The 257,424-nt window shown below is 45.6% G+C and overlaps 1 protein-coding gene across 1 annotated transcript; it reads right to left on the bottom strand.

Moving 5' to 3' along the window:
• Positions 1-26,891: 26,891 nt before the first annotated feature.
• SLC6A11 (solute carrier family 6 member 11) lies at positions 26,892-157,501 on the bottom strand. The gene is made up of 14 exons (XM_081275958.1): positions 157,212-157,501; positions 154,085-154,219; positions 153,823-153,963; positions 150,367-150,457; positions 126,645-126,777; positions 91,329-91,463; positions 54,370-54,473; positions 47,484-47,608; positions 40,401-40,513; positions 38,572-38,709; positions 33,525-33,627; positions 32,271-32,371; positions 31,095-31,265; positions 26,892-28,011 (listed from the first exon to the last, which is right to left on the bottom strand). Exons 1-14 carry the CDS (start codon positions 157,480-157,482, stop codon positions 27,859-27,861), a joined length of 1,914 nt encoding a protein of 637 aa, XP_081132084.1. The 5' UTR covers positions 157,483-157,501; the 3' UTR covers positions 26,892-27,858.
• Between the last annotated feature and the right edge of the window lie 99,923 nt (positions 157,502-257,424).

Here is a 257,424-nt window from a genome sequence, read left to right as displayed (position 1 = left end):
AGATCTTCCAGATTCATCTTCTAGATTAATCTCTTCTTACCTTTTAGAGGTACAAACTGGGGCTCAGAGAAGGCCTTGCCTACTAAAGTTGGGGCACAGCTACCCAGGGTTTTCTGATTCAAGGTCTGGAAGCCCTTTTTGCTTCTCTCCTTGTCCCTGAGCTTTCCAAAGGTGCTTGATTCACTTGGCAACTGTCTTGCTCCGTTAGGCCTAGACAAAATTCTTTTCTGAAGCTTTCCCTGTGATGCTCCTGGTAGACGCAGGAGCCAGCCGGGGGAAATTGAAATCCATAAATAACTGAGCCTCACACCCCAGCCAGCCCAGCCCAGCCCAGCCCCCGTCGCCTAGGGATCTGCTAACTGGAGCTTGGAGCCAGGGCTGATATGGAGAAGAGTGTCCTGCTTGGGACCTTCTCCAAATCCCACGGATGCCTTCCAGCCGTGGAATCCAGGACTGGAGGAAGGTCCAGTTGCAAATTGCTTTCTCCATCCTCTTTATGTGATCGGGCAAGAGCTTGGGGACTCCTCCATCTAATGGAACCAAGAGAGGACTGGGGCATAGGAGCTGGGGGATGGGCAGCCGTTAGAGGGCTTTCTAGAGGAGAGAGGCTAGAAAATTCAGAGGGCACATTAAAAAAAAAATGTCCATAAACCCCTTTGCCACCTTAGTGGTCCTTCACCTCTCCTAGTTCTCTTCACTCCAGCTACATAGGTGTATGCCCTGAATATAACATAACCCCCTCCTCTACCTCAGGGCCTTTGCACTTGCTGCAACCCTTCTCTGAGTTTTGCCTGGCTGTTTCCTCCTGATTATTTAAGTCTCTATATCCTGGTCATTGTCCTTGTCTCACAGCCCTACCTGAGCCTCCCTTTTTTCCTCCTTATATCACTGACCTCTAAGGAGTTCAGGGTGGTCAGGAGCTGCCAGGGGAGACAGGAAGAGTCCTTGGAGGGGAACAGTGTATACAAAGAATCCGTTGTGGCAGGCGTGGGGAACTTGAAGCAAGAGGACGGCGGGGCTCGGAACCTAAGGGCGCAGGTGGTGAGACCTCGTGTAGCATGTTCGAGGCTGAACCAGGTGGGAGGGCCCATATCAAGAATCTATTAGAATCAGAAATCAAATCCCAGGGAGGGTCCTGGCCCAGGGGATGCTCTGGCCCTAGGGGAAGGATGGGGTGGTTGACACAGAAGAAGATAGGGTGACCTGACCTCTCTGCTCTGTTTCTCCCAATGTCCACCCCCAGCACTGCTGTCCTGCCACAGCCCAGGCTGGGTGTCACCAGGCTGTGTGTTGAGAAGGCTTCCTGGAGGCTGCGTGAGCTGCCTGGGCCCATTTAGAAGGTGTGAAGAGACAGAGGCCATGGCCCAGCCTCACTTTGGCTGTAAGTGCCCTGTGCATGACTGGGCACCACTCTGTTCCTTAGTTTCTTCATCTGTCAATGGGGAGAACTGTCTTTTGGGGTTTGCAATGCTCCACTGAGACTCTCACATCAAATGCTGACCACAAGAGCCTGTCACAGGTCCAATACCCAAGGACAGGGCCACCCTTTCAGTGACCAATAGGGCTGGCTCCTTCTGGCTGGAGGGCCGGACCAGGAGGAGAGAAATTTTTGCTGAAAGCTTTGGGGGGAGTCCAGAGAATTCTGGAAACCCTCCAGTCCCCTCCTGGTGAAATTTCAAGGCTGGACCTGTCCCGAACCCCAGCCTCTGACTCCTATCCCTAGGTGTCATCCTGAGACCAGGAGAGGGACCTCTATCTGCAGAGCTGGTAGCCACAGACCAAATCTGGGCCACAGTCACCGAGTGCAAGCCAGGTGGAGACAGCCACCACGTGGGAGGTGACAGATGGCTGCAAATGAGGGGTGAAGGAACCCGCTAAATGATCAGCTGGGAAATTGAGCATCTCGCCTCCCATCTGTGACAGCCTTTTCCCGTGGAAGGGAGCTCATGCGCGGGTGGGAGTGCGGGGGCCTGTCTGTGTACATACAAGGGGCCGCGCCAGGGCTGGGACCAGGGTGAGTGCGCATGCGTACAGTCACACACTCGGCCCCGCGCTCTCCACCACCACATTCACGTTCACATCTGTCCATTCATCCCCAGGCTCTTGCACACCCCTCTTGCACGATTTCATGCATTCAGAAATGCCAGCCGGGCTTGTGTCCACACCCAGGGGACAGGCGCTCCAACAGGAAGATGGACACCCCTGCGCTTTCTCCCACAAACCATTGCGAGGGAGCCCCTTCCCCATGTCTGAGCAAATGTGCATTTGCATTGGCTTCTTGTGTGCATGGGATGCTAGCAGTTCGGGCTGGGTTCTGGCTCACAGATCAGTCCTATACCTCCTCAGGAAGGAAGGTGACACTTCCCTTACTGTTGGAGCCAGGCTTGGCCACATGTCAGTGTTGGCAATGAAATTGCTGCTTGTCACTGCTGGGCAGGAGCGTGAAGAGGCGGTCCGGGCCCCTTCAAGTTCTCTTCCCCCTCTGCATGGTGAGCAGCAGCATCCTCCCGTGCAATCTGGGTCCCGGGGTGCAGTCTTCAGGAGGCAGAGCCACAGGCGACCTGCAAATTCCCCGTTGACCTGGGACAGTGCTGATTGTGTCCAAGAGCTGAGCCCATCACCTTGAGCACATCTATTCATGAGATCCCCCACAGGAGCCCTTGGGGGACACATCTGCATCAAGGTGCCCTTTGCAGACCTCTGTGGGACTCACAGCCTGACCCCCTTTATAGACCGGAGCCCACAGCAGGAGGGGAAAAAGGGGTCTTGGGATGGACTGGGGTTGGGATCCTGAGGAGTGAGTGGCCCCATCTTTGGGGGACTCTGGGCAGGTGTCTCCTGGGTACAGCTCTCAGAGCTATTCTTCCAGATATCCATGGGACCGTGGTGTTGATGTCAGAAAGACCTAAATTCAAGTCCCAATTCATTTATTTCCTGGCAGTGGGACTTTTGAGTATAGGACTTAACTTGACCCTGCCTTAGTTTCCCCATCTGCAAAATGGATATTTTGTGGCTCAGTGGTAGAGTGCTCACCTATGCACGAGGCACTGGGTTCCATCCTCAGCACCACATAAATGTAAGATAAAGATATTGTGTCCACCTAAAACTTAAAAAATAAATATTTAAAAAATGGATCTAGTAACCATTACGTTATTTTGAGGATGAAATGAGAAGATGCTCAGAGCATCCCCAGGCAGGTTGGGATCAGACTCTGCCTCTTTCCTAGAAGGCCCATTTCTGATGCTTCTTCCTCTAGGAAGCCTGCCTTGATCTCCTCTTCCTCTGGACTCACAGAGAACTTGAGTCCTGATTCAAACACCTTTCTAGGTTCCATCGTGGATTAGAGCCCCCTCATTCATGAGTCTGTCGAGTCCCTTTGTACCAGGCGCTGGGCCGAGGGCTGGGTGCAAAGTTGGATATGATGAAATTGCTGCCAGAATTGAGCCCCGCTGACTGGGGATCAGGCTGAAGCTTGTGGCTTCGCTCCTTCCTCCTACTGTCCTTCCTTCTGCTCCATGCTCACCTCTCACGGGCCTACAGGGTGCCTTTGCAAAGGGAACCGAGGGAGAAGTTCCTGCAGGAGCCCTCAGGAGGCCACCGTGTCTTTAGAGTGGCTTTAATTAGCATCTGGGAGCTGATCGGGGTTGGCTTATTAACGAGCCATTGAGTCAGAGCCAGTTTTTCCAGTGTGCTGGGGTTTTGTCTTTTTTTTTTTTTTTTTGATGAATTAATCACTTCTGACAGTTCCAAACAGCGACTCTGTGCTCACCCAGAGGAAGACGGAGATGGCCACGGGCTGGGCCACCAGGGCCCAGGCCAGCCATGCTGCCCGCAGCACAGGCTGCCCCATCAGCATGTCCGGCAGCCCAGCCTGGCCTCCTGGCCTCCTCATTACGGTCTGGCCAGTGTCTCCTTCCCATGCACTTTCCCTGGCGCCCTAATCCACTCTGATCACACGCTGGTCCATCCAGCCTCCCCTGCTGGAATGGAATGGGAGCCTCTTCCTCTATTTCTGTCCCTCAATTGAAACAAACAATATTCTTCCTTTTATTTGTGTGTAGGAGAATAACAATGTACAGAAAATCATATGTTCTCAGCAGCCTGTTTTCCTCCCACAAAGAAAGAGATCTGTTTTATTCAGATGAATAATTGTATGCTGTTTTTTTCTTTTTTTGTGGGGGGGGGAGCGGGTGGGATTGGGAATAAGATCTCCAATGGGAATGCTGGACTAATTACCACTTGAAGGATGCAAATTGAAGGCTGAATGCAATGGTCCCAGTGGTAGAGGGACTTTAAGACACCAGGTGGGAAGGCTGTTGTGGTGGCACACACCTGTCATCCCAGTGGCTTGGGAGGCTGAGGCAGGAGGATCTCGAGTTCAAAGTCAGCCTCAGCAACAGCGAGGCACTAAGCAAGTCAGTGAGATCCTGTCTCTAAATAAAATGCAAAATAGAGCTGGGGATGGGGCTCAGTGGTTGAGTGCCCCTGAGTTCAATTCCTGTTATCGAGATGGGGGGTGGGGGGGAGGGAGGGAGGGAGACCACTTGGGAGAAGAGAAGAGATAAAAGAATAGGAGACCAGGGCATTTGGAGTTGATCACAGTCTGGTGACTGGACCAGATCTGGGGTCTCAAGACAGAAACATCCCTGACCCCTTCACCTTGTATCTTCCCCTCTTCCAGGATCCTTTGCCTGAGCCTGACCCTTCCAAGGAACCACAGAGCATGCCCCACATCAGAATGTTAGATATAGGCAGGATCAGCATCAGAACACAGAGCCCTAGCTCCATCCCTTCCTCCACTGTGTCTTTAGGCAAATAACTGAAACTTTCTGAGCCTCAATTTTCATATCTGCAAAATGGGCCCATTGAGGGCCATTGCATGGATTCAGTGAAATAATGAATAGAAAGCCTTTGGAGATGTATCTTGTCTGCAGATGCTGTTCACTAGGGTCTTCCATTTCTTTTCTTTTTTTGTCCTGCCATCCCTTGCTTCTTTCTTCCCTTATTTTTTTTTCCCTTCCTGGGAAAGAGAGAGACAGAGAGAGAGAACATGCAATGCTTAGTTCAAGGGAACAAATGCTCTACTGGGGGAATGTCAGGCATCTGCTGGCCACATTTTGAACTAGCGCCCTGCAGTTTGCTGTGTAGGCAGCTGCAGGTCTCTCCTCCCTTTGAAGCAGGACACCCTCGAGGTGTGTTATCATTTGGGCACCTGTGAGCTCATGTGCTGTCCTGTTGGGAAGGACTATGAAGGTCTGGGCCTGCTGCCCGGGACTTCGGGAAGATGAGAAAGCTGCCCGGGACAGCCCAGGGCATCTTGAAAGCTGTTCTCGGAGCAAAAACAGTTGTCACAAGGCTTCTGATCATCTTCTCTGCATGGAACCGGCTTTCATGTCTGTGATCACACCAGCTGCCTGGGGTTGTGCTGGTGGGTGGCAGGAGCATGGGGGCAGGAGGACTACAGAGACCCCACAGAGTCCCACTTCCCGCCAGGTCCAGCTGCCAATGTGCTGGGCACAAGTCCAGACTCTTTTGTGGCGTGCGTGTTCCACCAGGGTCGCCCTTCTATTTCTTGCCTTCTATCACTCGGTTAAAGTAGATAAAACTAATCTGTGAAAAGGGATCCGGATACTCATTGATTCATTCATTCATACACTGCTTTCTTCTTTTCTTAACCTGGTAGCCGCAGAAGATTCTGTTAAATATCAATCAGAACTGGGTCCCTTGCCCAGTGGCTCGGGAGGCTGAGGCAGGAAAATCGAGAGTTCAAAGGCAGCCTCTGCAACTCAGCGAGGCGCTGAGCAACTCAGTGAGACCCTGTCTCTAAATAAAATACAAAAGAGGGCTAGGGATGTGGCTCAGTGGTTAAGCACCCCTGAGTTCAGTTCCTGGTACAGAAAAAAAAAAAAAAAAACTGGTCCCTCCTCTGCTCAGAAGCCACCTCCAAGTGGAAACTGAAGACCCTGCAGGATCTATGCGATCTAACCCTATCCCCTGAGAGGTCCGCCTCTGTTTCTCAGTCCCCTCTGATCACTGCTCTTCTGTTCTCCACTCTCTGGACCATCTCCTGCTCCATGGCTCTGCACTTACCGTTTCCTCTCCCTGGTACTTGGTTCCTTCAAACAGCCACACGGATGCCTCCTGCCCTTGATTCCTCCAAATCTTGATTGAAATGCTGTCATTCAGGGAACCCTTTTCTGATCCCCCTACTTAACTTCAGTCCTTCCCCCTACATCTCCCCAATCCCTTGCTCCCTGCTATTTTTCTACATAGCATTATCACTTTTGAAAGCCTTACATATTTTATTCATCTGCCGGTCTTCTTCCTCTAGGATTTAAGCAGGGATTTTAATTTGCTTTGGTTCTTTTATTGACAAGGCAGCCTTGGGGGAGTTATGTCATCTCTGCATCTCAGTTTCCTGGTCTGTCCAAGGCGTGGGGCAATTTCCAGAACCTTCCAGGGCTGTGTGAAGACTGGGAAGGGAAGAAAGAGCTGCTCATGGATGCTGACAATGTGGCTCACGGCAAGGTCAGAGGGCTCCACCCCGGGCCCCGTGGTTAATGTTACGTGATAGCCATGGTGCGTGCTGTGGGTAGCTCTGGTGGCAAAGCTCTTCACCCAAGGGATTTCTCCTGGTCCCCTTGGGCATGTTGGATTTGCTGGAACCTCTCACCCCTGGAAGCAGCCCTTGGTCCATGTGGGACAAAGATTGGAGGATGAGTTGGAGGATGAACACCCAGCGTCCAGCCTCCTCTGTGGGATGCTTGGAAGTGCTCCCCACTGAGGGACTGAAGGTTGCCCATGTGCCAGCCTGCTTGGCCATGGGCCATTCCGTTACTTCCTTCCTGTTTCTCCTCTCCCCACAGCTTTATCAGGCTTTATGGACTCAACTCCCAAATAAGCTGCTTGTCTTCTGACTCTTTACCTCCAGCTCTGTTCCTGGGGGAACCCAACATGAGACAGGTTCTTGAGGTGACGTCTTGATGGGAAACATCTACCAATTCTTTACCAGCTCTGCTAAGTCTGCCCAGTTCTCCCTGTGGTTCTTGGAATTTTCATTTAAAAAAATATTTATTTTTTAGTTGTAGTTGGACACAATGCCTTTATTTTATTTACTTATTTTTATGTGGTGCTGAGGATCAAACCCAGGGCCTTGCGCATGCTAGGCAAGCGCTCTACCGCTGAGCCACAACCCTAGCTCCCATTTTTTTTTTGTACTAGGGATTGAATCAGGGCACTTAACCATTGAGCCATATCCTCAGCCTTTTTAAATTAAAAAAAAATGTTTTTAGTTCTAGGTAGTCACAATACCTTCATTTTATTTATTTATTTTTTCTATGTGGTCTTGAGGATCGAACCCAGTGCCTCACACATGCTAGGCAAGTGCTCTACCCCTGAGCTACAACTGAAGTCCCCTCTTTTTTTGGTATTCTATTTAGTGACAGGGTATCACTGAGTTGTTTCGGGCCTCACTAAGTTGCTGAGGCTGGCTTTGAACTCAGGATCCTCCTGCCGATTACAGGCATGCACCACTGCGCCCCGCTTCCTTTGAAATTCTACCCCACACGCTCTCCATTTGGAACGTGGGCCATGTGGGAAAATAAGAAGTAAATTAAAGTAGAGAAGAACTTTCTTCCCTCTGGATAGAATTATCATAGGCCATGGGAGGTGTTTTTGGCTGAACCAATGTCCTATTTGTGGGGGTGGGTGGTAGATTCTTCCATAGTTCCCTCACACCATGCATGGTGCAGGAGTGAGGGACTTTGTGGAAATACATTGGGGCAAAATTACAGGGAGAGCCCCTCTGGCTCCTGAGCTAGTGCATGGACTCAAGTACTCATTCATTCATGCAATATGCTATTGGGGAGCCCCCACCCCAAGTGTCAGGATCCACTGGACATAGTGGGAAACAAGACAGACATGGCTGAAGAACATCAAGGATGCTCCAGGGCCACAGCAGCTATAGGATTCAGAGCTCCCCAGAGTTGGGAGTCTATTAGATTTGGGATCCCAGCTGAGCCCTCCCCGGAGGGTCTCTGGCACTGCTCTGAGAAAGTGGCAGTATTGATCACAGTTTGTGCCTTTGGCTGGTGGTACTGGTGCCACCTTGGCTACATTAAGAAGGTCTTTTTATAGTTCCTGGTATTTTGAGTTCTTCCAGTTGCCCTGTGGGAAGGGGCGATAGAGCTTTAAAGAGATTTGCTCATCTCAGCAGAGAGAGAAGCCAAGTCCTGGTTTCTGGGTTTTCATTCAGGGCTTTTGTTTCTCAGAGGAGGGTAAAAGCTGCAGAGATCAGAGCCTAAGAGGGCAGGGAGGCCTCCAAGGTCAGCTAGTTGGCTGGGTCTTCTTAGGATGAGAGGGTGTAGGGGGCATGATAAACACAGATGGAGAGAGGGAGAGAGCATGGCGATAGAAATGGAGATGAGGAAGGAGGAGGAGAAATTCCTAAGATGGGAATCAGAGAGCATCTCAGACCTCATGGGCTGGAAATAAGAGGTCTTTGGGGACCATTTAGGTTCCCAACTTCATTCCTAGAGCCAGAAGCTCCTACTGACAGCTCTCTCTGGTTGTCTGCACTCTGCAAAATGAACTGTTTCAAGTACAGTGGTGTGTGTGTGTGTGTGTGTGTGTGTGTGTGTGTGTACGCACTGAAGTTGGCAGGAACTTTTGTAATAATTTGTTCCCATCCCTAGTGTGTCTCTGGGTTCCTCTGAGCATCAGAGCTCTGAGTCATGGAGCATGGGTGTCTGGAGACTGAGAGGAGATATGTGGGAGCTGGAAAGATGGGGACTTAGCCAGGGTGATGAGGATGTTGTCCCCATCTTTGTGACCATCCTTTGGGGTGACGCTCCTGAGCCACATCGTCACATGCATGTCACTTCATTTCTCTCTGTCTTATCATGTTCTCTGAGAAGCCCTATGGAGAGGTCCATGTGGTGCAGAACTGAAGCCCCAAACCACTACGTGCATAATTTGGGGAGTGGATCCTCTAGCTTCCACCAAACCTTTCCACGACTGCAGGCCCAGGTGACAACATGACCAAAACCTCAATAAAGATTCTCAGCCATAACCACCCCGTTAAACCACTCTGACATTCCTGACTCAGAAGCAATTAGATAATAAGTGTTTGCTGTTTTAAGCCACTAAACATTGGGGGGGGGTAATTAGTTAACCAGTAGGTATCAATATTTCCTAAGGTTACTTCCCAAACAAACTATGCAAACTTGAATCCTTATTTTGGGGACAGCCCCAACTCAGACCCTTGACCAAGAATGCCCAGACAAGACCAGGGCATGGAAATAACTCCCCAAGAACCAGAGGTGAGTGTGTGTCCGTCACTCCTGACTTCAGCCTGCAGATGCCTTGGTGAGAGGGAACAGGTCTTAGTGCCTGTGTGTCCTCAGGATTCAGATCAGTGCTTCCATGTATGTGGCACCTTATAGATGTCACTTCCTTTCTATTCCCTACCCTTTATCATGGATGTTTGATCTTCTCCAACATAACTTGACTGCATTCTCTTGAGGCTTCAGAACATGAACTCTGGATTTAAAGCTTCTTGTATTCAAATCCTAGTTCTGGAACTCACTAGAAAGGTGACATGGAACAAGTTATTTAACCATATTCTGCCTCAATGTCTTCATCTATACAATGGGCATACTAAGGGTACCCCTCAATAGTGTTATGGGGAGGATTAAAGGAATGTTCTGGCCAACTTCAAGCACATAGAACATTCACTTTTTATGCAAGTGCATAGGAAGGCTGCTTTCCTGTGATTGGTTATGTTTTTTTCCCAGTCTCCCCAAAAGCCCAAGATGAGGCAAGTCATTGCCTGCCATGATTGAGAAATGATGTTGAGAGATGTAAGAGATTATTTCCTTCAATTCCCAGAGCCCTCTAGGTGCCCTTCCCACACGTGTCACTTAGAATAAGTTCCCTTCTCCTGCTGACAACCCAGAAAGTGAACCTCTTTGGGGGTGGGAAGGCAGAAGAGGGAACTGGGGGTGTGTGGAGAGGTTGCTCTATGAACTCCAATTAAATGTTTGTTTTTTTTTTCCGCCAAGAACAAATCCTGGCTCTTTTCCCAGCAGGTGCTCAGTAAATACACATCAAAGGGATGGATTGGAAAAATGCCAAGATGAACACTGCTGCCTTCAAAACAGGGGTGGGCTTTACGCAAAATAACGCTTCCTGGGGACATGTACACGGTGGTCACAGCCCCCAAACACATCAACACAAGATTTCCTGCACTCTTCTCTTCTTCCTTCTGAACTGGTGACCTCCACCCCCTGGCTGGTGTCAATATCTCCACTGGAGACTCCCAGGGTACCACGATTCACATTCATCTCCCACATTGGGTTAGAATCTTGGCCCATTTATTCTCTGATTATGCTAATTAACTGGTTTTTTTTAAAGGAGACAATTATTACCTTCAATCTGACAGCTTTGAACTCCATTAGCAGTCACAGCTGCCAAGCCAAAATATATGTATATATATATCATGGTGCTGATTAGTTACCTCGAATTGAAAGACAATTACCCTCAACTGGTGCTCCAGTCCCTCTTGCTGTGGAGGAGGTGAGTGGGCACGGGGTCCAGTGGTTTCCACGGTGAGCTAGAGTCTGGGGATTCAAGGCTGTAGCCCGAGGGGTCCCAGGCTCTAACGGTGGCATAGGCAAAAGCAATCACAGTCTGAGCAGGAGGCGTCTGAGCTGGGGCGACACAGGTGTGATTGTTGTCCTCAGAATCAGAGGATCCAGGGTGGCAGGAGGGGAGAGATTTCCGAGCCATGCTACCTGCTCCCCCAGGGGCCCCACCTAGACCATACACCTGGGTGAAGCCTGGCCACCATGCTGGTGAGCCTCTCTTCCTTACCTTTGTCGCTTTCCATGGTCCTGAAACGCTACTTGTTCCAGGACCACGTTTTTCCTTACCTGTGTTGCTTTCCATGGTCCTGAAACGCTACCTACAGGGGACCCAGGGTTTCCCTACCTTCTTGGCTCCTGGATTCTGGGAACCTCATGATCAACTATTCCCAAGGGCCATCATAGTTCTTTGTCATGTTTGTTGTTCTAATTTCTTTATCTCTTGATAAGCATTTATGTCTCTTTCATACTGTATCGGAATAGACCTGTGACATTAATAATTCAAGGGCGCGAGTTCATTTACCTTTGACAGCGCCATAATGTGTCTGACAGGAACACACTCTATTTTTGTCTCTGAGAGGCTGGGAGGGGGCTTGAGTGCTGTTGCTGCCTTCCTCAATTTTCTGCCTATGAGTGGTGTGTGAATGTCGGGGAGGGCGCAGATGAGACCTCCCAGGGTGCTGCCATCCCTCTTGGAGAGTTAAGGACATGGGGCTGACCAGTACCAGCAAAGGGGCAGCAGTGAGGGAAGGTGGGAATCTATGGCCATAGACTCTGGACCCCATCTCTTACCATCTTAATTAAAATCATTTATTTAAACCATGTTCTCTATGCCAGGGATAAAATTGGAAGCATATCACATGCTTTTCTTTAGAATCTTGAGGGAAATCATTTGTCTCATTTTACAGATGAGGATACCAACACTTAGAAATATCCAGTCTCTTTCCCAATGGGCTCCCAACTTAGCAGTATCCCTTTTAACTCCCCACGGGCCTCCTCTGAGACCTCTCCCTGTGGACTCCTCCTCTCCCTGTGGATTCCTCCTCTCCCTGTGCTTCTTCCCCTCTGCCTCTGGCCAAGCACCCAGACTTGGATCTCAGCAGGGCCTTGCCACCCAGGGCTGGTGGGAAAAGGTGCTCACTTCCTGGAGATATGGGCACGAGAGCTCTTGAGAAACAGCCACCCACATCAAGTGGCCTCTGGGCTTCATTTTGAGCAGCTGGACCACGGGTGGCCGGGAAGCTGGCCAAGTCACAAGTACCTCTGATTGCTTCTGAATGGCTGCTCTCTGGGAGCTCAGGCCCCATCCCTAAGGGCAGCAGCAGCAGAGGCTTATCGAGAGGAGCGGAGGCTGTCGGGGAGGTGGTGTGGGGTCTTGAGGCCGAGAGCCTCTCCCCCCAGCTGGGTAACTTAGGTCCAGCGCCCTCCTCAGACATCTCTGATGAACAAGGGATTGAACGAAACCAGGCATCCCCACAAGGAGTCCTGGAGCTCGAGTCTCAGTGCCAACCTGTACTGGGATCATCTGTCCCCTTCTCGGTGAGCTCCTCTGGGCCCCAGAGCACATAAGTCTTTTTCTCTGCTAGATTCCGGCACCCTGCTGGCTATGGATTGATGGATAAGCATGTAGTGAATGAATCCACACATCAATTCCAATTATTATTAACAGCTATCCTGGGCTGCAAGTGTCCTCCATACCACGTTCTATTATGAACATCATTTTTTTTTAAGGGCGGGGAGAGAGAGAGAGAGAGAGAGAGAGAGAGAGAGAGAGAGAGAGAGAGAGAGAGAATTTTTTTAATATTTATTTTTTATTTTTCGGTGGACACAACATCTTTGTTTGTATGTGGTGATGAGGATCGAACCCGGGCCACACGCATGGCGCCACCGCTTGAGCCACATTTCCCAGCCCCAACATCTTTATTTTATTTGTATGTGGTGCTGAGGATTGAACCCAGCGCCCCGTGCATGCCAGGCGAGCACGCTACTGCTTGAGCCACATCTCCAGCCCCTGTTATGAACATCTTTGCGTGTGATCTGAGGATCAAGAAGCCCAGGAGGTGAAAGTCTCCCTTTTACAGATATGGAAACAGAGTCACAGACAAGTTCTGTCTCCTGTCCCAAGTCACATGGTTAGGAGGGGCAAAGCCAGGATTCCAGCCAGGTCTGGCCAACTCCCAAACCTAGATGCATAGCATGTGTTACTAAGGTACTCTAAGGAATAACCCCAACTTCTAATGCAAGCCCCAAGTAAGGATTTCTCTAGAAACCATCTCACTTCATTTTTGCAGCAACCCAATGGATAGATGAGGAAACAAAGACTTGGAAGAAATGGGGCCACGTACACAAGACTACTCAAGTTCGGAAGTGGGAGAGTGTGATGGGTTTAGAATCCTCCTCTGGGTGCCCTTAAGCCTGAACGATTTTGGCCACTGCATTGATTCCCAGTCCCCCACTAAATGAGGCCAGAAGATGTGGATGACAAGCCACGGGCCTCCCTTGCAGTACTGTGCTGTGTGCCTGGCTGTTCAAAAGGTAAGGGAAAAAATGTTGTCGAAGGCCTAGGCAGGGGAGGGGACACTGCAAGATGACAGCAGCATGGCCAGCGGGCCTGTGGGCAGGAGGGGGAGTGCCCAGGATGGCGCTGACCCACTTTGGGGCCTGTGTGCTCTCTAAGCCATCCTTGGGCCCCTCCTCCTCTTCCCATCAGGGCTGTGTGAGGGACTGGTCCCTCCACCCACCAGCTTGCCGGGGACATTGGGGGACCCTTCTCTCTCTCTGCCCCTTTGCCTCTGCTATGGAAAGCATGTGCCTGGTCCCCTCCACTGCAGCCAGGGAGACCTGCCTGAGAGATTCCAGCATGCCCATCTGAGCAGGAACAAGGAGGCAGCTCTGTCAGTGGCCCTGGAAATTATTAGGGAACCATGATAACCGCTGGTTGTTTTTTTTTTTTTTTTGGTCTTGTGTTTTTGTTTTTTGTTTGTTTGTCTAAACATCTAGAAGGACATCCTTCAAAGACAACTAGGAAAACATCTGCCACTGATTAAGCACCCACAATGCACCAGTAACTGGCCATACCTCATACACATTCCTTGCAATGGAGGGAGGGATTGCAGTTACATTCCATTTCCCCATTAAACAGGCCTCAGAGAGGTTAGGCGACTTGTCTAGGGTCACATAGGGAGTCTGATAGGATTTAAACCTGGGGCTTTCTAATTTCGGGGCCCCAGTTTTCCCTTCTATCCTATGGTGAGACTTGTTCTATTTGAGAGCAGTGGTTCCTAATCATGAAGGAGCTTGTTAAAAATTTGGGAATTTCACTGGGCATGGTGGCAAACATCTATAATTCCAGTGGCTTGGGAGGCTGAGGTAGGAGGATTGTGAGTTCAAAACCAGCCTCAACTGGGCTGAGGATGTGGCTCAAGCGGTAACGCGATTGCCTGGCATGCGTGCGGCCCAGGTTCGATCCTCAGCACCACATACCAACACAGATGTTGTGTCCGCCGAGAACTAAAAAATAAATATTAAAAATTCTCTCTCTCTCTCCTCTCTCACTCTCTCTTAAAAAAAAAAAAAACACTAAAAAATAAATATTAAAAAATTCTCAAAAACCCCCCCCCCAAAACCCAGCTTCAGCAACTTAGGCCCTAAGCAACTTAGTAAGACCCTGTCTCTAAATAAAAAAATAAAAATAAAAAAGGGCTGGGGATGTGGTTCAGTGGTTAAGCGCCTCTGGATTCAAATTTCTGGTAGGATTGGAGCTCCATTTGAAGGAGGAACTCATTCTGAATGTGGAGGGTAAATTCTAGGTTGGTAGTTTTGGGGGGGTTCCTGGTAACTGGGACCAGGTTTCTTTCTGTCCTTCCCTGGCCTAAACCCCCTGGATTAGGGAACAAAATGCCAGACTTCCTGGAATCCCAGCTCTCTTGAACGCTCTCCAGGTTCGGCCTCAGCATGGGGGCCTCAGATGACGGCCTGCTGGGGGCCCACATGCCAGGAGAGCACCGAGGGTCTGTTTTTGCAGCTGCTTCTTTGAACATTCAGCTGAGGCCGAGGGTGGCAGGAGGACTCAGCCCTGGGGCTAGGATCCTGCTGAGGGGAACCTTCCTGGAAACAGGGACAGGGTGGGGCCATCTTGGTATGGCTCATAGTAGGCCCTTTGTTGGTTGCAGGAATGGCGTCCAGCTGTCCAAGGCAGACATCAGCTCGCTGGGATTCTGTTTCCTCCCCCACCCTCCTGCCCAGCACATCTCACCTTCGCCAGACCCTGGCCCGCTGCCTGCGCTCTGTGGCACCATCTCTCCACACGCTCTGGTGGCCCTGCCTCCTTTCTGGATTTTCATCCACCTCTGTTTCCTTCTTCCTGGGATGCTGCTGTCTGGCTCTGTGTCCCTTGAGTCTTCTTCTAAGCATCCTCTGTGGACCACCTGTCAGGTGACCTGTCTGGCTTTATGATTCCAGTCCCAGGATCCCTTTCTAGACTTCGCTGTACCGTCATTTTATTTGCCAATGGATGTCTGCCCTCTATTGCTAATTTAAATCTGTACTCCATAAGGCTAAAGCATGCATCTAGCATGGTGGTTGGCTCAGAATAGGCGCTCTATAAGCTTTTTTTTTTTTTGGTGGGGGGCTGGTACCAGGGATTGAACTCAGGGACACTTGACCACTGAGCCCCATCCCCAGCCCTATTGCATATTTTTTATTTAGAGACAGGATCTCGCTGAGTTGCTTAGGGCCTTGCTTTTGCTGAGGCTGGCTTTGAACTCATGATCCTCCTGCCTCAGCCTCTGGAGCTGCTGGAATGACAGGCATGCGCCACTGTGCCTGGCCTCCTTAGCTTTTGTTCAATGAAATTGGTGGAAAATTCTTGAAGGTTCTCAACCCCACGGGGACCAACTGGGTGTCTCCTCTCCTGTCTTTGTCTCACTGCTGTTTCTGTATGTAAAAGAGACTGACAGAGTAAACAGTTGTCCTGAACGAGATGTGGAGAGATGGCGGTCAGTGGTTCTGTGGGGAGTCTTCAGTGCAACGGCTGTGGTGAAATCCTTCACCAAAATCAGGAAGGAGAAGCAGCAGGTCCAGAGGGAGGGGCTGGGCAGAGAGAGCCACAGGGCACAGCAGGGAGTCCCTCGATCACTCAGTAAGGCCTCAGGCCCCTCCTTGCTGACTGGACAAACCTGCCCAGTCCCCAGCCTTGGAGAGCAACTGCTGATGGGCACATGGCACCTCCTAGCCTCCTCTCAGCTGTGGGCACCTGCCCCTCTGGGAGGCTTGTCTGTCTGTCTACAATGTCAGAACCGCCTGTGCTCCTTGGCTGCATTGGGAGGACCATGTTTGAGATGAGATCAAGACGATGGAAACATTTTAGGGGGAGAACCAAGACGATCATTGTGCATGTGTGTGGGTGTGGAGGGCTTGGGTCACGTGTGTGTATGTGCATCCACGTGTGTGGTCAAGTGTACTCACATCTCCTCGTACCACCGCTTCTCAGATCCCACCTTCCTCTTTAGAAAATCTGTACAGGAAGCTCCCTCCAACGCCACCCTCCTCTGAACGGCCCCATCCACACACACCCCCCAGGTCACTGGGCAGACAATGCCATCATGTTCCTGCTGACCCAGGCAATGACCTGTCCTGGCAAAGGCTGGGCACATCCACCTCTACCCGGGGGGTGCAGGCAGACACTCTGGGGGACAGGACTGGGCATTTTCTCAGCCTGACAGAGGAGGAAACAGGGCTGGAGAGGCGAGGGGTGGCCCCAGGGACAGAATTCGGCCCAATTCGAGGCTTGGGCTACCACATGGCCCAGCTTAGAAGAGAAGGAGAAAGGCCGGGAGCAGGGTTTTTATGCTCACTCACGTACCCACTATCTACTCAGCAAGGCATCCGGAGGCCAGCCCTGGGCACTTACACAAAGCACCTACTGTGCGCTCTGGGCACTTACACAAAGCACCCACTGTGCACTCCAGGTGAGCAGAGCCCCTCAGCTGCAGCTCAGACTCCAGGGAGTCCCATCTGGCTGGGGAGACTGGGTGAGCTGCATGTCAGGGACTCAGGGCTTCCATGCTGAGGGCCGCTGGGGAAGGGAGCAGGCAGGGCCTGGTGGGTGGCATGGTTGGGAGTTGGGGCTGGGTGCATCCTGATTCTCCTTTCCTTCCGCATCTTCTCTCTAGGGCTCTTTTTCCACTTGTAAGATGAGGGGCTTGGGGCAGAAAGGAAATAATAAATAGGTCCATCACGCACACCAGCTTTGGTGTGTTTTACAACGGGAAGGAACTTGGTCATTGCTGAGCAAGCGTCTACACTGGGCTCGGGAATTTGGGGCTGTAACACACATCGTCTCTCTGCTCTGAAGCTCTGGCGCTGGGATGGGTGGACTCACATCTCAAGTGACCTTGGGCAAATCCCTGCTCATCTTGAAGCGTTCACTGGGCCTCACGGGGAACAGCTCCCATGGGTGCCACTGTGAAGGGCAGAGCCAGCTGCTGCAGCGCCCAGCCCCCCCACCATGGTCCCCTCAGCAGTGAGCAGCTGTTGCCTAGCAACGGGGGTAGGGGACCGAATCCTGGGATCCAGGCGAGCCTCCTGCCCATGTCCCGCATCTCAGATGTGGGCTGTGGAGACACCACGCCAGCCTTGGAGCTGGGGTACAATGCCAGGTAATTGAGGGGTTCAAGTCCTGGCCCACGTGAGCTTCTCCGTGCGCTGTGTGGCAGTGAGTTGCCATGATTGGCTCCGTCATCGGGAAGGTTATGAAGATGATCAGTGTGGAGCTGCCTTGGGGGCCTCAGACCTGGAGTCCCCTCCTCCTCTGAGAGCTCATCTAGAAATGCAAAGAATGCTCCAGAGGTCCACCCTGTATCCCAGATGTGAAGCCTGGGACCCAGCCAGTCTCCAAAACAACCTACTAAAGGTACTGAGCACCCACTGTGTGCTTGGCCTGGGCTAACTAAGCACTTAGTGATGCGTTAGCTCTTTAAATCCTGATTGCAATTTCTGGAAGGCAGGAACTGAGGTCCAGAAAGGTTAGGTGACTCGTCTAGGGTCACACCGCCAGGATTTGGACTCCAGATCTTGCACTCTTGACTCTGAAACTTATAATTTCTCCCCTGGGCCCCTCCTTCGCTTCCCCCACCTGCATGTGGCCTACTCCTGGCCCCCAGAATGCTCTGCTCTGCTCCAAGACATCAGGGAAGGGCTACTGTGAGCTTGAGTTCGCCTCTTGTCCTTCCTCAGTGTGGTGACATTACAGCCCCATCCCCAAACAGGGATCTTGGGGGCTTTGGCTAGAAGCAGGATTTAAGTCCCCCATGCCCAGGGGCGTGTTAACCCACAGGGTCATTTTTTCAGGCCATTTGCAGGAATATCCTGGCAGGTCCTGATGCCTGCAGCCCCCACCGCCCCCCCCCCCCCCCCGCCGGGTCTGGCAAATATATGGGAGAGATGGCAACAGAGAGGGGAGGTGGTCAGACCAGGAGCGGAGTATGAAGATGGCAAGAGGGAGAGGAGTCGAGGAGGGAGAGAGAGGGGAGAGGAGGCTTGTGGAGGGGAGGGATTGGAGAGGATCTGAAACACTGCGGAGGAAAAGAGGGCAGGAGCAGAGGAGGGAGTCGTCGAAGGGTGTGGGGTGCTGGGGAGGGGAGGGGAGGGGGCCTCAGAGCAGCAGAGAAAGGAGGAGAGAGCAGATCTGTACACTCTTCAGAAATCTCCAGATCTGCAAAACCCTGCCAAGCAGGAGGTGGGCGGGGGGCAGGTGACTGTTCCACGTCCCAGCTCTGTTACGGACCCCAGAGGCCAAGCGGAAAATCGAATGAGGATTCTAGTCTCTGAGCCAAAGCCTTGCAGGCTGACAGGGCTTGGCTGAGGTTGCCTCAGATTCTAGGGACCAAGGTCTGGTCTCCTCTGCATGCACACTGCCCCCACCCCTGGACGGCAGGCTCACTTGTCCCAGAGAAGCCCAGGCTGTCCTAAGTAGGGAGAAGGATCCAGAGCTTGGATTGAAAGCAGACACTCCCTCCATAAGCTCCTTCTAGACAGATTTGCAGAATCTTGCCTTCTTTGCACCAGGAGCTTATTATCCCCAGGCCAGTCCAATCCTTCTCAGGGTAGTTGCTAGAAGGGAGTTTAGAGCTCTGTCCAATGAATGGGTAAGAGGCAAATAGAAGAGGGGAGAGAAAAGGAACATCAATACAAAGGCCCTGGGGTAGACAGATGCAGAATGGGTTGAGATCTAAAAATCTAGAGAAGACTAGATGTCTCCTGGCTGCAAAAAGGGAGTTAGGGGTGGACAGTGAGGCTGGAGAAGAGGGCAGGGGCCAGTTCTCACAGAGTCTTGTAGATCACAGTGCAGGGTTTAATCATCTTTATCCTTGGAGCCACTGATGGTTTAAGCTGGCAGTGGGGGAGAGAGGGCTGGTATTTCATATTTTGAATTTTAAGCAGACACTTGTATATGCTGTGTAGAAAACAGATCACAGATGGCCTTGGTCTAGGTGTGGGATAATGGGGGCTTGGGCTATAGGGTGGGTAGCACTGTGGGGTGTGAAGAGACCATCTGAGAATAGGTCTTGCCTATGGCTGCAGCTGTCGGGTAGGGCATCTGGGGCAGGATTGATTGATGCTTAAGATGACCAATCAGAGGAAGGCAGCTTTCCCCAAAGAGAACCAACCACTAACCTTCCAATACCCATTATCACCTGGACAGTGTCTTAAAATGTAGATTTGTGGGCTTGTCCTAGACCTCCTGATTCCAGATCTCTAGGGATGGAGTCCAGAATATGCATTTAATAAAATACACTTCCAGGTTACTCCAAGAATCAACCCCCCCACCCCCAGAGGCCATAACCTAGAATTTGGGGGCACCCTCAAATCAGCTCCGCTAGCTGCAGGCAGGTCCTCACCTGCAAAACGGGCCCAAAATAGATGTCTCAAAACACTATGGCGGGGTCTGCATGTGATCATATGCCCAAGGACAATGTCACATGCTGCTTAAGGGAAGGTCTGCTTATTAAAGCTCCATCCATCCCTACCAAGGGCGAGGCCCCAGGACAGTATCTGCGTGCCTGTCTCTATGTGGGTGCTTAGGTGTGCCCAAGGGTGTGCATGATGGGGGCCTTTGGAAGAATCATTTCAATGACCCAGCGCAGGGTCCCTAAGCCCACCATGAAAGCCACCCTTTCCAAGATGATCTTTTGTCCCTCATTTTTGGTATTCACAGGAGAGGTTTGGGAGAAGGGAGAGGGGCTCCCCAAGTCCGACATGGTGGTGGAGGCAGAATGAGGACCCCATCGCGGTGTGATGCACCCCAGGCCAGGATGGTGGCCCCAGGGGTGGGGGAGGGAGCGCAGGAGCATGCGCTCCCCAGGGAGCCTGGGGAGGGGGCGGGGTGGTGCGCTCGCCACCTAATCAAAGCGCAATCAGCGCTAATCAGCGTGTTCTTGAAATAGACCCAACTGGATAGGGAAGCGAGCCGCAGCCCGGGTTTGTATAGCAGCAATCAGGGGGAGGCAATTTTAGATCTGCGGGAACAACAGCTCTTTGTCCGCTCGCCTGGGGACTCTGCCCAGCTCTGCGGAGCGCATTGCGGCTTGGAGATCAAAACACCCCATCCCTGGGGCCTGCAGCTGCCCTGGCTGGGAAGGGGGGCACTGGAGCAATGCGTCCAGCTGCCTCTGGGGTGAGATCCAAACTAGCACCTTGGCTGAGCACCTACTATGTGCTGAGCGCACAGTCAGCTGCTTTTTCTTTTCTTTATTATTATTATTATTATTATTTTGAGTGAGAGGTGGATTCTATTTTGCAGGGGAGGGGATGAAGGTTCAGAGGTAGGGGTCTACCCAAGTCACTGGACAGGTCCTAAGAGACGCAGTTCTGGGCTAACATAAGCCAACGCTCTAATGTAACTCCCAGGTCTTGCAAAAGATCTAGAAATGATGGGTACTGATTTGCAGATGAGGCAAAGTGAGGCTCAGGAAAGTGAAGGGACTTATTCAAGGTCACCCAGATGGTAGTAGTGGTACAGCCGGGACTTATATCCACGTCTTTGAGATGTCAAAGATCATTTTTTCCCCCTAGAATTGAACCCAGGGGTGCTTAAGCACTGAGCCACATCCCCAGCCCCCTTTTAAATATTTTATTTAGAGACAGGGTCTTGCTGAGTTGCTTAGAGTCTTGCTAACTTGCTGGGGCTGGCTTTGAACTCATGATCCTCCTGCCTCAGCCTCCCTAGCCGATGGGATTACAGGCATGCACCACCACATCCAAAGCTGACATTTGATATCACTAAGTTCTGAGCTTCTCTGATGGCCCACACCTTGCCATGGCCCCCAGGAAGCCTCCCTTGCCCACTGGAGCTCTTTGGCCATGGGGCCTGCTGATCATGGAGCTGGCCCTGGGGGCTGGGTAGGTGGGGGAGTGGACAGTGGAGCTTTGGTGACCTAGAATCAGTCAGGCTTCTGTTGCAACTGACACCCTGATTCCCAGCCCCCCATTTCTACTGGGTGGGAACTCTCAGGCACCCTGGTGGCTGGCGGGAGTGTGGTGGGGAGTGTTCTGGTTAGGTCCACCCTGCTGGGCATCACCAGGTGTCCAGTGCCTGGTTGTAGGTGCTGAGGGAGGATGCACAGGAAGAGGGGGCAGGACAGGCAGGTGAGGAGGGGGCTGTGGTTGTGGTCCAGATGGTTGGATGGCCCAGCACAGTGGCTGGGGATGGAGGGAAGAGAGTGGGTTGGAAACTTAGAGGAGTAAGAGCCAGGGAGACTCACTGAGGGAGGAGTCCGGCAGTGAGGAGCTTTTTCCGCCTGGCCAGCTGGTTCCCCCATCATCCTTGACTCCTCTCTGCACCCCACTTCCAATCCACCAGGAATTCTAGTTTATCTACCTTCAAAATATCCAGAACCAGTTCACAATTCCCCTCCGTCTCCCTGGCCCAGACTCCATTCTCTCTCTCCTGGATTACAACAGCCGACTCACCCAAAGCCCCCAATGGCAGCTGGAGGGGTCTTACTAAAACAGAAATCAGAATGTGTCCATCTTCTGCTGAAAACTCACCTGTGATTCATGGCGTTCTCTATACACATCTACACCAGTCCCTGAGGCCTTTCCTGATCTGCCCATCATCTCTTTCTTCTCTCCCCTGGCTGGCTTTACTTCTACTGCTCTGGCCTCCAAAATACCCTGTGAACACTGCAGAGAGACTTCAGCCCCAGGGCCTTTGCATATGCTGCTTCTGAAGCCTGGACCGCCCTTTCCCATGAGCCACGAGCTCCCTTTCTTTCCAACTTCCCCACCCATACTCCCTGGCTTTCCCCTCTGCCTCTTCCCCACTTTATTTTCATCTCCTCTTTATTTATTTATCATCTTCTGCTACATTGTGTATGTCTACGTTTTTAGATGTTCATTATTTTGTCTCCACTGACTAGAATGCAGGCTCCATGAGGGCAGGGTGGGCGCATCACTAATATGTGGTCGGATGGAGGTGGTATTTATTGAGAGGGGGAGTGACAGACCAGCAGGGGGTGGAGGTGGAGGAGATGAATTCCGCTGGGAAAATGGGGTTTGAGATTCCCAAAGGAACATTCAAGAGGAAATATCCAGAAGGCAGTGAGAGGTGCAAGCACGTGCCTCAGTTTCCTTATCTGTCCATTGGGCTGTCAATCCCAGCTCCCTCCATGGGTGTCTGCAGGGAGAACTAGCCCCATGCACAAATGAGATAGAATCAGGACCTTGCATAGCATCAGCTGTTGGCAAATGATACACTGCTCTCCCTCTCCACCAGCTGTGGCAAATCAAAAATCAAAATCAAAAGCCCAGGAAATGCCTGTGGATGTCATGAAGAGTTACGTGGCCCAGAGGAGGGGTGCTGCTTCATGTGCTGTCCAGGAGAGGCCAGAGCCCAGGACTGGAGGAGAGTCTACAAGGCTCTGCTCTTGCCCATGCCTGCTCACCACTTTCTTTAACCCTAAGAGAATCATTTTTCCTTCCCCTCAGAGTCTTCACTTGGGACCAACCTCTCAGTGGCCTAGAGAGGATTTTTAAAAACAGCTTCATTGATTTTTTTTTCAAAGGTAAAATCAATATTCTTCATTTAAAAAATAATTAGTAAAAGCCAGGTGCAGTGGTGCACGCCTGTCATCCCAGTGGCTCAGGAGGCTGAGGGAGGAGGATCATAGGTTCGAAGCCAGCCTCAGCAATTTAGTGAGGACTGAGGAACTTAGTGAGATCTCATTCTTCCTATGGGTAAGACACTTGGGTGCATACTGTCATCTCATTTAATCCAGAGGGACTGTGTTAGGGTTTAGATGTGAGGTGTCCCCCAAAAGCTCATGTGTGAGACAATGCAGGAAAGTTCAGAGGTGAAATGATTGGGTTTTGAGAGCCTTAACCTAATCAGTGCATTAATCCAGGGATTAACTGGGTGGTAACCTTAGGAGGGTAGGGTGTGGCTGGAGGAGGTAGGTCACTGGGGGCATGTCTTTGGGGCTCATATTTTGTCACTGGTGAACACACCTCTCTGATTCCCCAGTACCATGTCCTGAGCTGCCTTCCCTAGCTGCACCCTTCTGCTATGATATTCTGCCTGACCTAGAGCGCCCCCCCCCCCAGAATGGAATCAATTGTCTATGAACTGAGACCTCTGAAACCCTGAGCCCCCAAATATATTTTTACTCCTCCAAAATTGTTCTTATCAGGTCTTTTGGTCATCACTGCGAACAAGCTGACCAAAACAGGCTGATTCTGTCCATTTGTATAGATGAGGACGCTGAAACCAGAGAGGTAAAGTCATTGGCCCAAGGTCAGCCAGCCAGGAGGTGGAGTTCAGAACTGAACCCAGGTGTGTCTGGCTGTTGGGGTACGGGCGGGGCTTTATGAGAATGATTTACACCCTTTTGTCAAAGGCAGCCTTCTGTCCCTCACTGGGGCACCCAGGTGGGGACCTCTGGACCCTTGGTCTCTTGGGAGGGTCCTTGTTTCCATTTGGACCTCACCAGTCTGGGTTTAGCAATTGCGCCACCTGGTGGCCAGCTTTCTGCAACCTGTCTGTGCCCAGGACTCTGGGTGGGAAGGCAAAGGATTAGGAGAGGCTCTGGGTTGACCATTCCCTGCCATAGCCGCTGGGGCCAAGCCTCGTATGAAAGAAAAGAAAAAAAAAAAATAAAGGAAAAAACTGAAGGACTCTGGGTTGAATTGCCTGGCTTCAAAGAGCTCCTCTCCCTCCTGTCTCTCCGAGTTGTTTTATGCATCTTTAAAATGGGGAAAAAAACACAGTTATGGTTGTATTGAGGCTTATGGGAAATGCCTGGCTTTGTCCCAGGTAAATCATCCTTTAATTGATCAATAATTGATTCTTCTTTCATACTACAGTTTTCTGTCCCCTCTCTCTACCCTCTAATGGGGGGGGAGAGGGAGAGAGGGAGAGAGGGGGAGAGAGAGAGAGAGAGAGAGAGAGAGAGAGAGAGAGAGAGAGAGAGAGATAGATATATGGCTGTAATGACTTTCAATAGTGACTAAGTACCCTGAAGGCCCCCCACAGCTCCAGTGATTCTCCCTTTCTTTCAACAGCCCCTTACAACTCCTGTCCCTCAGCCGTCATTAACTCTCAAACACCTGTATCACTCACTGATGGCTCCATGATTCTACTGGCTTCCCAGGACGTTGTGACATCTTTCAGGTCTCCAGGGGCTCTGGTGGTACCTTCTGTCCTCAATGCCTCTCGCTGGTCTCATATATCCCCTTGTCCCACTCAGCAAGTTCCAGTGGACTTCTGTCATTTCTGAGAAATTATGGAGGCTTCAAGAGGTACCCTGTGGGACCAAAGGATTTTGAAGCTGCTAAAGACCCTCAGGGTTTCTTGCAAGGTCTTCACCACCTTCTGTAGCTTTTCCATGGCCTTGATGATCCATCCGTAGTGATAGTTGGGGTGGCACTCAGAGGCTCCCAAAAGTGGTGTGTGATGGTCGTTCCATGCCAACTTGACTGGGCTAAGGGATGCCCAGATAGCTAGTAAAACATTGCCTCTGGGTGTGTCTGCAAGGGTGATTCTTGGAGTGATGCTCATTTGCATCTTTGAACCAAGTAAAAAAAGATGGCCCTTGCCAAAATGGGTGGCAGGCAACATCTGGTCTGTGGAAGGCCCAGGTAGAAGAGAAAGGTGGAGAAAGGGTGAACTTGTTCTCTCAGCTTGAGCTGAAACATCCATCTCCTGCCCTCAAGTCAGCAGAACTTGTTATGGTTTAGATATGAAGTGTAAAATAATTTCTCATGTTACCAATTCTGTAGACTCAAGGTCTACCAATCAGGTTTCCTGGAGACAGACCCACATTTCTGTGATTCAACCTCTTCTTGTCTTGCTGCCCATACATGTGTGTTTCAGACACAGGGAGGGAAGGTGGCAGGAAACAGATGATTGTACCAATCCCTGTAGCTCTAAGAAATTACAAGGTCCTCAGGGACCCTCTGTGTATGTCATTAGTGGGATGCTTTCTCTTGAGCGGGTATCACCACCTCAAAGACAGCGAGAGACCACGACAGGTTCAAGTAAACACTGAGATCAGGACTGGAAGAAAAAAAAAATGTGGGATAGCAAAGAGCAGACACTGTAAGATGAGCTGATTGTACTGTGGACTGGCAGGACAAGATGTGCTCTGTGGTCTTGAGCGGACGTTTGGAAATGTCAGATAGAAATTTAGAGATTTTTGTCTAAGTTCTAAGCAATATTACAAACACTGTTGGAGCTCGGGAACTGTTCCTTCAGGATATAGCCAGTGTGGATTCAGAGCTTTACCAGCCACCTACAAGCTCGTGTGGGCAAATGGAGGAAAACCTGCAGCTACCAAGTGACCAGACTGTGCCACATCAACAGTGAACGGAAAGAAATGGCAGCTCCAGTTGTTTCCAATCGGCAATACTGACCACAAACTCCAAACATGAAACCAGGATGGTTTGGCAGGCATATCACGGGAGTAAAATAACGATCCCCTCAACAACAACAACAACAACAACAACAACAACAAGAAAAACTCAAAGAATATCACCCTGCCGGGAACAAGAATGTGGTAGTTCACTTCTTTAATTTTTAAAAATGAGTAAGCAGTCTTGTGCCCTTTGGATCCCCAGTAAAAACGTTCATTATGCAAAACAGTACAACCTTTTACATTTTTTAATAATACTGTAAATATCTCAGAAAGGATGTATTGTTTCTAATGAATATCAAAAATGTCATCACAATGATGTGTTCCCCCCACCCCCACGCTGCCCGCCCCACCCCCCTAAAGTTACCCAAACACACTAGTAGGAAATTACAAAAAAAAAAAAAAGAAAAAAAAAAAAAGAAATAAAAACTCCCACACCCACGGCCTCCCTCCACCCTGCCCGGTGAGTAGTGTTAAGTGTCAAGTGTTAAGTGCCAGATGTACCCCGTGTGTGTCCGTAAAGACGAGACCTCAGAGATCTATCGGTCCGTCCGTGAGGGAGCTGGTGGTGGAGGACACAGTAGCAGCATTGGGAAGCCCCCTCCCTGACTGCCAGGAGGATAGCAGCTGAAGACCAACACACGCAGGCCATCTTCCCGGGTCCATTGGGCCAGACAGCTCAGGGTGACACTGGCCTTCCCATGAGGAGGACACTGGACTTTCCACCAATGAATGGGCAGGCCTGAGCTGTGTGCCCAAGAGGGGGCTCCAGAACAAGGTGCCCCAACCTGCCCAGAGTGGGAGCTGGGCATCCCTCGGAGCAAATTTCCAGTTTTAGATGGGGGCTGGTCGGAGCAGAGAACCTGGCAATTTGGAAACTTTGGGGGTGAATCCAACACGTGGGTGCCCTGTAGGAAAATGCAGCCTTAGTTTGGAAAGGAAAAAGAATTCACCTTCCTGACCTCCAGCAGCCGGGGAACAGGGAAGGGGGGGTACCAGCCAGGGAGGCCAGGAGCCGGGCGGGGAGGGTGCAGTACCAGTCTCCCCTGAAGACCCCAGGTTCACACAGAGGAAGAGCCAGGAGGAATGGCCAGTTCTCCTCTTTAGCAGGGGATGAAGACAGAGGGCAGATGGGATGGCCCCTGAATAAAGTGTGGGGAAGAAGCCGCCACACAAGATCCTCCAGCACAGTCAAGATGGTGAGTCCAGGGGCAACAAGAGGGAGAAGAAGTGGCCCTGGGCACACAGAGGGGCTCAGATTGAAACCTGGCTCCAGGGGCCTCACTGGGAGGCTGCAGGTCTTGGCAGGGGAAGCTGCAAGGAGAAAAAAAATGCTGCCTCCTGACTCCAGAGACCAGCCCCCATGGCTGCTCCAGACAGCCCTGCTTGGGATGGAGGGACAGAACTCAGGGGGACAGCAGAGAGCCTGGAGACGGGGAGGCCCAGATGGGAGGAAGCCCCGCCCATCTCTAGGAATAGGGATGAGATCAAACAGAGTTTGGGGAAAATACACATCGCCACCACATTGTCCCATGATACATCCGATTGTAAAGAAGCAGGTGGGAATGGGGGTCTGGAGGGGAGAGCAGAGGTGGCCCGCGGGTCTTCAGGAGAAGCTGATATCAATGGCAGCTCTGCAAGGCAGTGAGGCAAAGAGGTCACCCGCTCTAGCTCCTCCCCCAGCTGGGAAGATGGGAACACTGAAGCCCAGCGGTGGGAAGGTAGTGCCCAAGAGATCAGGGCAGGCGGGGTGGGGGGGTCCTACAAATCAGGAGTCCTTCTCTGCCACATGACCTTGAGTCTGCAGACCCCATGTCCATGGCCAAGGGAAGGCTCAGAGTAAAACACTCCCTGGGGGCATGGAGGAGGGGCGGCTGCCGACAGTCAGGGACCAGCGCAGATGTGGCAGATGTGGACCGGTGGGTTCAAAGGCCAACAGAGGAGGCCAGGCCTCACTCCCCATCCCACCTGCCCCCAGGCCCAAGTATAAAAGTTTTACAATATGATACATTAATCCCTAGAAAACACTAATTAAAACCACCCGAGGGCAAGAAGGGTGTGCTAGTCACTGTACAGTATTATCTTGTGGTGGATACTTCCATGGTCACTGGGAGAGGGCGAGGCAGGGGGCTCTGGCTTTAAACCAGAGGGTACGGTGGCCGGCTGGAAATTAACTTGTTAATACATCCTGTGCAAAACGAGCAAGCCCCTAGCATTAGGAGAAGTATGTGTTTCAGGTATTCATTTTTTTTTTTTTTTTTAAACACACGGGAGGGAAGAGAAGCCTTGAGGTGGCGGGAGGTGGCTCAGAAGTGCGTCTCCTTTTCTGTGATGGCGGCGATGGTGCCGTCACCCTTGAGCTTGGCGTCACAGTCATTAACCATCACCGTCCGTGGGCCTGCCCCAAGCTTGCCCCGCATTTTCAGGTCGGCGCTGGGGACTGTCAACTTCCGGAGTTTCTAGGTGATTGGAGAGGAGAACAGTCTGAGAGGGGCTGCGGGGGGGTCTGGGCTTCAGCCTCTGCCATACTGATCTGATCTGAATGGTGTGTTGGCTCCTGTGGGTCTTCCCTACCCCTGGCCTTAGGTAAGGAGCAACGTTGGCATGTGCAGAAGGCCTACTGCGTGGCCTGTGAGAGGTGATCAGGACTTGAGAGCTATGATCAGGACCCACGGGAGGGGACCCAGGAGCTGAGGTTTGAATCGCCGCTCAGCCACTGCACTTAACCTCTGTGAGCTACCTTTTCCTCCTCTGTGAAATGGGTTAACAGTTCCTTCCTGGAGGGGCTGTTGAGACAAGGACTCCCAGATGGATGGGCACCTGTCCCACAAAAGGGATGTCCTCACCCTGCCAGCACACAGGGCAATGCACGGGCGTGTAATGTGCTCCTGGGGCCTTGCTCAAATGCAGATCACTAATCTTGATCAGGAATGCCAATGCTCACGGCCCTGCAGGCTGGACACAGTGGGATGGCTGTCATCCCCCACCTCTTGCCTCTCAAAATGGGACCCCACATCAACTTCATCAGGACTTCCCAGGTTCCTCGAGGAAAAGACACGAGGCCAGGATTTGGGAGGCCCTTTCCAATCAGAAACGCTTTCCTGAGTGGAGGTGGGGGGGGGGGCTGCAAAGAATTGAGGAGGTAACTCCTTCAAGCTCTTCTCTTTCAGACCCTGCCAGGCCTGAGAAACTAAACCTACAGTGTCCGCATAGGAGCGTCAGGCTGATGCACTGGGGCCGATTGATAGGTGCCTCCTGTGTGTCAGGCTCTTGACTTAGATTAGGGTCTAGAGCCCAGGCTCTGACCCAGTTCCACGGCTGCCCAAGGGCAAGAAACTTCAGCTCTCTGTGCCTCGGTTTCCTCATCTGTAAAATAAGGGCACTGGCTGTCTGGCATTGTCATGAGGCTCAGATGAGGTGACCAGCCCCGGTACTGACACATTACTTCTATGAGTATGATTTTCCCTCAGGGCAGTTCTCCAAGGCAGGTCCTGTTGTCCCCACTTTACCCTCCAGATTCTTCCTGTCTGTGGGCAGAAGTTTGTGAGGCCTGGGAGCTGGGTTTGACCGCCTTCAGAGACTTTGCTCTTTCATAAGTCATGTTGTCCAGGGTCAGATTGTCTCATTGGGTCAGAAGGGGTGTAAGTTTAGGGAGATGGAGGAAGCTCAGGAAAGCAGCCTGTACTCTCTCCCCCTCTTTTCTAGCACACAAGGGCTGAGAAAAAAAAATCCCTGGGGGATCTAGCAGAAAGCACCGAACATTTCTGAACATCCAGAGGTCATCTGAAAGTTCAGTCAGTGCGCGGGCGTCCAGTGGGTGAACTTTTAAAGCCACAAGGGCAGCTCCCTTCTGGAAGTGTTAGGTCTCAGATCAGAATTAACAAATTGCTTTCGACCCACATTCCTTACAAGCAATGAGGAGCCTGACTTGCTCTGGGCATGAGCAGGCTTCGTAGGGACCTTCCTTCCTGGCTTGCTCTTTTTGGCTGGGTGCCCAGGGCCCTCTGTGAGCAGGTGAATTGGGTGACATTGACTCTGAGCTGGAACTTGCTTCTGCACACACACTTCCTACTCCTGTCTCCCTCTCTCCTTGAGCTAGGAGACAAGAGCCAACTTCTGCCATCCCCGTGTGATGTGGCCATCGGGCAGAAACAGGGCCCTGAAATGGAGCATGGTCAGTTCAGTCAAAGAAGCTGAGGCAGCAAAGCTCAGGAACACAGACTTTAGTTCCAGCTCCATTTTTCAGAGGCTGTCTCTCTTTGGAAAGTTGCTTTCTTTCTTTTCTTTTTTTTTTTTTAAACTAGAGATTGAACCTAGTGACACTCAACAACTGAGCTACATCCCCAACCTTTTTTTTTGTATTTTACTGTGAGACAGGGTCTCACTGAGTTGCTTAGGACCTTGCTAAGTTTCTGAGGCTGGCTTTGAACTTGTGATCCTCCTGCATCAGCCTCCCGAGCTGCTGGGATGACAGGTGTGCACCCACCAGAAAAAGTTGCTTTACTTCTTTGTGTGCTAGTTTTCTCATCTGTACAGGTGATAAGCATCTGCATCTCACAGGATTAAATGACTTAGTATTTGTAAACTACATAGGACAGTGCGTAGCATGAAGCAAACATTGTGGTTTGCAGAAAGTGACTTCAACCCTCTGACTGGCAGATGGGGAAGGAGAGTAAAGGGGAGAGCAAGTACCCAAGGATAAGACGGGTTTATTTAAAATAAAGTCTGCTAATAGAAGACCACATGCTGTATGGTTCCTTTTTAAGAAGTGACCAGAATAGACAAATCCACAGATAGAGAAAGTGAATTAGTAGTTGTCTAAGGTGGGAACAGGGGTGAACTGTGAATGATTCACAGTTTTTGATTTTGGGTGATGATTGCACTATATGGAAAGCTATTAAAATAATATTTATCTGTGTATCTGAAATGAATGAATTCTGTGATATGTACTTAAAGCTGTTTTTAAAAATTGCTCTGCTAACTTTGGGCTGTGGGATCTTAGAAAGTGACTCCACTTCTCTGAGCCTCCATCTCCTTTACCTGTTAACTGCAGGGCCTTGGTTTGCTCTGAGGAGTGCAAAAGATGCAGCGGGTAGAGCCCAGTCAGGGGGTGACACAGAATAGGTGTCCCCAAATGTCAGGATGAATAGAGTGAACAGAAGACTGAACACTAACACTTGGCTACTCCCGGTCTGGGTCCTGGTCCTGTGCTTTCCCTGTGTGGACTTCCAGCATCCTCATCGGCCCTATACGTTAGGAGCTGCTGTTATTCCACTTGACAGATGGGGAAACTGAGGCTGAGCTCACACCTGGCTCACCCCCCCAGGGCCTCACAGAGACACGCTCAACACAACTGGAATGATGAACGTCTGCCATGGCTTCCCTGTGTGATGGGTAGGGACAGGTTCCATCAGGCCTGTGATCCAGATGAGGAAGCTAAGGCCTGAAGACGGGCCGGGCTCTGCTCCTGCTCACCAGCCCTCCCTGTGTCCCTCTCTGCCCCCGTGGGCGCCCTCCTGACCCTGCTCCAGAGCCGTCTCACCTCGGACAGCGTGCCCTCTGTCTTCCACAGCTTGATGAAGATCCAGAGCGGGATGCAGAGCATGGAGGACATGGCCATGAGCCAGCCGATGCCATAGCCCCAGGCAGGGTAGGTGTAGACATTGTTGTACTTCAGGGGCTTGTACTTGACCAGGAAGAAGATGAAGATACCCTGCAGAGAGACAGAGAGGTCCCCGGGGAGGGTCTTCAGCCCCGCTTACCCAAGATAGGTCCAGGTCCCCTTGCCTATGTCCACAGTGAGTGTGGGGCAGAAGGACCTGGAGACCCTCCCCACAGTCATCTTTCATACAGGGAATGGGACCCTGGGTTCCAGACTCCCAGGGATCCTGAGGTGTCACCAGGGCTGAGGCGCTCCCTACCCATTCCCAGGAGTCTCTTCCCTAGCCTCTGTTCAGTTAGGAATTTTAATTTTTTCCTATCTACTTCTTTAAGTTTCAAAGATGTTCTTCAGACTTTCAGTGATGAGTCTGTTTTTTTTTTTTTTTTTTTTTTTGTGCCAGGGACAGAACCCAGGGGTCCTCCACCACTGAGCCACATCCCCAGCCCCTTTTTTTATATTTTATTGAGAGATAGGTCTTGCTGAGTTGCTCAGGGTCTTGCTAAGTGGCTGAGGCAAGTTGGCTTGAAACTTGCGATCCTCCTGCCTCAGCCTCCTGAGCTGCTGAGATGACATGCGTGAGCCACTGTGCCTGGCTGCTTTTTTTTGTTTTTGTTTTTGCTTTTTAAAAATTAAATAAAAATGCTCTCGTTGAAGCCCTTCTGTAGTCTGGTCTTAGGGAAGAGCACAAGTCCCAGTTCTCCCCACCTCTGTCACCCTCTTTGTTAATGACAAGGCAACACCTTCTCACTCACATAATCCTCCACCCCCAAGGAGCAGATTCCAGCACCTAGCTTGAGTACTCTGAACCTGGAGCACTGAGAAGGAGGAGACTTGCTCTTGGTCACCTACCCTGATTTGGTGGCAGAGCTGGGTCCTGCCTTGCCATGCCCAGAGTCTGGCCCTGTGACCCCAGCTTCCCAGGGTGTCAGGTGGCTTGGACACAGGGGGTCATGAGCCTTCTCAGTACCAGCCTCTGCTAGGCTGCAGGGCTACAATGTGGAAAAGTGGGTGACCCAGTAGGCGGGGAACTGGAGGGGCTGCAGGTGGGGCTCTTACCGCGCAGATCCCAGGGGTCACGACCTTCCAGCACCATCTGATGAGCGACAGTGGCCGGTAGCCAATCATGTCTTCAATGTTATCATAGAACCGGTTGCTTCCTGTCCAGAATAAAGCAGATAGGCAGCCAAGTACAAGTCAGGAGAGGTTAGGTGTCTGTCTGCTTGCTTGGGAGAAGTGCTTGCCCCAAAGGCAATACTCTGTCTGACCCTGAGATAGAGAAACTGCAGCAGGGACCTTATTGAATACTTAACACCTAGCAAAAAGTGCTAGGATTTGGATGTCCTATGTCCCCCAAAGTTACCTCCCTAAAGGCTGGGTCCCTAGGGCGGTGCTATTGGGAGCGGTGCTGGACCTGCAGGAGGTGGGGCCTATGGAAGGCCTATAGGTCACTGGGGGGTTCCCAAAGGAACTGTGGGACCCTGCCTGATCTCTCTTTCTCTGCTCTCTGGATTGAGAGGCCCTGACATGTATTCCTGACACTGTGTGGCTCTCACCAATGGGGCCACCCGATCTTGAACGTGAGTCTCCTGAACCCCGGAGCCAACATGAACTTAGCTCTCACTTCACGAGGAGCCTGTCTCAGGTGCTGCGTTACAGTGGTGCCAAGGTGACTGACACAGGGGGCGCGGTCTGGAATAAGCTGTGGGCAGGAGGGATTCTGGACGGCTGATGGAGAAGGGCTCTCCTGACCTGGGAAGCCAGGTCCAGAGAACAGCAAGGAGATTCTGGAGAAAGATTAGGAAGGTGAGCCCTCTGGAGAGGCCAAGTGTAGCGAGGGGGGTGACCTGCGTGGGCAGAGGGCGGAAGCTGACGGACCCTGAGCAGAGGTGGCTGTTCCCAGCCACACTCCACCTGACCCTGAGACTGGCAGCCTGCACTTGGGTTTGGTTTGGGGAATGGAAGGATCAGAGGCAGGTGTCACCGAGGGCCAGGCACTGCACAGGATATTTCACCTATCTTGTCTCCTACTCAGAGACAGGGCCATGGCTGCTCCATTTCACAGAGGGGGAAACTGAGGCTCAGGGAAGGACTGGCCCGAGGTCATAGTGCCTGGGCCCTGAGCCCCTCCCCCTGTGCTGCAGGTATGTACAAGCAGGAAGGTCTCCCCCACAGTGGGAAGGGGCCAAGGGGCTCCAGAAGAGAAAAGGGGAAGAGGCTCACACAGACAAGGACCACCATGGAGACCAGAGCCCAGCCAGGACCGGGGCCGAGACAGGCAGCCCGAGTGTGCGCAGGTGCCTGTCGACTCACCATACACCCAGCCGATGCAGATGCACTCGAAGATGGCCACGAAGAGAAGGCACATCCCGCTGGCCGCATAGGAGTCAAACAGCTGGAAGATGTACATGCCTCCCTGCAGGTGTGGGGACAGACGCCAGACAGACACGGGAAAGAGCAGGGTCAGCCAGCAGGCCTCTGGGCGGGCCCCTCTGCTCTGCAGCTCTGCAGCTACCACTGGTCGGGAGTCTGCTTGTCCCTGAACACTGCACCTGGGTGTCCCCAAAGCCCCGTCCTCTGGGGGTTGCTGGGACTGTGGGGGGATTATCGTGGCTTAGCCCCTTCTTTTCCATCTGCCCGAGGGCCAAAAAAATGGAACAGAATATCAGAGTCAAGGTTGGAAAACCACAGCACATCTCCCTGGATGGTGCTAACAGCCTCCTGAAGAGCCTCCCTGACTCCAGCCTCACTCTCTGCAATGCTTTTGGGTACCAGCTTTCTGAGGGACCTTTCCACCGGTGTCACTCTATAGTTTAAAATCACCCTGGGGCTCTCTGAGTCAGGGCTGGGACTTGTCCTCCTCCCTTCTTCAACATACTCCCTCTTGGACAGAGCAAGGGACAACTCAGTCTTTCACCTGTCAAGTTCCTTTGAAGCTCAGATCAAATGTAACCTCCTCTAAAAAAAACCCCTCTCAACCTCATTCTTTCTTTCGGCCTCCAAAACATGTGTTAGGGATTCATGGTCATAAAACAAAAAGTACTTCCCCACTAGCTGCTCTGTGAGCACTCACTCCTGCTGGCCTGGCCCCACACATCGGTCCTTCTCTTGCCTCCAGCCCTTGGATGGGGCGTGGCACACAGTAGGTCCCTGATAAATGCACGTGGAATCATGCAGAGTGTGGGTCTGTGGGACAAAGGCTCTGGCTTGTCCTGAACTATGCCCCAGTTTCTGGCCCAGAGGGTGGCACCCAGTAGGTTCACAGTCAATCTTTGTGGGATGAAGGGGATGAATGCACTGCCTCTGTAATATATGGCTGGCCCTCTGCACCCACAGGTTCAGCATCCACAGATTCAACAAACCTCAGAACTAAAATAATTGGAAAAAATTTTTTAAAAAAACCCTACATCTGTACTGAACATGGATAGACATTATTCCCTAGATTACAACTACTTTCCCAGTACTGACACTGTAGTAGGTGTGATACATCATCTAGAGATGATTGAAAGTCTATGGGAGGATGGGCATAGGGGAGTGGTGGGGAGCATGGCTAACCAGAGAGACATAGCCCCTTTGGCCACATAGCTCTGGGTGATGACTGTTGGGGAAGGGGTGTGTAGGTGCGATGCCAGATCTGTGGATTTTTTAGAAGACGTCAGAAGGCCACATATTCAAGGAAATTTTTTGACTTGTTGGTGACTTCTTCATGTTTTTTTGAAATATTTTTTAGTTATTGATGGACCTTTATTTTATTTATTATATGTGGTGCTGAGAGTTGAACCCAGTGTCTCACACATGCTAGGCAGGTGCTCTTCCACTGAGCTACAACCCCAGCCTGACTTCTTCATGTTTTAAAGAAATGTGTTAGGGGCGACACAAAACCACCCTCTGGGCCATATCTGATCTACGGTCTCCTGTCTGTGACCGCTACAGTGCAGATGAGGCAGGTCTGAGGCACCCCTGAGGCTTGAAGTGGGTTTGACTTTCTCAGTCCCAACTTAAGGTCCCCTTCCTAACTGCTCTCCTTCTATGCACGTTATCTGTGAAGAACAGAACAAGGTTCCCAGTGGCTCAGGAGGCTGAGGAAGGAGGATGGTGAGCCAGCCTCAGCAACTCAGCGAGGCCCTCAGCAACTTAGGGAGATCCTGTCTCAAAATAAAACATAAAGAGGGCTGGGGATATGGCTCAGTGGGGAAGCGCTCCTGGGTCCCATTCCTAGTACCAAAACAAAATCAAACAAAACTATCAAAAAGATCAAGGAAACCTTTTACGAAGCATTTGTCAAATACAGCTATGCCTCAACTGATGATTTTTTTTGGAGTTGTGAATGGACAGAAGGCCTTTATCTTTTTCATTAATTTTTATGTGGTGCTGAGGATGGAACCCAGTGCTTCACACATGCTAGGCAAGTGCTCTGTCACTGAGCTACAGCTCCAGCCCCTGATGATGTTTCTTAATGAACTGCATATATGCAGTCTCCTAAGACTGTACTGCCTGGTGACATTGTAGTCATGCTCCACAGAACAAAGTAGTTGCCTGAGGACAGGCTTCTCAGAACACATTCCTGTCATGCACAGCAGTACCCGGCTGTTCCCTTTCTTTCCTTCCTCCCTCCCTCCCTCCCTCTCTCTCTCTCTCTCTCTCTCTCTCTCTCTCTCTCTGTCTGTCTCTCTCTTTTTAAATTTATCTTTTGGTACTACGGATTGAACCCTGGGGTATGTAACCACTGAGCCACATTCCCAGCCCTTTTCATTTTTTTTTTTTTAATTTAGAGACAGGGTCTTGCTAAGTTGCTTAGGACCTTGCTAAGTTGCTGAGGCTGGCCTCGAACTTGCAATCCTCTTGCCTCAGCCTCCTGAGTTGCTGGGATGATAGATGTGTGCCACTGTAGGCCCGGTTGCGTCCTGGGTCTTGATCCACTTGTCTGACTGTCCCCAGGTACTTACAAGATAGGGACTATTGTTATCCCCCAGTGATTACTGGGGGAAAACTCCGGCACAGAGAGGTGAGAACCCTTCCTGCAGGTCATCAGCAGCGGGCTCTCGGAGGGGCGGTCTGGCTGCAGGGCTCAGGGGGAGCTGAGCTTTTAACGTATATAAATGAGGGAGAAAATCCGGCCAGCAATTACCACGAAGGCGGAGGCGGACACGGTCCATTTGGCAATTTAAAGAAATTCCCTGGTGCAATGGCCCACAGATACGTCCCTGCAGAGGCCGAAGGTTGGCGTGTGAAGCCAGGGCGTCTGCACTGCGGCTGGCTAGAGCGCTGGTTTCCTAATGGTCCCTGGAGGTCCTGAGGCACCCCGTGGGCAGACCCAAGGCAGGGGAGAGGCTCTGCGAACTGGGGGCAGCTGGGGGTGGGCAGCGCTCCAAGACAGGGACACCCGTGCCAGCGCTTTGCTCTTCTGGTAACCCTGTCCCTGTTGGCCTCTTCAAGGCATTGGGTTAACCCCCACGTTTGCTTGCGACAAAAGACTCTGCTCTGCGTAGTAATTAATGGGTGCTTTAATGAGGCTCTGCTCACTGCAGCGCCCGGGGTGCCCTGTGTGGGGAGAGGTGAGAGGGACCAGGAAATGCCGCGCCACCCTGTCCCTTCACTTGCTTAGGTGCTGATTGTCAGGCTCACGAAGCTGACGATGGCGAGAAGCAGCAATAATAGATTCTGGAATAATGCCACTGAGCATCCTCGGCTTGGGGCCAGGCCTGAGCCGGCTGTGGGGCCATGAGGCTGGACAAGGGTCAGCTCCGGTTCTCACGGACCCTGGGTCTGGTCAGGGAGGTGGGTGAAGGGCGGATTAGGACACGGGATGGACTTAAGGACCTAGGGTGGGAGGGAGGCTGGTCTGAGCAGGAGCGACTTGCTGGTGGGGGCTGTGACAGAGAAGAAGGGCAGAAGCGGTGTCCCCAGGAGGAGGTGGCCTGTGAGCTGGAGGTGGAAGACGAGGAGGTTCACCAAGGAGGAGTCAACCCGCTCACAGGCTTCGCTTTCTAGGCTGACCCCAGCGTCACATCAGCTGCTTTGACTGATGCCAAGTTCCCGTCTTTCTTTCTTACAATACCTTTTTCTCTCAGCGACGTTCTTTTTTTTTTTTTTTTTTTTTTTAATTAATTACCTTTGTGCATGTGGGGAGAGAGACACACCAAATTGCACCCTCCCGAGGCACTTGAGAAAGTGTCTGCCAGGATGGCTGCAGGAGCGGGGAGAAGCATGGTTTCTCAAGACAGTCTTTGGGGGACCGTGGAAAACCCTCCTTAATGGCCTGCTGGCCCAGGCAGAGCAACATAGGGACTATGCTGGTCTGGATGTGAGGTGTCCCCCAAAGCTCCTGTGAATGCAGGACTCTTCAGAGATCAAATGATTGGATCACAAGAGCCGTCGCCTCAGCAGTCCACCCCAGTCTGAATGGACGGACTGGGTGGTAACTGTAGGAGGTGGGTGTGGCTGGAGGAGGTAGGGTCACTGGGGACGTGCCCTGGAAGGGTGCATCTGCCCCGAAGCCCCCTTTCCCCCTCTCTCTCTGCTTCCTGACCCGGCCACAAGCTGAGCTGCTCTCCTCCACCACACCTCTCCACCATATCGATCTGCCTCACCCAGGCCCATGGCAAAGGAGTCGGCCATCTATGGACGGAAGCCTCCTCAGAGTTGGACTTGTGGGGTACTCTGCTCACAGCAATGAAAAAGCTGGTTAAGACGGGGCCAGGGGCCTGGGGATGTGGCTCAAGCGGTGGCGCGCTCGCCTGGCATGCGTGCGGCCCGTGTTCGATCCTCAGCACCACATGCCAACAAGGATGTTGTGTCCGCTGAGAACTAAAAAGTAAATATTAAAAATTTTCTCTCTCTCTCTCTCTCTCTCCTCTCTTCTCTGTAAAAATAAATAAATAAATATTGAAAAAAAAAAAAAAAGACGGGGCCAGGGACAAAACCGGAGCTGGAACACAGTGCCCGGATGTCCCAAATATCACCTATGCCTATTCTCAGATGTCCCCCTAGAAAAGCCTGCTTTGAAAGAGAGATCAAAGGCAACCACTTTACTCATAGCCACGACCCAGGCATCCCCACGCTCTTAAATACTGGCGAAACCCAAGGGCCCCCTTGGGCATTACCCCTCTCTGTTGGCAACAGCAGCTACCGTCAGCCAAGCGCGGCTTATGCCAGACCCTGTGGCAACGACCTGATGGGAACCTGCCTTCCATTCTCACCTCGACCCGTTGGGAAGAGGAGAAACTGGGGGGCAGAGAAGGTACTAGACCTGCCCAGGCTCCTGCAGCTAGGCAGGGCCAGAGGAGGGACGTGACGTCAGACCTGCCTGCCCCAGAGCCCAGGTACTTGGCGTTTGAACCCGGCCACGTGTGCCACTCACCTCTGTTAGCATCACCAGGCCCAGAAAATAGGAGATGACCGACAGGGCCAGGATGAGCAGCTCCCGACGATAGCCCCTCCGGAAGACCTTGGGGTACATGTCCACCACGGCAGTCACCAGGCTTTCCACGCACACAAACTGGATGGAGTGGGTCGGGGGAGATGTGATGGTGTGAAACCCAAGAAAAAGGCTGTTCCTGGGGGTGCTGGCTCTGGGTGAGTGCTGCGGAGGGTTAAACCCCGGCCTCCTTTCTACCCAGCTCAGGCTTCGTTCCCACACTCACTCCCGTGATGGGGGGCCCGGGAATCATGACAGCTACCCCAGCACTAATAGGGACCTGGCTTGTCCACTTAACACACAAGGGCAAAGTTGCTCAGAGAGGGGAGGGAACCTGCCCAGGGTCACTCAGCATGCAGAGTCTTGTCTATGTGCTGGCCCCTTTCCTGGAGTTAATGAGTTAAATGAGACCCAGTCCTGGCCCTTGGGGCAAGGCAGGGGTCTCTCCCTCTGTCATTGTCCTGGAGGCAGGCTCTGTGATCTCCAGGGCTGTGCGAGTTCCCTGGCCTCTGGCTCTGCTGGGCAAGCGCCCCTCTGCTGGTTCGAGGACAACACCCAGCTCCTGTGTTTCTGCCATCTCTGGGCCAAACTGTCCAGGCATTGATGGCTGAATTGAAGCATCTGAATCCCAAGTGTTGGACACAATCAGGCAGGCCAGCTCCTTGCCTGTCAATACCCAGACTCAATATCCCAACACCATACCCACCCCTGCTCCCAGGTTCTCAGAGAACGGAGGGCAGATCTCTTGCATGACCCCTTTTCTGGAGAAGAACTTAAAAATTTTTTTTTTTCTGATGGGCACCATGTTGGCAGACCCCTTCCTTGGAGCGACTTCTTGGTCTTAAATCCTTTATGATTCATTTCTACCTTCTTAGGAAAGGTATTTCCGTCCTTACTGTGCAGACCAAAGGAAGGAAGCACAGAGAGGTAAAGTGATTATCCGAAAGCCACACAGCTGGTTGAGAGTCCTGGCACTGGGACTCCAATCCAGCCCTGCCCGATTCCAAAGTCCCTCAGAGGATTCTGCCCGCAACAATGAGAAGATTATCAGCCGAAGCACCCGGGCTCCTGCAGCCCGGCTTAGCAGTTTCCGAGGAGGAACGGCTCAGGGGGAGAATTGAGCTTGGCTGGGTTGACAGACGCCTACACTGACTGTGCTAAGTGACTTGTGCAGAGGCACGGTTGGGGCAGTATCTGCTGGGCCATCCTGGACACTGTCCTGCACAGGCTTGGCTGGGCAGGAGGCTCGGGGGTGGGGGGGGGCTGCACCATCTTGTTAAAACTGGGCATCTTGCCTGTATAGCCTCCCACCCAGAACAGCTCCCACATGCCAAGGGAACCAAGTGGCCACCCAGGCTGTGTCATGGCGACCCCAACACAGAGGGAGGAAGAAAGAGGTGCCTTCCTGTTCTCTGGGGTCCTTGGATATTTGGTTGGGACGCGTGGGACTCTGTGTTACCAGGAGGGGTGGTGGCTGGGACCAAAGGTCGCTCCTAGGAAGAGTGCCTGGCCACAGGGCGCAGTGGTGCACGCCTGTAACCCCAGTGGCTTGGGAGGCTGAGGCAGGAGGATCACAAGTTCCAAGCCAGCCTCAGCAAAAAGCGAGGCCCTAAGCAACTCAGTGAGACCTTGTCTCTAAATAAAATACAAAATAGGGCTGGGGATGTGGCTCAGGGGTCGAGTACCTGAGTTCAATTCCTGGTCCCAATAAATAAAAATAAATAAAAAAGAGCATCCAGCCTCCCCGGCCCCTCTCCCTCTGGGCTGCTTACCTGGCTGTCCAGGCCCAGAAAGATGAGCATCATGAAGAACAGGGTGGCCCACAGCGGGGAGAGAGGCATCATGGTGACAGCCTTTGGATAGGCGATGAAGGCCAGGCCAGGACCTGGGAAGAAAGAGAGAGAGAGAGAGAGCTGCTGGTGGAGTCAGTCCCTGTGTGGTTGGTACTAGGCTGGTGCCCAATTTTCTTTCTTTCTTTCTTTTTTTTTTTTTTGGTATCAGGGTTTGAATTCTGGGACACTCGATCACTGAGCCACATCCCCAGCCCTTTTTAATATTTTATTTAGAGACAGCGTCTTGCTGAGTTGCTTAGGCCTTTGCTAAGTTGCTGAGGCTGGCCTCGAACTTGTGATCCTCCTGCTTCAGCCTCCCAAGCTGCTGGAATTATAGGCGTGGGCCACCATGCCTGCCCTCCCTTTTTTCTTGATTTAATGGTGACTTGTCTATTCTTTTTTTTAAACCAGGATTTTAATTCTTTTCCTCTTTCACTAATTTCTGCTTTTCTTTTGACTATTTGCTTCCTTATGCATTTTTGTGGTTCACTTTGCTTGTTTGTTTTTGTGTTGTTTTGAGCGGGGAAGTCAGTTTATTTTCATTCTTTCATCTCTAATGATAAATGTGCTTAGTATGGTGTGCTTTCTCTGTTTCTATGAAGTCTCCTTGCACCTCCCGCAGGTTCTGCCTTGTGCTGCGCTGTGTTATTTGGTGCATATATTACATTGTGTGTTGTAAACTGGAACAAAAAAGTGTTCTTCTTGGTAGTGCTTAACACCCTTGGGTGTGGATCCTACTATGACCTGAGCTTTGCTCTGGCTGTCCAGCCCTTTATGTTCAGTCTTTGTGAACCAACTTTGCTTGAGGTGTGACTCTCCTGTGCAGGACAGACTTGGATCTAGGTTTGTGAGTCAAGTCAAAGATCTTTTCCTTTTAATAGGTAAGTCAAGCCTACTCACGTTTATTGATATGATTGATATGATTGATACGTTTGACCTTAACTGCCCCTTGAGTAATTTTTCTTATTACATTTTTTTTTTAGTATTTGTTACATTTTTCAATGACTTAAGTGTTGTTTCCATCTATATATTTTTTATTGCATTCAGAAAGGTTGTGTTCCAGTGGTTATTTTTATAAATGCTGTTAAGCCCTTGTTTTCTTTATTACTCAGCTTTCCCAGATTTCTCCTTTCCATATTCTTTAACAGAGCTATTGCCTATAAAACAGAGGGGTTTTTTTTTTCAATTTATTTTTATTTTTCTCCTTTTTCCTTCCATGTGTTATTTGGATAATTTCTACTTTATGACAGATAATATCCAGCATTTCTACATGAGTCTCCTCTCTCTTCTCTGCATTGCTTTTCGTGTTAGACACACACACATACACCCACACACGTGTGTTATTTAATTTCTTCTTATTATTTATTGGTGCTGGGGATGAAAGCCTGGGCCTTGTGCACACGAAGCACACACTGTATCACCATGCTACATCCCCAGCAACAATTAAGCACCATTTAAAAAAAAATATTTATTATGTATCTTTAGTTTTAGGTGGATACATTAGTTTGTTTTTATGTGGTGCCGAGGATCGAACCCAGTGCCTCATGCATGCTAGGAGAGCACTCTACCACTGAGCCATCACCCCAGCCCCAATTAAGCACCATTAAGCCCTCACTGTGCATCTTTTTGTTGGACATTTTCCTGGTCACTATGAGGTTGGCTTGAAGTCGCCCCTACTCAAGTTCCCTCAAGGACTGATGTGCGCAGAGCTCCCACATTCTTCAACACTGAGAATGGATTTCTGGGGCTTTGATAGTGGAAAAATAAAATTGTGGCCAGGTGTTAAAGCTTTGATCCAAGTTTCCTTTTTCGGGATCTGAGATGAAAGGGCTGCTCCAACGTTGCCTTGTGTGCACTCTGTAAGTCGATTTTGGGGTGCCGGGCTCCTGCTTTTGCAGGTTATTTGATCTCTTCTGCCTGCAGACTTTTGAGGATTTTATCTTTCAAGGCTAGCGGCTTTAGCAGAATGCCTCAGAGTTCATTATTCTGGGTTGATTTTTCCTGGCATCCGAGGGAGTTTCTTACAATGTGTGGACTCGGCTCTTCATGTCTGAAAATTTTCCTTGGAATATAGTTTTAAACATGACCTCTGTGCCACTAGTTTTTATCTTTTTTCCCCTTCGGGAACTCTGATAATATAAATATTATTTCTTTGCCTGCATTCCACAGTGTTTTTCTGTCTTTCTTCAATGCTCCTTTTCAAGACTGTTTTCTATGGGATACCTTGTCATTTTTTTCCTTCATGTTCTAGATGATTTGTTTTTTCTTTTCTTCATTTTTTCCCCCTGGGTTCAATTAACTCTCTTCATTTCTTCCTGTCCATCTCCCATTCCGCCCCCAGCATCACTTGTTAGTTTGGAATTTCTGGTTTAAGTTGCTTTCCGCATCCTCAGATTCCCAGTTGACTATGTCTAGTTCTGTTGGTGCTACGGTTTGGATACGGTTTGACCTTGACAAAACTCACATTGAAGTCTGGTTAGTGGTTTTGGGGGTGTGGGACCTTCAAGAGGTGACAGTCTTTAAGAGGTGATCAAGTCAGGGAGAGGGATTAGTTCTTTTGAGAATGGAGTGGTGTTTTGAGAGCAGGGTGTGGCAAAAGTGAATGGGCTCCTTTGTCCCCTCCCTCTCTGCGGCCCTCCTTGCTCCCTACTCTTGCATAGGCGCCAAATCTGCCATGCTACGTGACACAGCACAATGCTCTCAACCCAAAGCAGCTGCCATTCTTGAATTTTCCTGTCCCCGGACCATGAGCTAAACAAACCTTTTCTTTATAAATTACCCAATCTCAGGTGTTCTGTGATAGCCATGGAAAATGGACAGAGACATGTGAGGGCTGACTTACAATCTCTTTCTACTTCATATTTGGTCTTCAGAGGAAGGGTATGGTTGTTTGTTGATCTGTGGGAAACTTCTATTCTTTTTTAATGTTTTTAAAAATTTGTTCTAATTAGTTATACATGACAGTCGAATGCCTTTTGACACATCATAAATAAATGGAGTATAACTGCTCATTTTGCTGGTTGTACATGATGTAGAGTTACACCAGTCGTGTAATCATATATGCAAAGAGGGAAATAATGTCTGATTCAACTATCCTTCCTACCTCCATATGGCCTCCCCTCTCTTCATTTCCCTCTGTATAATCCAAAGTAACTCAATTCTTCCCCAGCCCCATCCCCTTATTATGAATTAACATTAGAGAAAATATTCAGCTTTTTGTTCTTTGGGATTGGCTTATTTCACTTAGCATGGTAATCTCCAATTCCATCCATTTACTGGCAAACACCATGGTTTCATTCTTCTTAAAGGCTGAGTAATATTCCATTGCGAATATATACCACAACTTCTTTATCCATTCATCTATTGAAGGGCACCTAGGTTGGTTCCATAGCTTAGCTATTATGAATTCAGCTGTGTCACTGTAGTATGTTGATTTTAAGTCTTTTGGGTATAAACAAGGGAGTGGGATAACTGGGTCAAATGGTTCCATTCCAAGTTTTCTAAGAAATCTCCATACTGTCTTCCAGAGTGGTTGCACCAATTTGCCATCCCACCAGCAATGTATGAGAGTACCTTTCCCCCCACAACCTTGCCAACATTTATTGTTGCTTGTATTCTTGATGATTGCCATTCTGACTGGCTACTCCTGACTTTATATGGTAGCTGTGTATGCATGAAGTCAAGTCCATTTTGGGGTTGCTGGGTATTTGATAATCTTCCTGGTTTAACAGCCTCCTCTTTCATCTGTAAAGTCCGAGGACTCAGCACGGTTCTGTCTTGCTGGTGGGGGCAAGGGTGAGTTCTCCTCTTTATTTCTGGATTTTAGGGTTCTCTATTGTTGTCATGGCTGTTTTGTGGGGCTCTACCTCTTTCTTGTTTTTTCCTTCACCACCCACTTGTAGGAGGGTGCTTTTTTTTTTTTTTCATTCCCTTTTGCCTTCTTTTCTCACTTGGAAGCTATGATCATTTTCCTATAAATCATGTCTGTCCCTTTAATGAGGCCCTGCCTCACTTTGGGGCCCAGAGCAAAGGAGTCCCCTGACCGTGGGCTAAATCTCTAAAACCAAGAGCCAACATGAGCTTTCCCTCCTCTCAGCTGCTCTGGTTGGGAATTCTGACCCCTGCAGCAGCACAAAGCTAACTCAATTATCTTTATTATTTTTTTTGTTCTATTTACCTTTGGCTTAATTTGTATTTCCTTTCCTGCTTAAGATTCAAACTTAACTTTTTTAAAAATGTAAACATTTTTTTTTCATTCTGATATAGGTATTTAAAGCTGTCAACTTCACTGTATTTTAACTGCATCCCACAAATTTCGATATGTTAAGTTTTCGTTACTGTGAAGCTTGAAATGTTTTGTTCTTTGAACCATGAAATATTTAGAAACGTGTTGCTTACTCTGCATGCATTTGGGGACTTTCTAGATATTATTTTGTTAAGGATTTCTGATTTACCTCGGTGGTTGCCAGAGAATATATTCTATATAATTTCATTCTTTTGAAATATTTTGAGACTTATTTCATGGCCCAGGACATGGTCTATCTTGGTGGATATTTCATGTGCATTTGAAAAGAATTATACTCTGCAGTTGCTGGGTACAGATTTTTGTAAATGTCAATTAAGTCGATGTGATTGACAGTGTTCATATTTTACGTCTTTATTGATAATTTGTCTTGTTCTATCATTAGTGAGTCAAGGATGTTAAAATCTCTAAGTATGATTGTGGATTTGTCTATTTCCCCCTTTGGTTCTTTCTGTTTTAGCTTTATTTATTTTAGCTTTTATCATCCATCCATCCATCCGTCCATCTGTCCGTCTGTCCATTCATCCCTCCAGGTTTTGGTACTGGGGATTGAACCGAGGGGCACTTTAACACTAGGCTACATTCCCAACCATTTTTATTTAATTTTTTTTTTATTTTGAGAAAGGGTCTTTCTAAGTTGCTAGGGTCTTGCTAAGTTGCTGAGACTAGCCTCAAACTTGTGATCCTCCTGCCTCAGCCTCCTGAGCAGTCACAGGAGTTACAGGTGTGTGCCACCATGCCTGACAGCTTTATGTATTAATCTCTGTTATCTGGCATAAACACATTTAGTATCATTAGATCTTCCCAATGAATTGTTCCCTTTGTTATTATGAAACATCTCTCTTTTTCTCTAATAGTACCCTTTGACTTTGACTTGATGTCTACTTTCTCTAATACAAACACAGCAAAGCCAGTTTTCTATGCTTATTGTTTGGATGGTATATCTCTTCCTTTTTTTTTTTTTGGTAAATTTCTCTGTGTCTTTAAATTTAATAGGTGCCTCTTTTAGATATTTTATAATCGGATCTCACTTTTTAAAAATCCAGTCTGACAATCTCTCCTTTTTAGTTGACATATTTGATCCATTCACACTTAGTGTAATCACTAATGCAGTTACGTTCCCACCTAGCCTTTTGTGTTTGTTTTCCTTCTGGTCTTCTCTTGTTTGTTTATTTTGCTTTCTTCTACTCTGTTGTGCATCTCCAGCTTTCTGTTCAACTTCTCAGTATTTTTTGATACTCGGTTTTATTTCATTTGTTGGCTTTTTTTTTAGCTCTGTTTTATTATTTTCTAAGGAGCTGGGCTAACAATACACATCTATAACTCAGCAGAGTCGACTTAAAGTTAACAACATATCCCTTTGTACCTCCTCTACACATCTGTCCCTTCCCATTTCTGATTATTATTTTGACATTCTCTTCTTTGAAGCTGACTTCAGGACCAAATCATATCACTAATTGAAAAATGGACCAAATACTCCAGTTAGAAGGCAGAATATGATCAGTCTGGATTTCAAAGTAAGACTCAACTATAAGCAGTGTAAAATCTCTATATCAGGAAAGAGCACCTGGACCGCAAGGAGTACCAGAAAGACAGACTAGGGGATATTTGAGGAAGGTCAGCAAATCTTGGGCACTGGGATTAGAGCAGGATAGAGCGAGTCTTGCACTTTCTGCCTCCCTAGCTCAGCCTCATAGGTGTTCTGGAACATTCCTCTGAAGTGTATTGGCAGCTGTCTAATCATGGTATTTTGAGCTAAGAATCATATGAGGTCACATGTGAGCTATCTCCTACCCAAAGAGCAGGAGCCCATTGACAGAGCTTTGCCTGCATTTGCAAACCTCTGGTCTAGCTCTGGACCCCTGGTTTCTGCAGGGGCCATGTCTATGTCTGATACACACAATCCCAAGAAGGGAGGGCCCTGAGCAGGTACAGCTTCCTCCTGTGAAGTCCACACTCGCCGGCCTGCCCAGCCTGGTGGTCAGAGGGTGCTGGCCCTGACTCTGCACAGCAGACAGAGGTAGCCACACTTTGCACTGGGGCTCACCAGGGGGGCAGCGTGGTTGTTTACCATGGAGGTGGGCACAACTGGCATTGAGCAGATGGAAGCCAAGGAGGCTAGACCGCCCTGTGCTGCCCTTGACAGACCATCCCCCTGGACATTCTTGTATGGGAAAAACCTATTTGCACTTCTCTGAGTTTGGAGCCTAGCTTCCTATGTCATGCAAACAAAACTATTTTTTTTTTAAAATATATACTCTATCTGCCCAGAATTCAAACACCATGAAAAACAAGGGAAGGGTTTTCAACCACTGGCACCACAACCTTGCCCACGCTGGGTTTGACACAAACACGTCCATCTACACTTAAGGCCATGACAAACTGGGGTTATCCTACATCTAGAACAGGGGAGGGAGGGAGACTCTCCAAGCAGAGAGAGCAGCACGTGCAAAGGCCCTGCGGTACGAGGGAGTGACTTATGTTGCCAAAGGGAACAGACCACTGAAACTGGGCAGAGTGGGCATGGGAGCGGCCGAGGAAGGCTTTGGGTTACAGGAGTGAGGGGAAGTGTGAAGGTGCTCCCTCCTGAGGTCCCGGCCTGTGGATGACTGGTGGAACCACCTCTCAGGACCTGAACCCAGGAGATGAAGACCGCATCGACATTCTGCTCATCCATCTCCCCCGGGGCCTCTTAGACCCCCAACCTGCGGCAAACTCACCTGACTCTGCCACCTCGGCAATGGGTACCCCCTGCTCATATGCCATGAAGCCCAGGACTGAGAAGATGGCAAACCCGGCCACGAAGCTGGTGCCGCTGTTCAGGCAACAGAGCATGATGCAGTCCCTGTGGGGAAGCAGCAAGAGGGACTCAGGTCAGAGTGGGCGGGACAGGTGCATTGCCGGAACACTGTCCACCTGAGCACCGTGGGGGGGGGGCAGGCAGGGAAGTGTGGGCAGGCACAGCCCCATTTCCCTGGTGAAGCACCCATAGTTCAGAGAGGTTAGGTGGCTGGCCCACGGTCACACAGCTTCTCCTGCATTTCTCCAAGATTAGGTAGGGCATGGATCACAAGCACGGAGAGGGGGTGGTGAAGGAAGGAACGGAGGCTGGCATGTGGTACAGTGCAGATCGAGTGAGAAGAAACTTGGGAGAAAAACCAACACTCCCCTGAATCCCTGGAAGGAGAGAAAGCCAGGGAAAAGAGAGGATTATATTCCTGGGAACTAAAAACTGAGAGTTTGGGAGAAGCCTCCCTGTGAGATGGTGCCTCTGAGCCAGGGGACCACCCCGGACCTCATGCCTGGTGCTCCAGCTGCTTTTCAGGAAGAGGTTTTATTGTGACATCCATCTGGGACCAGCTACCGACCAGAGCCACATCTCACAGAACTCACGGATCAGTCTCTGTTCTGCTGCTATGAGGAGCAGCCCCTTCCAGCATGGACCCCCTCGTGGAGGGATTTACTGGGGCAGCGGCTCTCATCTGCTCTGGAGAGGGACTCGCTGCACAAAGCCCAGGAGAAATCAGACTACAAATGTCAGGGCTTTGTCAACCTGGAGAAAACGGATCCCTGACGTCTCAGCCTGTTGCCAAGTTGGGGCATCCGCCTCCCAGAATCCCAGCCACCAAAGAGCATGGGTGGGGCTGTGGCTTGGGCACACGGCCTGTGTCAATGCCCTGCCATGACTCGGGGCGGGACAGTGACCCAGTGGGTGGCGAGCCTGCTTCTGCAGGACCCTCCCCTGTTCTCAGTAGTCCTTTCCCCCTGTTGGACTACACCAATTGCTTAGACTGCATGAGACCAAAACCTGCTTTCCTCTGGGAAGTTTTGGTTTTACCCTCAAAAAAATAGCCTGGCGCGCCTTCAGGCTGGGGAGATCTAAAGATAGTGGACTTATATCCCTTTGAGTTTTCTGTTCTCCCAGTTCAACATCCCAGTTCTGTTACCAGCTCTTCATCCTGCTCCTGATCTCTAATGTACCCTGTTCGCCAAGCCCCTCTTCAATTATTATACCCGGGCACGAGGCTCAGACACGGAGTGAGACGTTCACCTCCCCTTCTCCTGACACTGTGCTTCATGAAATGCAACCAAAGGTGATAAGAACATGGTTGGCGACTGACACGATGATTCTAAGGGAGAGCCTCTGGACTAGGAGTCAGGACCCGTGGGTTCCAGTTCTCCCTGCAGTATCTTTATTTGGGGTCTGATCTCACCCACGACGAGCCAGCTGTTTGGGTAACTGGGTCTCTTGGGATTTGTGTCCCATCAAATCACTCTCAGCAAGCTGTCACTCCTGCTCCCCTCTCCCTGGAGACGAGTGTATTTCCCTGCCCCTCCGACTCTGGCCTTGGCCACGTGACTTGCTGTGGACAACGAGACGTGAGCCAATGTGACACAAACAGAGGCTTGAGTTGTGCTGGCCTAATTGGACTTGTCCTTTATCATTTCTGTGATTTTCCATGAGAAGAATTCCTCAGGGGAGCTGCCATCTCTTCAGCCTGGACCCCAGAATGCACACACATGGCACTCACTTGAGCTTGGCCAGGAGTCAGACTCACCCAACCCTCAGCCCGGAGAATTTCCCTGGCTGACCGGCAGCCTGGAGAGCAGTAAGGGAAAATGTTTGTTACGGTCAAACTTCCCTGAGGTCTGGGGCTGTTTGTTACACAGCATTAATGTGGCAGTGGATGACTGATACAGGTTTTTTTTTTTTTTTTTTTAATCGCTCTGTGAATGCCGGCTGGGCTGGTAACCCTGCCACATTATCTGCAAACCTCATTTGCCTCTGCTAATGAAACTCAGTCCAGGCCTGGATGAGGGCCAAGCTCTTCTTAAGGCAGAGACAAATCTGCTTCTCCTGCCTGGGTCTTGGAGTCTGAGGTAAAATGGGCCTGCTTTATTGAACAGAGTGACATGAGATATGTTGGGAATGCAATGGATGCATTGCCTCCATGTGGGCCACATTTTGGACTTCTCCTGAATTATTCTTATTTATTTTGGGTACCAGAGATTGAACTCAGGATGTGGCCCTCAACCCCAGAGCCACATCCCCAGCCCTATTTTGTATTTTATATAGAGACAGGGTTTCCCTGAGTTGCTTAGCACCTTGCTTTTGCTGAAGCTGGGTTTGAACTCATCATCCTCCTGCCTCAGCCTCCTAAGCTGCTGGGATTACAGGTGTTCACCCCCACATGCCCGGCTCCTATATTGTTTTTAAAGGAGCTGCAGCCAGCGTGTCAGGCCCTACACTAGGTTTCACTCAGACCTGGAGGACCAGAAAAGGAGAATCATCTACTGCAAGTCTCACAGTCACTTGTGAAGTTTGGGATGCTTCTCAGATGCTATTTCCAGGAGCTGAACAAAAATGATGTGCCCCAAGAAGTAAGACTTCCAGAGCCCGGGTTTTGGACAGTTATCTCTGGGCATCCATACAGAGGGTGAAAAAGAAAATGTCCCCAGTTACAAAATCCCCATCTTCCTGCAGAGGTCTCTTGGGTGCCTTCCTCCAACCACAGAGTGACAGGCAGCCAGAGAGGGAAGCTCTCAAGGGTCCTAGGGTCCCTTCCATCCCTGTGACCTGCTTGCCAGCGCCCAGGGCATCCATGCAATCAGGCAGTTGTAGCCTAGTGCTGTGTGCTCTGAGGGGACGCTCGCCCCTGTCCGCGTGGGTCCATTCCCATCCCTCTAATTCCTTCCCTGCGCCAGCTTGAGCACTGCTTAGGTGAAAGCCTTACATAACCAGTGCTTTGAAGTCAGCAGGAGCTCAGCTGGGCTGGTAAGACCTCCAGAAGCGATTATGCTGTCAGGAGGGAGGGTATTAATTTACTCCGTCTGAGATGGGAAAGACCCGCTTGCAGAACGATTTTGAAACAGGACTAAAATGAGCCTTCTGATTTTTGCAATGTCACCTAGGGTATTTGCTTTCTTCTGCTGATAAGAGACAGAAAGGAAAAGAAAAAAAAAATCCCTAGCTGTTGGATGGGAATGCAGAGGGATTGGGGGGTAGCTGGTATTGGTCACTCGTGTGCACATTTGGAAGAAGCAACTGCCCAGGGACCCAGACTGGTGACAAGACAGCCTCGTCCAGATTCAGTTCTAATAGCCTGGAAGGAATTGGCCATCCGTGGTAGTGAGGAATAGGAGTACCAGGGCCAGGAAAGCCATATTCTATCACCAGCTATGGGAACACAAGCAAGTGACTTAAATTCCATGGGCCCCTGTCTCCTTGTGGGTACAAGTGACAAATGGGTGTCTTATGGCATGAAAGCCAGCACGAGACCAGGCCCACAGGATACAGGGAGAATGAGGAAACTTGCTGGTGTCCTCTTGCTCCTGATGACCTGGCTAGAGGGGATAGTCAGTGACCACGGGATTCCCAGTGTCCAGAGAATGAATTTGGGACCCTCGACCACAGAGCCACATCCCCAGCCCTATTTTGTATTTTATATAGAGTCAGGGTCTCACTGAGTTGCTTAGGGCCTTGCTTTTGCTGAGGCTGGCTTTGAACTCACCATCCTCCTACCTCAGCCTCCCAAGCCGCTGGGATTATAGGGTCCCGTGCTTAGTGCCAGCACCTCTCTGAGACAACCCAAGGGGGTCATCGTCAGCCTGGGCTGGGAGCCTGCTTGTGCTGCTGTCCCTAGCTGAGGGCCTGTCCCTTGCTGCCCGTGGTTCCCACTTCATACTGTGGTTGACAAACTGCCTGACCTCTCAACCCCGAGACCCATCTCCTCTGTGACAGCCTGGAGCACAGCGAGGGTCTTACAGAAACCTGGCCCAACCGCCCACCTCTCCGGCATCCCTCCTTCCAGCCATACTCAACTGCTCCTCAGCCCAAGGGCCCCAGAAACGATGGCACTTGTGGCCTAGTGTGCCGTTAGCATGTTGGATCTGTCTACTTAAAAAAAAAAAAAATTCCTCTGTGCCTCAGTTTCCCCAAATGACAAACTCAGCAGACTGGGTCACTACTGTCGGTCTCCTGTGCTGCCCATTCCACTGCCTCATGCCCTGCGGACGCACAGATGTCACGGCAGACCCTGCAGACTTAACAAACGGGTTCATGAAGTGAGCACAAAGGTGACTTCCAGAGAGCCCTGGGAGGGACAGCAGAGAGGGCCTGGTCAGAGCCCAGACTCCACCACCTCCACCTGGGGACCACCTCCGGGAGCCCCGATTTCCCTTTCTCAGAGACGGGGAGAATGGGGGAGGGGATGGACCATCCACAAAAGGTCTTTCAAGTGGCGATTCCACGGGAGCCAGGTCGCGGTTAGGTTCTGTGGTCATCAGTTCCCGGCCCAGGGGAACGCGCCCCTCCCACAAGCCCTCACCTACACTGAACGGGGATTCGTTTTGGGGTTACTGCTCATGATCTAGTTGAGAAAAACCATCTTGTTTTTATAAGAGTCTGTTGCTTATTTTTCTTTTCTCTTCTTATTTATTTACTCTGCTGTGCTGGGGATGGAACCCAGGGCCTCATGTAGGCTGGACATGCACTCCACCACCACGCTGCACACCCAACCCTAATAGGACTTCTCTCTCTCCCTCCCTCTCTCTCTCTCTTTCATTGTACGGGGGACTGAACCCAGGGGTGCTCTATCACTGAGCCACGTCATCCAGCCCTTGTTAATTTTTATTTTGACGCAGGGTCTTGCTAAATTGCCCATTATCCTGCCCTGTGCACTCTCCTGCCTCAGTAGCTAGGATCACAGGCATGTGCCCCTCCCCTGTGCCTCGCTATAGTTTATTTTTCTTTTGTATTTTAGTGTTTTTCATATTGACACATTCATCACCTTAACATAGTATGGATCTAACCCCACATATTATATATTACTACGCCCTTTAGTTTTGAGGATGATTTTCATATTTTTTTTAGAGATAAAAAATACAGGGGCTGTGGTTGGTGGTAGAGTGCTTGCCTAGCATGCATGAGGCACTGGGTTCGATTCTCAACATCGCATATAAATAAAAAGAATAAAATAAATGTCCATCAACATCTAAATAAAATACAACATGTAGATATTTGTACTAACTTGTTTTTTTTTTAAAATTAAAGTCAATAGGTACTCACAGTAATAGAAAAAAAAAGAAAAATGTCTTAATGGTATAGGAGGGGGGAACATCTTCCGCCCTCTGACTTCCCAGACCCAGTCTCTAGGCTATTTTGAACAGTTTTAAAAAATTTCTTTGTAGAAAATTTTAAAGTTTAGAAGTCTAACATTTAACAATCTAAATTTTTTAAAAAATATTTATTTTTTAGTTGTAGTTGGGCACAATATCTTTATTTTATTTATTTACTTTTATGTGGTGCTGAGGATCGAACCCAGGGCCTTGCATGTGCTAGGCAAGTGCTCTACCACTGAGCCACAACCCCAGCCTCAACAATCTAGATTTCTGCTGGGTGTGGTGATGCACACCTATAATCCCAGCAACTCAGGAGGCTGAGTCAGGAGGATTGTAAGTTCAAGGCCAGCCTCAGCAACTTAGTGAGAACCTGTCTCAAAATAAAAAATACAAAGGGCTGGGGGATGGGGCTCAGTGGTTAAGCACCCCTGGGTTCAATCCCCAGTACCAAAAGAGAAAAAAAAAATTGTAGATTTTTACATGAGCCAATGTCACTCTCTTCCTTTGTGATTTCTTTTTTTCTAATGATTTTTACATGTTTTCCCATTCTGAAATTAAGTATTTTATTATTCCTTATTTGAGGATAGTTCCCTTTCAAAATTTAACTCTTTAGTCAATTGTATTATGTGACTATATGGGATGAGGTTTGAGGATCTAACTTATTTCCCCCAAATATTCATCTCAGAATCACTTGTGCCAACCCCTTTCCTTTCTCCACCAACATGTGACAGGGAACGGCTTTGCTGTCATTATTCCACAGTCTTATCTCTGGTGATCTTGGGGGTCTTAGAAAGAGACCCTCTACCATCCACCTGTAAGTACTCCCCTAACCTGTGCAGGGCTCTGAGTCCAGAGGTGCAGAGACCTCAACCAACAGATAATCACGGTACAGATTTCACTTGCCCCCGTGCTGCTGGGAAACTCTGGGCACGTGCAGGTCTCAGCCCTGCTGTGGGGCTCCCCTTGTCACCTGGGTGTGGCCATCTATAGGAGGTCAGGGAGGGAGGCTGGTCAGGCCAAGGGGCAAGGCTGGGCAGCAGCCACTCCAGGTGGGACAGAAGAGAACCCTACAGTCAAGTAAGACAGGCAAGGAAGATGATTTCTGAATAGATGGTGGAAGGATAAGCCCTTCTATGCTGGAACACCTGGGTCACCTGTTGATGTTGCCACTAGTGAGCTGCGTGACCTTGGGCAAGTTCCTTGACGGCTCTGGGCTAAATTTGTGCCTCCATGTGAGGTGACACCGACAGAGGCTAGAGAGAGATTCTGGGGGGCGGATTCACCTTGCCGCAGACTCTGATTGCTCTAGTAGCCCTACTTCCTCTGGTGGCCCCCTCTTTGACCCTTGGGCAGGAGGAGGTCAGCAAACAGCCTATATGTTCCCTCTTGGGTCCTGCAAGGCAGGCAGCTGAAGGGACTGGTGTGATGCTGCAGAAGGGTCCCCGGGAGCAGGGAGGAGGGCAGGCGGGGCCTGGGGGTGCTCACCTGTAGCAGTTGTTGTTGTAATTGTTATAGCTTCCCAGAGCAGTCAGGCAGCCCAGGCAGATGGCGTAGGAGAAGAAGATCTGTGTCCCAGCATCGACCCACACCTGCAGGAAGGACAAACAAGTGGGCAGAGAGGTGAGGTCAGGTGTGTGTGTGTGTGTGTGTGTGTGTGTGTGGTGGTGGGGGGGTGTCTTGTTTTCTGATATCCCCCACCCACCATAAAATCGTCCACAAAGGGATCATCAAACTTCCTAATCTTCTCAGGACCACCTTTTAAAAAGTCCTAGTTTTGTGGACTTCCTGATGAAATACATACGACGCTCTAAGTGAATTCCAGAATCTTCCGGAGGTTATGGATAAAAGCTCACAGTGTGGAATGAATTTGGATGTTGAGGACTTTGGTTTCAGCTGTGTGCCCTTGGAAAAGTGACTTAAGCTCTCTGAGGCACAGTGTCCTTACCTGCAAAGTGGAGAAAAAACTTGTCTGTCATTCAAGCAAGGAGTACCACCCCTCTGTGGGGGTGCACGCTTGCTCCTAAGGTAAGTCATGTGTAAGCCAAACAAACACTGTCATTTCCTCGTGGTTAAGAGGACCACAGGAACACAGTCAGGAGACTCTTCAAGGCTTGCATTTGGACAGCCTCCCTGAGCACAGAGGAGGCAGGGAAGCGGTCATCAGGGGCTCTCTTGGAGCTCGGCTCCCAGAATTTACCTAGGAAAATCTACAGCTAGAGCCCAAATGCAGCTGATGAGACTCATGCTTGGACATTATGTACCCTCTAGAGAATGGCATTTGGCACTTATTAGGCACTTATGATGTGCCAGGCATCTTGCTGAACCTTGACACATGACCACATGAATATTCACAGTATCAGTGTGCAGGAGGGACTATTAGCTCCCTTTTACAGCCTAAGAAGATTGAGGAACAGAGAAGGTAAGTAACATGCCCAAGATCACACAGCTGGGAAGGGGTGGATGCAAATCCATGGAGGCCCATCTTTAGAGATGCATGCTTAACTGGTCTCAGAATTTCAGATTTTTTTTTTTTCTTTAGCACTGCTGGGGATTGAACCCAGGGCCTCACACATGCTGGGTAGGCTTTCTACCACTGAGATACAGCTTGAATTTTGAGATTTGGAATTAGTCTCAGAAGTCCCCTGGTGTAACCTCTCTCCCAACACAGGACTCTGTTCTCAGTACTTCTGATAGAAGATTCTCTGATTGCCGTCAATGACAGGAAGGGCACCATCTCTAGACACAGATAATTTCTTCTTTAGAGAGTCAGACTGTTAGCTCATGTTTTAAAATAAGAAGGATTCCTTTCCAACTGCTGGGGCCACTGGACCACATCTTTCTCTTCTGCCTGGCAGTACTTTAGAGGTCTGAAGAAACCGTGGCTCTCTACTGAACCCCCAACCTCTCTCATTTCCAGATCAACTATCTATATGTCCTCTCTCTTGGGGATCCGATTACCTGGTTCAGGTCACTCTACTCTGGAGTTGCTCAAATCCGTTACATCATTCAACAGACTCCAGGGCTTGCCTCTTGATCTAAAGCATGGATTATTATTATTTTTCCTCCTCGAAGCTGGCTCATTGGGTCTGATCTTGCAGCTCCATGAAGAATTCAGGGAGAGCTATTTCATGAAGTGGGGCTGGGGATGGAGAACACCAGCAGACCAGAGAGGAAGCAATGGAAAGAGGGAATAAAAATTAAAAATAAAAAAAGGAACTCTCCAGATGTGGAGGCGCAGGCCTGTTATCCCAACATCTGGGGAGGCTGAGGCAGGAGGATCGTGGGTTCAAAGCCAGCCTCAGCAATAGCAAGGTGCTAAGCAACTCGGTGAGACCCTGTCTCTAAATAAAATACAAAATAAGGCTGGGGATTTAGCTCAGTGGTTGAGCACCCCTGAGTTCAATCCCCATTACCCCCTCCAAAAAGAACTTGAGAAATTTTGCTACAAGTGGGAAATTGAGGTTGCTTAAATATTCATAGGAAGGGTCCTATGGAGAAATAAAATGTGGCGGGTTCAGAAGAAAAATGGGTGTATTTTTAATTCCTCCTGCTATGCCTCAGTTTCCCCATTTGCTATCTTTAGTGAATTCCCCTTTCCACTCAAGAGGCGAGTAAACCATACAGAGATGCAGAAAGCAGGAGGGACCTGGTGTGGCCACTGAGACGCCTGGTTCCTGCACATGCGCTCACCTTGGAGTCTTCTGCAAATGAGGGTCCCTCCCTCACTGTCCTCAGGCCAAGTGGGCAGACCAGAGAGAGAGAGAGTCCCTGAGATAGGTGAGAAAAAGCTTGCTCCCTCACAACAGCACCCTGCCATCCAGTAGAGGGGCTCTTCCCGCGCTCTCCACCCCTCATACCACAGTGGTAAAAACCCTCTGTGTCAGAAATACCAAAAGGAAATTTTAATCCACATGCCCCAAAGATGTGCCCCCAAACCAGTGAAATCACTAGCAAGTCATTTTCTTGCAGTCTGCTCATTAGAAACAACGCTAAAATAGGGAAAGTACCATTTTTTTGCCTACTCAGCATCCACCTCCCCTTTGTGGCCAGGGGCAGCTCAATTTCCCTTTGGGGAGTCCCTTCTCCCTCACTCACAGGGAGCTTCAGGGGAGGTCCCAGGACGCAGAGCTGGCCAATCAAAACAAAGCGTTTCTCCTGACCCCAGTGATTGGCTCAGGGATGAGCAGATGATGCAAGCTAAGCCAATGATGTTGAGAGCCACAGCCAAGGGGCCCCAGCAAACTTCCAGCTGCCAGCTGATGATTGGCTCACAGCGGCCCAGCAAACTTCTAGCTGCCAACTGATTGGTTCCTCTGTGGTGATGCTCATTGGGCTGTTTCCCCGCCCTTTCAGACCACGGAGCTGCTCACTGGGGGACTTTTTGGCTCCGTCCATGCGACCTAGCCAATCGGCCTCAAGAGCAGGAGGAGTGAGGGAGGTTGAGAGGCTTGTGGGAAGCTGGTGGTGGCAGTTGGGCTCTGAGGGTTTTTCCTGAGGAGCTGTGTGGTGCAGTGTGTGGTTCTAAAAATAAAGTTCATTTCTTTTGACAAGTGGCTCCTGAATTGTGCCCAGCCAGACTGCGGCATTTGGTTCCCTGTACAATGAGACACAATCCTGGAACTTTTACTGGACTCTTGCAAACTGGACACCTTCTTTTCTGATGGGGATGCTAAGCTCCTTAACTTACAGAGGCCATAACTGACCATGAAGAAAGAGCTTGCCTGAGAATAAAACCAATATACAGGAAAGAAAGGAGTCCAGAACCAAGAAATACAGAGATTGGTGCTATGACTTGAGTCCCTAGATCCTATCATTCCTGAAATTAGCTGCCCTAGAGCATTCAGTTTCAGAGGTCTATAATTTTCTCTTTTTCCCAAGTCAGTTAAATTGAATTACGGTCACTTCAAACTGATATCTTTTGCCTAATAGCAATGGTAAGCTCTTAGAAAAATTCAGAGTGTGTAAACCCTACTCCTTCAATCAATGGTGAATTACCGATGACCCAGCACTTACTGAGCACCTTCTGTGTGCAGAATTCTGTGCCAAACTCTCAAAATGGTATCATACCATTTTATACAGCACTTCATCTCTGACCTCAGGAGAAATAAATGAAACATTCACAAAACTTGGTGTCTAGTACCGAGAGAGGTAAGTAGGGTTGGAGGAGAGAGAGAGTTCTATTTGCTTCAGCAATCAGAGAAGGCTGAATGTCTCCTGGAGGAGACATTTTTACACTTGATCTTCATCAAAAGGCTGAGGAGTGATTGAGGAGACATTTCTTTCAACATTGGACAAGATGCAGAAGAGGGCATGCTGTCCAGGTGAGAGGGGGTGTGTGTGTACTCAAATGATTTTTCCTTCTTGCTCTCCTACTTCTGTAGGGAAAAAGTCTGTTGTTTTCCTTCTAATGGTTACCATTAAACCCTAACCTTTAAACAGTACCTTTAGTCATTCCTTTTTATTCCTGTCTGATGGTTCCCTACAGCGAGGGATATAAGAAATTAAGCCATTAGACTATCTTTCTCTTCGTTCCCTCTCTCCTAGCATCAAATATGAAGAAATATTCATTTGCTTCCAGTTAAGAAGTCATTCTATGATGGGGTGGCGCACACCTATAACCCCAGCGGCTTGGGAGGAGACTGAGGCAGGCGGATCCTGAGTTCAAAGTCAGCCTCAGCAACTCAGTGAGACCCTGTCTCAAAATTAAAAATAAAAAGGGCTGGGGATGTGGCTCAGTGGTTAAGTGCCCATGGATTCAAACGCTGGTATGGAGGGAAAAAAGTCAATCTGTGAAATTATTCTGTGATACTTCTCCTGTATACTTTCTAATTTTTAGTACACAGATTTTATATGCATTATTAGAACAAACCAACACACATCAGGTTCTGTCCTACACCCATTATCTGTAAACTCTACAGGTGACTATACATTAAATGAGCATCTCTAGGCCTTCCATCAATACCTTGCCAGTTATTTTGGTTATCTGTAGCTTGTTTTCTAGTAAATTTCTCTGGAAAACATCATGGGAGTAGGTCCTGGATTCTTGTATGTGCATAGTAATTCATCTGTGGCTTTCATACTTGAAAGTCCATTGGGCTGCACGTTAAATCCTCACTTCTCTTTTTCTGACCATCTGAAATAAGTTTTTTTCCCAGCACTAAGTGCTGCTGTAGAAAAGACTGATTGCCAATCTAATTAGCTTCCCCTTAAAATGCACTTTTTCTTTTTGTCTGGATGCCCCATTGAGTTTTTTCTTCTCTCTTGGCGGCCCAATAGTTCTATTGGACCATGTCTTAATGTTGACTGTTTGGGGTTGATTTTCTCATGTTTGTGGTGTGCTTCTTCAAGATCAAGTTCACACCCTTCTGCACTCCCCTGTCCATTGCAGTGCTATTCAAGATAATCAAGAAATGGAAAAAAAAATCTAAGTCTTCATCAACCGATGAATGGAAAAAGAGATTGTGGCACATAGACATCATAGAATACTATTCAGCCATAAAAAGGATGAAATCCTGTCATTTGCAGCAATGGACATAGAACTGGAGAGTGCTATCCTAATTGCAATGAGCCAGGCACAGAAAGACAAGAACTGCATGATCTCCCTCATGTGTGGAATCTAAGATTGTTGATTTCATAGAAGTTGAGAGTAGAATGGTGGTTACCAGAGGCTGAGGAGAGTAGAGGGTGGGAGGGATGGGGAAGGACTGATCAACAGGTTCCTAGCTGCAGTGAGGAGTAAGAAATTCTGGTGGGATATTGTATAGCAGGGCAACTACAGATAACAATATGTACTGAGCATTTCAAAAAACTAGAAGAGGGGCTGGGGATGTGGCTCAAGCGGTAGTGCATTTGCCTGGCATGCACGGGGTGCTGGGTTTGATCCTCAGCACCACATACAAATAAAATAAAGATGTTGTGTCTGCCGAAAAACTGAAAAATAAATATTAAAAAATTATCTCTCTCTCTCTTAAAAAAAAAAGAAACAACAATCAGTTGAGGAGTTAGATATGTTTACCTTCATTTAAGCATTACACCATGTATATATGCATTAAAACATTACATGGTACCCCATTGCTAGGTACAATTTTTATGTTTTGATGCATCAGTTAAGATACATTTAAGAAAAGATTCAACTACAAGTCTTCTTTTTATTTCAGGAGGAAAAAAAATCCCTTTGTTCATTTTTATCTGGCTCTATTTTTTATTTTCTTCCTTTCTGTCCTTACCTTATGATGTTACCCAAGGTCACTATTCATTCTTTTACTCCTCCTATGTAGTTTATTTTTCTGAAATGACTCTCCTGTTGTAAGCTATCCTTGTTGGCACTCCTTTCAATTTTTTTTGTCAGATAATTACATTTATGCTATTTTACTCACAGTATCCTTTGGTTCTCTTTTAGCTTGTTTTGAAATACTAAGTTTTGCCGGGCATGGCGGTACATGCCCATAATCCCAGCAACTCAGGAGGCTGAAGCAGGAGGATTGCAAATTCAAGGTCAGACTCAGCAACACAGCAAGGTCCTAAGTAATTTAGCAAGACCCTGTCTCAAAATAAAAAATAAAAAGGGGTGGGGACATGGCTCAGTGGTTAAGTGCTCCTGTGTTCAATCTCCAGTACCAAAACTCAAACCAACCAAACAAGAAATATTAAGTTTCCCTGGTGCAGTGGCACACACCTGTAATCCCAGCGGTTCAGGAGGCTGAGGCAGGAAGATTGTGAGTTCAAAGCCAGCCTCAGCAATGCCAAGGTGCTAAGCAACTCGGTGAGACCCTGTCTCTAAACACAAAATAGGGCTGAGGATGTGGCTCAGTGGTGGAATGCCCCTGAGTTCAATCCCTGGTACTCCCTCCCAATGTTGAGCTGTTTCATGGGCCCATCTTTGTAGAATGTATTCATTACCTGTGGGGACACTATCTTATAATATTTTTATGATAGCTTTGCATGAAATTTGACCATACTCCTCTTCTGTTGCAGACCTGTAAGTGAGATGAAGTTTTGCCTATTCTTAGGATCAGAGGCGTTTCAGGGTAGATTTCCCATCTTCGTGGTTCTAGGGCTCCCTCCTTTGTTATTACTAATAAGTCTTTAAAACTATGTCTGCACACACAGTACTCTTTGAAATTATTATCATCTCTTCCTTTTTTTTTTTTTTTTTTTTTTTTGCAATTTTGTCCAAAATGTCTCTTTTCATTTCCTCTAGTGTTTCTGTCCTGCTCAAATTGGATTCTGCTTCCAGTAACTTCTCCTTGATGCAGGGTCGGTCTTCTTGCAATGGTGGTTCAGCTCTTTGTCCCTACGGTTCCCAGGGCCTAGAACTCTGCCTAAACCCGCAGCTCTCCCTACTGACCGAGGACCTGGGGTCTGTACAGGACCCTCCTAGTGTGGGCTGCTGTTCTCAGGCCCACCAGGCTTCTGCTCCCCCACAGGGTCCTTTCTTAGGGATGAGTGTATTAGAGCTGTCTGAGTTTCCTGCACTTGAGTTTGCAAAATTCCCTTTGCCTTCCTCCTCACCTTCATCTCCTCTAGAACTAAAATCATGCAGATGTTGCTGCAGCTGGGGTTGGGCCCGCCGTTCACACGTCTGTTGACCATTTCTGGGGTCACCTTACTATGCTGCAGCTACTGTTCACAGTTTTGCTTTTAATTTATTTTTATTTCATTTATTTATTTTACTATCTTATTTCTGTTTGGGGACATTCGGGGAAATTTAAAAAAAATATATATTTTTTTCAGTTTTCAACTTGTCTTATTGATTCTCAAGAAATCTTTACAAGGAAGATTATATAAAATTGTTGTTGATTGAAGGTCAGAGAAGAATATCCAGATTTAAGTAATACGGTAGATAGGGGCGCAACACTAGAGAATGATCTGAGTTTTTTTTTTTTTTTTAAGGAGGTGGTAGGTGTAATGTGGGGAAATGGGTAAGGATTAATCTAGAGAAGGCAAGTCTGAGACATCAAGTGAGATGTTCAGGAACCAGATCAAGGGCTAAACACAGAGGTCTGGGCCAAAGATGTAGATTCGAAAAACATCAGGATTTTACTAGTAACATAACGTCTTCCTCACTCCAAGTCCAGAACTTTCTCCACTGGTCTCCTCTATTTTCCACATTTGGGCTATGCATGTTGATTTCAACATTTAAAATAATTTTTAAAAATTTGTTATTTTTAGTGATACATGACAGCAGAATGCATTTTGACATATTGTACATACATGGAGTATAGCTTCCCATTCTTGTGGTTGTACATGATGTGGAGTTTCACTGGTCATGTATTCACATATGAACATAGGAAAGTGATGTCCGATTCATTCTACTATCTTTCCCATTCCCCCTCCCTTCTCCCCATTGTCCCATGTCCAATCTGGTGAACCTCCACTCATCCTTCTCCCACTCCCACCTATTAAAAGTCAGCATCCATGTATCAGAGACAAGGTTCAACCTTTGACTTTTTGGGACTGGCTTATTTAACTTAGCATGATAGACTCCCATTCCATCCATTTACAGGCAAATGCCATAATTTCATTCTTCTTTGAGGTTGAGTCATATTCTATTGTGAATATATACCATATTTTCTTTATCCATTCATCTTTGAAGGGCACCTAGGTTGGTTCCATAGCTTAGCTATTGTGAATTGAGCTGTTGTGAACATTGATGTGGCTATGTCACTATAGTATGCTGATTTTAAGTACCTTGAGTGTATGCCGGGAAGTGGGATAAGTGGGTCAAATAGTTGTTCCATTCCAAGTTTTCTGAGGAATCTCATTACTGGTGTCCATAGTGGTTGTACCAATTTGCTGTCCCACCAGCAATGTATGAGGGTACCTTTTCCCCCTCATCCTTGCCAACATTTATTGATGCTTGTATTCCTTTTTTTTTATAATATCCTTACTTTTATTTATTTATTTTTATGTGGTGCTGAGGATCGAACCCAGGGCCTCATGCATGTGAGACAAGCGCTCTACCACTGAGCCATAACCCCAGCCCCTACTTGTATTCTTGATAATTGCTATTCTGACTGGAGTGGGATGAAATCTCACTGTAGTTTTTTTTTTTAATATTTACTTTTAGTTGTAGTTGGACACAATACCTTTATTTTGTTTATTTATTTTTATGCGGTGCTGAGGATAGAACCCAGGTCCTCGCATATGCTAGGCGAGCGCTCTACCGCTGAGCCCCAGCCCCAGCTCCTCAATGTAGTTTTAATTTGCATTTCTCTAATTGCTAGAGATGCTGAACTTTTTTTTTTCATATATTTGCTAACCAGTCACATTTCTTCCTCTGTGGAGTGTCTGTTCAGTTCCTTTGCTCGTTGATGTCAACATTTCTGCTGAGGCACATGCTTGTAGAGAAGAGCAAAGCCTGAGAACATCAACCTTAGATTTCTTGAAGAGGTCCCATGAAGAACCACATTAGGTCTTCACATGGATTCTGCATCACTGAGCTCAATAACAGACTGACAGGAGAGAGATTGTGACCATATGCCTGTGGTTGCAAAAATGCAACAGCCCCCTCCACCCCGCAATGGTCAGCCTTGCCACGAGTCTAGAAAGGGCTGATTAACTCATCTGTGAGCTGCTATTTTTGTTAAGATGATTCTGCTAGGGCCGTGCTGGGTTAAACATTAAATCCTGAAACCTTAGTGGCTTAACCCACTACACAAAGCTCCACGCAGACTGTGAAGGGACTCTCTTCCACTCCATCACTGGCCAGACATGAATTCCTACTTATACGCCATCTCAATACCAGCTTCCAACACAGCCTAGGAGGCAGAGGAACAGAGAGCCAGAGGCTTTCTGGAGGAGTATTAAAGAGCTTGCCCCGGGAGTTGCTAGGTCATTTCTGCCTACATTTGTTGACTAGAGCCAACCCACGTGGTCCCAACCTACAGGCAAGACAATCTGGGAAAAGTCGTCTTCCAACTTATCCAAGAAGAGAAAAAAAAAAAAAATAGCTGGTGGACACAGAGCATTACCGCTACTAAGGTATCACCTCAAGTCTGTTTCACCTCAACTAGGAATTCTACAACACGGAGAGATCGGACAAAATCCCGGCGGCCACTGGCATGAGTGGACTAAAGAAGAAAGGGTTGGGGGTGCTGAGAAAAGAGACCAGGCTGATCCAACATCCATGGATGCGTCCATCATGCTGATGGTGCCTTAGGAAGCGAGAAACTCGGGTTAACATCTGCTGAAGCCTACTATGTCTTTGAGCCTCTCATGTACAGATCTCATAATCTGTCTAACGATCTTACCAGTTAAGTAGTGCAGTCTCCGTTTTTACCAAAGACAAAATGGATCCATAGAAAGTCAAACAGCTTGTTAAGGGGAGAGCTGGGTCTGAACCCACTCATGGAGATCTGGCTCTACATTTTGGAGAAAAGCAGGGGCCATGTGGTCTGCTGAGTAGGCCTGGAGTCTCGGCTGGGACTTAAACCGCGCTGCGGCTTTAGGTAGGACCCAGCAACTGAGCCCCATTGACCAGCATCTCCCAGGAACCTGCAGAGAGAAAGGAGCCCTCTCTTCTTTTTCCCCAACACAATTTGAAGGGAAAATAATCTCCAGAAAGCGAACCCCAAGGAAGCTGGGTCAGCCACCGAGCCACCCATCACTCCCCGTGCTCTGCAGCAATGAATGGGGGGCGTTCTGGCAGCACGGACGGAGGCGGTCGGCTTTCGGAAGTTAGGAGGACAGATTTGCATGGGAATAGGGAAGTGGAGCCCCTTGAGAGGAGGTGGGTCCACCCTCTGGCTCCACCTAACTTCCTTCAGGGCAACTGGTTCTAATGAGCTGGTTCTCAAGGACCCAGTACACAATAGGTATACAATAGAGCATGAATCAGGGTGTAGCCTGCTGTCCCAGCTAGACCTAGCACAGGGCTGGGCGGCATAGGTCCTCAATGACATTTGCTGGCAGAAGCAAGGACGTGCCGGTGGTAGATGAGAACAAATTCTTCCCCACCCCACACTCAGAAGTCCCATTTGTCATGATGGATGCTTCCAACCGTAAGGATGGCACTTTGTAGTTTACAAGACTATGTGTCTTGAGCACTGCCCGAGGTGGGCACTGTCATCCCCAGTGGTGGTGCACACGTCACTGGGGGCACAGGGTTCAGCTCTTAGACACCATGCAGGAGCCCCAGGAGAGGACTGGGAAGCCCAGCCACCAGCAGTAATGAGCAGGAGACGCTTGCTCAAACGTCTGCCCTTGGGCTGGGGATGTGGCTCAAGCGGTAGCGCGCTCGCCTGGCATGCGTGCGGCCCGGGTTCGATCCTCAGCACCACATACCAACAAAGATGTTGTGTCCGCCGAAAACTGAAAAATACATATTTAAAAAAAATTCTCTCTATCAAAAAAAAAAAAAAATCCGCCCTTCCCCATGTCCACATATCATCCCTGTAGATATTTGAAAACCTGGATCAAATAAAAGGCTCTTTTTTTCCACCACAATAAATATGCACGTGTGCCAGGCATACTTCCTATAGCTAAGGTTGCAGCAGGCACCAAACTTTACCCAGCTTCTCCCTGCAAGTTACTTACACTCCAGCAGGACAGACTGGCAATAAGCAAAGACAGGGATGTTGCCCGACACCATTGGGCGGGGAGGGTCGAGTTTGGGGAGGAGCAGGGAAGAGGAGGGCACTGGGGGCCAGGGCCCCACCCTCCCTGGTGAAGGGGCAGCTCTTGCCCTGGGGAGTGCAAAGGGAGCTGGAGGAGAAGGTGAGCTTTGCTAGGGCATCCAAGGCGGCTCAGGCTAGAGAAAGAAGTTTCTGCAGAGAGATGCTTTCAGGTCTGCAAACAGAGATACTGGGCAGGGCCAAAGGGCGGTGCCCGGAAGCTGGCCCAGCAGGCCATCCCAGAGTGGCCTGCACTGATGCCTTGAGGTGACAAACACACATCGGTGCATCCCGCTGGGAAAGCACAGTGAGAGGAGGTGCCGGCCGCTGGCGATACCGATGACCGCAGTGAAGTCAATGGCCTTCACTAGACCTTCAATACACGGGGGCTTTGTCAGTGTTAAACTCGCTTCATTCATCCTCACAGTCATGGCCCCTGCTATTATCATCTCCTTTGGATTGATGCGAAAGCCAGCAGCCAGAGAGGGGAAATCCTGGTCCATTCATCTTTAAAGAGACATGTGGTGGCCAATGCTCAGTCACGGCCTGCCCTTGACCAAAACCCTGTGCACAAGGGGACCAGATGAAACAACATTGTCATCAGGTGCCTCCTTCTGACCCTTGCAGGGGCTTTATGTACAGGACAAAAGCTTTGGGACCAGCAGACCCAGGGTGGAGCCCTGCTCTTCTATTTACCTGCTGTGTAACCCTGGGCAAGATTCTTCACCTCTCTGAGCCTCTCTGGCTCAAGATGTAATGGATGGAAAGTGTGTTCCATCCCCTCCTTCTGATCTCTTCCGGTGGCTGACGCTATCACAACAGCTCCTGGGCTATTCCCAGCATCCCAGTCTCCTTCCCCACCCAGGTGAGCTCATCGGATTTCTAAGATGCACCAAATACTATGGCTGCGCAGCTCTAGAGCAGAGGTACCTGCCTCCTAGGGCCATGCGCGCAGGCACCAGTGATGGGTGGAAAGAGTCAACATTTTGCGGTTCCCCACGCTCTGGCCAAGAAGATCATGAAAACCGCCAGCCCCAACAGCAGACGCGGCTTTTGGCTTTTGGATCCAAGGAGCCAGGACCAGGCTTGGGAGCCCTCCCTGCGCTCAGGGCTCACAGCCATTTCGTTCTTTCATATTTTCTTTTTAGACAGACAGACACACACACACTCTCGTACTCACACACGTACCAACAACACAACAACATAACTTTTGTTAAGTGAGGCCCTTCGGCTGAGGCAAAAACATAACTTATACGGCTCCCGGGCAGAAAATGGCTGAATTAAGCCCTTTCTTTTTTTGCCTTTTATATTGGGAAGGATTCTCAAAAGATTAAAAGTAGGTTAGGAGAATAATAAAACAGCTGTGTTTCCAGTGTGTACCTGACAACGGCTTTTGTCGAAGTGAATAATTACATGAAAATCACTTCCTTCCCACCTCTTTCTCAGCCTCCTCTGGGTTGCTAGGCGCCCTCTCTCCCTCTTTCTGCTAATGCCACATACAGAAGCAGATGAATACAGTATGGCCATTCTGAGGGAAGGGGAGTCTCAGAGAAGGATTCAAATGCTCCCTCCCCAGTGGCTTCAATGGGGGAAGAGGCTTTGGTGGAGATGACTTTGGATGCATTTAAATGCTAATGCGCTGGGCAGGCGGGCAGGGCAGTGGTGGGAAGGGGCTGGGGCTCTTGGCCTGGAAGCCCACTGGAGACATGTTCTGTGGCCTCTGGCTCAGCTGCCAAGCCCTTCCTGGGGCAGCCAGCCCTGGGGCAGACCCGGGGGGACCCTGCCAGTAAAGTGTCACTGGGCTGAAGGTCTGCACGGTGGGCGGTGAGAAGCCATTTGTCTCTTGGTGGGGGAGTCTGTTGCGTGCAGGTGGACACTGTGGCTGGGGCTTTGCCCGGGAGGCTGGACAGCCATGTCCCAGGCACAGGGAACAGAGGAAGTGGGTGGGCAATTGCGGGCACTGGGCAGGTGGCAGTGACTTCTGGTTTATGTGGTTAGGATCCTGGGGGCGCTGTGTGCATATTCACCCCTTAACCCCTCACAGGGGACACCTGAGCCTCATTGGCCAAAGAGTTTAAATGGAGGACATTCAGAGAAATGACAAGTGTCAGCAAGGCTGGGCTGTGACTTCTCAGCCCAGAGGGTTTCCAGTGCTGCCCACACAGGCTCATGGGCTCTGCTCTGGGCCAAGGCCTCCCCCCAGCAGAATTTCACCAGGGGATGCTACTGGCATTTTGAGTTTTTTTTCCTTCCCCTTTTTGGCAATGCTGTGACTGAACCAGGGGACCTCACACATGCTAGGCAAGCACTCTACCACTGAGCTACCTCCCAGTCCTGCTGTTGGCATTTGGATAATGCAATTCATCAAGTAAGACTGTCTTGTTCATTGTGTTGGGGAACAGACAGATGAGGCTGATGGGAACACAAGGTTAAGAGAATAATTCTAGCCTTCAATAAACTCATCCCTGTTACTTTGAGTGACATGTCTGAAAATCTTTCTGACTCATCAGGGTTTGAGGTGGGGGTTATAACGGTGCCTCAGTTTCTTGGAAGCTCCATAACAATTGTTTATCTCACTGGCTTCCACTCTCTAGAGGCTAGAGGTACCTGCAGTGGCAACCTTAAGTATGTCCCCATCGGTTTCCAAATGACCTTGAGGCAGGGGCCTGAGCTGGCAGCAGCATTGGGGCTGCAGAACCCATGTCCCACAGGGCAGCACCTGGCCAGGGTCCTCTGGGCCCTGAGCTGCCACGTTCTCCTGTGTCCGCCGAGCAGGCCCTGCAAGGGAGCCTCATCCTTGCCCCCTGCAGCCACTCTCTCCTCTAATAACCATGGCATTGGCTCAAAGGTAGAGAGTCAGGAAAAGAAATGGCGAGCCAGGATGCCCTGTGCCCTGCAAGAGCCATGGGGCAGCAGATAGGGAGGGAGCCACCTCTGGGTGCATTTCTGCCTCAGGCAAAGAAATGAAGATCTTTAAGAATTTTTTCTTTTTGCAGTGCTGGGGATCAAACCCAGAACCCGCACATGCCAGGCTAGTGTCCACAGAGCTGCACCCCCAGCACTTCCCGCATTGCCTGGCACTGCGTCAGCATTAGAGAAATGTTTGTTGAGCGTCTGTAGAGTCTCCAGCACATGGGAAGGGAGGCTTCAGGGCTCAGGGAGAGACCTAACTATGAGGCCAAGGGAGGCGAGTTGGTGGATTGAAAGGGACAAGACACCTGGCTCCCTTTCTGGCTTGCCCCCAAAGTTCCTGTGTGGTATCCCCCAAAGTTTTTTTCTTTTCTCCTAGCTTTTGTCATTCAATCTGTAAAATAAGAAAGCTGGATTTGCAATGGAGAGGGCAAATATGTGTCATGCACACCCCACCCCCCATCCCCATGCATGGAACAGACATTGCTAATCAATCCCAGCACTCTTCTGTTCTCAGTCCAGCTATGGGGAGAGATGTCTACTACCAGAGATGGTGAGCGAGCTAAAACCTGACAGAGAGGACCTTTGCTCCTAATAGGGATGCTTTTCAGCAAGGGGATGGAATGGACCTTCCAGAGCTCCATGGTGTTTTATTATCCATCGGTGCATCTTTGGCTGGAAGGTCCCATGCAGAAAAACACCCCTGGTAGCTACAGCAAGGAAGCAGAAAGGTGCTCCTCCATTCCTGTAGAATTCTGACAGTGAACGTGAACATGCCCCAGATTCTGCCCCCAAGAGCCTCCAGAGGGGATCCATGTTGGCCGGGGAATGGGGACCATCCCAGCCAACAGTGGAAGAGCTTCCTGGGCAGAGCCCCCTGTGGCTAGAGATAACCAAGAATTGGGGATGCAGGTGAGGAAATTCTTGCACTGCACTGGAATTTGGGGTATAAGGTATCTGGGTTTTTCTGCTGCTAGGAAGCTTCACAGTCAGTGGGACTATGGCCCTCAACATTTTCTGAGCATTATACACCTGCCAGATATGCAGAATGTACAGAATTAAGACGCCCCCCATCCTCTGCGTAGGTTCCTGGAACTTAGCAGGTAACCAAGGAACAAGGAGTTAGACAAGAGCTTGCCCAGGAGGCACAGAAGTTGGTGGAGTTCCAGCTCTGCTGGGTGACAGACACAGGTCACTTACTTGAACCTCAGTTTCTTTGTGGGCACAATGGGGATAAGAACAGCTAAAAGCTGCCGGGGCTGTTCTGAAGAAAAAAATGAGATGAAGTGTGGCCCTGGCTCACAGTAAATGCAAATGTGGACCAAGAAAGGCTACTACTTTGATCCTGAGCCAGCATCTTCATAGGGTCTGGGGGCTGAGCTAGCAAGCCCCGTATGAGGAAGCAGAAGAAAAGTCAACCTTCTTAGTTCCTGGGCGGGAGCTAGTCCCAGAGCCCTGACTATCCTGCTCCTGACTCCTAGGAAGGAGCGCTATGGAATGCAAATAGTTGCAATATTTTCTTAGGGAATGATGACAAGAAAAAGTCTGTATTGCAATTGTTCAGTACAAATGCAATTCCTTTCTTTTTATAGGATATTTTCAATCCAAGGTTGGTTTGATCTACAGGTGCAGAGGCCACAGATGTGAAGGTAGAGGCAAACGTATTCAAACACTACTATGAATAAGAGTCACTAAGTTGTACAACAGGTTTATTGAACTCACTCCAATCCAACTGAAGTCTGTGTCTGCTGACCAGCATCTCCTCAGTCCGTGTCCACCCCCAGCCTCTGGTAACCACCATTCTATTCTTTGCATTTATGAGTTTGACGTTTTTAGATCCCACAGATGAGTGACATCACTTGGCATTTATCTTCCTATGCCTGCCCCAAGCCCTCACTTCTACCTCCACCAAGAGGTGGGACTGGGCAGAGCAGCTAGGCACCTGTGTCCCTTCTCAGCCCCCATGCCTTGCCGGACTTTCCAATGTCCATGGATCCAGCAATCACATAGATTTTGTTTTTCAACACCGGGCGACTGGCTGCCTCCTCCCATGGACTGTTCTCTTTCTACCTCTCAGAATTCTTGCCAGCCCTCAAGGTCACATGGCCACCCGCTCGCACGCCTATCCTCTGCTCCTTGAAGAGTGGATAGCTTTAAGCAAAGTCAGATACTGGGGAGTCAATGTGCCCAGGCAGCGGGAGCAGCAGTCGGGGGGGGTGACTGAATGACCACAGCGGGGCGGCTGGACACCCCACCCACCCTGAGGCCATAGTCCTCATCACAGCGAGGTCTCTCAGGGCGAGCCAACAGGACGGGTGGCTAACTCCAGAGCGATGAAGGAGGATTGACAGGCGGTCACATCACTCCCTCCCAAGGGTGCTCTGGGACACTGGCCTTGGGTTTGGGGCAAAGCCACCGCGAGTGAACTCGTGTTCTCACTCCTCATGCCTCCCGCGGCGCCTCCCCCAGGGTTCTGCCTTGAGCAGCAAGACCAAGAAGGATCATTTTAAAAACAAACCCAGAGATGGATGTTGACGTGGTCGGTCAGAACAACACTGAGAGATGAACACTGACGCGGTTGGGGGTGGTGGTGAAGTGCACCGACGCCTACGTCTGACTTTGAAATGTAGGAAGAATTAAGACAGGTGGAGAGGAGGCTGCAGAGGTCTGTCACAAGGTGGATGGAGAGGAATGGCACTGGTGGCATGCACTGGGTGGGCACGTGGGTGTTCCCTGTGCGGCAGAACCCACCAGGTGGGGCAGAGGGAGACTCCCATCCTAGCAGTGGGGACTGGCGGGGTCAGGGAGGAGGGCGAGGGGGGACACTCCCAGGGATGATCTGCTGAGAAGACGCACTTTGTGATGCCCTGTGCATCAGTAGGGTAAACCGAGGCAATCCCTGCCCTGCCCAGGTGATGCCAGGAGCCAGAACCAGTGTTCAGTCACTGACCCGAAAATTTAAGAAATTTCTGGGATTTGGGTGTCTCTTCCTGTGACAGCACGTTAAAGATTAAAAACAACTCTGAACTCTTGCTGTCATCCCTCTGTGAAGTGGGGATTTATCTGAGCTGTTCTTAAACCTGACTTTTAGTCACAAATTCCCTTTTGGATGAGGTGGAACAGTCTTCCAGGGAGAAAAGACCGTAAGGAACAAGAAGGGCCAAGTTTGCCTCCGTGAGTGTCACCTTACACGACTCTCGGGCGTCCTTCCATACTGGGTCTCTCTCTGAGGCATTCCCTGAAGAAGCCCATGTTTGTTATTTATTTCCTTCGTTGGTCTTTCTTAAGGAACCCTTTCTTTGCCCCCTTATTTTGGGTCTTTTCCAGCAGCTCTGTCACCTGTCTGGAGGTTTAAACAATTATGATGGTACCACCTTCCTGGGCAGGAGTATGGTTCTGACACAATGATCGCATCTGACAATAAGCATTCAATGAGCACCTGTTATAAGCCAGGTGAAAGCAGCCCTGGGGAAGCAGAATTGAGTAAGATACGGTCCATGTTTTGGTTGATTCTCTTGGGTTACGATCAAGAGCAGCCAGGGATCATCCCAAGGATGCTAACCATGTGCTGGCTTAGAATGACATTCATCCAGGCCTTTCGGTCTATTTACTTCCATGACCTTGGGAAATCTTAATAAATCTTATCATCTGTGTAAACTTTAGAGGTAAAACGTTCCCCCCTCTCCGATGATTTATAATGGGTGATGGTTTGAATATGAGGTGTTCCCCCAAAAGGTCCAGAGACAATGTTTGGAGAGGTGAAACGATCAGATTATGAGAGCTGTAACCAAATCAGTCGATGAATCTATTTGAAGGATTAATAATTTGAATAGACTAACTGGGTGACAGGTAGGTCACTGGGGGCGTGCCTTTGGGGTTCATATCTTGTCCTTGGAACACTCATGGGCACTCACTCGTGCGCTCGCTCTCTCTGCTTCCTGGCTGCCATGAGCTTTCCTCTGCCACACCCTTCTGCCATGATACTCTACCTCACCTTGAGCCCAAAGTGATGGAGTCCGCTGACCAACCATGGACTGAACCTCTGAAATCGTGAGCTCAAAATACTTTTCCTTTTTGTCAGGTCTTTGGGTCACAGCAATGAAAAGCCAACACAAGATGTAAAAACATCAGTTTGACCACAGATAAAATCACCTCCTCTCTCTGAAATTTGTTTCTCCCAAAGGACATTTTAAGGACTAATTCCTGGGCTTTGTCACCTTTCATCAATCAGACAAATACAACTGCTAATAGGAGCTTCCTGCTAGCATGAGGCAGTCCACGGGGCAGGGTTAAAGGGGAGAGACAAAAATAAGGGGTGATGGGCAGTACGAAGATTGACAACCAGTGTTTACTCTGTGCCCTCGTTTTATGGCTGAGGGAACACTGGCACAAGGGAGGGACAATATCTGCTCCATGCTGGTGACGGAGCTGGGTCCCCTGATTCTAAGATGGGAAATTTCCCACCATGCAGGACTGCCTCCTGAGGGTGGGGGTGGGAAATGCGATGACCGAGGCGTACGTGACTTTGGAGGTTGAGCTGAGCCCACTGTCCTCTGCCATTTGGAACATCACAATGGCTCTGATCAAGGAGCAGAGCTCCGTCTGACCTCGTTGCGAACATTACACGGCACTGGGCACTTGCCCTGCAGGGTGTTCCAGTGTGTGGCTCGCATATGAGAAGTGAGAGAAATGGAACACGAGATTCACACACCACTGAGTTTTCACAGAGGAGGACATCAAATGTCACAGTCCCAGCAAACCAAGAGGTATCAAAGCCCCGTCAGCTTGCAGCTTACGGACACAAGAAATCCCTGCTCTCTCCTGAAGCTGTGCTGGGTCAGAAATCATCAGAACAGCCGGAGCTTGCAGAGCTCATGCCTTCTGAATCATGGAGGAGTTACAGAAGCTGGTCCCGGCTTCTTAGTGATGAGAGTTATGTCCACCTCTTGGTAGCCCTTGTATTTCTCAGAGCTCATTCCCACAAGGCAGTGGATCTGATAGTTTCCACAACCCTTTGATGTAGAGAGGGTAGCACTTATAAGACGGAAGCCCAGAAGGTTATGCAACCTGCTCAAGGTCACAGAGCTAGTGAGTCAGGACCTGATTCCACATGGGTTGGACCTCTTCATTTCACAGGTGAGGAAACAGATTCAAAGTTGGAAAGGTGGCAGATGTTTAAAATGGGGGTTCTTCTGACCCGGAGTAGTTCTTCACCATCGGTGGCACCACTGATAACCCAGCTACTCATCTACAAAAGCAGCAGCCGGACGTATGTATTGGTTTTCCAACTTGCTAAAGGAGCAAATAAACGAGCTACATGTGGTTCTTTGCCCAGTTATCTTGATGGATATAATTTCACTCTATGTGTAAGAAACCAAATTTGCTGTCAAAAATATAATAATGGACATTATGAAATAGGACCTCATCACCAAGGACATACGATGTTATGATTAAAACTGAGCTACTGAATTTACTGTGCATGATTAGGGGGTCTTTTCTTTAATATTTTTTTAAAGAGAGAGAGAGAGAGAATTTTTTAATATTTATTTTTCAGTTCTCGGCGGACACAACATCTTTGTATGTGGTGCTGAAGATCGAACCCAGGCCGCACGCATGCCAGGCAAGCGCGCTACCACTTCAGCCACATCCCCAGCCCTCTTTTCTTTAATATTAATTTGTTACTTGAACATTCTACTGAATCTCCCTGGATCACTTATGGATACTCACTGTCATGATCAAGACTAGCATATGAAGAGAAGCAAATGCTGACAGTTTAAAAATTATGGAATATACAGAACACATATGATAAATAATTGCCATTTTAAATTCATAGCCTGGCTTGAAAGGAAGATAGCAACTTCTTCCAGATGCCACAATTAAGAGGAGATAAAGCTGAAAGTTGAGGAGGAGGATTAGACCCAGCAATCCATGGGACCAAACAGAAGCTTGAAAAGCTAGGATTTAAATTCCTTTCCAAGAACAGATTTAAGATTTTACAGGCTTCAGGCATGACAAAAAGCTGAGTGGGCTAACTGCAAAAAACTAGAAGCCAGAAAGGGAATGTCTTATAGTGAAGAAGAAGATGGAGAACCCCATCCTAAAGACTATGACTCAGCATGGAATTGCCATGTATGATTATGACCATATGTTGCTCCCACAATATGAGCACCCAAGTTCAAAAACATAACTCAAAAATTACCATCCTGGCTGGGTATGGTGCTGCACATCTATGATACCAGCAACTCAGGAGGCTGAGGTGGGAAGATTGCAAGTTTGAGGTCAGCCTTGGCAACTTAAGGAGATCCTGACTTGAAATAAAAAAAAAAAAAATAAGGGCTGGGTATGTAGCTCAGAGGTAAAGCACCGCTGGGCTCAATCCCCAATACCACACACATGCAGACATCCACAGCATTCTGGAATTCCATACCCAGCTAAACTACCACTCAAGAGTTAGTGAAACAAACGTCTTTCTAGCCAAGAGGGTGATAACACACCATTAGTGATTAGTTCCTTGAGGTCCTTGTGGGGAAAAAAAAAGTACTAGAGAATGTACTTTAATAAGAAGAAAATTCAATCCTGTAGAGAGGAATGAAAATAAAGAGTGAAGAAATTGGTAAATCATGTTGTAAAATCCAAGTACTGAGTCTTAAGAAGTAATAAAGCAGAATTAAGAAGTTTATAAAACAGGGATGATGACAGTAGTATGGAATCTGGAGGGAAATTCGTGTCCTAGGGAATTTTCTTGTTCAGAAAGAGAGTAAAGTTAGTCACGGTCACACTGACTGAGTCAGCACCTACATCTCTCGTGTTTCCCGAGTTCAAGGGAAGACCGGTTCCTCCCACCCGGATGCTACTGCATATGCAGCCACCATGGCCTCCTGCAGCGCTGCACAGGTGAATCTCAGCCACAGTCCTTAATGCCTTAGGCAACCATCGCCACAGTTCTGGTGCTAAGTCTTCAAGGTGCATTCCTGGAACTCTGCAGGGAATAAGCAGGCCCCCCGAGTGGCAGAAGGAGGAAACTCTCAGGGGCTGACAGTACTCTCCATTTTCAAGCACCCAGTTCAATCTGAGCTCCAGTTTCCACAGACTGTCCTGCTTTTGGGGTCTTTTTTTCTTTTTCTTTTAAATCACTGTCATCCAATAGAATTTCCTGAAATGATAGAAATGTTCTGTCTCTATGCTCCCTGATATGGTGGCCACTAGCCATACGTGGAAAAACTTGACTAGTGAAACTGAGAAACTGAACTGTAAATTTTATTTAATTCCTTCCTTCCTTCTTTCCTTTCTTTTTGGTACTGGGATTGAACTCAAGGGCACTCGGCCACCAAGCCACATCCCCAGTGCTATTTTATATTTTATTTAGAGACAGGGTCTCACTGAGTGCTTAGCGCCTTGCTTTTGCTAAGGCTGGCTTTGAACTTGCGATCCTCCTCCTGCCTCAGCCTCCCCTGTCACTGGGATGACAGGTGGGCACCACCACACCTGGCCTTAATCTCAATTTAAATAATTTGATATGGTGTGTCACTCCTGTGGTTCTAGAAGGTGAACAACTCCTAAATGGGGCCCATTTCATTCCATAGATGGCCAACTCCATTGCTCTGGGCCTGCGGTGAGACAGAACAGCATGGCAGAAAGGTGTGGTAGAGCAAAACAGCTCAGGACATGGAAATAAGGAAGCAGAGAGTGAGCTTCACTCACTAGGGAAAAAATATGGAGCCCAAGAGTGCATCCCTGGTGAACCACCTCCTCCAGCCATACGCAACCTGCCTACAGTTACCTACAACTTAATCACTATCCATGGATTAATGAACTGATTAGGTTAAGGCACTTATAACTCAAACATTTCAGCTCTAAACTTTTTTCTTTTTACATTTTTTTTTAGTTGTAGATGGATAGCATTTCTTTGTTAATTTTTTAAAAAATATTTTATTTGTAGTGAGATACAATACCTTTGTTTATTTATTTTTATGTGGTGCTAAGGATCGAACCCAGTGCCTCACATATGCCAGACAAGTGCTCTGCCACTGAGCTCTAGCCCCAGCTCTCTAAAGTATTTTTTTTTTTTTTTTGGTACTAGGGATTGAACCAGGGATACTTAATCACTGAGCCATATCCCCAGCCCTTTTTTTACATTTTATTTAGATACATGGTCTTGCTGAGTTGCTTAGGGCCTCCACCAAGTTGCTGAGACTGGCTGGCTTTGAACTTGCAATCCTCCTGCCTCAGACTCCTGAGATGCTGGAATTGGAGGTGCATGGCAGCATGCCCGGTTAAACCTTCTCACATCATCTCACTCCTGAGCTTCTGGGAGACACTTCATATCCACACCATAACAAGTTTTCTTACTCCTCAAACTTTCATGTGTGCACAAATCCACTAGTGGTGCAGAGGTGGCTGGGTTTGCTAAAATGGGGATTCTGATGGAGCAATTTGGGATGAGTCCTGAGGTCAGCACATCTGACAAGCTCCCTCATGTGGGTGGCCTGGAGGAACTTTAGGTAGTAATGTTTGAGTGGAGGGAAAAAAAAAGCCAATCTGCAAAGGCAACATACTTTCCCAACTATGGAATGATTCCGACTATGTAACATTTTGGAAAAGGTAAAAATAGAGAGATAGGAATAAGTTCAGGAGGAGGGAGGGATTAAATAGGCAAAATGCAGAAGACTTTTAGGGCAGGGAAACTGCTCTGTATGATTTTATAATATTGGGCACATGCCATTGTACATTTGTCAAAATCCATGGAATGTAGAACACCAAGAGCCAACTCTAATGCAAACTAGTCTTTTTGTTGTTGTTGTTGTTGTTGGTAGCTGCGATTGAACTCAGGGGCACTCAACCACCTACTGAGCCACATCCCCAGCCCTATTTTGTATTTTATTTAGAGGCAAGGTCTCACTGAATTGCTTAGCACCTCATTTTTGCTGAGGGGGGCTTTGAATTTGTGATCTTCCATCCTTAGCCTCCCGAGCCACTGGGATTATAATGCAAACTAATCTTTAGCTAACAGTAATGTATCAATACAGCTTTAATAATAATAATAATAATAATAATAATAGACTATCCTAACAATAATAGGGAAAACTGAGACATGAGGGAAACTAAGAATGCTATTTAATTTTTTAGCAAACCCAAAACTGCTAAAAAAATTAAAATATATTAATCTGAAGCGTTAATCTGCACAATATTTTATATACAGTTTGGGGGAAGGAGGGTCCCTCCCCCAGTTGAAAACTCCTGTCCTAGCAAACAGAAAATATGTCTTACGCATCCACCCCTTCCCCCACAGTGCCCAGCAAATGTCTAGTGGGAATAGACAACTTGGTGCATTTTTGTTGATTCACTTAAAAAGCAGAGCCTGGCACAATGCCCAGCACAGAGCAGGTGCTCCATAAATATTTTCCTGATGAATAAACATGAGGCAAGATTTCTAACAAAATGCCTCCTATGAGAATCTCTGGATATGGGCACCGGGTCCATCTTCTCCTGTGCTGGTGCAGCCTGGCGCATTGCTATCCAGAGCTCTCCTAGGTCTTTGCTACGACTACATCATGGTGACAGCTCTCACCTCCAGGAGACTGCAAAATCCTCAAGGGCAAGGCACTACCCGGTTCACCCCTTATGCTCCTGAGCACAGCCATGCATGCACTTTGAATGTTTACGGACGTCTCTTTGAAGTGACCCTGCTATCTGTTTCATTTGTTGAGACTTTGAGCTCCTAGGAGCAGCTAGACAACCACTGAGCTCCAGCCACAGCTGCCCATAACATCACAGCTGGAGGGCTTCTTCACATACCCCTATCAGACTGCAAAGCCTTCCCCATCCACAGCACAAAGACTCCTCCTTTACTAGATGACCCCCACACACCAATCTCAAGGTCATTTGATGTGTCTCTAATTCTTTCATCCCCCTCCCCCACTCCCTCTACTTGCTCAGGTTTTCTATAACATCTGGAGGAGCTTACATGTATGGCTGCATCTAAACTTGACACGTCTGCATGGGGGCAGGGGATGAATAAAAGATGGGACCCTGCTCTCTGGAAGAGAGGAAACTGAAGCTCAGTGGGGGCGAGTCTCCTGCCCATGGTCACACAGCAGGGAGCAGCAAGCAGCTCTGTTGATTCGAAAACAGAGCAGTGACTCTAAAAGGTGTACTCTTTGCTGCCCAGATTGACTGAGCCTCCCTCTTGTCTGAGTAACTGCCTGAAGTTTCAGCTCTTTTCATGCCAATCTCATGCTCAGAAACATTCAATAACTTCTTTATAGACCACTGAATAAAGTCTCCACCCTTTTGGCTTCACAGCTCAGGTTCCCACTGAAGGGTGGTCAGTCTGTGTGATGTCTTAGGCATCACAAAATCTATCCCGTAGCCACAATGAACTGCTGACCAAATCCTGCATGTACGTAGACTTTCCTACTTCCGGTCCTTGCTAACTCCCAAAGTAAGCAGCCGTCCCTTCCTCATCAAAGACTACCTATTTCATAAAGTCTTCTGTAGGATGTGCAACTAGAAATAATTTGTTTCTCCTCTGTTTCTATTCCTTTATTTAAACCACCATCTGACCGTCTGATCCACCATGCATTCATCTACCATGCATTTACCCACTATCCATTCACCCACCCATTGTTCATCTATCCAACCACCCACCATCCACTCATTTATCCACCCACCCTTCATCCATCCATCCACCCACCATCCATCCATTTGTCCACCAACCATCCATTCATCCATCCAGTGCTGCCTAGGAGCTTCCCCCGTACCTGACTCTCTGCCCGGTGCTATGGAGTCTGAAGTAGACAAGACAGACACGCTCTTTGCTCACAAAGTGCTGAAATTCTAACTGAGGGGACTACCATTGAACACATCCACACTCCAGAAAGCCATCAGCCCTGTGAATTAAGGACAACAGGGCTTTGTTAAAGCCATGAGACTTACAGGGGGATGTTTGAACTCAGCTGGTCAGAGGTGACCCGACATTGGAGCTGAAACCTGCAGAATGAGACATAGCCAGCCACAGGAATAGTTAAAGGAGGCATAGCCCAGGCAGCTGTCACAATCCAAAAGTAGGAATGAACCCCAGGCCATGCAGGAGTTGGGGACCAGGCACTAGACTTGACCACAGACAGCAGTTTGGATTTTAACCTCAACTATAGAGGAAAGTGGTAAGCAGGGGAGGAAGACCTTGGTTTCTGGTTTGGAGTAGCTGGGATCACAGCAGCGCTCCTGACACAGCAACTGTCAAAGCAGAAAAATATATAGGAGGCAGCTGTTTTCCGGCAGTGGAAAATCTTCAGGGCAAGATGCTCGGCCTACTTTTCCTGAACAGGGTGCAGAAAGCCTGGGTTCTTCGAGCAGAGTTGTGTGCTCTCACCAGGCACAGGATGGAGGATAAAGAGTGGGATGGCTGAAATAGCTGGAATCTACAGTAAGGGACACTAGGAACTAGGGGAGAGGTGCATGGGGTGGTAGGGCATGGGGAGGTTTCCTATGAGGCTGTGACAGGGTGGGCGATTGACACCTGGTGTGAGACCACCTAAACTCCCCTGGAGAGTGGCTGGGGGCCAAATACTGGCTGTGGAGGAACACCACCAGGGGATTGAGGCTCTCCCCTGCTGGGCGGGGGAGATATAGTCCACACCAGATTTTCATCTTTGGCACTCAAATGAGACACAGAATGACCCACAGGTTTCTTGACCTTGGCACTACTGACCGTTTTACTCTGATAATTTTTTGTCGTCATTGTGGGGGCTACCCTGTGTATTGTAGGATGTTTCAGCAGCATCTGTGACCTCTGCTCAGGAGATGCCAGTAGCACCCTTAACTCTGACCATGAAAAAATATTTCCAGGCTCTGCCAAATGTCTCCTGGGAGGCAAAGTTTCCCCAGTTGAGAACCACTGTTACTGTGTCAAATTTGACTCTATACCTAGCTTAATGAAGTGCAAAGCCATGTCCTGACAAGACCTATAAGGGACACAGAGTTTGCAATGCTATCAAGTCCCACTGGGTCCTATGAAGTTAGAAGGGCTTGGAAAACAACTTTGGATTACCACACATCTGCATTCAGAAAACACAGGTGAGCCTAAGCAAGTTCAAGGTGATTAGCCAATAATTTAAAAAAATATATTAAAATAAAAAAATATTCTGGGGAAGTTAACGGAATCCAGAGTGTCTACAACATACTCATAAAATGCAGTATTTCATCAAAAGCTATCAGTCAAGTAAAAAAAAAAATAAGAAAACAGGATTCACACTCTTGAAAAAATGGGACTCTGTATTTACTATAGACTTTAAGATAGGTACTACAAATATATCCCAAGACTTGAAGGTGAGGCCTCCCCATCGCAGGAGGGATCCATCAGAGGCAGATTATCCTTGAGGATATTTCTGCATTACATAGGGACTAAACCTGGTGAATTAGACATCCAGGTCTGGGATCTCAAAGACTCCAAGCCAACCTTGCCAACCCAAGGCTGGGCAGACAGAGAGAAGTGAGAAAATCAGATCCAACAGAGTTTCCACATTGCACCCTGTGACCTCTAAGTCAGACTCACCTGGGTTCAAGGGTTAACCATGAAAACTTTAGCCTCTGTGAACCACAGTCCCCTCATTTATCAAACCTTGAAGATGCAGGTATAAACCTCATAGGTCATGGGAATTTTACTTGTAGATGGTACTTAGCCTCCACATTCAGAACATAATCTTTTCATTAATTATTTGCTGATTGAGTAAACTGGATAAATTAAGTGACATGTTTCTAAAGCACAGTACCTGGCATATATGTTAACTAATGTGATTACACTTTTCTTACACTAGGGATCAAATCCCTATGTGCTAAGCACATGCTCTACCACAGGGCTAACATCCTCAGCCTCTAGTATCGTAAAATTTTTTATTAAATGTTCTGAGAATGATGCTTTAAAGAATTTTTTATAGATTTTTAAAAAATGTCTACTTTTTAGTCATAGATGGACACAATATCTTTATTTTACTTTTATGTGGTGCTGAGGATAGAACCTAGTGCCTCACACTTGCTAGATGAGTGCTCTACCTCTGAGCCACAACCCCAGCCCTTTTATAGCTTTTAAAATTATTTTTTTAATGTGGTCCTGAGGATTGAACCCAGTGCCTCACGTGTATTAGTGAAGTGCTCTACCACTGAGCCACAACCCCAGCCCCAGGATCACTAATTTTATAGGTACCCATGCAGTTCTTCATTCTCCAAGATTGCTGATTATATGGTGCTGTTAAAATGGCTTGGAACTAGAAACCACAAAACTTCATCTTGAGCAAACCTGTAGGTGGAACTATTTAACGTCACAGAATCTCAGCAATGCACAGAATCCCAGTGGGGTATACACAAGAATTCTGATCCCACAGGGGGGCGACTCAAGGAATCTTAAGGAGCCAAGAAAAGAAAGATCTGCTACCTTGTGCATGATGTTAGATGAGTAATGCATCTTTAATTCCCAAGGAATTGAACTGCAGACCCGAAGAAGCACATGGCCAGGTCAATTCCGATCCAGCACCACCCCTCACCACTGTTGCAGGCACTTAATTGTATCTCTCCCAAGAGCCTGGGACTTCTTTGAAAAGAACCACCATGTGTGAGTTGACTGAACATCTCCAGCGCCTGGAAGCCAGTACACAGCAAACCAGTCCTGGTGGAAACAGTCAGGGACCCAAACCCAGAACCAAATAGGTTGAAAGGAAACCTTGCGGGCTCTCCAGGCCAGGGAGTGAGCCCTGCATCGGTGATGTTTACAATCTTTTTACATTTGTCTCTAAACTGAAGGTTGATATAGACATTTTGTTTTGAAAGCTCCCGCAGCCCGGAAAGAGGTTTCTTTTTCCCTGGGTCCTTGGCTGAGAATCAGAGTACACTGCCACCAGGTGGCAGCAGATTCCATGGTCATATTTGCAAGGTTCCGCAGGTAGGGTTTTGAACTAGGTCTTACTTTCCCCTAGTTGGGCCTCCTGTGGGGTGGCAGGGGGCGGGGAGGTAGGAGATCTGAGGTTCTGAGGTCTGCCCCAGCCCCAGGATTCAGACACCTCTGGCCTCAGGCTCCGGTCGGTCCCCTGGCGGCACACTCTGGTAACTGGTGTCCCAGTGCCCTGGGAAAGCAGACCCCTGGACCTGTGACCGGCCTTTTCTGCTCTTGCCCTGAAAGTACATACTCGAAACACAATGCAGAGGGAGAGTGGCAGGAATCTGGGGCAGGGACAATGGGTTTTCTTACAAGATCCCTTTTTGGCTCCCCAAAGGCTGAAAAGGCAAGAAAGTAAAAAAAAATTGAGGGGGGGAAAAACAAAATGGAGTGGAAGCAGTCCACACTTCAGAGAGAACAGAGGGCTGACAGGGAAGACAAATAGATGTTTAGAAAGTTATAACAGACCACAGAATGCAAATTACAGGGGCACAAAGAGGCTGAGCTGCTGTGTTGCTTCAAGTTCTTGACGAGAAACTTAATTTACTGGACCTAAAATAAAGGCACTTGGTTCCGAGTTCAAAGCCCCCCTTTGGGCTGTGGGGCCCGGACTTGTCCTGCCCAGAGCTAGTAAGGTGCAAGCCAAAATGGGGAACACCCACTGGTGTTCCTGGAACCCTTTTATGTGCCAGGCCCTGGGCATGGGCACCTAAAATGAGAACCAGGCGTGCTTTGGCAGTTGTCTGCACATTTGTCTCACGGCCACCCTGTGTGGTGGGTATTCTTACTCCAGAGGGACAGGTGGAGACCTTGAGCCCAGAGGGGGAAAGATACCGGCTAAAGGTCACCCAGCTGGGAAATGGCAGAGGAACTCAAATTTGCTTCCTTCGACATCAGGCTCTATTAGCAAAGCCACTGCAGGGAAGCTGTGTCATCTAACACAAAATAACACAGGCCCGGCTAGAAATTTCCTTCCTTTCCTTTTCTCCTTCCTTCTCTCCTTTTCCCTTCCCTCCCTCCCTCCCTTTTTTCCTTAAATTCTTCAGAAACATCTACTTTGAGCATCTCCTTTGTTGTAGGTCCTGTCCCAGGGGCTGGAGACTCCACCGTGATGGAACAGACACAGAACAGTGGTTTGGAACAGTGTCTGAGATGTTGACAGAGGCTAGGGAGGAACCAAGCTGGGGGACTGGACGGGATGTGCCAGGATGAAGAAGAGGGTGGCATTTATATATGGTGGTCAGGGAGCTCCGGGACTACTATGGCTGGGTGCCGGCCCTGTTGGGGATCCAACCCAGGGCCTCACACACGCTAGGCAAGTGCTCTACCACTGAGCCCCAGCCCCAGCCCCCTGATGGGCTTTTACACACTTTTCATGGTTATCTTTCTCGACCCACGAAGAAGGTATCACCCCATTTTACAGATGAGCGAGGCTTCAAAGAGGGGGGAGTGGGAATAATTCACTTTGCCTCCTGGTGGGCTGAGCTCCCTGTGGACACCCCATTCTAGAACTCTCTGGCTTCCCTAGTCGGGGAGAGAGGCAGAGGGAGCTGCTGTGAACGTGCTCTCTGTCTCAACACTGCACCGCCTTCCAGCAGATTCCCTGTCACAGAAGCCCAGAGAGGACGGGAAGGCTCCTGGTGGGTGGGGACTTTCCTCTTGGACCCCAGAGGCAAGCAAGGTCCAGAGCTTTGCACCAGATACCTGATGTGCCTTCAGAAATGTCAATGACATAGCACAGAAGAACAGGCAACCTCGAGCCCCTTGCAAGCCTGCTGGGAAGGGGAGGTGGCCCTGGTCTGCAAGCAATGGAGATCGGGACTGGGGATCCTCCTGGCTTCCCTTGGGGGAGTGGGAGGAGGCGCCCTGGGGACTGACCCGCCTCGCCTGTGACCTGCACATGTCCTACCCCTCTGGTCCCAGGCCTATCTTGAGAGAAGTCAACGCTGGTGATGATGATGACATGGACCACCCCAGTTGTGATGGCAGCACAGGGTCTGGCTGGCCCCTCAGGCCCCAGGAGACAGGGAACCCAGGTGCTGTCTAATGCCAGGTCCATCAGCCACCGGCCTTCCCTGCTTCCTCCATGAGAAGGCAAGAAAGGGAAAGGGAGGGTGTGGATACCCGCACTTGAACTCCACTCTGCTGCACCAGAGGCACGTGCGGCTGGCAGGTGTGGGCATGGGGATCACCGACAACAGGTTGCCACCCGCCCTTCACGGACCTCAAGGATGGTCCAGAAGCTCTGTTCTTGCCTAGACCATGGGGACCACCTGGAAGAAGAGCGGTGAGCCTGCACTTCCCCACGGACTATGGCTCCTGGAGACAGGAGGGTAGATGTGCTTCTGCACCCAGGACCTGGGCGCACCCACACTTGATCACTGCTGGTGGGATAAATTTGCTGGGCTCTGGTGACAGATGAGATGTACGCGGGATTGTCTCAGCATCTGACCTGGAGGCTTTTCCCCTTAAGTGCTAGTTTTACCTGCTATTAGCCCCCAGTCCACTGGAGGCCCCATCCCGAGGGACTGGATGGAGTAGCCCGGAGGCCCGAGGGGTCCCAGGGGCTTTCCTTCCCCTCCATCAGCCTTCCTTCCTGACTGACCAGCCACCGGAGGATTCTGGCAATGACAAAGTGATCCTCTTCAGTGCATCCCGGGCTCAGGAGGCCTAAATACTGCAACTTCAAGATTATCCCCAAACAAATGGGGGTACCCACACTCCCAGACCAGCCAAGCAACTGGGCCTATCTGCTCCTTCTGGGAACTTTTATTCCGGGTGCAGTTTGAAGTGCACATGGGAAACCAAGTCAGGATCATTACTCAGAAAAAATACCAGGGACAAAAACAATCAGAACTTGGAGAATGCCAACCAGAGAGATAAGACCGAACCTTATACTGACCTCCTGAGAGAAAATACTTGCAGCAGGCAGCTCATCTAACCTGCCCTGACTTGGAGCTGTGCCTCTGGCGACTCCAGGGTGACTCTGTGGCTGCCTGAAGCCCTGGAAGAATCTGTCTAGCAGCAATGTGTCCCAAATGACAGCCAACTGCTTTCCGCCTGAGCCATTTTTGTCATGTCTATATTTGTTCTAATGTTTACCTAATATTCGCCTTTAAAACGAACCTTTCTTTTAAATCACACATGCACGCATGCATAGCATGTATACGTTAGTATGGATGAGTTTTGTGTGATATACATATCATATATGGCCTCGTTCTAGCCATTGCAACAACGAGGACATGCTTTTAATATCTTTTATATCTGAGGTTTATCTCCTAATGCAAATTAACTAAATGCATAATTATAAAACAAGAAATAATGTTTCTCTAGCAACTGAGCCACCATGCTGGACTTGCCCCTTTCTTTTCCTTCTTTTTCTGGGATTGGGGATGGAACCCAGGGCCTTGCACATGCTAGGCAAAGCCCTCTGTCACTGAGCTACACCCCTGGCTCTCCTGGCAATTTGACTTTCAAGGCCATCTGCTGGGACAGGCAGGTACCTACCATCTGTGATCCTCACTGTAAGGAAGAGAGCATTTGACCCCAGAGAGGTAAGGGACCTAACTCAGGAGCACACCACCAAGAGTGGGAAGGCAGGAATGAAACCCAGAGCCCTCCTGTCTTTTCATGGTCTGGGATATTCACAGATGGGGCTAGCTGACCAGGACGTGTTGGGGCTCTTCCTGCACCACACCCCGGGTTCCAAATAAACAAAACCCAGCTTACAAGCAGTTTTCTTTCCTCTTTCCCTCTTGGGGCCATTATCTTTATCTCTTCCCCTGACGATTAACAGGGGCTTTTGAGAACATGCACATGATGCCCTTAGGTTTCCTGCCATCACTAAGACAGAATCAAAGCACATTACAGCTTACAGATTTGGTAACCTGAGGTTACTAGATTTTTTTGTTAAAGAAACACAACATTTTCAAACACTGAAAGAGCTCTGTCTCTTATACTCGTTGAAACAAATATTTACTGAGCACCTTACTATGTATTGGGCACTGGGCCACTGGTGGGGAGGACAGATGAGACTTTGTCCCAAGCTGTCTCCTCAGCCAGGCCCTCCTGGGTCACCCTGTGGAGTATCCTTCTCTCTCTCCAGCAGTCCACCCCTCTCTCTGCCTTACTTTGTCTGCAGGGTACCTGTCACATCTAGTAGATTCTAGGTTTTGCATTTCAATTTTGTTAGTGCCTTCTGCTCTAACTATGATATAAGCTTCCTGAGGCGGGGATCCGTTTTGTTGACTACCATATCTTAAATACCCATAAGAATGTCTGACACCAGGAAGGCACTCAGAAAATACCTGTTAAATAAATGGATATCAAATGAATAAAAATGTGCACACATACACATATAATTATATAGATATTTCACTGCAAACATAGGTACTTTGGAAAATAAGTATGGAGTACTGGGTGGTAATGGTGCATGGTGGGCAGCTGAGAAAGACTTGCTTGAGAAGGCTGGTTGAAATGAATCCTAAAGCACGAGTGGATGTTAGCCACAGTGGGGAAGGCAGGTTCTGTGGGGGAAGGGATCAACAGTTCCAATATAGGAAAGGCATGTTCAAGGACCCTGAGGCAGAAGGAATACATGTATTTGTGGTCCCAAAAGGAGGCCATTATCTGGAATGAATTGAAAGAGGGAGAGTGTAACAGGGGATGCAGCAACAAAGAGCCTTCTGGAAGATGTTGGGGGCCCTACTATTTGGATCTTATTCCAAAGACCACAGGGAACCCTAGAGGGGATATAAGCAATAGGTGCCTGATGGATTCACATTTCAAAAAGATCACTCTGCTGCTAGATGGGGAGTGGCCTAGAGGGGTCAAAAGTTATTTCTGGAAGACCAGTTGGGAGGCTAGTCTAGCTTTCAAATGAGAGATGGTGGTGGCCTGAAGTAGAGAGCCACATGGACAGAGTAGGGTCATGTGAGGGTCAGAGGCCACTCTCCCTGCTCATGTGCCCATGGGGATTCTCCAGGGCAGAGGTCAGCGAACTTTTTTTCTAGGAAGAGCCAAAGAGTAAATATTTGAGATTTTTGCAGGGATGCAGGGAAGTCCTGCTTGTAGGCTGGCTCTTGGCTGATATTTGGGAACATAGCTTCTAAGAGGTTCCCCGTGGCACTCCCTGAGGTGGCTGGTTTTTGCATGCCTGGGATACGGAATTCCACTGAGGCTGACACTTAGACCATTTGTACGAGCTGTGTGATCTGTAGGGCACACGTTTCCTTCTGAGAGCCTGGAATTCTGCAGGTTGCAATGGGTCATGTTAGGCAGACATAACTGCACTCAATAAAATGCCCCATAAAAATTCCAGACTCTGAAAATATGACTAGGAATTATTAAAATAGACTTTTCTTTTTTTAAAATTCTGGGCCCATTCACTATGAATAATGACTTCTATTAGTTTTTATTTAGTTTATGCAAATTCAAGCAAACATGAATATCTACTCTGAAGTCCTTCTTCTTTTAGAAAAATGTCAGAAACTTTAAAAGTTACTCAGTGTCAGATTATATTGTTAAATCTTGCACATGTGCAAATATGTAACAATTTGACCATTATATAAAGTTACAATGTACTAATAAAAAAGTTATTCATCACCTTGCATTTTTAAGCCACCAACAGACTCATTTCTATATCTATCGTTGGAGAGGCTTATTCTATTTCTCCATGGAGTTTCATTATGTAATTCATTGTGTAGCATTGCTGATTCTACCAATCTGTTATTAATGGAAAAACAAGATTTTCCCCAAAATCTTGCTATTATAAATAATGTCAGAAACAAAAACTGCTCCAGACTCAGAGTCCCCGGGCAGGTGTCTCGAGGTAGAAAAGCTTCATGGTTGTTGTACTTCAATGCTGGAATTCTAAAGGAAGAGTATGTTCTGGGTGCCTCTCCCCTGAAGGAAAAGAACCTGAGTAGAGGTGTTTGGACTCCTGCAGACAGGAATCAAAATAAAAATGTGCAGAGGGATGGATTTGGACTAAGGGCCATAGTTTGCTAGCCCCTGCACAAGTGGCCTGTCTGGCTCCACTTTGAAAATCACAGACTGAATTCAACCTTTCTTACCATCAAGGGAGAAACTCAGGCCCAGAAGGGGAAAGGGAGGGAACTTGTCCAAGGTCAGGATGAGGGGCAGACCCAGGAGAACCCACTTCCCAACTCCCATTTCAGTGTGCTCCCTGGTACCCCAAGTGACTGCTCCCCAGAACAGCCCTGTGGGTACATACTGGCCTTGAAGCCGGGGCCTGAAAGGAAGGAAATGATAGGAAATTGGGATGATTAGGGCAGAAGAGATGAACGGTGAATGGCTTGGCCTTACCTCTTACCTCCTATTTGTCCATCTCTCTCTGTATAGGATTCTAAGGTCATAGGTACCAACCAGATTTTCTGAATTATTATTATTATTTTTTTTGCAATGCTGTGTATTGAATCCAGGAGTGCACCAGCATGGAGCTATATGCTCAGACCTTTTATTTATTTATTTATTTTGAACTTGTGATCCTCCCGTCTCAACCTCCTGAGCAGCTGGGATTGCAGGCATGCACCAGAGCACTCGAATTCTCAACCTTTTTTTTTTTTTTTTTCTCCATCATCAAAATCACCTCTGAAGCTGCTTATTTTTTTCAGGATTGAGGACCAAACTGAGGGCCTTGTGCATGCTGGGCAAGAGCTCTGCCATTAGGCTAAATAAATCCTCACCCCTTCTGAAGCTTCTTAACAGAAACGTCCAGGGGCTGGGAATGTAGCTTAGTGATAGAGAAATTTGTCTAGCATGTACAAGGCCCTGGATTTTATGTCCATACACACAAAAACAGACAGATAGATGCCCAGGTGTCAGAATCTCCAGGGTTGTGGCCTGGAATCTCCTTTTAAAAAAGCTCCCAAGGAGCTGGGGTTGTGGTTCAGCAGTAGAGCACTTGCCTAGCTTGTGTGAGGCCCTGGGTTCGATCCTCAACACCACATAAAAAAAATAAAATAAAATAAAGGTATTGTGTCCAACTACAAGTGAAAAATAAATAAAATAAATAAAAATGCTCCCAGGTATTCTGATGATTAATCAGATTTAGAAACTCTGGGGAATGCTCACGACCACCCCTTCCAAAGACCAGGAAAAGGAAGTCCAGGAGCAAAAGAGACAAGAGTAAATCTGCTCTGGATCAAGGCAGAGAAAGTACAGATGTCACAAAAATACACAGACCAATGTTTTCTAAAGCTGCTTCTTCACATGAGCCTCTGCCCTGAGAGGCTGGGTTTGGCAAGACCAACGGTCACGAGTCAATTTCCTTCTTCCTGGGAATTCTGCCTACAGCTCAGGATGCACTTGAGGTGCTTAGAGGTGCCCTGAGCTGCAAGGCAGGGCACACTGAGACAAAAATGAGCACTCTTTCCACTCCACCGTTCCTTTTCGTTCACTGTGATGAGGTCCATGTACCAGCACTCCATGGACATTCCCACCCAAGCTCCCCTAACACAGGGAGGCCAAAAACCACAGACCTGACATTGCAAGTTTCAAGTTTGCAAGTTCTCCCAAGTTTCAATTCTCCTTGAAGATTATACAGGGATTGCATGTGATTCATCGATGTTTAAGAGAAAGATGGGTGCTTCCTCGCCCACCCCGATGTCTTCTGAGTACGTTATTTTCCGTGATGAAATTGCCCTGGGGAACTTTAAAGATACTGATACCTGGGAACGATCCCCAGAGTGTTTCTTTTAATTGGTCTAGGCTGTGCTCTTGGAACTGGAATGTTTAAAAGCTCCCCAGAAACTTCTGCCATGCAGTGGAGGCTGAAAGCCACTGGGCTTGGCAGGTTACATGTTCAGTCTCCATCTCTTTTGTTTAATGAACTCCCAGGCACATCACCATGCACCCACTTAGAGAAGCTTAGGCATAAACACTAGTACTTGCTACTCAGGCCAGTCAATACCTTTCCAAAGACGACTAATAAGTTAGCCAATTTCTCCAATTCCTTTTTTTTTTTTCTTTCTGCAAGCTAGCCCTGCAGGAAGTAGTTTCTTTCCCTAAGATGCACCTCTGCAGAGGTCTGTTCTCTTGGGTAGGCAAAAAAAAAGTTTGCACTTTCAACTAACTCCTAATTTACTATTTCTTCAGTTACGAATGCAAGTGCAGACAATAACTTCCAGTACCATTAGCAATGGAAAGCCTAGATATTTTCATACTGTGGCACTGCCATCTTAAAATATCATGTATGCTCAGAGTTTTTTTGAAATCACAGTACAAGGCATCCTATCCAGAATCCAAAATCTGACCTTTTTTTTTTTTTTTTTTGGTAATGGGGATTAAACCACTGAGCCACATCCCTAGCCCTTTTTATAGTTTATTTTGAGACAAGATCTTTCTAAGCTGCTTAGGGCCTCACTAAGTTGCTGAGGATGTCTTTGAACTTGTGATCCTCCTGCCTCAGCCACCCGAGTCTCTGGAATTTGAGCATCCATGTCACAAGTGAAAAATCCTATACCATGAAACACTGTTTCATGCATAAAACTGTTATAAGCACTGTATAAAATTACCTTTGAACTATGTCTACAAGGTATACATGAAACAAATGAATTTTGTGTTTAGATTTGGGTCTTCTCCCCAAGATATCTCATCATGTATATTCAAATATTGTAAAATCAGAAAAAAATCCAAATTCTGAAATATTTCTGGTCTCAAGCACTTGGAATAAGGAATCCTCAACTGGTAGTTGTCAGACCTGCTTGTGGATCTTGCTGTTTAAGGTACTGATTAAAAAAAAAGTGCCTATATTATAACCTGTGCGACAAATTTGCCTTTTATAAATGTAACTGTATTTTGATATCTTTGATTTCCTACAAATTTAATGGACGCATTAAAATTTTGTGTCCTGAGAAGAGGTCCACAGGTTTCCAACTTGTTTAACTGGCCATTGAGCCTCTAGGGGTGCTGGGGGTTTGCAGAAAGCTTCCTCCACTGGCTGTGGGTGACACTGAGTAGACAGCCCTTACCTGTGGGTCTGAGAGCCGGGAGAGATCAGGGTACAGGTAGAACTTGATGCCTTCAGAGGCCCCTGGCAACGTCACCCCTCGGATCAGCAGGATCAGAAGCATGATGTAGGGGAATGTCGCAGTGACGTATACAACCTGCCCGGGAAAAGGAGAGCACAGACTCAAGAAGGGGTGACAATGTCGGGGTTACTTCACTTAGCACAACATCCCCAAGTTCATTCATTTTGCTGCACATCACATGTTGTCCTTTCTGAAGGCTGACTGGTATGTCATTGTATGTATACACTATGTTTTCTTTCTTTATTCATCTGTGTATCACAGTCACAGAAAAACAAACATAGCCATCCCTCAGCAACCAAGCAGGTTGGCTGCAGCAGCCCCATGGGTATCAAAATCAGTGGATGCTCATGGCCCTTACATGAATAAAATGGCCTAGTATTTGCAGAGACCCCTTGGTTCATCCTCTCGTATCCTTGACATGATCTTTAGATGTCTTATAATACCTGATGCAATTCAACCGTGGAAAAAAAAGTCATTTGATTGCATTATTTAGGGAACAACAGCAACAGAAAAGTCTACATCCTCAGGTTTTAAAAAATAGTTTCTATCTATTTGGGTAAAATCCACAGATGCAACACTAAGAGCCCATTGGACTGTGTGATTTCACTCATACAAGGTATCAAAACAGTCAGATTCATAGAATCAAAGAATGAACTTGAACTGGTGGTTGTGAGGGAGGAAAAATAGGGAGTCATTTGTTAATGGGCATAAAGTTCCCATCAAGTAAGAAGCATGTGCTCTGGAGATCTGCAGTCCAGCACTGTACCTGGAGTCAACAGTAGTGTACTACACACTTAAAAGTTCATTTTTATTTATTTATTTATTTTGGGGTACTGGGAATTGAACTCAGGGTTATTTGACCACTGAGCCACATCCCCAACCCTATTTTGTATTTTCTTTAGAGTCAGGGTCTCACTGAGTTGCTTAGGGCCTCGCCATTGCTGAGGCTGGTTTTGAACTTGGGATTCTCCTGCCTCAGACTCCCGAGCTGCTGGGATTACAGGTGTGTGCTACCACACCCGTCTTTAATTTTTTAAAATATTTATTTTCTAGTTATAGATGGACACAATACCTTTATTTTTTATTTATGTATTTTATGTGGTACCAAGGCTTGAACTAAGTGCCTCACATATGCTAGGCAAGTGCTCTGCTACTGAGCTACAACCCCAGCCCAGCACACTTAAAAATTTAAGGGAGGGCTGGGAATGTAGCTCAGAGGTAGAATGCTTGCCTAGCATGTGTGAGGCCCTGAATTCCATCTCCAGTGCTGCATGCAAAGAAAAAAAAATGTTACGGTAAATCTCATGTTAAGATTCTAACCATAGTAAAATAATTTAAAAAACCGGTGACAGTGGTGGGCCCTGCAGGGACCAATGGGAAGAATAATTTCCTAGTAAGGCAATAAGAATGGACCCCAGATGCAGCCTGTTGTCCTGCACTGTCTCCTACCACTGTCCCTTCAAGGACTGGATCTTCTGGAAAATACCTACTGAGGCCTACAATCGGCTTGATGGTACTGCATCTCAAACATTTTTGACTACAGCCCATGGAAAGAAATATATTATCACAACCCAGTGCACACTGAGCTGAAAAGGAGTTTCACAAAATCAGTTGCATGTGTGACACATGGTAATATTGTCCATCGTTTCATTTCCTTCCTTCCCCTCCCTCCCTCCCTCTCTCCCTCTCCCCCCTCCCCTCTTTCTTTCGTACCAGGGATTAAACCCAGGGTGCATAACCACTAAGCCACATCCCCAGTCCTTTTTATTGTTATTTACAGACAGGGTCTCGCTGAGTTGCTTAGGGCCTTGGTAAGTTGCTGTGGCTGGCTCTGAACTTGTGATCCTCCTGCCTTAGCCTCTAGAGTCACTGGGATTACAGGTGTGTGCCACCATGCCTGGCTCTGTTTCATTTTCTAAGAGGCTGGTCATGATCCTTAAAATCCATTTCATAATGCACCAATGAATGAGCTACAACCCACAGTTTTGAAAAATAATACTGCTCTTAATAAAAATCAAGGTTTTAGATCCCAAGATAGGATAGGAGAGGTGAAGGAAGAAGAGAACAGAGTGGAGGGAGGGAGGAGAGGGAAGAAAACTGGGGTAGAAAAGCCGCTGGCATGGGCCTGAAGTCATTTAAGCTTGCTCAGCTATAGAGGCAGGTGATTGGATCCAATGAACCTGAGAGACCTCTTCTGCTGGCAGATTCAGGGTAAGAGCTGAGGCACGTGGAAGACACACAAACCTTCCCTGCACAAACGCTGCCTAGATGGGATCAGGCAGACCTTCGCACGCTACCAGAATCTCAGTCCTGGGGGCTGCACGCAGGCACTGGACATACCTCCCACCTGAGGTCCCTGTGGGGCTTGGTGTCCTGCCAGGTCTGATATTTTCTCCTTTGTCACCTTCTCTCCAATGCCTTGGTTGCATCCCCCAGGGCAGGGCCTACTGCTCCACCACTATAGACCACCAACTTGGCAAGAAGCCAGAGATATTTCTGAGAATCCGAGGACAGTCCGGGCCTTCCCGGCAAATGCGCAGACCCAGAGATGAAGGATCCTCTGTGATGGTGCAGACTCAGTTTACCCCTGTGTTTTGAGCCTGGCTCTGGTTTCACTTCTCACTCCTGCTCAGCCCGAGGCTTCTATGGCCAGGAGAGTTCAGTCCTTCGCTCCATTCATTCATTCATTTGCTCAGCCATCTGCCTACTCGCTCCACTCACTCAGATACCACAGATGCTCCTAAGGGCCAAGCATTGAGCGAAGCCCTGGGAATGTATAAATAAGGGTGACTTGGGGGATGGGATTTCTGCTCCAAGAGACTTTCAACTGGTAGAAAAGACAGACATGCAGAAAACAGATAATGGGGTCATGGAGTCAGGGGAGGGCAAAAGAGGACGGAGAGGAAGCAACTCGTGACAAGAGCAGTCAGGGAAGGCTCCTCCAAAGAGGAGATGCTGGCTCACAGAGGGTAAGAGGAGTTCAGGACGTGGAAAACGGGGATGGAAGGAAGAGGGAAGCAGAGTTCTTGCTTTATGCCAGGTACACACGAAGATCGCATTTGGTCAGGACTTCATTTCCTGATAAGGTGTAGCTGTCTTCTTTTTACACATGAGAAAGTTGGGAGAGATCACCATTAATTTGTCCAAGGTCACCCAGCAACAAATGGTGACCAGATGTGGGATTCACAGCAAGCCCTGCCTGACTCCAAGATCACGTTTTCACCCATCAGGAGAGCCACAGGAACACCATGTTATTTTCTCAATCTGGGAGATGAGACTCTTAGAGAAGCTAAGTTGTTCCTTGAATATGTGAGAAAGCAGAGATTTAAACCCAGACCTCAGAAGTAGGAAATCGGGGCCAACAGGGGGTAATGATGATGGGTCCTGTGGACATAACCTGGAAGGTTAGATCATTTTATCCACACATTTCTATATTCAATGACAACGATGGCATTGTCCCTAGAGCCACCAACTCCTGCATCCCTGTTTCCAAGTCAACCACTGGTTCAACTGACATGTCACATACTCAACATAATTTCTTGCTGTCATATATGAGCCAGAAAAGGGGCACACAAGCCAAACATAGAAGAGCAATTGATATTAATAATAAAAAAGAGGTCAGCAATTGATATTAATAATAAATAAGAGGCCAGCAACCAATAAATGCTTGATGGTTCCTGCCCAGTACTATACAATCTCCACTTTCATTAGGCTTTCTAGGCACTAGCTAGGATAGATCTTCAGCATCTCATATCAATTTTGGATTTTTTTTCCCTCCAAGATGAATGCCAGTCCCCAGTCAGTGAGCTTAACTTGACAAAAAGACAGGTTGAGGCTAACAATTTGTTGCTTTCACAGAATAATTTCCAGTTGCTCTGTCGTGTGACAGATTAATTTATCCACAATGGCCAGGAGCCGACCTCTTCCAGATTCATGATCTCTCTCCAGCTTAGCTACCTTAACCTCTCATGCTCAGACAATTTAAGAACAGAACATTACCATGTCAAACACAAGAACAACTCAAAATCTTAAGAGATTTGTCCTTCACCTGCAAGACTGCCTTAATGTGACTAACCTTGCCAGTTTTGCTCTGCCCAGTCTCCATGGAGTGGACTGGGTCTCTCTAGGGTGTTGGTAGGTGGCGGGGGGTCACTTATGACCCTGGATAAATGTACCCAGGCTGTACCCAGGCAATCTACATAAGTGACTCCTTGACCACTACAATGACATGGTTCATTAAGTGGCTGATAATTATTTTTGAAGCCGTTCTATTGTTTAGAGGTCTAAATGAATGCTCTTGCTTTTTCAATTACTTTTAGAAGAGCCACATTCCCTCCACTAGAATCCAAAACTTCATTTTTATTCTCCTTTTACAAAACCATAAAGGAAATAAAATATTCAAATGAATTGCCCAAAGACCTGAGTGCAGACGCATTTAGCTGCCAAGAGTAAACCACTGGCTGGCACACATTACCCTAGAAAAATTCATTTGTAAGCTAAGGTTTGAGAGCCTCGAGTTAGGGTACAAAAGGTGGTTTAGGGGCACCATTATGTAATGCATACCAGAGGAGGGTGGTATGAAAGCTGTAAATGCAACACAGAGCACAGTGGAATCTGTTGCTGGTTCCGGTTCTTCTAAAAAGCTCCTTCTAATCTGTGTTTATCCTTGGCCACACCAGACACTTGGACATTCATTTCATTTTTTTTTCCTTGAGAACAGCTGAAGGCTGTCAAAACCCATACAGGTCCTGTCATCAGGAGATTGTTCATAAAGGACTCAAATGCTCCCATTCGCCCCTCCTGTGCTCTTGTCAGGCATCACTAATTGATCACAGCATTCTTTGCAGCCAAGCCTGGATGCAGCCACAGAGACACCTCCACCCAGTCCTCCAGGCAGACCCTGTAATCAGCGGGGATGGAATCCCTCTCTCTGCGACCTGTGATCTTGTCCATGTTTCATTTATACATTTTCAAGAGTCTCCTGAGGTTTAACAGAATGGTAATATAGTGGGAAATGAGGGTCAGGACCCTTGAGATCTGGAAGCAACTTTATTAGAGGCACCATTCCCCAGAGGAATAATTCCCCAATTCTGAGTCCCGAGCATAGCAGAGCTCTTACTTTTATACATAAGCACATTTGGGGTACATCAAGGCAAGGAAGTTAATGCAATTCTATTGGAGGGAGCATTCTATATTCCTTATATGGGTGCAAGCATGTCAACAGCCTAGGGACACTTAGCTCACAGGTCTTAGGGACTTTTACTGCACTAAGCCTAAAGGGGGATTGTTCTCTCTCCATTGCTTTGTTTCTTGCTTCTCCTACCGTGGTTTATCTTCTGCAGATACCTGTCAGCCGTTGCAAGCCTCCAGGGTTAAATGTCAGTAAGCAGAGCTGTGTGTCAGCGTGCAAAACCCACAGCCTGTCAGCTCTTTAGCTGCGAGTGTTCCTGCCTTGCTCTACCAAATTAAGACCTCAGCCTTGACCTCAAGGAAAGACCTGGTGCCTGTGTGCATGCATATATGCACGAGACTTCCGAGGTCATGATAATGCACAGGCAGGATCTCATGGGAAAAAAGGCTACAGAGATAGTGGGAAAAGCGCTTCCAGGGTCTGCGAGATGGGATCTGTCAAAGTGAGTGGGAGCTGAGTGGCCAAGTATAAACGGGAAAGGGAGAGGCTGATTCAGGCAAGGAAGACATGGAACCAGCCAAGGATGCAGAAATGGCCACAGAACATTGCCCCCTGGGACATCTAGGAGCCCCCAGGTGGTGACCCAGGGGCTCAGACTCAAGTTAGCCTCGCCTCTTTCCTCAGCTTGTCCCACATGCAGTCGGGGACCAAATCCTTCCCATCTCATCTTCAACTGTATTCTGAAATCGAACCTCATCCCTCCCCTTCACAGGGCCCTTTATCAGCTTCCTTCTTAGTCACCGTGACAGCCTGATGTTGTCCATGCTGCAGCCCAAGGTGCAAAAATACTAATCGACTATGTCTCTTCCTGGCTCCTCTGGGTCTACCCACTCCCCACCCAGCCTCACATTCAAGGTGGTGGGATCTAGTGAAAAGGTTGGGCTTTGAGTGAGATAATCCTGAAATCAAATTCGGCTTTGGGCTGGGGTTGTGGCTCAGTAGTAGAGTGCTCGCCTCACATGTGCGAGGCCCTGGGTTCGATCCTCAGCACCACATAAAAATAAATAAATAAAATAAAGGTAAAAAAAAAATCGGCTCTGCTCAAACTTCCCGTGTGGCTCTGGTCTGTCTCTATCCTTCTTCATGCCAGGCTTCTTTTTTGGGGGCATGAGGGATTGAACCACTGAACCATATCTCCAGCCCTTTTTATATTTTATCTAGAAACAGGTTCTTGCTCAGTTGCTTAGGGCCTCACTAAGTTGCTGAGGCTGGCTTTGAACTTGTGATCCTCTTGCCTCTGCCTCCCGAGCCGCTGGGATTATAGACATGGCACCTGGCCCCACGCCAGGCTTCTTAAGGACTTCTTGCCTCTTCCTAGCCTCTGTCTGTCCACAGGATCTGTCTCCAGCCCTTGGCCACCCAAGGTGTTCATTTTCTGTGTGTCTATATCCCCACAATAGGACTGAGGACTCCTCAAAGTCAAATGCCCAGCCCTCCCTTGAGAAGTCACCGTCCTGTCTTACATAGGTCTGGAAATAGGGGCTCAGAGTGGTCAATTTGAAATTTGTCTTACTATAGGCACCGCCCTTCTCTGAACCTGTAAACCATGCTGTCTGCCCAGATGTGGTAGAGAGGACCATTGCTACATTCTCCCCGAGACTCACCCACATTCATCACTCAGGCCATTCCAGAATTCTCCTGGCACCAAGAAGTGTTCTCTGCCAGCAGTTTCCTTGCCTCATAAAGGTTTAAGATTTCTAAAATATAAGATTTTTGTCTTCTACTTTCCAAGCTACACCTGCAAAACCATAAGCTGTGCTCAATCCATACTTATTAGATGGATGAAAAAGAAAAGAAAAAAACAGGCTGAGAGGTGGAACTCAGGTTAGAACGTAGGTCTTTAAGAACACGGTTTTGTTCTGTCTCCACAGGAAATGCAGGATCCACATAAATCAGGATTTAGAAATCTGGGCCAGATTTTAAGAGGTGTGATTATCAGTGAGAATATCATGAGGAATTTGGTTTTGAAAGAGAGACCAGGAGGTCAGGTTCAGAGGGCAGGAAAGTTCAAGTGCAAGGTATTCCTGGCAAAGCTGGGTGCCGCTGAATGTGTCTAAGGACCTAGGATTTGTCTGGAAGAGGCAAGAGGCTGCTGCTGCAGGGCTCAGGCATTCTTCTAAATTATGCAGCATTCAGTGATGGGCACAATAAGGTCTCTGACAAGGTACCATCAAGCCTGACTGCTGCTGCCAGGGGTGGTTCAGACTCAGAGCAGTGGGCGTGGGGGAAGGCGGGTCTAACCTGTCAGACATCTCAGGTCTGGTGACAGGAGGCCTGGCTGCCCCCAAATACACCCCCTTGGTTAAGAAGGGATTTTTACTATTGTTTAATTCCCCTTTAGCAGGTCAAGTCCTTCTGAATAGAAAGGTTAGTGCGATTGGTGGTAATTATACTGTATCCTGTCTTAATTGACTCTAATTGCTCATTTGCATTCCAATACTGGAATTGTGGGGAATTGTTTCTCCCCCTATTTCCAGGATACAACTATTTATTTCAGAACAGAGAGACTGTCTGATCATTGGGAATGCCAGTGAAGCCAGAGAAAGGCCGCCCCTCCCGAAGTTTTTCAGGCTAATGGGGTCAGTTGGAAACTTGAGTGTTGTTCAAAAGGCATTTGGAAAAAGTGAAATGGCATGGGGGTGAGAACCCAGGGTCAGCAGATGCAACATGTGGGCAGCTGGGGCAGGCACTGACCCCTCTGGGATGGCATTTTACTACCAGTAAAGAGGCAGCGGCAGACTAATCCAAACTTCAATCACTCTTCTAACTACTGTCCCATGTATGTGTGTTACTCTAAATTACTTACTTAACATTTTCTATAAGTCTTTTTTTTGTGTGTGTGGGGGGGCAGTACCAGGGATTGAACTCAGGAGCACTTGACCAATGAGCTAGATCCCCATCTCTATTTTGTATTTTACTTAGAGACAGGGTCTCACTTTGTTGCTTAGCACCTCACTTTTGCTGAGGCTGGTTTTGAACTTGCAATCGGCCTACCTCAGCCTCCTGAGCCTCTGGGACTACAGGCCTTCACCCCCCACCATACCTAGCAATCACTTAGAAATCTTATGCTAGTAAATATGCGGGATTAGAAAACTGAATTATCACTACACACAAAACTATTATGTCTGAGCACAAATAAATAAATACAGTAAAAATAAAATGTGATTAAATGCTATCCAAAGGTGTTGAGTCAGAGCCATGCTCTGCCTTTCTTCAAAGCAAAAGCAGCAAGTCCAACAGGGGTGCTAAGGTAAACCAGAATTTCAACATCCCTTTTGCTTCAGGAGATGTGAAAAGGAAGTGGCTGTCCCACCAGGTGACTGGATGCTGTCTAATCTGCATTTGTGCATCACTAAAATCATCCCATGGATGGGAAGATTTCTTTCTGCATTTGTGAGAAAGACCAGATGGACGATTTATGAAGTACTTCCCAGCTGTCACAGTGTTTTCTAGAACAGTCTGTTTGTCGACTGCAACCCTTTTCTCAAAGATCCAGTCCTCCCTTGGAGCTCTCCAGGGTCCTTAAAATGATTTGGCCTGAATCTTCTGAGACAGCTACTCAGAGCCTTAGAAGAGGCTGCAGTTAACTTGAACATCTACTGGGTGCCAGAGGTGTCCCATATACTGTCTCTAACTGATCTTCATACCACTTGAATGGGTTCTGTCTCCACTTTGCAGACAAAACCCAGGAAAGCTAGGAAGGAAGTCTCCTCTCTCCACCACACATGCTACATGTGCTCTCTATAGCTACTTTCAACCCCTGTCTTCTCTCACTGTCCTTAACCTCGAGCATCTTTTCACCTGACTTTTGGCAGAAATTCATTGCCCACTAACCTAGGCAGGGCAACACCACGAAGCTCCGCCCACTTCTCTTTCTAATTAGTCCCACCTCTGTGCCTGGGGCGGTCCCATATGGTCGCCAAGCATTGCACTGAACATCCAATCCTTAAACAACCACTCTTTTGAATATTAACAGATCCCTCCCCACAATCTTCAGTTTTTTAGACACCACTACCCAAGTTCCCAGGAAAGAACACTACAGCAGTCACCAAATAGTCTGGCATAGCCACCAATAAGGTATCACTAATCTTTGGGGAAAAGATTCTAGTAAAGGAGGCCACCATAGACATACCTGGCCTCCCTACAATTTTTTTTCCCACTTGTAGATGTGCCATTCTAGAACATTCTAACAGAAATTGTAAACGTGGGACATTTGTAAATTGTAAATTTGGGAATTTGTTTGTTTCAAGCCACCAAATTCTTAATAGGTAGAGTTGTGTTTTCATCATGAAATAAAAGTATTTCTTCTGAGCAGGTAATAGTATTTTAATGATGCAGCAATATTTCCACAAGAAACTGAAGTCATAATTTTTGAACAAGCAACGGTTTTGCTGTGAAAGTTAGACCTTGTGTAGTGACTAAAATAACAGAACAAAACATGGCCTGCCTTAGGATGCAGGTTTCAGGGCATCATCCCTGAACTTGGTTGTGGAGGCACACAGGGTGGGTACTGAAGAACAGGATCAGAGTTGGGAGGAGTTTATGGGATGGGAAAGGAAAGTTTTATCTGCCCTTCTATCAGCATGGAGACTATGAGCCCTCTGCTAATATCTCTTCTCTCTTCTACAGTAACAAAACCTTCATTTCTGATTGGATCCTTGATTACCTAGAAAAGACAACACTTCCCTGACTCCCTTGCAGCTAAATGGGCCCATGTGACCATGTCTGGCCAATAAGGTACGAATGAAGGTGCTACATAAAACTTCCAGGTCAGGTCCTTCAAGGGAAAGGCTGTATCTTATCCCTACCTTCTTGCCCTTTCCATGGGCTGCAATGAAGACAAGGTCTCTTAGGTTTTATAAATGAAGGCAACATCCCAAGGAAGTCTGAGCAACAAAAGAGAAGATGACTAGGTCCCTGAACCTCAGCAGCTCACACCTGGACTGTTATGGGAAAGAGAAACAAATCACTGTTGACATTCTTGCTCTCTGAAGTTTCCATAATAAGAGTGAAACATGGAGCCTAAAGACCCAACCACTCATTGGCTCTGTGATCTTGGGGAGGTCCTCTCCCATTCTACTATTTCTTGTTAAATGGAGGCACTTCCCCTATGGCCCACGCTGTTCCCTTCCACTCAGACATGAAGAGAAGTTTCTGAGGATGAACTGAGGATCTTGAAGGTGGGCCACTGAGAGTGACCACCTTCTCCACCTGGAACCGAGCAGAAACATCAACAAATAGAATCAAGAAGCCTCTAGATAGGTCTAGTCTATAAAATTAAAGGAGCAGTTGGAGCAGACCTGCCAAGGATACCACCAATTCTTGGAAGCCACTGTGTTAGCCTTCTCTGGATGGTTTTAGAAACAGGTGGAGGAGCTATACTTGGTATGAACCCCATCACCAACCACAAGGGTATGGGCACGGGTTGAAAGATCAGTGAGACCTGACTGAGCTTCCCTCTTCCCCATGGGGGTGAGGTGAGGATAATGTCTATTTCACATGATGACGTGAGGTAGATTAGAGATTACCATGCAAAGCATGACACGAACAAGTTGCTTAATAATGAGAAAGTTGGGGGCTGGGGATGTGGCTCAAGCGGTAGCGCGCTCGCCTGGCATGCGTGCGGCCCGGGTTCGATCCTCAGCACCACATACCAACAAAGATGTTGTGTCTGCCGAGAACTAAAAAATAATAAATATTTAAAAATTCTCTCTCTCTCTCTCTCTCTCTCTCTCTCTCTCTCTCCTCTTTCACTCTATCTTTAAAAAAAATAATGAGAAAGTTGGGGATGGCCTTTGCTGGCCAGCACTGGGCACAAAGCAAGGCCTCTCCAACCCAGTGACTGAGTGGCCTTGGCTGGCAGAGAACAGCATATCTGGGGGGTTCAAGAATGCAGACAGAGCAGCCAGAGTCAGCCTCATTTCAGCTGTCAGCGGGGATAGGAAGTAGCTCTTGGGAATCCTTATAGGTTCTTCTGACAGATGGGGGGTGGCTGGCAATGTGGTAAGAGTGGAAGGCTGGAATCACTCAATGGCTGGGAAAATCTGGGTGGACAGAATCTAGGGAGAAGAAAAAAATCACAGGGCAGAAGGAAGTACACACAGCCCTTAGAAGAAGCTGCAGCAGCCACTCTCAAAGGAAGGCCAGAGGGCATCAAGAGTCAGCCAGAGTGGCCATTAGAAATGAGAATCCTCGCTGGAGTCCCAACTCCAGCCATCAGCTGGGGCAGCTCAGGAGCTAGGGTACCGATGGTACTTACATGGAATGGAAGAAATCATCCCAGGATGAAACCTGGTTACAAACAAATTCCAATGTAAAAGGAGGGAAAAAAAAGACATTCAGAAGTTGAGTTTAAGAAAAGAATGGGACCCAGGTGTGTTCATGACAGACAAATAATAGACGGGGACAAAACATGCCCTATAAAAGGGGAAGCCAGACTCTCAGGAGAAGCTAAGGACAATGAAAATGTTGAAAATGTTTGATCATTTCTTTTTTCTTTCTTTCTTTTTTTTTTTTTTTTTTTTGGTGTGTGTGTGTGGTGCTGGGCATGGAACCCAGGGCCTTGCTAGGCAAGCACTCTACTTCTGAGCTATATCCCCAGAGAACTTGGAAAAAAGTTGATGACACACCAGGAACCTGACAAGGTAAGAGACTGAGGAGCTCTCTGTTGCTGGGAATTCAGGCACAGTTTATCCAGGTAACATGGCTGAGACTTTTCAGATACTGATGTTAAAATGCCTTTCCAAGCTCTTTTTTTAAAAAAATATTTTTTAGTTGTAGTTGGACACAATACCTTTATTTAATTTATTTATTTTTATATGGTGCTGAGGATCAAACTCAGGCCCTCTCACATGCTAGGCAAGTGCTCTACCACTGAGCCACGAACCCAGTTGCCCATTCCCAGCTCTTGATAGTTCATAAGGGAAGAAATCAGACCATCAGGGAATCTTCAGTGCCAGGGGCCTTAGGAGCAAGGAATCAAATCACTTAGGCGCTCTGAGAATGGGGTTATTCTTAGTTTTCCATGATGATCGAGACCGTAAAGATCACCTACACCCAGGGCTCATTACAACTCTGAGATTGCATGACTCCATTATTTAACAACCAAGGAGTGTCAGGTTGGAAACAGAGGACTCAGGAAGGAAAAGTACCCAGTTCAGGAGCTACTACCAATGAAACTCATATTTATTATCTGCTCTGTGTGCCTTATTCTTATGTCAATCATATAAACAAAGACTGGTATCATGCCCATTTCACTGAGTTCTGAGGTACCCAGAAGTTATGTACTGGTCCAGGTTTGCGTGGGCAGAGGAATGCAGGATTCAAGATCAGATCCATCTGACTCCAAGGCCTCCCTGACCCAACCAGGATCATCTCATGCCACATCTTCTAGTATTGCCTGGACAAACCCTGCACTTCCTGCCTGCTTACCTTTGCTTCTGCCACACCCTTCACCTGGAAGATCCTTTCCTCCTTCCTTACCTACCAAAATCACGCTGACCTTCCAGGCCATTTCAATCATTACCATGTCTCCCAGGACTCAGCACCAACCACTCAGGCAGAATGAAATACTCCTCAAATAGCCCATAGCACGCTGAGCGATAATGGCATAGATTCAGGGACTGGTCTTGACTTTAGAAAAACCAAAGCTCACATCCAGTCCCTGATACTTTTCAACACTGACTTTCAGCAAATTCCTTCCATTTGGCTCCATCTCCTGAGGGTTCCACTACCTCCAAAAGCACCATGGGTTGGGACTCGTCCTTCAACACCTGAGTCTTTTGGGGGAACATTCAAGACAGCAGCTCCTGGAGCTTGGCTTAGAAGGGGGAACAGCATGTTCTTGTTGCTCCCAGAGTCCGGATTTAGAGCATACTGCATGGAAAAAGAAAGTTCCTTAAAAAGAAGGACTCAGGACATGGAGCAGGCGGGGTTCTTTGACCTGAGAAAAGTCACCTCCAAGGTTAAGAAACAAACCCTGCATGCCAGGGTACGAGATCCTAAAATAGCAACCACGCTCATTAAGATGGTTGGACTCAATTTAAATCCTTGTCTACAGGATATCTGGAAGTCACTGGATCGGGGAGGCTACTGTTTAAGCCTATTTCATGGTGAATTAAGATTAGCCAGGGAGTCAATGCTATTGATTTTTTTTTTTTTTTTTGCAGAGCTCCACCATAAAGAACACAAAAATGAAAACAAATCCAACAACAAGCCCAGGCAACATAAATATTCTATGCCATGCCCAGCCAAGCTTGCACTTGTGTTTGGAGCTATTATTCATAGCCTGGAAAACACACTCGGTACCTTGGCTAAGAATGATTTAAACTCTGTCCGTCTTCTTGGACTGGAAGGCTGGTGTCTCCATGGCAACCATTCCCTGGTATGGATTCACCAGCAGCGGTGGGGTCGCTGCTGGATGAGAAATACAACCCCGCGTCCCTCTACTCTTTACACTTGTCGGGTGGGTGATGAGGATGCAAAGAGAGCAATATTCAGGGGTTACACCTGCAGTGGGGTGCTGCCTGGTTCCTGTGTGCATCCCCTCTTCTCAAAGGCAGATGCGCTTAATCAGTCAAGGACTTGGGCTCTTCTGGGTCTTTCTTCAGGAATCCTGAGCACCATGGGATCCTTCGCAGGCTATTTTATGTTGGTGCTCCTTCCCAAACTGCTCCATTTCATGGGGGGAAAAAATCTATGCTCACCTTCTGTTCTCTTAGTTGGTGGCAATCTCTCTTTTGCTCCCACTTCTCTACCCAGAGGAAACTGCAGAGGACAGCAGGGCACCCATAATAGTCCATTCTAATGGTTTCTTAGTGCTTGACTTTATTCTATCCTGGCAGATTTAAAACTTTTCTTGATTAGACTTTAATTTTCTGTTTCTCTTCTCCATTTTTAAAGTCTCTTTCCCAACAGATTCATTTCTTTGTGCATTCTTTTAGTCAATCTGTCAATCAACCAATCCTTCAGCCAATTCTGATTAGCACGTATTAAGTACCAGATAGTTTGTTGGGTCCAGGAATAAGCCCTGTCCTCTAGCTCTGTGGCTTGCTCTCTGCAGATTTCTAAGCTGCTTCCTCAAAGTCCAGTCTTACCCCTGCTGTGGTCTCCTCCGTGTACCTCCCAAAAGTTCATGTGTTGGAAACTTAATCCTCAAAGTCACATGTTAATGATATTTGCAGGTGACTAGGATTAGATGAGGTCATGAGGAATGGGACCCCCCATAAGAGTACTAGTGGCTTTTTAAGAAGACCTGAGTTAGCATGCTGGGTCTGTCTCACCATGTGATGCCCTCTGCCATGTTATGATGCAGCAAGAAGGCCCTCACCGGATGCCACTGCCATGCTTTTGGACTTCCTGGCCTCTAGATCCATGAGCCAAATAAACTTCTCTTCCTTATAAATTTCCCAGATTCGATATTTTGTTATAGCAGAAGAAAACAGACTAAGACACCCCTCTTCTATTCTCTCACACACACTCTCTTGGGTTTTTTTACTTTCTTCTATGCTCTTAGGAGCCACCAATGTGCTGATGCTCTCCATCCCCCTCCCCCCATCAACCAGGTGGTATCCCTGGAGTTTCTGACTCAGATTTTCAAATCCCATATGTCTACCCACATGGATTTCCCAAGAAGATGACCTATCATTCCATATGCTCAACTCCAAAGCCATTCTTTTCTTTCTTTTTTTTAAAGAGAGAGAGAGAGAGGGGAGAGAGAGAGAGAGAGAGAGAATTTTTAATATTTATTTTTTTAGTTCTCGGCAGACACAACATCTTTGTTGGTATGTGGTGCTGAGGATCAAACCCGGGCCACACGCATGCCAGGCGAGCGTGCTACTGCTTGAGCCACATCCCCAGCCCAAAGCCATTATTTTCTTCCCCAGATCTAACTCCCCTTCTGTGTCCCCTTCTTGGACAATGGTATCACTCAATGACACCTGATATGTCCTCTTTGATCTCAGCTTCCCGCTCTCTCCCCTCTGCATGAGTTGATCTTTTGAGATGGAGAGAGGCACTTCCATGAAGCTTTAGTGCTGCTCATGCTCTTGCTTATCCTTGTTGGCTCCAGTGGACATTCCCAGTTCATGTATTCTAGCCCTCCTCCCACTTCCTAGAATTCTTCATATCTCCATAAGCCACCATCCTGGCTTTTCTCTATTTTTCAGAGAATCTTTCATCATTTTCTTTTCTGGTTTCTCCTCCTCTTAGCCCCAGGTCTCCTCTTCCCTCCTCTACCGCTCTCTTGCATTCTCTTCCTAGGAATCTGCCTATTCCTGCACTGCAACTCCATCAGTTCTAAGGCACGTGTTTTTAAAATTGCTGTATTCTGTTACTAATGAAATAACGGATGCAGACTAAATTAATAAAGAAAAGAGGTTTGTGTAGATCACTGGGTGATTTAAGGGCATGACACCTGCCTCAGCTTGGCTCTCATGAAGACCTCATGACATCATGGTGGGGGCATGAATAAGAGGCCACACTGCAAAACTGGAAGCCAGAGAGTGATCTAGAGGTTGTGCTTGCTATTGCAAGACTTCAGGCATCCTATGAGAGCTATCTTAATCCCTTCAGAGGGAAGCTTCCTCACTAACCTAAACACCTCCCACCAGGCTCCACCTCTTAAAGGTTCCACGCTATCTCCCAGCACCACCACTCTGGGGACCAAGCTTCCAAACACACAAACCCTTGGAAGATAAATCATACCCAATCCATAGCAGTTGTTTACCTTATTATCTCTGTAAATCAGGAAAACTCCCAGGTGGCAGCAATAAAGAAGTTTCCACTGCCAAAGTGTTAGAAACTCCTAGCTGTTTCCATTGTCATTGCTACCACTGAGCTATGGGCTTTGTTGGTTAATATATCTTAGATTAGTTTCAACCAATTGTATAATATTTAGAATGTCCTAAAAATATCACACCATGTTTCTAGAGAAAGGCGCAGAAATAGGGGATGAAATTTAATATCATGAAGCAAATTTAAATCATTAGAGAGATGATCATGATTTAATATTTTCTTGAAAAGAAACAGTCAAGTAGTCTCAGGGTCTAGCAAAAGAAGATACCCAGTCAGGCATGGTGGTGCACACCTGTAATCCCAGCAACTCAGGCGGCTGTTGCAGGAGGCTCTCAAATTCAAGGCCAGACTCTGTTGGCTTAATGAGATTCGATCTCAAAATATAAAACAAATGGGGCTGGAGATGTGGCTCAAGCGGTAGCGCGCTCACCTGGCATGTGTGCGGCCCGGGTTCGATCCTCAGCACCACATACAAACAAAGATGTTGTGTCTGCCGATACTAAAAAATAAATATTAAAAAACTTCTCTCTCTCTCCCTCTTTCTCTAAAAAAAAAAAAATATTTAAAAAAAATATATAAAAAAAAAACAAAACAAAAAAGGCTGGGGATAGAGCTCAGTGGCCCCTGGTTCAAACCCCAATAGAGCAAAACAAAAAGTTAAACAAAAAGAAGGCTAGGGTTGTAGCTCAGTGGTAGAGTGCTTGTCTAGCATGTATGAGATACTGGGTTCAATTCTCAGCACCACTTACAAATAAATGAATAAAATAGAGGTCCATCAACAACTAAATATATATAAACATTTTTAAAATATTTTTTAAGTTGTCAATGGACCTTTATTTATTTATTTATATGTGGTGCTGAGGAACGAACCCAGTGCCTCACACATTCTAGACAAGCGCGCTACCGCTGAGCCACAGCCTCAGCCCCATAAACATTTTTTAAAAAGAGTAAAAAGAAGACATCCCCAAGTAGATGAAAGCTACCTTATGTTCTGATACTGCTGGACATGCAAACTGATTGTCAAATAATACTGCAAATGACACATTTGAGGACAAGAGGAGCTGCCCATTCCTTTGGGAGAAGTTAAAAACAAAACAAAGCAAAACACTTCAGAGTAACCAGAGTCCTGTGTGACTACTTCACGTGTCATACAGAAATAATGCCAAGGTAATGTGCAGCAGATTAATTGGAGGTATTGTTATTTCCGATAAATGCCCTTCTTAATTGGAAACATCAGATAACTTTGGCTGTATAAAAAGGATGTCATAACTCAGATCATTTGAAATATGTCATATCAGAAGTTTCTCCTTTGGGGGACATAGGTCCCTGTGAAAGCCAGATGATATCTAGGGATCCTCATCTAGAAAAATGTAGATATCCATATGACCCCATAATTGATATCTATATGTGTGTGATTCACAGGCCCCCTGAAGCACCCATGGGCCACAGATAAAGGAATCCTAACACAGAGGCAGGGGGCTCCACCCCACAGGCCTGCCTCCTAAGCTTGGACGTTCCTGTCTGCTGCCCAAATATCATCACTTGCAAATTTTTTTTTTATTGATTATTTAAGGCATTACATAGTTCATGATATATCATCTTTCATACATTTGACTCAAATTGTGTTTTGAACTCCCATTTTCACCCCAAATACAGATTGCAGAATCACATCTGTTACATATTCACATTTTTACATAATGCCATATTAGTGACTGTTGTATTCTGCTACCTTTCCTATCCCCTACTATCCCCCCTCCCCTCCCCTCCCCTCCCATCTTCCCTCTCTACCTCCCCTGCTGTTGTTCAATTCTCTCCCTCTTTTTCCTTCCCCCTTGCCCCTCATAACCTCTTATAATTTTATGTATCATTGAAGGTCTCCTACCATTTCCATGTGCTTTCCCTTCTCTCCCCGTTTCTCTCCCCCCATTTGTCTTTGTTTACTGTAGTCTTTTCCTCATGCTCTTCCTTCCTGTTCTGTTAATTTGATGAGTCTCCAAAGCAATGAATGTTCTCCCTCAACCCCAGCACATCTCTGCCTCCTACTATATTCCTCCATCTCACCCAACAGCCCCACAGAGCACTGGTCACTCAAGCCTGGACCCTGGGTTTCATCTTGGACTTCTCGATCTCCCTCACCCTCTGTGTTCAGACATGGTAGGGTGGTGGTGAATTCACACTCCTCTGCATTTCCTAATCCCATCCTCAGCTCTTCAGCTCAAAGCTATCACAGTCTCTTACTGGAACCACCTGTGTTTTAGCTGTGGCTGTCTTCTATCTGGTGCCCATTCTACAGTCATAGTGGCTTTGTAAAAAGAAAGCTTGATACATCATCTGTTGGCTTTAAGCCTTTCAGTGACTCTCCATTATTTTCAACTTCTTATTAGGGTCGCCAACAAGCCCCCTGCCAACCCTTGCAGCCTCTCTTTACTCCCCCTTGAGGACCGTCCACTCTGGACACACAGATCTTCTTCCATTCATTTTCTCTGCCATGTTTCTCTCTCTCTCTCTCTGGACCACCCCACCAAGTCTTATTTACTTCTGTGTCTTCTAGACTTACTAGGATACTTAGAACCAGGAGGTGTTTAATAAATGCAGGTTGAGGGCCTGGGGTTGTGGCTCAATGGTAGAGCACTCACCTAGCACATGTGAGGCCCTGGGTTCAATCCTCAGCACCACATAAAAATAAATAAATAAAATAAAGGTATTATGTCTAACTACAACTAAAAAGTAAATATTTTAAAAAATGCAAGTTGAATTCATTTGAAGCCATTTTACTCCATAAAACAACAAAACAGTATCACATGAAATGGTGAAGTAGAAACCCAGAGTAGGTTCCACTTCTAGCTCTGACTTAGAGCAGGTTTGGCACCTCAGTGTGCATATCTATAATGTGGGAACAAAAATAACGGATTTCAATGAATTGTTGGATTGAATCCAGGGCCTTGAGCACCAAAGAATTTATTTTTTTAACCTCATTTTAATTTATGCTGAATTTTCCAGAAACACATTTACCATATAAATTGAGAAAAGGACATACCCTCTTTTATCCAGTACATTACCAAGCATCGTCCAGTACTTCAGAAAGTTGTATCACTAATGTAAATACTGCCCCGTGGAATCCGTGTGACCAATGCCAACAGTCTTCTGTCGGTCTAGTCACTGTTGCAATATTGGGGATCCAAAAATATTATTATGCGCTTAGCTCTTATTTCAAGATGTCCAACACAGAAGAATAGTATTGACAACATGCCTTGGGACATCATGGGCTTTCCCATCTCACATCTGTACACATTCCTTACAATTCATGCCCATTTTTTTTAGTTCATCATGGTTTCTGATGTGCCTGAGCATTTTTAAATACTGAAGGATGTGTGTTGTTTTATTTAGAAGTTGCTGCCTTTTGGTTTTTCCTGTAACGTAACTAGGGCATTGTGTCCATCTTCTGTTTGTTTATGTAAGTACGAGGGACTAAACCCAGGGGTGCTTGACAACTGAGCCACATCCCTAGCCATTTTTTATTTTCAATTTTGAGACAGGATTGCTTAGGGCCTTGCTAAGTTGCTGAGGCTGGCCTTGAACTTGCAATCCTCCTGCCTCAGCCTCCTGAGCCACTGGGATTACAGGTGTGCACCAGCAAGGTAAGCTATTTGCTTGAACTGCTCTGTACAGGAAGACTGTTAATGAATCGCATTTCAGGCTGGTCAAGGTCTGTTTTAAGTTCCTTGTCCTAAGAAAGGGGTTGGGGGTCCATGAGAGGCTTAAGAATCGTTACGGGTTTGAAGAGGCTCCAGTATCGGGGCTGGCACAGAGTAAGCACTCTGTCTTGGATGTTGGCACTCTGATTATTAATACATACAGGGCCAGTCATCACTGTGACATGACATAATTATGATTCAGGATGAAGATCTTGTCTGGCTTCTGCAGAGTGTATTCTCGTTGGCGCCAGTGTTCTCACTGGGGGTTCTAGTTCATCACACATCGGGGGTTGTCAAACAGGAAAGAAGACAGCTGCTGTCACAGCATACGGCACCGTGTGAGGCTATTCGGAGCCACCTCCTCTTTCCCAGAATATGCCCCTACTCAAGAACCTTTAAGGGCTCCCCAATGCTCATGGACCTTGGTCTGGCACCTCTGTCCCCCTATTCTGCAGTCTGGCCCAGCCTACTTGCCTCCCAACCTCACAGCCACCCTAGACTCCACCTTCCTCACCTCTCATCCATTGGAAGGCCCAGCTCTAGCCCTCCTCTTACCTGTCCTTCCGAAGGAAGCTTGAGTCTCATTGTTTCTGGGAGGCCTTTCCAAGTCACCGGGAGGGCCACAGTAACTTCCCTCAGCCAAACTGACGGTGCCATTGACAAGGAGTATTTACTACGCGGGTTGTCTTCAGGTGAGTGAATTCAACCTCACTCGCCCATCAGATTGAGAACACTTTGCAGTTTGGGAATGGGTTTATAAAAATTACAGGCAATAAAGTTAAAACGATGGTGATGCTAACAGCTGTGTGTTCCCTGGAGCGCCCAGCGCCTTGCCTGTGTTTCCACGCTATCCTCTCTCATGAGCCTTAGAATGAAGCAGGTGCTCTTGTGTCCTCAGTTGAAGCTGAGGAAGCAGCTCAGGGGCAAAGAAAGGCCCAAGACCACCCTGCAGGCAGAGCTAGGATCCAAGCCCACCCTGGCCTGGATCCAGAGGCAAAGCCCTAGGCCTCTGCTCTCTTCTGCCTGGTGGATGAATGGTGGATCGTTGTGGCGAGGAGGAGATAGGTACTCATATACCACCGAGCGCCAGTCTGGGATCCACCTGAGCACAACTGAGTTCAAATGCTGAATCCTTCCCTCACTCTGTGACTCTGTGCCTATCATTTCTCTCTCTGGGCTTTTGCATCTTCATTTATAAAGTAGATTTGCCAATACTTGCCTGACCAGCTTCTTGTGAAGGTTGAATTAAGTGGTGAAAGGGGAGTGCTGAACCCCACAGAAGGCATGCAGCAGGTGTTCCATAAATAATGTTCCCGAGTTTTGCAGAGAGATCCTGAGCTTTGAACCTGGGTCTCCCTGACTCTGCTGCTCTGTGCCACGCCCCCTCCCCTTCCACCTGGGATTACCCTCCATTTGCTCCTGGTTCTCAGACAAGGGAACTGAGAACACTCAGAGCCGCACACATTTCTGCTTTAATCTTCACTCGTCTTCTCCGGGACAATTTTCCCCATCTGCTGTTTCCTTAGCCACTGTGGGCAGAGAGGGAGACTTGTCCTGGGGAGTGCTATGGAACTGTCACCCCCATCAACCAAACAGGTCCTAGCACACGACAGGCCTAACATACTTAGTGCTACTTTGAAATGGACTGTGTGACCACTTACAGTACATGCTATGTGACTTACCCTAGGGACAAGGTAACAGATGCTCTTGGCATCCCTGATATGCAACAAGACCTCCTTGATTGATCGACCAATTGATCCATCTATCTATCTACAGGAAGGAAGAGGGATGGAGAGAGGAAAGGAAGGAAAGAAGGAAAGCATAAGAGAGGAGGGAGGGAAGAGGGAAATGAGCCATGTCTACACTGTCCCTGTTCCCCCTAGAGTCCCCTTTCTCTCCTGTGAGCAGCTAAACAGTCCCTACTTCACCCTCCAGTGAGGGATGACACTGCCTCCTGGGGTGCTGCTTGTCCTCGGCCCAGGGGGATTTTATAACTGCCTGTTGACCCGACTCCCGCTCCAGCCTGTAACTCCGTTAGAGTTGGCATCTGCAGTCCCTGGCACAGGGCACAGTACACGAGACACGCTCAGCAAATATTTGCCCCATGCGATGAGAAATCTCTCTGGGCCCCCAAGCCTGACGGTCATGACCCAGCAGCTGAGGTGATCTTGGGGCAGCTGCTGATGCTGACAAGGGCTGTCGTGGGAATGAGGAACAGACTGAGAAGATTGAGGATGGGGGAGATCCAGGGTTTCCTGGAGGTGCAGAAGATGGCAGGGTATGGCAGGAAAAACCAGGGATGGAGAGTCTGAATCTGCCTATTCTGGGGCCAGCAAGCTGCTCTGGAACCAAGATCATTGCTCCACCACCAGGAACTAACCTTGACCTGTGATTTAGACCTTTGGAGTCTCCATTTTTTTATGTCTGCAAAACAAGCGATGATGAGCACCCACTTCCTTCGGTGGGAGGTATTTTATGTAGCTGATGGTTGGCTGTGTGTTCTCAAGCACACCAGGACCTCACTGAAGAGAGAACAGGGCTGAGTTTGTGGATTAGTTATCTGTCCATGTTATGGTTTTGATGTGACATGTCCCCCGGAGGCTCACGTGTGAGATAATGCAAGAAGGTTTAGAGGAGAAATGATTGGGTTATGAGAGCCTTTACCCCATCAGCAAATTAACTTCCCCTCATGGGATTAACTGGGTGGTATCTGAAGGTGGGGAGAGTGTGACTGGAGGAGGTGAATTGTTATGGTTGTGCCTTTGGGGGTTATATTTGGTATCTAGTGAGTGGAATCTCTCTGCTTCCTGATCATCCTGAACCACTTCCCCCTGCCACAGTCTTCCTCCATGACATTCTGCCTCACCTTGAGCCCGAGGAATGCAGCCTGCTGTCCATGGACTGAGACCTCTGAAACCCTGAGCCCTGATATACACTTTCCTCCTCTACAATTGTTCTGATCTTTAAGTCAGAGCAGTGAAAAAGGTGTCCACCTGTCCATGTGGTTATCCAGGTGCCTTCTGCCCACTGTCACCCACTTAGCCACCTTGTCACCTAGCCACCTCCTTATGCATCATCCATCCAGACCCCCATTCACCTACTTGTTCACCCACCCACCTACGTACCTACCCATCATTTTAAATTTAAATTCTGGGTTCAGGACTAGCAACCCTGAATTACAGAGGTTTATTTTCTTAAAGCTCAGACATGTGTATAAACACATAGTAAATTTATAAATGCACCAAGTCTATGATTCCGTGGTAGGAAGCCTGGATTACAACTGAGAAGGGACTTGAATGCCAGGCTAACGAGTGATACTGAAGCAAGGGCTCTGGCATCAGACACATCTGGGTGTGAATATTCGCACTGGCTTCAAGGCCCTGCCTTACAAGAGGAGGCAGAGACACTACTGTGGTCTCCAGAAGGCTGATGTGAGAGTTAATGGAGATGCTGCTGCGCAGGGTTTAGCACTCACCTCAGCACAGAGAGACAGATCTGCATGGAGACCTGCTTTGGCTAGACAGCTGTAACAAACACGTATGGCAAAGAGCAAAGAAAGAATTTATGGTGGTGGGAGTTGGGAAGACTATCCTTTTATTTTGAAATAGCTGATGTTAGACTACTACTGTTGGTGATTTTGAAAAACCAGGATTGGCGCTCGGGGTGATGGGGAGCTACTGTTAGAGGTCTGGGAAGGAGAGTTACAGGATGCCAGCCACCGTGATGGGGTGGAGCCTGGCAGTGGCAGGCAAAATAGCCTGGGAGGGGAGGGTAGCTCTCTGGTGCCATCACGCAGGTGTGAGGTGGGACCCACCTGCCTGAAGTTGCTGTGGAGATACTGAAATGTTCAGGGCATCTAGGTCCTGCGAGCCATTCTAACACTCACCTAAGCTCTTGCTGTGAAGGAGCTCTGCAGATGTGACCTGCGCACAGTCAGCTGAGTGTCAGAGAGGGGGACTATGCTAGACCACCTGGGTGAGCCTCCACCCATCAGGTGGCAAACCACAGAGTGTGGCTGAGACTGCCCGGATGAGGCAGAAATCTCTGCCTGTGCAGAAGGGTCTCAGCCTGCCCTTTCTACTGCCTGCCCTTTGGGGTTCCGCCCTGTCTAGCCAGCCCCTGCACCTCCACTTCCTCCTGCTCCTGCTCCTCCTCCATGGTCACACATCACTTAATAATGGGGACATCTTCTGAGAAATACGTCCCTTGGTGGTTCTGCTGAGGAACATCACAGAAAACACTTTCATAAACCTGGATGGTCTCTGTCACTCATTCCATGTGGCCTCTACAGGCAATCAAGAGATGTAGTGGACACAGGATGCATGAGGCTGAGGCTATAATGTAGCAGACTGTTTCAAGTTAACTTGCTTCTTTAATGAGTAGAAGGAATGTGCTCGAAAATAACTGTAAGAAGTACAGTAAATACACGAACCAGGAACATCATCAAGTATGCATTGTAAACAATTGTGTGTGCCATATTTTATACAACCAGCAATACAGTGGCTATGTTTACCAGCATCCTCTCAAACACGTGAGTGACAGGCTATGCTGTGACATTATGATCACTATGATGTCATTAGGTGGTAGGAATTTTCTAACCTTGTGATTAATCTCTGGGACCATTGTTGTCCATGTGGTCTTTTGTGGATTAAAACATCCTTCCCCAGCACAGGATTCTCTCCTGCTGGGTCTGTTCTCTAGCTGGACCCTGGCCCATTCAGGTGGTGATGGGGATGGGGAGGCAGGAAGAACCTGGCAGGTGCTCTAGAGGAAGATGGCAGCTTCCATCCATCCCACCTGCACTGGGTGGGGGTGGGATGCTGGCCACCTGTCTATTGGTGACAGCAAGCAGGTACCTCTGTGACATGCCAGCTGTGGCTCGATTCTCTAGTCCACTATCTGCCAAGGTTTACATCATCCCTTACTGTCACCTCAAATACCCCCCAGGGGCCTTTGCTAATCAGTGCTCCTGTCACCTGTCAGAACCAGCCCACAAGTCACCCCCAGCTGAGAGTCTCTTGGACAGATAAGACACAGTGTCTTGCAGCCCTGCTGCCTGTTCTGAATGCCCAACATGGGCTCGTTCTCTCGCTGGGGACAACTCCCTACTGGTCACCACACTTTCAGAACTAACCTCAATATTAGGGTAAACAGAGGTAAATGATCCAAAGAGGTAAATTGACATGAACAGCCAGAGCCAAAAAAGTCCAGGGTGGCCTGGACTAAAGCACATGGTTGGCCAGAGGTTGGGCAGGACCCAAGTCCCCACACCTGCTCATCCCACGCCCCTTCACTGCGTCTTCATCGTGTCTCCCACGGGGCTCACACTCGACAGGTGCAAAATAAACTCCTCACTCCTTTCTGGTTTTATTTTCCCAACAGCACTGTGTTTCATCTTGTGCTGAGGGCAAAGCTGTGCCTGCCACACATGGGAAGGTGCTTTCTGTATCCCAGGGAGACCTGTGCATGCAGGGCGCAGCACCAGGTGCCCGGGAGGCGCTCAGGAAGGGTTAACAGTGCCCACCTCCTGCCAGGCCCTGCTTGGGGGCCCTGAAGGCTTTCTGCAGAGCTGGCCAGCCCCGCAGAACAACCCCCCCCTCCAGCAATCACTCAGACTTTGGGGGGCCTTTGTGCTTTAATAAAGACAGTGTTACTGAGTCGCAAAGCCTCCCTCCTTTCCAAGTTTCCTCGCTGCCAGGGTTCCTGCTAAAGGTGAAGCGCCGTCATTCAAGGCCAGAGAAAGGGTTGAATCGAGATGCTGGGCTCTTTTTTGACTTAATGTCACCATCTACCACTCTCCCTGAAGCACAGTGGTGTGAGAAGGGCTTCCAGTGCTGCACAGAGGACCCCTCGGCCCTGGCTTCGAGTATCCTCAGGTTCTGGGGGACCCCAGGGCAGGGGATCTCCCCGAGCCGGCTGCCTGGGTGCTCTGCATGCACCTCATGAACGCTCTAGTTTCCTCTCTGAATGCAGACATCAGCCCCAGCCGCTGGGAGAGAGCCCGCCACCAAGGCCGCTCTCCGGCTTGCTTCAGGCAGCAACAAAGGCCACTTGAGGGCCGAGGGACAGCGCTGCCCAGTTCCTTTCGTGGGCCTGTTCTCTGCTCTTTCACACATCTCTCCCTTTTATTCTCTCTGCCCCCCCCTTTTTACTCTTGCTTTATGCCTCATTGAACCCATTAGACACTTTATAGGGTGCTCCTGAAGAATAAATTGTCTGTGTGGGGCTCCTGATGGTTTCCCCTGCTGGGGGGGGGGGAGGAGCCTCCCGCAGCCCCATCCAGGCTGGGTCTGCACCTGGCAGCTACGGGGTCTGCAAACCGCTGCGCACCTTCCCATCAGCCTGGGGCCCACCTGGCTCCACCCCGACCCCACCCCACGGGCTCTGACTTCATCCCCTCCCTGGTCTGAAAGCACAAGCCCCCTGAGCCTCTGTCTTCTCATCTGTGCAATGGGTGTGACCGCAGTGCCTTCCTTGAGGTGTGCTCTGAGGCCTGAAGGGGTTAAGGCCTCAGAACACATCCCTGGTGGAAGAAGGCGCCCCCTCCGGCCTTTGCTTTAGTATTACCATTATCCAGACGGCATGGTCTGTTTGGGAGTCCTTGTGTCACCTCCAGTCCTTCCACTTGTTGGTGAATGAGGGAAAGCAATGAAAAAAAAAATCAATTCAAGGCTATTTGCAGCTGTTTCTGGGTGAGTGTGTCTGTCTGTGTGTGGGTTTGTTTTTTCTTCTTCTTCCTCCTGCCTTGGTGTCCTAGAGCTTTGAAAAGAATAAAAACAGAGCCCTAAAGCAGTGAAAAGGCATGATTCTTCTTAAAATCCCAGCTAATCCTGCAGCTTCCTTTAAAGGGGCAACGGGAGGAGGCGGGGAAGGGTCAGAATTGTTTTTGCAGGGCCCTCCCCTCCCAACCACTGCTCCTGGAGACCAGGAAACGAGGGGCAAAAATCCATAAATCATCCACCGAGAGGAGGACAGGAGGAGGACCAGGCAGGAGGGAGAGCAGGGAATGACAGCCAGCTGGGGAGGTGGCATGGGAGCAACGTGAGGGACACTGTGACTATCTGGTGGGCGGGGATGGCTGTCTATGGAGGGCAGAGTGTCTAGGCCAGAGGTTGGGTAGTCACTCTCATTCAAAAGGTGATGTCTCAGAATCCTATGCTGCAGTGCATCCTACAGAATGAGGATGCCCACCCTAAACAGGGGCTCTGTCTGAGCACCTTTGTCCATCCTGTGACCATCAAGTCCCTGATGTCTGTGGCCCCTGTCCCCCACCAATCCATCCACATCAAGCATCTGAAGGCAGCTTGGAAAGAAGAAAACCAAACCATGCTACCCTCCCACCTAAAGACATTCAGGGGCTCTCTGCAGGACTCAGAATGAAATCCTTCTCGCTTCTTCGTGGCCTATGAGACCTGACCGCTGCCCATGTCTCTGCTCATCTCATGCCGCTATCTCCCTCCATCACTGATTCCAGGCCTGGCTGTGTTTTGCCTCTCAAATTCACCGGGACCTCTCCACCTGAGAACCTCATGGTGTTCCATTCTGTCCTGCCCTTCCTGTGGTATGAAGAGGCTCTGTCCTCTTTGGGGAGGTCCCACCCTTTCACTGCCCGCTCCCTCCCTCCTGCAGCATTTTCTGAAGCTTATTTTCCACCTCTGACCTCAAAGACCATAAGCTCCAGAGTCTGGTTCGTTCACCACTGAAAAGGAGCCCTAGTCTAGTACCTGGAATATAGTAGGTGCACGATAAACACTCAGGGGATGAGTGACAGAATGACTGTGTGAACGAACAACATCCCTAGCAAACTTGAGCATCTCAATAGAAAAGACAAAACACTTTGGGCTAAAAGGAGGAGATTTTAAGGATTCTTCAGAAAAGCTTTCCATTGCAAACCACCAGTGCCACTTCTCAGTGTCCCAGAAGCCATACTTTGGATGACAGCAGTTTTCATATTCATCTCTTGTGAAGTGGGAAAGTTTACATAAATTAGTTCATGAGGTTAGACTATACTATCCGTCCACAGATGACTTCTGTCAAGGGTCAAATCCTGAATACAAGTTGAATAAACAAACTTTATCAAAAAGACTGGGGACCAGCCAGGTGCAGGGGTGCTCACTTGTAATACCAGTGACTCTGGAGACTGAGGCAGGAGGATCACAGGTTGGAGGGCAGCCTCAGAAATTTAGTAAGATTCTGTTTCAAAATCAACAAATTTTAAAAGACTGGGGATGGGCTGGGGCTGTGGCTCAGTGGTAGAGCACTTGCCTGGCATGTGTGAGGCACTGGGTTCGATTCTCAGCACCACGTAAGATAAATAAAGGACTATCAACAACTAAAAAAAAAAATTTTTTTTAATTTTTAAAAAAAGACTGGGGATATTGCTCAGTTTTGGTAAAGAGCCCCTGGGCTCAATTTCCAGTAACCCCTCCAAAAAGAAAGGGAAGGAAAGAAAGGAAAAAAAAAATAATTCTTGGGATCAGAAATGCTTTGGATTTGGGATTTTTTTGGTTGACTTTTGGAATATTTGCATATACATACTGAGATATCTTGGGAATAGGACCCAAGTCTAAATATGAATTCATTTGTTTCAAATACCTCTTCTAAAACCACCTATGTTTTTAATAATTTGGTACACAAAACAAAGTTTCACAATGTGAAAGGTTCCACTTGTAGCATCATCTCAGCACTGAAAAAGCTTTGAATTTGGAGAATTTTGGACTTCCAGATTTTTAGATCAGTGATATTGAACCTGTATGTTAGGTTTTGTGGGTCACACAGTTTCTGTTGTCATTGTTCAACTCTGCCATTTTAGTAGCACAAAAGCAGCCAAAGATAATGTGAACAAATGATGTGCCTATGTTCCAATAAAACTTTACTTCTAAACACAGGCAGTTGGCCCTCAAGGCATAGACAACCAAATGTTGGATTATATCAGGCCTAAAAGAGCTGCAAGAGGAGGATACGTAGTAATACAAAGTTTCTTTTCAGGCTTTTGTTTATTTATTTATTTAGTTTTTGAACAGGGGATTGAACCCAAGGAGGCTTTACCACTGAGCCACATCTCTAGCCCTTTTAATTTTTTATTTTGAGACAGAGTCTCAATAAGTTGCGTAAGGGCCTTTCAGTCTTCAACAAATATGTATAGAGTTACTAAGAAAATAGCACAAAACTGTAACATTATTATACAGGCTTTAGTGTGATAAAATAGGATGAACAGAAGAATCCCTCAAAATAATTTGAAATCATTGTTTTGTAGAATATGAAGATCTCAGGTGCATCATGTACATCCTGGTGAGATGCTTGTGCAAAAGGGATAGTTCTGAAATCAATTTTCCCGCAGGAGATACTGGAGAGCTACTGAATGCTCAATGCTTGCTGAATGTGTAAGTGGGTGTGACTTATATTAGTTTCAGGTCTCTGAGACCAGGAAGAGGAGCAGCAGTGGCAGGTGGCAGCAGTGGGAAAGATGACATTGGGTGATCAACAAAACAGGGATACACAGGAAAACCACAAAGATGTCTCCACATTCTGGTCACTTGGTTTCAAATATCCTGAGTGAAAATGAAAGCTGACAAGCCACAATTTAGAAGTTTCCTGTTTCTCAGGACTTAATATATGATTGAAAAAGTTTTTTTTTGTTTTTTTTTTTTGGGGGGGATGGTCCCAGGGATTGAACTCAGGGGCACTTGGCCACTGAGCCATATCCCCAGCCCTATTTTGTATTTTATGTAGAGACAGGTTCTCCCCGAGTTGCTTAGCCCCTAACTTTCGCTGAGGCTGGCTTTGAACTCACAATCCTCCTGCCTCAGTCTCCCAAACCACTGGGATTACAGGCATGTGCCACTGTGCCTGGCTGAGAAAGTATTTTTTTTAAAGTCCATAGGGAATTTATAGAATTTCCAATAGAGTCTAGAAAGTGAAAGAATAGCTATATAGCACTAAAACTGCAGCTATTTTACTGGGGCAGGCAGCACATGCCTATAACCTCAGCGGTTTAGGAGGCTGAGACAAGAGGATCGTGAGTTCAAAGCCAACCTCAGTAAAGGTGAGGTGCTAAGCAACTCAGTGAAACCCTGTCTCTAAATAAAATACAAAAGAGGGCTGGGGATGTGGCTCAATGGCTGAGTGCCCCTGACTTCAATCTCCAGTATCACAAAAGAAAAAAGAAAGAAAAAAAGATTAATAAGTGCCTCCCGTGTGCTCAGAACTACCAGGGACATGTTACCTCGAATGTGCACATTCCTCCCTTGCTGGAGGTGCAGACCAATGGAAGACCTTAATTAGGGAAGGCAGTCACACCCAGGTTTGAATCTTACCTCTGCCCCTTGCAAGCAGGTAGCCTTGGGCAAACTTCACCACACTCTCTGAGCCTCCACTTCTATAAAACAGGGTTTCTACTGAAGGAAACTTAGATGCCTCCCGGCTCTGACATGCAATATGGCAATATTATGGGAGACAATTCTCTGCCATTAGAATCCCCAGGTTTTTACAATCTGCTTGGCTTAGCTGTTGTATTTTTTAATGCCAGCACTATCTGCATTAGGAATGGTTTCCTGGTTGTGTCCTGCCCTAGAGGGCTGTAGGCTTTGTAGGGACCAGATCAACCACTGTCTTCACCACGGTATCCCCCACCTCCCCCACAGAGCTAGAAGCATGGGTGGAACTCAGGCTTTCTATGTGGGTTTACACAGCGACAGGTACAGAGCAGGCTCCTTGCGGTGCACTTAAGCTGGGACCTTTGAATACCTCTCTGGCTCCAAGGAGGTTCTCTAAGACTATGGATCGCTCTTCTGACTCTGGGGCAGTCTGGAACACTAGCCTCTGTGATGTTAGTTGTCTCCGGGGGGGAGATGCTGATGCCAGCAAAGCCTCTGTGGTCCATGCATTGACGACCCTGCTACAGAGCACTGCTGGGACTTCACTTGGGGTGTTCCTACACCTGTTAATGTGTAACTTGATCCCAAATCTGTCGGCTGAAAGGCCGGATTTATGATGTCTACCTCCTGAGCACAGGAAGTGCTGGCTGCATTGGGCTGAAGCTGGAGGGCACTAGGAACCAATGCATGGATTCTACCCCAGTCTTCTGCTTCCCACCAGAGTGTCCTTGAGCCAGTTACTTAATCCCTTAAATGAACGTTTATGATACACAGAAATTTCTGCTGAGGTCTGACCACGGGAAGCAGGCTGGACCCTCCAGGGAGGAGACGAAGATGGAATGGCAACTCAGTTACCACCTGGATGATACCAGGGGAATGGATCTGTCCCTCCTTTACAGCTCCATGAAAGTGGCTCTGCTTAGGGTCCCGTGGTCGGGGGCCATGGGCCACTCTGCCTGCTTTGGAAGTCTCAGATGACCCAGTGTTTTATTTTTAGCTGTTTTTGTACAGAACCCAAAAGACCTTTGGACACTGGGCTTATCTCCAAGGTGAAGCAAGTAATAAACAGAAACAAATGTGCCACATCGTCCTCTGAAGAGTTCACTTGATGATTCAGGGACTCCTGGACCCCTCTTCAACTGTCAAGACATGACCCACTGGACCTCATCATTTATAAAGTGCTGAGGGTCTAGGCTCCTGTTTCTGGCCCGACACTATGTGACCTTGGACTAGTCCCTTCCCCTTTCTGACCCTCAGTGTGTTCATGCATAAAATAAGGGAACAGGTAGACCGGATGGTTTCTAAGGAATTTCACAGCTCTGGAAAACCACATTTCATCCTGGATGCTAATGCTGGCCTTGGGTGTGGGACATGTAGCAATCTATGAAACCCAGCCTTCAAGAAGATCCTTGGCTATGGCATTAGAGCAGATTATGCTAAGTGAAGCTAGCCAATCCTTAAAAAACAAATGCCAAATGACTGCTTTGATATAAGGGGAGTAACCAAGGTCAGGGTAGGGACGAAGAGCTTGAGAAGAAGATTAACATTAAACAGGGATGATAGGCGGGAGGGAAAGTGAGAGGTAAGGGAAATTGCATGGAATTGGAAGGTGAGCCTCAGGGTTATACACAACTACATATAAGAGGAAAGGAGGAGTAGGAGAAAAATTATATAAGTGGAAGAAACGATTTATAGTAGAGGGGATGGAGAGAGAGAAGGGGAGGGGAGGGGAGGGGAGGGGAGGGGAGGGGAGGGGAGGGGAGGGGGGACAGTGGAGAATGGGATAGACAGCAGAATATATCAGTCACCAGAAAGGCAATTTGTAAATCAATGGAAATGTAACTGATGTGACACAGCAATCTGTATACGGGGTAAAAATGGGAGTTCATAACCCACTTGAATCAATCTGTGAAATATGGTATATTAAGAACTATGTAATGTTTTGAACAACCAACAATAAAATAATTAAAAAAAAAAAGAAGATCCTTGGCTGATTAGATTTCAGCATTTCCCTTAAAAGTACCATTTAGATACTGCAACCAATAATCATAGAGAACCTATGATATGTTCAGCTATCTCATTAATCGCCACTTTCTAACCAGCCCACAGGAAAATCATTAATTATACCCACATTACAGAGGGCAGCGTAACAATGACATACCCAGAATATGAGCTGTGTAGTCACCAATGCTTGGATTTTCATCCCAATCTTCTGCTTCCTACTGGAGGGTCCTTGAGCAAGTTACCTAATTCCTTCAAGCCTCAGTTTCCTCGTCCATAAAATGGACACGCTAATAGCTCCTGCCTCACATGGTTGTTCCACATGCCTGAGTGGCACAGGCATGTGAGACAGGATGAAATACTCAATAAATAATTAACTATTTGGGGCAGGGGTTGAGGCTCAGCGGTAGAGCGCTCGCCTAGTGTGTGCGAGACCTGGGTCCGATCCTCAGCACCACATAAAAATAAATACATAAATAAAATAAAAGTATTGTGTCCAACTACAACTAAAAAATTTAAAAAACAATAATTAACTATTTACTGTGGATCATTGTCACTACTGCTACCGTTACCACTTCTACTGGAGATGAGAAAACGGAGGCTCGGGAAGATGTGTGTAGGGTGATCACTCAAAACAACACAAGGTTCCCACGCCAATCAAGAGCCCAAGAGAGGCAAGGATCGGGTAGCTTTGTGGTCAGTGCTGAGGTGCAGAGATGCCATACCACTATTTCCAGGCTGCTTAATGGCTCCTATCCTCTGGCTGTCCACCTACAGAGACGTCAACGACTTCCCCCACTGGGGAGGTGTGATGCACTAACATAGAAGGAAGACACCTAGCAGAATGCCAAGTGTATAAAAGACAGGATGAATGGTTATTTCCTTGCCTTCCCCACAAGCCTCTTTGGAAATCTCCTAGACCAAAGCCTGCCTGCCTTTCTTGGAAACCCCAGTTCTCACACTGTAATTCTCCATCGCTTGGGCTCTGTCACCCAGCCAGGGGTCATGTGGCCCCACCATGATACTGAGCTTTCTCCTGAGGGTTGGGTGGAAACAGATTCTACTGTGACCCAAGAGATGGAGGCCACATGCGGGCACAGCCGGTGTACCAAAACTTCATCCAAGAAGCCCTTCTCCTGACCACATAAAGTCCCGCAAGGCCCCAAAGGTCTCCACATCGATTCCCAAGAAGTGGTGGCCGTGGAAGCCATGGTAACAATACTTCTTCCCTTCTCTTTGCCACCACAGGCACGTCCACGTGTTACCTGGGTGAGACTTCAGCTGTGCTGTACTCGATTTTGGATACACCATGAATAATGCTAAATGTGTGGTAGATACTCAGAAACTACTTCTCTTGAATGAATGTTTTATCTTTACACAACAAAAAATTTACAAGCCCCCATTTAATCCGTATCAACTATGAGTCACACACACTGCTAAGCACTCAATGGCACATCCTCGCAGTTGACTCTCACTCAGCGCGCTCTCTTGCCCATCTCGCTGCTTAGAAAGGGAAATGGAAACTTGGAGAAGTGAACTGATGTGCCCCAGGTCACGGCAAGTGAGTGACAGACCTGGGGTTTGAGTGCTGACTGCAGACCCTGCTTCTTAACCCCTCCACTGGGTCCCCTCTTCTTTGGCCAGAAGAGGCAGCAAAGAGGGGAATGAGGAACAGCCTGGATGCAGACCGAAGTCAAATATTAATGCGACGATTTTATGTTTGGAAAAAGAGGCGAGTCCTTTTGCCTTTATGATACAAGCTACAGAAAGCAAACAGGAGTAGAATCACCGTGGCTGAAGGGACATGCGTGTTCCCGTTCTACTTTCTGTGGTCCCCAGGCACCAGTATGACTAGGTTTAGTAAACTCTCCTTCTTCACATGCTGCTCTGTTCTCCTAGCCTCCCCCCACAGGCCAGCCTACCTCTAACGTTCCAGTAGTTTCCCCTTCATCCTACCCACCCCTGTAGGAATAAAGCAGACCCATCTTTTGCATAAGGGCCCCAAGTGGTTAAGTTCCCATTTCCTTGAAGGCTTTATCTTCAGCCCCCTGCCCCAGCCAAACACTTAGAACCCAGCTTATGAGAAACATGTTTAATCACAACCAGGAGGCCAAGGAGTGATGGGGGCTCACTCAGGCATGCAGAATGCTTCATCTGCCTCTTTTCTGTGATGCAAGAAAGAGGAAACTAACAACTCTGAGACTTAGCCACAGCATCAGGGGCAATAAGGAATGGTGGGGACTGTGGCCATCCAGAACATTCCCAGAAGGAGGAGGCTACTGCTCACTCACCCACACGCTCCTGTGGGTATGCCAAGTCTGGTGTGGCCAAATCTTACTGTCCAAGGGATAAGAGAATCAGAATTTCTATGTGAAATCTCCTAATTTCTAAATGTTGGCATTTAATTCCCTGGGCCCTACCCCTTCTGTTTTTTTTTTTTTGAAGTAAAATACATAACTGAGCTGGATTTTTCCAGGAAATTCACATTTCTAACCTCTGTATTGATCCTTATGGCACATGATATGCTCACTGGCCAAAGGTTTCTGTGCTTCCCTAGAGCTCCTGGCTTTCCCTGTGGTTTAGGTAAGGCTGTGCCTTGGGTGCTGGCCACAGTCCTGTCAGTGGAAGAGCCAAGTTACACGTGTAACTTTCAGGCTAATGTGGTTATGAGCTGGCCGCCTTCTTCCACTTCTCTTTCCCTAATCAGGTGGCAACCCTGGAGGCCACCTGGTGCATGTGGCACAGTGAGGCTGCAAGACAGAAGCTGTTTCTCTTCCCTCCACAGACTGCAGGTGAGAAAGACAGTCTGTCAGTGGCGACGGCCGGCACCCCCTGCCCTGGTGCATGCCTGGAGCTGTGTCTCGATAAAAGAATCAATCCTAGCAGTTTAGCATTTCCCACTTTAACTCCACCTTATCTTATGTGGCTCTCAACTCAAAAAGGATCAGACATTTCACAGATGAGCAAACGGAAGCTCAGAAGGTAAAAATGCACAGCCGTGAGGTGCGTGGAGATACGCAGTGGAGCTAACTCTGGGCTCCGGAGTGGATTTCCAGTCCAGTGCTCTTCCTACCACTCAATTTAAAAGCTGGTATTCACAATCAGAACCCTGAAGAATGTTCCAGGTCAACTGTGAGCTTACACAAGGATGATTCACGCCTTCTACTGCCCATGGTCGTTCAAAGTTGAGAACTCTTACCTTTCCTGTCGACTTGGTCCCCTTCCAGATACAGAAGTAGCAGATGGTCCAGGCTGCCAGGAGACACAAGGCCAGCTCCCAGCGGAGGTTCCCAATGTGCTCGATCCCATCAGAGATGGCCAGGACCCGGCGCCTGCAGAGGGAAGGTAGAGAGTCATGGGGCTGAAGATGGCCCACTGCGGTCCACGTGCTCCAAAGCTAAGCCTGAAGGGAAGGGATGCACCCACCCCTGCCATTCGCCAAGCATCCTCTCTAAGCCAAACCCTGGGCTGGGCCTGGGTGTCTCAAAGTAATGAGAATTAGCCCCTTGCCTCTATGAATCCTCTCTCCTGGGGGCAAAAAGATGTGGCACAGGGGGTTAGGGAAGACCAGAGCCACCTATCTTGAGGATGCCTGGGAGATCATGTTACCATCCACAACATTCCATATCCCTAAGGGAAGACTGCATACCCCCATCCTGACAAACTCAAGGTTAACCACAGGATTTGCTTCAGGCAGGTAGCATGGTTCACCAGCCTCCCTTTCCCTTGTTATCATTATTGAAACATTGAAAAGTGTCAAGACACAGCCTCAAGAAGCCTGAGTCCCTGAAGAAGAACCTGAGCTCTCATGCCATCCCAAGTCACAGATGGAATAGGCAAGAATTAAACTTTTTTGTTTTAAGCTATGTTGCTCTCTGAGCACTTGTTACTGCAGCAAAAACCATCCCATCCTGACTGCTTCAGGGAGTTTGGAAATGTTCCTGACAGAAGTGATGTGTGAACCCCTTTTTGAAAGATGAGTGGAACTGAGACAACAGAAAGAGGGAATTCATATTGTTTTAGGTCAAGGAAATGGGCTGAACTCAACTCAGAAGAAGGGGCGGGTGCACTTCGGGAACTGAAAGCTGGGTGTGCAGAGTGGGAGAGAGGAAATAGTAGGAAGGGTTAAAAGGGAAGGTATACCTGGAGCCTTTGATATCATGCCATAGGTTAAGGGTATCCCAGAGGGCCCAGGCCACAAGACAGTGGGGACCTGGGTGTGCTGGGCGAATGTCTCCAACCACAGCCTTCCCTTGGAACCCATCAGTTCTTCAGAGTCAACACAGGCCTGGCTCCCAGAGCCCACGCCTGGGTTTGTGTTTCTTTAAAGTCAAACGCGCCACGCTCCATATTGTGCAGAGCCGTGGCACCAACACAAACCCCCCCTAAACTTGCTCCACGAACCCCATTCTGGCTGCCAAACCACCCCCCACCAGTCTGTGCCAGTCGGCTCGGTGCTCTGAGAATGTCCTCTGAGAAAGGAGCTCCCATCCCACCAAGCATGAAAGCAGCCCTCAGTGTCTGTCTCCCTGGGAATCCGCTCCGGGCCTGATTCTGCATTAATTACTCAATGACACCAATTAGCACTGGTCGGCAGGCTTCCTCCAGCCCCAACCCCCACGGGAGAAATCAGGCAGGCCCCCAAACAAAATCAGACTGTGTGCAGAATCAGAGTTACTAGAAAGGAAACCAGCTTTTTGGATCAGGAGAAGCGGGAGCAGCCGTTTCGATACACCTTTACTGAGCACCTACTATGTGCCAGGCACACTATTAGATACCGAGGATTAAAGGTAAGCATGATATGACTTTGACACTCTACTAGAAGAAGCTGGATAGAAAAGAAGCTCAAGCTACTACTTCTTCTAAGAAAGAAGCCGATCACTTATGATAATGACCTTTACTTGATTTGCTTCTTTTGTGTTAGCTCTCCTGCTTGATTTGATTTAAAAATGTTAGGCATTATTATAGAAGAGGATTTTAAGAGAATCCATGTTATAACAGTAGCATATCCCAGTACAGGGTCCTTAGATTACTTGTCAGAAATACATTCTTGAGCCCTACCCCAGACCCATGGAACCCCAATCTTTGCAGAATGGCTTCCAGTAAGCTACAAACCCAGTTTCTAAACCACAATGAGGTTTGAGCACCATAGAGGGAGATTTCCTGCTCATAACGGAATGAGCTACAAATGCCATCCAAGTGGTTTTTTTTTTTTTTAAATAAAGGGAAATTGGGAAGGAAGCATCTATTTTCTTCCTCTTCTGGTTCAGTTGCATTTATTTTTCAAAGTGTGGCTCAATATCTTCCTCCAGGAAACTTTCCCAGACCCCCTGAAGTAGTCAGGATAGGTTGGATTATGCTGCAGCAACAAGAACTCCCAAACATCTCAGTAGTATAAAACAACAAAGTTTATTTCTTGCTCACACTATAAGGATCCTTTGAGAGGTTACTGCAGGGATAGACTTTCTCCCTAGAAATAGACTCTTCTGAGATTCTTTAGGGAATTTGAGGATACCCATCAACTCTCTTGTCCCCAGATTAGGAGGCTCATAGCTGACGTATATGTACTGCCTTACATATAGTCACCCAAAGCAATCCCAGTGACAGCCCATCAGGTGGTGAGTAAGAAGGTATAACCAGAGTAACGAGGAAACTGGGTCACGGCAGATGGTAGTAACCTGAGTGTGACTCTCACCCCCGACTCAGAACTTTTCATGAAAGACATATTTACAGGGCCTTCATAGCTAGCAGGGGCACATGCACACAAATTCATGCATTTTTTAAATATATAACTTTACTATTTTTTATGTGGTCCTGAGGATCGAACCCAGTGTCTCAAGTGTGCTAGGCGAACGCTCTACCACTGAGCCACCACCCCGCCCCATCCATGCATACTTTGATATGCTTGTCTTCTGAACCGGAGACACGAATATTAAAACTGCAGAGCGATGGAGTGAGACAGGATGGGCAGCGCTGCCAGGAGGGAGCTGGCTTCGGTCCCCTCTCTTCCACATTCTGGATGCTACCAACTTTTGAGTCCTGCAGTCTGCCCTGGTGCCCTCTCATGTAACTGAACAACCTCATTGTCAGAACGGGAAGCAGAGTACTGAAAGCCACGGAGGATGAATTTACTGATACTGATTTTCACCAGGAATGGACCTTCAGTTTCCAGAAAAAAAAAAGCGGGGCTCAGCAGCCAGTTCTCGGCCTGCTGGGTTGTTTTGAAACCCACAGGGCAGCCTTTGAGAGTGTGGGGGCTGGGACAATCAACTCTGAGACTTGGGGGAAGGCACAGCTCTTCCTGGGAAAAAGTTTTCTTAATGACCCTCCCTGATGAAGCCCTGGGACAGAAGAGAGGTCTGAATAAGGAAGAATTCACTGCCAACATTCTGATCAGCAAGGGCCCAGGAACGAACCTCCCAACAGCATTCACGATGTAGGAAATGCTGATGATGAGCTGGGCCTCTCCAGGGGGATTCATGTATGCAAATAATATTTATTGCATATCTATTATATGCCAGGCACTACAACATATTCTTCCTAAAGCACCTTTTTTAGGTCATAGCAACGTATTTCTGGAGATTTCCACCCAGATGCTAAAATCAGAGTTTGGAGGTATAGTGTCCAGGCACCTCCAGCCCTTGGCACAAGCAGAGACACGCTGGGTTCAAATCCCAGCTCTGCATCTTGCTTGTTGCTCTACCTTAGGTAGGTGACATCACCTGTCTGGTCTTAGCTTCCTCATCTGTAAAATGGGAATAAGGATGTCTACCTTCAATGGCTCTCCAAGCATACATGAATCTAACCCACCCCTGTCCCTGAGACTGGTTCAAAAGCCATTGCCATCTCAAGGATGGGAAAATGGGGTGCAGACTGGTTAAGGAACTTGACCGAAGTCACATCAGGAGCATGCAACAGGGCTTGGACTAGAGTCCAGGGGTTCTGTCTGCAGAGCCCACACTTTTTGCCCCCGGTTCCTCCTAACCCTGGAATCACTCACTGCCTTCCTCATTCTTTATAGACTAAAGCTACTGTCCATGCACATCACAAAGCTATCTTATAGGTCTCTGCGCGCCAGACAAAAAGAGTGTATAGCACTAGCCATTCATACAGGTATTAATTTATTCAAGTAATTCTTATGAAAGTGCCATCAAGCACACCAGGTTCTGTGCCAAGTCCGGAGGTCCTGAAAGAGCTCAAGGCCTAATGGGAAAGGCAGAGAAGGAGCAGTCAGAGCACACAGCTCGGAGAGGTGAGGGTGGTGAAGCCCGAGGCAAGGCAGGGGACCCTCTCTGAGGATTGAGGGCAGTATCAGAGTTTTGGGGGATGGGGCTGGGTCCTTCAAAGTAGGAGGAAAGTTAGCAAAGAAGGTGGGGGCACTTGGGGCAGAAAGGCCACCAAGGGCAAAAGCTGGGAAGCTGCAGAGAAAGCTCTGTGAGGCCAGGGAAGGGCATGGTGTCTCTGGTCAGTCGGTGCAGCCAAGTTGGGGTGACAAGTGGCACAAGGATGAGGTACAGTGTAGGCCTTGCTGAGCGGCTGGGGCTGCATCCTGAGGATGGAGGAAGCCTAGAAAGGTCTAAATGGGGACAAGACCCCACCAGATGTATGTTTCAGGAAATCTTCTTTGGCTGTAGCAGGAAGAATGGGAAGGAAGGGTGGGGCAGGGCAGGGGGCCTAGTGCAGAGGATTTTGCCTTCAGGCAATTAATGGGGAGGGTCTGGGTCCAGGAATGGGAAAGGTACTGGAGAGAAATGAATGGGTTTGAATGTGGTGGAGTCAGAAAGTGACTGCTTGGCATGGTGGGTAGCAGAGGAAGAGGGCTGGGCTGGCACCAGGTTCCCGCTGTGGATGCCTGGACAGATGAGGAGGGCGGGTCATCATCTGAGCAGGTGAAAGGCAGCAAACAGGGTGAAGCAGAAGGTGATAAATGGCCAATTGTTAAGACAAAATGATTCTGAGGTGAGGGTGGGGCAGGGGGTCCACCAGGTCAATGCAACACCCAGAGGCAAAGTTTTGATGAGAGAGGCAGGGAGGACATTCACACTTGAGGACCCTGAGAGCTGGGGAAGGGGAGGAGATAGGTCCTGCACCTGAGTCCTCAGAATCCCGACATTCGAGGGTACAGAGAGGAATGGAGGAGCCCTTGAAGGAGGCCAAGAGTGAGTGGGCAGAGAGCCAGAGGGGTGACCATACGAGGGGTGCCCCCAGAGGCAAAGGAAGATGGAGTCTCCTGGGGTCAATCAGCTCAGTGCCAAATGCCCTGATGCAGCCTAGGGAGGGACGGGAGAAGGGCCTGGTGGGGGAGACTGGGTGGGGAGCAGATAGGAGGGGGGGACCTTAAGTGAGGTGGCTCTTTTAGGAAGTTTAGCTCTGACAGGAAACTACAGGGGCCATGGGGTTCCCAGCCTGTCTTAGCCATGCTTGTTTTCGGGTTGGAGTGACCGGGATGGTACATGGGGAGGGAGAAGTTTCCAGAAGGGAATGAGGATGAGAGAGGAAGAAAGCGGGTAATGGCTTTAAGATGCGGCAGAGAAAGAATCCACAGGTGGAGGAGTTAGGGGTGGAGACATCCTTTCCACAGGGCTGAGAGGGAGGGAAGGAGCGGGGGAAACCAAGAGGTGAACTAAAAGCAAACCGAATGCGTCCACATTAAGAGATGGGGGAAGGAACCAAATAGAAAGGAGCTGGCAGTGGAGGGTGCTATGGGAGAGGCTCCCATCCCCCTTTGCTGGGTCCTCACAGCCACTAACTGCTGCTAGGGGATCATCACAGTCAGCTCTGTCTCTGCAGGGCACTGGTTCCAGGAACCCTGCAGATACCAGGTCCACGACCGCTAGAGACCCTTATAAAGGATGGCACAGTATTCGCACATAACCTGTGCACATCCTCCTGTGTACTTGAAGTCATTTCTAGATTACCGCCACTGCCCAAGAAGATACAAGTGATACGCAAATAGTTAATGCACTGTATTGTTTAGGCAATGTTGGGTGCAGAGCAGGCTGAACTGTGTTGTCTGCAGGGCAGGCTGAACAGATGTTGGCTGCAAGATAGCCCACGCACTCAAACCCTCTCTATCTGGTCCTTTATCACCTGTTTGCCTCAAGTCTGAACATTCAACCCCGTTCAAGGCTGAACACTTAATGCCCCCTTGGGCCAACAAGGCAGCTTGCAGACCCAGAGGCCCCATTAGATTTGGGCTATAAAAACTCCCTCCTGCCAGGCCCCCCTCTCTCTTGCTCTCTTTCTCTCTCTTGCTCTCTTTGTCTTTCTTGCGTGCTCTGTCTCTCTCTTGCTCTTGCTCTCTCCCTCTTCATCTCTCCTCTCCTCTCCTCTCCTCTTCTCTCCCCCCCCCTCTCCTTCTTTCCTTCTTTCCTTTCTCTTTGTTGCACTGCTTCAATAAAGATCTTTTGGTTGCTCCGAGTGTTGTGGTCACTTTTCTTTCAGGCAATGCCAAGGGGGAAAAAACAGATCTGACAGGTATAATTTTTTCTGAATATTTTCAATCCATGCTTGGTTGAATCCTGGGGGTTCAGAACCCATGGAGGACCGACTACTGACCCCTTTTATATATTGAGAAACTGAAGCCCAGGGAGGTGAAGCCAATTGCCCAGCCTGCCCGAGTCAGAATTTGGAACCAAGTTCTTTTCTGATGCCGACACACCTGCTTCCCTCCTGGTGTCTCACATACACAGAGGGGCGGGCTCTGGGGAGAGGAAAAGTGCCTCCCAGAGCAGCCAGGGCTGGTGTGACCAGAGACAGCCAAGCTGGAGAACAGCATGGGCCCCTCCCTCCAGCTGGGAGCCTGGGAGAGGCCCTGCGGGAACAGCTCCCAGCCCAGCCTGGGGAGGCCTCATCTTCATGCCCTGCACGGAGCCCACAAACAGATCACCTTTCTTTAACCTGCCATGGAGGAAAGTGCTGCCAGGGACGTAGAGACTGCCCTAAAAGCTGGCATGGAGGCGAAGCTATAAATAGCTTTGCTTGGTCTCCCAAAGCAACCAACGCACCAACAAAAAAAGGCCCATCACCAAAACAAGTGTGCTTTTCCTGCCCCTGGTGGGGAGGGGGAGCCGCCTTGGGGATTCTGCTCACAGTTTTCAGTGCAGAGAGAAGGGCAGTTCCCCCAGTTCTTCCCGTGCATGGGGGCAGGGGGACTCCTATAATGTCCACAGCACAGGGCCCGAAACCAAGCTGGGGATGCAGATAGAGCAAGGCCCCTTCTCGGCATGAATTTTAGGGCTTGACATCATGCATTCCTTGTGTGGACACTTACTGAGTGACACCTATATGATGAGCACCCCTAAGCATCATAACTACAGGGACGAATGAGCATGCTGCTTTGCCCTCGGGGAGATTATTATACATGGGTCACAAGACTCCACGGGCAGTGACAGCTGCCATGTCCCACCTGCCCACTAGGGCCTGGCATACCAAGTGCAGAAGGTCATTTCACCTTCCTAGCATCTTCTGAGGGGAAGGCAACTCTTCTTCCTATTTTATGGATAAGAAAACTGTGGCTTAGGAGAGGTGACATGTCCAGGAAGGCAGAGACAGAACAGGGAGCCACATATGTTGAATTCCAGTGACAGTTCAGAACCTCCACCTTATCTTGGGAGAGATGGACCAGAATTGTATCCTTGTGAATAGAGTCAGGACCTCTGGGAGCCAAAGAGCAGAACTGAGAACCTAAATTGGCCTGAGGAGTCTGAAGTAACCTATCCAATTTCTTCTATCCTTGCAGAAACCTGAGAGTGGTGACATATCCAGTGACTTGGGAGGCTGAGGCAAGAGGATAGTAAGTTTGAGGCAAGCCTCAGCAACTAAATGAAGCCCAAAGCAATAGAGTGGGACCCTCAAAATAAAAAATAAACAGGGCTGGGGATGGAGCTCAGTGGTAAAGTGCCCCTGGGTTCAATCGCCAGTACCCCACCCCCACCCCCCCAAAAAAAAAGAAAGAAGAAAAAAGAAAAGAAACCCTCCTCTTTGGCCACATAAGTCCCTATCAGTCCCCAGCACCTCTTCACTTTCCAGCATTCAATTTGCTGGTCTCTTAACAGGGAATGTCCTTCCTGGTTCTCCCAAGCCATCAAAATTCTATCCATCCCACAAGCACCTCACCAGGTGCTTCCTTGGTCCCAGACATAGTATCAAGTCAATCCACAGGTGAAGTGGACTCTTCCCTATGCATCAGGCACTCCCAGGCCAGAGTTCAGTAAGCTTCCTCTATAAAGGACCAGACAGTACATACTTCAGGCTTTGCAGGCCACACAGTCCCTCTCTAACCATTCAGCTCTGTCCCTAAAGAGTGAGGGCAACCACTGGCAATTTGTAAAAGCAGAGGTGTGGCTGTCTTCCAATAAAACTTTATTTACAAAGAACACAGCAGCAGATGGGAATTGGAAGATAATTTGCTGACCCCTGACCTCGGCTAAAGATTCCTAAAGAACACACATCCTCCCAGATGTCATGACAACATTATTGTTAATAGCCCAAGGTGGGAGCCACCCAAATGTCCATCAACTGATGAATGGGTAAATAGCATGACATATTCATGCAATGGAATTTTATCTAACTACAAAAAAGAATAAAGTACAGGTTGAGCATCCCTAATCTCAAATCCAAAATGCTCCGAAATCTGAAATTTTTTGTGTGTTGACATGACAACATGAGTAGAAAATTCCATACCTGACTTCATGGGACAGGTAACAATAAAAAACCACAGACACACTCAAAGTATTGTCTAAAATTACCTTGACATTATGTGTACAAGGTGTCTCTTAAACACAAATTAATTTTGTGCTTAGACTTGGGACCTATCCTCAAGATATCACAGAATGCATATGCAAATATTCTACTATCTGTAATCTGAAACATTTCTGGTCTCGGGTACTGCAGGTAAGGGGCATCTGTACTGATCCATGCATGCCATAGGTTTCATGGATAAACCTTGGAGCTACCATGCTTCATGATAGAAGCCAATCATGAAAGACCACAAGTTATATGATTCCCTTTGTATATAATATCTAGACTAAGCAAGTCCACAAGCAAGAGACATAAAGTGGATGAGTAGTTGCTTGAAAGTAGGAATGAACTGTAAATGAGTGTGAGAAGTCCTATTTGGGTGACACTTGTACTGTGATGGCATCACCCCCGGTAAATTTACTAAAAATGATTGAACTGTATACTTAAAAGGTGTATCTTTTATGGCATGTAAATCATTCCTTAATAAACCTATTAAAAACTTATTAAGAAAGATACACCCTCCCAGCATGTTTCCACTTTTTCCAAAACAATAAAGTAGCTCCACTCCCCATTATTCAAGGCTTTAGTTACCTGTGGTCAACCATAGTCAGAAAATATTAAATGAATTCTAGAAATAAACAATTTGTAGGTGTCTCATTGCAAAGGATCCTGAACACAGTGATGAAATACTGCACTGTCCCACTTTCCCCCGTCTTTCATCCTTTTTACAAAGTATCCACAGTGTATATGCTACCTGTCGTCACTTAGCAGTTGTCTCAGTTATCAACTCTACTATCCCAGTATCTCAAAACTTGCATTCAACTAGCCCTTATTTTACTTACTAATGACCACAAAGTATGAGAGTAGTGATGCTGGTAATTTTATTACAGCACATTATAATTTTTCTATTTTATTGTTATGGTTGTTAATTGTGTTCTGTGACTAATTTGTAAATTAAACTTTAGGATAGGTATGTGTGTATATATGTATAGGAAAAAAATATAGGGTTTGGTACTATCCACAGTTTCAGTTATCTAACCAGGGGTCTCGGAATGTATTCCCCAGGAATAAGAGGGAATTGCTGTGCTTATTAACATCATGCAGAACACATTCTTCAGGATAAAGCACTGGGCACTTTTAATGCCTGCACCCCAGACTCCCCAGCCCAAGTTCAATGCCTGTCCAGCTGCTCCATTGCTTTAGGGTAAGACCCAGGGAAGCAGGAGGGAGGGAGAAAGAGAGACAGAGTCTAGAAGTGGGGCTAATCTGAGCAATAGGAACACAGGGGAAAGCCCCCAAAACTTGTACCTCCTCAGAAGAGGTTCTGGAAGGCAGGGGGCAGAGTATATCGGGGGAAGGCTGAGAAACAGAAGGGGGACTGCCGCAACTTCTGGAACCCAGCACGGGTCATAGCAGCCTATTCCCACAAGTGAAATCTGGATCCCATACAGCAGAAAGGGCCTCGGGCCTGGGATTTCAGGGCCTCGATTCCTGCACTTAATCTCCTCCTCGACAGAACGTAGGTGGCCCAAAAGTCTCTCCCAGACCCCTGGTCCCCAGGTACAGCAGCTCCACATCAATGAATAACCCAGAGTTCAGACAAAGGCAAAACCCCTTTGCCCCACTCAGACCCTCTGAGGTCTCTGTGTGGAGGCTGGCTGAGGGCTATGGTTGGTCACAGCTGGGCAGTGGTCAGGAGAGGCACAGGATATAGGAGGGGGGAGTGGGGTCTGCTGAAGGTCCCCTCTGGTCCGTTCTTCAAGTGTCACCCTCATCTGCCTCAGCTCCAAAATAAAAGTGAGTGTGGGGGTGAGGAGCCTGCACGGACTGAGAGGAGCTCACCAGGCCTAGGGGGGTATATTGTCCACTGCCCCCTAAATGCTGACCTTGGAGTGTGGTAGACAGATTGGCGATCGGATCCCACATGATAAATTCATGAAATTGATAATACCCTAAATTGAAAATGCACCAAATACACCTAAAACTCTTGGGCATCATGGTTGAGCAACATGGTACACTGTAGAGGGTCACTTGTTTCTCCTTGCGGTCGTGGGGCTGGCTGGGAGCTGTGGCTGGCTGCTCTGCCCAGCACTGAGAAGGGATGTGACCACATACTGCTATCCCAACAAAAGGTCCAAATTCAAGATCCAAAAACCCAGTCTACCAAATGCCTATCACTTTCATGCCAGCATAAAGTTGAAAATCTTAACTTGATGCTCAACTTCGGGTCTGTCTATAGCTCTGCTGTTCTAACCAGGAGGGAGTGAAAGTTCAGGACGACTTCTTCAAGGTCCCATTAGGAGGTGGAGGAGTTAAACTGTCCCCAGCTAGAGTGATCCTTCCCTAGCCTGGATGTCTTCTACTACTCAGTGAGCAAGTGTGTGTGTGTGTGTGTGCGCACACATGCATGCGCACACACACACAAATCTGTATAGTTTTATTAAAAATAATCTGAGCTGCTTGGGAGGCTCTGAAGCAGGAGGATGATGAGTTCATGGTTGGCCTCAGCAACTTAGCAAGGTCCTAAGCAACTCAGTGAGAGCCCGTCTCTAAATAAAATATTAAAAAGGGGTGGGGATGTGGCCCAGTGGTTAAGCACCCGTGGGTTCAATCCCAAGTACCAAAAAAAAAAAAAAAAAAATATATATATATATACACATACATACATACATATATATATATATGAAATGAAGATGATGCCATTTCTGAGTTCTTCTGTTCCTGGCCCTGAATTAAAGTCATCGATTCATTAATGCCTCCTGCCACCAGCTGGACTGCTGCAGGGTACACATCACAAGCAAGCATCAATTTACCCCTTGTCCTCACAGCAGATTAGAGTCAGGATGGGTCTCACATTCAGCTCGGCTGGAAGCCACAGTATTCTTTCTAAAATGAGGTTCAAGTCATTGAACCTAAAGGAACACTCTGAAGCCTGAGGAAGACATGACCCAACAGCTGTGTTTGTTTCTGCCACCCACTGGGGCCTTCTGTGAAGCCTTCCTTCTTTCCTCTCTTCCTTTTTCTATCAAATATACTCCCCACCTGCTAAAAAAAAATATCCTTCACAAGCTTTGATGCACTAGGCTGCGGTGAGGGGGCTGCAGAGAGTAGGCACATGCCAATCAAACTCTGTGCCTGTGGAAACACAGGCAGTTGAATGCATCCGGGGCCCAGGTTGGAAGGGCATGCAACAGCAGAGACCCAGGTGGGGATCAGAGGCCAGGTGGAAGTCCTACTGGTGCTCTGGCTCACCATGAGTGGAGCTCTGGATGAGTCCCTTAACCTCTCAGATTCCCTGTGTGGGATGTGGATATAGACAGTGGTGTCATGTCATTCATCTCCTGGGCGGGTAGATTAAAGGAAGAAACATGCCCAGAGGGCTGTGTGCAAGGCTGGGGTACACAGTAGGTGCTTAATAACTAAATGGGACCTCCCTTCCCCCATTGCACCCATCAGGACCTAGAAGGAACCTCAGACAAAACTATCAGTTTAGAAAATAACTCCTTCCCATTATAGAGTGGGAGAAACCCAAGGTGAAAATGGCAATACCTGCCTTGCTGATGTCACAGGCAAAATACCCTAAAGATCAAGATAGTAGGGCTGGGGTTGTGACTCAGCGGTAGAGTACTTGCCTAGCATGTGCGAGGCCCTAGGTTCAATCCTCAGCACCACATAAAAATCAATAAAGATATTGTGTCCATCTACAACTAAAAAATAAATTTTTTTTTTAAAAGAATCGAGATAGTAGTAGTTGTGATGACTACTGCTGCCAAAACAATTATTCCTATTTTGCAGACCAAGACAGTGAGGGGGATTTCAGCAACAAGCCCAAGGTTAATAAGTGGAAAGGATGGAGCTGAAATCCCTGCTGTCTGTCTCCTAGGGCCAAGTCTCTAGTCCCCACACCATGGTACTTGTATATAGCATTGCAACAACTGTGCATCCAGACAGCACCTCTACCTTCAGCAGGGCTTGCAGTGAGGTGCTGAGATTGCATCATCCTCAGAAGCATGAACTAGTCATTCCTGGAGCAGGGGCTCTGGGCCTAGGAACACCCCTGGTGCAGATGACTTAGGGGAGAGGGCTCCCTGTAGGGGCAAGAGAGAGACCTTGGGTTCCCCCTTGGGCCTCCATCTCTCTAGTTTCCTTGGCAGTGGAGGAGTGCTTCATGCTACTTGATGAATGGAAGGCTTGCTCTGGGCTTCTGGGATGGCCACCAGTGGAGGGTCCGGTGGACACAAGGAAGCTGGAATGCTGAACTTTGGCAACGATCCTCCCTACTTCAGCAGCTTGGAAACCGAAATCCTATTGTGTGTTTTTCTTCTCCTTTTACTTAAATATACTTTCCACATTTTCTTCCAAAAAAACAAACAAAAAAAGACAGAAATCACCTTTGCAATAAGGAAACCAAGGATCTGCTGGAGAAACCAGGTCTATGAAAGGGAGCTGGTACAAGAGCTGAATTCAATTTCAGAACAAAGAATTTAAAGAGAGGAGAATGATCCTAAAAGTACAGGCAATGCCAACAGGAAGAGACTCTGAATTGTTAACAGAATGATCTCTTAGGGGGTGGGGTGTGCAGAAATATGTTTATAAGTTATTTATAATCTGTTACATAAATATATACCTTTAGGTATTAATTGCTTATTTCATTTTCTGTTTTTGCAGTTAAACAGTTAACGATTAGAATAAAATGGTCATGATCCCACTCTGGTAACAAAGTGCAGATTTGGGTTTGTTTTGGTGAATCTCCTGTTCTCTTGACTGTATTCAGGGGTCTCAAGTGCTTCACTGGTGGGGACAGAGAGCAAAAGGACCCCTTCTTAAAGAGAAGATGAGCTTCTCTGTGTTCAGGATTAGCACACACAGCAAGAGGCAGGAGAAACTGGAGACGCCTAGGTGTTGTGGGAACCAAAGACGGGCTGGCTTTGGGTTCTGGGTACACGAGCTGGGGCAACCCCTCAGTGCCTCCAAGACTGTGTTTAGTTAAGTGCAAATGGAGATTTCTTCTTCTGCCCACCTCACAGGGCTAACTTAACACTTAAATGAGCCAACGTTAACAAAACTGATTTAATACATAAATGAATACATAAAGATTAGTGGGGTAAAACCTGGGCTGTAAATGGAATTTGTCCCACAAATAGGAGGAATCATTATAATAAATTAAAGCTTATTCTGTAATTCCATAGGTCCTATATTTTTTTCTAGTTGTAGATGGACAGCATACCTTTATTTTATTTGCTTATTTTTATTTGATGCTGAGGATCAAACCCAGTGCCTCACGTGTGCTAGGCAAGCGCTCTGCCACAGCCCTCCTGTGATTTTTTTTATTATAAAATAATCATGTTCCTAGCTTTAGCTTTTAAAAATTCAAACACTACAAAACAGTACAATAAAAAAAAGCAAGACTCTTTCTCTCTCTTGCCATCTCCTCCCTTATCCCCTGGTCCTACTCTCTGGTAATCTGTGAAGAATATCTGGTGCATCCTTCCAGAGATGTCCCATGGGCACAAAGGCATACACGTGTATTTTTATGCATCCCTAATCTGAAAATTCCAAATCTGAAATGCTCCAAAACTTTGTGAGGACGGACATGGTATCAAAAGTGGAAAATTCCACACCTGATCTCATGTGACAGTCACAGTCAAAATGCAGGCATGCTAAAAATACTGTATAAAATTATGTTCGGGCTGTGTAAGATATGTGTGTGAAACAGAAATGAATTTTGTGTTTGGACTTGGGTCCCATTCCCAAGATATCTCATTATGGATGTACAAACAGTCCAAAACCAAAATGAAAAAAAAAAAAGTCCAAAAGACTTCTGCTCACAGGCATTTCATAGGAGAATGCTCAACCTGCATATACAACTTTCTCTACCTCACCTTTTAATTTTAGGAATCATTTCTGTTTTAACACACCTTCTGCCTCATTCTTTTTTTTTTGTAGTTGTTGAATAACTTATCTAATGGATATCATATATATATATATAAAGCCATTTTACACTTCCTTTGTCTTTTTTTTAAAGTACCATAAACAGTGCTGCCATGGACATGCTCAGGATGTACATAATTAATGTGGTCATGTCCCAGAATAAACTTCCACAAGTGGGATTTTGGGGATGAAGCATATGTGCAGCCCAAACGCTGACAGCTATTGCTAACTTGGCTGCTACTTCTGTCTAGGAAAAAAAAAATGGAGTCCAAGCAAATTTGGAGCTTCCCATCTGCCTCTATCAGGAAAAGCCCTCCAAGGACATGCGAAGTTAGAAGGAACCTTATATCAGGTGGGTGGCTACAGAAATGTTAATAAATCAGAGGGACAGGTGCATGCCACAGCCAAGCCAAAGGACTCATCACCCTCCAAGACTGCTTCTGCCCCTGCCTTCTCCAACAGCTGAGGGCCCCAATGCCACCAGCTTCCTTTTTTCTCAGCCTCCTATACCTGGACCACACCATGCACCTCTTCCTAGCAACCTGGGGGCTCTGCCTTCTTCCCAGACTCAAATGTCTGGCTCCTTTCAAGGCATCCCACAGAATCATTGAAAACCCTTCAGAGGGGCCCCCAGGTCCTTTCTGCTGGGCTCCAGTCTCTCTGGCCACCTGGCTGTTTTCCAAACATGCATATATCCTCCCAATGTGAGGTCACTCCCCACTCCCACTGTTCCGTTGGCCTCAGAGCTTATTCTTGATACCCACAGATCACTGCCTTTTCTCTCAGGTCTCTGCTCAAATCCCACTGCCTCAGAGAGATCCACTTTGACCCTTAGACACTCTTTAATCCCATACCCTGCCTGCATTTTAAGAGACTGGTTTCATTTTAATGTCATAGTTTCTGCTTATTTAGCGGTTTGCATAGTCGGCTTCACCAGGGTGAGTCTTTGTTTTGCTCATGCTGCATCCTAGAACTTAAATTGATGCCTGATATAGTGCTCACTAAAGACCTGTATGGCAATAACCCTTTATCCATGAGGTAAACATACCAAGACCCCCACTATATGCCTAAAATCGCGGATAGTACCAAACCCTATATATACTATACATTTTCCTGTAATACATTCCCATGATAATATGTAATTTATAAATTAGACACAGTAAGAGATTAATAATAATAAGTTACTATAGATCTTGACAACCTCAGCATGTGATTCTTATTAAGTCAAAAAACTTTTACCTTTTCACTTAAGGGAAGCACTTCATGGCTTCTCTTTGGCATCTCTGAATTTACAGTATCACTAATCTTGTACTCGGGGGCCATTGTTAAAATAAAAGAAGAGTTACCTGAGCACAAGCATTGCAATACTGCCACAGCTGATCTGATAACCAAGATGAGAGAGAGAGGGGAGAACTACTGGAGTTGAACAGATGCTCTGGCCCTGCCTTGCCTTTCAGCAAAGTTGCCCATCATTCCCCGGCCTCCAGGTACAGTAGGAGCATTGCAGGTGAAATGTACATGCCTCAACATACAACTTCAGGTCTCTGGACCCCTGAGTTTGTCATTCCCTCCACCTGCTATGCCACTCACTCAGTCCACAGTGCTCCACATGAACTTATATTTACCCTTCAAAACCCAGTTTAAGTATCACCATCTGCAGGAAACTCTTCCCAAAGGCCAGGCATCCAGGCAACTTGGCTCTGTACAAGGATCCTACAGATACCTGTTATCTGGTATTTCAAAAAATTTTTTTTCTTCCATCACTCCCCAGCATTCCCTAGAGGGCTGCTTCTTCACACAGCTCCTTTAAGGAGGGACAGTGTCATCTTTATCTCTCTGGCTACAGATGAGGTACTCGGTACCCAGCACCCAGTAGATGCTCAGAGAACTTTGAAAGAAATAATCAAAATGTATTCAGAGAGTTTACCACAACCACTATGAGGGACCAAGGTCTGGGTGATGAGCCTTCTCTGAACAAGGCTGAAAAGCAGCCATTTAGATGTTCAAAGATCTGGATAAAGACTTCCTTGTTAGTAGCTACCTTTTATTGAGCAATGACCATGCACTGGATGCTTTATAAACATCAACTCATTTAATGCTCTGGAAAACCCCAAGAGGTAGGGAGAATTATCGTTACATTTTCAGAGGAGCACAGTGAGGCCCTGAGAAGATATGTAAGTTGCCCAGGGACATGCACTTGACAGGTGGAGGAGGCAATGACTTAAACTGGGCTGCCGAAGTTGCCCACTAAAATCTATAGTCATGTGCAGGGTGATCAGGTGGGGTTGGGGTTGAGTCGAGTGGAGGCAGGTAACCTAACACTAGCAGAAATTAGGTGGTGATGCACAGTGCTCAGTGAGGGAAGATCTGGGAAGCATGTCTGACCCTGAAATTTGAGGTAAAGGAGCAGGCTCTGCATGGGGCTTGGCAGTTCAGGCCCAGCTATGAATCTGCACCTGCAGCAAAAGGGTTGGAATGGGATACTGTGCCTCAGATAATAAGAACTATCTCACACACCCCACTTACAATGTTCTCAAAATATATTACATCATTTAATCCTGACAGCAACCCAGAGAGGTTGATAAGGCAGGGAATCATCATAGTTGCTATAGGCTTGGGCCACAGTCCATGGTGCTACTGAGAAGTGGTGGAACCTTTAGAAAGTTGTGTCCTAGTGAGAGGAGGTTAGGTCACGGGGGTGCACCCTTGAAGGGGATGTTGGGGACCTGGCCCCTTCCTTGTCTCTCTCATCACGAGATGAGCATCTTTGCTCCTCCTATGACATACTGTGGTGCCACAGTCTCAAATCAATAGGGCCACAACTGACCATCAATTGAAACTTCTTAGACCGTGAGCCAAAATAAATCTTTTCTCCTTTAAATTGTTTATCTTAGGCATTTTATCATAGCAACAGCGAGTTGACTAAGACAATCCCCATTTCACAGATGGGAGAACCAGTCATAAGCATTCTACTTATGCATTTAATGCTTTCCAAAGAAGTGTGGAGTACAGGAAAACTATTATCATGGCCATTATCATCAGGTGGGTGTTGTCTCATTTGCAATTTATAGATAAGGACACTGAACTCCAAGGGCTTAGGAAATATTCATTCATTCATTCCCGCTTCCATTTATTCATTTCAATAACTATTAATAGGAACCTAGAATGTGCTGGCAAAACAATAACAAATAAATCAGATGTGGTCTTTGCCAGCGTGGAGCTTAAAAACGGAGGAAGGTAGAGAATTAACATATTAACAAAGATATAATGATTTCAGATGAGAACTAGGTAGACATTGAAACAGAGGGATGGGTTTGAGCTGTCTGTGGTGCTGATCCTGGTGGGTTGGTCAGGGTGGGATTCCCAAATGACATTGGAATTAAGATTCAGTGATAACAAAGAGCCGGATACATGAGGATCTGGAGAGGGTTCTTCTAGGCAAAGGGAACACAAAAGCCAAATGACCCTCAAATAACCCAGGATGTCCAAAAGGCAGGCAGAGAGGAAGATGAGTGTGGGAGGGAAGCAGGGAGGTGCCTTATCCCCCCAAAAGAACCAGTTCTCACTCCAGCACCTCTGATCCCAAATTTCATGTTCAAAGAAAATCAATTAAAATGTCCATGTGACTTAGAAAGACAAAAAAAAAAAAGATGAAGATAATCCAGAAAGACAAGGCCTCATCCTTCTGAATAAAGAAGAAGTGAATACCCTTAGAGCTTAATTTGGGCCCTGTACACAATATGTGCTCAACACATGTTCCTCAATTGGAAGGCATGCAAAAGCAATTCTGATTGTATACGAAGGGAGAGTGAGGTTGCTCAAAAACCCCTGGATGTACAGGACATGGGGTCTGAGAAAGGGAAGACAAATCCAGGTCCACTTCATGTCATGACACTTTAGTTACACACTTTAGAGCACTTGATCCCACTGGAGGTTACAGACTCAAATTTTAGAAATGCAAACATATTTAGATAAATGCATGGATGCCAATGCATAATGGGTTACTAAGGGAAACTAGGATGGTCTGGTTTTAAAACCTGACATTAGGAAGACAAGCTGTCCCTGCCCCATAGGCCCCCTGCCGGGGTCAGAATCAAGACCGCCTGGAGGGGCCCGAGTGTTTCTCACTAACTAAATCAGTAATAGGAATTATGTCCTGAAAAAGGAAATGAAATTTTAAGATGGGAGGTGGGTTGGGTCAGGTGCCCATGGCAAGGCAAAGCCACATCCAGTTGTGGATAGGAAAGTGGCACCTTATTACTGACTTTATGGTAATCTATGGGCTGGGTTTCACCTCAGCGTCTAGAGACTAGAATGTTATCTTTCACTCTGCCTGGCCTGAATGTGCACAGTGTCTTTCTTATGCACACCAGGAGTGCAAACATTTGTGCAATGAATGAACTAGCAGTCAGCCACGGCCTCTACTTTAACCAAGCAGTGTGGTCCTGAATGAGGCCCCTGGAGTTGGGGGCATGGCAAGGACAGAAGCCAGCACACCAAAGTTATGGACAGAACTGGAGAATCCATGAACAAGCCACATCAGGGGAGAGGAAGCAAAGAGAATTGGTAAGAAAAAAAAATTTTTTTTTTTTTTTTAAGAAAGTGGGTCCAATATTTGAAGGGCTGTCACATGGAAAAGGAATTAGGAATGCTTTATCCAAAGCCCCAGAAACTAACTTTCAATTGAATTTAAGGAAAAAAATCTTCATAGCAAAGTGTTTCCCAGACAAGTTTAGTGAAATGCTAGATTTCAGGGGGAGGAGGGAAATTATTCCAATTTATTCTACAGGAGAATAAGTTTGGGGCTTTAGGTTACCCTCAGGTACATGGATGTTCTCACCAAGAGACAGTTTTCAGCCCTCCTCAAGCTTCTGTGGCTCAACAGATTTTCACAGGATGCTATCAACATCTCCTACAGTCTCTGCATCCCAAGTTCATCTCTGGGGAAAAGATGAATTGGAGCTGTCTGACAAAAGCATGTCATGAAGGGATGAGTGTCACACCACTATTGGAGTACTTTTAGAATACAGAATTCAACACTGTGTAGATAATACAGACGCAATCTAAATAGGAAACCAACTCATGAGTTCATTCTCCCATGCATATTCATCTAGAATGGCCAAGTAGCTGGCAAAAAGGTCTTTACACAGAGAATGCAGACCATCTGTCCCTTCCTGCCACGTGGTGGCCAAAATGAGTGAGTGATATGGATACTGCAAACAGGTCCTGGAACTAATCAATGCTGGTGAGTGGGAATATTAATGACAGCATGAGCTCTTGCCAGGGGCCCCTTGGCACATCTCCTATAGTATTTTCTAGAACATATTGCCTCCCTGCTTCTTATCTATCCATCTATTCTATAAATATTCATTGAGGGTTTTCCATATCCTGGCAGTGGTGAGTAAAACCAGACAGGTGCTGCTTCATGACTGCCTGTCAGTGAACACAATGAACAAATATATAATATAACTAATATTCAACTAAAGGTTTGTATACATGATACAAAGGGAATGAATGGTGCAAAAAAAAAAAAAAATCCAGGAACTTACATAGAGACCACATCTAGTCTAGGACTTTGGAAAGGGTTCCCTAAGGAAGTATGGAAACTGCATTTTGTAGACCCTTTAAAGGTGCTAGTCCAAAAATATGTCTCTGTGACATTCCTTCAGGAGATTATAGTTCATTGAAGTCAGGAATAAACCACACAGTCTCACTTAGCACAGAAGCCCCCTCTCCAGTACATATTTTACAGATGTTCAGTTTGAGACTGTGATTCACTAGGTCTGGGGTAGATAAGCAGGAGTTTTGAATGCTAGTGCATGTACCCTACAACCCACCAATTCCACTATTAGGTAGAACACATTTAAGTAGTGCCACTTAACAAAGCATTTTAAAAGTCCTAAATAAATGGGTAGAAAGGCTCAATCATGAAGATGTCACTTTTCTCCAATAGATTTCCAATCAAAATCCCAGAGTTTTTGTTTCTCTTTAGGGTTGTTACTGTTGTTTAATCTAACAAACTGATTCTAAAATATATTTGGAACACTAAGAACACTTTGGAAAGGAAAAAAAAAATGAGGAAGCTGCCTTGCCAGAGCTTGTCTTACATAAAACTATAGTTTTGGTATCGACACAGAGATAGACTAAGGTGACAATGAAACAGGACAGTGAGCCCCAAACAGACCCGTGCTTTTAGGAAAATGATATATAAAAGATAGCTCTGTAAGTCAGTAGAGTAAGGATGAATGATCAGGAAGTACTGTTGGGATAATTGGTTATTTATATGAAAATAAAAAAATAAAAATCTGAACAAAATTTATACACAGCAAAAATTTTAAGAATTTTTAATGAAATTTATAAAAAATAAAAAGACTGGGGCTGGGGATATGGCTCAAGAAGTAGCACGCTTGCCTGGCATGCGTGAGGCACTGGGTTCGATCCTCAGCACCACATAAAAATAAAATAAAGATATTGTGTCCACCTAAAGCTAAAAAGTAAATAAAAAATAAGTAAAAAAATAAATAAAAAGACTATGTTCCTAAATGTGGGGGAAAAAACAACAACTTCAAAACTCTTAGAAGAAAATACATAACTTTCTTTTTTTTTTTTTTTTACAACTTTGGAGTACAGAAATATATCTTAAATTAGATGCCAATTATGCAAACCAATCTCTTTAGAGATTGACAAATATAACTTCAATAAAATTGAAAATTCTGTACACCATAAATGAGAAAGAAAATCCATACACTAGGAAAATATATTTCCAGCACAATGATTAACATCTAGCCTGTACCAAGAATTCCTTTCTATAGGAAAAAAACAAACAATCTAAATAGAAAAGAGTATGAACTTGAAGATACAAATTCATTTAAAAAAAGACCACGAAAAAGTGCTCAACCTCATAAGTAATTAGAGAAATACAACTTTAAAATGGTGAAATACCAATCACACCCATTTTATGAACAAAACAGGACTGACTAGACCAAGTGTTCCATAAACATAAAGCAGCAGAAATTCTTGCACACATACATATTTAGAATGTAAATTAGGGAATCACTTTGTATTATCTAATATTTGATAAAACTTACCATGCATGTACCCTACAAACCACCAAAGCCACTATTAGGTATTACTATGATCCCCCACCATTCCCATGTTGGAAACTTAATCCTTAATGCAACAGTTTTGAATGGTAGAACCTTCAAGAGGTGATTAGATCATGAGGGCTCTGACCCCATGAATAAATATCATTACCATGGGAGTGGGTTAGTTATTGATGAGTAAGTTCCTGACAAAGGGATGAGTTTGGCCCCCTTGACTGCTCAAGCAAATATGCTCTCTTGCCCTTCTGCCTTCCACCATGGGATGATACAACAGCAGGCCCTTGCCATATGCCAGGCTCTCGACCTGGCACCTCCCAAGCTCTAGAACTACAAGAAATAACTTTTTGTGAGTTACCAGGTCTGAGGTTTTCTGACAAGAACCAGCTAACAGACAAGACAGTTACACGGCTTGGAAACCACTCAGGTACTAAAGAAAGCACTGGACAAGACATTCACTAAGTGTGCCTAATACTAGTGGCAACATGCTAAAAGTCCATCAAGAGGACCTGGATAAATACAATGTAGGCTATTCATATAATACAACAATGTACCGCAGTGTGGGGGAAATAAAGAACCAAAGCTACACTTAACCATATGGATACATCTCCAAACCAGCACTGATCAAAGAAACAAAGTTGTTGTAAAACATGTTAGTAATGGATACCATCGATATAATTTGTTTTTTAAATATCTAAGAGAGGGCTAGGGTTGTGACTCAGCAGTACAGCACTGCCTAGCACGTGTGAGGCCCTGGGTTCAATTCTCAGCACCCCCTAAAAATAAATAAATAAATAAAGGTATTGTGTCCAACTACAACTAAAAAATAAATATATAAAAAAAATGTAAGCGAGACCTTGGTACTATTAGAGGCATGAAACAAGCTGAAGATGTGCTTTAGGATTACAAATCTAAATTCAGCATAATGATTTCTAGAAAGGGAAAGAGAAAAATGGTATTTGGATAAAACACAATCCTTCATGAAACACTGTCCCCCCACACGCTATTATTAATTAGCATAAGGGAAGGAGAGGGTTCTTCAATGGAGCCAGGTCTTTTTTGCCTGAAAAAATCTCAGAAAGCATTCAGTCCAGACTTTGACTCAAAGGAAACATCTCTTCAATACCCTGGGGCAGGGGATAATCCTTCTTCTACTTTAGAAACTCCAAAATCAGGGCTTCTGGGTATGGCTATACAGGTTGTATATTATATAATCCTGGAGGGCACATTTCACAATGTACATAATGCTTCCTCAGGTTGTAAAGTGTGCAACTAAGACAACTGTATGATTGGAACTCTGATGAAACTATGCCCATTTCTAGGGAAATGCCCACCCATACAGTCCTGCTTAGAATTTCAGGGGATTCTGATACATCTCTGATGGTAATCAGTAGTCTAACGCCAGTCAAACACTTCCAGGTAAAGGATTCTCACTTCCAGGTAAAGGATGCTCACAATCTTCTGAAGTAGTTTCAGACAACACTGTGAGACCAACTTCCTCCTTAAGCACATTTGAAACTTGCCTCTTTGAAACTTCTCTCCATTAAAGTGAATCTGCTTCCTTTCCACATGCCACTTCAGCTACGGAGAGCAAGCAGACCTGTCCCCCCTGGAGACTTCTGTGAGGCTAAATATACTCTTGACTTCACTTATTGCAAACATGCTCTATCTTCTTTTGTTCGAGATGAATTTTTAAACTATCCTTTTATCACACACTTCCTGCCCTAATAAGCAACTAGGCATGCTGACATGTTATCAAAAAACAAGAAGGTATTTCTCTCTGTTGTCCCTTTAGGAAACCCCAGAGGATCTTCACACTTGTTTCTCAAATAATCAAAAGCCCACAAAAGAGGCTGGGGTTGTGGCTCAGTGGTAGAGCACTTGCCTAGCACACGTGAGACACTGGGTTCAATCCTTAGTATGACATAAAAATAAATAAATGAAATAAAGGTATTACTGTCCATCTACAACTAAAAGAAAATACATTTCTTTTTTATTTTTTTTTTAAAAAGAAAAAGCCCACAGAAGCCAGGAACTTCCAGGCTGGAGGAAAGGTCAGGTTTTACCCAGGCATGGGGACAAGGTCAAATGAGCAGAAGCAGGACAGAGTCCCCACCAACTGAGGGAGACAAGTGCTTCTCCACTTACTCCCAAAACTCCATGACGGGGGAGGTGGCATTCTGCAGGGACACATGGCTGTAGTTGCTCACATTCAGTTTCTGGAACTCCACGCAATTCTCTACAGTGGGAAAAAAGACAAGACATACAAGAAAATTAACCTTCGCGAGAGGTAAAGCTGGGAAAACATTCAGCGCTGATGGTGCAATGCTGGTAGCTTTAACTCGCCGCTCCAAGCAAACATGACTCCAAGAGCATTAGGGGTGGAAATCAATGCTTTCCTGATAGTTCACGAGAGGCTCGGTCTGACCAGGATAGGAGGAAAGGGTTGGGGGCAGGGGACTTGAGTCTCTTCCATTCCCAGCCAACAGGCCCCATCCCGCTCTTTCCTCCAACCTTATTCCCAAACCATTTTTGCTTTTTTCCACTTTTGTGCCCCAAGTCCTGTCTGTGGTATTTATCTCTCCTACCCAGTGGCCCTCACTGGACTGAAGGGGGAGATTTAAGGAAATGATCTAGTTGTGATGTCCATAGGGCAGAAATACAGTTGAGATTTTTCTTCTATGTAAAAAAAATCTGCCTTATAAAGATGTCAGGATTGGATAAAATGGTGAGAAGCTATATGCGTAAAAGATCCTTGGTTTCTCCATCATTCCCTTACAGGATCCAATTCATCAGAAAGGACTTACTGAAGACCTCTCCTCAGAAACTTGATGGCCAAGGGAATTTCAAGTAAAAATCTCTTACTGCTCTTTGGTCAAGGCTCAGAGCAACCCATTAATCTCTCCTACTCCTCCAGGAAGCCAACCCTGATCTCCTTCCCCTGAATCCTAAGCAAGCCAGAATTCAAAAGCCCTCCCAGGAATTACCTTCTCTAACTCCATCTATTTTGGAAAGAATCTAAGGTTCAGAAAAAGTCAAGGAACACCTTCCTCCCCCCACACAAACCCTTTCCTTCCTCTAGAAAGCCACCCACCAGTTAAAGAAGGAACTGAGAATAAATTCTAGCCAGGGCTCCATTTTATTTGGCATGGTGAATGCCTGGTAGTATCAGCCACCATGGAACCCGTGCTTCTCTGTTTAGAGCTGCCTGGGCCACCAGACTGCAAGCTGCCTAGGGACAGGGCTTCCTGAATTGGCTCGCTCAGAACCTCATGCATCCAGAACAGCGGCCAGCGTCCACTTGGCTCTGGTACATTTTTTCTTCTCATGTGTGTAAGAACCATTCAAATTACATCTACCATCTTTGGGGGAAGAAATTATATCCTGTGTATAATATTTTGCATACTGCAAGGGTTCACATGCCTTAGAGAAAGGGGACTGCAAACTGGTGGAAGAAAGAGGTTGATGGTCCACTGGAGAAATGCCTCTATGGTTCTTTTTGGCAAGCACTAACTATATTCTGAAAGGAAGCGGTCTAGAGGTTCATAGTCAGTCTTAGGAGGAGTCTAGAAAACTGAAATTATAAGTAAAATGACTTGATGTGTCTTGGGCCTTTTCCTGGGCTCAAAATAAAATACAAGAAATCAATTAATAAAATAAAGTTTCTCATGTTTTTGCCTAAAGTTAAAAAAAAAAACTGCAGACACCCAAGGTTCATGAGTTATTTTTATTAAAATGATATTTAATCATGTACAAATAGACAATGGGCTAGTGAATTCTTTGTGTTTTATAAGTCATAAAACTAGAAAAGCAAGATTAAATTTATAAGCCAAATACCAACTCAACTATGGAACCAACACAATTCAAAGTGATAATATCACATGACTGTAGATAATGCCCTTTGTTGAAATTAAATTGCTTCCCCAACCAAAAAAAAAAAAAAATGCACCTGACAGGTAAACAGTAGAGTCTGTGGAGATCATCTGCCTCATTCTTCCACAGGCTATTTGAGTCTCAATTCTACAACCAGTTTCTGCTGGTTACACTTGTGCAAAACCTACATTCGTACAGTTAACTGCATTCTCAACTGGACTTTGCTTAGTACCAATGCATCTTATTTATTTATTTATTTTTTGGCATGCTGGGGTTGGAACCCAGGGTCTCACACATGTCAGGCATTCACTCTACCACCAAGCCAAACCCTCACTCCCCCAGCAGACCATTTATGAATTAAACCTTTCTCTGTTCTCTTTCCCTTGGCCACTATCATTCTATTTTCCATGAATTGCTCTTAGAGTACAAACACATGCAAATTCAGGTAGTGGACTCTCCTGACCATCTTCAGCTTAAGATTCAGAACATGCACATATTTTCAGAGTATTCTCATAATATCCACAATTAAATTATCACGGAAGACTCACAGGCCTCCAAGAATATGCCCTTGAATTTGAGTTTGATGAACATCTAAGGTCCCTTGCGAAAGGAAGATTAACAACACTCTGAAGAGAGACAGTGAAGCTACCACAAGATGTGAGTGTCAGGGGACAGTCATATGGGGATAGAAAATAGATCTCAGAAATTTCCAGGTCTAATGCCTTCAGTTCTGTCTGCTGGTGACCAGCACCCTACCAGTCTTGCTAAGAGGACACTTCCAGACATGATCTCACCACAGATTATAAAATGGATGGTGAGTGGGTTAACTGTGAGCCCCAATTCTAGTCAAAAGGTAGCAGCTGCCCAGAGCATGGATAAGAGCTCCAAGCCTAAGACTAGACTCAAAAGAAGAGATTGCTGTAATCAATTAGTGATGCCTGCTGTAAGCACAGCCATCTCAGAAATAGGTTGGACAGATTTTTCTTCCCTAGATTATAAAACCCAATTCTAAAACTGAAAAACAAAACAGTCTATCAAATCAAAAGTATTATCCATTCTTGGAAAGGGGCAGCTGCTGAACTCAAATGTCAAGCTAGGCTGAACAGGTAAAGTAAATGAACAAAGTAATCTGGGTGGGATCACTGGAAACTTCAGGACAGATGTGTCACCCAAAGGCAATAGCTGTTTCTCAGCTGCAGCCATTGCTGCCAAGTAGCAATGTTGCCAAATCTCTGAATTTTTAACGAGAAGCTGGAAGTCTGGATTTTTCACATGAAACATTCAGGCTTTAAAATTCTGGTAAACAAATACATTTTTCAGTTTGCTGTTCATTGATCTAAAGATGGATCAGCCTAAAGGCCCTTCATCTGCAGCCCTTAATCTAGTCTAACCCCTTCCTGTTACAGAGGAAAACTGGCCATTTGGAGAAGTACGGCTGAAACTGGGGATCTAGTTCTCTGAATCTAACACTTATTCATACTCTACACCTTGTCCCCCAGGGGCTCATTCTCTGCATCTAACAAAGTAAGCCAAGAGCATCTCCATTCTCCTAACCATGCCAAACCCTGGACCAAAGCTCAGTTTAGGCTGTAACTAACAAAACAGACCCAGGCTAGTAAAGCCACTCCTAGGAAACTGGACTCATGACAAGAGCCCAGAGGCCAAGGATAAGACCCCAATCCTGGGTCCTCCACCAGCACCAGCAGAAGAGACCCTCCCTGCAGTCCATACCTGTGTTCCACTCATGTCCACAGGTAGCCCAGGGGAGCTCCGTGGTAAAGCAGTTGCTCAAGTAGAAAATGGCCCATGCCAGGATGATGATGTAATACACATTTAGATGGGCCTCAATCACCTGTGTTGCATAGCCAATTCCTGAAAGGATAAAGGAAAGGGAACAATTTGAGTTTCTATCTTTTCCTAATGGCCTTCAGCTACTCTTTGTAGCTTGACATTTTGGGGGCAAAACTTTATTTCTCATTAAATCAACACTTACCTTCAAACAAAGGGCAGACTTTCCTCCAACACGTAATGCCTCCTTCACTTGTGAATTGCCCCAGAGCCGTTTCCAGGAAAAAGACAGGAATCCCACAGCAAATAAAAAACACCACATAGGGAATCAGGAATGCCCCTGGAAGAAGATGAAGGAGTGAGATTAAAACTTTTCTCATCATTCCATGTTTGGCACAGGAAATCTTTAATATGCACCTACCACAGGCAAGATGTGATGGTCTCTAAGCTTGAGTTCCAGTTCAGCTAGGAACTAGGGTCAGAAAGTGTGGCCCCAGGTTTGTGCTCTCTGCCATCTATGACCTTAAGCAAGTCTACCGCACAGTTCTGATTCTCAGCTCCCTCATTTGTAAAATGGGACTTTAATCCTTAATGTCTATATTGCTTACCTTCCAGAATTAATGGGTAGCTATGAAGACAATATAAAAGAAAGCGTTTTATTTGCTCAGTTCTTTAATTTATGTATTCTGTGCTTTGACATAGGTCAAGATGATTACCATCCTGAATACTATACCCTTTGTTTTTCATTCTAAAGTGATGTCAACAGTCTAGGTAAGGGAGATCCCTATTATTTACTTTTGGAATGATCTGAAAATATATTTTTTTTCATAATGAAAAAGCATTCTCAGGGAATTATATCATGAACAATATCAGGCTTCAAAGAGTTAAACATCCCTATATGCAAGTCCCAGTTGTTCAGTTGAATTGTATGGAGTTTACAACAAGAATCTATCCAGTAAGTCTGGCTTGGGATCAGTCTAGGAAAAGACCACCCTCAGTTTTAGTGTTCCTATCTTGAAACACAATATCCATTGCCTGGGCCTTTCTGCAAAACAAATTAAATAACTGAGGTGAACATGGGCTATTACAAACAGAAGGGGATTTTTTCCAAATCCCTAGTCCTCTTTCTCCAGTCTAATAACAAAGCATGAAAACATGCTATTTCCGACCATCTGATCTCACAAATGAAGCCTTTAACTGAAATTGCTTTTTACTAAATGAAGCCTCTTTAACTGCAAGGATTAATAGCAACAATTTTGATCAATCCTGATAACAGGGTCCTATCTACCAGGTTTTGAAAGGGTCTTAGGTTTTTCTGGGCAAGCAACTAATTCAAAATTTCACATTGGGAAAGAAATACTTTAAACTATCACTGGCATCTATGAGTTCAGCTATGTAGATTTTTGAAAAAAAAAGAGAAACTGTGGATATACAGACAGCTGAACTATATAAAAAGGCAAAAGTGTGTGAAAGGAAATAAGAGTATCTGTTTACTGAATCTAAATCTAATTGATTAAAAAGCTGAAATCATTCCTTAATACACTGCAATTTACCTGGGAACCCTCTGAAACCTAATAGATGTCACTTCATAAAAGCGTTCTGGCCTGTGTATTCATAAAGCTTGTACTGTAATCCTTAAAATAACTAACTCAATCAAGCCAGGGTATCTGTGTACCCAATGGAGACTCTCGGCAAATCAGAGAAAGGAAAAGAAAATCCAGCAATGACTCATTTTTAAACTTCACTCACTACAACATTTTTTTTTTAAATCTGTGGCAGAATTTGTAATTAACCCAATTTACCCAATTTTTGCTTTTAGGAACACTTATTACTTTGGCACAATAATTGCCTGGATGAACAAATATATTCAAACTTTTTTTTTTTTTTTTTTTTTTTTTTTGGCTTGGGCCTCCCCTTAAGAGTTTCCACAGGTTTCCAAGTGCACATCACAATTTACAAAGGCTGAGTCTATCAAGAGAGGCAGGACTCACAGCTGAGGACACAGGGCACTTTTGGGGTCTCCATGTCCACTCCCTCTGTACCCCCCTTGCCAAACCACCAACATAAGTGGCCACTTCATTACCAGTGCAAAGCAGGCTTGCAGCAGCCTATACCTTCAAAATGAATGTCTCCAAAGAAAGGGCCTGGGCCCAGCAGTATCCTTCTTGCTCTCCCTGCAAGCAGCTCCCGCAGGAAGTCCAACACTGGCCCTGCCAGCCGACTTCTGAGCCACCTTGTTTAAGGATTTACTGGAGGAAAGGGGGGGGGTACCATAAAAGAGTCAGGGGGGACTGAACTGGTACAGGCTTTCTCTTGGAGAAACATGCCACCGAAGATTTTGGAAGATCCCTTCCCATGGACTTGCAGGGCTGTCCTGTTGATGTGACAGAAGGAAGTCTTGAAGTCTGGAGCCCTTTCTCTGAACTGAGAGAGTCATAGATTTACCACTGCCTCTTCTGGCAAACTGACTTGGAGACGTTGTTACTACAAATGACTCTCTCAACACCTTCCTCTCCCTCTCCCCCTTCCACAATCTCTAACCTCTCAAAAACATTAAATCAGTGTCCTTGCTCTGTGTTGTGGGTGACTCTGAGGTCAATAAATGTGACTGCTTGGTGCCAATTCTTCCACCAGAGTCCCAATATATTGGCCCCAGAAATGACCCTAAGAGCAAAGTTAAAAGGTGAGGCAGAAAAGCTAACAGCAAAGGCTCACGTAAGAAGTTCTCCCCGTTGTCAGCCCAATTCCAGTTTAAAACAAGGCTTTTGGTCCCAGAATCACTGGTTAAATGAGGAACTTCTCTGACCCTTACTTTCCTCGTCTGCAAGACGGGGCATGCCCCCACCTCCAAAGGTGACAGTGAAGCTGAGGCGAGATAGGGTGCCTGGCACTTGAGCAAATTCCCCCAAACCAAGACCACTGAGGCAATAAACCAGAGTCCCTTTCCAGTGGGGAGGGAAAAAAAGCTGAGGCTCAAAAGGACTAAATGTTTCCTGTCAGAATGCCAGTGAAAATACCAAAATCAAAGGCCTGCTGGTCTCAGCTGTTACCTCATGCTGGGGACAGATCTCTCCTGGCAGGCAAGTCCCTGCGCACTGGCAGGTGGCACACTGAGGTGCGAAGCAACCCATAGGCACGCTCGCTTCGTGGAACAGGTGGGTCGTGCCTGCGGGTGAGCTCACTCAGGTGGCCTGGGGTCGAGGCTCTTCCTTAGGGTCCCGCTGCACGCAGGCGCAGGAGGGGGGGGTCTCGCGCTCGCCCACCCTCGGTCTCCCCACCCCCACGGAGCGTGCGGCACCCCCTCCCCTTCTCCCCGTCGCGTGCCACCTCACCTCCTCCGTTCTTGTAGCACAGGTAGGGAAACCGCCACACGTTGCCCAGCCCGATAATCTCCCCGGCCACGCTCAGCACGAACTCCACCTTGTTGTTCCACTGGCCACGCTCGTGGACAGCCTTGTCGCGCTTGTCTCGCGGGTCGCGCGCGGGCGCCGCGCCCCCGCTGCCGACGCCACCGCTGCCGCCGCTACCACCGAGCGCTTCAGTCTCCCGCGCCTCCTCGGCAGCCTTCCCATTGCCCAGGGGCAGCGCCTTCTCCGCCGTCATGGCCGCGCTGGCTGCCTCGTGCGCCGGCCCGGCTCTGCGCCGCCGCCCCGGGCGGGCTGGCTTTTCAGGAGGCGCGAGCGGGCGGGAGGGGGAGGCAGGGGGTGGAGCTGAGGGACCGGGCCGGGCCAGCGCGGAGAATGGGACGCTGCGGCCCGGCCCGCAGGGCGCCCACGCTGCCGGGGCCCAACTGGGCCCCGAGAGCCTGCGAGCGCACCTTGCGCGCGATGAGCTCCCTGCGCGCGCCAAGCGCCCGCGGTGCCCAGCCTTTCTGCTGTCCTATTATCCTCTTAGGACAAGAGTGGAAGCACCCGTCAGGACTAGGTGGACTCCAGAACCAAACCCTGAAGTTCCACCACTCTCTGTAACCTGCTAATGGTGGGGCCTCAGTTTCCCATCCCTACTAAGAAGTAGGCCAGACATCTCCAACTTTAATGTGCACGCTCGACACCTGCAGATCTTGTTAAACTGCAGATCCTGGCCTGGTAGGTGCGGTGGGCTGGAGACTACGTTTCTAACAAGTTCCAGGTGAAGCCCATTCTGCTGGGCTAGGCTTCTTCCCATCCCGCAGACACAGGCTTGTTCATCCTAGTGCCCTTTGCTCAAATACACATTGAGTCAGACGTTGAGGTGTTAAGTGCTCGTGTCTGGAGATAGGCAAATCTAGGAGGAAATTCCTGCTCTGCTCATCTTGATTGGATGACTTTGGGCAGTCGTCTGTCCTATCTGTGCCTCAGTTTCTTGATCCACAAAAGGTAATTCCAACAGTGAATGCCTCATAGGATTTTTGGTGAAAGGTTGATGAGAAAATGGTCATAAAGTACTCAACACGTTGGAAGTGCTCAATGAACGTTAGCCATTATTAATGTCACCATGTTTAGACACACACATCTTAATTAGGCACCTTGATATTTGTCTCTCCCGTCAATTGTAAGGATGCTATAATTCTCCTCTTCATTACAACAGCCACAGAACCTAGGACAAGACTTGGCACAGAGTAGGCGCTCAGTCAACATCTGTGGCTATTAAGAAAAAGAGGCTGGTATGGTTTGGATAGGTGTCCCTCAAAATCCCATGTGTCAAAGCTTTGGTCAAGAGCCTGTGGTGCTCATTGGGTAGTTGTGGAACCTTTAAGAGGTGAGGCCAAGTGAAAGATCTTGCGGCCATTGGAGGTGTGGCCTCGAAGGGGATTGTGGGAGCCTGGCCCCGCCTCTTCCTCTTCCTCTTTTCATTTCCCGCCATCTTCTAGCGGAGCAGCTTTCCGCCTGTTTCTGCTATGATATGCTGTCTCACCTCAGGCTCAACGAGTCAGCAGCCAGCCTACCTTGGGTTTAAACACCTAAAATTGTGAGCCTAAATGAATCTTACCTCTTTATAAGTTGATTACCTGAGGTTTGTTAGGGTAACAGAAAACCAAGGCCACCTCTGGTCTTTGCACAGCCCCGGGGGAAGCTCCCGCCAGAGCTGGGGCTCAATGCCCTCCCTTCGGTCCTTCCTTAGAGGGCTCCCCATGTCTTGCAGCCCTCAAACGCCTGCCTGCTTCTCCTTTCATCTTGGCTCCCAGCGGCACCAGTCTTTCTCCATCCCCACAGAAAACCCTCCCTTCGGCCATCTTCCCTTCCCCCTCCGGTCTTAGTGCTTGAAAGAGTGAGTTGCAGCATCGGCCCTGTCTTCACCTCCCACTCGTTCCTCAGCCCACAGCAATCTGGCGCCCTCCCCCACCACTCCTCTGAAAATCCTGCCTGTAAAGTCCCCAGAGCCCTCTTCATCTGACAGATCCTGTGGTTCTTTTCCCATCCCCATCCTGCCTGACCACTAGGTAACTTTCTGCCCCGCTCTCCCTCCTGAACTTTGGAAAATTCCACCTGTGTGGTTTTTCCTGAACTCTGTTAGCCTCAGCTGTCTTTCTCTCTCTGCTTCTCTGGTTCCCCTTTCTCTCTCCTGAAGCTTGGCTTTTCTCCTGCCTTGAACCAACCCAGTGAAATGTTGATGGCTCCCAAATCTCTGCCCCCTCCCCCCCAATGCTGTCTGGAGTATGTTTGAAAGCAAAGATTCTATAGGGTGTTCAGGGTGAGATAGGGCGTTGCACCCAGACTCTGACATGGGTTCTGTTAATTCTTTGCTTAAGGCTCCTTATCCATCTCAGTTGGGGTTAATATTAGTTCTGATCCCAAAGGGTGGTCAGAACTAATAGCCTCAGTAGGTGCTCTGTGAACAGTCACCATTATTTTTATTGTGATGAGGAGGAGGAAGAAAAGGATCTCTTGCTAAAAGCCTTCATTCATTGGCTTTTCTTTTCCTATAGGATGAAACCAAATTTCTGACCTTCTCATTCACATTGTCCCATAATCTGATTGTCCCAGCCTTTCCTTCTAAATAAATGCCATTTTCTTCACATGCTAAACTATCAGTGTTTCCATTTTCTTTTAGGTGATGCCCCATTGCTGAATATAGTACCTGTGTTCAGTAGCCACATAGTAGATAGGGACTCATCTATTAAGTCAATAACTACATCAGAAGTTAGAGGCATTTTCCTGAATCTTAATATTGCAGTATTAGCCTATCACCCCAGATCTTTGTAAATCTTCAAATCCAATTACATTTTTAATTTGTAGTGGTGCACAGCATCATTAACTCCAGTGACTACTTGCTTTGAGCAGCTGTGATTCTACAAGACATTTGGAAAGTAACTTGGAACCAAAGAGAGGCCTAGTACTGACCACATCATCTGCTCGCACCCAGACTTGATTCTGTTGATGGACAGTTCTGTGACCTTAGGTATATCATATCATATCATATCATATCATAGGAGATGCTACAAAGGAGAGGTCAGTGGTGCTGGAAGAGCTTGTAACTGAAGGCTCTGATCTTGTTGAGGAGAGCAGGAAGGGCTCTCTGAATAAGTGACAGATAATTGGAAGCCTGAATAGAGAGGAGTAATGAATTGGATTATGAGGGGTTTGGGGTCCTGAAGATAATCACAGGGATCAAAGCTGGAATGCACAGTGTGGAGGATGTTACTCCTGAACATGAAGCATTTTTATCAGGGATTGACATGAGAGCATATTCACTTTGGGAAGACCACTGTTAACCAGTGTGAAAATAGATTACAGGACAGGCAGGTAATGGTGAAGAAGGTACTGCAGTAGTCCAGACAAAAGATGATGACACGTTAGACCATGGACAGAGGAAGGTAAAGGTTATATTGTGGGAGTACATCCAAAGACTTGATCTAGGATTGGAGGTGGTAAGAAAGGAAGGGAAGATATCAGGCACATCTTTTGAGTCATTGAACTACAACATCCTATGAAACAGTTGATGGTTCTGCTCTGTTTTGTGCCTATGCACCTCAGCTGCCTTACTTCAGGAGTGACTTTTGCTCATGTCCTCTCAGATCCTCCCCTTTGCTCATCAGATATAGCTCTTATAAACCCAGTTTAATGCTCCCCTTCATGAATTCTGAAGGAAATGCTCAGGACTCTTTGGTGATAGTAACACCCAGGATAAAACAACATTTGCAACCTTAACACATTTTAGAAACTATCTGTTATGGTTTGGATGTAAGGTATCCCCCAAAAGCTCACGTGTGAGACAATGCAAGAAAGTTCAGAGGACAAATGGTTGGGTTGTAAGAGTCTTAACCCAATCAGTGAATTAATCCCCGTGATAGGGATTAACTGAAGTGGTAGGGAAGAGGTGGGAATTGGGGCATGGCTTTGGGGTATATATTTGCATCTGGCAAGTGGAGACCTTTCTGCTTTCTGATCATCATGTGAACTGCTTCCCTCTACCACATTCTTCCACCATGATGTCCTGCCTCACCTCGAGCCCTGAGGAATGGAGCCGGCTGTCCATGGACTGAGACCTCTGAAACTGTGGGCCCTGTAATGAAGTTTTCCTCCTCTAAAATTGTTCTGGTCAGAACTTTTAGTCATAGCAGCATAAAAGCTAATCAAAATATTATCCTGTCCATGTAGTGATTACTCCTTATGTTCATCTTCTGCAACCATGCTTGCTCCATGTAGCTGCTGCCTCTCCATCTTGGGTCCCCAAAAGAGGTAATGGAGCAGAGATTTCCCTAACCAGACCTCAGGCCCAGAGACATACTTACTTATATGCCACTGAGATTTTGAGATTGTTGCATAGTAAAAGTGATTGATAAACTCACCACAGGCTGTGTTTGCGCCTTCATACACCCCATTTCTCTTACACTGCACACTGTGGCATCAGCATGGCAGTACCTACGTTCTAAAGATAAAGAAACTGAAGCTTAGAGAGGTTGAGCTACTTATTCAAAATCACACAGTGGAGCCAGAATTCAACCAAGTTTTCTGATTTATATTCTACATCCTGCAATGTCTGACTTCAGGACTCTTCTCGTGGTTTTAACCACATAAACTTGTTGTCTTCTTTTTGATCTAGGTGGAAAAAGTAGGGGATGAAGGGGTAAATTCATAACTTCTTCCTTTTCTAAGGGGAACTAACCCAAAGACATTGGCTCAGAATTTAATCATTATATCCTGGATGCCAACCTAAGAAGCCCCCATCTGGGTCCTGTTTCTATGGGAGAATGCGTTCCAAATTCCAAAACACTTGATTTTATACTTGCATAGTTCTCTCTGGAGTTGGCTAGCATCTCTGTGTGTGAACACACATGCTTCCTTATGTTCTAAGATTTCCTGTGATTTTTATCTACTCCCTTACCTGGCTCAGATGTCTAAAGTCAGTGTCACATTGCAGATATTTACATTTACCTATAGATAGGGCTCCCAGGGCTATTGAATCTGCCACACAAGCTCAACTCCTGGGGTACCATTCATGTTGTCACTCTGTAGTACCCCCTGGAATTGTGCAAGAGGATGATCCCAAGCCCCTTATGATAGGCCACAACTGACCCAGGTAAAGGCCATGCTGTCCCTTGTCAAATGAATCATGTATTTCTTGATCATATATCTTTTTGGCCCTAGAGAGACAGTGCCTTTTAGTTGTAAAGTATTCTGAGGGGATACATTCCCGGACTCCCAGTGGGGACCTGAAACCATGGGCAGTAGGAAGCCCTTGATTTACTGTTTTTTCTTATACATGCATATTTATGATAAAGTTTAGTTTGTAAACTAGGCACAAAAAAAGGTTAACAATGATAATAATAACAATTTATTATAATTAAAACTATTTAAAACTGACAAGTTATTCATTTCTGAAAATTTCCATTAATATTTCCACACTGTGGTTGACTTGGAAAGTACATAAAGGGGGACTACTATATATCAAGGGTGCTCAGATACTTATTTCTTATGATCATAGATCAAGAACTGACTGAATGATTCCTCAAGATACATACAACCCCATTATTTCATGATTTTCATTATAGAGATCTTTCATCTCCTTGGTTAGATTAACTCTTAGGCATTATTTATTTATTTATTTATTTATTTTTATTATTATTATTTTTTACATGAAAATATTTATTCTCTCCCAGGACGCTGATCCAGCATAGCAACCGCCTGGCAACCTGGCTTCCTCTCAGCAAAGATGCAGTTCTTGAAACTGCTCTCTTCATGAGTCCCCTGCAGCTGAAGGCCTGGGCTCTGCTCACACAATGTTCCCGGCAATGGCTGGCACCATGGAATACTCACCTTCCCTCTGGCGCAGGCTTCTGGGTATGGGTACTTTAATTTGGATCTCTACAGGGTTCCCATTGTTCTCAGTGAGGACCATGTTGTTAGAGCCGAACTTGGGGGTCCTTCAGTGGCCAGGCCTGTGATGTCCTACAATGAATGCCTTTTTCTTCTGTTCCCTAATGACCGGCAGTATTCAGTTGCTGACTTTGCCCACCCCATTCTTGATATAGACATAGGTACACCAAGGAGGGTGATGATATGGGGTGTTCCCCAGGGTGCTGTGGTCTATCACATGCAACTGTGTCATCTTCTCAATCACACCTAGGCTCCCAGTGGTACTAAAACAGCTCTAGCTGAATGCTCTGTTTACACTAGTAAAAGGACCCCAGAGTCCACTAAAAACAGCCATGGGATTCCCCAGATGATAAATCTGCTTACATTGCCCTAGAATATCCCACCTGGAGCCCCACTTGTCAAGCTCTGTCTTCCCCCATATACCCTCTGCCCAGGCACACTGGACCTGCCAGGCAAAAAACAATCTGCTTATTTATGTCTTGAGGCTCTCGTGAATGGGGTTTTTGTTTTCTTTTTCAACCAAGTTCATTGTTGGTGTATAGGAAGACGATGATTTTTTGTATATTGATTTTATGTCCTATCATCCTCAAACAGGGATAATTCAGCTTCCTCCTTTCTTATTTGTAACTCTTATATTTCTTTCTATTGCATGATTGCTCTGGCTAAAGTTTCCAGTACTGTACTGAATAAGAGTGAAGGGAGGAGACACTCTTATTCCTTATTTTAGAGGAAATTCTTTCAGATTTTTCCTATTTAGTATGGTTTTGCCACTGATGAAAGAAATTGAAGAAGATGCTAATAGATGGAAATACATCCAAAATTCATGGATTGGGAGAATTAATATTGTTAAAGTGGCCACACTACTGAAAGCAATCTACAGATTCAATGTAATACCCCATCAGTATACCAATGACATTCTTTTTTGGTGGTAGTGGTGGGGTTTACCGGGGATTGAGCTTATGGGTCCTTGACCACTGAGCCACAACCCCAGCCCTATATTTTGTAGTTTATTTAGACACAAGATCTCACTGAGTTGCTTAGCGCTTTTGCTGAGGCTGACTTTGAATTCATAATCCTCCTGTCTCAGCCTCCTGAGCCACTGGGATTACAGGCATGCACCACCACACCTGGCCCATTGACATTCTTTACAGAACTAGAAAAAATAATCCTAAAATTCATATAGAAGCATAAAATATCTTGAATTTCCAAAACAATTCTGAACAAAAAGAACAATGCCAAAGGCATAACAATCTTTTATCTCAAAATATATTATAGAGTCATTGTAATAAAAACATCATGATATTATCATAAAATAGACACATAGACCAGTGGAACAGAATAGAAAACCCAGGAATAAACCCACATCTACAGCCATATGATTCTCCAAAAAGGATCCAAAAACATACACTGGAGAAAAGATAGCCTTTTCAGCAAATGGTGCTGGAAAGATTCAACTTCTGTAGAAGATTGAAACTAGAACCCTGTCTCTCACCCTGTACCCCCCCAAAAAAATCAATTCAAAATGCATTAAAAACCTTAATGTAAGACCTGAAAATTGGAAACTAGTAGAGGAAAACATAGGGGATACACTTCAAAATATAAGCAATGATTTCCTGAACAGGACTCAGATAACTCAGGGAATGTAACAACTGATAAGTAGGATGGCAACAAATTAAAAACTTGTGCACAGTAAAGGAAGCAGTCAACAGAATGAAGAGACAGCCTAAAGAATGGCAAGAGATTCTTGCCTGCTATTTGTCTGACAGGAGATTAATATCCAGAGTATATGAAGACCTCAAAAAAAGTAATTCTAATAATAAATGGGCAATATAGCTGAATAGTCACTTGTCAAAAGAAGAAGTGGCCAGTAAATACATGAAAAAATGCTCAACATCTTTATCCATCAGAGAAATGCAAATCAAAACTACACTGAGATTCCATCACCCGAATCAGAATGGCTATTTTCAAGAAAACCAAAAATTACACATGCTGGTGAGGATGAGAGGAAAAAGAATCCTTATGTGCTATTGGTGGAAATGTAAATTAGTACAGCCACTATGGAAAATAGTATAGCATTTCCTCAAAAACTAAAAATAGAACTACTATATGATCCTGCTATACCACTTCTGAGTATATGTCCAAAGGAATTAAAAGTCAATATACCATAGAGATATCTGGGTACCCATATTCATCAGGGCACTATTCACAATATCCAAGTTATGAAATCAACCTAGATCCCCATCAACAGACGAGCAGATAAAATGTGGTATATGTGTGGGGCTGGGGATGTGGCTCAAGTGGTAGCGTGCTCGCCTGGCTTGCGTGTGGCCCGGGTTCGATCCTCAGCACCACATACAAACAAAGATGTTGTGTCTGCCGAAAATTTAAAAAATAAATATTAAAAAAATTCTCTCTATTTCTCTTTTTAAAAAATGTGGTATCTGTGCATAGTGGAGTATTATACAGCCAAAAAAATGAAATTGTGTGTCATTTTCAAGAAAATATGGATAGAACTGGAGATCTTCATCTTAACTGACAAGTCAGACAAGTATTGAATGTTTTCTCTCATGTACAATTAATATGTACAAAATAATTAGAGTTAACAATTATAGCTTTTTAAAAAAAGGGGGCAGCGAATGAATGGTCATGGAACTTATAGGTCCGAGGGAGAACAAATGTGAATGAATACCACAAAAGACCAGACAGTGGGAAAGTAGAGCTGCTTAAAATGAAGTGGAAAAGGGTAGGGAGGAGAAAAATGCTTTGCTTCAATTGAGTAACTGATTTGTCTTCTGCTTTCTAAATACAACAGTTATGTTTAGTTTTCTTCTGGATTTCCAGGAATCCCAGATCTGTTCTTCATTTGGGATCTCCCAGAAGTAAACTAGAATCAAGCACTGTACGTTGGAAGTGATCCCAGGAAGCATGAATAGAGGATTCAGGAAATGAAATGGGAGGAAAACAGGTTACCATGTAGGCAACTAGCTCAGTACCTCCGGGGACTCTGGGAACATTTTAGAATGTCTCAAAGTTATGCCAACCGTGGGTTAAAAAGTGGGCATGTTTATTCAATAACTTCCATTCATTTTTGGTTATAGGTTGCTTTGGGGAGCATTCACTGACTGCCATTTGCACTTGCATTCTGCATGGCCAGACACCCCCATGATGGATGGCTGCAAATCTAGGCACTCAAATCTTTGACTTAGTTTTGGATATTCATGTTCTTTCTCTTGTTACCCCTAACTTCATCATTTTCCCCTTATCATAGTGTAGTTTCCACTTATAGGTAAGTGTGGCCAAGCTCCTAAGATATGCACAATGGGAGGTACCTGGAAGAGATGTAGACCACTTCTAAGACCTTGCCTTAATAAGAACGGAATGTTATATTTTCAGCAACACAATTCACAATAGCCAAACTATAGAACCAGCCTAGGTGTCCATCAATAGATAATGGATGAAGAAAATGTGGTATGAAGAAAATGAGATGGTGAGGATGAGAGGAATACACAATGGAGTTTAATTCAGCCATAAAGAAAAATAGAATTATGTCATTTGCAGGAAAATGGATGGAACTAGAGACCATCATGATAGCTGAAATAAGTCAAACACAGAAGGTCAAGGGACGTATGTTTTCTGTCATATGCAGAAGCTAGAGGAAAATGGAAAAGAAAGGGACAGATCTCATGGAAGTCAAAGGAAGATCAGTAGAGGAAGGGGACCAAATGTTAGGAAGGGGAGGGAGAGGGGAAGTCTTGGGGAGTGATATTGGCCAGATTATATTGTTATATTGTGTGCATGTAAAAATATGTGACAACAAATCCCACCTGTGTACAACTATAATGTGCCAATAAAAAATGTGGAAATTATTGAAAAAAAGGATGGGATGTGCATTCTACCATGTGCAACCTGCCTCTACTACCTGCTTCCTGGTTCAGAACTGAGACTAGAGTTTCCTGCCTGGACTCAGTGATGAAAGCCACAAATTAGTGAAAGAGTCATCCTTCCAATTTTTCAATGTATTTTTTGACAGTTATGTAAAAGAGAAATACACTAATTAAAAAAAAAAGGATACGTGCAATCCCACACTGTTGTATTGTGTGCATGTACAAATGTGTAGTTCTCTGGTTCAGTCTTCTGGTAACAATGATACTCTAAGCCATGTTTTCTATCACTTTTAAAATTATAACACTCTCTTTTTCCCTCTCCTCTCTCTCCCCTTCCCTCCTTCCCCCCCCCTCTCTTTTCACTGGAACTTTTAAAGAAATTCTGATAACCCAACATACTGATTCCTGAGTGGTCATGCTTTTTAGTGACATAAAAATTAGTCATCCAGGGGCTGGAGTTGTGGCTTAGCCCACCTGGCACATGCAAGGCCCTGGGTTTGATCCTCAGCACCACATAAAAATAAGTAAAGTATTGACAACTACAACTAAAAAATAAATATTAAAAAAATTAATCATTCAGCATGGCAGTCACTCAAGAAGAGGTGGGTACAAGGTCCAGTAGGAATAGGAATGTGAACCCCTCCTCTGGAGATGTGTTAAGACTTAAGGCAGAGGTAACATTTTATGTTAAGCCCTTGAAGTTTGAGCAAGAGCCCAGATCTGAGAAGGAGAGAAGGCTGTTTCATGTCCAAAAAACAGTGTGGGCTAAGGCATAGAAGTGCCTGGTAGGCCTGGCAATGCCACTTCCTAAAATTGCTGTTCAATAGGGCTACCATCAGTCACCTGCAATTACTGAGAGCTTTAAATGTAGCTGATCCCAACTGATATGTGAAACACATTCTGCAATTTGAAGACGTGGTACTAATAACCAAAAATAAAAATGTTTGGAACACTGATTGCATGTTGAAAAATGACAATATTTGGATATACTACATTAAGTAAAATATAACATTAAGTTAATTCCATCTTTTCCCTAATTTTTAACAAGACACGTAAAACACTTTAAATATTTGTTATGGAATCCTGTGTCACCCTAAAATTCTTATGTTAAAGCATGACCCCCAGTACCTTAGAGTGACTATATTTGAAGATAGGACCTTTTCAGAGATGATAAAGTTAAATGAGGTTCTATGGGTGGGGCCCTAATCCAAGAGAGCTGGTGTTTTTATAAGAAGAGATACCAGTGATGCATGTGCACAGGGAAAGTCACATAAAGAGCACTAAAACAAACTTCCTCTTGCTTCTTTTAAGAGCAAAGAGGCCTGACGAGAAACAAACCCTGCTGATACCTTGATCTCAATATTTCTAGACTTCAGAACTATAAGAATATAAATTCTGTTGTTTAAGCCCCCCAGTTGTGGCAGCCCAATTAGCATTAAGCAAGAAAAGTTGGGACTATCTATCGTAAAGGTCAGTAAATCCACATCTGAGCTCTTTGCTCAGCTGGGGCCACACCTAGTTGCAAGATAATCTGGGAAATGTGGTCTCAAGTAGGAACACATTTCTTCCAGATAGTTCTACATATGGGTATAGAAACTTTTCCAAGTAGTAGAGTGCCCTTGGATATTTAGTGACCAGCTGTTTATCTTGGCCTTAGACCCCCCTCCCAGGAGTTTCAGTGTTGTCTCTGACTACCTGTGTGACCTGGTCCTTAGTGCCCCTCTCTGTACAATGAGCTTGTTTATCCCCACTGTATGGAAACTACCATCTGTCGCAGCCTCCAGCCCAAGTCAGAGCAGTATGTGATGCTTATTGGTATAGGTCGGGTATAAGAGAGAAGAGTATGACTGGATACTGGATTTGGGAATTGGGGCCTAGGAAGCAGAATAGCATGTGTGGTAAGAGCACTGGTTTTGGAGTCAGCTGTCTGGGTTCAAAAGTCACACATTCTATGCCCTTCGGTGAGTGATTTGCTTCTTGGAGGCTAGTTTCCTCTATAATAGGAAAACAACATTCAACTTATTGGGTTATTAGACTGATGGCTGATCTAATCCACTGTTTTTCAGACTTTGCCATCTCTCCTCAATGTTTTGTTTTTCATATTCATGTGCCAACTGTAGTATTATCTTTATACATTTTAGTGACAGCTTTGATACATAATTCTTATGTCATGGAATTGTCCATTTAAAGTGTACTATTCAGTGATTTTGGTATATTCACAAAATTGTACAATCATTAGTACAGGAAACTCAAACACCCTAGTTCCTATTATCCCACAAAGAAACTCTATCCTTTAGTAATCACTCTCCATCCATCTCTTTAGCCCTAGACATCACTAATCTGCTTTTCTTTATAGATTTGCCTATTCTGAGTACTCCATATAAGTGGAATTATAAAGCGTGTGGCCTTTTGTATTTGGCATATTTCATGTAATAATATTTTCAAAATTCATCCACATTATAGTATTTATTCGTACTGCATTTCTTTCTGTGGATGAATAGTGTTCTATTAAATTTTATTTATCCATTTAAAATTCAAAATCCAAAGTGCTCTAAAATTCAACACTTTCTGATGCCACAATAGGAAACTTTACACCTGAGCTTACGTGATGGGTCACAGTCAAAATGAAGTCCCATTGAAAATATATTAAAATTACCTTCAGCATTTGTGTACCAGGTGTAAATGAAACATTGATGAATTTTATGTTTCAGCTTGGCTGCCATCCCCAGATTAGCACATTATATATAAGAAATATTCCACAATCCAACAGCGGTAGAGTTCTTGTATATCATGTGTAAAGCCCTGGTTTGATCCCTAGCACTGGAATATGAAAAAAAAGAATGGGGTTCTGGTGATTAGAAAAAAAACTCTGTTAGACCAATGAAAACAGCTGGGTATGGTGGCACATGTCTGTGATCCCAGCAACTCAGGAGGGGTTGCAAGCTCAAGTCCAGCCTGGGCAACATAGTGAGACCCTGTTTCAAAATAGAAGGGTTGGGGATGTAGCTTAGTAGTAGAGTGCCCTTAGATCCAATCTTCAATAAGAAAGAGAAAGGAAGAAAGAAGAAAACCATCAGAATGTGGATGGGAGATAATTTATAAAGTAGGATTAAATACAAAATTAGAGGTCAGCATGCTGGGTGGCAGCTGGGAGAATTCTAGGATTCTTTCCTATGGCATGTGTTGGTCTTAACTCTTGATTGCATATTAATGCATAATATCTTTTTTTAAGTTGGAAACAATACCTTTATTCCATTCACTTTTATTTTAATGTGGTGCTGAGGCTCGAACCCAGGCCCCACTCGTGCTAGGTGAGCACTCTACCACTGAGCCACAGCCCCAGCCCTGCATAAGATCTTAAAGCTTATTAAGGGCAGTGAGGGATCCAGTTGGCGTTAGATTCTGCCCCTAGCTCCCAGCCCTAACTATGGCAGCTCAGACACTGAGGAGGGCTGGGCAACTTAGCAACTGGAACTGAGATTCAGAGAGGTATAGAAACTTTTCCAAGTTGAACAGCTCCTAAATAGCAGATCTGGAACTAGAATCCACCTCCCTGATCCCCCTGACATTTTTCTTTCTGAAAATCCTTCTTGAATCTTTGTTTTATAGTGGAATGCCCACAGATTCCCTGTCAATAGACGTGAGTTTTGCTATTCAAAGTGTGGTTTGCACAGCCTCTAGGAACTTAATAGAAATGGAGAATCTCAGGTCCCATCCCGGGCCTACTGAATCAGAATCTGCATTTCATCAAGATCCCCAGATGATTCAAATGCACATTAACATTTTAGAAACCAGTACTAAGACGTTACAAGTGGGTTTACTCATCCAAAACCCTGATTTGAGTAACTACTCTGCCCCAGGCTCTTTCAGTGCCAAGCATGCAGAGATAAATATGTCCTCATTTCTGCCATCTAGCTAGGGAAGTAGATGAGAAACCAAAGATTCCAGACATCTGACTGACCTCACTTTTTATTATTGAAAAAGTAATTGCTTTATTGATTTTCCTAAAAATGAATTGCTAAAAGCATCATAGGAGGGTGTCATAAGATGCTGTCATTCCATCTGGGTAGCCTGCTTTTCCTTTCTCCCTTTTCGTCAGATCTTTTGGGAAACTTCTCCCCCACTCCCTGTTTTCTGTAAAGCACTTTATTGAGGGATTATTGACTTAAAAATCAATACATATAACTTGGTGAATTTGGAGCAAAGTATACACCTGTGAAACCCTCATCATAATCTGTGCTATAAACATGCCCATCACCTCTTAAAGTTTCCTCTTGTGCTATGATGATGATGATGGTGATGATAAGAACATTTAATGCAAGATTTGTACTCTTAACAGGTTTCAGGGTATTATATTCAAGTATACAGTTCAGTACTGTTAACTGCGGGCACCATGCTATAGAGTACATTTCTAGGGCTTAATCACCTTATGTAACTGAAACTTTGTACCATTCGACTGATACCTACTGTTTCTCTCCTCCCCCTTGACAAACCCTTTTCCCTCTCTGCTTCTATGAGTTTAACTGTTATAGATTCCTCATTTTTGTATTTGTCCTGCATCTGGCTTGTTTCCTTAGCATAATGTCTTCTAATTTATCCATGTTGTCACGAATGACAGGATATCTTTCTTTTACAAGGTTGAATAATATTTCATTGTATTATATATCACTTTTTCTTTTTTAATTGATTTTATTTTTAAATACATGACAGAGAATGCATTACAATTTTTATTACACATAATAGAGCACAATTTTTTATATCTCTGTTTGTATATAAAGTATCCATTTGTCCATTTATGGATGTTTATCTTGCTTCCTGCCTATTGTGAATAAGACTGCAGTGAACATAGAAGTGCAGATATCTTTTCAAGACCCTGACTTCAGTTCCTTTGGATACATTCCTAAACATAGATTGACTGGATCATATAGTAGTTTTAAAATTTTTTTCTGAAGGAATCTCTGTACTGTTTTACATAGTAGCTACTGCAATTTACATTCCTACCAACAGTGTACAAAGCTTCCTTTTTCTCTATATCCTTACTAACAGTTAATTTTGCTTTTTTGATAATAACCATCTAAACTAGTATGAAGTGGTGTCTTACTGTGGTTGAGATTCGCATTTCCCTGCTGAAAGTGATGTTGAGTCCCTTTTAATATACCAGTTCATCATGTTTGTCTTCTTTGGAGAAATGTCTACTCAGTTAGTTCCTTTGCTCATTTTTTAATGTGTTGGGTTATTTGTTTGGCTATTGAGTTTCAGGAGTTTCTGTCTTAAGTTGTAGAAGTTTCCTGAATATCTTGAATGTTAACCTTTCATTATATACATGGTTTGCAAATATTTTATTCCATTCTATAGGTTGCCTTTTCATTTTGTTGAATGTTTATTTTTGCTCTGAAGAAAATTTTTAGTTTGATGAAATCTCTTTTGTCTATTTTTATTTTTGTTTTCTGTGCTTTTTGTGTCACATCAAAGAAGTCTTTGCCAAGACTGATGTCATGAAGCTTTTTCCTTGAGTTTTATAGTTTTAGGTCTTATACTTAAGTCTTTGATCCAGTTTCAGGTAATTTTTGTATATGGTATAACATAAGGATTCAGTTTAATTCTTTTGCCTGTAGCTGTTGAGTTTCCAATCCACAGTTTTTGAAGAGATCATTCTTATTTCTTGATGTCCTCATTTTTCAATTTAAAATATTTCCTGAGCACCATTATTTACTAAGTTTTATTCTAGACACTGGGGATACAGTACTGAATAAATCAGATAAGGCCTTTCTTGTCAATGAGCTTCTTTATATTCTAATGAGGAAAGAAAAATAAGTTAATATCCAAGTATGAAATGATATAGACAACACTACACAAACCAACAGGGTAAGAAGAGAGTTCTACTTTTGGTAGAGTGGTTGGGAGTGGCCTGTCTGAAGAGAGAACATTCACACCCAAGTCCTGAGAATAAGCCAGTTTTGTGGCATCTCAGGAAGAGTGTTTTGGTACAGCTGTCACTCAGGAATTCTGTCCTGTCCCCTTCTCATGGCTAGGACTGCCCTCTGGCTACAAGGCCATATGATTTGTGTAAGAATAAACATGTCACCCCAAAGAGCCAATTAAGAGTCTCCCTTGGGGGTCTGGGATTGTGGCTTAGTGGTAGAGCAGTAACCTAGCATATTTGAGGCACTGGGTTCACTCCTTAGCACTATGTACAAAAATAAATAAAATTAATAGGTCCATCCACAACTAAAAATATTTTTAAAAAATAATAATATTCCTTGGGATTGATATATAGCCACTATGGAGACCCATTGCAGTGATTTCTTTGTGACCTTAAATAGTTCTCTTCCCTTCTCTTACCCCATTTCACTCATCTTTTTTTTTTAAGAGAGAGAGAGAGAGAGAGAGAGAGAGAGAGAATTTTTTAATTTTCTTTTTTTTTTTTAGTTTTCAGTGGATACAACATCTTTATTTTATTTTATGTGGTGCTGAGGATCAAACCCAGCACTCTGTGCATGCCCGGTGAGCGCGCTGCCGCTTGAGCCACATCCCCAGCCCTCTTCTTTTTTTTTTTTTTTTTAATATTTTTGTAGTTGTAGTTGGACACAATACCTTTATTTTATTTATTTATTTTTATGTGGTGCTGAGGATCAAACCCAGCATCTTGCACGTGCTAGGCAAGTGCTCTACTGCTAAGCCAGGATCTCAGCCCCATTTCACTCATCTTAGAAATGAAGGGATTAGACCACATGCCACCTTGACCTCCTCTACCTCTGACTTATGATTCCAGCAGACCTTTCTTTTTCAAAACAAGGTATCATAGACCTAGCTTTTTGGGGGCATGTGTCTTCCTTCCTTCTCAGATAGTTCTCCAATGGTAGTATTAATAACTGAAACTGACTCCTATTTAAAACATTGAGGCTGAGGGTGTAGCTTGGGGGGAAAAGCATATGCTTAGCATGTTTAAGGCTCTGAATCCAATTATCAGCACATGGAAAATAATCAAAGATAAAAAAGTTTTGAATGACTAGCCTACTTTTCTATTGAAAGTTTGATGAGGTTCATCCATTGACCCTATATTTATTATAGCTAAATTATGGCAAGAAGGGCCTGAGCCCAAATCCTACTTCTGCCTCTTACCACTGTGCCTTTTTAATCTTAGTTTCTTCACCTGACACATAAGTACAAAAATACTGTTTAGGTTATAAGGTTCTTATGAGAAGTAAATGTTCTATTACATGTTCCTCTAATTCTCAGAAATTATGGTTTATGAATCAGTCTCTACTCGCAAGACTGTGTGGATTTTAGGAGTGTGAACTGGGTTCCACTTTCAAACATAACACAATTAACCATTATTGTATTGTTACAGTTGATTAGATAATAAATGTTGAATTTTGTTCTTGGTAGCAAACATGCTACCAGGGGTGTAGAAAGTCCTCTGCTAAGTATAGAAAGGCTCTTTTAGGGGTTATTAGTGAAAGTGTTTGCTTTGAATAGGTGGAAATAGAAAAAGGAGAGAAGAGCAAACATCTATTGAGCACCTTCAGTATGGTTGTTAGGTGCAAAGACCTTCATATCTATGCCCATGGATCTCACAATTTCATGAAGTGGGTATGATTTTATTCCCATAGTGCATAGGATAAATTGGAAGCTCAGAGATATTAAGAAACATGTCCAGGGCTACACAGCTAACAAGTAGTGAGTGATATGCAATTCAAATCAACTTGAACTTGGCTTGAGAGGCCAACTTCTCATGTTGCGTCTTCAAGATGTTATTCTTGATAGGTTGTAGGAAGAATTCATATTTGGTCAGGGATCAGGGAGGTAGTATTGTCTGCAGTTGAAGATGGAATGGGAGAACGTGAGTGTGAGCCCAGCCCACTGGGACAGGGCTTCTGTGCTGAGGAGGGATGTTGAGCTGAAAGTGAGAGGCATCTACCTGAGTGGCCAAAGAACTGAGGTCTTGTAGTGCCCAGGTCCTGTAGTGATCTGTTCAGTGTTACTGCATGCTTGTTCTGTGTTTAACTTTATAAATTATCTCATGAAAACACCAGGAAATGTGGATATTATAAGCCAGACCTGACAGTGGGGAAACTGAGGCTCAGAGAAGTAAAAGTAGTTAGCAGATGTCACATCTAGTAAGGAGCAGAGTCCAGATTTGAATGCTGACTCCAGAGCCCGTGCTGTTTACCACTATCATATTATAAAATGAAATTAGGCAAATGCCACTTCATATAATGCTGGATCTTTAAGTGGAGAAGCAACAGATAAAAATTTTGGACAAAGAAAAGGATCCCCAAATTGATTGACTATCATTCCTATATTCCTCCCGTGAGACACCACTTCTGTCCCCCTTTTCCAAACCCTGTCATTACTATATCAAGTAGATTGCATCCTGTGTACCTGGGTCTCAGGGGCTCTATGAACACAATTATGGGACTTCTTGTGTTATTGTAAATGTTTCCCAAGCTTAAATTTTGTAGTCTCCTGTTGCTAGGAGGACACCAGAAAACTAACAGTACTTGCTTTTGTTGGAGATGGACTTTCCTCTACCTAGGATAGAAAGAAATGGTATGCAGTTCTTGAACAGACCATGTGTGACAGTTAGCATTCAGCAAGTCACTTAACCTCTCCATCTACAAAAGGAGAATGAATTAGCACCTTCTCCAGGAGCTGCTGTGGGGGTTGTCCATGTTGAATGCTTAGCACAATGTCTGATACCCAGTGAGACATGTCCCTATGTCTTTGTGAATTACTTTGCCAGCTCATGCAGACTCAATGGCCCCATTGTCTTTGATAAATTGTTATAACACACAATAATTGTTTTATTGTGGTGGGCTATAGTGGAAAAATATGGTTTAAAGTCAGACTATCCTTTTTTGGGGGGTGGGAGTATTGAACTCAGGGGCATTGAACCACTGAGCCACATCCTCAGCCCTATTTTGTATTTTATTTAGAGACAAGTTCTCACGGAGTTGCTTAGCACCTCACTTTTTGCTGAGGCTGGATTTGAACTTGTGATCCTCCTGCCTCAGCCTCCTGAGCCACTGAGATTAGGTGTGTGCCACCCATCTAGCTCAGACTATATCTTAATACCATCTCCCTAACTCTGTGATCCTGGGCAGGTCAGTTCACACAGCAATCTCAGTCTCTGCATCTGAAGGTTGCAGTATGATGGGGTTACTTTCATGAGGTCATATTTATAAAACAGTTAGTACACAGTAGTCCACCAATAATTATAAGTTTACCTCCTTTCATCAATGTGGTTAGTTTGTTAGGCACAGACTTTTAGAAATTGGGCAGAAGCAATTATATAAGGGCATCCCTATGGAAAGAAGTTGGGACATCAAAACATCATGAGTGATGGGACTTTGATAGACTTTCCTTGGTTCATGCTGCCCAGACCCTGCTTCAGGGAGGCCTTGCCTCCCAGCTGCAGGGTATAATCTCCAGCTGTAAGCTCCTTCAGCATCTGCTTCAGCAGTAGAACACGCCCTCGCCCAAGTCATTCCTTCCCAGCTGGGGGTACAGAGGTCCAACCAATATAGCTGGCATAGGACACTGATGATTAAGATTGAACCAGAGCTCTCCTCGCCCACCATGATTAGCTGAGTCTTTATCAAACTTTCACTGGGCTTTAACTTTTTTCTCTTCTTTTCATAGGTATTGATCCCTAATAAAGATCTGAACTTAACCCCCATCTCAGCACTTTTGGGGAACCCATCCTTCAATAGCTGGTGCTAGAACTGGTCTGAAAAGGCAGGTTTTGGAAGTTGAATCACTTACTGCCTGGCTAAGATAAGGTCCCCCTCCCTGGTGTCTGATTGAGCAGAGGCAGCCCACTTTCTCAAGTGGAGTACTGGGAGGATGTACTTGTGGAAAGGAACATACTGGCAGGCATGCTGCATTGGGTTTTTGACAAACATACAGGAAGTAGTAGTCCCAAGGGTGAATGGGATTGGATGACTATTGCAGAGCTACAGAGGTTAACGTACTTTTTACTTAAAGGGTCAGATAACTAAGATTTTAGGCTTCTCAGTCCATGTGGGCTCTGTTGCAACAACTCATCTCTGCTGCTGCCACACAAATACAAACCACAGAAAATACATACACAAATATATCTCTTTATAGAAACAGACATGGGCCAAATTTGACCCATAAGCTGTAGTTTGTCAATTTCTGTTCTGTACTACAGAAAAATAATGAACTGACAAGTGAGAGCATATTTCTTCTTCAGTTGCCTTCAATGAAAGTCATCTTTTTCTCAGACAGAAGAAAGCTGAGTACCAAAGCCACAATCTTAGGACCTGATAGAGTGAATTTTAAAGATGTAAGTCTGTTACACTAAAATCATTGTCCGCCTGCCAGTTGATTACTGGAAGGAAAAAGTCCAGATTTATGTAATTTGCTAATTTCCCATGCTCTTTGCATATCCCAAGCTACCAACACGACTGTTATGGTTTAGATATTAGGTATCCCACAAAAACTCATGTGTGGGACCATGTAAGAAAGGTCAGAGGTGAATTGATTGGTTATGAGCATTTTAACCTAGTCAGTGAATTAATCCCTGGATAAGGATTAACCGAGTGGTAACTGTAGGCAGGTAGGGTGTGGGTCATCAAGGGCATGTGGCTTTGGGGTATATATTTTGTTCCATAATATTCTGCCTCACCTTGGGCCCCAAAGAATGGAGTTGGTTATCTTTGTGTGTGTGTGTGTGTGTGTGTGTGTGTGTGTGTGTGTGGTACTGGGGATTAAATCCAGGGCCTTGTGCATGGTGCGCTGTATACCAACTGAACCATATCCCCAGTCCTGGAGTTGGTTGTCTAGGGACTAAGACCTCTGAAACTCTTTACTCTTAAAATAAACCTTTCTTCCTTAAAAGTGTTCTTTTCAGGTGTTTTGGTTACAAGAATGACAAAGCTGACTAAAAGAAGTGACCTCACTGGAGTTGAGATGTTTACAACAGGCTCAAGCCACAGCTCCCTGCTGTAGTCAGTCCCAGCCTCCCAATCTTCATGGATGCTATTGCACCTGCTAGGAAGCTCTTTCTTGCTGCTGTTTTCCTGGTGGGTTTCTTCTCTATTTCTAGCTCTCAGTCAAATTCCCCTTCCCCAAAGGATCCCTTCTGACTGACTACCCCAACCAGTTCTGTCTCCAGCATCATGGTGGTTTTTATATCACAGGGCTTTCTTTCTTTCTTTCTTTTTCTTTTTTCTTTTTTCTTTTTTTTTTTTTTTTTTTTTTTTTTTTTGGTGCTGGGGACTGAATTCAGGCAATCACTCTACCAACTGAGCTATATCCCCAGCCCCATCACAGAGCTTTCTACAGTAAGTCTAATTTTTTAAAAATGTGACATGCATAAGCAAAATATCCAAATCTATTTGTACAGCTGGGTAAATTTTCACAAAATTAATATACCTGCAAAACCAGAACCTAGATCAAGTAACAAAATGGCCAGCACCTAGAACTCTTCATGCCCACTCCCAGTCACCATCCTTTATAAGAATAGCAACTACCTTGACTTCCGACATTATAGATTACTCTTTCCTTTGCATAAACTTTATATAAATAAAATCCTACTATATGTACTCTTTGTATCTTGCTCTTTTACTCAACATTATCTGGGTTGAACTTCACCTATGTGGTTATAATTTGTTTAATCCATGGTGGGAAGATACTACAGTTTTGTTTATTCTATAGTTGATGAACATTTGAGTTGTTTCCATTTGAGGCTTTAGGAATAGTGCTACAGGGAACATTTTTTATATACATCTTTCAGTGAACACATGCACATATTCCTGTTAGGTATATATTTAAGAAGTAGAAAAGCTATATCACAGAGTATATGTATCCCAGTTCATTCAATCTACAAAAGAGTGTTCAAAATGGTTTTGAGAGTCAGTGCTTCTACCAGTAAGATATGAGAGTCCCATTTCCTCCATATACTTTCCAGCATATGGTTTTGTTTGCATTTTTAAATTTTAGCCATTCTCCAGGGTGTGTAGCAATATTGTATTGGGTTTTTAATTTACTGTTGTGCATTTCTCTGGTGAATAATGATATTTAGTACTTTTCAAATATTCATTGACCATTTGGATACCTTCCTTTGCAAATGCTTATTTCAGGTTGTTTGCCCATTTTCCCATTGGGTTGTTTACTTCATGTGGAATTTTTATTAAATTTAGGTGTTTTTCTTGTCTTCATTTTAGTCTTATCACATATAGGGTATTGCAGCATCTTCTACCACTATGTATGTATCTTTCCTTTAAACCTTTTAATTATTTTAATTTAATTCAATTCATTGTTTTTCTCTCCAAGTCCTATGCTTTTGCTTTCAGTTTAAGAAATCTTAGCATACTCAAAGGCATATGTATTTTCTCCTAAAAGTGATATTGTTTTAACTTTCATATTTAAATCTATGAGCCATCTGGAATTCACTCTTATTTAAGATATGAGCAAGGGGGCAAGATGTCAAGATTCATTTTTTATTTCTTTTCTTCATTTCAATTAGATATAGGATATCTAAATGCTCTAACAGCATTTTTAAAAAATCCTTTCTCTACTAAATTACAGTGGCTCTCCTGTTTAACCATATAGGTGTGGATCTTTTCTGGAACCTCTGTTTTTGTTTCATGGATATCTGTTTATTCTTATTTCAGTACCACACTCTCCTAACTACTCTCTAGTCTTTTTCTTGTTGTCATTGTTTGTTTGTTTGTTTGTGTTTTTACTAAATCTCGAAACCTGATAACCTAAGTTGTCCAACTTTATTTTGATCTTTCAGATTGTTCTGGATATCCTAGATTTTTTTGCATTTACATATATATATATACACACACACATACATATACATATTTTTAAAATTTTTAAAATTTATTTTTAGTTATAGTCTTAGTTATTATTTTATTTATTATTTGTTATTAGTTGTAGTTTTATTTATTTATTTTTATGTGGTGCTGAAGATTGAACCCAGGGCCTCACACACGCTAGGCAAGTGCTCTACCGCTGAGCCCCAGCCCCAGCCCTACATATATATTTTAAAAATAATTTCTCAGTTTCTCCTAAAAGAAATCACTGGGTTTTTGTTGGTATTGCATTGAATTTAGATCACTTCAAGGGGAATTGATGTCTTGACAATGTTGATTCTGCCTATCATCAATGTGGAATGTTTCTCCATTGACATAAGTCCCTTTTGATGTTTCAGTCATGTTTCATAGTAGTCAATGTGGAGAGATTGCATATCTTTGATTAGATTTGTTCTTAGGTATTTTTCATTTTCAATGTTATTGTAAATGACATTTTAAAAAGTTCATTTTCCTGTTGTGTATTGCTATAAAAATATAGTTGTGTAAATACGATTGAGTTTTACAGATTTACTGAGGTGTAATTGAGGTACAAAAAGCTGTATATGATTGAAGTGGACAACTGATAAGGTTTTTTGTTGTTTTGTTTTTTGAGATGGCTGCCTGAACTTCAGCGCTCAAGTGATCCTCCTGACTTAACCTCCTGAGTAACTTTTCTCTCTCTCTCTCTCTCTCTCTCTCTCTCTCACACACACACACACACACACACAGAAATCATAATTGCATTCAAGATAATGAAAACATCAACTTCCCCAATTTCCTTATGACTCTTTGCAATTTGTCCCTTCCTATTCCATGTTTTGCTTCATGTAACCACTTGGTTCCTTTTTTATTGCTGAGTAGTCATTGCATAGATACAATACAGCTCACTTAAATCTATGGATACATATTTGAGATATTCCCAGTTTGGGGCTTATTGCAGATAAATCAGCTATGCACATTCATGTACATGCTTTTCTGTTGGCACTTATTTTCATCTCTTTTGTCTTGGGTATACAACTGGGAGTGAGGGAATGAGATGACTGGTTCCTGTGATAGAAGTATATTTAACAATTTGAGAAACTGTAATTTGTTTTCCAAAGCTATCAACAGAGTATGAAATTTCTGGTTGGCCCATATCATCATTAACATTTGAAGTGATCCATCTTAATTTTAGCTACACCAGTGGTTGCATGGTGATAGCATCTCATTGTGGTGTGAAATTGCATTTCTAAGGGCTAATGATGTTGAGCATCTTTTTATGCACTTATTTGCCCTCCATATATCTCCTCTGGTGAAGTGTCAGTTTAAAGATTTGGCCCATTAATTTTCTTGGGTTATAGGTACACTTCCTTTGTTGACATATATGTTTCAAGTATTTTCTTCTAGCCTGTGATATTACCTTTTCATTTTTCTAACAGTATCAATTTACATTTTAAAAATACATTTATTTATTTATTTTTATGTGGTACTGAGGATCGAACCCAGTGCCCCACATGTGCTAAGCAAGTGCTCCACCACTGAGCTACAACCCCAGCCCATTTTGATAGGAGTCCAGTTAACCTACTCTTTTTCTTTATAGTTGATGCTTTTTTATTTTTTTTGAGGAAACCTTTGTCAAACCCAAGGTTCATTACAAAGGTTTTTGTTTTCATGGTTTCTGGTATAGTTTTGTAGCGTTAGCTTTTATATGTAGGTTGGTGATCCATTTTGAACTGTTGTTTGCCTATAGAGTGATATGATATGCTAAGGGCCCAGATTTATTTTTGCTTTTGAATATTAAGTTGTTCAAGGATCATTAATGTTTTCTTCACTTAACTTTATACTTTGTTGAAAAATCAATTGACCATATATCTGTTGGTCTATTTCTAGATTTTCTATTCTCTTTTGTTGATACTGTGTCCTTTTGCTGTACTACCTTGATCACAGTTACTTTATAATAAGTCTTGAATGTAAGTCCTCCAAACTTGTTCTTTTTCAAAATTGTTTGGAGTATCTTAGATTCTTTGAATTTCCATATGAATTTTAGAATCAATTTTTCAATTTCTACCCAAAAATCTATGGGGAATTTTTTGATTGGTATTGATTGAATCTGTAGATCAATTTGGGAGAATCAACATCTTTATAATACTTAGTTTTCCAATTCATGAACATGATATATTTCTCCATCTGTTTAGGTTTTCTTTCATTATTGTCAGTAATATTTTGAAGTTTTTGCTTGTGTATTTTTTCAAATCTATCACTAAACTTTTCATCAATTAAATATTTCATAATTTTTTTTAAAATTTTTTATTGGTTGTTCAAAACATTACATAGTTCTTGATATATCATAGTTCACACTTTGATTCAAGTGGGTTATGAACTCCCATTTTTACCCCATATACAGATTGCAGAGTCACATCAGTTACACTTCCACTGATTTACATATTGCCATACTAGTGTCTGTTGTATTCTGCTGCCTTTCCTATCCTCTACTATCCCCCCTCCCCTCCCCTCCCCTCCACTCTTCTCTCTCTACCCCCTCTACTGTAATGCATTTCTCCCCCTTGTATTATTTTTCCCTTTCCCCTCACTTCCTCTTGTATATAATTTTGTATAACCCTGAGGGTCTCCTTCCATTTCCAAGCAATTTCCCTTCTCTCTCCCTGTCCCTCCCACCTCTCATCCCTGTTTAATATTAGTCATTTTCTCATGCTCTTCTTCCCTACTCTGTTCTTAGTTACTCTCCTTATATCAAAGAGGACATTTGGCTTTTGTTTTTTAGGGATTGGCTAGCTTCACTTAGCATAATCTGCTCTAATGCCATCCATTTCCCTCCAAATTCTATGATTTTGTCATTTTTTAATGCAGAGTAATACTCCATTGTGTATAGATGCCACATTTTTTTATCCATTCATCTATTGAAGGGCATCTAGGTTGGTTCCACAGTCTTGCTATTGTGAATTGTGCTGCTATGAACATCGATGTAGCAGTGTCCCTGTAGCATGCTCTTTTTAGGTCTTTAGGGAATAGTCCGAGAAGGGGAATAGCTGGGTCAAATGGTGGTTCCATTCCCAGCTTTCCAAGAAATCTCCATACTGCTTTCCAAATTGGTTGCACCAATTTGCAGTCCCACCAACAATGTACAAGTGTACCCTTTTCCCCACATCCTCGCCAGCACTTGTTGTTGTTTGACTTCTTAATGGCTGCCAATCTTACTGGAGTGAGATGATATCTTAGGGTGGTTTTGATTTGCATTTCTCTGACTGCTAGCGATGGTGAGCATTTTTTCATGTACTTGTTGATTGATTGTATGTCCTCCTCTGAGAAGTGTCTGTTTAGGTCCTTGGCCCATTTGTTGATTGGGTTATTTGTTATCTTATTGTCTAATTTTTTGAGTTCTTTGTATACTCTGGATATTAGGGCTCTATCTGAAGTGTGAGGAGTGAAAATTTGTTCCCATGATGTTGGCTCCCTATTTACCTCTCTTATTGTTTCTTTTGCTGAGAAAAAACTTTTTAGTTTGAGCAAGTCCCATTTGTTGATTCTAGATATTAATTCTTGTGCTATGGGTGTCCTATTGAGGAATTTGGAGCCCGACCCCACAGTGTGTAGGTCGTAGCCAACTTTTTCTTCTATCAGATGCCTTGCCTCTGGTTTGATATCAAGCTCCTTGATCCATTTTGAGTTAACTTTTGTGCATGGCGAGAGAAAGGGATTCAGTTTCATTTTGTTGCATATGGATTTCCAGTTTTCCCAGCACCATTTGTTGAAGATGCTATCCTTCCTCCATTGCATGCTTTTAGCCCCTTTATCAAATATAAGAAAGTTGTAGTTTTGTGGGTTGGTTTCTGTGTCCTCTATTCTGTACCATTGGTCCACCCGCCTGTTTTGGTACCAATACCATGCTGTTTTTGTTACTATTGCTCTGTAGTATAGTTTGAAGTCTGGTATCGCTATACCACCTGATTCACACTTCCTGCTTAGCATTGTTTTTGCTATTCTGGGTCTTTTATTTTTCCATATGAATTTCATGATTGCTTTCTCTATTTCTACAAGAAATGCCATTGGGATTTTGATTGGCATTGCATTAAACCTATAGAGAACTTTTGGTAATATCGCCATTTTGATGATGTTAGTTCTGCCTATCCATGAACAGGGTATATTTTTCCAACTTCTAAGATCTTCTTCAATTTCTCTCTTTAGGGTTCTGTAGTTTTCATTGTATAAGTCTTTTACCTCTTTTGTTAGGTTGATTCCCAAGTATTTTATTGTTTTTGAGGATATTGTGATGCCATTGTTAGTGGTGTTTTTTTAAATTAATTTCCAATTGTTTTTTTCTAGTATATAAAGATACACTTAATTCTTGTGTTAACTTTGTACCTGTAACCTTTCTAAAAGCACTTATAAGTTCTTGGGTTTTTGTTTGTTTTCATTTTTGTAAATTTTTATGAATTTTCTACAAAGACTTTAGTTGGCTACCAGTAAAGACAGGTATTTCCACATTCTGTATCTCCTTTCCAAACTCTATACCTCTTCTTCCTTTTTCTTCCCTTCTTCCTTTTTACTGGCTAGGATCTCTGACGTATCTAATGGAAGTGGTGAGAGATGTCATTCTTGCCTCCCTTCTGATCTTAGGAGACAGTATTTAGTCTTCATCATCCAGTATAGTGATACTTACTGTAGATTTTTGTACATCATCTTTATTAGGTTGAGTTCCCTTCCATTGGTATTTTGCTTTAAGTTTTTATTATAGATTATTATTCTTGAATTCTGTCAGATGCTTCTTAATTTTTTTCATCTATTGAAGTGCTTTCACTGTTATTTTCTTTTTTAATGCTGTGAAAATGGTGAACTGATTGATTTTCAGATGTAAAAACAACCTTTATTCTAGAATAAACTCCACTTTTTTATATGGTATAGTTGTGGTTTACTAAAATTTTGGATTTTTACTTCGACATTCATAAAAGATATTATTTTTTGTTGCTGAGGTTTTTAATAATGTCTTTGCCTGGGTCTGCTATCAAGTTAATGTTGATTTCATAGAATCTATTGGGAAGTGATCCCCTTTTTCAATTTTCTGAGACTAATGTAGAGTTGGTATTATCTTCCTTAAAGATATTAAATAATTTATTAGTGAAGCCATCTGGGTGGAGTTTTCTTTGTGGGAAGGATTTTAATTTCAAACTTAAACTACTTATTAGATTTTTGTCTATTTAGGATATATATTTATCTTGGTTTAGCTTTATTAATTAATGTCTTTTTAAAGAAATTTCCAGTCCAGTTAATTTTTTAATTTGTTGATATTAATTTGCATAAAATATCTCTTTAACAAACCTTTATGTCTGTAGAGTGGTGATATCCGCTCTCATTCCTGTATTGGTAATTTATATCTTCTCTTTTTCTATTTTCCTGAGTAGTCTGCTCGAGGTTTATCAGTTTTATTAATCTTCTTAAAGAATCAAATTTTACTTTTCTTTATTGTATTTCTTTTATTCTATTTCATGATTTTTTTCCCTACTGTTTTTGGATTTGATATTCTGTTCTTATTCTGGGTTTTTAAGTTAAAAGCCTGGGTTGTGGAATCTTTCTACTTTTTTAATATACGCTTTTTCTCAGTATAAAAATTCAATTAATCACTGTTCTAGCTGCATCCATAAATTTTATTTTTATTTTCCTTTGGTTGAAAATATTTTCTAACTTCCTTTGTAATTTTTTCTTTACCCATAGATTAATTAGGAGTGTGTTTAATTCCTAATACCAAGCATTTTCTATATATCTTTATAGTATTAATTTCTTATTTTATTCCATTGTTATTTAAGAACATAATTTATGTTTTTCAAGTTCTTTTATACCTGCTGATTTGTGTGTATCGATTCTGTATCGATTGACCTTGACAACTTCACTTATTTATTCTAATTGTTTACTTTGTCCCTTAGATTAGGAGCCAGATATAGACATTCTTATCTTGTTCCCGACCACACAGGGGAAAGAGTGCAATATTTCATCATTCATTACAGTGTTAGCTGTGGAGACCTTTTCCTAAATCTATTGGAAAAAATGACTTTTCCTGTGAATATGGTGAATTATATTGATTGAATATTAAATAATTCTTACATTTTTAAATTAAGTCTTAGTTATATCTTCTTTTTTATATATCATCATATACAGTTCAGAATTTTTGCATCTGTATTCATGAACGATACTGGCCTATCATGTTCTTTGCTTGTAGTAGTATTCTTATCAGTTTTGGTATCAGGATTATGTCATCTCAAAATAAAAGATTGGGAAATATTTATTCTTTTCTGTACAAGATGATGTGGGATTGATATTTTTGTATTCATATTATTTTTAATTGACAAATAATAATTGTAAATTTTCATATATATGTTTTCTTGCAATGTGAAATGATTAAAACAAATTTACATATCCATCACCTCTCTTTCCTATCATTTTTATGATGAAGCATTTGAAATTTAGTTTAGTTATTTTAAAATATTCAATACATTATGGTTAACTCTAGTCACCAACCTATGCAACATATTTCAAAATTTATTCCTTATATCAATGTGAAACTTTGTACTCTATGATTAATAGATCTCTCTTCCCACCCTTCTTATGCCCGCCCCCCTGCAACCTCTGGTTTCTAGTCTCTACTTCCCTGAAAAAATATTTTTAAGATTCCACATATATAAGTGAAATATGGTATTTGTCTTTCTGTGTTTAGCTTATTTCACTTAGCATGATGTTCTTTCCTTGTTTTTAGTGCTGAATAGTATTCCATTGAGTATATATAGCACTTTCTCAAAAATTCATTCATCCATTTATGGAGACTTAGTTTGATTCAATATCTTGGCTAATGTGAATACTGCTATAATCAGCACGGGAGTACAAATATCCCTATGACATATTGATTTCAATCTTTTGGTGTGAACATCAGCTCCATGTTAAGTGGCTCATCAATATACTCACTCTGCCAATGGACAAGTCCAGAAAGGTCATCTCAACATTTTGAGAAGAAAATATTGTAGTACTGTGTGACCACATTTTACTTGTTAAGTGCATGTTTAAAGATTGTTTGTTTTAGTAGTGTAGGGACATATTTTGGAGGGCCTGAGGCATTCTTTTGCTAAACCCATCTTCTGTGCTAACATGTGGTAGAAATAAAGGTTGCTGGAAGTCTCCTAGCATTCAGGGGAAACTTTTAAACATATTCCACCAGGTTCAGAGTAGCCAGAAGTTGAGTTCTTTTAGACTGTAAAGGCATCTCTCTGAAAATCTTTTCCTTCAATTACCAAAACACTTAGGCCAAGAACTTCCTGGAAGCTGGGATCATAATAAAACAGAACCCAGAAGAACTCTCCAGGATATAGATGTGGGGATAGCAAGGTCAGGGTCAGAAACAAGCAAAGGGAAGGCACCAACCCCTAAACCCATCTCCTAATGGAGGGCACTCTAACCCTGAGCAACAGCTTGCCTGGCGCTCCTGTCTGGGGAGAAGGGGAGGTCCTGTGTTCTAGCATCCCTGGGTCCTGGTGTCCCTGGATGAGCCTTATCTGCCTTATGTAGGGTAAATGTCAGGGCATTGATTTCAACCATTTCTGGTCTTGGGTCACCGTGAGAGGTTGGATCCTGTTGGTGACTTTTAACTCAGGGGACATAGGCCCTTTCTTTCCTGTCTGCCCTTTCTCTGTCTCAGCCCCCTTTCTTCCATTTATTTTCTCTATTCATGTTTCAGTTTTAGTCAGCTTTTTCATTGCTATGACCAAAAGCCCTGACAAGAACAGGAGGAAAAGTTTATTTGGCTCACAGCTTCAGAAGTCTCAGTCCATTATCTCTGGGCCCGAGATGAGACAGAACTTCATGGCCAAAGGGTATGGCAGAGCAAAGCAGCTCAGGACATGGCAATCAGGAAGCAGAAAGAGATCCACTCACCAGTAACAAAAACTATACCCCAAAAGAACACCTTCTCTACCCACATCCTACCTGTCTACAGTTTCTACCCAGTTAATCCATATCAATGGATTAAGCTACACCTCTTACGGTTTAAACATTTTGCCTCTGAATGTTCTTACATTGTCTTTCACATGAGCTTTTGGTAAACACCACATATCCAAACCATAATGATCTCCTTTCTCATCATTCCCATCTTCTCTCTCCTTTTCCTTCCTCCCTGTCTTCCTTCTTCCTTTCCTCCCGACTTTACTCTCACTCATGTCCACCCTGCTTCCTCTTCACACACACATCTTTAAAAATCCTCTCTCCCTGTATCCCTTCTGCCTTTCTGGTCATCGAGTACCTTGGAGTGGTTGTTGGGTTACTAGACTAAAACAGCAACCTGGAAATGCAAACCTGGGGTTCTTGGAGCAGGAATAAGAATAAAACAAAGGTTCAGATCACTAGATGACAAGCTGCAGACCTTTCAGGTACAACCAACCTTTCTAATCTGGGAAGAAAGGTCCAAAGCCTCTTTTGTACTCAAGCCCCTGTGTCAGTGCAAGCCCCCGTGTTAAGTTTGTCTTTCTTAAGACAAACAAGAAACCAAGAATCTCTGTGAAATCAAATTTTTTTGATAGCTTTTACCCTGGAGTACCTTGGCCAAGGTGTGTAAAATGATGCAGGCCTGCAATTATGGAGATGGCTGCTAGGGGAGGCAGAAATGAGTGCAGATTTGGGACATTAACCCAGAGTGTATAACTAAGAACAAATCATATGTATGTATTATTGTTTTCTCTTTGAGGAAGATCTAACTCTTTATCAAATCAATGGAAAATACCATCCAACTACTCTGAAATATGAGGTCTTTCTATTAGATTTAGAATAAGAGAGAAAATGACAAATCCAAACTGCATCTTTTCTCATATTAAACTTGAACTGATTTCAAATGTCACATATGCTGATGTTGGTCTTGGAGTGATGTTAGGAAGAAACAATGCTTTTAGGGCTTCCTGGGTCCTTAGCTCAACTGCTTGCTTCTCTGTATGGAGCACTGAAATTGATTATTTCAGAAATCTTTTAACTATATATTCACTGGCTATTCCAGATAGAATAAGTTAACTTCACTTTTCAAACTTAAGAACTTGCAATGCTACCCACCTCTCTTACTTCATTTTTTTCTCATTCAAATGTAAAGACCTTTCTTTATACATTAGGGCAAAGCTGAATTCTTGTGTATCATCTTCTGAGAAAGATTTCTTAAACCTAAGATTGTACCCCAATTTCCTTCCACCTGATTTTGATGACTCTTTTCCTTTTTAATCAGGAGATCGATTCTGGGCAACTAAATCTTTACCTTCCTCCTTACCACCATTGTCAAAGTTCAGGTTTATTCTCAGTGTTTTTCACTGCATTAAATTTAAAAATGAATTACTTGTTAAAACTCTATTAGTGAGACTGTCCCACATGAGGCCTATAATTTTTCATTTTTTTCTTCATCTGAACGTTTAAAATCCTACTTTAAGAGCACTTGAATAAGGGGCTGGGGCTGGGGCTCAGCGGTAGAGTGCTCGCCTAGCATGTGCGAGGCACTGGGTTTGATCCTGGGCACCACATAAAAATAAATAAAATAAATGTTTGTGTTTAAATACAACTAAAAAATAAATAAAATAAAAATCCTTTGAATAAAAGAGTTTTTAACCACTGAGAGTTTTTAATCTCCTTCTATGATTTCAGGTTGTTGGGAACAAAATTGCTCAGAGGCTAATGGACAATGCAAAATGGCTCTTCTTCTGAGCCAGCTCATTTATTTGCTGGGGACAGCAAATTCTCTCATCACAACATATTTGGCTTCCTTTGTAATACTGGAATTCCTTAAGTGTCCTTGGACACAGTCCAACCCCCAAATATTAGTCATGCAGCTTGATGCTCAAACAAATCCCAAAGTTGACACTCCTAAACACATCCTTTCCTATTTGCATGGAAATTAGATTTTTAAAAACATCGAAATGAAAACAAGTTTTATAGCCCATGTCCACAAAATGCCTCTCTACCGGTAAGTGGACTGTAAACTTTGCTTCCAAATAGTGGCTTTCAATTCCATTAATTTATGATGCTTGAGATGCCAAAGCAGGAGTTGCAAACTGGCATAGTCTACTGCTACTGAGGGAATGGTTCCCTTGATTCCAACTTCCCTGTGTCTGGCTTTGCTTAGGCCTGAATTGAAGCGCCCTCTGGGTCTTTTACCTTGAGTATTCATTAATAAAACTGAATCAACTTTTGATTGCAAATTCATAAGACATTGCATCAATTTTTAAAAACCAGAAGGTACAAGAACCCTCACCATCTTTGGCAAGGGAGAGAAAAACTCATTACCTCCAACTCAGGCATTAGAAATGATCATATTTCATAATTCTATTCTGTCATTTAAAATTAATTTACTAATTAATGTTTTACTAAGCATGTAATAGGTACCAGATGCTAGGGATATAGAGATACATATGATGGTGCTTCTAATGATAGGGAGAGAGAGAGAGACATGTAAAGAAATTTGAATAGAAAGTGATTTATCCTATAAGGAATAAGTTCTGTCAATGGGAACAGAGAGGCTAACTTTCCAGGACAGGGAGGACTGGCTTCCTAGACAGGGTGTCATTTTGTTGGACAAGAAGCAGCATCCTAGGAGGAAGTTGGGCCTAGGACATGTGGAAATGGGGGTTGGGTTAGATTTAAGAGGACTTCAAATGCCAAGCCGAGACATTGGGATGCCATCCTTATCACAGGCCTCTTCTACTGCTTCCTTTGGGCCCACTGGTCACCCTTCTCTGCATTGCTCTGTGTCCCCAAAGGCTGACCTTGCAGATGGACTGCCTCAGTAGGGATATATGCCTCTGGCTGCTGATTTGAGGTGACAAAGGCTCTAGCAAGAGACCCAAGGATGAAGGGAGAGACATTTATCACCCCAGATCTGTCCCTGGAGGTCAGCAGTGAACAAATTTCCCATGCCACAGATGTTGGCAGGCCACTCTCTCTGGGTGAAGGTGACCACCTTTCCTGACTCTTCAGGCCTAGGCTGGCCAAGGCTTCCAATATTCTTGCCCTGGGTGCTCTGCCTTCTTTGTTGCCCTTTTAAAATTCTGCTCACATTGTTGTCACGAGTCCTGTTATCAAATGTCCCCCAATATCCACCTTAGTGTATGAACCATCTATCTTCTCCCAGGACCATGAATCATAAAAATGGTAAATGAGGTCCCAGCTTTCATTTGGCACATCATCTAGTCATCTTGAACTTGCCAAGGCAGAAGAATGACCAGGTCAGATATTTATGTTCTGGAAAAATCATCTAGATGGCAGGTGAAAAGTTTTGATGGAAGAGAAGGGCAATATGAGAAGGGGTTATTCCTGTTGTCTTGGCAACAGATATAAGTGGCTCACATCTTGGAGGGACATTTGGAGATCAAGAAAGTTCTCCAGTGGAAGAGCCACCTGGTGAATAGCATGAGTTTGAGAAAGAATAGCAAGTGCTAGCTTGGGTAACTGATAGGTCCTCTGTTCCTGACCTGGGGGACCCAGGAGAAAGAGTTAATGGCTAGGGGAGGAAATGATCACTTTAACATTGAACCTGCTAAGTGTGCACTGTCTGTGGGGTATCTTGGTGGATGCATCCAGGTGACTCTTGGCTGCATGTGTTTGGGTTTGTGGGAGAGCTCATGTGGGAAATGTACTTGGGTGTCATTGGAGTAATGGTGGACATGAAACTGAGGAAGTGGGTGACATAACTAAGAGAAAACATGTTGAATTGAGCACTGAAGAGCACTTGTGAGTGATTTGGTGGAGCAACAGATTTAGTGTACTCTTTGAGTACAGTGAGCTCATAATATATTGAACATATCCAAATGAACACCTCCAAAGTGCATGTCATACACCTAAGCCACCCAACATCAGAGCTCAGCTCTCCCACCTTCAATGTGCTCAGATACTCACATTAGCCTGCAGTTGGGAAAGTTGCCCGACACAAGGTGTGTTCTCTAATAAAGGTTTGGACATCTCATGTAACTTAGTGAGCACTGTACTATAAGTGACAAACAGCATGGTAGTATGGCTTGCCTTCACACAGTCCTGAAGTCAAAATGTCTTCAGTTGAACCATCAGAAATGGGGACCATGTGTATCAAGCTCTCAGGAGCTGAGGATGTGGCACTCCCACACTCAGTATGCCTTATTCCAGCCACAGGGGCTTTGTGCCATCTATGTGTCCAGGAAATGTTGCTGAATCCGTCTTTCTTAATCAAAGTTGGTCATGTGTCCCAGTTTGTCCTTCGGTTGGATACAGAGATGAGTTAGGAAGACAGAGGAAGTTTAATGTGAGGTCTGAATTAACTCCAGATGTATTCTCAAAAGAGAATTTAAAAAAGAGATAAAATGCCTGGTATGTTTTCATAACATGGCCAGGGCCACCCACCTGGTAAATGATGGCACAGGGGATAGAACCAATGTCTGCTCCCAAAGCACTGAGTCCCATATTGAAGGAGCAGAGCAGAACAGGGTAGGAGAGGCAGGAATTTGGAAGAAAGGCCAAGGGCATTCAGGTAGAAGTTACTGCTGAGCAAGAGTAGAGAGGCACAGATGACTTTCCTGCCAGGGAACATCAGATGAGTCTAGGAAGGTGGAGCCCAAGGGTACAGGGCCTCACGTGGGTCTTTGGGCCAATCACTGAAGCTTGCATTGCAGGGCTGACAGCTTTGTGCTCACTCTTAGATGGAACACCACTCCCCAGCATGAGGAATGGTTCCTCCCATCCAAATTCCACAGTCCTTTTTTGGCCTTACAGCAACCTGTAACCCCATTCTGAAGACAAGGAACCAAAGTTAGAATGGAATGTAACTACTACTTGAAAGAACGATCAAGGCTTGCCATCGGAGAAAATGCCTGTTTATTGAGGAACAGCTCTGCATATTTATAGAGCCCGGGGTAGTTTGACAGTTGGCATGGGGTGCTTTTTTATTGGTGGGTAAGGATCATGTGAGCCAGCAGGGCTCACCATTGGACAGCTCTTCTTGGGGGATGGGGAAGTTAGTCTTTGGAGCAGGGACGACTCCCAACACTACTCCTAGTGGTAGAGCCAGGACTCCAGTGCAGGCTTCTCCTGCAGTTCCCATGTCAGCTGGTAGTGTCAGACAGTAAGTCAGGAATATTTTGGATCCTGTAAGTGGTCCACCCCTGTTAAAATGCCCCACCCATCAGCAAGGCCAATATTTGTCTCCCTCCACTCTCTGGATCAGGAGATTTCAGATTCGAAGAGTCCAGGGGACCTGAGAGCCATGGAAAGCTTCACACCAACTTTTTTTCTGACTCTGGCCCTCTTGTGTTGTTCAGAAGGTGTGTGCTGTTCTTTGGGAAGCAGTTAGCATGGTGGGGAGAGAACAGGGACTGTTTCAAGCATTGCATGAGAGTAAGTTTGCACCCAGCTGGTTCCACAGGGCAAGATGGAGACAGACATTGTGACCCTGGTAAAGGTGATGCCCAGGACCAGGCCTCACAGGCTGCTGTGGCTGTCAGGGAAGTGGGCAAACTGCAGCACTCTTAGAGAGCACAAAACCCATGCAATGGTGTAGTAGAAAGAGTAGAAGGTGTTAGGGCTGCCTTGTGCCTCCGCTCCCTGTTCCATATGTTGAAGCCCAAATTTCCAGTATCTTGAAATATGACTGTGTTTGAAGATGGAATTTATACAAGGGTGGGTAAGGTAAAATAAGACCATCAGGGTGGCCCCTAATCCAGTGACTGGTGTCCTTATAAGAACAAAGTCATCAGAGGTGACCACTCAGAGGGCTGACTATGTGAAGAGGCAACAAGAGAGACAGCCAAGGAGTGTGGCCTCAAAGGAAACCACACATAAGTCTTGAGCTGCCAGCCTCGTGAACTGGAAGAAAACAAATGTCCATGGCTGCAGTCGATCTAAGGTACATTGATTTGACAGCTGAAGCAATCTAATAGAGAAGGCAACCATTCAAATCCTTAAGTTATAGTATCTGTGATTCATGCTGCTATACCTGCCTCCAACAGTCACTTCCTGCTTTCTGAATTTCTTCTTCACCCCAAAATATCAGAGGCTACCTGATGGATAAGAACATTTCCTATGTCTCTGTGCCCTGATACTTGCAAACAAATAAGAAAAGCAATTAGTAAACATGTACTGATTAGTAAGGAAGAATAACAGACAATGGATAGTGTTTGAAAATATTTTTTTTAGATTTTGATGGACCTTTATTTTATTCATTTGTTTTTTTATATGTGATGCTGTGAATTGATCCCAGTGCCTCACACATACTAGGCAAGCACTCTACCACTGAGCCACAACGCCAGCCCATATTGGAGAGTTTTTACATGCATCCAGGTACCCTGTGATTTATATATAATCTTACCAATTCTCAAAATGGCCCTAAGTAGAAGCAGCCACCTATAAGGTCATTGTTGCTTTTGCCCTCTATGGGCATTAAAAAGAAGTCAGGGACTATGCCCCCTGCCTCCAACCTTACAGTTTAGCTTACAGTATGAGATGTGCACACATGTAAATACAATGAGCCTTGTAAGGCAGTATACCTGCTTGCAATGTGAATCGGGTTTTGTTCTCAAAAACACCTGTATAACTAACTTGCTAGGGGGAACTGAATTGTGTGGAGTGAAGTCTAATTCTGTAGTTCACAGTGAAGTCGAATTGTGTAATTCACAGTGAAGACCTTGATTTCAGATACCACTCAAGGACATAGTTTTCTTGATTGTTAACACCCAGCCCAGTCTTGCTTTAGTAACTGATTAACTGTTGCTTTCACCCTGCATCCTCAGCTAAACATTCCTGGGTCCTGGGCCTTGACCTGTAGCCTCACCATCCATCCTGGCTATTATCTGCAAACTCCTCCCCTAACCCCTACTGGCTGTGGTTCCTCCAGCTACACTGCAGTTTGCTCACCAGCTCTTGGTCTGTTGCCAGATGGTAGTAAGAAGCAAAAACCATTCTGAGCATGTTATGATCAAGTGTAAAGGGAAGGAATGTCCAGAGAACCAAAAGCTGGAGCATTGAAAAAGAGTATTTTAGACATAAAGTGAAGACTTGTCACTTAAGACAGTCTCAGTAGTGGCTTCTACATCTCATCTATACTATTTTTCATCCTTTTTAAAAATATGTGTGCATACTCTCTCTAATTAATTGACTAGCCTATAAGAAGGAATCAAGACACCTATCCCCAGTCCAAATGAACTCAAAATAGTGCAGACTAACTTCAAGTTATATCACCCTGAGCTGAGAAAGGTGAATAAAAGTGAAAAAATACAATCATGGAAATGAAGGGTGAAAATAAAAAAACCTGGCAGGGGAGCATATTTTCCTGGAGAACGTAAAACAGAAGCAATGCCAGTCCTTGGAAGGCAGAAATTTCTAGTTCTTCCTGAGTCATGCTAAGGGTGACATAGAGGAGGCAGCACCTGCTGGCTGGGTAAATGAGTGATTGAATCAGGGAAAGCATAAAATGAACAATTCACACCTGGAACTAGACAACAGAGGAACCTCTGAGAAATGCCATAATATGCTTAATGCAGCTGGGCTCTTGTCAGACATTGGAGATTTTTTTAAATTATTATTTTTTTTTTGGGTTGTCAATAGAATTTATTTACTTATATGTGGTGCTGAGAATCAAACCTAGTGCCTCACACATGCTAGGCAAGTGCTGTACCACTGAACTACAACCCCAGCCTGACTTTGGAGATTTTTAACCTTGACTCTGAACCCTCAGTTCTTCTCGGGAAGCTCTTTGGGGCTTGACGCAAGGCTGCTCCTTGCCATAAATGTCTTCTTTAGAGACAACTCTGTGGTGGGTTGGACAGCTTAGTTTTAGAAAAATTGAGGCTGTTTGAGAGCTTGTACCATTCTTGGCATTTTCCAAATCGGGAAACAGAGGCACTGATTGAGAGAGGGACTGTTGGAGGCCACTGCCTCTTCCAGTCTGTGCTCAGCTGCAGTCCTAGAGCTCTTAAACTTGCAGACTCAGTCCCTGCTCCTTCCTGAGATAATCCTGACCCACAGAGTCGTGTACATTATGGCAAAAAAGGGAATTAGCACCCCACTGGCCCATAGAGGTTGCACTTTGTTGAAGGCTGGTGTTCTTAGAGCAATACCCCCTATGTAAGGTGAAAGAATGTTTCTCACACCCACCACCTCTTCCTTGTGAGTTCATCTGAGTACAAAGACAGCAAGATGATTTAACATCTTTTTGCAACCCTTATTGAGAAAGACTTGGAGGCTTCCGGCGGGGGGGGGAGGGGGAGGGGGGGAACAGTCTGTGATGGATTGGTTACACTGACCCAAGACACAGGCTTCAGGGTGGTAGCATGCAGGCCACAGATTTGGCATCCCAATAAAGGCATGATTGCTACCTGCTAGCCTCCAAGGACCAATACAACCTGGGGTCTCCTCCTTTCCTCTGACATGGATGACTAATGACTGCCCTCCTTCTGTCCCTGTTGACTATCATGTGAACCCTTCCTTATTGCTGAATTAGTCTGTCTAGGCTCTGCTTCTCCCTGCTCACAGTTTGAGTAGATGAGTAAATGCATAAGAGTGTTTGGCAAGAACTCCACATAGTAGGCTCAATTCTGAGCCCTAGGATAATACCCAGTGGGCAGGTGCTGTTGAACTTGACCTGGATGTTCTCTGTATGCTGACGGGTGCTATTATTTATTGTATCAGACCACAAACATCTGTCTTTCTTAGTGACAATTGAGTGTCAGCTACATGTTAAGTACTCTATGCCTTCTCCCATTTAACCTTCCTGCCCACCCTAGAAGTAAGTACAAAACTATCGCTTCCCATGTTACAGATAAGAAGACTGAGACTCGAGAGGTGAAATCTTTTAGTCAAGATCAGCTAAATTGTGTGTGATAAACCAAGGATTCAGCTGTGCATGGTGGTTCATGCTGTAATCCAGCAGTTTGGGAAGCTGAGGCAAAATTCAAGTTCAAAGCCAGCCTTAGCAATGGTGAGGGGCTAAGCAACTCAGTAAGACTCTGTCTCTGAATAAAATATAAAATAGAGCTGGGGATGTGGTTCAATGGTTAAGTGCCCCTGAGTTCAACCCCCCCAGTAACCCCTCCTACCAAAAAAAACCCCAATGATTTGACCCCAGTTGTATCTGGTGCAAAGCTCAGTGTCTTCAACAGTTGGCACATAGGCTGTCTCCAAGTTAAACCTCCAATCCAAGTGTCCTTTTCCTCTTAGCCCTCTATAGACAGGCTAAAGGGCTCCAATATTGCCACTGCTAGGTGTCAGCCTTCATTTCCTTTCTATAGAACATTTTGTCTACCCTCCATCTACTGGGTGCCCTTGTTCAGAGTCATGTATCCATATCTGACATCCTTTCCCCCAAATTCTCCACCCCTATCTGGCCACAAATCTGGGACCCCAAGAATTGGCTGGAAGTGCTGCTATTCCCCATCTCCCAGCTGCCTTTGCATTTCCAGCATGAACATTACACTTCATTACCTTTAAATGCATTTAATTGAGCATTCACTCTTCCTGGCCTCCCCAGAACCTTTCAAAGTAGGAGAGAAAAAAAACCTCTGAGGTGTGATTCCAAGGGTGGCCTCTGGGCTGGGCAAGCCACATGGAGGGGAGGCACTGTTTACTTTAGTAGGAGCCTCCCTGACCACCTGGTACCTGCTTAACCATCCTGATTACTGCTCAGGAAATCGCTGTGCTATGGGCTCCCTCCTCCACTTCTTGCCAAGTTGATGGATAGGAATGAGGCAGTCTAGATGTAGACTTGGATGGTGCAAAGATGGTGAGAAAAAGTGCAAATTAATGAGTTCTGATGATGGGGAACCCTGCAGGGTGGCTAAGTCAGGCATCCTCCTTACACCTTCATCCCCAATCTCAGGAGGACATATTCACCTTTACAGGATCACCCCAACCTCTAAGCCCATTCAGGAAATAAGCTAGTAGCCTGGGTGCCAACATCTAGTCCCTCCCTACAATTCTGAGCCCTAGGATAATACCCAGTGGGCAGGTGCTGTTGACCTTGACCTGGATGTTCTCTGTATGCTGACGGGTGCTGACTGGTCTGTGGATCCCTGCTCAGCCACTAGGCACACCCTGTTTTTTTCCTTCCACACTCCCCTTGGCTGGGCAAAGCAGCCTTGGAGGTAGGTTTGGCCAGAGCTTCCTACTGTCTATATAGAGCCTTTCTATCAATGAGGCAAAGGCGCCCCTTCTGGCAGACGAATGAGTCAAGGGCGCCCTCTCTGGTTGGTACAGACTCACCTGAACCCACTACTTGATGCATAGCTTGGGCACCTGAATGCTGATCCATCACTGCTTCTTACAATCATGAGGGATTCCTCAACAGCTGGGGAGTCTGGAATGAAATCCACTGTTCCACGATTTCCTGAGGCTAAAGTGTTCCCTTGCAGCCCTTCCCTACAGCCAGCAGTCCCTGCTCCCCTTGCAGAGGCCTCCCCTTCCCCAAGGTCCACTTCTCAGCACTTGGCTATAGCCCAGCCTCACCCGGGGCTATTTCTGGACAGGCGGGTAATAGATTTCTGTCTCCTTTTTGAGGGCCTTTTGTGTGCCCTCAAACTCAGAGCCAAAAACTCCCCGTCCAAAAAAAAAAAAGCCATGTTTCAAGCCCCTGCCTGAGGAGGTTTGTGGAACTGGAGACCCTGGGGGCGAGCTGGCCTATAGTTTGATTTCTGGTAATTGCCCACCCTCTTCCCCGAGCTTTGTTTCACAAAGCTCGCTTGTGGGACACCAGTGAAGCATCTAATGTGTAGTATATATCGAGGCAGGGGCGCTTGCCCTGGTTTCCTGGCCTGTGATTTATGAGGTGGGCCTGCGCTGGCCTCCTCCTCCTCACCCCAACCCAGCCTTGCCAGGAGCCACAGAGCCTAGAATTCTCCCTGGTAGGAGAATTGGATTAGGCACCCTGCCTCACTGCCCCAGGAGCCAATTGTGTCTCTGTCCGCCTGACAGAGGCTAAATGAAGTCATTATTTCCACTCTGAGTCTAAGGAAACTGAGGCACAGGTAGGTAGGAAGACTTGGGTGCCAATTAGGGAAGCTTGGGCCAGCAGAAATTCTCTGAATGGGAGGCTGGTATTTCTCATACCTCAATTCATCAGAATCTCCTGGGAGGTGTCTAAAAATGATGATTTCCATTCAGAATCCTCTCTTCTAGTTATTTTAGCATATTCACTACAATATAATTACCTATAGTCACTAACACATGATAAATGTATGAGGTGATAGATATATTAAATACCCTGATTTGGTCATTATATATATTGTATACATCTATCAAAATGTATACATCACACTCTATAAATATGTACAATTATCTTGTGTCAATGAAGCATACAATAACATTTTAAAATGCAGATTATTAGCCTGTACTCTCAAGAAATTCTGAACCATGTTTGGGACCCATTGCCATAGAGGGTTGTCTTTAATTGGCATTAGAGAGTTGCTTAGGGGTCATATTGAAATGTAAGGAAGTTCCATCCCTGACCTGAACCTGGACCTAATTTTAATCTGAAGGGAAGGGGCTGAGAGTTTGGTTTTTAATGGGAAATTTCCAAATATGAAAGCTGAAAGAGACTCTGAAATTTATATTGTTCAAATTTCCTGTTTTCTGATTGAGATGGTTGAGGCTTGTAGGGAGAAGGGATCTTAGCCAAGTCATATAATGGGATAATGGAGCCTTTCCCTGAAGATGGGAGGACAGAAGGAGTTGGGGACACCAGAGTATCTTGAGGGAATGAGAGGGAGCACAGGAAGAGCTTTTGCACCTTGGATGCATGTGGACTTGTGTTCCACCGTTCTGCTTTCTAACATGACGTCAAAAATACCTATAGTATATAATGTTCCATGTTAAGCTTCTGTTCTTCAGTGTTATATTGGTTGTTTTAATTTGCCTTTCCCTGATCAGTAATGAGGCTGTACCTTCTTACACATACTTAATGGCTTTTTGGAACTTCTCTTTGAGAAGTGCTTGTTTAAGTCCTTAACCCAGGCATTTGTTGGGCTATCTGTCTTCTCATTGATTTGTAGGAGTTCTTCACATATGATAGATACTTGGGTATTTAGGGTATTTTCAAAAGTTCCCCACCTCTCGTTCAGACATTTCACTTTGGGAGCTCTTGTCCTGACGTAAACCCATTGAGTGTGATTATTTGAGAGGCTCGCACCTCCCCAACTACTCTGAACAGCAGCTTAATAGTATGAGGTGGCTCCTCTGAACACAGAGAAGCTGGAAAACTTTGTCTCTAGTTCCCACCCCTTCCCTCTATGCCTCTTTTTAATTTTTTTTTTTTTTTTTTGGTAAACTACAACTCAGGTTCTGCTTCCCTGGGCCTTTTCTCAGCTGGAAAACAAAACAAAACAAAGCACCCTACACTTTTAAGATGTACTTTGACCATGTGGCTCCATACCCTTTGTTTGTTCAATAGAGAGGAGTGTTGGAAGAGTGAGGTGGGAGTTAGACCTCAGAAGGCCTTCCCACCACTGTTCTATGCTCAGGGTTTCCCCATTCAAGCTTTACCTCAATGATAGCTGCTATTTGCAGTAGGAAGGAACTGGTTCAGCTTTTTAACTGTAGGTTGAGTTGCCTTGTTCATTTCAGCTGAACACTAATCATGCCCTTTGCAGAACCCTGACCAGGTCTTCACAAAGAGAATGTCTAGATGGCCAGAAGGAGCAGAACTTGGTGATTCCTATGGTTCACTTCCATCCCATAATATCACCCTTTAGGTCCCTAACCTGATGCCAATTACATGTTCCTCTTCACAAGGAAACAGTCTCCCTCACAGATTCTACTTGGCAAAGTACCATCATAGAGCTTTGTGGGAGGCCTGAAGGATTTGAAGGATAAAATTTTAATGGTGGAATCACAAACGCTGTGATAGATTAATTGAGGGAGATATTTTTTCAATAGGGGTCAAACTTAGGGGATCCAGCTGGCTTTAAGTGAGCCAGTCAAAGGATGAGCTCCATGCTGTTCTTGGATATCTCTTCTGAGGCTGGGTATACATTACTCTCTGCTGCCTAATTGTCCCCAGAGCAGGAAACTGAAAGGTCTTGTGGAAGTTATTGCCTTGACATTTTGACTGAGCCATTTCCCCTCCAGGTGGGTGACCCAGAGCCTGTGTGTGTTGGGCACAGACCAAAAATAACGTTCACTGATTTTAAAGTCATGTCCCCCAAAGCGTTTCCTTCTGCACATCCAAGTTCTGAAAGGATATTTTTTAAAGGTTAGGCATCTCCTCCAGGAAAGGCATTTTGTTGTCTTATTTGAGCAAAGAATGCACTTAAAGCTTCCAATCAACTCTGCCAGCCTGAGCAGAAGGAAGATTTCATCTGTGAAGGTCAATCTTAAAACACTTCTAAATACTTTTTAAATTTTCTAATGAAATACATGCTCAAGAGGGAAAAATTCAAATCATACAGACAGTTTGAATAGCACTTAATTTAAATGCTTAGCTCCTATGGCAAGAACAAGCATGTCATCAGTCCCATGTCCATGGGTGCATCAGTCAGTCTAAGCTTAGTTATGATGTAGTAACAAATGTCTCCCAAATCTCAGTGGCTTGCAATTACAAAGATTTTTTTCTTGTGCAAGTCTTACTTGTCTGCTGCAGATTGCTTTTTTCTATTTCATGTCTCCTTTATTCTGAGATCCAGGCTATGGGAGAAGCCTCTATCTGATATGTTGCTGCCTCATGATAGAAGAAAATCAGAGAACTTAAGTGACACCAGGAAGTGGCTCTTCATATTTTAACACTAGAAAGGACATATGTCATTCCTTCTCACATTTCATTAACAAGTCTGATGACCAAGCCAGAGGTCAGTGTAGGGAAAGTTACTATTTTGATCAATTCCAAAGTTTTCCATTTGTGCAAATATCAGAATGTCCTGTCTCTGTAGAACCTTTATTCCCACTGCCCTGGTGACCACTTCACCCTACAGATTGTCTGAAAGTTCCCTTTTTTTGCAGTCCCTCGGCTGTGTCCCCAGCATGTGCTAACATGTGCTCTGTAGATGCTGATTTCCTCCATGTCTGTCCGTATCAGGAGACAAAAGTTTCCCACAGCAAAATAAGTTTGTGAAACGGGTCTTTTTTTCAGTTTCTCTCAGGACCTCTCGTATAATGTGCATTGTTGGTTTTCAAGAAGAAGATAGTTATATGGACCTCTTTCTTGTTTTGTGTTAGCATTTACAATTTTAGCTGAATGTAAGAGTCACCTGATTAACTTTTAAAGAAATCATGGCACCCAGGCTCCACCCCAGACCAACACCTAGCATCCCTTTGGGGGGACTCTCCATGGGTGTTTTTAAGACTCCTTTTGATATTCCAGTGGGCAATTGCATTTGGGAACCATTGCTGGGTGATGATAAATCTAGAAATTGCCCTTCCACAGACTTGGTCTAGCAGAGCAGCAGTCAGTATTCAGTAAGGGATTGCAGTTGACTTCAAGAAGATTCTTGCTCCTGCTGAGCAGATAGACTGCAGCCAGATAGGTCACGGGAGAATATTGACCCCAGAGAATGAAAGAATCAAGATTCTGATGCTGGCAGAAGCTTCACACTATAAGCTGCTAGAATGGACGACTCACTGTCTCTACGGGGACATAGGAGGTGGCAGAGACCTGAGCCCCCACTAGGGTATATGCTGTACTATCACCAGGCTTATCACTGATCTCTAGACCAAACAGGTCCATTTCTTTGGACTTTGCCTTTAGTGAACTTTTAGATTTTTTTTTTTAGAACTTTGAATGATGATATTTTTTAATATTTATTTTTTAGTATTAGTTGGACACAATACCTTTATTTTATTTATTTTATTTTATATGGTGCTGAGGATCAAACGCAGGGCCTTGCATGTGCTAGGCGAGCTCTCTACTGCTAAGCCACAACCCCAGCCCTTTAGAGCTTTTTATAACATTAATGGTGACTTTCTGTCAATATCATCTTCATCCTGCTGGGACCCTCACAACAATGTACATGTTCTCACATTTCCTGGATCATAAACCTTCTCCTAGAGGTACAACTGGTCCTTGGACCCCATTTACCCTAAAGAAAGGCTTGTCTGAAAATCTGTTGTTCTATGCACCCTCATTGCTCAGTGCATGCTCCATGCCCAGCATGTCATTAAGTGTGCAGGGGGAACTGAGGAACCCACTTAAAATGAGATACTCTTCTACTTTTCAGATCATGTACCCTGACCTTCCTTGCAAGAATAGTGAGATAGTCATCACCAAAAGACTGATGTTAAGGAAAGCCATACCCCACTGGTTTGAATGACCCTTTCATTGATCCCTGAAACAGCCAGGGATCTTCTGTTGAGAACCAGAATGTTTGATATAAAAGACATCTTAGCTCTCGACCAGGGTGTTTTTCCCAGTGTATGTAGAAACTGAAAGACCCGGAAGACAGAGACTGAAACTTGAGCATTCTGTGCAAACTCTCCAAATGCTCAGAAGGAGCCTAAAAAGAGTGAGGAAGGAGATAGCATAGAAACTGCCCCAGCCAGGTTCTGCAACAGGTTTGATTATGGCTCATCCCCAAATGACACAAGGAAGTGAGTGTTATCACTATGGCTCTAGGTATATCTCACTGGGGCAGGGTACCATGATCAGGGTCAAAGCCCTGTACCTTGTGTCTCCCCTCCCACTGGATGGCAGGGAAGTCATCCAGTGTTCCAGCTGTCTCACAGCAGGTGGGGGCTGGTATGTGCTTACCTTGGTATTCCCACAACCCAGCACCATGCCAGACACATAGTAGATGCTCACTAAATATCGTACCACAGAGTACAGATACCTTCCTCATGTTGAAGGACTCCCTAATGATCTCAAGGCTTTGGCTGCCCATGTCTGTTTCACAGAGTTCTATTCAGATAAACCAGAGGGAAGAAGAGGGAGCTTTTGGATTCCCTTTTAACATCCAAGATGGGGATATCAGTGCAGGTTTAAAGATTAACAGCTTTACTGTGGCTACAGAGGAAATAGAAAATTAAAGCTTGTGTTTTGGGTTACAAAACGGAATTGCTTCCCTTTATGCCTCTCCATAGAAGGGAGAAACATTTCCATCATCTCAATTTATAAAAAGAAATCTTAAGGCCAAGAAGAGATAAGTGGAGTAATTTCAAAAACCCTCAATTTGGGCAGTTTCTTAAATCCCACAAGTCTGAAATTGCTGTGCATGAACTTTCCTGCAAGCATTGCATTTTCCAGAACTGGCTGTTCCTCTGAGACATAATGGAGCAGGTTGAGGGGGCATGGCCCAGGGGACTGAGACAGGGAAGGGCAGGGCAGGGTAGAAAGCAGAGTGTGGTGGCAACTTTGGATGCCAGGCTAAGCCCCACTCTTTCTCTCCTATGCCAATGGTTCTGGAACTCCAGTGTTCATCAGGATCACACAGGACTGTTGGAAACACGATACCCTAGACCTTCCCCCAGCCTCTGGTTGTGAAGTGTTTGGGGAATGGGGGTGAAACAACGTTTTTGTTCAGTAGATATAGAGTAGGGAGCTACTCAGGTATGAGAATTTGAGCAGGCAAGTGACATCATAGTGAAAGAAGCCCAGCGACCTGGCTTTCAAATGGTCCAAGCACTGTAGCAGGCACTGTCAGTGTCCTGCTCTAGCTCCTCACTCTGACCTGTTTGTGCACACCTCTCAGCCATCATTGAATCTCTTTCTTGAAGGCTCTCTCTGGCCTCAGAGACACTCAATTCTTGCAATCCAAGGGCTAGTCATACTGTGGAACGCGTGCCTCCTGGGAGCAGCCCTGAACCAATGTCTGATGGAAGTGGGAGGGGAAAACCTCAGCAACCTTGTCCTTTGGACAGAATATCTATACTATTTCCCAGAAGTCCCAGGTAGGACTGAACTCCACTTGCCCAAAGGGACTATTTACTTGATGTGATAGTTAATTTGGGTGTCAACTTGACTGGATTAGGGGTTACCCAGATAGTTGCTAAAATATGATTTCTGGGTATGTCTATGGCAGTATTTCAGGGACCAACCAATTGGCTAGGGGCCCAGGCAGGACAAAAAGGCAAAGGAAATGAATTCATTCCCTCTCCTGGTGCTGGTCACTCGTCTCCAGCCCTTGATCATCAGAACTCTAGGTTCCTCTGGCCTTTGGACTCCAGAATTGGCACCAGTTACTCCCCAAGGTTCTCAGGCTTCAGTCTTGGAGTACAAGTTACACTATAGCCACCCCCCTGCAAGTTCTGAGATCCTTGGACTTGTTCAAAGCCATGCTGCCAACATCCAAGGGTCTCCAGCCATAAGGCCTATGGTGGGGCTTCTAGCCTTCATAATCCCATGAACCAGTTCCCCCAATAGCTCCCCTCATGTGTGTCTCTATTGATATTCTATCTGTTCTGTCCCTGGGGGCTCCTAATGTACTTCCCTTACTTTGGTGTCTCCCCCTCCTTCTCTCATTGTCCACTCTGCAGTTGGTGCTTTCTGGGATCATATCCCTCAAACTTTCATCTCAAACTCTGCTTCTGGAAGAATCAGGGAAAACTGAGTGAACTTGGGTATGTGACCTAAACCCCTGAGGTCCAAGGTTCTTCCTCAGTAAAGTAGTACCTAAGTCACAGGGGAGGTGTCACAAATGGGTGACCTGGGGATTGGATAGAGTCTTCAAATAAGTGTGATCTGGTTCCTAGGTAGTTTTTACAAAATTTATTACTGATTCTATGACATATTCCTCCAAGGAAGAATATATCATGACCACATAAGACAAAGAATCACACAATAACTGTCCATGGATCCACCTCCCAGATAAAGAAACAGACCAACCTCAAGACTGCTGAGCCCCTGAATGCCCCTTCCCAGACCCTTCCCTCCATCCCCAAGAGGTAATCAACATGCTGAACTTCATGTTTCTCATCCCCAAGTTTTATATACAGTTTTACTTTAGACATGAAGAATATATTGTTTAGTTTCACATTTCACAAATTGGGAAATTTCACATCAAAATCCGTATTTCCAACTTCCTTAGAAAACAGAAGATTCAACATAGCTGGACCCATGTCCCCACACGGTCACAATTGCCAGTGCTGGGTCATTGGATACGAGGTGGAGCAGGGATCCCCAAGAGCCTCCGCTCCCTTCCCTCTGAATGGCATCCTTCTGTCCTGTTACCAGCCTGTTTTCTCCTGTGGACACCTTTGCTTGTGAATTTGAGCTTGTGAATTCTCATCTTGAGAACCTTTCCAGTGGGGTAATTCTTAGGATGCCCTTGGCTGAGAGGGCACACACCAGTACTAAATAGTCACTCCCCATTGCTGTTCCTGTGACTGACCACTGAGACATCCTGGGAGGCAGCTGGGAGGAGCCAGGAGGGCACAGCCTCTTGAGGCAGAAGAGTGCCTGTGATGAGGCCAAGGCCACCCATCTGGATAGTGGTGCCCTTTGGGACTTCTCACGGCACCAGGGCATGAGCAGGCTGCCACTCCCCTTGGCCTCAGTGCAGGGTGCAGGGGTGAGGCTGGCCTCTGTGGAGCCTTGGGCAGCTGCTGGCTTCTGTTGGTGATGCTGTCCCCATATAGGCCCACCTGCCTCACACCCATTCCCCGAACACTCTGCAACCAGAGGCAGGCAAGGGCAGGCCAGAGAAGCCTTTTGCCAGACAGTTCGCATCTGGGGCCTTCCGGATAAGGGGGACAAAGGGATGGCCCGGAGTTCCACCTCCCAGAGCAGATCCGTCTTCTCGCTGGGTACGGAGGTGGACGTTGGGACCCATGAATTGTCGCCAGCGGATGGAGGCTTTGTTTGCCTCACTGCGTCCCCAGACCAGGGGCCGGCAGAGAGAGGGCTCTTTCCTGAGAGGCTGGACTTTCCCACAGGAACAAAGTGCGACTTGTTTGCTGGGCATGAATCTTGGCGTGGGGCGGCCCAGGCCAGGCTTGGCGCTGCCAGGCGGCGGCTCAGCGATATCAGGCAAATTCCGCCTTCCCCACAGCTGGGGCTGACAGCAGGAAGCCGCAGGGAGGCTCCAAACAAAGGCAGAAAAATGGGCCACGTTTATTCATTCACTGACCGGCCCGGGCCTGGCTGGCCCACGGGGCCCTGTCTCCATGACAACAAGCGGCCTTCGGTGCTGCCTCTTGGCTCCCCTGTGACCACTGCCCCTCCATGGCCACACACCCCCAACACAGAGAGTCACAGCATCATGGAGGCAGAGACTGCCTCAGGTCGGCTTTGCCGGGTAGCTGGGAGAGTGTGGGAGAGGTACACACCATGACAACTTAGTTTGTTCTCACTGGTCTTATTCTGGTACAGCTTTCCCATTGGAGGTCTGTGGGAGGGAGGCTTCCCCATTTCTGCCTGGGGGAGGGCTTTTCAGACACACAACAGACTTCCCTGAGGAGTCTTCACTGGCATTGGGTCTTGAAGAATGCATAGGAGTTTGCGAACTGGGGAGGAAAAGTGCATTCCAGGCCAGAGCACCAGCTTGAGCAAAGGCCCTGAGGCCTGAAAGTATGTGGTATGATTAGAGAGTAATTGAAAGTCTCTTTTTCAACTGTTATAAGGAAAGAACCCAGCTGAAAATAAGACACTAAAGAAGGTGGATGACCATGTGATATGACTCAGTCACAGCCATTTACTTCCCAGTCTGCCCTGCCAGAATAAGCCCCTAGGAATTACTATATGTTTTTTGGGGAGGACTGGGCTTAATATATATCTAGTACTTTGCAGGCCAAAGACCCCATTCATATATTTACACTGATTTAGACCTGTAACCACGGGGCTGAGAGGGAATGCACAGGTGAAGAAACTGAGGCCCAGAGACGCCCAGAGGTTTCCAAGCCAGGAAGTAGCCCAGCTGGATTGGACTGCAGGCTGTGGGGCCTGACACTCATGCCACTCTTCCCCATTTCCTTCAAGGCCCTGGAGAATGAATCCCAATATTGGTGTCCCCCAAATGGGTTTGAGACCTGGCAAGAGGTTGGGATCCTGAGGGACAAGCACATGATCATGACCAACCCTGTGTGGGACTCTGGAGTTCTAGAACATTTGCAGAGCAGACGAGCCATGAGTTTCCTCCTTCCAATGAGTTTCCTTCCCCCTCCCTCCCTCCCTCCCTTCCTTCCTCCTTTCCTTTACCTCTTTTTCTTTCTCTTTCTTCTTTTTATCCCAGTCCCATTTTCCACTGCCTGGGCCAGGAAATGAGTCCACTGATGTCATCCAGGGATATTAGGCATCACTAAATATGGCCATTCCCTGAAGCACCCAGCCTTGCTGACTTCCTGGAGCGTGGATGAAGGCTGCTGTCACAAATGTGCTCTGACAGCTGCTGACAAGGAAGGCCAGTGATGTTTGCTCAGCCCTGCTGGGCCAGAGGGGCTGCTCGGGAAAGCGGGTAGGCCAAGGCACCTCTAGAGCTACAAAAGGGGTGGAAGGGGTGGGTACACTTCACCGTCCCCTGCCCCTGCAGCTGACTGCTGGTTCGGGGACATAGGTGACCCAGCTCTCTGACCTTGCACTTTCTTTGGTGACTGTCCTGAGTGAAGCCTCATTGTTTGACCCAAATCCCTGCTCTTGTTCTTTACTATCCCTGGCCCTAAGCCTGGGACCCTCTTCCACAGCTCCATACTCAGAGGGTGACAACTCTCTCACACCTGTCTCCCTAGATCCCTGGCTCTTACCTGTTCCCAGGTGGCTGCATGGATTTCCTCACCCGTAGGGACACCCACAGGTAGTGTTTTGCTCCTTGATAGGAATGGCTCACCTGCTGCCTTCTCCTGACACCTGCCAGGCTCACCTTCTTCATCACCTTCTCAGCATAGTGAGCTAACTGGCATGGCCTTACCTTCACTTCCTTGTCTCCTACATACCATGTGCTCTGCAGACACACATTCACCCAAGGATTTCTTGATAGAGTTCTGTCCCAGAAGATACCAGTTCTGCAATAACCAATACCTATATCAGCCACCATGGAAAGTGACATGTACTTATCATGCACTCACCTATCTCCAGCAGTAGTATTATCTTTTAAAATTCTCCTTCAGGCTCCAGTGAGTGAATCTGACATTATTTTCTACACTGGGCTCACATCTTTCTTCCTTTACCTCTATAAGCATGCTGTTGATGTAAGATGTCATTTCTGAGCACCTGCTCTGTGCCAGGCACTATGTAAAGGACCTTACCTACAGGGGCTCACAGAATCCTACAAGAGAGACAGTGTGCTCCTCTATTTTGCAGATGAGGAAACCAAGTTCAGAGAAAGGAAGTTAGTTTGCCCCAGTAAGTGGCAGAGTCTTGTTGTTTAGAAGTCAGGATTGTCTTATCCAGAGACATGAGCTCCGCACCATGGCACACGACCTTTCCAGCCAAAGAGGGGTACTTAAGGATGCCTTTTTTTTTTTTAACATGCTTGGAACTTTGTTGAAATGCAAAAGAAAATAATACATGGTCCTATCCTTGAAGAATTGATTCTCTTTGGAGAAGCAAGGCAGCTCACATTGCCAGCCAGTATTTATTCAAATTTCATATCAGCAAAATGGCAAGAGAGGTTTCATTTCATCTGTCAACCCTGATGATTTGGCCATGTTTGGTTAAGGAGTCTGTGGAGTAGACATCTAAGACAGCCACAGACTCAGTGGGGAAAGGTTGTCAATCATCCGTGATTAATGCCTGGGCACAGGAATGGGTACTGGAGATTTACGTGCCACAGATTTCATTTCTTTATTTCTACACAATAGAGAATGTACGTGTTTGTAACAAGTTATTAATATGTAAAGAAAGCAAAATAGGAAAGAGAGACTGGGATGGTTAGGAGAGCTATCGGAAGGAAGGAAGACATGAGTGGTTTAGGGTCATTCACCTCAGGGGTCTGAGGCGTCAGCAGGGCCAGGATGCATTAACGCAGGTATAATAAAAAGTTTACTATCTCTCTGTGCCTTAGTTATCCTTATGTAAAATGGTTAATTCTGTCAAATTAAGACTTAGGAGGTGCTTTCTGATCCCAGAGTTTCTAAATAATATTTCACAAGGGTGGAAACTTGTCCTCTTATATCTATTAGCTCATCTGTACTTCACAACAAGCCTATGATGCAGCCATTTGAAAGATGGAAAAACTGAGGCCCGGAGAGTTTAAGTGTATTTAACCAATGTCTGCCAGGTCTGCAGAAGAGCTACCTGAACCTAGTTCTAACTCCAATCATTCTCCAATCAGAACATATATTTATTTACTTCCAAATAATTAGGAATCAATTAGCTGGTCATGTTTAAAAGTTCCTCAGGTCATCCAGGGTTGACACTAGTGCTAAAAAGTGAGTTTTATGACTAAATTCTGGGGAGGAAACAGAAACTTAGAGAGGTTAAGCAACTTTCCCAAAGTCAAACAGAAATTAGTGGAGTGAGAATTCCATTTCAGACATGCTGACTCCGTATCCCATGTCTATTGTGGCCATATGTTATTAACTTAATTTCCTCAACAACTTTATTTTCTTAAATAAGAAAACTAATTACAAAAGTTGTACAACCATTCCAAAGTTGCCGAACTAGTCAGATAGCTAATGATATTTATGTCTTGATTATATTAGGAGCATAAATGTTTGCATTTGTCAATACTCATTCAGTTGTGCACTTAAGATCTGGGCGTTTACTGGACCTTGATTCATGTTTTGAAAGAACATAAATGAGCCCAATGCAGTGGCACATGCCTGTAATCTCAGAAACTAGGGAGGTCAAGGCAGGAGGATGGCAAATTTAAGGCCAGCTTCAGCAACATAGCAAGGCCCTATGCAACTTGGTGAGAACTTGTCTCAAAACCAAAAAATTAAAAAGGGTTGGGGATGAAGCTCAGTGGTAAAGTGCCCCTGGGTTCAGTCACCACTACAAGAAAACAAAAGCAAAAACAAAACAAAACAACAACAACAAAAAAAAAAACAAACAAAAAATCGGGTAAACACTGATCTCTAGGTAATGATGATTTTCAACAGAGATTTAGGGATGTCTACACTTATTTTGAAAGCATCAAAAATTAGAATGTATGGATAGGGCGTTATTTAATAAAGTGGTAGGTCTATGAGGATCACTTTTCAATTAAAAAAAAAAAAGATTTTGTGCAGATTTGAACATTTTACATAGTATAAAGTATGGAGGAAGGCAGCTAATAAATTCCATTAGACCAGGAGTTCAGTGAGGACGGGGATCTTTGTCTATGTTGTGACAAATGAATCTCCAGCACCTGCTACACTGTATGCCATGAATCAGGTGCATAGCGCCTATTTGTTGAATGGAAAGGGACAGGAAGGTACTTAGCCTGTGACTTTAACCCTCAAATAAAGCACTGACCTTAGAGGATGTGGTGCTGTCTGTGAGTAGGGGAGAAGGAGAAAGAAAAATGGGCAGAGTAGGGAGGGTGGGCACCACGGTTGCAGCTCTCATGGTGCTCCGTGCATGAGCTCAGCACCTCTTCCTTCCTCTGGACACATTTGTAAACTCCCCATCCCAAGAACCACTGTGGCTAGAGCCAGGCTTTGTATGGGTATGTTCTGCCCTCATGTGGCCAATGATTGCATTGCACTATTGCATTGGCTCAGTGGTAGAATGCTTGCCTGGCATGTGTGAGGCACTGGGTTTGATTCTCAGCACCACATATAAATAAATATTCATAGACAACTAAATATATATATTTTTAAAGAGAGAGATAATTTTTTGATATTTATTTTTTTTAGTTTTCAGTGGACACAACATCTTTTACTTTTATGTGGTGCTGAGGATCAAACCCAGCGCCATGCGCATGCCAGGCGAGCACGTTACTGCTTGAGCCACATCCCCAGCCCAACTAAATATATTTTTTAAAAATGTTGCTGATGTTCAAAAATTCTCATTCTCCCTATTAACTTCCTATTAACTAATGTTTTCCCAAAGGGGGTGTGACTTTTGCACAACCTCAAAGCTGTCATGAGATTTGAGAGAAGTAACTGACACATGTCAGGATCCCACTGTTGATGATACTCCTCCATGAACTGGTTCATTTGACCATCACATTGGTCATACCAGGTAAAGGGAGAGATTCCTAGGTAAGGAAGCAGAGCACAGCTAAGTGGGGCAAGGAACCTGGGAATGTGGCAAAGAGGACACTAGCCTCTCTCCATGGGAGTGTAGAGGACTCCAAAATTTTGGCTCAGGAATGCACAGCTTTGGCCCTCTCCTTCCACACCCTGCCAGGCCCAGCTGTGTGTGACCCCAAGGAAGTTACTCAACCTCTCTGAACCCTGCTGCAGTGTGGCTTTTAGGATTTTCATATAAATAGATGATTGAATATAAGCAAAGCTGAGTTTATGCCACATGTTCACAGAAATGACTCCTCTTTTTAGGCCGGTGCATTCACAAAGGCACAAATTATAGCTGCATGTTTGCTTCTGTAACCCCAGAATGTTCAGTGGGGTCAATTCCCAAAGAAGAGCAGGGCAGGAGATAAGAGTGGAGTCTTTGGAATCATGTACCTGAATCCATGTCATGGCACTGCTTGTTTAGTCTGTGACCTTGGACAAGATACCTAACCTAAGATTCAGTTTCCACGTATCTAAAATGGGGATAGCAACCATTTACTCTGTAGGGTTGTTCAGAGGAATGGGCTAATGTGGACGAAGCACTGGTGTAGTGCCTGGTACGGGTTGGATGCCCAAATCAGTGCTAGCTGATAGGTTGATTCAAAGATGGGTGTTCAGTATTAACTGTTTTTGTGATGAGTAGTATAAACATAAAATTTGTCATACTGATTTCTCCTTGAAGGCTTTACCGACTGTAGCTCTAATCTGACTTCATCTGAATTCTCATGTTGGGTAGAAGAAAAGGGACAGTCGTGGGAGTGTCCTCATGGACCCCTAGGACCAGTGACCCTGTGCCAGCAGCACAGTCACCCAGCCCTCAGTAATGCAGAGACCCCTTCAAAGTGGACCAGACCATAGGAACTGTACTCTCCCCACCCCCCACCCTGGGTCAGCCCATGAAGGAGACCCCAGCCGGTCTGAGCTGATTTGGTGGGTGTGGGGACTGGCTGAAGCCTCAGACATAACTGTGCAGAGGACTTGAGTGAATGTAGGTTCTAAATTAATAGGCCTGGGAGGGGGCCTGAGATTCTGCATTGCTACAGCTGCCAGATGACCCTCATGCTGTGGGTGGAAGACCATACCCTGAATATCAAGGTTTAAGGACAGCACATTTTACTTAAGTGGTACTGAAAGTTTATTGCAGTTGGTCCTGAATCAGCCTGGGCTGTTTTGCTGAAGTGACAGGTCGTGCACTTATGCAGTTCTGACCCCCCACCCTGGCATGAAGGCAAGAGGGTCCTGATTTGTAGCCGTGGTCTGAGGCAGTTTTCAGCTGGCTGTGTCAGCCTGTCAGCCTTGTCTGTTGATAATGATGTCCCTAAGGACCTGCACCTGCTCCACAAGCCCCTTGGGGGAGCTCTGTGTGGAGGCTGGTTGTGTAGCAGGTGTGTGCCTGCGTGACCACCAGGGTGTGAGAAGCCCCCACCGATGCTTCCTTTTGTGCTTCTGGTTATAATATTTTAAGTGTAGATGTTTGTTGTTCCTGATATGAAAGGAAAAGCATATTGATATGACACAGTACTGGAGATCTCACCCGGCCTCTCAGGATCCTTGTGAGGAGGCAGCTTTGGTGGTCATGCATTCTATATCATTTTTTTTAATGCTGTCCCTGACTTTTATCTTTTCCATATAATAAACCTTAAAATGGACAGCATTGCCATTTTTAAATATTTTTTTAATTGTAGATGGACACAATATTTTTATTTATTTATTTTTATGTGGTGCTGAGGATCGAACCCAGGGCCTCACACATACGAGGCAAGTGGTCTACCACTGAGCTACAACCCCAGCCCTCAGCATTGCCATTTAAGATCCCGTGAGTTTTACTTGCAATAGAAACCAGTGCAAAAGGCATTGAAAAACTGCTTTCTGTGGGTGGGGCACCTGCTCAGCCCAGTGGAGATAGAGGTGGTTGAATTGCCGTTCTCCCAGGAGGAGAACTATCCAGTGGCCCAGGAGGGCTGTGGCTCTTGACCTTGGCTGCACTGGCCTTACTTGGAGAGCTCTGAAAACCACTGTGGTTTGGCCTGGCTGATCTCCAGATTCTGATGTGATGTTGGAGGTCTGGGTGTGGCCTTGGCATTGGGTTGTCTTTTCATCTCCCCATGTAGTTCCAACATGCAGCTGGAGGGCCAACCTCTCCTAGATAATAGTACCAAGTAGCATCAGTATTAGGAGAGCTTCGGAGTGGACCCAGGCCACGGACTGAAAGTGTCATGAGAGGAAAGGGGGCTTCACAAAGCCCTGCTCCACCTGAAACTAGGGGCCAGCTTTGGAAGTCCCTCAGACAGTGGTTGCCTTCTACATGAAGGCATGCAGAAACGGTAGTGCACAACCCCCAATAAAACCTGTCATCTGCAAGTGGAATTTTTGACCTTGTCATGACCAGGGGAGGGGATACTCAGCGACAGGAGACCACATTTTCATACATTTTGTAGTATATGCTGGGGGTAAACAGGAGTGTACTGTAGGCCCTGGGAGATGTGCCACCTTTGATGGCTTGGCTCTCTTTTGAGAATCCAGAACACTTCATTTTCTTGCCCCTACCATGGTGCTGAGATCTGTGTCTTTACTGTTGACCTTGAGCATTTTTTCTAAGTTGTGTTGTGATTCCGGCTGCAAAGTGGCTCCAGGATCCAGCCGTCCTGTACTGCTGTGGCCACTGGGGCCTTATAACTTCTGCATTCACAGCCGTTGAGTTCCCAGTGATGAGCCCCAGAAGAAGTAAGCTATGGCCAGACCTAAGCCAAGGAAAATTTGGTACAGAGTGGGGACTTATATGTTCTCTAAGCAGTGAGGAGTCAGCCACTATCCAGTGAGCTACGACAAGCATGATGACCATTACTCATAGAAAGTAGGCAGCTTATGGATTTTTAAGTAGCTCTTTCATTGTAGATATTCTTCTGGGGAAAGAGGAAAACAAGGTAAGGTAAAGTCCAAAGAACTTGCACATACTGGACCACAAGAATGGGGCCTTTAGATTGGATATTTAGATAGGTTCCCTTATGGGAACCCCCAAGGAATCTATTTCTACTCTCTTAAGGAGGAATTGTAGCCACAGCCCCCAACATTTTGTACATCTGCTTTTCATTCTGAATGTGAGACATTGTCTTATGACAATTTACTTCATTTCTATAGCACTAAGTTGCCTATAACATGGGCAAAGTAGGGGCCGGTCCTTAGAATCAAATATAACTGGACCTAGCAGTTGGCAGCAAAGGTGGTGATCAGGTGACTAGTCAGATCAGAGGTTGGAATCTCGGAGGGAGATCAGCAACAGGCACTTTCAACCCCAGTATTCCAAGATTCCATTTTTTTAGCCTCTGCATCCCTGTTAACACAAGGAACAGAAGGCTCCAGAACTTGAAATGTCAGAAACATTTCTGGCTTGGTCAGATTTGCCTGACAAGGTTGAGCTTGGAGCTCTCCAGGGTCCTGAGCCGCTCCTGGCTTCCATTCCTGTACCAGATGCCGGCTCCTCATCCCTGTATCACTTTTCCCCGGAAGGCACTGCTCTCCAATGTCAGAATGCAGAGCTCGGGACAGCTTTGCACATCACCCTGAAAACATTCAGAAACCTATTTTAAACCAGGTTTAAAACTACCCCCTACAATGTTTTTAAATTATCTTTTAAATTATTTCAACCTAGGGTTAGAATTTTTTGCTTTCTATTCATTGATTGCTTTTATTCTTTAACACATTCTCTTTTTCTTCTTTATTATCACTCTTGCTTTTCTTTCATTTCTTTCTCTTTTCTCACGTCTTTTTCTCTCCCTTTTCTTCTTAGATGGAGTGTCCTCTTTCTCCAAGGACAGAAAGCTATGCATTCTAATTATCTTCTGAAGAAAATGATTAGTATTGATTTCACTTTATTCACATAATGAATTTGAACTTGAAAAATCCTGAAATTCTATCTTGAAAATCCTTATTTCTCTGTAATCCGCCATGGGGTTAGAAAATTTCCTTTCTCTTTGAGGCCGAGAGCTGACTTGAAATGGCTTTATTCCTGTGTTAGTCAGCTTTCTGTTCTTGTGTAAACAAATATGTGACATAATCATCTTATAAAGAGAAACGTTTATTTTGGCTTAAGTTTTGGACGGCTCAATCCATGATGGATTGGTCTCATTGCTTTGGGACCTCTAGAAAGGCAGCACATCATGAAAGGTGTATATGACAGAGCAAAACCACTCACCTCAGCCAGAAACCGAAAGAGAAGAGTAAGAGGCATGGGTCCCACAATCCTCTTCTAGAGGACAGCCCAGTGACTAAAGACCTCCCACCAGGTCCCACCTCTTAAAGGTTTCACTACCCCCCAGTGGCACCTTGCTGGAGACCAAGCCTTTAACACATGACATACATTCCAGATCCAAACTCTAGCAACCCCATTCCTACACCACCCCCAGACAGAGTGGAGGAACATGGTTGCAACATTGATTCATTCAGCAAGTAGGAACTGATCCCCATTATGGGCCAGGCATACATTTCTCTGGACAAGAAATCCAGCTGTGAACAAGACAGACCTGAGTCCCTCCCCCAAGGAGCTGACCCACGCACACAGGAGTCAATATTGGGAGGTTGTTAGAGGAAAGCTTTGCCATTGCTGTGTGGAATTGAGAAATCATGTCTGAGAAAGCAACAAGAGAAACTTCTAGAAAAATCACACATCTTCCCTCTGAATAAAGGATAAAATATTCCCAAACATCGAAGCCAATCTCAAAAGTCTTGGGTGAATTTTTTGTTTCCCATCCTGGTGGGAGCTAGGGGCACCAGGGCTGAGGGCCTCCTCCTTGAAGGAAAACAGGTTTAAGGAACAGCTGGAAAGAGAAAGCAAAGAGGAAAAGCTTCTCTCTGAATCCTTTACTTTGTTCTTGGCGTCAGAGAACTAGAGAAAGGGAAGAGCAGCGATTTGGGCAAAGAGGGAAAACATTGGCAGCCATCAGAGCTTCCAAGAGCTGAGCTCTGAGCCAAAGCACAATCTTGCCTGAAGGAGAATGAGCTCTTCCCCTTCGATTCATACCTTTACCCCAAGCCCCAGATGAGTTAGTGTGTCTAAAACTATGTCAGATATTCCTAATGTTCACATTCACGGCCCATTTCCAGAGCATCCTCCCAGACTGTGTCTGCAGCTCTGAAATGCTACAAACCTTGTGTGTGTTTTGGCGAGGGGCCGGGGGGCAGTGTTGGCCCCAGAGATTCAAGACCCATGTGCTTTGAATCGGGAATCTCAATTCTACACACCTATCATATGAAATAATTTAAAAATAGAAGAAGTACTTTCTTGGAGTGGGGGACATTAGAATCATGAAAGTCCAGAAACCATATAAATGTTGTATAGTAAGGTTCAGGGGGTTGTGGTATATTAATTTTGTGGAATATTACATTCACTTAAAATGCTCCACGATGATGACATAGAACCCAGTGGACTGTAACTGTTAGAAATCCCACAAGTAACTTGCTTCTCTTAGAAACAAGGAAGCTGAGCTCCAGGGGACAGAAGTGACTGAGGCGGTGAGCAGGTTCATAGCTGGGCAGGACTAGCCCCACGCTGTCTAGAAGTCTGCTGTCCTTCCCACCATCTCAGGACTGCTGTAGTCTGGAGTGGTCCCCCAAAGGCCCATGTTCTAGAGGCTCTGTCCCTGGCTTGACACATGGGGAGGGGATGAGACCCTGAAGAGGTGGGGCCTACGGGAGGTCTTCAGGTCATTGAAGTTATGTTCTTGAAGGGGATCTTGGGATCCTGACCCCTTCTGCTTCATCTTTTTTTCTTCTCAACCATGAGGTGAGTGGCTGCGATCCACCATGCACTTCCGCCATTATCTGCTGCCTAAGCCACGGGCCAGCTGATCATGGACTGAGACTTCCAACACTGTAAGCCAACACAGAGCTTTTCTCTTTATAAGTTAGTTTATCTCAGATATTTGTTAGAGTGACAGAAAGGATCTTCCAAAGAGTGGTTCATGCTCCTCTCAGAAAAAGATTTGAGTTTTGGAGGATTTCAATTTGGAGCTCATGGGATTTTAATGTGTCTCTGACACTCTCAGATCACTTTTCATGAAGAGCAAGGGTCAGGATGGGAAGGTCCAGGGCCAGACCCCCCCCCCCCCCCCGAACAGTCTCCATCTAGAATTTAATCACATTATTTGTTTTACTTTATTTTTATAATTACATTCTAATGTTGGCCTGTCACCTTTTTTTGCATAAAGTTTCTTTTAAAAAGAACTTTATTTAAATTTTAAAAATGAGTTATTTTAAAGAAAAATGTTGAATTAAAGAGAGTGGGGGAGGGTGAGGAAGTGTTGAAAGATCAGGAGTGGAATGAAAATGAAGGAAGCTTCGGAGCTGCTGTCCTGAAGCCACCTTACACCTGGAGCATCTGTCAGCTCGTGCAGGGGACGGTAGGTGAGAGCACTTACGTAGGAAGTAGTTGCACCTGGTTAAGGATTCAAAGAGGCCACAGAGAAAGACAAATGTAGTCACTGTGGATCGTGATGGGATCGTGGGAGGGCCTTTTTAGTTCTGTGACATCATGAAGTTTTTTTTTTTTTTTAATTTTTATTGCTCTGCGTCATGCAACCATTTTCCTTGAGGGGTACAGTGTGACATCTCAACCCATGTACACAAGGCCTGGTTATCAGATCAGGGTAATTGACGTATCCACCAACTCAGACATATATTTCTTTGTGCTGGGAACTTTCAAAATCCACCCAACTAGTTATTTTGAATTATTCAATTAATTGTTGTCACCTATAATTACCCTACTGTGCTATGGGACCTGAGGAGTTATTCCTCTTATACAACTGTATCCTGTAGCTGTTAACTGGAATCCTCTCTCATCTGGCCGCCCCAAGTGCTAATAATGTCCTGTTCTTCTCTGAGATCAGCTTTTTAGCTTCCACATAGAAGTGAAGGCATGCAGTGTGTGCTTTCTGTGTCTGGCTTATTTCACTTAGTGTAACATCCTCCAGGTCCATCTATGTTGCTGCAAATGACGGACTAGCATTCTTTTTAATGGTTGAATAATATTCCACCGTGTACATGCCACATTTTTTAATTCATTCACTTCTGTGCAGATACTTAGGTTGATTCCTTGTCTTGGCTATTGTGAACAGGGCCCTGAAATAGAGATGCTTTTAGTAATGCAACACACAGGTTTTGAGTAATTTTTCAAAAAGTGGTGGAAGGAAAAACAAAGATGATAAGCTAAAGAGGCAATTTTTGTTTTAAGCAATATCGCCTTGGACATGTCTTAGGCTGAGGGGAAAGATTCAGTAGGGAGGTGGACATTCATTCATTCTTTCACTCATTTACCTATGACATGTATTAAGTTCTACTGTGTGCCAAGGACTGGTCTAGATAGTGGAGCTATCACAATAAATAAAAGCAGAAACCCACCCCTACCCTGCTTCCTTATAATGGGGTTTGTTTTCTGATGAGGGGAAGACAGCAAAAGACAAAAAATGCCCTGTGAGAAAAAAAGGCAGGAATAAAGACGGAGACTGTTGGGCAGGTGAGATGCTATTCTTGAGTGCTGGTCAGAGAAGCCCTCCTGATGAGGACTACTTGAGTGAGCCTGAGTGGACTCAGAGCCTGAGCCCTGTGAGGTCTTGAAGGTAACTGTTCTAGGTAGAGTGAAAAGAAAGGGCAAAGGCCCTGAGGCAGGTGCATTTGGTGTGTTTGAGAAACAGCAAAGTGTGGTTGGCCTGTGAGTGAGGGGGGGGGGAAGAGCAGTTGGAGAAGAGCCAGAGACGTGGTGGGTCAGGATCATGTGGAGCCTGACAGGACAGTGTAAGGACCCTGGCTTTTATTCCAAGAGAGATGGAGATCCACTACAGGGTTTGAAGCAGACATCGATATCTGACTGATGTTTGATGGGATCAGCACGTTGAGAAAAGACCAGGGGGAGGGCTGACAAGCCAGCGAGGAGGCACTTGCAGTGATTAGACCAGAGAGCCCAGTGGTTCAGCCCAAGGTGGTAGTTGTGAATGTAAATATTAAAATAAGTAAGAAAACTGATAATGGAGAAAGACCAGGACTGAAAAAGGCATGAGGAAGTGAGGTCAGGAAGCCAGGAAAGAATTAGCCTGGGAGAGAGGTGGGAAGAGGGGGGAGGGGGGATGGGGATGAGGGTGAAGGCAGGACCTTGGGTGCCCCCAGGAAACAGGGCTACAGTCAGTGGCCGAGTAGGGGACATCCACAGTCAGGGTAGAGAGCACTTGCTCATGTCTGTCCTCCCTACTACAGTGGAAGCCCCATGAGAGCAGAACCTCATTTGCCAGGTCCACTGTCGGTGGCTTAGAGTAGCAATTTTCAAGTGAACGAATGAGTGAAAGTAGGCATGGAAAGAGAGTTGGGTCAAAAATGCATGGAAGGAAGAATAAATGGAGGGAAGGATGGAGAAATTGATGGGAGGCTGATGGGGAGGAAAGATGGGAGGAGGGATATGTGGATAGAAGAATGGGAGAATTACATTCTATATTGGAATAGGAGTCACAATCCTGGGCTAAGGTTCAAAGTTAGTTTTTACCCTCCCCCCTTCGTTACTGATACGCAGTTGACAATTAAGTTCCATGTATTTAAGTTACACAACAAGGTGATAATTTGACATACATTGGGAAAGAATCCTCACAATCAAGTTAATGAACATGACATTTAAGATCTACCTTCTTGCAGATTTCAAGTCATTAATGCAATACAGTGTCATTAACTATAACAGTCACACTATGGTACTTTGTGTCTGCAGAACTTATTTATCTTGTGTAATTGAAACCTTGTATCCTTTGACCAAAGTCTTCCACATCTCCTGTTTCCTGTAGCCCCTGGTAACTATCACCCTAACTCTCCACTTCTAGGAGTTGGACTATTTTAGATTTCACAAATATGAGATCATGCAGTATTTGTCTACCATGCTAAGTGAAATAAACCAGGTGCTTATAGGCGAAGAAAGAGTAAAATAGTGAATAGTGCATTGGCGTACAACAGATTTAGATCAGATTCAAGCAACTAATTTATAGGTTAAAAGTTCCTTGGAGGATCAGAATTAGAGCAGAAGGAGTTGGGATTCTGAAGAAATGCTTTCATCAACCTGCTCGGCCTGACAAATGCAATTTCTTTATACAGTACAGGGCTGGGAAAATCATTGTTTTTGGAGTTAGGAAATCTGGGTTCAAGTCAAGCAGCTTCTCTTCTTAAACAGATGCAGAGTACAGAGCCTGGTCCTGGGAAAACACATCAGAGAGATGGGGCTGCCAGGCTCCCAGGCAAACTGAGCCATGCTCTGGTCTTGGGGAGTATCAGTTTTAACAAAATTGAGTCACACAACATGCAACCTTTCTCTCCTCTACCCTCAAGTTATTTTTTATGTTTTTCATTTCTTCTAAACACTCCTTGGCAACCAAGGTAATCTTATAGGCTAATTTATACTAAAGTGTTAGTGGCAATTGGGGAACCGGCCATTCCACTACTCTCCACCAATTTGTAGGAATACAAACTAAGTCCCAAAGAGATGAAGTGACTTGACCAACCTGGAATGGGAAATGGAGTCAAGGAGGGTTATTTAGAAGAGGTGACTCTTGGGCTGAGTCTGGAAGGGAGAACAGGCATTAATGAATGAAGGAGGAGAGGGGACCCTAGGCAGAGGGAACAGCATGAACAAAGGCCTGGGAGTTTAGGGCTCTTTAAGCAGTTCTGAGTGTTTAGGGCAGGGATGAGACCTGGAGAAGGGTGAGGCTGGAGAGGTGAGATGCCCCAAGCCTCAGATGACCTTGTGTGCTGAATGGAAGAATTTAGACTTGACCCTGTAAGCTGTGGGAACCTACTGAAGAATTTGGAGCAAATCATACTTGAGACAGTAAAGTACAAGAAAAAATATAATTAAAAAGTAACATATAAGTCAAAAACATGTACTCTGGAACCAGGCTGTCTGAATGGTTCAAATCCTGCCTCTGACACTCATTGGCTGTGAGATCTTGGGTAAGTTCCTTTAACCTCTCTGAGCCTTAGTTCCCTATCTTCTTCATAAGGGTTTTTTCTTTAAAAGATAGTAAATGTTATATAAGGGCTAAGAACCATCCCTAGCACATAAGCACTCTTATTCTATGCTAGAAGCTGTCATATTACTGTTGTTATTATTGTCGTGGTTATCATCATCATCATTACTACCATTTATTACGTTTCAAAAAATTCTTCTAATAGCCAGTGTTTTTGAGTGGGTGGGAACAGGGTCAGACTGCAGGTGGGAAGCCCACATGGGAACTACTGTAGCCATTCAGGTGAACAGAATGAATCTGATTTGATATGCCCTACGGATCAAATTGAATCTACTGCTTATTTTTATAAAGTTTTACTTGAACATGGCCATACTCATTTATTTACATACTGACTACTGTTGCTTTCACTCTACAGAAGTAAAAGAGAGTAAATGAAACAGAGACTATATTTCCTCCACTCCAAAAATATTCACTATCCTTTTACAGAAAAAAAGTTTGCCAAGGAATAGTTCAGCTTTGGGCAGGGGTCATGCTTCTGCTCTCCCATAGCCACTTGAGAAAAGGATGGTCTGCTGGTTCTAGGTCCAGGATTCATCTGGCCCAGGATTTCCCTGTAGAATCATCTGGAACAGATGGGTGAGATGTTTAGCTCCTCCCACTTGAGTTTCCTCCCTGATTAGTTTAAACAGCTTTCATTGTTCTTTTGCAAATTAATTCTGGCATCTTCAAATCTGTAAAGGAAAAAAAAATGTATATATTGAGAGCAGCCCGTGACCTTTCTGGCAGTTTTCAATTTCTCTCCTCTTCATTTTTAGCTTTCATTACCCCCAGGATAGCATCTAATTATTTCTTGAATAATCACCGTCTCCTGGGCTCTGAGGAAATTTGAGAAGTTTGCTCTCTATTATGTCTTCCAAATTACTTTCTCTTCATTTTTGGTGTGCTTTCTTTTGTCTTTTCATCTTGGTTCAGACAAAAATAGTTTCTCAAACGGAGAGCTAAATTCTTCGGGATTTCGTTACTCTAGTTGACTTTTCTCCGGACTCTCTCTGGTTGGATAAATGAGGTCTTCACTCGTCAGGATCTGGGTCCCGGGTTGTGGGGTTGTCTTCTTATGGCAGACTCACGTACAGCTTCACTTCTTGTCTTCATCTTTTATATGGAGGTTGGAGGGGCAGGAGAGCCACAGAAAGGGGCAGAGAACCTGGCGTATCTGGACCCCGATTTTCAAGCTGAGGGATGTTGGGCAGGTTGAATTTCATTTTCCCCATCTGTAAATTGAGGGAATGCCTATTGTGCTGAGGACCTATATGCAAGTTAGTTTTTTAGTGATGGAGGCTGGGAGGCAGACAGGAGAGTCACCCATGATCTAAGCCGCTCTCTCATTCTCCAAGTGTAATGACTGAGCACTTAGCACTAGCTAAACTGATAAGAATTACTCAGAAATCAACTGGCAGCACTTTATTATAATCGAAATTTTACCTAGATAGTGAAACATTTTCAGTTTACAGTTGCTTTAATGCCCATTATGTTATTTCAATTCTCCCGGAACCATGAGGGGATTGGCTGAGATAAGAAACAGAAGACCAAAGAGATTAAGTGACCTACCCACGGTCACAAAGCTAACCAAGTACAGAGTCACTTAAAAGAACACATCTCAGGGCTGGGGTTGTGGCTCAGTGGTAGAGTGCTGGCCCAGCACGTGTGAGGTGCTAGGTTTGATCCTCAGCACCACATATAAATAAATAAAATATACTGTGTTCAACTACAACTAAAAATATTTTTTTTAAAAAAGACCACATCTCATCTTTTTTCTCGGCATGTGCTCTCTCTCCTTTCTTTGAACAGCACTGTCTTCTTAGTGATCCTTTTTGATGGGTGTATGATATTTCAACAATCCAAAACACAGGATTGGCCCAGTCTGAACTAGAGATCTGGTCATACAAACCCCACTGGACATAAGTTCCAGTATAGCCCAAGCTGTTGGAGGCCAGGAATTGGACTGTATTTGTCTGGGCACCCCCAGGGGCTCAGGGAATACACAGTGAACTCTATATGTTAAATCAAGGGAACTGGATGCTAATCTTAGTTTTGCCACTTTCTAGCTGCTTGGCTTCATCTCCATATGTCTCAGAGCCTCTGCCTCCTTATCTTTTAAATGGAGGAAATAATGTCTATTCCAGAGATGGCAATAGGTCCATTTAAGGGAACACCCCTGGAACGTCAGTGTCCGTTGTCAGGAGCATAATAAACGTCAGCTCTCTCCTCCCTCCCTTGGCCTCTTCTTTTTTTTTTTTTTAAATTGCTTTTATTTTTTAAATACCCTTCCTCTCTCTTGCCTTCCATCCACCTGACCACAAATCCCACTATTGAAGCCGTATTGCCTGTAACTGTGTTTTGATCCATGCACATTTTTAAGAACTAAGAGAGGTGGCCAAGGATGGGAGTGTCCATCAGCTTTTCACCACTGTAACAAACCTGGGATATTAAGTTATAAAGAGAGAAGGTTTATTTTGGCTTATGATCATGGAGGGCTCAGTCCATGATCAGGCAGACCAGGCCCTTCTGGTGGAGGGGCAGATGGCAATGATGAGAACGTGTCATGGAACAGAATGATTCAGCCTATGGCCGGGAAGTGAAAAAGAGGAAGAAGAAGGGACCAAGGTCCCACAGTCCCCTTTAAGGGTACACCTCCTCAATGACCCAAGACCTCCCACCAGCCCCAGCTCTTAAAGGTTCCACCACTTCCCACTGGCACCAAACTGGGAATGGAGGCTTTAACACTTGGGCTTTTGGGAGACATTCCAGATCCAAGCTTTAGCAGTTGGGACAGGACCCCAGAAAGGGAGAGAGGGGGAGAGCACAGGTTTGGAGATGAGATCAACTTCGCAAATTCACCATCAACTAGCCCTGTCAGTGGTATTATTTCCTTTCTTTGTTTTTTTTCCTTTAGAAATATAAAAGTACTTATCATGTACAACTAAAGAGCAGTGTTTGTAAAACCGTATGATGGTGGTAATTTTGGAAAGTTTTCTCAAGTCAGTGTCTTTTTCTCCAGGAATGTACGGATGGCCAGGAAGCCTCTGTGAGATGATGGCTACTGAGCTCTGCCCCGGGGGCCAGGGGATCTGGGTTCAAATCCCAGCTCTGGCTTATCCTAGCTTGGACCCTGGACCCATTACTTCACCTCTCTGTGCCTCAGTTTCCTCATCTTCAAAGTACAGGTAAGGAGGGTTCCCAGGTCATAGTGTGGTATGAAAATTATGATTAATTTTATTTTAATTATATTCATGCATTGCTTAATGATGGGGAGACATTCTAATAAACATGTTGTGGGACACCATAGAGCATGCTCACACTAAGATGGCCGTGATACTCCTGTGTGATGGAATCTCATGGGATTCTCTAGTTACCGTTCATCATTGACTAAAAATTATGCAGTGCATGATTATATTTTTATTATAATTACCTTTCTGTTAAACACTATTAAAATATAAGTAAAATACATAATATATGATTATATTTAACATAGAAATACAATAAAATGTATGCTATGTAACATTATATATTAATAACATTTAAAAAATAGGTATAATCCTTCCACCACTCCAAAGCTATCCCTCTCAGAGAGTAAGGATGAGCCAGGCAGAATGTTGATTTCCATTTACGGTTGAGCACCTGCCCCGCCCCATGGTCACCCCATTCTCACAGTGACCTTTATCCATGGGACCCTGATATTCCAGTCCACCCCTGTCCTGGCTGCTCATTTATTTTGTGACTCTAAATTGCTCCAGCCGTGACATTCTACATCTCCCACAGGGCTTCCCTTCTGGGGTCTCCTGTCCTTCCGCTGAACTTTCAAGACAATGGAGATTGACGGATTTGATGTGAGAACCTGTTCTCAGGTAAGAAGGGACTGAGGCCATTCCGGTTCATCATGGAACTCTGAAGGCCTTGGCTGTTCTCAGCAGCCAGGCACATGGTTGGGGGGACCACCAGGTGGGGCCACCAGAAGCAGCTTTGCTGTCTGGCTGCTGTGGTGATGCTGGGCAGCACTGGGTGGCAGGCTTGTCCTGCTTTTAGGATACCAGTGTCCCTGCAGTGTTTCCTGGAGTGAGCATGGAGGATGTTCTGCGGGCTGGAGCAACATTCCTCCTTTTCCCATGTGCTTAGCTGGATGGCTTGGAGAGGAGAAATTCTAACCACTCTCTCCTGCCTGCCTTTGGGAGTGTGCTGGGCCCCGCACTGTCCTCACAGTGAGGATGCCAAGGCCCTTCATTCCTGCCTGCTGCTCTGGGATGCCCTGAGTAGTGAACCTGTGCCTCTCTCCCTTGATGGTTCTGCAGTGTCTGCTGTTGCCCTAGCTGGAAGCGGACAACTCACCAGCAAGGTCTGTAGCCCCAGTGCAGCCTGTCCACCCCCACCTCTTACATCAGCCCTGCCTAAGGCCATCCTGGCAGGGTGGAATCATGGGGGCCACCTAGCTCCATGAATCATGGGTATGGGAGTTGAAAGGATTTGGAGACCAGCCGGTCCTGATCAGCCCTGGCCCCTAGACAGACTCTCAGAGCCCCCTCCCTACTCTGGGAACTGAGCATTTGCTCTAAGTCCTACCATGAAGTTCACCCATATCCCTGCCTTGGTCCTCAGTCTCCCTTTAGGGACACCCTTCAGGCCCCTCACAACAGCTACCCCATCTGCCTGACCCCCAGGTTCTGACCTTTTAACCTTTTACCTGTACTCCATCACCATCAGAGGGTCCTTCCTGCAGTGTGCCTGATCTGAGCTTTCAGTAGGTAACCACCCATGCACAGCCCTGGAGTCACGAACTCATGGATTCCTAGTCCGGGCCCCCCTTACTACTGTGTGACCTTGGACAAGTCAGTCTCCTTTCCTGGGTGAGCCGTTGTGACATTTAAAAAGAGAGCCAGCAATCCCACCTTGTAGGGTGAGTGGGAAGATCGATGCAAGTTCTCCTTGTCTCCTCCTTCAGTGGGAGCATCCATCTGTCCAGTATCCATCTATCCATGCACCCACTATTGAGCAAGCATTTCCTATGAGCACAGCACTAGGGACGCCACGGTGAGCAAAGACTAGACTTGGCCTCAGCATTCATGAGAGACAAAAAGACAAACAGGGGCTGAGGCTGTGGCTCAGTGGTAGAGTGCTTGCCTAGCATATGTGAGGCACTGGGTTTGATTCTCAGCACCAAATATAAATACATGAATAAAATAAAGGTACATATATCTACAAAAATATTTTAAAAGACAAATAATAAATATACACAGTAAATTGGATTACATGGGTAATAATTGGCATCATGATAAAACAGTGCATCTTATGGGGAGAGGGGTGTCCTTGGCTGGGGGTATCTGGGAAGGTGACCTTTCAATGGAGACTTAATCAAGTGAGGGAATTACCATGCATCTCTCTGGAGAGGAGGGAACTGCTGTTCAAAGGCCCTGGGAAAGGACAGGACAGGAAGCAAGGAGACCCATGTGGCCAATGGGCAGAGTAAAGCGGAGAATGTAAAGAAACGGAGTCAATGAGGTTTGCTGGAGCAGGACTTAGAGGAGGTTTTGCTTTCCTGCCCTTGTGATGGAGAGACAATGAACAGGGGGTGGTGGGTCATTAAAAGGTCTAATTGACATTTTTGAAGTCTAATACTGATGACCAAATGATAATGGCCATCAATGCTGACGTCACTGACAGGGCCACCCTGCTCTACAAGCACCCCGGGAAGATGATCTAATTTTAACAGGACTCAGGCCTGTGCCAGCTGTGCACCTGAAGTCAGGAAATCACCAGTGGGAAAGGGGAAGCCAGGCAACCTCCCCAGGGTCCTGGACTCTGAGACTGTCCCCAGGAGGCCTGGCCTTCTTCACAGCCCAAGAGCTTCCCCATACCTTGGCCCCTGCAGCCCAGTGAGTTGGCTGGGTTCCCCAGCCCTGGACATGCAGAGAGAGAGCAAGGACAGTGAAGGCTGAGGGCTTCCAGCGCCCATGGCTCACCATCGGGCAGGCTTCCAACCTTCAGGTTCAAATCCTAGGGTAACTTAGGTTTAGTGAGGTGTTTTGAGACTGCTTCGAAGGGAGGCTAAGGTGGGAGGCAGGACTTGGGGAGCATCCTGGCCTCTGCTTAACCGGAACAAAATTTTGGACTCTATGCATCAATCATGCTTGGGGGAAACTATGTCAAAACCCTTCTGGACCTGTCAGTATCAGACGCCCACAAGTTTTCAGAGTTTGGAACCAAATAGTTTTAGAAAAAAAAAAAACCTGTCCTAGTTTTGTAATTGGCTCCCAAGGCTCTGCTCAACGATTATTAAAATACTGACACGAAATCTCCAAGAGAAATTGCTCCGGGCTCTATATTTATCATTTGCGTCGGTAAGGCACGCTGAGGCCCTTTCCATGGAGTGTCAGCCACAGTAAGTTTCAAGGTCAGATAATTAACTTTATTATAGATTTGCAGAGGGAATAGGGATGGAGACTTAGGTGTCCCTCACTTAAAGGAAAACGCACTGAACAGAATTCTGGGCCTGGGGTTGTGATAGGTCAGACTTTCATTGTTTCTTTAAATGGTTGTTCTTAAGGTGAGGTCCACGGACTCTCTCCCATTGCCAAATTGCCTGAAGAGGTGACAAGAGGTCTGTGAACCTCCTGAAACTATAGACAGAGTTCCATGTTTGAGCTGATACACATGTTTTTAGGCAGTGGTTTTTGAGACATGAGTCCAACAGCCCAGCCTGCTCTGGGAACTTGCTAGAGATGCAAATTCCCAGGCCAACCAAGTCAGAAACTTGGGGGTGCAGCCTAGTAATCTGTGTTTTCATGAGCATTCCAGATGACTCTAATGCACTCTCAAGTTTGATGCATGTGAAAACCATGCACTACAAAAGACAGCAGCAAAGAAGGGGCTCGGGGATCACAGAGGGTTCAGATCCCAGATCTGCCATTTAGTTGCTATGTGAGCTTGTGCAAGTCACTTAACCCACCTGAGTGTCTGTTCCACCATCTCTAAACTGAGATGATATAAACCTCGGGAACATTTAATGCAGCTCTGATGACAGACTTTATTACCATCTGCATTAAAATGAGTGTGTGTGTGCGTGTGTGAGGGGGTCTGACAGTGTGGACTAGAAAGACTGCACTATAGGATGTCTCAACACCTGGTGGAGTTCCCCGGATTACAGTTGTAACTAGAGTGGTGGTAAGGAGAAGGGAATGGGAAAAGTGGACTGGGATGGAGGAGGAGTTAACTCATGTAACAAATATGTACTGAGCATCTGTGCTGTGGTTTGAAGGTTTTTTCCCCAGAATTCATGTGTTGGAAACTTAATCCCAAAAGTTGTACATTAATGGTATTTGTAGGTGGGACCTTTGGGAGGTGATTGGGTCATGAGGGCTCTGCCTTCATGGATCCAGAGATTAATGGGCCATAGACAGAGTGGATTTATTATAAAAATGAGCATTCTCTGGCACACTTGATCTTTATCATCATACAATGCCCTGTGTCACTTCCAGACTCTGCAAGAGTCCCACCCAGCAAGACAGTCCTCATCACTTGCAGACCCTTGACCTTGGACTTTCCAGCCTCCAGTACTGTAAGATCTCAATCTCCCAATCTTGGGATTCTGTTCTAGTAACAGAAAATGGACTAAGACAAGTTACAATGGGCCAGGCTTCGTTCCAGGGACACCAATGATAGAGTCTCTGTTCTTGGGGAGCTTATGTGCTTGTAAGGCATAAGGTCAATGAACAAGCAAGCACGTAAGTTAAGGAGGGCTGCAGAGCACAATCAGTATCATGCTGGGCAAGATGGTGGGACAGAGGGTGATACAGGGTAGGGAGACTGGTCAGAGGAGGTGACATCGAGTGGAGACCTGAAGATGAGAAGGAACCAACCTACTGAAGAGTCTAGAGAAAAAGCATACAGGCAAGGTCTGGAGATAGAATGAGCATAGAGTTTTAGGGGAACAGGAGTCCTGAGGAGTGGACCTGAGTGTGCCCCAGGCACTGGAGGTCCTCAGCTCTCAAACTCTACTTTATCTGTCAAGTGACCTCCATAAGGAATCAATGATACAAGGCACATAACTATGTCTGACACACCAGCACCAGCAAAGTGTACACCATTGCCCTCCGGTGTCAGCTCAGTATCCCATGGGGCATGGTCTGAGGATTCTAGCCAGATATCAAAAACAAAATCAGTCTCAGCATTGGAAACAACAGTTCTGATAGTATTAGACCACTGTCAGGTGTTAAAACAGGAAGCGAATTCCTTTAAGCAACTGATATTCAATGAGTATCTAAGGACAGGATACTTGGGAGTTCAGGGTAATGGAAATGTCACCATCCCCAGGATATACAGAGGTCTTGCCTAGCTTTGTGTTTTGGGGAAGTCCCAGACCCCTGCACACAACAATCTCCCAAGGGAGGTGAGATGTGTGCTGTAGTTGGAAGGTCCCCTCCAAAACCCATGTTGAAATTTATTTGAAGAGGTAGACCCTTTAAGAGGTGATTTGGTATGAGGTCATGCCCCATGAATCGATTCATGTCATTAGCATGGGAGTGGGTTCTTGAAGTGAGTTTGGCCCCCTTTCTCTCTGTTTCATGCACTCATTTGCCCTTCCACCTTCTGCTGTGGGATGATGCAACAGGAAGGCCCTTGCCATACACTGGTACCAAACCCCTGCACTTCCCAGTCTCCAGAACCAGGAACCAGATAAACTTCTATTGTTAGTAAATTATCCACTCTCAGGTGTTCTACTATAACAGCCACAACATGGACTAGGACAATAGCTAACAGCAGTTAAGTATTAGAAGGTCTTTATAGAGCCAGGCCTTCTAGAACCTGCCCAGAGATGGGATCCAGAGCTGACCTTTGGTGAGAGTGGGGATCTTAAGTGGGCGAACTGTGGGGAGGACGAGGAATGTGGTACAGATCACAAGAAGTTGTACACTCAGTGACTGGAGGTCACTGGTGAGATCTGCTCTGTCTTAACTTCACGGAGCCTTAGTTTCCTCTGCTGTAAAATGGGTATAATGTCAGAATCCACATCCATGGGCAGTTGCAGGGATTAGATGGTGTAACATACAGTTCTTAGCACAGCTCCTGGAAGAGCTAAGCACTCACGAGATGGAACTACTATTATCCATCACTGTCATCAATAACCATATGAGCAGAGGAAACTGTCTATCAAGTCTGCCTGGAGGGATCCACTGAGCAGTGATGCCTCTGTGGCCAGTTGTAGGGCCCTGGGAGAGCATCCCTAGGTCAGCCAGGTACAGACAGAGGAGGATACCCTCCAGGCAAGGGCAGAAGGCCCCTGGCTCAAGGGCAGAGGGCAGAGCTTTGGAGAAATCCATGCTGGCAGCAACAGGGAATAAAAGGGAGATGAATTATGATCATTTTTTTTTCCTAGAATACTTCTAGATTGTTATGGGTACTCCCAGAGTCCTTGCACTTAATTTTAGGGGGCACAGTAAGTCTGTCCCTCCATCAGACTGAGAACTGGGTGCTAAAGCCTGAGAATGATCTATCCTTTTACTTCCAGAGTAAAGCTCAGTACATGGTATGCAGTGGCCACTTGAACAAATGAATGAATGAAATGAAGAACGAATGCCTAAATGAACGGGAGTAAATGAGTTGATGGTTCAAGGAGAACTGTGTTTGGGTTGAGGGAAGAGATGCCTCTATCCTGGAAGCATCTTGGCTTGAGGCAGCTGCACCTGCCCTTTGGACACAAGGGGGTGCCCTCACTGCCAAACCCAGCGTTCAGAGGTTGAGGGAAGGAGATACCTAAGGATAAAATTGACCTGATGATTAGATCAGAAAGACCAGCCTTCTTTTAGCAAGAAGTTACAGGTTACAAGAACTAGAATGGGCTAGTATGAAAATCAACTTACAGTAACATGATGAGCTCTGAGTTGCTGCAGGTGTCTACGCAGAGGTGGCTGCAGCCCAGATCTCTGGAATCTACTGGACCTTTTCCTGGGATGCTTGTGGCCAGGTGCCTCCTGACACCTTTGGCCACTGGTGGAGGCAGTGGTTTCTGTCATGGGAGGAAGGCCCAGGAGCCTCAGTAGTCCCTGCATGGGATGACAAAGGAAGCTTTTGGCACTTCTCAGAAAGTTCTCTTCTCCTTTCCATGGGAAACATCTTTGTTCCCCAAAGAAGCTTCGCTTTTGTTCCCCTTTTGAATAATTTCAGACTTAGAGAAATTCACAGCTGTGGTGCAAATAGCTCTTCCACTCCAGTCACTTGAGAGTAAGCTATTAACCCAATACCCCATCACCCCAAATACTTCATGTGTGTTCTTTACAAACAAGGGCATTTTCTTCATAACCACAAGCACCCAAATGAGGATTGGCATCAGTACATTATAATTATCTAATGGTCAGAGCCCTTCCATGTTTCACCAGCTATCCCAAAGATGCCCTCAGTGCTAGGGGTCTAGTTCTAGACCATGTACTGTGTTTCGTTGTCATGTATCCTTAGGATCCTTCCTTCTGGAACAGCTCCTCAGTCTTCCACAGACTTGCACGACCTTGACCCTTGTGAAGATCATGAACATATGGTGCAGAATGTCCCTCAACCGTGGTTTGGCTGCTATGTCTTCATTATTGGATTCAGGTTGCCTATTTTTGGTCGGAACAGAAATTATGTTATGTTCTTCTCATAGCGTCTCAGGCAGCACCAAATTTCTCTTTGTTCTATTGCTAGTCATTTTTGCTTTGATCACTTAGAGTGTAGTACCTGCTAGATTTCTCTGCAGCAAAGTTACTCTTTTCCCCTTTGTCATCAGAAAGTATTCTGTGGGGTAGATACTTTGGAATAATGTGAATATTCCACTCCTCATCAAACTTCCATCTACCGGTTTTAGAGGATTTTTGTCTGGATGTAACCTCGACCTATGATGGGGTTACATCCAGATAAGCCCATAGTTGAAAATCCTGTATAATGAAAATGCAGTTAAACACATAACCTACCAAACATCATAGCGCAGCACAGTCTACCTTATACCTGCTCAGAACACTTATGTTAGCCTCCAGTTGGGCAAAACCACGTAATATAAAGACTATTCTATAATAAAGTTTGAGAATCTCATGCGATTCATTGACTACTGTACTATAAGTTGAAAACAGTCATTGTATGTTTATGCCTGCCCACCATCATAAAGCTGAAAAATCTAAGTTGCACCATCGTAAGTCAGGGACAGTCTGTATCAAGATGGCTAGCAAACAGTGGGCTCTCTGATTCTGTCATTTCTTCTCCATTTATCAGTCAGCAATCCCACATAAGGAAAAGCTCTCTCTTCTCTCTATTAACTTATCTATGTATGTGTCCTGTAAGGACTTGCAGATTCCAATTTTATTTAATGGGTTATGATCCATTATTTGAAGCATTGTCCCAGATTTGGCCAGTCTGAGTCTCTCCAGCCATCTTGCATGCCGTTCTCACATGTCCCAATATTCTTTGAACATCTCTTTATTTTCTGGCACATCTTGTATTACTGCCCAAGTAATCTATTTAAAGGGACCATAGTTTTATTGTCCTGTACAGAAGCATTTTGCAAACACTGTCCCTCTAACTCCTAACCCCAGGAAGCCACACTACACAGGCTGGGCTCTGCAGTCACATTGACCTAGATTCAGATCTTACCATTTATTAGTAGTGTTTCCTTTGGCAAGTCCATAAGCCTTTCTATATCTATAAAATGGGTATAACAGTCCTACAGTCTTATAAGGGAAGAAATGAAGGAAATTTTTCTTAAAGGTAAAGTAGAATTCATCTGCAGCTTGCTTTGCTAGCTGCTGTTCTTTTCATGTTATGCCAGCACAACCATGTAGCCAGCAGTCTAGGAAATTGACAAAGGGGGTTCTGTATCTGTCAGAGGGTAGAGCTGAGTTAGAGACCCTAACTTGATTGAGCTCACGTGTGGGATAACTCTATACCTGTGGGAAGTCCTATCTCATTCCTTGCAACAGGACTTGACATTGATTCCCTGTCTTCCAACCTCATCAGTAGCAATGATGGACATTTGTAAGAATGAGACATACTTGCAGTTGAGATTTTTTTTTTTTTTTTTTAGGTGGGGAGTGCTTCACATCTTTAACATGTATGGCAAAGTGAGAGTGTTCTACAGGTAAAGTATCTGGCCTGCAGTAAGGTTCAGTAATTGATAACCACTGCTATACTTCTGTCCTTCAAATGGCTAAAGAAGTCTGGGAAATGCTGTCTTCCATAGCATTCTAAGAGATTGGTGATGCAGGTTAGGATAATACAGATCCTGGTCATGCAGACTCATTTTGCTTCTGTATATTTAGATCTGAACCTTCCTTATCTCTAACCTCTCTGTGGTGCCACTAGCTCAGGGCTTGTCATATAATAGATGCATAGTAAATGCTAAATGGATCAGCTTCCTTCCTCTAATGTCTCTCTCCTCACTTCTCCTTATATTCCCATTTCTAGGCATGGACCTGTCTCTGCATTCCTATGGCACAAATTCTGTTCTCCCTCTCCTCTGTTCTTGGTTTCTATCTTTCAATCTCACCTCTGTGGTCTCTCAAGACCATAACTACATTTTTAATGGCCACTACAATGGTCTGGGGCCTCCATTACCCCATGTCTGGGCACCTCACTGGGTCTGTCTCCATTCTGCAGCACAACCCAGGTAGTCCACACAGTGTATTCCAAACCCTTCTGTGAATTGGCTATATGTTAAAGTCCACACCAGCTTCTTAGCCTGCTGTTCAGAGCCCATAGCATACTAGCCCTGCAGGATTGTCCCATCCCCAAGTAGAACCCAGAATCCACATTTTAACCAACTTACCCCCAGGGAATCTTTATTCACATCATGCTATTAACAGACCCATGCCAATTTTTCTTTAGATTAATATCTGATGGTATATCCTTTTCTTTATTGTACTTTTCCTTAAAACCTATTGTTATCTTTATAGTCAAAGTGGTTTTATTCTAGACAGCATAGAATTGGGTCTAGTATTTTTTTAAATATCCAATTTAACAACATGTGCCTTTTAACTAGGGTATTTATGCCATTTAAATATAATGTGATTATTGGTATAATTTAGTTTAAATCTCTCATCTTATTATTTGCTTTCTAGTTGTTCTGTCTATTCTTTTCCTCTTTATCTGGTTTTCTGGACCAACTGAGGATGGTTTTATGACTCTATTTCATTTCCCTTTTATCTTATTACCTAATTTTTAGTGTTATTTTAGGATTTACATTCTATGCCTTAAATATTATAATCAGTATTATGGAGTGTAAGAACCCACAACCAAATGTTGTATGGAAATTTGTTTTCTATTTTCTTGGACTCTCTTCTGCCTGGGGGTGGATTGCTGAATCATGCATGGCTCTGTTTACCCTTTTGAATTACTGTCACACTGGTTCCCTAGTAATTACATCATCTTACAGTCTCACTAACGATATATTAGGGTTCCAATTTCTCCACATCTTCATTAACACCTTTTGTTTATTTTCTTTTTCCTTTGAAAGATATTTTCATTATGTATAGAATTCTAGGTTGTCAATTTTCTTTCAATCCTTTGAAAATGATCCACTTTCTTCTGGTGTTGATTGTTTTCAGTGAAAAGTTGCCTGTTAGTCTTCTCTTTTCCTGGATTCTCTATCTGATCTATGCCTTTTCACTGGTTGTTTTTAAGATTTTCTGTTGATAGTTATTAAGCAGTGTGGGTATAGTATAGATTTGTGATTTTTTTTTCTAGTGTTTGGGCTTGGTTGGGTTTCTTGGGTCTATGTATTTATAGCTTTCACCACATTTTTAACATATTTGGCCATTATTTCTTTGGATATAATATTTATTGGCCCCTCTCATCCCTTTCTCCCACTTTTCTGGGGACTCCAGTTTTATGAACATTAGGTCCCTTATTCCACAGTTCACAGATTGCTCTTCCTTCTCCTTTTCCCCTTCCCTGCTACTTCCCCTTCTCCTCTTCTATTCCTCCTTTTCCTCCTTCTCTTTCCCTCCGTGTTTCATTTGGATAGTTTCTATTGCTATTCCTGGAGTTCATTAATATTTTTTTTTCCTGCTGGACCTAACTTACCCTTAATCCTCTGTATATCCCAGACATTCCACTTTTAATCTCTATTTGTCTGATTTGGGACTTTTTATATCTCTCCTATACATGCCTATGCTTCCCTTACTTTCTTGAACACATACAGTATTTGTTGAATACTTGAATTGTATTTTAATGTCATTCTACTAATTTTATCATCTGCATAATTTGTGAGTGTTTTTCAATTGGGCAAGTGTTCTGCTCTTTATGGATCTGTATTAGACAGCTTTTATTGCTGTAATGAAATACTTGAGGCAGGATACTTCATAAAGAGAATAGACGAAATATTTTGGCTCATAGTTTTGGAGACTGGACATCTAAACTGCCTGGTATAGGCTCTGGGAAGGGTCTCTCTTGCCTGTATCACATTGTCTTGGGAGTACATATGTACTTCTATCCATGTGTGGCCTCCATTATAAAGCTACTAGGGTTCACTCATGGGAGTCCCATCCTAACATCTAATTGTTACTTTGCAAAGCTCTCACCTCCATACAACATGGCCAAATTCAGTTTTCACTCTCTTAATGCCATTAACATTTGACTTTAGAGATTAAGTTTCTACATGAGTTTAAGGGAATAAAACATATTTAAACCACAGCAGGGTCACATTTTTCTGCTTATTTGCTTACCAGATAATTTTAATTTTTTTATTGTGAATTTTTTTGTTAGATAAAATGGTGATGGAATTCTTTGAGTATTTTGAACTTTTTTTCTGAGATGCAGCTAAATCACTAGAATACAGTTTGATACTTGTGAGGCTTGCTTTTAAACTTTACTATGTGGGGACAGAATATCCTTTACTCTAGACCTAATTTGGCTCTGCTAATGAGGAAGTGACCTTCTAAGCAGTGTACTAAATGCCCTGTGTATTACAAAGTCCTTTCACTGTGGCTGGTGTGAATATAAATCATGACATTATTTTAAATGTTTAACTTGCTTCATTATTATCTGGGGTAAAGATTTGTTTTCTAGTACATACAAAGCCATTTATAATGTCTGTTTTACCAGTTGTTCACATCTCCTTTGCTAATTTTTTCTTTAGTGAGTTATCTTAGTGTTTGCTTAGGGGGCTTTTATTTGCTTTATATTTAAGGCTATTACCCTATCCTTTGTTACTTTGTTGCAGATAATTTCTCAATTGGTGATTTTAAAGATAAATAACTTAATTGTAATATACATATGGAAAAGTACACAAGTCATAAGGAAGTACTTGATGAATTATCCCAGTGGACATGCCTCTGTGACCACCTTTACCAGGATCCCAGAAAACTTCCTTTGCACCTGTCATTCATTATCCTCCTTTTCCTCCCCCAAAATAATCAATATCCTGACTTCTAATGGTATCAGTTAGATTTGCCTGTTTGAACTTTTTATATATAGAATCATGTAGTATATGTTGTTTTTTTCTCTAACTTTTTTGTTTAACATTCTGATTGTGACATATATTCATGTTGTACATAGTAGTAATTTGTCCCTTTTTATTGTTGTATGAATATATGATAATTTATGTTTTACTATTGATTGACACTTAAGTTGCTACTGCTATGGGACTACTGAATAACACTGCTTTGTTATATCTTTCATATTTAGATCTAAAGTCCATTTGAAATCAGTTTTTGCATATGGTGTGAGGTAGGGATCTGGGTTCATTTCCTCCCTGGGTGATTGTATGGTTGATCTGGCTCTTTTTGTTAAGCTCTATTCCATTTCATAGGAAATTTTGCCTTTATTTTTTTCTAAAACCACTGTTATGAACATGTGCTGAAATCATAATTTGCAATGTGATGATATTGGGTGATGGTTAAGTCATAGGGTGGAGCTCTTATGAATGGGATTCATGCTGTTTAAAAAGAGAAAGAAAGAGAGAGAGAGAGATTTCAGAGAACTATCTGACACCTTGTATCATATGAGGACATAGCAAGAAGGAAGCCATTTATGGGCCCCCACTAGATGCTGAATTTACCAGTCCCTTGATCTTAGACTTTTCAGCCTCTATAACTGAGAAATAAATGTTTGTTTGTGTAAGCTGTCTGGTCATTGGTTGTTTTGCTCTAATGGCCCAAATGAACTGATGGATCTCTTAATTCCCACAGGTTTATAGTATACATGTTCTAATGTTTCATTGCCCATCACCACATCCCATCCTTCTAATATCCAATTAGTTTTGGCTTCTTGTTCAGTCCAGCATGGACATGGAGATTGGGTTCTCCTCCATGCAAAGCAAAGCACTGGTAACAAAATCAAAGCATGATTGGAATTCTCTATTGCAGACACCTCTCAATGTTCATGCCTGAAATCTCTTAATGCACCCTCCCACTTACATCTCTTTCTGAGACTGAGACTCTGTAGTTTGTCAAGCCCAAATTAGAATCTCACCTCTGCCACTGACTGTGATACATTTTTTTTAAGTTGCTACTCTTTCTGGACCTCTGTGTCCTCATTTATAAAATGTCAGTAGTCCTACTATCTAACTCATAGGGTTATGATTAGGATTAATTGAGATTATGTAAAGCATTTAACAGTATGGTAATTGACAGAGATCATCATCATCGTCACCACACATTTCCTGTTTCCAGTAGAGCACAGACCCTTGTGTAGAGTTTCTTGATGCATTTACCCTGATCATGTGGTCTCTTCTGAGAACTGGGCTTCAGCCTTGTTCCTGAACTAAGGGTGGCCTGACATGTCACCCCTCTCTTTCTCTTTTCCCAGGACTCTGGTTCTTAGCATTTGTTTATTTGTTTGCTTTGAGTTCTGGTGATTGAACACGGGGGGCATTTTATCACTAGATACATTTCCAGTCCTTTTTAATTTTTGAGACTGAGTTTCACTAAGTTACTGAAGGTTTTGTTAAGCTGTGCAGTCTGGCTTTGAACTTGTGATCCTCCTGCCTCAGCCTTTCTTTTTCTTTTTTTAAAGTTGGATTTAATTTTTTTTTGAAAGAGAGAGAGAGAATTTTTAATATTTATTATTATTTTTTTTTAGTTCTCAGCGGACACAACATCTTTGTTTGTATGTGGTGCTGAGGATTGCACCCGGGTCTTACGCATGCCAGGCGAGCGTGCTACCGCTAGAGTCACATCCCCAGCCCCTGCCTCAGCCTTTCAAGTGGCTGGGATTAGAGGCATGTACCACCATGCCCAGCCTCATCTTGGCATATTTTATGAGTTGAATTATGTCCTCCCAAAAGATATGTTGAGGTCCTAAAGCTTCTGTACCTCAGAATGTGATATTATTTGGAAATAGGGTCATTGTGGATGTTATTAATAAACATGAGATCTACTGGAGTAGGCTAGGCCTTGAATTCAATAAGACTGGTGTCCTTGTAGGAAGGTAACAGGAGTCATAGAGACATGGGCACATGATGGGAGAAAGCCATGTGTCACTGAAGGCAGAGATCAAAGTGCTGCAGGTGCAAGCCAAGGAATGCTAGGAATTTCCTGCAAACCGATGGAAGCTAGAAGAGGGAAGAAAGAATCATCCTCTATTGACTCCAGAGAGATCATCATCCTGCTGATATGTTGATTTTGGACCTTTTTTTTTTTTTCTGCCTCAAAGGGCCCACAGGATAGGACATTTTAATTTTTTTTTTAGTTTTATTGATTTTGTTTTTTTAAATACATGGCAGCAGAATGCATTACAGTTCTTATTACACATATAGAGTACAATTTTTCATATCTTTGTATATAGAGTATGTTCATGCCAATTCATGCCTTTATACATGTTCTTTGGGTTTTTTTTTTGCATTACAATTCTTATTACACATATATACCACAATTTTTTATATCTGTTTATATATAAAGTATGTTGACACACAATTAGAGTCTTCATACGTGTACTTTGGATAATGGTGTCCATCATATTCCACCACCCTTGCTTCCCCCCCTGTCCCCTCCCTTTCCATCCTACTCCTCTGTCCTATCTAGAATTCATCTAATCTTCCCATGCTCCCCCTCCCTACCCCACTATGAGTCAGCCTCTTTATATCAGAGAAAAAATTCAGCATTTGTTTTTTTGGGATTGACTAACTTCACTTAGCATTATCTTCTTCCACACCATCTATTTACCTGCAAATGCCATGATTTTATTCTCTTTTAATGCTGAGTAAAATTCCACAAATGTCACATTTTTTTTATCCATTTATCCACTGAAGGGCATCTAGATTGGCTCCACAGTTTAGCTATTGTGAATTGTGCTGCTATAAACATTGATGTGGCTGTGTCCCTGTAGTGTGCTGTTTTTAAGTCCTTTGGGTATAGTCTGAGGAGAGGAATGGCTGGGTCAAATGGTGGTTCCATTCCCAGATTTCCAAGGAATCTCCATACTGCTTTCCATATTAGCTGTACCAATTTGCAGTCCCACCAGCAATGTATGAGTGTACCTTTTTCCCCACATCCTCTCCAACACTTACTGTTGTTTGTCTTTATAATAGCTGCCATTCTGACTGGATTGAGATGATATCTTAGCTTAGTTTTGATTTGCATTTCTCTGATTGCTACAGATGATGAGCATTTTTTCATATATTTGTTGATTGATTGTATATCCTCTTCTGAGAAGTGTCTGTTTAGGTGCTTGGCCCATTTGTTGATTGGGTTATTTGGGTTTTTTGTTTGTTGGTTTGTTGGTTGGTTTTTTTTGTGTGTGTGTGCTTAGCTTTTTGAGTTCTTTATATATCCTAGAGATTAGTGCTCTATCTGATGTGTGAGTGGTAAAAATTTGTTCCCAGGATGAGGGCTCTCTGTTCACCACATAGATTGTTTCTTTTGCTCAGAAGAAACGTTTTAATAAATGATGCCATTCCATTTATTGATTCTTGGTTTTAATTCTTGCGCTATAGGAATCTTATTAAGGAAGTTGGGGCCTAATCCCAAATGATGAAGATTAGGGCCTACTTTTTCTTCTATTAGACATAGAGTCTTTGGTTTAATTCCTAGGTCCCTGATCTGTTTTGAGTTAAGTTTTGTGTATGGTGAGAGATAGGGGTTTAATTTCATTTTGTTGCATATGGATTTCCAGTTTTCCCAGCATCATTTGTTGAAGATGCTATCTTTTCTTCATTGCATGTTTTTGGCACCTTTGTCTAATATAAGATAATTGTAATTTTGTGGGTTAGTCTCTGTGTCCTCTATTCTGTACCATTGGCCTATCAGTCTATTTTGGTGCCAATACCATGCTGTTTTTGTTACTGTTTCTCTATAGAATAGTTTAAGGTCTGGTATAGCGATGCTACCTGCTTCACTCTTCTTGTTTCTCTTTTGTTTTTCACAGGATTGTCATTTTTCACTGGTTAGAAAGAACAGGGTCCCACAGGCCAGTGGCCTGTGTGAGGAGGATTAATCTCAGAAGTATCCAAACAAAGCCATCCTGCACCCAAAAATCAGAGCAGTGGCACTAAGCTTGCCTGTAAATACAGGGTCTTGGCTTAGATGCTAAGCTGGATCCAAGACCAGCTGGATCCAAGACCCCAAAATGCTTTCAGTGTGGATTCTTCCGCACCAGACAAGTGTTGAGAAGGGAGCCTTGAGAGGTCTGCATCTGACTCCCTTTGCTGTGCAGGCTAGCGTTAAGCCCTGTCATTCTCTGAGTTCAGTGTAGTTGTATGGTGTTGGATGTGAACCATTGCTCTCCAAGGGTCTGTAGTCCTGGACTTTAAGCTCAGAACCACTATGCATAACATTGAGTAGACGCTCTGTAAATGTGCCATGGGAGAAGCATTTCTTCTTACATAAGGTTCTTCCTTTTTGTTTGCTGGAGCTGAGGTTGGTGTGATGGTCAGCTTTTTCATCCTGCTCAGTTCCAACCAGCCAGACAACAATGCCTCTTAAATGTTTTTTTTTTTTCTAGCTCCTGTCCACAGCCCTGTTTGACCTTCCATCTTCCTGGTACCCCACCCTGGCTGACTGCCCTGCCTCTTACTACCACTGTCCTCCTGTCACCTACAGTCTGTTCCCTTCCAATCCAGCCCCTGCAGTATGGCCACTGGCTTCCCAAGGCACAACTAGACCCAAACTTCTGTTACCCATCCATGGCCCAGAGTACATTCCTTGGCACCTCTCCCCCGTACTCTTGCTTTTGTCTCAAATTACCTCCCAGGTGTCTTCCCACCTTTTTCTCTAATGCCCACTCTGCAGGGGTTATGGGCTTTTGCTAAGGAAGTTGGAAGAGCAGGGAAGGGTGGGAGAAAGGAGGATGGGCTGCTCCCCAGACACATGGCATGCGCATCAACAGCCTCGTCTACAAATGCAGTTGGTGGATTCACCCCTGTTGGGGTTTGCAGGGAGGATTCTCCAGATAATAGGCATGAAGGAGCATTGTAACCTTGGGAATGCTTCACACATACAGGGCACTATTATCAGGCATTACCATCCAGTGTTGGCCCCCATCCAGAACCTGCAATCTCTGAATCTTTCCACTTTCCGCTGCTCCCAATAATGGCCTGCCCAATGAGGCTGACTGAGTTTCCGATTTAGGCTCTGAGGCGAACATCGATCTGGGTTGTGCTTTGTGAGGATGGATGAGTGGACGCCCAGTCACTCTCCCAGCTGGATCTCAGGCTCTAAATGATTCATGGGTCAGGCTGCAAATAGTACCTTACATTCCGGTGCTTCTGGGATGCTTGGGAAAGAATATGGCCTCCTCAGCACTTTGGAGCACAATGCTGAGGCAGAGATGTGATTCCATTTGCTAAGTTTTGGTTTAGCCACTCCTTTGGGTAAACAGGACACGTCAACATTGGAGGGGGTGCACAGAGCTTGTCCTAATCTCTCTTTAGGTGCATTTGAGATTTTATTTCCCTCTTTGTATGTTGGAAAGAAGCCTGGATTAGGAATTAAGTGATGTGCCATTTGGATCTCCAAGTGGTTGTGTGACTTTTTCAAGTTTCTGCTTCTCACTCACAGGATGGAGACTTCAGTCTCAGAAGCAAGCATGAGGCAAGCACAAAGCATTGTTGTTGAACTCTTTACATCAAATAAAAATTGTATGGGGCCATATGTATGCTTTTAGGTTCACAAGTAGTGCGTAAGGGGATGTCCATTAGTGCCAAGCTCATCTCTAAGCTGCTGACTTTGGGCTTCTGGGTCTCAGAGATGTACCTTCCTCTCTGTCCCTTAATATCCAGGACAGGCTCAGCACATGGTGGGCTCTCAGAAAAGTGGTCATTGGGTACATGAGGGCACCATTGCAATGGCAAAGATCATATCATCTAACCAGTCCCACAAAGAAAAGGCTCTGGAAGGAAACATCCCAAATAAACTCCCACCTCTCCTGTAGGTGACCACCATACCATGATCCCCTGATAGCAGAGAGGACGGTCCACAATTACATTTTTTTTGGTGGGGTACCGGGGATTGAACTCAGGGGCACTCAATTACTGAGTCACATCCCCAGCCCTATTTTGTATTTTATTTAGAGACAGGGTCTTATTGAGTTGCTTAACATCTTGCTTTTGCTGTGGCTGGCTTTGAACTCGTGATCCTCCTGTCTCAGCCTTACGGACATGTGCTACTACACCAGCTTATTACATTTTTTAATATAATTTGAAGGTCAACTTTTTAAATTTGTGTTCTAATTAGTTATATATGACAGTAGAATGCACTTTGGAGCTGGAGAATATCATGATAAGTTAAATAAGCCAATCCCCCCCCCAAAAAAAAAAGGTCCAGTATTTTCTTTGATATGCGAATACTAATTCACAATAAGTGGAAGGGGCTAGAGAAGAATAGAGGTACTTTGGACTAGGCAGAGGGGAGTGAAGGGAAGGGAGGGGGCTTGGGGATAGAAAGGATAGGAGAATGAATCAGGAGTCATATATTACCCTGTGGACATATATGACTGCACAAGCAGTGTGATTCTACATCATGTACAACTAGAGGTCAACTTTTGAACCTGTCTCATCCTAGTTCTACCTATCTACTCATCTGTTAGGGGGAGCCCAGCTGTAACACCTCTGTGAACATGGGGACAGGCCAGAGCTCATGAGCTTCAACTCCAAAACTGAGAACACTCAGGCCCCTGTGTACAGACTTCCCTTCCATTTCTTCCTCTAGATCACTGGTTCTCAAACTTTACTGTACCCAAAAGCAAGGCACATAGAGTTGTGCTCTCAAGACCTGTGCAACATGTAGGATCTACAAGGGACAGGTGGCCTGCCTTGTTTTCCCCTCATGTGCCCACCTTAGACCCTGTCTCCCTCATGGCACATGCCATTCTGCTCTGCATCTGCTTCTGTCACTGTTGCATCCTTGGCACCTAGCCCAACATTTGGTAAATGCAAGTCATGCACCCTCCTACAACGGTGATCCTATGAGATTATAATGGAGCTGAAAAAAATTTCTATGGCCTAGCAACACTGTAGTCATTGTAACGTTGATAATACAGCATTGCTCATGAGTTTGTGGTGATGCTGGGCAAATAAACCTACTGCCAGTTGTATAACAGTGGAGTGTGTACAATTACATACTGTACATAATACTTAACAATGGCAAAACAACTATGCTATTGATTTATATATTTGCTATACCATACTTCGTAATCATTATTTTAGAATTCACTGCTTCTTCTTATAAAACGAAAGTTGACTATAAAGCTGTGCTGCATGCGTTCTGTTGGCAATAGTCTCATACATCTTGTGTTTACTGTTTCCTGGTATTATTTTCTCCTGTGCTTGATCTAATCTCAAGTTATTCTGTTCATTGCATGGCCCCAGGAGCAGCAATAGGTAGTGTGCACATGTAGTAGGCTAGACCATCTAAGTGTGTGTAAATACACTCTTAACAAGTATGCACAGTGACAGAATCACCTAATGATGCATTTCTTAGAGCATATCCCTATTGTTGAATGATGCTTGATTGCATATGTTTAGTTACTGCTCAGTAAGTATTATTTTTAAAAAATATATATTTGTTATGGATTTTACCTGTTCTTTTAATTAATGGACTGGACAAACCTCTGAAATCTCTGTGGCTTTGTATACAAAAGGTGCATTTCTTGCTCTTGCAGTCTCTTCTGCATTTGGTCACTCAGGGACCTCTGGGTTCGATCATCACAACTTATGGAATTGCACATGTCTGTGACTAGAAGGGGAGACTTGGGGACAGTGTGTTGGTTCTTGCCTGCATCCCCTCAGAAATGACATACATTCCCCAGCTCCCAGTCCATGGGCCAGAGCTATTCAGGTGGCCCCAAGTTGAGACTGGGAGGGGCGGGGGCATGTCTGGACTATTTGGAACCCCCTACCTGCTGTCCCATGCATTGGACACATCCCTTTAGAATGTAGCTCAGTCCTACTGAGCAGCCTGGGCACCAGACCCTGCCTGAGGGACTTTGAAACACTTTGATACTACTCTTTGCCCCACACTTCAGGGAGGTAAAAATTATTAATTCCGGGTAGCAGATGAGGAAACTGGGGCTCAGTGTAGTCAACCACTTGCTCAAGTTCACATAGTAAGCTAGGAACAAGGCCAGGACTAGAGTGCAAGTTTGTGCACCAACCCCAGCACTTTCCTCACTGTGGTCCAGATGCCCATGGGCACAGAGAGCCAAAAGATGTCCATGACAAGGAAGGATATTAGGTAGGAAAAAAAGACACAGTGTTGACCAGAGAGACACAAGTATCCGCCATATTCACATGGTCACAGGAACAAGTCACCACACTGGGAAATAACAGCTACTTTTGTGATCAGAATCAGAGGTGAAGGAAGGTATCTTCTAAATGGTGCTCAATTTGGGCTAGTGGGGAAGCTCAATGGTAGATTGGATGCTTTGCACATCCAATTTGCGAATCCAGAGGTCCCGGAGTGACCAAACGCAGAATTCAACAATAGGGATATGCTCTAAGAAATGTGTCGGTGCCAGGCCCTGGGCTCCATTTCAACATCAAAACAAACAAACAAATAAATCAACAAGGCTCAATTTTATTGGCTACCTCTCACAAAAATCCCTTGGACACTTCAGGGAGTCATTTAGGTTTTGCCTCCTCTTGAAGAAATGAGGACTATCTCTCTCTGCACTCTCAAGTTATTTTTAAAATGAACATTTTCTCCACCCTGCAGAGAACTCATTATTCAGAGTTCTCCCCCCCCCCCCATCGACTTCTTTTTTGGTGTAGTTGAATCCCAGAGGGGATAATAAATATTTATAGTAGGGAGCTAAACAAAAAGAAAGGAGATAAAAAAAACAAACTCAGTTTTCAACAAGCTACTTCTAACAAATGGATCGGAGATTGTTCACAGGTCTTCATCTGCTCTCAGCAAACTTTTAAGAGGCTCTGTTCTGAATATGGTTACCCCAATTTGTGGAAGTCTTGGTCCGCTAGCCTTAGCAGACAACCACCCAGCCCAGGCCTGTTGGAAAGTCAAGGGAGACAGCTTAACAGGCTCACTGCTCCAGGAAGCCCATCTTGTCACTGGGCCGTTCTGACCATGAGAAAGTTCACTCTTCTGTTGGTTCCATGTCCGCCTGCCTGGCCCTGGCACTTATATGCCTCAGTTCCGCCCCACTTGTCTTCCCTGGGACAATCTACAGGAGCATTTGTTTTATCACATTTCTCACTCAGCACATAAAAAGTAGGTCACCGATGTGTTTCATGGAACCTGAAGCTTTGAACGTCAGGACTTTTAAGGTTGTGCTGCACTGGGTGGCAGCCACTGCTGGGGGAGTGTGGAAACCTGGATGACAGGACTTTGGTCCTGGGGCCACAAGTATTCATTGCAGAGGAGGGTGCGGGGTAGCAGAAGCTCTCCCAGAGAAGCCCCTCTGCCATTCTGATCACATCAGACCCCGTGAGCTCCTGCACGGCTCCCGGCCACCTCCGGGTGGAACCCAGCCTCATCACGTGGTTTCCTGAGGCCTGCGGCATTCTGACCTCAGTTACTCATTCCATCTCATCTCCCCTCACACTTCCCACTTTGAACTCCAGAAATCTGAGTTTCTTCTAGAAACCTCCATGTACCATTCTACTTCCCACCTCACTGCCTTTGCTCCTGCTGTACCTGCTCCCAGGCACACCCTTCCTTCCATTGCATCCACGACAAGCATCTGAGCACACGTGCACATGCACACACACACACACACACACACACACAAACACACAAACATTAACACAGTGCTACAGACCGAATGCTTATGTCCTCCCAGAATTCCTCTGTTGAAATCTTAACCCTCACAGTGGTCGTAGGAGGAAGGAGGTCCTTTGGTATTTGATTTGCTCATGGAGATGGATTCCCTCATGAATGGGACTCGTTCTTATAAAAGAGGCCTCCCTTCCCCCTTCCATCGTATGGCCAAAGATGGCCATGACCCAGGAAGTGGGTCCTCACCAGACTCTGAATCTGTTGGCACCTTGATCTTGGACTTCCAGCCTCCAGAACTGTAAGCAATACATTTCTGTTGTTTACAAGCCACCCAGTCTGTGGTGTCTTGTCCTAGCAGCCCACCCCAAACAGGAGCACAATCCAGAGGAGCCTGAAGCCATCCAGGGGTTCCTGGAGTCTGTGTCCAAGCTTCTGAGGTCTGCCATGCTGGACCACACCTCAGATGCCACCGTGCAAGTCAGAAGGCATACAGCACTAGCTCCTGGGGGCTTTCACACTGAGGAGACTTGGTTGTGGTCCCTGCTCAGTTGACATAAAGGCACACGTATTGGGCAGAAAATAGAAGGGAAAGACCAGGAGGACAGAGGTTATCATGATCGTCCCTTTAACTAATAAATGTGTAGCATTTTCAAAAGATGTGATGCATGATGCAAAACTATGTTTATTCTCTAGCTTTCCTTCTCACTGTCCACGCGGATGCCTGATTTTTATATTGTCATGGCCAGGATGTTGAAATCTGGGGTCTCCATTCTTCTTGACAGCCTCCCCCCTAACCCTGGGCACAGCCTTGAACTCTGGACCCTCCCCTGCTGGTGCTTGGGCTCTGACCCCATTCCAGTCTTGCTTCCACTGCCCCTCCAGTCTCCAGCACCCCGAGGCCATCTCCACACACTTGGCTTTGTTCCTGAGGGGGAGGGACTGGACTTCATGGAGCCCCACTGTGTGCTTAGTGCTGCCCATGGACAGCCCATGAGTGCTGGCAGCAGCCCTGCATGGAAGGCACCATTTACCTGCAATTGTGAAAAACCAAGGCTCAGAAGTCAGGCAGCCTGTCCACCCATCCAGCCTTTCAGTTCCGAGGCCTGGCATCTTGGCTTCTCCTAAAGCAGTTGATTCTAAATCCTGGCTCAGTCACCTGCCTGGCATCCCAGTTCCTGACCAACAAACATAGAACTGCCAGATGGCTGGGGTGCGGCCCCATCATGGTAGTTATCTGGCTCACAGGTAGAGTTGGGCCCCATATGTGAAGGATGTATCTCCTCAGAGCCAGGGGGAAGTCTGGGCTGAGCTCATGCAGGCCACAGACCGTCAGGACGATTCTGCCACGTAGAGGCTGTACAGTCCTGGGCAGGTTTCTTAAGCTCTCTGTCTCAGTTTCCTCATCTGTGAATGGAACCTACCTCAGAGGCTGTTTGAGGATTTGATAAGCTGGTGAAAGCAAAGCACTCCAAAGTGCCTGGCACCACAGTGCTCTGTAACTGCCATTATTATTATAATGATGATGTTGACTATTGTCTCTGACTACGCCCTGTCATTTCCAGGCTAACTGTGTTCACCCCTTCTGTGCTGGACTTTCTGCCACATTTTTTATTCAGTGATGAGGCCCCATAAGCCATAGGGGTTCCCAGTTAATAACATATTGCAGTCCTACTGTGTGCCAAGCTTTTTATATCTGTTACCTATACTACTAAAGACAATTGTGAAAAATAAGAAGGATTCCCAGAGTTTCAGATGAGAACATGGAGGTTCTCAGTCCCACAGCTTCCCGAGGCAGAATCAGGAAGAAAAGCAGGGTCAAGAGGTGGCAGGACCAGGACTCCCTGTTCATCCCCACATTGTCACTGGATGATGTACTCCGTAGATGCAGCCAAAGGGCTACAGTGGCCTCTCTTCCTTGAGGATTCTGATGGGGCTCCATCCTCACTCTGGTCACGTGACATCTCCTTCAGCAAGGAGCAGCAGCCACTGTTAGTGGCTGATCATTGTTGCTGTCAGTCAAGCCCTGTCTCCTGGGTCTTTCCCATCTGGAACCTATGTCCTCGGCACAGATACTGGTCACCATGATGGCCACAGCACCCCTCCCCAGGTCTCTGGAACATTCTCTGGGAAAAAACTAGGAGTAGGAATCTCTCTCCATCTTCCCTTATTTTGGCCTTATTCATTCCTCACCATCTCTCCTCTGAACCCTCCTCTATGCTGGGCCCTGTGATAAGTGGTAAGGATGCTAACATGGACCAAAAAGATAAAGTCCCCTCTTTACAGGATGAGAGGAGAACAAGTCAGGACCTAAGTAAGAGATAGGGACTACAGAAAAAAATAAGGTTGCAAGGTACAGAAGGCAGCTTTAGAAAAAGTGGTCAGGGATAGCTCTTCTGAGAAGATGAGATGCGAGCTCAGATCTGAATAAAACAAAGACATCAGCCATGTGAAGACCTAGGGGAAGGGTGTTCCCAGCAGCAAGTGCAAAGTCCCTGAGGTGGAAACAACTTTGGTTTGTTGGGTGAAGAGTAAGGAGGCATCATGACCAGAGCTGGGTGAGGCTGCAGGAGTGGAAGAAGATGAGTGTGGGGAGGTGGCAGTCCCTGTAAGGAGCCTGGATTATATATTCTTAAGTAGGTGTCCTCAGGAAATGTTCTTCACTCCAAGCTTATTAGTATTCTCACTTATAGCAGAACATGCCCTGCGTCATGTTCTTCTGGTCTCCTTAGCCACTCACACTGGACTTCAGAGTCATCTTCACCTCTTCTCTTACCTTGACCATCTGCAATCTTATCCTTATACTCTTCCAGAAGTTTCTCAAGAACATTCTCATTTAGCGCTGAACCTTTAATTTGGATTAGTGGCCACCCTCCCCCATAATGCCTCATAAAACATTGCTGTTGCAACAACCAAATAACCCAACATCTTTTGGCCCCTCTGGACTCTCTCACATAATTATATTTCACATAATTCCTCAAACTAAAATTTGGCTATGTCCCTCTTCACCTGCAAAAACCTTCTGTGGCTCCCTATGGCCTAGGCTGCACTGTCTGGTAAAGTAGCCACTAGCTACAGATGTCTATTTATAGGTAAATTAATTAAAGTTAAATACAATTTTACATGCAGTTCCTCAGTCACACAAGCCACATTACAAGGGCTCAACAACCACATGTGGCTAGTGGCTACCATAGGACAAACAGAGATTCAGAATATTTTCTTCCTCACAGAAAGTTCTGTTGGACAGCACAAGACTCTAATGGGTAAAAACCTCTTTGGCCAGGTACATAAGGCCTTAAATAATCTGGCCCCATCTGGCTTGTCTGGCTCATTTCCCACCAGTCTGTTCACATACAGTACAATTTCCCATCATACTTGTGGTAGTAACTCATGTGCTTCTACAGTTTTCTTACATAAACACATGCAAATACATGTGGTATGTGTACATCCATGTTTATGTGGATGCCTTTGTGTGTATGCATGTGTGTGTTTTCTTATCCTCCCCCTACTTCTTATAACTAAGGTTTCTTTTGGGGATGATGAGAATGTTATAAGATTAGATTATTTTTGCAACTTTGTAAAAATGCTAAAAGCCATTGAATTGTCACTGTAAGTGAGTGAACTTTATGGTATGCAAATTATATTTCAGTAAAGCCATTTTTTAAAAAGGCAGACTGCTAAATATATGGAGAGACAGAGTTTTGCATTTTCTCACATAGCCATGTAGCTTGTGCTCTTTCCTGATCGTTGAATTCAGAGCTTCCTTGTTCTTTGTACAGCAGCAGTGTATTCCATTGTGTGAGCTGACCAGCCTTTATTTACTGTGTCTCCAGCTGACAGACACTTGGGGTGTTTCCAGCACTTTTGCTATCCCAGACAATACCGCAGGAATAACATATTCCATGCATGGGGTGGCATAACCATAGAACAAACCTCTCCAAGTGGGATCGCTGGGTCAGAGTGCTGCATTTGTAATTTTGACAGGTATCACAAAGTCCCCTCCGTGGAGCCATGCTGATGTACACCAGCAGTGTGTGAGAGTGCCTGATTCCCCATGCCTTATTGGTATGACCAGTATCATTTTAAATATGTTTCTCTGATGTGTGAGGTTGAGCTTTACATATGTTTAAAAAACCTTTTAGGTTCTTAAACATATGGACTACTTTTTCATCTCCTTTGTCCATTTTTATTAGATTGCTGGTCTATTCTATCTTGATTTCTAGAAACTATTCATATTAAACTTTTTGTGATATTCCTTTCTCCCAGTTTGTCATTTGCATTGTTGTGACTTTGCTCATGATACTTTGTTTGGTTTTTGATGGCCCCATAAAATCTTAAGATTTTTTTTTAATCTTGTTAAACTCATCACTTTTCTCTTTTCTGCCCTTTGGATTTTGAGGGCTAGAAAGGTCTGACTCCTAAGATTTAAAGGAGTCTGCCCACACTCTGTTTTGGAACTTTATAGTCTCATATTTTTGCAATTAAATTGAAATTGTGATCCACTTGAGCAATTTGGTGGAGGATGTGGTATATAGATCAAAACCTATCTATCTTTCCTCAACTGAGGAAAGATATTTGCCTACCTATTTGTCTCAGCATCATGTATTTTAAAACCCCACTGATTGGAGGTGTTTTTATTTTCTACCAGCCTCCTGTGTGGATGGGAGCCTGTTTCTGTGGACCATTGGTAGGCCTAGCTATTCATTTGCAGGTACCACACTGATGAAATAATTGAGGCTTTACAGTGCATATCCAATTTTAATCCACCTCCTCTGTGAAGCTTTCCAAGGTGTTCTTGAGCTGACAGACCCTCCCCAAAGCCTCGCCCTTAGTGTACCACACAGCTCTGTCCGACTCTGAGCTCTGTCACCTTTGACTGTCCATCACTGTCCACCTGCAGTGCCTGGATGGGACCCAGCATGGGGCAGCCACTGACACCCACATTGGTCCCTCCCATCACAGTAATGGCCATCAGTCAAGTGCCCGGGGATGTAATTTCCAGAATGTCACTTCTCTCATTTGAAAATCAAGACAAGATCTCTCTGCCTCCAGCCTTCTGGCATTTCTCCCTCTGAGATATTTCAGGACCCAGGTGATGGCTCTGCTGTGTATCTGGGCATTTTTTCAGGACTTGAGGGTCCTCTTCAGGCTTGGGATGCTCAAGGGCCCCCAGGCGCTTACCCCTCCTCTCTTCTTTTGGAGTTCAAGCTCCATGAACCCAGCTCTTCTGTGTCCAGCGGGAGGTTCCCTCTCTTTGTGCAGAAAGTGGAGCTTGAGTTCTTTTTACTCTTTCTTCTGTCAGCTTGACAAGAAGGGCTCTTTGCCCTGCTTTGGGTGGCCATGCCCCACCTGAAACCTACAATGGAAAAAACCTTCCCTGTTGACCTCAGAGAGATTTTTTTTTTTCAAATCTGGGCCAGTCCATGGCTATCTGCTCTTTTAAAACAACATCAGGGTCCTGCTTTAAGGGCTGCCCAGCTTTTGACAAATGTTTCTGGAGCCTGACCCCCATACCAAACCTGAGCCGGGTGCCAGGGGACATCAGATGGCTCCAGTTTGAACTTAAAAAGAATTTCATTTTTAGTAGAGTGGTCTGGATGGACCGAGAAAACAAAACCCCCACACAACGCCATTTCATACCACGGGGTGGTCTGGCTGAGTCCCCGCTGTCCTTCCTGATGCAGAGGTGACCATACGAGGGCATTTTCTCAAGCCGGGGTAGACTTGGAGCCTGTCTGTTCTACCACTTCACCCCATTGTACCAATGACAACACTGAAGCTAGGAAGTGACAACACTCAGGGTCCCAGGGAGCCAGAAGCAGGACTGAAACCAGATCCTCTGGCCTTCCACCAGCATCACTGACTTCCCTCTCTCCCTCTCTCCATTCCAAGCAAGCCAGTCCATAACTGGTCACCATAAACCTCCCAACAGCTCTCAATGCCTTCCCTTCCCACCACCTCCACTGCCACACCAGGGTCCAAGCCAGCATCTTCTCTCGCCTGAATCATCCTCAGGCCTCCTACCTGCTTCCCCCTCACATCCTCAAGGAAATCGATAGGATCTTTTCAAACTGCCAGTCTGTTCAGACCACCTGACTTATTAACTATCAATGGCTCCCCATGGCTTACCCTCCCGTTTTCATTTAAACTTTGGTTTTGAAACAATTGTAGATCTGTATGGAATTGCAAGGAACTGTGTAGAGGCCCATTTCTTCCCTCATAGTGCCTAGTTTAGTTTCCCACTAACTGCTTATTTCAGTATGCAAATGTGTTATCATCTGTGTTTTTACCATCTTCTCCACAGACTATGAGTCCAAGAAAGTCAGAATGATATTTATTTTGCTCATCAAACTATCCCTAGAGCCTAGCAGAGGGCCTGACATTGAGGAGGGTACCAAGAAATATTTCTTAGCTGAATTAATGAGCAGATAGAAGGGAGGGAATAGGGGAGAGAAGGGTATAATAAGGACAGTAGTGAATATTTTATTAGCAAACATTTATTGAGTGCTTATTATGTGTCGTACAGCATGTGCAACACTTTGTATGCATTATCTCCTTTAATTTGCTGGAGTTTAAAATAACCCCAATCATTCTTTATTCAGTTTTATATTTTCTCTTTAGCTTTGCATCTCTGCCTGCTATTATGTTTATTTAGTATCTGATTTCCTCACTAATGTGAACTTCATGAGCTCAGAAATTTTGTCTCATTCCCTTCTGTGTCTCCACAGCCTGTAACAACGCCTAGTATATCACAGATGTTTAATAAACATTTGTGGAATGAATGAATACATAAATGGATGAATTATTACAAACATATGAGGTTGGTACAGTTACTGTGTCACCCTCACTTGAAACACAAGTTGTGCTAGTCAGCTTTCTGTCACGGTGACAAAATACCTGACAAACAACTTATAAGGAGGAAAGGTTTATTTTGGCTCAATGTTTCAGAGGTTTCAGTCCATGGTTCTTGGGCCTGTGTTGGCACAGGACATCATGGCAGGAGCATATTGCAGAGGACTGTGCATCTCATAGCAGCTAGGAAGCAAAGAGAGACTGGAAGGGAGCTTTGGTCCCAATATCCCAAGGTGCATCCCCACCACCTAACTTCCTCCTACCAGGCACCGCCTCCTAAAGCTTCCGTCCCCTCCCTGGAGTGCTACATGAAGGTCTAAGCCTTCAATACCTGGGCCTTTTGGGGACTTCCCAGACCTAAGCTTAGAAGATGGAGGCTTGGAAAAATTGAGAACCTGCTTCAGGTAGGGACCAGAACTGAGGCTTGAACCTGAGTTCTTGGGCCTCAAAGCCCATGAGTTTAACTGGGATGCTCTACTGTTTCTGTTCTTCCAGAGTCAGACCCTGAGACAAACAAAGATTCGGGTGCAGGGAGGTTCTTCCAGGAACCATCAGAAAAGGAGCAGGGAGTGAGTCAGGGAGAGTGGCGGCCAAGGGAGTGTCATCAAACCATTTACCACCACGGTAACCAGAGGGTGGAGGATATTGGAGATCACAAACCTCATGGTCATCATGCCTGAGGGCAAGAGAACTGGAGAACCTGGGCACCTGCTCCCATCAGTTCCTCCTTGAGAGCCGCTCACAGCCGATGTTAGCTCCCTCACAGGACAGGCTTGCCCTGCATGTGGGCTGGTGGTCAGACAAAAGTTCTCCAGCAAAAAGACAAACTTATTTGCCAAGGGAACACAGAGAGGCACTAACAACACCTTTTCTGAATGCCACACAGAGTCTCACCATCAAAAGGCTGCTGCATCTTCTTCCAAGATGACATTTAAAGACCAAATATTTATGGGAGAAAGTCCTTTCCTTCTCAGCCACCCTCCACACTCCACCCTCTTTCTTCTACTTGGGTGGTCAGGTTCTCCAAGGTCTGGATTAAATCACATCCTCGGTCCAATCTTCCCATAGCTGTATTGTGTTTGGTCTTCTTAGAATTTAGAAAGTTTTTAATTATTTGATGGCATTTAAAAACCAAGAGTGTTTTTCTAAAAATCCTGGTGTCCAGCTTCTCTTGGAAACTGGAAATCTAGCTTGGTGTCCCTGGTTGGCCCAAGACACATGAGGCTGAGTTGTGGCTGTACCCACTGCCACCACTGGGCCTTATGCTTCCCAGCACAGAGCCAGAGGTTACTCGGTCCACATTCTCTCCCAGCAGAGGGGCTCAGCCTAAGGTCTCTGCAAAGACCATGTCCTCTGGGGGCTGCAGTCTGATCTCTGGTAGCCCCACCCTATCTTCCCTGGTCCTGCAGAACATAGTTGTCCCTCTGGTTCATCACAACCCAAATGTGGCCAGGAAACTCCTCTCCATCCCAAGCACTGTCTGCAGTCCCTGACAAGGTTTCCTGCCCACAACTGCATTAGCTGTTCCCACAGCCATCCCTGGAAAAATACTAAATCTGAGTCAATTTGAATCCCCAGTGTTCTCCATCAAATCTGTGACTTTCAAGTGAGGTGAAGAGCCCCCATCTGATCTCGAGGGGGACTGCATCCTTAGAACTACACTGCAGGACCAGCTCTTGGTCCTTGTTTAATTTTACCTTAATAGATACAGAACCATGGAGGAATCAGCCAGTCAAGATATTTGCAAGCCTGGAGTTGTCCTTCCTTGCCATACTGGTCTAAGTTCAGCCTAAAGCTTATTCTTTTGCATGGAGAAGTGGAGTTCCAAGCAGTTCTTCATTTCTCCCTTATGCCCCTCTATGTCCACCTGTGCCTACCTTCTCTTACCCCAAAACCCTCCTAAAGTGGTCCAGTTTTTGCCTTCTTGAGTAAACTGGGGTTTTCATGAACCTGTCCCCTTCCCAGATCCCCGTCTATATCTCAGCTTAAGGTTATGCATGTCTTTGAACCCTGTGTTGCACCTGCAAGGACCTGGCGTGCTGTGTGTCTTGTGGGGGCAGTGGGGGTGGTGGTGCTGGGGAGGCGCATGTGTTAAATAAATGTATGGAGATGACCATTCTCACTCTGATCCAGTGGGGAGCCCAGGAGTGTAAATGGCACCTCAGAAGATTTTTGCCAACTCGTGGTTCCCACTGGCCAAAGAGAATGTCCTCCAGAGAAGGGTACAGGTGAAGGGTACAGGCAGCACCCTCAGAGCTGGGGGCTGGGTGTACCTTCCAGGTAGAGGGCGGGATGGGCTATCAACAGCATCTGCTCACACACATCTGCCCTGCAGAATTGTTAGGAGGGTGAAACCAGCATGTTGAAAATACCAAGCATCGAACCCAACAGTGTTTAACTGTGGTTTCGGTCATTTTCACTGTTTTCTTCAAAACCCAGCTCAAGTTCCACCCCCGAAGTCTTCATCAACGGCTTTCTGGAGACTGAATTGTTCCTTCTTGAGGTTGCTTCAGCACTTAGTATTTTTTTTTTCCTTTTCATTTAAGTTTTAAATTTGCACAAGAAGGACTTGCCTCCATCATTACTGTAAAAGACCCTTACAGCATCTGAAATGTGTAGAGGAGGACATCCCCTCATCCCCCGCCCCATGTCCTAGCAGGAGGAAAGCCCTGTGAAATCTTTATGGGTGGTGGCACTTTTACCTTGGCTATGTATATGGGTTGGGTTTTTCTAAGAAATGTCTGCTTAGTGTGTGAGCCGAACTTTCTAGATCATAGGATGGGATGGAGTGAGGTGTCAGATACACCCCTCCAGCCTCCTCCTGGAGATTCCCATAAGGAGACCTGCCTGAGTCTCAGGGATCTCTTTACAGGTCCTGGTAACAGGTAAGTTAGGTAAAAATCCATCTGAGAGCATTTTTTTTCAGTTGTAGTTGGACACACTATCTTTATTATTGTTTGTTTATTTGATGTGGTGCTGCGAATCGAACCCAGTGCCTTTCATGTGCTAGGCGAGTGCCCTACCCCTGAGCCACAACCTCAGCCCCTGAGAGCATGTTTTTAAAAGTGGCTTCCATCTAATGAATGTCTATCTCACTAATTTATTTAGATGTCTCCTTTTTTTGTTGTTAATAAGGTTATTATTTTGTGCACGGGCACTTACTTTCAGTTTGACTAAAATAGCAACATGACATCATTGTGGGAAGCAAAGAAATTTACAAAGGAACCCTTAATCCCAGAACATCAGAACTAGATTTGAGGGGCTTCCAAGGAGCCCTGTGTTTATCTTCTGACTCTGTACCTGAGATTGCACAACCATCCTTAGTTTTGCTCTTAAATATTTCTGGCTCCTGCCTTGCTCACAGGCTGACAGTAGGGACCCAGCTTCTCTCTCTTCTTATGAACTCGGGGCGACATGCGCACTGGCTCGCCAAGTGCCAGCCACTTCCCCATCTCTTCTTCCTCATCCAGCAGAGAGAAGCGGCCATCTCCTTTGGC

Source organism: Spermophilus citellus (assembly GCF_964194105.1).
Source record: "Spermophilus citellus genome assembly, chromosome: 19".
NCBI classification, from domain to species: Eukaryota; Metazoa; Chordata; class Mammalia; order Rodentia; family Sciuridae; genus Spermophilus; species Spermophilus citellus.
The sequence above is the reverse complement of the archived record's forward strand: the minus strand, read 5'-3'. Positions and strand labels throughout refer to the sequence as shown.

What these genes read in the sequence shown, in the direction of transcription:
- SLC6A11 (XM_081275958.1), bottom strand. Translation starts at nt 157,482, where the DNA reads ATGACGGCGGAGAAGGCGCTGCCCCTGGGCAATGGGAAGGCTGCCGAG. An exon ending in GGACCAAGTCGACAGGAAAG is followed by an intron (nt 91,464 to 126,644) that starts GTAAGAGTTCTC and finishes TTTCCCGGGCAG; the next exon opens with GTTGTATACGTCACTGCGAC. An exon ending in TTCTGGGCCTGGACAGCCAG is followed by an intron (nt 38,710 to 40,400) that starts GTAAGCAGCCCA and finishes CACTCCATCCAG; the next exon opens with TTTGTGTGCGTGGAAAGCCT.